This window comes from Apis laboriosa, unplaced genomic scaffold, assembly GCF_014066325.1.
Source record: "Apis laboriosa isolate Shangri-la unplaced genomic scaffold, ASM1406632v1 scaffold63_cov154, whole genome shotgun sequence".
NCBI classification, from domain to species: Eukaryota; Metazoa; Arthropoda; class Insecta; order Hymenoptera; family Apidae; genus Apis; species Apis laboriosa.
The window spans coordinates 98976-386058 of record NW_025223982.1 but is presented as its reverse complement, the minus strand read 5'-3'; the positions used below and the strand labels follow the sequence as shown (position 1 = coordinate 386058).

Below are 287083 nucleotides of genomic sequence, written 5' to 3'. Positions count from 1 at the left end.
TTGTGCATGTTCGTATCCGGACGCGCGTGTATGGTAATGCACAGCCAGGTAGACCTTTGCAGTGTTAACGATGAACGCGTTCCGTATTAATCTGAATTTCAAATTCCCGCGCTATGGCACGTCCGCTCGCGGAATCGCTGACGAGGGGAAGGCATCGTGGCGCTCCCTTTGTCACCGAAATTGGCGAAAATGTTAAAATCCTTGTCGGTGCTCGCATCACGATGTAACGTTCGCGTCGACACTCGTTTCGGGGAGGGGAGAGGAGGGGAAGGGAAGGTTTCGTAGAAGGGAATTCGGTTGGAAGAATATCCAGGTGTAATAAGGGTAATAATAATGGGAAAATTATTAATTATTGCTTGCTCTCGTTTTCCCTCGATTTCTCGAATATACGTATCGACCCGAGTTTGAAATTTTAGAAAGCTAATAGAAGGAAATTTATCATTATTAAGAGGAAATTTGACTCGAGGCGAATAAAATTGTTTGTTCGATGATTTCCTTCCCTCTTTTTTTTTTTTTTTTTTTATTTTTAAATCTAAGAAAAAGAAAATCTTGAATCCAAGGAAGGAGAAAAACTCGTAACTTTCGTTTCGTTCGGGAATTCGAAACAATTTCAAGAAACTATCCACAATGTTGGAGAGAGAAAGGAGAGAATTCTGATTGAAATAATAAAATACACGGAGGATAGTAAAATATAAGAGCAGTATAACACAGTACTGCAAAACAGACAACATCCAATCTCATGGAATTATCCCCGTATCAAACCCTAATTTCCAAAAAGTATTTCCTACCCCTCAATCGATATCTTGGAAGCACATTCTTCCTTCTATCCGATAAACCACCGCCGCCGCCGCCACTACCAAAACCATCCCTCGTAAACCTAAATAAATACCAGCTTATCTCTCAATAAATACGAGCTTACCCCGCAACCCCTACGTTCTTTCCTGAATTTTCCTTTTTTTTTTTCCTTTTTTATTCGGCCAAAATCATTCGAAAATCAGGCTTAAACCCTACCCAAGGAGCGTGGCGAAAACAAAAACAGTGAACGAGAGTAACATCCAATTTCCCGAAAAATCCTTTCCGCGGTTACGGCCCATGTAAATCGTCGTTCCGCCGTGAACCGAAATGGCCGACACGAGTTACGACGAAGGGTTACTTTCCCGTCGAGTTCTTCGATGTCGTCGTCTCCCTCCCCCTTTGTCGCTCGTTCATGGAAGCTCGGTGTAACGAGGGATCCAACATCACGATGACAACGTGTTCCATCGCAGTTGCGTGCGTCGCGGCAATTCCTTCACGCCGGTATACGTTCAATCGTTTTAGGGGGCTCTTGTTCGAGGAGAAAGATAGAGAGGAGTCTCTAAGAGATTGAATATAATCTACGTTTAAATCTGTGTGGATGCGAATGGAGTTTTTTTTTTTTTTTTTTTTTTAATCAGAGAAATGGGATGGAGGAGAAAGAGAATGTTTAAAAGAAAGGGAAAAATTTTTTTTTTATTAATCGCGTTGGATAAAATTAATTGATCGAATTAGAAGAAATAATCGTATCGTATCGTGCGAACTTACGATGAGAATCGAGAGAAATTTCAATTAAAGTTAGAAAAGTAGATCGAAAGGGATTAACGCGATTTCAGGAATTCAGGTTCAATTTTCAATGGCTTAAAGCCACGCTTTGTAAGTAGAATCTAAAGGAGGGGGGGGGGATAGAGGTGGTAAAATGTCGCGTCCTAAGTCCAGGATTACGATGGTACGAAATGCCAAAAGCGAAAACATTCGCGCGGAACGAGACAGGTCGTGGACACTGAAGCACAATCTCTGTCTGAACATCATAACGTTTCGCGCTTTTGTCCCTGGAAACCGCGAAGCGCACAGCTTCTCCGCTGCAGTGCGCGACGCGATAACAGCCTCAAATTGTTAGAGAAATTTTTTTTTGCCCTCCCTTTTACTCGCGCCTAGGGAACGCTCAACCGAAATTTCACCTGCGTTAATGCGTTCAGATTATCAAGATTATTATGCTTTTATTTAATGGAACGGATAAAAATATATATTTGAAATATTTGGAATTTATTCGCGAAGGAAAACTATTTTAAAATCCTTAGCGAAAAATAACTTTACGTTTTTTTTTTTTTTTATAAAACACTCGTTCTATTCTAAAAAATTATTCGGTTTGGGAAAAAATTGTATATACATCGAAGGGAAGAGATTTGCGAGAATCTCGTCAAAAGGTTAAATGAAGTGTATAATTAAGCAAAAAAACAATAGCGAATGTTTTACCGGAAGGAAATATTTCTTAAACAATGTTCAAAGATCTGTAAGGAAAGTTCGCCCCCTTAAGGCATTTGCTTGATAGAACCGGACACTTCTTCCTCCAGAGTTAATTACCTAGATTTATAAACTTGATGGCTCTAGAAAGATGCGGATACTGAAAGTTTCGTGACTCTTTTGTCTTTTCTCGAGAGCATGCTAGTTAGGAGAGGGAGGAGGAAAAAAAGAAGTGATTTAAGGAGGCACTTAATCAAACCCGGGGAAACAAATTTTCAGGCTTTTCTCAATCTAACGTATATAACATAGATAAAAACTGGAACCGGTGAAGATCTCGGGCAGTCAACTTCTCAGTTAACTTCTCAGTCTTAAGCCGATCAACTTAAAGTCTAATTAATTCCGTGTCCGGCGTGTCGTCAGACGGATTCGAATTCTTCAACTATATTCCTTCGACAAATTAAATATTTCTAAAATTACATTTCTTCTTACGAGTTTCACATTGATAAAATTTCACATCGAATTTTCCGAATATTTGAATGATATCCATTGAATTCTCTGCGTAAACGCGAACCCCGCTACTACTCTCTCTCTCTTTCGATCGATCGCACAGATTTCACGATTACTTATTAATAACCGGAACATATCGATCAAGCTTCTCTCCCCCAGAGATGGCCAGTTATTTATGCTCGGTCACCGGCAAGCGTTTTTTTCCGCGCCAACTGGCCCAAAGCGAGCGAGCAAAGCACGATACACGCCGTGCATTCGATCTCTCCTCTCTCCACCGTTTATTTCGTCGTATCGTCGCGTTTGTATCAGTTTCACCGCTTCCTTCCTGCTCGCCCGCTTCCTTTTTCCTTCGCTCGACGTCGACCTATCTCCACTCCCGCTTGTTCCACTCCCGCTCCCTACTTTTTCCCTACTTTTTCCACCACCATCGCCATCCCTTCCTCCCCCTACCCTCATCGACCTCCTGAACCAGCAGTTGCGTAATTTCCAACACCAGAAAAAAGCTGGCGTACGCGCAAAATGAACGATCGTCCTCGATGCTCCAACGATCCTTCGTTAAAGTAACGCGCTGACGATTTTCTTTTTCCCAACCTGCTCCGTCTCTTTTCATCCACACTCTTGCCAACACGCATACACCAACACGCATTGATACGTTTCCTCGTTTCCCTTTTTTTTTCTTTTTTTCCTTTTCTCTCTCTCTCTCTCTCTCTCTCTCTCTCTCTCTCTCTCTCTCTCTCCTTGTATTCGGCCCATTCGGAAATTCAAACGATGTAAGCTCGCTCGAGGCCAACTGCCCGCTTCCCTGTATCAGCGCGGAAACGTTGAAAGGTTTGCTCGCTACGCTTTGACTTCCTCCACTTTTGTGTCCTCTTCTCCTCCTTCTCTCTCCTCTCTCTCTCCTCTCTCTCTCTCTCTCTCTCCTTTTTCCATCTATTTTCTTTTTTTCTTCCCAACCATTTCATTAGTCGATTAATTGAAACGGTACTACCTGTATTTCATGGCTGTTGTGCCCTTTCAAAGGATTTTCTAAAAGGGAGGATAGCTCGGGGGCCAGTCTCTCCACCGGTCACCCGGCGATAGTATCCCCGTTGCAGGTCAACGTTTCCGAAACCGAGTGAAAATCCAATCTGTTTGATCCGGTGCAAGGTTGGTCGCGCACGCAGGAAATATCGCGACACTTGCGAAACACGCTCTAACAATTTGATTTCCTGCGACTCGGTCGGCATGGAAAACTTTAAACCCTCCTCTCCCCCCCCCCTCCCCCTCCCCCTTCCCCCTCTTCCTCTTCCCGACGGACGTTTTATTGGGCCGCGGCCGCAAAAACTGGCTCAAAGCTATCCAATTAGATTTAACTGCGAAACTCAACCGGCGTTGTTCCTCTTTAAATGCAATTTGTTTCAAGGAAGAAAACCCGGAACTAACTATCTGTGGTTTTTACCACACCTACCGATACCATCACTCGACATAAGTACTCTCTTTCGCTTTTTTCTTCCAGATGAACTGCCAGAAAGAGGGAAAGAAAAAAAAAAAGAGGAGGGAGGGGGACGAGGGGAAGGGAATCAGTTACTACATCGCGTCTCTCTTTCCTTGAAATTCACTGTTTTTCTAAATATTCATGGTCTCCAACAATTTTCCAACAATATCTTTACATCTCTCGAGGATCTTTCTTTTCTCGCGAGATTCTCGATGTATATACATCGTGGCCGATAGAGATGAAATCCTGTTTCCCCATAAATTTTTATTTCTCGATATCCTCCGCGATTCTATTCTTTATCTATTTTCCCGTCTTATTCTTCGCTCAAACCGTTTAAACTCGCAATCAGCGATTTTATATCCGTCATTTTTTTCAAGAAATAAACACCAAGCATCGTCTAATCTATCCGTGTACGTGATGTTATGTTATCAAATATATCGGCAACCGTCAAAATTCATCCGTTCCTTTTTATAAAAGGACTTTCGTGTCTTCGATCATTCAAACTTTTATTATTTAGTTTGCAATTACATCAATTGGATAATCCTTCTTCTAGAGTCTAAAATCATTATCGAAAATTATTCATCGAACAATTTCCAAGTTGAAATTCTTTTATGAAAACTACAATTCTTCGAAAAAAAATCTATATCTCGTAAAAACCGTTTAATCTTTCTCGGCTATAATAACTTTGGTAAAAGTCGAGTTCTCCACTATCATCAATCGTTTGTCGTTTCCTTTCTTGTCACTTGAATGATTGAACCTACGGACCTACGGTGTACCTTTCCTATCCCCGTGGAGGAATACAGTTCAAAAGGAGCGGCGCGAGGATAAAAAAATTCTCATAAAGCTTCATGAATATTTCAAAGATTCGCATAAACGAGCAATTAGGTTGAATTAAAGGTCTCCCCCGGGTAATATCGCTTCTCATCCGATGATCCTCTTCCGGAATTAATCGTTTCTCGATAGTCTTATATCCCAATTGGCCCACATCTACGGTTTTCATCAAAACCTTTTTCCACCAAACTCTTTCTCCCTATTTATATTCCCTCCCCATCTTTCTTCCCTCCTAACTTTCCCCTCCCTTCCGTTTCGTCTCTGTCTCCATCTATGAATTATACAACACGATCCTTCCAATCGTTCCTCCTGCCCTCTTGTTCCACGATATCAGCCCCCCTTGCAACATTTGCACACCGTGTGCACGCGTTACACGTGTATCGGGGTCTCTGTCTCGCCCCCTCAGATGGATCGCGCTCTCTCCGGACCATGTCAATTGGGGCCGGTTAATTATCGCGACGTTTCGAGAAGCTATTTCCATAGTAACGGTGGAGGACTTGCGCGATCGTGACAAACTCGTTCGTTGATTATCTCGTGACAATCTCGTAAATCACGCGAGGCACTCGCACACGTTCCACAGTACCCACAAGTACGGATGTTATCTTCTAATTAGGACGCGATTTGCTTTGTATGTTCCTACCAACTCTATTTCCTCCAATTTACCCTCTCTCCTCATTTCTCCATATATACATGTAATACACGTGTACAGATATATATCTTTAATTTCCACCTTCATATTTCCTTTGATTCTTCCTCCTTTTATATTCCGCACTGGCCATCAGAACGATTGCACCTCTGAAAAGTCAGTGACAATTCTCCGAAAGTACTCGCTCTTATATACTAAACGCACAACTTATATATTAAACCTCTTTCGCTCTTCTTTTTTCTCTTCGATCCAAAAAGTAAATGATTTGGGTTGATTTTAATCAAAGCGCTCGCGCAGCGTCCGATCCTATTTCGAATAACAGGAACAGAGTCGAGACTGAATTACAACGACGGGAACTGAAATCGAAAGTAAGTTGCAAATTTACGAAACAACGCCGCGCCTCCTTCATTCAGTTGGGGGCAACTTTGCCTGTATAATATCGTTTCCCCTTTCCGGCCCATTCCGAGCGACCGAGACACGCTCGAGCTCCGCCTCGATACCGACGTACCACCAAGCCTGATGAACGCCGCATTCAACTGTACAATCCCCTGTATTGAGGTCGTTTAATGAAAATTGTTACGAGGGCGCGAGATCCGCGCCGTGAATTCAGATGCGTTCTACGGTTCGCCGCGGAAACGCGTGCGCGGCTTGTTATCGGTTGTCTGCCGGTTGTCGCCGCCAGAAATGGAAATCGTACGCGGCATCTCGCCTCCCCTTTCTTCGCCTCCCCTTTCTTCGCCTCCCCTTTCTTCGCCTCCCGGGAAGATCGTTGGCGGGAGAGGAGAAGCGACGCCGTTTCGATTGTGGCCGAGAGGAATGGGTCGGTTATAAAAGAGTCACCGGGTTTTAAAAATGTAAGGAAGGAATGTACGGGGGAGATAAATGCGCTGGTATTACGATATCTTATCTCCGGATGAAACTTTTCCGTACGCGGCCGCGTACAGAAGTTGGGGAGAGAAAAATTATGGGGCAAAACGAAAAGTTTAAGTTTTTCGCTTTCGATCGCTTTCCTCCTTTTCGGCCACTGTTTCGACCGATCTCGTTGACTCGTCGACTACTAGCATTACACGCGTTTAAATTTACACTTTGCACAGGTTTTAACAAATATCGATTCATATTTTTGTCTATGGTCGTTTCGAAATCTAAAATTTCGCTTTCCTTCTTTTCGACCACTGCTTCGAACGATCTCGTACTCGTTGACTCGTACTACTAGCATTATACACGTTTTTTATATTTTGCACAGGTATTAACACTTATATTACAAATATCGATCCACGTTTTTCGATATCTCCATGCTCCTTTCGAAGTCTAAAATTTCGCTTTCCTTCTTTTCGACTACTGTTTCGACCGATCTCGTACTCGTTGACTCGTTGACTACTAGCATTACACGCGTTCAAATTTACACTTTGCACAGGTATTAACAAATATCGATTCATATTTTTGTCTATGGTCGTTTCGAAATCTAAAATTTCGCTTTCCTTCTTTTCGACCACTTTCAATCGATCTTGTATTCGTTGATTCGTACTAGCATTACACGCGTTTAAATTATTTACACTTTGCACAAATATCGATCCATGCTCGTTTTGAAATCTAAAATTTCGCTTTCCTTCTTTTCGACGAGTGTTTGGACCGATCTGTTCGTTGACTCGTACTACTAGCATTACACGCGTTTAAATTTACACTTTGCACAGATATTTACAATGTTTATAAAAAAATCGATCCAATTTTTCTCGATATCTCCATCGTTCGTTTCGTAATCTAAAATTTCGAGATCCATTTTGCAAATTGGAAATTTGAAACGGAGACATTGTCATTGAATGGATCGTGCGAACGTTCAGGATGGTGTCGCGATACTCTATGGATTTCGGTGTTGCTTGAGCAAGATTAATAGCAGCTTTATGAAGCTTACTTGATACTTGGTAATTAGGTAGAAACAGGAGAATGCTTAGCTACCAGGTAGCGAGGGTACAACGGTTCCTCCGGATAATACCTTGGAGGCTAACTACAAACTTCAGATCGGGAAACTGCACGAACTTACGATTACAATTTACTACTACGTCCAAGTTACTTACTACTATGATTCGCAGGATCATTTATTCGAATCCTCTCATTCTCGTATCACTCCCTTTCTTTATCGCCTTCCCCTCGATCTCGTCTTCTTTTCCTCGCCATTTCATATTTCTCGCGTACCATCTAAGCGTTACGATCTTTTTCTTTTTCTTTTTTTCTTTTTATACGGCAAGGAGAAATATCGCATCGCATCATACGCTTTTTACGCTGTGTCTTTTATTACGAAAGAAAAATAAAGACCGGAGAAGATTTGCGATTGGAACCACTTCGAGGAATATAGTTTCTGAAGTTTGAGGATGATGGGATATTTCATAGAGATTTCCATTGCGTAAGGAATCGCATCATTAGACGTGTTTTTCAACATCTCATCATAAATCCACTCTGCTATTCTTACAATTTTTATTATTCCCCTCCTTTAACTTTATTGACTCATTGTTAATAAAAATTAGAAAAAAAGCAAAATACTCTTAATACTATTCGTAAATTTCGCCATTTAAATTCCACATTTATCGTCAAGAGCGTTCACAGTAACGTAACATAGAGCACACACGTATATAGTACCTTCTTGCCTAATCATCTTATTCATACGAATCATCTTCTAACTAGGTTTCCGCTAGGTGTCCCTACGTTTAATGCCAGCAAGCCTCACTGCTGAATTCACGAGAGCAAACATCCTTCCTCGTTTATTCTCCTCTATTTTACAACGACATTATAACCCCTTACCCAATTAAACTGTTGCCTAATTAACCATCCGTAAACCGTTATACGTCCTTCGACCGTTTCACTGCACTACCCGACCTCTTAAAACATGCAAAACTACGCCACCTGCTTTTAACCGTGAAACTATTACGCGAAACGCATGTATGTATTTTAGTCCCATTAATTCATCCCTCGCGACCAGGGAACGAGTTGATTTCGAAACTCGAAGCTCGAATGCGCGTTGAACGAAATGGTGGAGAAACGGCGCATCGGATATCCGTAACAATCGAGCAACAGTTCGCGCCGCGTTTCAGAGGCTTAGAGCCCTCCGACACGGTGACCGTCGGTGATCCAATAAACTAGAACTTAAACTTGGTTACGAGGCGAGCATTGCGTGCTCCGTCGATCTCCCTCGATCTCATCCCCATGGGTGAGAATGCATTCCTTTAATGGAATCGTCCAATAGAACTGAAACGCTTAATTACGCCCTCTTCTTGTTCCAGATATCGTTTCCAAGCGAATTCGAGTGGCGTATATAAAATGTCAAATTGCTTCCCTTATATTCCGTTTAATTTTATCGAGTGATAAAAATTGTCATTTTTTCCTTCCGTTGTTAAGTTAGTTTTCTTTTTAATCTTCATCTTTTGAAACCGCATTCTTCTTCTTTTTTTTTTAAATATTAGGCAAAGAAGATTCTTTTTATCGCTTTCTATTGTTTGATTTTTTTTTTTTTTTGAGATTTTTATTAATAGAGTATCCTATGTCGTTGTAAAATGGAACTGTAATATTCGCTTGAATTATTTTTTTATCGATATGGATTTCCATTTATATATAAGATAATTGAATTTGTAACAAAGATAAATAATCTTTTTTTTTTTTACGTATTACGATTTAGAAACGAGCACGCGAGAGAAAAACATTTACACATTTTGTAAATTATGTTTGAAATTTTTATATGCGCACGATTTATTTATTTGAGAGATTAAAATTTTAAAAAACGTGATGATTGATTTACTATTTTCTCTCTACACGAGAGAATTACAATCTTTCGACAATAGCACAGGTTTTCAGAGGAATCGGAATGTGTGTTTTTACACCGGATTACGTATCTCTTTGAAACAAATTCAACGATGCATGCTGATTACCGAGTGTTAACTGTCTGATTCACTCGACGATTGATCGATCGATTTCGTACGATCGATGCTTCCATCACGCAGAACGCATCCATTTCCATCTGATCGTCTAGATTGGATAGAATCCGCCTTTTTGAATTTGAACAACTATTTGTAAACTTTTTCGTTATAACATCGCGAAACAATTCATAAAATTATTCTTTATTTTTCATCTCGAAAATAGATAGCAACTTGCCGTTTCCATACATAAAAATTCCTTCCTTTTTTTTTTTTTTTTTTTTTTTTTTTTTTNNNNTTTTTTTTTTTTTTTTTTTTTTTTTTCAAAAATCTCTCTCTCCAAAATTGTTAACTGCAATCATTTCGAACATCCATTTCGTAATATCGTTAAAAGCTCAACTAAATTCAATACGAAATGGTAACACGTTGCATGCTTAATTTGCACAGCACTACTTCAACATACCAACGTTCGATCATCAAAGAATCGTTTAACAGTCGGGTCACGATTTTTCCCGGATAAACGAGTTTTCGCGATAGTTTCCATTCGGGGAGGACGCGCGTGCCTCGTGCGTTCGTCGTGGTGAACGTGTGACGGGCAAATATTTGCGCTCGCCTATTGTTTCGTTAATAACAAAGTCGAATCACTGCATCACGATGCTGGCTTAGAATACATAGTGTCGATTCCATCCAAAACTTTCCCCTTTATTCTAATAAAAGTTCTTCCATCGACTAATCAACTGTCGATATCCAATCGTTTCCAATCTCCTGCTACAAAATTTCTGCTAAATTTGTTTCACAATTCCAACGAAGAAATAATCTTAATAATCTTTCGTACTACCGATTATACACCAATTGTACGAAAATTGAATTCAGGAACAACCATATCTAATCGTATTATAAAAACACTTGAATCTAATAAGGAAAACAACGATCGATTCGTTCGATTCGTTTCGATCCATCCTCTTTTTTCCCCTCCTCCCTTTTTTATCCATTTTCCCTCTCTCTCTCTTTCTCTCGTTTCGATCTGAAATTCCAGACGAGAGGAATTCCCTTTGACCGCAACACGGTTGCTGGCAACAGCTATCTCGCGATACAAATTACGGCGCACTCGCGGTCGAACACTCGTACGTCCCTTCTTTTTTCACGTAGCTCCACGCAACTATGGTGCGTGCCCTCGCGAAAAACCATCCCCCCTCCTTTCTCCTCCTCGTTCGCCGATGTATAGGTTTGCTTAACGGCCCGTACAAGGTTTACGAGCGTTCCACCGAGGCTCGGTGGAAAAATTTCTTTCAAGACGCGCCCCTCCTTTCCTTCTTCTTCACCCCTTTCCTTCGCCACTCTTCGGGAAGCGAGGGCGCGGTGCAAAAATCTGCCATCGTTTTCGACTCTCCCCGTTAATTCATGACCGGAGTAAAGGGAATTGCACAGGGCGCGCAGGAGAAATGGAGCAGGAATTTCGCGTTCGAACGAGTCCCGGACGTGCGATTTATTCGGGGTGTGGGGCGCAGTGTGCAAACTGGGAGAGAGAACACGTAAGGCAACCGCTGCGAGCGTGTGTTTGCGGTATGTATGTGTGCGTGTGTTTGTACACACGGTGGTTGCTTTAGAAATACCTGGGTCAATTCTGGCAACGTGTCGCTATTATTTAATGAACGGTTACCCTTGCATTACCGGTTGCGTGTAAATATTTTCGCTCGGATATATCGAACGCGGAATGCCGCTCGATATAACGGGAAAAATTGTATATTTCGTTATATTTTTTATAGACAGTATGGAGTGTACGACACGATCGATACAGTCAGCGTAGTAATTATTATCACGAATTTTTTAACAAGACAACGAGAACTTCGATACGATATTTTCTTTTTTTTCTTTTTTAATAACGAAGAAAAGAAAAATTCGATCTCCAAAAAGCGTCGACGATCCTCGTTGTATAAACTAGAATTCAATACAGATAACCTCGAAACTATCTATGATGCACACGCATACACATACACATACACAAGGGAAGTTTGGTGTAGATCGTAGGGTGATCCTGTCTGAAACAGACAGACTGGTAGTTTGCGAAGCCGCTTTAAAGTTCTCATTAAGCGATCGAGGTCTGTGGGACACTTCTGTGTCTCATTGTTTGCTTTGTTTGGTGTTTACGCCACTGCGCAGGGACTATACAGGGGCGGCGGCGCTCGACGAGACGAGCAGGGATAACAGAGACGGAGGGATAAAAGCGGGTGTGACGAAGAATGTGAGAATGGAGCCGGAAAGAGACGAAGAGAGAGAGAGGAGAGACGAAGGGACAGACGAGGCTTTCATTAAGCTTGCATTGTCTCAGCACCGCACTATTATAGCCGAGTGAATAACTTGGAGCCATCCGGTAGTCGAAGCGAGGGAAAGGCCCCCTTTCGCTCCTTTTTTTCCTTCGCTTTTCCTTCCTCCTCCTTTGCCTCTTTCGCGTGTTTGGAAACCTCTTCTCGCCCACCTCCCACGCGACTCGTCTCCATTCCTCTTGCAACGCCGCTTCGACCCATCACCACCACGCCTCCTCCTCTTCCTTCCGAACCACCAATTTATTTCGCGACCTCGACACCCTCTCAGCCTCGCGTCGCCGCCCCTCTGAAATATTAACGAACAGGGCGATGTAACGCGCGACCAAACGCTCGGACGGCGCCACGGAAGCTTTGATTTCACGCGGGAAGGCGCCAACAACCCCTGCGCCCTCCCTCTACGAATTGAACCATCGTCATCCATCTGACCAAACGTCGAGAGAATAGGAGGAAAGAAAAGGAGAGGTGAACGGGCGAAATAGGAGAGGATCGGGTGGATTTTAACGAGCACGCGCGGATCGTAAAATCTTCGCTGTCCTAACGCTGTTCGTTAATTACTCGCGGCCCCGAAACGCTCGTTCGAACGCTTTCGATTCCGTCACACGTACACACGCGCGCTGATGCTATGCTCAGGGTATAAACACGCGTACAGAAGTGCGCGTATCCACGTCCCGATTCTGTCACCTAGATTCGAGGTCGGACGTTAATGACGCGGAAGGAACGCTGGTAGCGCGGCAGGAACGCGGCCCACAAAGAGGGTGGCTCGTTCGTCAGAGGCGCAGTTCCGTTTTGCCGATTAGTAGGCTTGATGTTCGTGGTGGGAGGGAGGGGGGTGGCGGCTCGTTTCCTCCTCGCCGCTCGTTTCGGTTATTACGGTGCGGCGCGATTTTTCCTCTCGCTCCGCTCGATATTTCCATTTTTATCTATCCGAGCTTTTTGTCGTCCTTTGTCGCTCTTTGTCGCTCTTTGTCGCCATCCCCCCCGATTTCAACGGTTGTATCAATGGAATCGGGGTATTGTTCACAGGGGGATAATTGGGAATTGAACGAAAGATTTCAGGTTACAGGTGTGCGTGAAAATTATTCGTGTAATTTTCCTTGTTTTTTTATAATATTCAATTCAATTCGTATATTCAATTCAATTTATAATTTTTGAAAAATTTCACATGTAAATGAAAGATAAATAGGATCGTTAATAGGATTCGAAAGGGAATGACGATAAAAATTCTTCCCTCGTGTCGCTTAACAAGAACAAGGTCTTTGTAACCGTGGTCCACCCCTTAATTGACTTTTCTTCCCTGTACCTCGATAAAAAGAGAATTTACTTTTATATAGAGGACACATTTCAAATCTTGTTCCTTAAGCCTAACGCCCCAAGCTACTCAACACGAAATTTCGCGATATCTTATTATTATGCAATTTGCGTTAACATACTAAGCTCTGGTCTTATCGAGAGTTCTAGCTTCACCGCGCCATTTAATAATAATGATAACGATCCCTGTCCACTATGTAAATACAGATATTTTACGCGAATGGAGATTTCAAATTTTTTTTCTGATTTTGAAACTTTGCCAATTTTTTGCAATCTGCAATCTCTTTTTTGATTGGAAGATTTTTGTGATTTTTTTTATTCAGAAATCGGTTGAGATATTATCGGAGAAAAGATTATTGCAGAGATTATTATCCTCTAATGATAGATACGCGATCGAGACACTCGACTATCGAGACTGACGGTGATAATTACCTTAATACCTGTTTCAGATACTCCATCGTTCGCGATAACGCGTTTGCCTGGTTTTGGAATCCCGATCGTCGAGGGGATGTCCGTCAGCTTGAAATGCGAGGTGGACAGCAATCCGGCCAGCACTCCCATTTGGCAGCGTGGTAAGTGACAATAGCGGACCAAGAGTTTCACGTTTCGTCTATCTGGAAAAAAAAAAAAAAAAAAAAAGGAAAAAATCGTCAAAAGAAATCAAAAAATTTTCAACGATATAGTCTCGCGGACCAAAACTTTGCTCCACGCGGAGAAAAGAAAAAAGAATGTAGATTAAAAATAAAAAGCAAATGGATTAATCAAGAAGAATATTTAAATTATCGTTCCTCGTCTAATGAAAATTTCACAATAGAAATATTTCTACCTAAAAATATCAACGTAGAAAACGCGTAAAGAGATTTTTCTTAAAAAGCGTGCAATACACGTTTCTTCTTTTTAATTTTAAAATTTCCATCGCTATCTCGGAACAAACAAAACCTCGAGCAGCAGAAAGCCGTCATATTTTCATCTTCTATATATTCCAAGGCAGGATTATCTCTCTCCTACCCCTATCTCTCCACCCCCCCTCCCTCCGAAGCATTTCCATTTGCTATTAACATCCAGGCTATTAGTCTCTTCGCAGTCATCAGCAAACAAAACGATAAATCGTATAATCACATTAGTCTATACCACGGCGACCAGAGGAGGACTATCACGAGGTTGGGGTCGAGAGTCGGGACGATAAATAATCCCACCCCTATTCCACGCGAGCGAAATCCCCTCATCGCGGATAAGTATGCAAGGCGGATATTATCTTTCGTGGAGCGCGAACGCAACACGTTTTCCTCCTTCTTTTATCCTCTCTCCTCTCTAATCCAGCGCGTTGCGAACGTTTCGTCAAAATGAAAAATTCTACGCTGCTTCTTCGAGTCGGGCTTCCCTTTCTTTCTCGCTCTTCAGCTGTTGCTTCTCCTCCTCCTCCTCCTCCTCTTCCTTTCATCTCTCTCTCTCTTCCTTCGTAGAAATCAATGAGACTCCATTGAGATTTCGCTTTCCAAGCGTTCCACCGACTTATTCCCGATAATTGGAAATCTCCTTGTACGAACGTCGAACGTCGTTCGCTCGTTCGAATTCGTTCGTCGCGTTTTTTTTCACTCCGACGTAATCGATAGCTCGATGGGTGAAGTGGTCGGCTCCCTTCCGCGGGAAACGAAGCTTCGAAAAAAAAAAAAAGAAAAAAGAAAGAAGAAAGAAGAAAAAAATAGGAGGGACGGAAAATAAAAAAAAACCATAGAATGGGAAAAATAAGGGAAAAGGGGGAAAGCTTTTTTCCAATGCGGCGATACCTTTGCTATTGCTTGTTATTTTTGTTTCGAGCGAGCATAGAATTATGAGCATGGAATAATTCGCGGAAAGAGGGGTCGGGATTGGATTTTCGAACAAGATCGAAAAAGGGGATTGGAGAATGGAAAAGTTCGTCTCTTCCCTTAAATTCCGATTTGTCTCGTGGAAAAAAAAAAAAAAAGGACGGGAAAGAAGAAGGAATTACTCCTGGCCGACTGGATTCATTAGCAACCTCTTGTTCTTTGTCAAAGCCAGCCGACGGTGGGCTGGCCCACGGACTCGATAAATATTTAAAGCCTCCGATAATTCCCCCTTTAGTCTACCTCCTCCAGGAGACACTCTGTCTCCCTTTTAACACCGCGGTCGCTCTTTGAGTTTCTTCGCCGATCCTTCAATTTCGATACCTGCACCCCCTGCACCGACGTAACAACATTTTAACCCGGGGAGGTAAAAGTAAAGCTTCTTGAACGATTTCGAATAAAACGGGGATAAAACGGGGGTTGGATCGAAGATGAAGCAGTTACTTTGTATGTAAGTAGATTGGCCGATGTATCGAGTTTTTCGCCGGATCTCGCGCGATTCTCCCGCGCCATGAAAATACATGTATTGTAATCTTAAAAGACTTTGTAATGGTAATACATATATTCATATGTAGGATGGTCGTAAATTATAATACAAAGAACGGGTCAAAATATATCTACAAGATATAAATATATATAAGATATTTGCGCGTTTAAATGTAATAGAAAACAACATGCAAAAAAAAAAAAAAAAAGAAAGAAAGGAAAAAGAAATATCTGAAATATAATATGCATCGAACAAGGCTAAATCCTTTATTTAAACTCCACTTTCTTTGCTCATAAATATATAAATACATCCGTAATTTTTCTCATTTCTACTGAATACTAAATACTTATTAAAAAAAAAAAAAAAAAATAGCTAATACGATCAAATGAAAATATTATTCAAACGTTAATTTTCGAAAAACCTCTCCTCTCAAACTTTGGCCAGAGTGATTCAAAATTAACAAGGTAACCATCGCGTAGTATTCCCATGTTCCCATGTATACAAAGCATGGCCCAAGAGTTAACCCAAATTCGGCGTTATGTATCCTCATGACGGTACGCCTGTTCCAGTCGAGTACGAAACGTATGTAGGTGCAGGCCAGTAGGTACGTGCAGCTTTACGTAACGGCCACCAACGGTGCGAGTCGTTACGCGTTCCACCATGGGAATTAACGTTTGTTTTAATGGACGTACTTTTCGCCCCGGCCTGCAACCTTGTTAAACACCACCCCTGACGGATTCCTTCCCTGCCGTTGTGATGCACGAGCTTAAGGCTTGACTACCAACACCGCTCGTGATAACGATTCGTATTGCATGATTTGCAAGTTGATTGCTCGATCCTGTGGCCAGAATAGGTGATAGGTGATCGTTTCCCTATCATCTGTGAATAATATTCATTTGATTCTTCTTTCTTTTCTTTTTTTTTGCGATCTAGTCGATAATTTTGCGCGAGAAGAAAAAGAAAGAATAAGAAGAGAAAGATGAACAGAGAGGATTGGAGGATTTAATGGATGGATGGATGATTCGAAGTACGAGTTGCAGGATTTTCGCGGGAATACGGTACTTTGGTGAATTTTAAAGATGGATTTCATCGTAAAATATCAACTTGAACCTTCTTTGCCGCAGTTTCTTTCCACCCTCGTGATGTTACATTCAGCACTAGTGTGCATTCGTTCTCGTTAAACTGATCCTTTAACGTAATTAGAATCCCTGTACAACTGGCGGTTAAATTAAATACGCTTCTTTGAAATTATCCGAAGAAAGAAGAAACTTTCCACCGCGTGAATACGAAATCTCGGCAAATTCAAAATTTTATCGCTCCGTGTTTCTTTCAATGCGCCATCCTTCTTTATTTTCTTTTTCCTGAAAGATACTTGACGACTATGCCGATCGAGAAACCTTCGAAAAATCGATCGATGACGATATTTGTTTTTTGTTACGAAATGAAAAATACCTCGATACGCTATTTCACTTCATAGACTTTCGTTTGCGTGTAACTGCCAGCAGGACTTTTTCCTCTGGTCCAGCCTGAACCTTTATCCAATTGGAAATCACGAAAAGGATTTACAGACCAAGTTGGAGGATCGGTAACGACTGTTGCTTTTTGCCATGGGATCGGTAGCGCAAATAAAAGTTCGCCATGGTATAATTTCCTTTATTCGTCGTCAATCAGAGAGAAACTTTGATCACGAAGGAAAAAGAGGAGGAAGAAGAAGAAGAAGAAGAAGAAGAAAACTGAAGCGAGGGAGGGACCACTTTCTTGATTAGAGTGGTCGTGGTTTAAGCCTGGTGAAACGGTTACATTCGATTTAAACGCGGACCAAGCTTTTTTTTTACAGAATTCGCAGCTCTTCTTCTAAAGTATGTATGTATCCTCCTGGAGTTCGACCAACGATCGAACGGATGTTTGATCTCGTCGCGATCTCCCCCGCGGAAATAATACGCGCGTAGAGGAAAAACATGTTCAAACGTTTTTTCGTGATTGTTGAAAACGATATACACGACGAGAAGTGTTTCGAGAGTTAGATCGTTCCGTTCGTTTCCATCCATGGTTTCTCTATGATAAATCTCGATTCGATATTTCGAATCAAATTTCGTCGTTGAATGGATGTGACGAACGCGTGTTGGAGTTTGCCAATCTCTTATGATTGTATTCGTTAAATCAATTCTGATATATAATAATACGTATATATGTGCGATGATTCTGAATCGTTAATGTAGATATAATCTCGTCCGATTCATAAATTTCGTGAAAATGTCGCGTTAAATGGAACACTGAATTATGGGTTATGGAAGACACGTAAAATGAAGAGGAAACGTATTCAGAAACGTAAATCGGATTTTTAAAATTCTAAAAACAGAATGGCAGAGAGTGCGAAATGACTTTATCAAAAAATTATTCGACCGTATTGAAAGAAGAACGATCGAATAAAATTCTTTCAATTCACAAATAGACTTAAACTTTTTGAGGATGATTTATTTGATTTAAATCGTTGCTTAATTAAAATTCAAAAGAAAAATTATATGACGGAAAAAAGTTTGTTCTACTTTTTGAAATAAATTCTCAAACAAAAACAGACAAACGTTCCAAAGATCTTCAAAATTCCTCAAACTCAAATCTACTCCTTTTTAAGCAAAAGAGCTCAATTTAAAACGATTATTTCTCGGTGCTGCTATATTTTTCAATACAAAAATCAAAAATGGCGGCATTGAAAATACCGAATAAATCGAATTAGATTAAAATCGTGTGAGAAAGTGAGAATGACGTTTCACCTTCATCTGAAGAATCCCGTTTTGCGGAAGAACGATGAAATTTATCAGGGGGCCTAGTTAATCGTACAAGCCTCGTTAGTTCCGTTATTGAGTTACACAAAATGCTGAGAGCAGCTGCACCCGTCACTTTCTGCCGTGATCAGCCAGACCAGCGGTGAGAGTGATAAGAAACATGATGAACGACCCGTTACTGGCGAACGGTTGACGCGAACACCATTATTGTATCCGAAACGGAAGAATTCGCGAAATCGTAATAAATTGCGCGCGAAAAGTATTCTCTTGCGTCGTTTTCATCGTATCGACGAGCGAGATTCTCTTTGTTTAATCACTGAATACGAATTATCTCGAATTACGTATCTCGACGAATATAACGGATAATATATTTTATTCCGATCGTTTTTAAAATGAATTCGTGAGAATAACGTTTATATTAATTGGCATTACCAACGACGAGGAAATAAATCGGAGAGAATTGTCTACAAGCAGATGGAAGTAACGATACGCCTTTCAATTTCGACATCGAGGCTATATAACGTCCCAGTTATATCCATCCCATTAAATTATTCAATTATTTCTGCCTTTCGTTTCTAACGTCCCGGAATTCCGGCCTGCTGTGTACGTCCGCGAGGAAGCGACGAGGGGGCGTAGAAGCAAAAGCTTAATCCCTATTCATAGACTCGATCGAGTGATTTCGAATAAATCCTTCCATCGTTCCGCGAAATCCGCTGCAATTAAAATACTTTAATATCCTTTGGAGCACGTACCCGCTTCGGGCGATGCCTCCGCCTTCCAAACCACCGCCACATCGTCGTCCTTTTCCTTCGCCCTTTGGCTCATCTTGCTTTTAGCCTCTCGGTTCAACTCGTCCCTCGATCGCCTCTCCCCCTCGCCGATCCCAATTTCTTTTCGGCACGGGGCGGCTCTCTTATTAAACGAGTCCCAATCCAGATGCCCCAAGGTATCGAGAAAGCACGTTTCGCTTTCCTTCAAACACCTCTTTATCACCGTTCAAACTCCGCCAAGATATTTTCACCATTCGTCTTCGTGCGATATATCATAGCGGCAACTGCACTTTTTCCTCCCTCCAGTAATATTACACCGGTACACCCATCGGTTCGACTACCTCCTCTTCGATAGTTCTTCTCGAGAATGGGGGCTTTCGTGTTTTTCACTTCTCCTTTTTTTTTTCTTTTTCTTTTTTAATCCCTTGTTTCTCTCGAGGGTTATAAATCTAACGGAGGTCGGGTGCCCGATAAGATAAAGATGCGCAATATAAAAAGTAGCAAAAGAGTAGCGATTTTAATATTATATCTATCAACTACATGTGTGCATTTTTTCGTGTAATATGTTGTTATTAAAATCGATCCATTTTCTTAAAACGATTCGTCTAATTTACACGCAACTCCATCCCTTAATCGCATCCCTTTCTCGGGGTTAAAGCCAATTTTCCGACCACTTACTATCCACTCCAATTTCTGTGTGCCCTCATCTTGAATTCAATTTATCGATAAATATCTATAATCCACATTATCCTGCCGCGAGTCGAGCCGTTCACGAAATTTCACCGGAACGATAGAATAGCCGACCCTGTTCGTGCTTGGAATAATCAGAGAATCGTGCCGTCACCAGTTCGACACTGTCGATGTTAAAAACTTATCGATCGGTTAAAAGGAAAAAGAGAAGGAGGCTGTTCCTTTAGGTTTGTGTATGTTCGACGGATACGATCGATATGTAATGATCGGTAGTAAAGTAGGCCGGTTAAGGGTGAGGACATTTTAAATGAAAAGGAGGATAAATTTATCACGGCCCCGTCGAACGATTTATCACGACGATACATTCTACAGCTACGGACGTTCCGGAAAACGTACGAGGGCGTCAGCTGCGGGAAACCGCTTCGGGGGAAGTAGATCCCCATCCGATCATTGTTCATACGAAGCTAGAATATAATGCGATGCCAACCAGAATCAAATATATATATATATGAGTTGTACATAACCTCATTTCGGTTTTTTCTTCCGACTCCATTGCGAACGATTCTTTTTGGATGAAGTGATACGACGATGTGATGAAAGAAAATATTAGAACGATGTTGTAAATATTCGATCATATTTAATCATATTAAATGAGATTGTTTTGGCCAAGAGTATAGGGAATGTGATGATATTTTGTTTGTAATTATTGTATTTGCATCGTGATTATTGCATGAATTTTTGCAAGTATTTAATATCTAAATACAATTAACAGATTTTCTAAAAATGAATTTTGCGATTTGAAACAAACGATAAGTCGTTTATTCTTTTTTTTTTTTTAACAAAGCAGTAGTTAGCTTTTAGCAAGGTATTTACGTTCTCCAAGTTTTTCGGCCGGCTAACTAACTGTGCTCGAAACACTAAAGCCGAGTAACACTTTTCTCTCTCTCTCTCTTTTTTTTTTTTTTAGGAATAATTGCGCCCGGGTAAAGGAACGAGTAAACCTCGCGTAAACTCGTCTCCGCAGCAACGTTTCCTTCTCGCCATTGCTCTTTTACGTTTTATTCAGAGACCGAGGGGAAAAAAATGCAATCTGCGTTTCGCTTCCTCTCCCGACTAATAGCCAGCCGTTCGAGCTTAGAGGAATATCTCCGTTCCATGAAACGTGCCAAGTAGAATTATTCACAGGTGTTCGTGAAAAATCTTATTCTCCCTTTATTTCAGTTAACCCCATTCCGTTCTTATTTCGCACTTCGCTTTATTCGAGCAAACCTTACGATCTTATTTTTTTCCCCTCCCATCTCGAAATATCTCCAAGAATCTTAAATCGTTCTCGGAATGCGAATCGAATAAATTCGAACCTTAACTCCGTTCCATCCTCGCTCGAGAGCATGCTTTACATCATCGATGTAATCCGCATAAAACTACTACTTCCAAGTAACTAACTCCCAACATCCCGGCAACCGTACCCCCGAAATTAGCAACCGATCGCTTTCCACGCGATGTTGCGCTAAATGCTCTCCACAACCCCTCGACACACCCCACATCCTGACCCTTCTCTCTCCACGGCTCAGTTTCAAGCACGGTCCGTTTGTTTCCGGGCCAAATAGCCGGAATCCCGCATAACCGTGGCTAGATATGTCGTGGTGCTCGGGCCAAGTCACGGGCCGCTCTTATTTCATACAGAATACCGCATCTTGCCATCCCTCCCCTATACGTATGTATATATATATATATATATCATCCCGTTAACACAATCGAACATGTTTTGGCAGCGGCACGAGTTCGCTGTGTTTAGCAAAGAGACGACAATCGGTGGACGATCCTATATACCATCACCATCACGATCGCAGTTCCAAACCTTTTCCCTCCTCCTCCTCCTCCTCCTCCTCCTCCCCTCTTCTTTAATACCGGGACGTATAAAAGTTTTCGGAACAAAACTTCATCGCGAAAATACACGCGGGAATGTTTTTTCTTTTTTTTTTTTCCTTGCGTGCTCCTCCAACTTCTCTCTCGCCTCCCTTTCTTTCTCCGTTAGTCAACTATCTCTCTTTCTCTCTCTCCTCTCATGCCATGTGCTCTTGTGCTTGGTTGCACGTTGTTACACATTCAGAGCGTAGTCCGTGAATCCGACAGCTGCGTCGAATCCTGCCTCTCGTCAAATCGCATCGAGGGTTAAAAAAAAAAAAGAAAAAAAAGAAAAACAAGGAGAAATGCCTATGGCAGGATCAAAGTTTTCGCCAACGACTTGGCGGCGAAATGGATATCGAACGGATTCGCCGTTTCTTCCCCGCCTCTTTCTTTCGGTTTCGGTGTTTCAACTTCGTTCGGCTTGGATAAAGTCGAGCTTCGACTTTTTCTTTCTTTCTTTCTTTCTTTCTTTCTATTTGTTTCTTGGTTGGATAGAGGTGCGGTGTGTCTGCGAGGGATGAGAAGGGATGAAGGGGGAGATAGGCAGGAGATCGCGTGCGCTAATTTGATTAACGAAAATACGATCGATAAGGGTTTTAAGTTCGGGCCGCACGAAAGGCTGGTTTAACGTCGAAAAGATTTATCACTGGTTTTAATTGAGATTATCGATGGCCGAGATTATTGGCCCGTTTAATTTATCGAAGTTTCGATGAATTTTCTCGTTACTCCACGATTTGTATTTTCTAACTTATGTTAAATTCAACGTTTTATACACGAAGGCGTAGTGCGAAAGTTGGTATGTTATAGTTAAAAATTCGTGCAACCGTTAATCCTGATCTAATTCAAGAGTAAATAAAACGGGATGCTATTAACTGAATAAAGATTTATGACACCCTCTCTCATTTATTGTATATCTTACTTTGAATTATTTATCTTCTACGACGTGCTAAACTAGTCTCGAGTTATAAAAATTTTACCAAAATAAAATTGTAATATTTAAATAAAAAAATCTTTTAACGTAAAATATTACTTCGAACGGTATATCGTTCATTTACGTCACTTTATTACAATTCACAGGTTTATTAATTTTCAATAACACTACCAACGTGAAACAAGGTTTCTCGTTATTATACTTATCATAGCTCGTATTTAATGCAATCAAAATTTCACAATATTCTCTATTTATCACGACTTGTATATCAACTACCAAATTTACCCAAAATTATCTTTTTTTACCCCAATTTAATTTTCGACAAATTTATCTTACATCCACATACTCTCCATCTCCATAAAAAAAAAATTACACAAAATTACCGAATATATATTCCACGATAACCAACAAGGTTTCTGCTTCACCACGACTCGTGTGCAAAATTTCATAAAAATTCTCTACTTACCACGATCTTTGAACCAAAATTACGCACAGTCATCTTTTCATCCCCTCAACTTAATCCTCAAAAAAATTTTTCCACGAATAAAACTTTTTCGCCCGGAATTGAATCGTAAAAGAAAAGTTCCCCTCGCGTTCCAAATAAAAAAAAAAAAAAAAAATTGCCACAAGATTACCGAATATATTCCAGGACTAAAAACGCGTAACGAGATTTCTCCGCTCGCCACCACGACTCGCATCGCAACGCAACAAAATTTCACCAAGTTGCCCATTTACCACGATCCGTGTACCAAGTATCAAAATTACACGAGCTTACCTACCCGCTGCGACTTAACCCTCGAAACGCAACGCACCCTCTCCCTCCGCGTCCCTCTTCTATCCCTGTTTCGAAACGTTGCCGCGTAATCCCCCGCGTACAGAGAGATTTTTCGAAGAACAATAACGGGGGCCAGTGTTGGCATCGCGCCAATCCTCGACCGCGTAATTCCAACGACGCCGGTTAATCGGTAACCGGCGCGATTCTGCGCGAGGGATGCGCGCGTAGACGCGCTATTTTCACCGAGTTAATCCATGCACCACGTACAGCAACCTCTTCGTTTGCGTTTCAGACAATGGACCGCCCGTCGAGCAGAGCGACGACGGATGGCTGAACTTCACAAAAATCAGCCGCGCCGAGAGCGGCTGGTACAAATGTTATACCAGGCACATGCTCGGCATATTCACCAGCATCGGTTATTTTCTCAATGTGCGCTGTGAGTATATATTTTCTTTTTTTTTCTTTTTTACACGATCGATTATGGATCCGTTATTTATGGTGATTTGGAAAACGGATTTAGAAATTCGTGCATTCGAGGATTTGGCAGGTTTCGGGGGAGATTTTTTTTTAAGTTTCTCTTGAATCGAGAATTTGATATTCCATGCTTTGTTAATAATTGGAGATTATTAAGAAAGATCTTGATCTTTTAATCGATCGAAATAAAGAATCAGAGATTTTTAATTTTCCTAGAGTTTGCCAGAATGATTAAGAGAATAAATTAGTATAGTGAATATATTATATGAAAAAGGGAGTGATATTGAAACTTTAGAAATTGATATCGGGATAAGGATAATTATTTTAGAAAATTCAGATTTCACTCGATTGAAAATTTAATTTATATTTCGATCTATTAAAATTTGAAATTAGAGAGAAAGGAAAAGAGGAAAAAGATTAATCAAATCAGAGAAAAGTATTGAAAAGTCTGTCCTTTTCTCGCTTATCAAAAATACCAAAATAAATCTTAATTAAAAAATTTTATACACATATGTATACTAAAAATTGCAAAATAAAAAATATTCGCAAAAATATTCAATTTTCAATTACAAATCAAAAAATAAAAAATCTCTTGATGAACTGGTTATCTTTTTTTTTAACTCGCAACGTGTTCCTGCAAATTAGATTACAAAAACACAAGCTTTTGGATTACCCATTCAATATTGAATAAAATCGCTAAAAGTCGCGTTAAATATACGCTAAAATCTATCGGTGTTCATGAACTGATGGACCGAACAAATGGATTTATTGAGCGGGTATGAAACGACCATCCCCATTTCATGTATAACAATGAAAATATTGAAAATAGAATAAGTAGAGCAGCTGTACGGGCCGATAAGGGATACAGTAATATTAGAAATTAATGGAAATCGTGGGCCACGTTGCACGGCTGTTCGAGTTATGAGATCGATTGAACCGAGAATTTCGTTTCATCGAATCCTCCAAGTGCGATATATTTGCGTCACGATCCAAGATTTATATTATTAAACGCGTATGGTAAAAACGAATTCGAAATTGCTTCAAAATTTCAAAGGATAAAATTCCACTTTTCCATTTCACACGTATCGTTTAGTTCTGGACGAGATAATTTATCACTTCACGATACGATCTTCTTTCGATGAAACCGAGATTCACGTTTCATCGGTCGTTTGTTGGTCTAGATCCGTACGTAGACGACGGAAAACGAATGTTTGAACCAAGTTAATAAAACTTGAAAAATAGGGATATTTGGTTTGTCAAAGGGAATATTTTTTTTTTTTTTTTTTTTTTTTTAGAAAAAGAGCGTTAAAAATCGATGAACGTTTTATAAAGGTAATCAATGTCTCCTGAAATACGATATAGACCAACAGATCGTCCAATAATATTCACTAATAATAGGAAACGAATGTTCGAAACAAAGTTAATAGAAAATATAGATATTTAGATTGTCAAAGGGAATATTTTTTCTAGAAAAGATACGCTGAAATTTGACGGATGTTCAAATTTTCATCAATACAAAACTGTTTTTTAAAATATGATATAGAGCAACGAAAGTGCAGTATTTTCAATATGGTGGACATCCATACATCTACATTCTTCTTCTTCTTTTTTTTTTTTTTTTTTTTTCGATATTCCAATATACTCGAACATATTGAATACAGATTTCGTATATTAAAATTTATTTCTCCATATTCAAAAAAACCGACGAACATAACATAAAACATGCAAAAAAAAATTTCAATCTTTCCAAAATATAAAAATAAATACGCTCTCGAAGAAAGGACCTAAAAAGATACTTAAAAATCCATAAAACAATAAACATCTCCACGTAAACGATACTTCATCCCGATCTAATCGTAAATCGCGAAACATTATCGAGAAAACAACGATCTCGTTCGAACGAAAAATCGCGGATCGAAAAGAATATTGTCGAGAGGGGCCGAGACATCAGACATCATCCCCGCTAATTCGAAATGCAAGAGGGGTTGGTGTTCCTCGCAGCCGATAACCGGAAACCACAGTCATTTGTCAAGTACGGAAACCGCCGAGCCAACCGGAAATTATCCGTGCCCTGTCGTGAAAATTTGCAAATTTCCTACCCAGCCCAGGACCCCATAGGTCCTTCCATCTTGCCATTATAACCAGTGGAACAGAGGAGTGGAGGGGAATGGAAAGGTGGCAGCCTCTCCTCCCCCCCCTCCCCTTTCGAACCTTCGAGAGTTTCCTCCTTTTCCTCCACCTCCTCTTCAACGCCGGCTTCCGTTCGCACCGGCGAACCGGGCGGGATCCTGGATACGGGTTTCCGAGCACCTAATCTCTACGCAGTTTAGATGGCTCGAGAGCACCTATAAACCAACCAACCGTCCCTCCCGCCCCCGTAAGGAATTATCGATTACAGAGGCACCGCGTCCTATTCGAATCTCCTGCCCGGATTACTTATCCACGGATAACGTCTACGAGGGTTTTAAACGGGCGCGCACCAATTTCGTGCAATCGTAGATAACGCGCGTTTCAAAGGGAAAGGAAGAGGGAAATGAATTTTTGGAATCGGTTCCAAGAGAAAGAAAAAAGAAACGCACTATGGATGGATGAAAGTTTCTTGCGAATTAGTAGATAATTGCGATAAGTGATCGATCACTTATTAATTGCGATATATTTAAAATATTCTTTTCTATGTAAAAATTCTCGAGGGGAAAATTATGAAGATAAAGCTAAAGATTAATGTTTGAATTCGAATTGTAATTTTGAGAAGTATAACTCGTCGCTTGGAACGTTGAAACTTTTCGAGGCAACGAGGTTCGATTGCAAGGTTCTTCAGACCTGTAGGAAAGTTCATATCGTTGTGGAAGTTGTATCCGCCACCGGAAACGTTGTACCGAAAAAGAGGAGGTCAATAGAAGGGAGGGCGAAATATCTGGACAAAGTTGGTTGGTTAGTTAGTAGTTTGGTTGACCGATCGGTTAACAATCAATCGTGAAACGGCTTTACGCCGAGTCAAATGCAATCGGATTTCGTACAATCAACATCCAAAGTACTTAGGAGCTCGTCAGATTAATGATCAATTAAGTCGAAACTTCGTAACTGGCCGATCGTTAAACGAAGACATTAAAAGATAGTTTGATTTCGGAAACTCGTTACAATCCTTTGATTCCTAGATTCCAATTCTCCAATAGACTCCAATTCCAATCTTTTACGATGTATATATATATATATATGTGTGTATGTGTGTGTGTAAAAATTCGAAAACGGAACAAACATCGATACAGAATCGATCAACATATGATATTTTTTTCAACGGAATGGACGACGAATTGGTTCAGAATTGGGCGAGATCATGACGCGTGGATTCTATCGATGTGGCGAAACGCGACGGAATTGCCCGTATCAAGGATCAAAAGATCACGCATCACTCGGAATTTCCGGTGATAGATCAAATTCATAGGTAACGAGAATTAAAAAAGAGAAGTTGCGATGCGCGTGCATTCACAGAACTAACGAAGAAAAAGTGAAAACTCTCTTCCCTTCCCCCCATTTTTTTTATCTCTTTACCCCTCTTCTCCCCTATTCCTGCCCCACTATCGTTCGTGTACCCGTTGTTTGTTATAGCGTCACGATTGTGTTTGCTGTAAAATTCCGAACAAACTACAAGACAAACGAGGTATAGCCAGCGCGGCGACCAGAGCTCGAGGGGAGGGTGTAAAAGCCTGCTATCGTCGCATCCACCACTTTGATCCCTTTGTTTTGTTATAGGATGAGCCGGAGGATCAGCTTGCTAACTCAAAGGACTGCTCTCTTTCTCTCCATCCCCTTCGACTATCCCCCGTTCCTTCTTTCCTCTCTCCACCTTTTCTATGCCTCTCACCTTCTCTCTATGTCTCTCTCCTTCTCCAACACCACCTATCGACACTCTAATTCTCCTCTCCCCTCCGTCGAGAGGAGATATCTCGGCCACGACGTCACCAACCCCTCCGCATCACCTTTCCCCTCGTAATTGTGGACATAACGTTAGCTCGAGAGCAAACGATACGTATAATTCCGCGGGCGGAATTGGAAAAGAATATCGGTCCATACCTCTGTGAAAAAAAAGATTTTTTCCCCCAACGGCTGACGGTTACGCCGCTTCCATCTTGAACTTTATCCCCGGTACGTGCGCGCAATCGCTGATGCGAGACCACCTCGTTGTTATCGACGACAACGACGATCGAAATCGTTTTAAGATATCCTTGAATACGAATGCGAGCCACGAATGTGTGTGTGTGTGTGTGTGTGAGATGTGGATTGGAAAGATTGAAATTTGTAATTGGTTTTGAATTACGGAGAGACAGTCGTCGAAGAGAAACCGATATTAAAATTAATTTCAATGGAAAATAATTTATAAGGTGGATTTAAATATTCGAAGAACGGATCGTGTTTCACGAATTATTTTCGAGATTTATCCTATGATAAATTTTGGTGTTTCTTTCTCCTGTATTTCTCCCGTCATCACTTTTACGATAGCCAACCGTTTCACCGTTTAAATCACCGTTTAGACGATCCAGACATGGAAACGGAAGCGGAAGCGTTGAACGGCGAGGCAACCGATTCCCGGAAGATGGAAGTTCAAATCGGGGGTGCGGTGACTCTGGAGTGCGACGGTGGTTGTTGGGGACACGGTCCTGGAATGGATCCAGTCGGTGGTCCCGGTCCACTGGCTTTGAGTCGAGTCGTTTACCAGGAAGCCGGCGAATATCGATGCGTCGCGCCCGACAGGAAAATGCAAGACACCTGGCGCGCCCAATTGCCGTATCACATCAAGGTCACCGGTAAGTATAGATTCTTCCACGAGCATGATTCTTCTTACTTTTCAATTTTAAAAATAAGACTTTCCTCCGATGATATTCTTACGTCTGTGGATTTTTACTTTATTATTTATTCAAATACGTATAAGATTAATCAATCTTTTATAACGTTTCAAATAGATTCTTAAGAATTAACTTTTCATTCGAAATGGAAGAAGTTTTTAATTGATAAGTGACGTTTAAATCTGAAACAATATATTCCTGTCCTCCGTATTATCGAATAAATTTCACTTTTCTCTCGCGAATAATTTATCATTTTTGTTGAATGAAATACGAATGTCACAAAAGATCGATTATGCTTCGAGTTGAATAAAATGAATTTCGAACGATCTTGAATGAAACGAAACCATCGATAATCGATAAGAAAATAAGAGGGGAGGGGAGATTAATTTACTGTGAGGCTAATTCAAAGCTTATCGTCATTAGTCATTATCACGAGGTTAACCCTCTTTCGTACCGTCTCAAAGGAATTATCCAATTTTCTTCAATAATTGCTCGCGTGCACCCCTCGACGACCACCTAATTGCAAGACTTACGAACGCACTTTAGATAAATTACGTTTGATTCCCGCCAGGCTACATTAAACTGTTACTTTCCGCTCGTCGACTGCTTTCACTCGAAATATCTTCCTTCGAAATAATCGTTTACATATTTTCCGAAATTTCCTCTCTTGGTGGAAAAACTTTTTTTCCTTTTTATTCCAACGTGTAAATAGCCATTAGACTAAAATTGTTCTAAATTGTCCATATTCGTTAAATTCTTTTTTTTTTTTTTTTTCTTTTTTCGTAGATACGCGTTACATATTTCTTGCATATTTTAGAGCATACACACGTAATACGAGTGGAAAAAACGAGAACGAAGAATTAAAATTTTCTGTCGCGGTTTCACTATCTTTTTTCTTTCTTCCTTTCTTTATTTCCATTTTTGTAACGTTATTATCGTCTTTCGTGATGCTGCCACCAGTTTTTTTTTTTTTTTTTTTTTTTTTNNTTTTTTTTTTTTTTTTTTTTTTTTTTTCATTTCTCTTCCCCAGACAATGTATCACGTGTAACGTCGGGGAAAACGTGCTCCTTTCTCCGGTGTACAATGTGTGGCGAGTTTGTTGTTCCGTGAAATGCGTTATCAGACGAATTTTCAGTCGGAGGATAGTTATAGCTTTTTTCTTTTTCGAGAAAATCTATCAACGCGGGCTCGTTAAATATCTCTCGTCCGTGGGTCAGATTGTCCACGAGAGAAAAATTAATCAAAGCGATGTGGAATGAGTTCGGAAATGGGCGAAAACGAAATTGAACGTGCAACGATGGATCGTTATTGTTGATGGTCGTCAAATGGAATTATCTTGTTTCTATCACTATCCTATCGTTCCTAATTTTAACCCGAAGTACTACGATAACTTGGTTAAATCTGATCACCTCGAAAATTTAAATTTCCTATATTAAAGAAGCGTTCAAAGAAACACTCGATGGTTTAAAGAAAAATGATTAAAGAGAACGATTTAAAAAAAATCCCAAAAAAATCACTTAGTCGAAAATTCTAAAAATCCAAAATGCAAAAATTAATTAGAATCGAACGAATTATTGAACAATTCGAGAAACATCCAACAATTTAAAAATCTTTTTTTTAAGGGAATTTTGAATAAATCCATAGATCAATGTTCTGACCGTTTTCACGTGAGTGCTCACATTTCCCTGATATCTTTCTTGAGGGTGGAAGGATATTCGACTTCTCGAAGGATCGACAAGCAAAAGGGGGAGGAATGGAAAAGTCGAGTCAAGGGTAACAGCAGGGTCTTCGTCGCCGTGGGACTTCTGTTTGATCTTCGAAACACGCGTGTCTTTGTGCGTAGAAACGTGCACGGAGGATGTGCACGTTACACGGGGAGGACCCGTTTCCCCTTGACGAGGGTGCGGAAAACAAGTTTATGACGCGGAATGGGAATTGGTGCGTCGTAAAGCCTGCTCCATACGCACCAGATCTTATCGAAATCATCCTGCCCTATTTTCAGAAACTAAATCTCTCCGTGATTATTCATTGGAAATTAAATGGTGATTTCAGCTTCGTCGTTCGACTAATTGCAGCAATAGAAAAAGTTAATTTATTTTAATTCTCGTTTCAATGAAATTTGTCGGAACCCTTCGCGCTCGAGAGGCCACGGCGAGTGATTTATGTATATTTCGTTAATCTCCAATTAACAAGAGCGCAGTATTGATTTGTGGACAAGTTAGATCTTCTATTTCTTTATTAGAAACTGTATAAATCATTTTTTATATTATCTGTAAGACACGTATGCGCAAAATCATCTCGAGTTGCTACTTTGATCGAAAAAGTCGTCGAGCGCGAACGGTTAATTTTTCAAGAATAATCGATTCATTCTAAATAAATAGTCCTCCTTGGACGACAAGAAGAAACCAATTTGCAATTAAAAATTAAAAGTAATCCGTAGCGAAATGTAAAAGCGAGAAAGAAAAGAAAGAAAAGTATTAATTCTTTTTCTTCGCTTCCCCTTACACACCTTTCCTTCGTTTAATTTATCCCCAAGCTTGAAACACGTAACTTTTACGATCATCATAAACAAGACACGTATATAAGATATATATATAAGCAATACCTATTCTCCCAACCCTATGAAAACGTCGATGCTGTAATAACGTGTACCAACGTAAACAGGCAAATTACGATTCAAGCGTCGTACGGTCGAAGAGCACGATAATCCAGCCTTAATAAGGGTGTTTCTCGCGACTTGTTGTCCGGATAGGTGGAAAGCCGCGAATGAAAACGAGTCGGGGATTATAAGAGAGGAGATATCCCGAGCGGATATCGGGCGAAAAGGCAGGAAACTTTGAGAGCGTTTAACTTCTCCGCCACTTTCTTCGAGCACTAGCCAAAGTAGTTCGAAACGGAAACCGATCGTTTGTCGTTCTCTGACAGATTATGGAGGGGTGAACGTCCATCCTGAGTAGAAAAGCGGCGTACGCTTGCCGAGATTTAGAACCTGATTCGAGGCTAAATCGCACGCTAATGGAATTGACTATTATAATAAGTTTGTGTGCCGAGGCTTTGAGCGGCGATCCCTCCCGAAGAGGATTGAAACCAGAGGCTTTTGGTAATGGATATTTTCCTCTGGTCAAATATTATCCATCGAATGTACATATGTATTAGCTAGCTGATGAGATACTTTAGAGGACGATGATTTTGATTTTGTTGAAGAAGAATTTCAGATGTTTCTTGTTCGAACCGTAATTTCGAATTGCGAGACGACACGGTTTCGTGTATCGAGAAGTTTTTTAATTTATTCGAAATAATTATTAATATACAAGCTACAAAATTTGAAATTTTAAGCTACGTTAAACTCCAAACAACGAATCCATAATTTTTCTTTTTTGTTTTATTTTATTTTTCAACATTTCGTTTAATTTAAATTTCGGAAGGAATTTAATACGATACTTCAAATTTAGCGTAATTTTGAAACGGTTCAATTTTAACATTCTACGCGCGTGTTCCTCATTAGCTTTTAAAATAGTCAAATTTTAATTTTAATATTCTCCATCTCAAAGCGAACCTCGCGCGCCATTCCTTTCCACGTCCACGTCGTTGCTTACATACCGATGATAAATTCTTCTATCGAAGCCGCAATCGTTGGCCTCTTCTCATTCTACGGCCTTGCGGAAGCCTTTGCTAGCTATCCAGCCCGAGGCAATCGCTGAAGCAATCTCGACTTTCTTATTGATTGCAGCTCAGGCAACTCGTGCGTGTAAGGGGCTCAGCCAGTCGAACGGGTATCCTCCTCGGATTTTAAAATCGTTTCCCTGGATTGAACAAGGGGACGCCACGAAAATCATTCCATCGTGAATTGTCTCGATTTCTCTGTTTCTTTTCCCCTCCACGCTTCTCTCCTTGTTACGGATCGAGAGAAATAGCTGAGCCAACTATTTTAATTCCTTCTATAAATTATCCATTTTTACCGCGCAAACGTCCATGATATCGGAAAATTCTATATCCTTCGAAATATATGGAATGAAAATAATATTATGGATTCGATTGTGGAAAATTTTAAATTCTTATTTTCACGAGTGTACAACAGTTATTCTCTGACAAGATTCCTCCAGCGATTCCATTCTTTTGTGTCAAAATCTTTAAAGTTTGTACGTCGTTCGCTAAACTTTATGAAAAATAGTTGAAAATTAATGATTAGTTGTCGAACTACAAGATATATTGCCACAATTTATAAAAAATATCCTTCCATTTTTCCATTCCTTTTTTTTTTTTTTTTTTTTTTTTTTTATATTCCATAAATTCACGCTACGAATATGCCTCGTATATGCTCGTGGATCCCAAGATTCACTTCTATAAATATCGAAGTCAATATTTCTCGTCGGTGTTCGACATATTTCTCGAGACTCGCGGTTCTTGACTTTTCTCGTTCGAGTTATTCGCCCGTGGAAAATCGCGTTTTCCTTTCTTTCGGTCAAAAAATGTAGCGAACGCGTTTTCCCAAATTCGTTATACAGCGGGATATTCCCCTCGAAAACTTTCACACGGATCGTTCAATCGAACATTTCACAGAGGAAACGCTTGAGAAAATATTCGAGGATGCGAAGAAAAAAAAAGTGAAACGAACGAGGAAAAGTTTCCTGTTGGACCGAATTGTGGCCGCAATAAAACTACATTATGCTCGTGGTTCTTACCACCAGTTCGCTCTCTTTCTCTGGAACTCTACGACACGTTCGCGATAATTTCCCCACGAAAATTGCAAACTGCTGCTAACACACATTTTCGCAATTTTATTGTGACTCTGGTCGTTTATCATTAGCCCCGGCCAAGGGTTTCGGGATTAAAATCTTTTTTAAAAAAAAAAAGAGGGAGAGGGGAGAAGGAAGGGGAAAGACGGCAAAGAATGAAAAGAATGAAACGGCAGGAAGAAGAGAGTAAGAATGGGATAGAGAATGGTAGTGGAGGATTATAACGGAACGTTTTCGTCGCGAGTAACGAAAGATTAAACAACCTGTTGTTAATTAACGTTCTCGTAAAATTTGCAGTTGAACGCTTTTCGAGAATAATTCGGGGAAAATTAGTAACCCGTCGTTGATTAAATCAAGTTAGACACTTGCCGATTTACGGAAGCTCGTTTCGTACCGTGAAATGAAATTCGAAAAGGATGCCGTTTCCGAAAACGATTTGGGATCACGGAAACTTGGAATTTTATTCATACCATGCAATTTCTTCCTCCCAAATTTATATTATTTTTAATTAGAAGCGCATGATTTCCAAACGTGTTCCGAGAAAAGAAAAATTTTATAACTTTAAAGAGAGATGTGAATATGTAATTAAACGTTGTTAGTAGTTATATATTCGCGAATTCATCTTTTTTTAGTAAAATATATCAGCTCCTTATCTTTTAAATTAAAATAAAAAATTTAACGAATCTTTTTCCAATGAAACGAAAATTCGACATCAATACGAATAATTAAAAATCGTTTAAGAATTAATCAACTAAATTCGAATGATGTCTAATATTTGAAGTGAAATATTCGAATAAAATAATATAATTTGGATGACATCGCGACACATTTGAGTTTATTCTCTCTTGAGTTGAAATTAATTAGTCTTGCTGTTATAACATTTCAAACTAAAATTATCAGTATTTATATTAACTCTATGGTCACTCGAATTAGTTAAGCTAAATGATATTTCTCACCATTTGCGAGAGAAACATCTTTGTTCATTGCGTGATTATTTTCAATTTAATTTTTTTATTAAAGCTGATTTCTTGACTCCATGTTCGCTCAAACGTTTATAATTAAATATCCTCAATAACGTTTATCATTGTCGAAAAATTAAAAAAAAACTTTAGACTTAACTGAAAAGTAATTCACAGAAATTAATTTAATTCACAAATATTTATAAACTTAATTTTTGCTTTTCAATTTGATTTCTATTGCATACTTTGGATAGATAGACGATTTAATCAATAAAATTTCATTCTCTATATTTTTAGAATTTAATTTTCCCTCCCGAAGCTCCCGAATAAATGAAATGAAAAAATTAAATTTTCTAACAAAATTTTCTGAACTGAATTTTTTTTAATTAATTGAAACGTCGTAAATGCTACTATTGTATTCTTTCTGTTTGAAAAAATAATTCCTCATCATTTAATGAACGACATCCTGTAGTAGAAAAATCTTCAAAAATTCAAAATCCAGAGAAAATCACGAGCGAATTGATTTTATTTTAATCCCGAATCCATTCTAACTATTTCTTTCTAACGGCACGAAGAAAAAAGATTATAACTAGATTGTTTAGCGCAACAACCTTATTTCTTTGGTTATATACGGCTCGTTAAGCGTTCGTTAAATGTTCACGGTGCGCCGAGCTAAGGCGTACTCCGTTTTTCATCTCCTTTTCACCAGGTCGCAAGCTTATTTAAGCGCCGCGACGAGAACTTGTATAATAACAAGTTAAAGTACCATACACCACTCCGTAAGTGGCTTTTACCAAGGATTATCTTGCTTCACCTGGATCCTGTCAGGTTACCACTGAAACACAAACACTGGTCTTGGATAGCTTGCCCCCTTGGTTCCAATGGTTCCCGTGTGTACTTTGCAATTTCGCATTACTCACGATTTCATGAAAATATTCCGTAATATTTTTTCACTTCGTGTATTTTAAAAGAAAAAAATTATTATTCGAAAGAAAAATTGTCTTAAATATATTTTTATCATTTTTGCAACTTTCGTTCAATATTGCATCAATATTGTGTACACTCAATATCGATGCTTAAAAAAAAAAAAAATTAAATACATTTCTCCGTTTTAGAACAAGAACAAAGATTCTTTTTAAATATCCTTTTCCATCCAATTATAACTTTTATTTTACTCGGAAAAATCAGAATTATATTCGTATGCACTCGTAAAAACACCGAGAAGATTATTCGCTAAGCCCTTTCCATATTCGATGTGTTCCCTGTAATAATGCCTCCCGTTATCTCGATTCGAATTTAAATTTAAATCGCACGAACAGTTTCTACCGAGTTCAGATACCTATCTAAAATTGTTACTCCCCGATATCATCCCACTTCCATTTTCTTGCCAAATATGCAAACACCCGAATCTTAATTATCACGAAACAAAAAAAAAAAAAAAAAAAAAAGAAACATCGAGTAACATCAATTAAAATTTCTAATTAACCATCCACCCGGCAGTTCAAAGGTATTTTCCACCTCAAACACATTTCTTGTAATAAACGACAATCGTAAGGGGGTTAATTTTCTCCGCCGCAAGCAACCTCCCCTCCCTCTTCCGTAACTGCGGTTGATAAAGCGCGGCAGAGGCGGTGGTACTGATACCACGATTTCATATTTGCATGGTTAATAAAAGGTACGGTCGAATCAGCGAGTCATTTACAAGGGAAACGTATCAGAGTGGCTAGGAACAAAGGGCTGATTATGGGATCAAAGCGCAGGAAGGAAGGAGGGAAAGGAAGGCCGACTCTCCCATGAAAAGGTTCTCACACCCCATCCCCCTCGTCTCGTCTCGTTTTGGCTCGTCTCGTCGACGGCAATAGCTCACGGCGCGTTGTAAATTTTTCAACGAGTCCAAGTTTCAGTTGCCCGCCATCCACTTTTTACCCTCCGCGCGGAAATTAACCACCAGCCTCCTTTTGTGGCCTGTTTCGCGGCTCGTGCAACGCGCTCGCGCGCGATATGATTAAAAGAAGCTGAATCTCGCGGCTCCTTCGCCTCCGCGAGTTCTTCTGTTACTCTTTATTCGTCGATTCGAAGCTATGGACCGTTAAATGGAAATCAGACGCCGCTCTCGTTTTCGTGCAATTCGTTGATAAAGAGGGAATAAATCTAGGAAATTCACGCGGCCGGTGAAATAAAATGAATCGGATCCTTTGGCGGGAGACTTAAGGAAATTTAGAGGTTAATGAAATTTTATGCCCTTTTTTCTTCCCCGAGATGTTTAATTGCGAGGAAAAAACGGTTGGTTTCGGATGATAACGCGTTTTGATCGTGGAAATTAAAGTTCTATAAAATAGAATTTTTCCCTTTTTAGGAAACTATCTCGTGATATGAATTGAGAATGATTTATTATATTTCCGAAAATTTAACGATTGCATTCAACGAAGTTGATGTGATTAAATCTCACGATAATTTCTTTAGAAAGGAATTCGCGTCATGTAATATCTTCGGAAATTATATTTAAAATTAATTTATTTTCTAAACATATTGATATTATTATTTGAAAAAACATTAAAATTATTTCATAATTTAGCAATTCTAAAATTAAAACAATTCGAAAATTAATAATATATACAGCCTCACAAATTGTTAAAAAAAAAATATGTACGAAAAACAGTACGATTAAATATCTACGTATTACATGTTCGAGCCGTGTAATAATTCACGCATTTGATAATAATGAACAGTTAGAATGCTTCTTACGGTATTATAATTGAACGCGCAAAGGTGACATGCTCGAAGTGACGCGATTCCGGTGGTTGCTGATGGAATTCCGTTTTCACGTACACATCTGCCACATACTCCATAGAAACCGTCACGAAGCCTCTGAACAATTTTCCCCACGGCAATCTCAGGCTTCTCGTCGATTGTTATAGCAAGTTTCCTTACAATGTTTCGCGCGAACGATTGCACTTACGACAACGTCGAATGCATGCCAAAGATTGAGAAAATTTCACGCAATTGTTGTAGGAACGAAACCGATAGAACGAAAACGAGATAAATATTTCTAATTAATAAATGTTTCTAAAAATCTCGAAGAATGGGGCTTGAAATCGAATGAATATCCATTTAAGAAATACTGCGCAATACTGAGTGAAATTAATGGAGAATGTGACATCATTCACGATGAAAATATAGGTTAATTTAGATTAGGTTAGGTTAATTTAGAAAAGATTAATTTTTTTCAAAATTTTTTGATGAAAAATGAATTGTTAATAGTTAATTGATTAATATAACAATGCTTTTGAATTAATTTAACCAAAAAAGAAATGAATTCTTGTCTTAATATCAAATTTTCATTCTCTTAATATCGATATTCATGTCTTTATTCGTGATATTAAAATTTATAACATGCAAATATAAACTTAATTTAATAAGTGAACGATATTTCAATAAGGCAATCAAACACAGAAATTCAAATATTCTGTGTATACAATTGAAAATTTAATCAAAATTGTACGTATATGAAATGGATATGAAATTATGCAAATGATTTCGACAATAAATTTAAAAATAATCAACTTGTACTTACCTACAGCAATAAATATACGTCGAGAGACTACCATATGAAAATTCCGGAATGAATTCAAACAAAAATAGTAAAACACACGCGTAAATACAAAATAACGTACAAAAAAATCACAAAAATATATACGAATGACGCATAACGTGCAAAAATTTCCGTAATGTCCGAAAAGATATGCGCAGAATCTCAGGCGCATGTGGTCAAATATGGCAGACATCTTTTACGAACGAATATGCGTAATTTCGCGACGTAATTTTCGCCTTGCAGTAATACATGCAATTACACGCGAAATCATATGGATATAAATGCGAATTACGAAATACGCAATAATTCATAGTTAAACACATACTATAATCCGTTCTTAAACATATACACGAGGTAACGCACGAGGTGATGACTCATCTTAATCATCACTGGACATACGTAAATGCATGTAGAAAAACATTAGGAACCCACGCGTGTATGCTAATAGACAATATAAAATCAACGTTAGCATATGATATTAATCTACGCCTAAACCACCCATATTCGCAACCACCCACACCAAACTCGCGAATACACACGTAAACCGTTAAATTACGTTCCAAATTCTCGAGCGATTAAACAAAAAGACGCGTACTAATCGAAAGTCACGACGAGACTGAGCGTGCGAACGAACGATTGTGTTACAATACAAACCGTAAAGTCCTTCAAATTTACTAGGAAATTTTCCTTGTATATGTTATTATATATGTATTGAACGTTATAGAACGTGAAATTTTTTCGCTGAATATGGATTTAATTATAGTTCTGTGAATTTTTATTATTGTTATGTTATATCAATATAATATTATCGTTGTTATGACAATTGTTATAACAATACAAATCGTAATTCTTAAAAATTTTACTGATCGATGTATTACTAATGGAACATAAAATTTTTTCTTTCTCTATAAAGTTATTATTTTAAATAAATAAAAAATACATTACATTTAATTTTTAAAATTTTTGTAACAAGTAATTGTAATAAGATTTATTTTACTTTTCATAATATTCGATAATTCCAAATTCGATAAATCTAAATTTCAACCTAATTTTTTTTTTAAATTTTATTATTTTTATACATTTGAAAATAGTACTGTTTAGAAAGTATATTAAAACGAGATGATCATTCCATAGTTAGAATCAGTGCAACGATCTCACGATCGTTACTATAAAATTCCTCGTTCTCTATAAAAATTGCTTTCTAACGGGACTAGTTCTGAAAAACACGAACATACACTCCAGTATCTGGGAACTCGTTTTTTCTCTCACTACATTCCCTCCCTATCAGAACCAACGAACAATTGCCAATGTAAAAAGCTGGCTGTCGATATATATTATATATTTTATTTCACAGTTTTACAAATATCTTCTTTTTTACGCTTTTACCTAATATTACTGTACCGTTCTTTTATTATACATTCTTACACATTTTTTTTCTCTCTTCATTTAAAAAATTAATATTATAATCCTTGCTAATTTTCGTAAAAATTTTTCAAATTTTTAAATTATTATTTCAAATTTTTCTGTATTACTATATGGAAAAAATTCTACATACCACACAAAGATCTTTCTTTGTAAATATGTCTGTCGTTTTTCGGTTTTTCGGTTTTTCGGATCTATCGAGATTTCCCTGATCGTTTCGAAGGTTTCGATGAACCATCGAAAAAACGCCACTTGCTACCAGGCGGTGTCCCAATGGAAAAAAACAAGATTGAGTGGCCGTCGATAGAAGTTTTCTTCGGGCCACGTTACACGTATGCGACCGTGTATTCCTTCACCACGATTCGATGATGAACGACTCGACTTTGTCAGCGTTAGACAATGTAAAAACTTTCGACGAGCGGGATCAATTGCATCGTAATGACAATAGATGGTCCATCCTTGCCGTATTTTTGACAATATTAGAAAATTACACAAACTCTATCGACCTATAAAATTTTATACGACAAATCAATTCCTTTTCATAAAAAATTTTACACAGATTAATAAGATATACTCCGTTAATCCGATATACTCCATAAAATAACGTAACAATTTACAATGTTAATAATGTTGAATTTATCGATTAATTAGTTGATATACGAATTAGTTAACAATTAATCAGAATGTTAACTTTTCCTATTAAAGAAATTAAATTAGGAAGTATTACAAACAGAATTTTGTTCTTCGTTGCAATTTCTGTTTATTGTACATTATGGAAATGAATTATATAGACATTCGCGTTTCATAGTATCCTTATTTAAAAGTTTTGATGAATGAAAGGAATTATAATATTTTATTCTTAAAGTTGCTTTTACGCGAATGGATAGTATTACGAAGGAAATTACACATTCTACTTACACAATATAATATGAGTATGTTTTATGTATTTTCTGCTACAAATATATCAACATAACACATGCATGACTAGAATACAAAGGAGAAATAGAATATGAAAGAGAATACGGTAGAGGAAAATGGATTCGTTTCTTGTTCGAGATAGATTTTAAGCAATATAACGTGAACTTTTGAATTTTTACTCTAAATAAAATCACTTTAATATAATTTTCCCCAAACTAACGCGAAAAATATAATATCTACGTATATATTTTATAATACATATGCTTGTGTAACGAATCTATAATTTCGAAAAAGTTTATTACAATATTTGTTTCATTTAAATTTAAATTTAATTTTAAGCATTCTATTATGCTTTATTTGAAAATCAACTTGTACAAATAATTTGCACAAAACAAAATAATATCTCGAACAATTTCAACTATGTAGCATGCAAATTTTTAAATTTCTAACTTCCACGGTCCATTCCTATATCTTGTAAATTATTTTTCCAATTACGGTTCATTACGTCCGCGCGAAAGTTAATAATCGTTTAATCGAGTTCGAGGAAGCCAATCGAAATGAAAAAAAAAAAAAGCTTTCAATTGAGATCTTCCCGTTGCGAAAAAAATAACCAACCAGATGGAACAGACGAGAAACGAACAAACTATCCTTTTTAACAAGCTGTATAACATTATTAAATTGTGGCAATTCAGTCGAGAATGCAAATAGAACCAGAAAATTGAAGATAAATATATTTTGGCTTGCAACTTTTGTTTCGTTCCGTAACTAAACACTTATGTTTCATTTTTTTTCTTTTTTTTTGTAATTATACTCGTAACAGGAGTCGTAAAAAGTTTCGTTTCTTTTTTTTTTTTTTTTTCGGAAAGCGAAAAGCAAGGTAAAAACGCGAGTACGATGATAATCGGGCTAAAAATTTGTGCTACAGCGAATTATTGTCATGTTGTATTGCGTTAATTAAATAAAAATCTTTAAAAGAATATTCATAGAAGAGTTAGAATCTAAACATTCAGCCGTGCAATGAGATGACGAAAGAAAATATAGGAAGTTTTCAAGACTCAATGATTCTCTGTCGCGTCTTCGATCTCCCTTGTGACTGGATTTCTGTCAGCCGAGATTACCTTTTTTGTCATTCCTGTCACGTCTGTCTCTCTTCCACCCATCCTTACTACATCCTCTGTTCTCTATCCTTCGTTCTTTCCACGTTTTTCGCTCAGCAAGGATATTTAAAAAGGAGGAAAAAAGACGATGGAAACGTTCTTCTACGTTGGCCGTGTGACATTCGATTGATTTTCACTCAAAGGGTGAGCGAGCAGCTTCGTACAAGAGATTCTTCAAAGAAAAAATTCTATCATAATGATTAAAAATTCTTGATACCAAATCAACTTCGTAACTTGTTAAAATAATTAATAAATTTTAATATTTTACGATATTTCTGTCAAATACACAATCGATGACTCTCAGAGATTAATCGTTTAAAAAGAGATTTCGCTTGAGTAAAAGTTTGTTCGATTGAAGGACAGACCATTTATCAATTTGTCCGCAATTTTAAACCGCTTCACTTTCAGCTCGCCACAGGGAAAAAAGCATTATCTGCTGAACAGATTTCGATATCATTGGTTAGCCTCCTCTGCGAACAATTACATTTGCACGATACACCGAGTCGCGTGACTTCTATAGAAACGCTGGACAATCTCGAGGGCTGACAGATGTAGTGGGCATTAACTCTCTTTTGCTCTTCTTCTTTCTTCCCTTTCCGTTTTCTATTTACCTTTTCGTTTCGTTGGTTGGGAATGAAAAGTTTCCATCTCCGTTTCACACAGACTGATCAATTTTGTTTTCGACTTTGTGAAAGTTGTTTTCAACAACATCTAGAAGTTTCTATCATAATGTTTTACGAATAAAAAAAAAATCTATATATATATATATATCAAAAAATAAAAAGAGATAAAAAGTTCAACGAGAAAATAGAAACGTGAAATAAACGCGAAAAATGTCGACAAGCCAAAAATCATTCATCGGATAAGATATCCATCGAAAAACATTTTCAACGTTCAGTAGTGGCAAAAAAAAAAAAAAAGACACGTTTCACATAGAAAAAAAAAAAAAAAGATCACCGTTCTCTCGTGTCCTGTCACACGAGTTGGCGAATATATTTTTCCGGTAAAATATGCAACGACACCCATTAACCGATGGTACAGTGTACGGAAACGACTGTATTGGCAGCTCGGTTCAACCCCCCGGTAATGATCACGGCGGCAATTTAATAGCCGTGTAATTAACATGTGAAGCGCATCCGGAATGCTTTCCACCATTAATGAACGGAATTGAGGAAGATTAAACAAAATTCGGTCGAGTTATCGCGTATTTTGTCGCCCATCGATCGAAAGTGCCTTCGATCCGTCTCTGACAGTTGAAAATTTCACGATCTGCGCCAAAATCCATTAAGAAACTAATCACATAGAGTTTATATTTACGGCTAATATAATGGATTATACAAAATGGAGAATATTTATTCGAATCGATCGAAGAGATCGTGTAATCGATATATTATATCGAAATCTCGATAGAATTTTTCTATAAAAGAAAACTATTATTTTTCTCATATATAATGAATTTTTTTAAATATTCAAACAAATATTTCTTAAATTAATTCGAAATTTTTCCCGGGTATTTTTTCCCGAGAACGCAATCGCTTTTAGAGCCAATAAAAGAGAACAAACATTCGTTCCCGATGTCATCGCAACGGAGTTGAATTGCTTTTTACCTTTTTATGAAAAAGAGAAAGAGAGAAAGAGAGAAAGAGAAATTCTGAAAAGCTCGGGCACAATATTTACGAAGACACTTCGGGTCTCGATCGCACGAATTTCGCATGCACGCTCTCGTCCCTTCTAAAATATAACGATTTTCGGGGATAACAGCAGGAGAAAGGAATTTGCTTTCAACGTTACATCGATTGTAGGAATTTTTTCTGCTTTTTACGAGAGACGGGAAAAGTTCGGTGCACTATATATTTAGGGAAATATTTTTGTTTCACCCCTGTGCAATTCCGGTAACCGGACCTCTTCTAAACTACATACTAAATCTAAAATACAAGAATTTCTAAATCGATAAAATGAGAAGAAATATTCATTTCTCGCCACTTGATAACGGCTTTTGTCATTTTTATCGACGATTAAGAACTCGAGAATTCGTTCGAATTATTCTAAAGAGTATAAAATTCACGTTTCAAGAAGTATAAAAAATATCGAGCTCGTATTTAATGGATGGAGATTATTTCTTAAGTCGAAGTTCATGTTTCACAGTACGAAGCCAATACTTGCCTCGTTTAAATTTTCCAGTATTTGTTCTGAAACTTTAATCGCGTCTACGATACTTAATAGGTTTAAAGTTTTAAGGCGAGGAAATATTTCGATCGTTAAGATTTAAAACTTTAAATTTTCCCCATCCAAACCGTTATCACCAAACCGTGTATCCCGATAATAATTATATTTCGGGGAATATTTCGGTTAACAGGAATCGCTTTTCCTCTCTTCCTATTTCCGCTCATAAAAAATGCAACTACCGATCCAAGCAAATCTCCACCTCGAGACAATTTTTAAATCCTTCGTCCGAGAGAGGAAGTGGGAAATCCATCGTGGAAATCGTTCGCGAATCTTCCTCTTCCTCTTCCTCTTTTCTCCCTTCCTTTCTTTCTTTTTTTTTTTCCACGGTCTTCTTGTCAAGACGCCAGAGACAGTGGAGCTCGGGACGGAATATCATAAAAGCGCTATTAGCGAATCTGACGCGATCTGCTATGCAGATTAATCGTATTCCCTGACCCGCCTTGCACCAAGGCTGAAGAATATCGCCAGGGGATATTAGGTATGCACGCCGCGACGCCGTGACCATAAATCAATTTGTATCCCGGCCGTAATGTGTTCATAATTCATGCTTAGCCTAACACAGCTATACGTTGAGGGGTGAAAAATTAACGCTTCGAAAATAAACGCTAGCTATTTTGTCTTATTATCGGCGACCGTCCGTCCAATAATCGGTTGCACGATTCTTTGCTTCCTTTGCTCTTGATGATTATTCCATCCTCGTCTTGATGATTAGCGCGGAGACAGAGACCATTTCCGATAATTCGAAGTAACGCTTTATACCCCCCCCCCCTCTCCCCTCGTTAATGTAGAATCGAGATTGTACGGTTTAATTATTCATCGATTTCATATTTTAATGAATGTTTAATTCGCGAGAGAAGATAGCCGGGATATGTTTTATTCAACGTATTAAGTATTTGGTTTAAATGAAACGATTTTATACGATCAAAGATCATGCGAGCATTTTGTTTGTTTGTTGGAATGGGTTAGATATAACGTGTTCAATTGATGTAACGGTATGAGAGAGTAACGATATGATTACGACGTCTGGTCAATGCGGTATGTTTAGAGTGGTCTCGTTTTATGATTCAATTATGTATATGTTGCGGTAAATACAAGTACGGTTACTCGCAAATTTATACGTGTATATAATTTCACTAGCAGAAGGATGCTTCGAAATTGATAACGTTGGCTGTTAATGGGGAATACATATATGTGCTGCGGTAAAAGCGTACTAATGGACGCGTGTTTTTTGAAAAATCGATATGTTTTATTGTCAAATATATTAATTTCACGAACAAAATATATTTATTTTTTTTTTTTTTAATTTATTTTCAAACAGCGAAAAATAGGTCAATAATTATTGTGTTACACGATGCTTGATCAATTTTGTTTTATATTGATGTATCGAGTTTATATAAAACATACAGTCGTTGCTTTTATTGTAATAACTATAAAAAAAAAATACTATTTATTTCACTATTCGTAAATATTTAACGAAATATCACATTACAATTCCAAATTTTCAAATACCGATAGAAAAATTAACAATTCGTATATAGGCCTTCTTTAATATTCCCTTAAATATCTTACAAAATTTCAAAATTTTGCAAATGATTCTTCAAATTATCGGGATTAGAACTAACAAATTATCGACTATCCCTATCCCAATAATTAAATTACACCATCAGAGATCTTCGAAAGCGGAATTTATCGCTTTGCCAAGACGATTGTTTCGATACCACCCGATTATTCAAATACTTGGGTAATTCTAATCGGATTTCGATCGCTTCTGCTCGGCCGAATGTTAATCCCCGCTTTCTACGTGATTGGTTTTATCGCTGACCAGGGCTTCTCGCGAGGTTTGCACGCGGCCGATAATCGGATGTAAGATGGCCCGTGGCACATTCCTGTTATGAGAGCATACAGGACGAAATAGAGAGGTCTGTTATTTCGATTTCTGGTTGGAAATTGGCACTCGTGAAATTAACAGCAAATCGTGACAGACATCCATTCCACCGATCTTTTCGTCTCTTGCAGAGCATAATTTATTCATGACATGTCCATGTATTTGAACGTATGACACGAGTAATCTTTTTCTCTCTCCTTAATCATTTCAATTCAATGTTAATATCGTAATTGTCTAATTTTCGATTGGTAATCTTGCGAAGTGTAAATACTTGTTGAATTCTTTTATCGATTGCAAATTTTTCCATCCAAAATCAAACGAAAGTAAAGATGTATTTTATCTTTTCGCATTGTGCATTTTGTAAATTCTGTAGATTCAAATTTTACATTATCGTTGTTTTTATTTTCGGCATTGAGATTTAATTAAAAAGAAATAACAATAGAAAATTACAATATCTATTCTCTATTTCAAAAAAAGAATAATATCTATCGCTTTCAATATCTTAAAAAATGAAAGAAAATAATAATAATAATAGAAAAGTAGAACATCTTAACTTACCAGTACAATAGCTCACAGTTCACGGGAAATAAATCGATAATAAGTAAAAGCTCTCGATCTATCTTTAAAAATATCTCTTTCGCGAGACCGTGAACAAGACGTCACCGGCTAATGCAACTCCGTTCCGAAAAGGATGATTAACCGACCTGCGATATTGAGGCACGGTTCATCGTCGAGCCCCGAAACGGCCGTCCTTTTTCTCCGTCAACGCGCAAGTTGGAAGGACGGTTTCCCACGTCCGTGGCGGGTCATCGTTCCATGTCGATTCCACGGTAAATTGCGTTTCGGACGAAAGCGCCATTAATCTCTGGCCGCGACACCGATTCCCGTGGGCAGCGCCGTCGCGTTTCCCGTGTTACCCCATCTATGGATGCGACGCTTTCCGCGGTCACGCCTTTGTTTTCGCCCGGATCCGCTCGTTTCCGCTCGAAGAAGGAACGTAACGCGCTCCCTTCTACGCGTGCGACAAATGTCGCGGAAATTCTTCTTTTTTTTTTCTTTTCTTTCTTCTTCTTCTTCCACCTCAGTTACCGTCTGGAGAAGACGAGAGATCGACAAATTTACCGGAACGGGGATGATATTATTTATCGCTGGTTTCTGGGATCGAGAAATATAATTTAACATCTTTATTCTTCGTCGAGGTGAAGATCCATCGCGTGATTGATGTCGTTCGATCGTCATGTTCGAAATAATAATGGTGTATGTTTTAAAATAAATAATTGTTCAGTCCCAGCTTTCTTGTAAATATCTGAAAAAATAAATTACGTTAGAAAGAAATTAGAATTATTCAAGATAATTTTCTTGACAACATATATATATTATAAGAATATATATAATATATATATATTATAAGATTATTGACAGTGTCCCTTCGAGACACTCCACTCAATGGACAAAATATCTTTATTCTTCGTCGAGGTGAAGATCCATCGCGTGGTTGATGTCGTTCGATCGTCATGTTCGAAATAATAATGATTATGTATATTTTAAAATAAATAATTGTTCGGTCCCAGCTTTCTTGCAAATATCTGAAAAAATAAATTACGTTAGAAAGAAATTAGAATTATTCAAGATAATTTTCTTGACAACATATATATACATATATATTATAAGAATATTGATAGTATCCCTTCGAGACACTCCACTCAATGGACAAAATATCTTTATTCTTCGTCGAGGTGAAGATCCATCGCGTGGATGATGTCGTTCATGTTCGAAATAATAATGATGTATAATAATAATAATGTTCTAAAATAAATAATTCTTCAGTCCCAGATTTCTTGCAAATATCTGAAAAAATAAATTACGTTAGAAATTAGAATTATTCGAGATAATTTTCTTGACAACATATATATATATATATATATATATATATATATATATATACATATATATTACAACATTATCGACAGTGTCCCTTCGAGACACTCAATGGACAAAACCTCCAAGCTTCCCTCCTCCCACGAAAACACGCGGGAAATCTCTCAAGTCTCTCGTATCGCGAGTATTAGCTTATCGCGAATAATAGCATTCGTTCGAGCACGTTCTCCGCGCGTTATCGTCCACACGACGGAGGGAGGATGCAGCCTGTGGAATATGGCGCATACCAGGGCGGAAAGGGTGGTCGACGACGTGGCGGCGTACGACGCCGTTTCGTAGCGTATCGCCACTCGAATTCGTGGTGAATTGGTCCGTGGGAGAGCAAACTCGCCATCAATGCGACAGAAGACGCTCGTACGCTGTATCAAACTCCCTGTAAGCCGCGATTCGAGGGCGTCGTTCGTGACGACGATGACGACGCCGTTGGTCGTAGCGAGTTCGACTTGCCGTGTAAGCAAACATTTGCATCGACGACGCGCGCGCGCGCGCATACACACACGTCAGGATCGCCTGCACATCGCGGAAGAGAGTTTACTTTCGAGATTCGTACGTGTACACGCGTGCAGACAGCTTAAACCCCCTCTTTCCCGGGTGGAGGGGGGAATCGGATTATAAGCGGATGCACGGTCCGACGGGGCCGATCGCCCGCCGACTGCCCCTCCCATTCTCAGGCGGAGAACAGACGGAAGCGGCGTGTCTATCAATTAAGACCGATCTGGTTCCCGTGGCTTGGTCAATTTTCCACAATTATTCCTCCGCTTCGTAGCTTCATCCATATTTATCTGCTTATAGGCGGGTAAATGTAATTTGCTGGACAGAATCGATTTTGATGAGCCGATGGGTAAGATTGGGTACGGGAGACAGTGGATAGGATGGAAGGGTGTGTCGTTGTTTTTCATTCGCTCGTGGAGAGCGGGGATTGGAAGTTCGGTAGGTTTTGGAAGGGTAGTTTCCATGGTTGAGTTATTATCGGAGTTAATTGATACGTAAGAGTGTCTGATTGGACGAAGAGGTGTCGTAATTTTTTTATTGCATAGAATTATTAAGTGGTCTGCTTTTTTTCTTTCATTCATTTCAGAGAAATATATTTCGCCCAGGGCGAATTGTTAAATTTCGATATTACAAAAGGTTCATTATCGTTTACTTTATCAACTGTTTATTATAATTATTTTCGCGTTATAATCGCGTACGATCTTCGCAAAACGAGAAAGAAAAAAAAAAACGACGATTGAAAGTGCATTACAAAGGATGTGAAAATATGCCACTATATTTCATACTTCAATCAATCAATCTATCGACGTTCCCCATAGTATGAACAATCGGTAATTTCGCTATGTAATGTAAATATTTAAATTGAAGATATTTCGTATTCATCATAAAACGACCTGTGCCAATGGAACGCGTTAAAATCAGTTCGAACAATTGGAACGACGAGAAAAAAAAAAGAAAAAAAAAAAAAAAGGCCATTCGATCGAGTGGACAATCGAAAAATTGAACGTGAAACGCGTGAAATGGTTACTACCCCTATGTAATACGGAACGTAGGAGGGGATATTTGGTGGAAACAGCTAGCGAAACGGAAACCAGAAACTATGAATCACGGGGAACGCGTAAAAGCAATCTCTGCAATTTGAAGCGAAATTCCTTGGATTGTAATCGGCTCGAATGTATTCATCGGAAGGATATCGTGTCGGTTCTTCGTTATCGGATGTAATTCGCGTGGAGAATCGAACCAAATTAATTAACCCGCCGAAATTCAATTAACACGCTGGCTAAAGCTTGGCGAGCTGAATTTGCGGAAATGAGCGTGGAGAACGTGAGAAAGAAGTAACGACGAGTCGAGCGCGATAAAGGAAACGAGGAGAGACGAAGATATACAAAAAAAAAAAAAAAAAATGAAAGAAAGAAAGAAAGAAAAAGAAAGAAAAAAAAAATACATCGAGGGAATGGAAACGTTCGGCTCGATTTCAATTATATTTTTCGCCGATTAAATTAGAACGGTGATCAAAGATAACACGACATCGTGTTCGACGACGATCTATTAACGCCGACGTAGCTGAAAGTCGTCGGAGAATTCCTTGTCCACCGATACCGGGGTGAACGAACAGTTCGTGCTGTTGGACGGTGAAAAAAGAAATCGTCGATCGCCGGGCCGGAGGCGAGGAACTGGAAACGCGATTGCGGGCGAACAGTAGCGGGAACGCGAGTAATGGAATTGTATCCTCGACCACCTTTTGCTTATCCTCGATTCGTTTGATCGCTCGAATATACCGTCTTGCGGCGAACTTTAGACGCGAGGACAAACTTTTGCGGGAAATAGATTAGATACGAGAATCGAGGAATTTTTCAACGTCGAGGAAATTTCAAAGAGAGATAATAGTTGAGATACTTACTTTTGTATTAGAATCAAATTAGAACGATTTCAAAAAATTCGAAATTTTAATGTTTCTTTGCTCAAGAAATTAATAATTTGATATGAATTTGTCGTAATAAATAATGAATATATATATATATATATTCGACAAGACTACGATCAATTTCTTACTTGCATCGCGTCTCGTGTGACTGTAAAGACGAGCGTTACACCGGAAGTAAAGGCGTCGAAGAGCCTCCCAATAGCATTGTTGCGCACACGAAGGAAAAATGTCTGCCGTTCAGCAGCCTCGTCGAGCACCGATCAAATATTGACTGTCGTAATGACGTTTCCCTTCCTGCAGATCGTTCCGTTTCATTAATCCCCGTGTACGCCAGAAAAATTCTCCGTATAAGTGCGCACACACGATCGATCGATCGATCGATCAATCGTACCGATCGATCGATTCACCGATGACGTTCGGCTTTTCTAGGTTGAAGAGTACAGAGAGCAATTACTATAACGGGTTTCTCATTGATCGAGCAAGAGTGGAGATGTTTAACAAGGTGAAGCTAGAAGGGCGCAGTCGCTTCCGTCATTAGTCGTGCAAGAAACAGATAATAAAAGTTGAAGGGATCCGGTTTAGATTTCCTTTCAAGATTCCTTTAAATCTTTCCATCCAAGCTTTTTCTTTTTGAAATGCTTTGTTAAAATATAATGCACAAAGGATGCGATTCAAGATGTATCGCAATTTTAGTTCTATTTCCCTTTTTTTTTTTTTTTAATGAATCAAAGTAAGATACGTGAAAGATATATCTTTTCATTTTGATATCTTTAAAATGTATAGTAAGAATCATTATACAATTTGTTTATAATTTCTTCTAATTGTTATCGAAAAGTAATAAAATTTTTCTTCCTCGTCACGTTCTCCACATCAATTGGCATAATATTCACTTTTTCGTATTTCAGTATAACAAACTATCGAAATTACAAAATTTTTCTAATAAAATGGACTTATTAATGAATATTTTTTGCTATAATGATTCGATCCGGGTATTCTACTATTTAATTATCTTCACGGTCAATTTTTCTTTTCTCTCTGTTCTCCGGTTTCAATCTTTCAATTATTTTCGATATTTCAAATGAAATATTCATCTCGAGATTATATAATAATTTATATCAGAATGAAAAAAGACCATTCTCCGAAAGCAGAGAAAAATTTCAGATAAAATGTAGGTATCGCTTTCCGGCGTGCCGCTCATACACACGAGTCACGTTTCTATTTTCCGTGCGCTGTTTTTGTTCAGAAACTGAATATCGCAAAACAGTTGACTTCCGTGGAAAATAAAATACGGTCTCGAGAAAGCTCGCGGTCCGTGTACAAGCTGACCCATTTAATCTTCGAACCTCCGAACAAAGATGATCTTAAAAATAAGAAACAATTGCGTTCATTAAGCCTCCGTGAAAAATTCCTTTTCTTTTTTTTTTTTTTTTTTTCACTTTTTCCTTTTTTTAAACAGGTCAGAAACAAAAGTAATTCCGAAATCTCGAGAGAAGAGTATTGTTAAAATTGGAACGCGTTTCCTTCTGAAACTCTAACATTCTTGAATTCAAAGAAATAATTATTTATTTAATTATTTATTTATTTTAATATTATTTTTTTAATTATTAATTGAATCTATATATATCTCTTATAATGAAAAAAAAAATGTAAATCACGCGTTACTATTTATATAATAATTTTACTCGCGAAAAGAAAACGAAAAATAATTAATGAAATTATAATTCAACTTAATAAAAATTACAAGATTCATAAATATATAATTCATACACATAATCGTCATGATCTTTTTCCTTGCATATGCATTCTCGTCTCGATGAACGACATGCAACATTCCAAGAATATATGTATAAATATTTAAACTATAAATTTCGCACTTCTCTTATCGCATAGCTTCACCATTGAAGAATCCTGAAAATATATCGTGTCATAAAACAATACAATAACTTCATCGTTTATCTATGTATGTCATTCAAAAATTCTTGACTTTATGGACACACGTAGAGTCATACAATATAAATGTCAAACAATTTCACAATTCCTTCGCAATATAATCCAACGATAAATCGTAAAATTCAATGCGCGGAATTCGATGTAAATGCGTTCGAAAATTACATAATAAATTCGAAGGCTATTTATAGGATCATGAGTATTCGCGCGCGATATCGCCTCTTCGATCGAAACACGAACGTTTCCTTTCGACGGTTAAAATTTGTCAAATATAACCATCGTTTTCGCAATCGATCGGCTATATCACCTATCGTTTGCGTAAACCACGTTGTTTCAAACGAAGAAATATCTTTGTTTATTTTATTTATTTTATTTTTCTTTTTTTGTCCCTGTGGAATTTATGGATATCTGGGTTATATTTCGATGCATTCGTTTTTGATATTTATATTTGCGAAAACGTTATTACTGGGTTTATCGATCTTCGTGAAATAACTTTTGAAAGCATCGCGAAAAACAGTTGATAAAGAAAAATGAAAACAGATAGAATGGCCAAAACTCTATCATGACCTTTCAATTCCAAAAATGAACAGTTATTGCGGAATCTATAATTTCTCTATTTCCGAGTACCAGATTTCAGAATTTTTCTCCCAATATTTTGAACATTGGTACAAAAAATAGACCGAATAAACAAATCCAAAAAAAAATATCCCATTGTCACGAAAATTGCAAATCTTTGCAGAATATCATCGATGATAACACGACAAAGATCTTAAACTCTTACGATTCAACCGACTCATCTCGACTTCACTGTGATGGCTATCTCATATCCGACCTTCCTATTGAAATGAGATACGTAATTTTATATTTCCACGATGAACGCGTTATTTTTCCATCGTGTTTTCCGTTTTCTCTCGAACTCTCGTCGCACTTTATGAAACGCACATACGTGTACATATCGCGCATACCACGTAAGACACGTAACCGTGGCGAGGAAGTAAGGACAAAGACCGGGCTATTTTCCATGCGAAGCAGGTAAGAGGGTCGGGGCGAGACGGTTAACCCCTGGATCCAGTATAAAAGAGGGTGCCATGTGTGTGCATCCATTCCACGTGCTCGTGTGCGTGGAACAGGGACAGAGCTAGGGACCAGGGTGCCGCGTACGTGTGAGATCTTACCGGTTATATACGGTTACAGGGTCAAAGGTGAACCACTGGCCAGTTAGATATATTGCGCGGGTGTTGAGCTCGAACGGCGTCGTTCGAATAACGGCAATCTCAGAGGCCTCGAGCACGGCCATGCTGCTTTCCAAGGAATCGAAAGATTCCTTTATGGAAGTTGCACCAAGTTGCGCGAATACATCCTTTCTTCTTTATTTGATCTCGAGCTAAATTCTGTCTTCGATTCATCGCGGCGAAAAGAACGGTTTGGCGACGATAAATCGTTTCGATAAATCGTTATCTGTCATTTCCGTTGATTGAATTTTACGTGGATGAATTTTGAAATTTATTATATTTCGAAAAGATGAAAGCGATATTAAATCTACTTTTTTATTTTAATTTCGAAGAGATGCCGAGAAATTATTCCCCTCTCGATCCTTCGATGGGGATAATTATGCTTTCGATCGATAACGTATATATTAAGGTGGATTGGAAATTATTTTGAATGATCAGCTTTTATTCGCTCAAATGTTCACAATCATATTCATCATATCGTGAGATACGTTATGAGCTTTAATCGTGAATAGAAGTTTGATGCTTAGCTTTATCGTCGGCGCTCGTTCAACTTGCAAATTATGTCATTCACGGTGATAATATTTGCTAACAGAAATCGAACGCATTTACCGAACGTATTATATATATATATACATATCGAGCGAGCCCCATGTGCATTTCAGAACGATTTCATAATTTCAAGGTGCTTTTGGCGTTCGTAAATTCATGCCCCTCCCATCCAATATCGTATAATGGTTTCACCGCGGTGCTTTTAACCGTCGCGTCGATTTGAATGTTATCCGATTTACTGGATTCTCAACGGCTTTGACACCGTTGGTTTATTCCGTTGAAAAAAAAGTGGATCAGAGTGACTGGCCGCGCCCTATCGAATGTCCGGCCGGTATACATGATAAAATAAATTTTTTCCCCCCGGTCAAATCTCCAACGGGCAAACAACGAAGCGATTCGAAAATAAACTCGAGGATATACCCCAGAGATTGGAACCAGCGCGGAAACCGCCATATTCGAATTCGAGTTTCCGAAACGACAGATGCGTCCTTTTCAAATTTTCCGAATCGATTTTTCCGAAACTTCCGCGTTCCAATTAATTTCCCAGAAATTTTGAAATTTTTATCGTAATTCTGAAAGAATGTGAAAAGGTTTACAATTCCAGAGAGGAGAATTCCAGAGAGTTTAACAACTTTGTCATCTTCGAAATCGTTGGATGTTAACAATTCTGAAAGCTAAAGACCATGACTCTGGGGGAGGCTTTAAATGAAACAACTTGGAAATCTTGCAACTCGATCCCAACGACTAAACAATCTTCGAACTCGCTGCTAATGACAGTTGTGAAACTCGATCATTCTTAAACTTTAAGCGCTACAAGTATCGTATTTAACTGTTTAAAAATTCCTTGATTAAACTAATATTAAACAACACGAAAAAAACATTGATTCTCGATACAATACTCGTAATTCTCCATAATTCTAATATAACGAAACCGATTGAAATCTTTCATGCCCGTAAAATCTTTGTTTTATTATCGCGTTAACTGATAACCTTGAACACACCCTAATCCTAATAACTTCAAGTTTTAACGAGCAAGTAGACCCTGAAATGGAGAGATTCAACCAATGCTGATGACCCATCCGATAACAAGAAGCAATTAACTGGTACAAGTTTGGGGGAAAGGCGAGGAAGGAAGGAAGGAAGGAAGGAAGGAAGGAAAGAAGGAAGGGCGAAAAGAAAACATTAAAGGCTACTTAGGGGAAGCTGACAATTGCGAGTGTACTCGTGGCCCTGTCGAAAATCACGTCACGTAGCCTCGTTTTGAAACAATGAGTTTTCAACGGCTTCTAGTCGTCGTGAGAAGATCCAGATATTGTCAGTATGTGACGTTTGGGGGATGTATTTATTTGGCAAGCTCGCAGCCAACCCTTAAGGGTTGCTTTTATTGCCGACCTCTCTCCCGCTTTATTTCTTCTACGTGCCGCGAACTCAAGCTTCTGATAGAGTCTCGAAACGAGAGAAAGGCATTTCTTTCGACCCTCTCCTCCCTTCCCTTCCTCACCGGTCGAATATGTAATAAAAGCATAGTGAGATATCGTGTACGCGATCGGTGTGTTCGTTGAAGGATAATCTCGAGGCCACCGTTTATTATTTACCGCCGTATTATTTACCGCCCCCGCATCCACGTAAATAAAGCACCGTATAGGTCAAGAGAACGTTTGGCGGCCCTTTCTTGGATTTCTATTTTTATTCCGTGCTCTGATTTCTGAAACATCGCACGCTTGAAACTTTATTAGAAAGATCTTGATAAAAGCTTAACGCTTAATAATACGTCGGAGTTTCTCGTGAAATTTATCCCGTTCCTTAATCTTAATCGCTCAAAAATATGATTGGACTTGTTTCTGAGCGAACGAATGCGAATATTTTCTTTGAAGAAATTATCTTGACAAGATTCATCAATTTTCATTAAAATTGGATCGACTACGTTAAACATTTCTATTTTAAATTCTACGTCAATGATCTTGATTTTTTTGAATTTGTAAAGCTATTAGGATAGATCGATCCCTGGTAAAAAAAAATTGAATCTCGCAGAACACCGCGAGGTTTATCGTCTTCTGGAAGGGACCTGGTGGTTTTTCGTTATCGAAATCACGAAACAACGCGCAGAATGAACCGATTCACCGATTTCCGACTCCATTATAATGGAAATAGTGACGGTTATTGATCATGGCCGCGATTGTCAGCCCGCGAATCGGTTTCTGCTTTTCATTGTCATTGAAACAAAAGAGGGGGGAGGGGGGGGGTGAAGGGGACGATTCATGGACGGACAAATGTCGGGGCGATAGCGGACACGAAAATCGTGACTTTCTGCTTCCGGGCCTGGTTTTTTCCTGGACGAGCGGCAAACAAGCGTTACCGTCGCCTGTACAGGGAAATCCGACTAGACTCACGACTTCCTACGATACGTGCACGCCGATCGATCGGCCGCGCTCCATTGTTGGGATATTGAATTTTTTTGCATCGTTCCACCGATTACGTTGCCGACTCGAATCTGTTAAAATCGAGCTCGCGCCCCTTCCACGCTGAATCCTTTTAAATCGCTGTCGCGCCACCGTTACGGATCCAATGGGCATCCAATGGGAATCAACGGGCACAAGAGTGTAATGTTTCGTCCGTTTCCAGAGAACCGGTACCGTTTTTTGAACTCGATCAATGGCCGCCAAGTCAATACCAAAGACACTTTCCATACTTTCGATTCATTCCACTTCGAATCGAATAAAATGGAATAAAAGAAGATTGACAGGGAAATCTGTATGTTTACATACTAACGGGATACCCGAATGAAAAATCTTCTTGTTGGCGTTTAGCGTAGTTAGGCAACTTGGTTCTCTCTCTCTCTCTCTCTGTCTCTCTCTCTCTCTCTCCTTGGATAATATTTGGCCTCACCAATCTTATTTCGAATTTTTTACCGTGAAATTAATTATGCAAAAATTGAGCAACATCTTGCATCTAACGAACGTGGCATGAATTTGGATTATTCGAAACATCGAAAAGGGAATCGACGATCGAAACGTCTCCTCGAGAAACACAATCCTTTAATGGATAAGAAATATTCCTCGGTATTCCGCCGAAGGTTATTATTCACTAAAGATCCGAAGAGAAGGAAGAGAAATCTCGGTCGACGCGTTTCTTCTGGGTGGTTGCGCCCTCCAAAGGGCCCGCATTCGAAAAGATACGGTCGACACACCATCTGCAAAGACTTTGGGTAAACAGAAGCCAGAAGGTCCTCGTAGTTTCTTGCACTTTAAATTAGCTCCGCTCCTCTTTGTGAAGTGTCGCGACAGCGGCTCCGCGTGTATCTCGCGCGCGGATGAACTCGATCTGGAAAGAATGTCAAAGATACCAACTTTCAAAGCGTCGTTAAAATATATTTTTAAGATTATCGTAAATTGTCGCATCGTGAAAATTACAACGGAGTTTGAGAATGGATCGAATATCACTCGCTGTTGTGAATACTTTTCGAATATTATCCAGTTTCTGGATCGATTGTTGTTTGAACGATGCGAGCTCCACGAACGTTGCTTTATAACATTAATATTCGTTAAGCGAATCCTTTCCTCGAAGTGAAATGCATTTATCTCGAAGTGATCAGGAAGGAGAACAGTTTCAACGAGAAAACTTGTTGTTTTATCGTTCGTAATAATTTTCGTAATTTTCTATCGAGCGTTGCATCAACCTCAAGTTGAAGTTCTCACAAAAATGAATCCATCGTTTAAAAACGAATTCAAGGCACGAGAATGAAGATGAACTCGCGAAAAATAACGTATCCAAAAAGATAAAGTCAACATTAATTGTAAACCAATTTCGCGTGAACCCGTGGAAAATACGCTGTGGGAGTTTGCATCGGGATGAGGATTCTCTGGTCCTTTTTCATACCGGCGGGTACAACACGTTCGCAACCTATTTGTTTCGCCAGTGAGCGTACGTCTGGTTATCCGGCAAGAAGGATACGGAAGTGGTCCCAGGGGAACGGCAGCCGCATCCACGATGTGTTTTTCACGCGGCTCGTTTCTTCACGGCGAAACTAAGTTTCTTCGAATTTCTCCCAATGCGGAGGCAAGCAGAAATCTTCGTGCTTCTGCCTTTTCCTTTTTCTCGTGGTTACGCGTTGAGATCGGGAGATCGGAAGAAGAAAACATGCGAAATGTTTGTGCGATGTTCCCGCCAATTTTTTTTTGTCATTCATCAAAATAGCGATCATCGTATAATCGCGTGTTTATTTAAATTTTTTAAATTTATGTCATTTTCAATTTTAGGATGTTGTGATATTGCATATTGTGATAGATTTGATTATCGTTTGTTTTACAAATATTTACACGTTTGTAGAATATATCTATCTTTGTAATAATATTTTAATGTTTCGCTTCTAAAAGGTGCGAATGTCTATAGACTTCTGATTACGATCCGTCTGACCAGACACTTTCTATTCTATTTGCCTGGATAGACAATCCGAATCGATCACATTTAGTCGACTAAACGCTGATCTGTTCTATTTGCTCGAACAGACATCGACCTGTTCTAGTTGTCGGACCAATGGAGATTTATACTACTTATTCATTCAACGATTGTCCTATTCCACTTGGCTACTCGCATACTTCTGCCTTTACCACTCGTCTGATTATACGTCTGGATAATATTACTATTCCATTTGTACTTTATCGAACTTGTCATATCAATTCCCTTTCCAAATCGTTCAATGTTGAAACTTTCCTCGTTTTTTTTTTTATTTCGCTTAAATAAGTCGTGCTTTTTAAAAATTCCGATTACAAATTTAATTAAAATTAAAATTTTATTTTCCAAACTCGTTCAAATCTCTTTTTCTTCCCTCCGGTTAAATATTTAAATTAAGAATCGCAAATAGAAAGAAAAAAAGAGGATTGAACGCGTAAAAATCTTATTTAACGGAGGAGAATTCTTTCGACTCGTAACTGAAATTTTTATACCGGATACGACTCGAGTGGGTGAATTATACACAGGTCGGACTCGAATTATGCAGCAACGACGCAAACGTTTTGTGCGTTCTCTTTCTCCAACCGCAATGCAACGAAATAACGTATAGAGGGATGCTCTTTTGGCGTGATGTTACGTTTTTAAACAGCTTGCGTATAATTTCATTCGACGGAATAGAGAGCGGAGAAAGATCAAATGTGTTTGTTAACGCGAAAAATAAATTCTTCCCTTTGCGATGCAGGGAAAACAACGTTTTCGTCAACAATATTTTTATCTGAATATGTTACCTGTCATAACAGAGATTATTTTTTTTAATGCACTTTGTTATTTCTTCGAAATAAACAATTGTTTAATTAACGTTATTTTTACATGCCCCACTTGTGATTTGTAATCTCAAATTTATAATCTTAAACGACATAATGTAATTAAATTTAATTTCTGAAATTTTAAAAAACGTTAAACGTTCGTAATACCATCTAATTTGCGCGCCTAATTTAGCAAAATATCTTTTATACATTAATAATATAACGTTTATTTTCCACCTCGTTAAATCCCTTTCCGTATTAATTCTTTACGAATTCTCGAAATAATTTTAACCTCTTAATCTACTTGCTCTACTAAAAAAAAAAAATAAATAAATAAAAATGCAACACGTGTTCCATTCAATTTCTTCACCAAAAAAACGTTTCAATATTCTTCACAGTTATCTACCGCACCGTACAAACTCTCATCGCAGAATAAAGTACCTGTTTCTCTCAAACGTATATTTACTTACAAACGTAACACTCACGAGTCTCCTAATTGCCTCCACTCTTACGAAATGAGAATGACAAAGAAAATTACCTCTAATTACCACTAATTAAGTGAATTACAACGATTTCTAGGATATTTACCCAGATCGATCCACCCACGTCTCTCTTTTTATCACTCCTTGTACGCGTATTCACCTTTACTCGTGGAAGCAAGCACACCCGAGTTCGATCCTAGTCACATATTCCACGTGATCACGTGAAATTTCCTCGCGAGTTACACGCCACGCGGGAAGGAAGCCGGACGAGCAATCTTGGCCGCGCTGGTCGATCCATTAACGATGATCCTTGGCGAGACTGTTCCTCCCTCCCCCTCCTTTCCTGCGGCGCGTAGTTAAACACGCGGCCCCGGTCAAAGGCGTCATCTGTAATTGGACCGTTTTCCGTGCTGGTGACCAGAGTGCCACTAGCCTCGGGTAGTTTGAGGTTACTCCCGTCCCTTTACCCCGATCGCCCCTTTCCGACCCTGTGCTTCTCGATATCGATCCGACGTCCACCGGCTCGGACGTTGCTTACCATGTCCCTTCGCCGTACTTGACATTACGAGCTCGATAGCCCATGATCTAGGTTACTCACTTGGATAATACAGGCCGGGCGATTCGTCGACCGCCACCTCCTAACGCGTTTGGTTGAACGCGGCTGGACATTTATTATCGAGTAGGATGAAATATCCCCCGCGCCATCTCGAGGATCGGGGGAGGGCGGGGGAGGATGAAGGGAGTGGAGAAAGGAGGGGATGTTTAATAAGAAACGAATTCGAGGTAACGAGCACGGGCATAATTGGAGGACAAGAATCGTGGAATTATTCGACGGAGGGAGGGGGAGGAAAAATCGGCACGATACCTGGAGGGATTTCGCCGTTTGATTTCGTTTATTCCTCTTTTATCGGGGGGATAATCGGATTAATTTGTAATCTCGATTCTTCCTCCGCCCTGTCCTCCTCCGCCGAGGTTCCATCCTCGTTCGGAAGGGGAGAAAAGGGGAAGAGGGATGAGGCGCAATTTTCAAGCGTCTGACACAACACCCTGCAATTGGCGTTTTAACGAACGGGAGGGTTGATTGTCGTTATAATAATGAACGACGAAAATTGCGCTTGATTATTATTCATATTCGGGATATCGAATTTTATTTCTCTGATTAAACTTTCCGATTATTGCTCCGACATTCGAGATCATCGTTCGCCATCATTTAACTTTTGCTTCTGAACCATTCTTTTTCTCACCTCGATGTCGATAAATTTAAGATCGTACTCGCGGAAAGGAACGTTTTTCTCTACGTTCGATATAACGAGAGCGAATTGCTTCCATAATACGCGCGGTTATCGAATATATTTCCGGGATGAGCGAGTATTCAGCATCGAAATAATACGGCAACCGGAGGGAGATTGCCTAAATAACTCGAGCTACTGCTTAATAATCTGCGAGCTGATTGCTTAACGCGCGCATTCAAGTAGTCTGTGCATGGTGTTCGGATGCTTGTTCCGTTAACTTCCGTTCGCTAGGATGATCGTGAAACGGAGATGAGCATGTACGAGGTGTCAAACGCACGACGTCGTTCCCCTAAACACTTATGTCACGAGTTCGCGACCTGTATTTGACCATTTGCGAAATTACAACGAGCAAACATGACAGCCGAACTACGCGGCCAATCGATATTGCACGAGACGATATTGCGATACGTTTTCGCGATTTTCCACGAAATGTATTATAATCGCAATTATACAGTTGGTTCGACGAAACAAACGTATCGTATTCGTCGTTGATCGTTTACAAATTTTTCAACAAGATGGATACAAATAATCGTGTGAAAAAATTTTATTCCAATAAAGTCAAAGATATCCATTCATCTTTCTTAATAATTTTTTTTTTTTCAAAAACTCGAACTACGCGAAATCGTGCCTAATAAATTCCGAAGGGTGGAAGACGGTAAAAACGGAAAACGGACGAGGATATCGGCGCGAATAATTTCGCGTGCGATTTTTATACGGCGAACAATAGGCCGCCGATTGCCGACAATATGTAAATTACGACGAGCGTTTTAATATTTATATTATCCATGGCGCGCCAACCTCGATAAATATACCAATTATTGTTCCTATAAATGTCACCACCAGCGCAACAGATTATCGGCGCCGCCCTATTATCCCAACACTCGTCACGTTATTTCCTCGAATACGCTCGTGCGCGTTGAGACTTTATCCATTTTCCAAAATTTATGCAAAAATCTATCCCTTGAAAAAACGAGATAACGCAATGAGAGAACGAAAAAAAAACCACGCGTATCCTCGATCCTGTATTATTTTACGAAATTAGATTCTCGTATCGGAATATCAGCTTAACGGCTATTATAAAAAGCATCTAGTTCGCTCTATTCTCGTCGAAAGAAAGACTGTCGTCGTTTCACAGATATCGGTCCCCAGGCAGTCGTTAGACACCTCATTTGATTTCGACGATATAAGTGTGTGCGAGTGGACGCTCTATTATCACAACGGTGAATCGAATTGGTGGCTGGTCGGAGTTGTCGCAATGAAAAATACGCGGTCGTAAATTAGACTGGTAATCGGATACGCGGCAAGGTGGACCAATTACGTGATCCTGATCCATGATGTTGAAGGGTAGTTTTGATGGCTAAAGTTTGGAAGCGGTAGAGCAGGGATTTACGGATTATTGGATTAGTGTTTGCATTATACTTCGGTGATCGTGTTTTTGGGTTAATGACGTTTCTTGAACGGTTGATCTCGCGAAGATTTTTCACGCGTGGACTTAACCCTTCATTATATATATATATATAGTTAGAAATGGTAATTGCCGTCAAAGTTTTTTCTCACCTTTAAGTTTCGTTTCATCGAAAGATCAAAATGCGAAATTATCCCTATTGCATTTGCATAAGTTTCTTTGCACGAAATTTGTACTTTCATCAAGTTTTACGATACATTTTCCACGTTGAAACTCGTAAAAAAGTTACACGTTCCGATGATTTCAAATAATGAAGTTTTTAATAGCACTTTTGCTACAACACGTTCTGAGATCCATTTTCCTTTTTTTTTTTTCTTTACGACGTGAGACTCTAGTTATTTGAACATTTGGACGAATATTTAAAGCATTTCAAACTGTGGACGAGTATATCGTATAATTTGATAAAACGATATATTCCCAATTTCAATTTTAATATCAAAATTCCAGGGTATACGATATACCAAAATTTTCCTCTTTACAAGTTAAATGTCGAAGACGATTATTTCTCCTATCCAATGTGTTACCACGATTCGAGCAGTTTACAAATCTCTGGGTAGTGCACGCCCTTTGAAGTCGGTTGTCGTTGAAATTCTTGAAACTTCAATTACAGAGTTAGTTTGAACAGGAGTCGCGCACCCTCTTCCCTCCACCCTGTAGAGAAGAGGCGGATTCCTCGCGGAAGTTTATCGCTGTCGAAGAAAGAGTATCGCGTTGACAGACTTGAGAGGGACGAAACAAGCCCCGCTCGACCGATGGATTTACGTAAAATGACGTCGGCGACTTCGTTCCTTCGCGAAACTTTGCCGAGCTTTGCGCCACGGTGTAACCCACCTGCTAGCGACACTTTGATGGCAACTTATACGCCGATTAACGTTGTTCGTTAAGCGTCACGTTTCTTCCAAGTTGAATAATTTCCCCTTTCGGTGTACCCCATATCGTGTGATCAACCCTCCTTCTAATTATTCCTATAGAATTTTCCATCACGTTAAATCGAACCTTTCTTTTTTCAACGCGGTTAAAATTAATCCTGTTCTCGTAAAGTTCTCTTCTAAAGTAAAATTGATTAAATATTATTACCGCTACATCACTCGACCTTATCATACTACAAATTTATTAAATTACTCTTCCTTCGCTATTATTTTTGGATTGGCTCGCGTCAGAAATTAACTTTGCGACACTAAAAAAAAGAAAAATATATATATATATATATATATATCGACTATAATGAAATTCATAGGAATTTCCAATTTCCAAATATCCAAAACACGGTATCATTTCCAAGCCGCGAAAGTAATCGAAAATCCGGCCCGCAACAATAGTAGAAAAAAAAAAAAAAAATACCGAAACATCCATTTTCTTTGGAACACCGCCCCCCGATGTGCTCGCCTTCCCGATTTTTCCCCGCGTCTCGTTTTTCCTCTCTCCCTCCCCCCGTCGTTCCATGTCGGAAAGGGATCACAGCAACAGAGAGGATAGCGGAGAGATTTCCATTCGCCGATATCGGCTCGCTAATAATGCCAACAGACCAACAGGGGTGGGACGCCGCCTCATCGCGTCGCATTGTACGCGACGGATTGTGTTCGCGGTGGTCTACCGCGAGTTGCCTCCCTGAGCATTGCTCTCCCTGATCAAATGGCTCATCTGGGCGCGGAAAATTTGATCAGCGTTGCGATTCGATATATCCCCCTCCCCCTCGTTCCGTCTCCCCTTTACCCAATTCTCTCTTCCTCTTTATGCGGCTGTCTATTAAACCGCGGCGCGACACGCGCCACCTCCACCTCCTATCAATTTCGATGGCGAGGGGATGGAGGGAGGGGGAGGAAACGAAGAATAACACCATTGTTATTGGAACACACTGAGATCCTTTAACTAGATTTAAGCTTCGTTCTGATCGAGTTGGACGAATCCGTGATTGGGTGTCGAACGATCGATACGGATGGATTGGAATTTCTTTCGAAAATCTTTAGAAAATGAGAAAGGTGATTGTTATATCTTGGATGAATGTAAATTTTATGAGGAGAATTTGAGAATTATGAGGAGAAAAAGGGGGGATAATTTGAAACAGGAGGAGAATCTTTATGATTATTGGTGTCCTGTTTCTATCACGGTTTTTATCTCGAATATATTTTTTTTTTTCACGTGGGATCGATAGGGTGGCTCATTGATAGGTTTCCAACGCGAGCATTGGAAAATACGAGGAGGAAATGAAAAGCGGTCTCTGTTTGACAAAAATGAATCGTTGGGAACGAAAGAAGAAGAACGATATACCGGCTGTCGTAAATAAGTTCCTTGCTTGATAGATAGTCGTGTTCTACGGATGCTGGAAGTCAGTTTCGTTTCTGGTGGGTAGTTAACAAAAGCACCACGTTAAAAGTTCACGGACGGAATCGTAACACGTGTAAAAGTCTATTTCTTCTTAGTTACAACTAATTAGAAACTGAGGAAAAATCAATTGATCCTTTTATTTTTGATTTATTAAGTACACGTTTTTAACATTTTCAAAGTCAAAATTTGCAAAAATTTTCGTTCGTGAAAAAAGATCTACGATAATTAAACTTTCCCAAAAATATAGAGTGAAAAAGTGAAACGTGAATGAACGAAAAGAAGGAAAATGATGGTTGGACGCGTTGCAAACAAAAGAATTAAGCAATCGCGGTAAAATATTGTCGCGAAACCGCGGAATACAAATGGCGGATGCGTGGGTGAGATGCCAGTTTCAGAAAATGAAACGTCAGACTCTTCGAGGGACAATTTCTCTACGTCCAAACTGGTCGACACGTTTGACAGTAATCTCAGAGAGCTTTGCGCTGTTCTTCCTCCTCTTTCCTACGATCTCTTACGCTGCCCCTCCACGATGCGACCAATCACGAGCAAATCCTGTTTCCAGCGCGAACAACCTGACTTGGTTGAATTACTTGATTTATATCCCGACGATCGACCGTGGGAATGGAGAAAACGTGAATTCGTGAAACCTTTCGCCGAACGAGATTTAATTAACATCGTCGATCAATGTATTCCTTGTACAGAGAAAATTAAGCGGTACGGCTTCGGGCCTCGAACGAAAAATAAATTATATTGGAATACTTAATTAACAAGAAATATCGCTCTTGCATCGGATTTACATTTATCTCAATCGAGTACTCACTAGTCACGTTCCAAATTTTTCTTCCGCCCGTTATCGAAATTAATACTAACACTAGAAAAAAAAAAAAAAAATTTCGAAGGAAAATTTGTAGATCGCAAAACGCGGGAAAAAAAAATGTAGTGGAAAGATCGAAAACGACAAAACGCGGGAGTAAAAATTCAATTTACGTGTAACGTAACATCATTTTATATCAAATCATACAAACGTGTTTACGTGTATTCTACAAACCTGTCACAAGTATGTATATGTATGTATATTCGTTGAAATTTAGTTAGCGACAAAAGATTCGTAAACCGACCGGCCACGTTGAAGCACGAGCAAAAAAAAAAAAAAAAAAAGGAAAAAAAGGGGAAAAAATGGCTAATTCGTAATTGAACGTACGAGCCCGGAGGTTCGTAAAAATTCATTCAGCCAGTGTTTTCCTTCGCATTTTCACCGCGTTCATCCCACTGTAAATTGATCTTGCGACATGCTCGTTCATTTTCGTTCCCGTCAAGCTAGCTGGAGCGCGTAGAGGGGAAGGGAACTTCCCATGCCTCTGGTTTCCGCTTCCTGACACGAGCCTAGTTCCGTCCTATGATGCCCAGCCACACGTACGAATAAACAATGGCGGCCTGTTCGGCGAATAATATCGACAACTGCACGTAAACGCGGTATTAATAAAAACGAGAAAAACGAGAAACGGAAAAAAGAATCGAACTTCTGCTACTTTTCACACGAACAGAAATCGCGTGATTAACCTTTCCCGTTGGGAAACAATTGCGTCCGACTTGTTAAAAATTGATGCGTAAATATTCTACACGAAAATGCCAGAACCGCGATCGACATTAGAAGGATTAAATTTCACGGTAAGGTATAATTCTACTCAGTTTTTAAAGATTCTTCAAAAAATGAAAATTGATCAATCTTAACATTTATATTCCAAATGATGTAACAATTCTTGAAATAATCAAACGATACGATTAAATTAATTGAAGAAGAAATTGATTTTTCTGCATCGATATACACGTCGTCGAAGAAATCTAAAAGAAATATAAAAAGAGTCAACAGAGCAACATGGTTTATTGCGAAGAATCGAAGATTAATATATCACGGTAGTATTTAAATCGTTCTTCCATTGTTCTTATATCTCTCTCCCCTTATATCTCCCTTTAAAATTCAAATATATATCGTCGAAAAAACATTCAATCAAATAACATAAATCACGAATGCAAAATCGTAGTGAATTGAAATTGCTCTTCATTATTGTATTCTTTTCCTTTCCATTCGCGTCAGTGATAAAATCAAGTCAATAGGGAGGAAAAAATAAACAACGTTAGAATTTAAATTCTATAGATGCTGTGATCGAAACGAAACGAGATCGAGAAACGTTCCCGATCTTTGATTAATATTATCCTCTCCGACAAAGTAACGCAAGTTCGCCGATATCCATTTCCTTCCGTCCTTTTCGAGAGTCAGAAGTTGCAGCCTCGTAAATTCATCGCTCCACGATTGGATTGCTCGAAATCCAATGCCGTGGATGCGTCCAAAACTCGATCCACCAATCGTACAAATCACCACGCTAAACCTACTTCCTTCCTTCCTTCCTTCCTTCCTTCTTTCCTCTTCTCTCCCCTTCCAAACCACTCTTCTTCGCCTATCCTTCAAGAGTGTATACGTACAACGTCATATTTTATCCGCGGCGGAAGTCGTTTTATATTTCGTATGCATGTGTCGTGTTATGGCGAAAAGGGCGCAAAAAGGGGGCCTGGAGAGGATGGTTGACAGAAGACGAAGTCGAGAAAGGATACGTAGACGGAATATCCCTGAAGAAGGAGGAAGAGTCAGAAGTCAGTGGTATCTCGCGTATGAAGTTTGGTTCCGTCGTTTCGCGCTGCATTCAAATTGTATTTTCCCTTTGAAATAAGTTTCTCCCGACATTTCGACTTTCTCTCCCTGCTTATTCCTGCTCCATCTTTCTTCGCCCCAAAATTGAACCGTTCTAACGAAAACCGTTATTCCTCGAAAAGGAGGGAGACAAATCTAATTATATGATCAAAAGATTAGATAGTCTTCAATTTTTTATTTTTTTTTTTTTATTTTTTTCATAATAAGATTCTCTTCTTTGGATTCTTTCCTCTTCTTTGGATTCTTTCCTCTTCTTTGGATTCTTTCCTCTTCTTTGGATTCTTTCCTCTTCTTTGGATTCTTTCCTCTTCTTTCGATTCTTTCCTCTTCTTTGAATTCTTTCCTCTTCTTTGAATTCTTTCCTTTTCTTTGGATTCTTTCCTCTTCTTTATCATCGCTGGAATGATACGTATCTGGAGAATAGATTCTGCGAAAAAAAGAAACTGCGACGATCGGAGAACGCGGAGGCGCGATTATTGTTCATCGGCTGTGAACTATCGGTTGGCTAGGATAGCTAGCCGTTGCTGCGCAGAAAAAAAAGGGGGACGAGACGTTGATGCGACAACGGAACGAACGAAGCGAAGAAAGAACCACTCGTGTAGAAATGCGAGGAACGTGACCTTTTTGCCATCGGTTTTTAGCTCGCGTCTCGCGAGCTCTGGATCAACGATGATCGCGAAACGTCGACAAGAAACTAATGACAACGATCGTTCGTTCGAGAGGGGGGTTGAATAATAGCGGCCATCCCTCCAAACGCGTCCTTCTCTTTCGTTGTCGCCGTTTCTTCTTCGGTGGAAAGGGGGTTGAAGAAAGAAAGAGGTAAGAACGATACGCGCTAATAGCGATCGGGTTAATCCTGGCCATTCGTCTGGGGAAATGGTATCGCGACTAGTCGGGTAGAAAGACGGACACGCTTAATGCTGTTTTACGACGATCAATTTCCGGTTAAGCTATCCGGGATAGAAACTGGATATTTCAAGCTCTTGATTTCGAACAAGTTCTCGTCATCGCAACGGATCTGCCAATTGGGAGTACGGTGATTAATAATAGCGTAATTTGTTGGTTCTTACGTGTCGAAATGGAATACTCGTCCTTCTTCTTTTTGTATTTTCTTTAATTTATAACTTCAGAATAATTGTAGAATTTCTTTTTATGTCTTAAATAAATTGTATCAAGAATCTCGAAAGTTGAGGATGTAGAAAGAATTTTTTTATGTGTAATTTTTAATAACATTTATATGGAATATTCGTTTAGTTAGATCGTTGAAAATAAGATGATATTCGCGGAATAATAAAATAACGTTGAAACGAAAACATTCCGATTGGATCTTTATCAAAATAGATTTACCAATTTTTCTGCTTTAATTTATTACGATTATATTATCGAATAATCTTGCATAATAAACCGCTGAATTCAAAATGACGAAACAATATAATATTACGTTTAATATGTCAAATATCACAGGTCTTAAAATGATACGATATAATTTATAATCGACAAATATTGATATATTACAATAATGTTTGCATGAAACGTTGAGCATGACATAATTAAACCATTAATTCATAGGACAGCCTATAATATAATGTGACATTATCGTCACAATACCCCAGAGAGAATTTCTAATTTTCCCAAAATTCCCCTTTAAAATTGTTTAAAACAAATGTTGAATTATAAACACCTAATATTCCCTTCTCTAACATTCTTTTGTTCGAACTGAAGCCACGAATCAAAGAAAATAAATACTTTGAAGAAAAACGTGCATCATTAATCAGATCCTAAATTAAACGAATCTCGAACTCGTCCAAAATTACAAACACCGTGAATTAATGAGTTTCGCGCCACTATTTCCGCTAATACCCATAATAATAATCCGAAGACTCGGGGAAATTTCTCAATAGCACGCCATTGTCTACGCATCCTGCACCACCCTCTCATCTCGACGTCTCTCATCAGTGCAACGGGTTTTTATTCGCGCGTGCACCCTAAAGCTGTTCATTAAAGCGTCGTCGTCTCGTCGAGATGACGCGTACGGTAATTTTCGCGCCATCGTATCTTATGCTTATTAATTTTCTGTTCCATCAGCGACTAAGAAACATTGCCGCGAATATAATTCTCTCAACCAAAATGGCTGCTATCATCTCGATATAATTTCCTCGAGGAGAAAACCATCTGGTTTTCACCACTGGCGGCAAATTTAAACCCGCCAACCTCTTTTTACTCGGTGGTCGGGTAAAAATGAGGGTCTTTTCGAGATATCCGATCGATTCAATATCCTGCGGATAATCCATATATCTCGTGGAAAATATTACGCCCTCCCGACGTTATAATATTTCTCGTTGCGACCTCTCCTCGTCGAAATTACGCTTAAATATTCCTGCCTCGTCCATACCATAATCCTATCCTCAAAATGATCACGGTCGTTCCGCGATTTCAATCGCTTTGACACGCGTAAATCTCGCTTTAGATGCGTTCACGCGCCATTTTGTCCGTTTTACGAGCTGCAGAAAGATGTTCCGGGATTGTTTATGGGTTTTAATGTCGACATGATTGCGGCTTGCTTCTCTTCCGTTAAATGCTACGCGTTTGCGTAAATTTTAATTCTGACGAATGAACTGAAAACTGAACAATGAAATTCGTCCCTTTTTTTTTTTTTTTAAATTGTAAATAACAGATTTAAAATCTGTTATAAATCGTATCAATGGTATCGTCTCATCGTGTACGAAGAATTTTCGAAGAACAGAAATATATACTTATTTATTTTATATATACTTATATACTTATTTAATTTTATATATAGAACGAATTGTAAAATTGAACGCTGAAATGATAAATCTCAATAATAATCCCGCGCTATATTTCACGTTCAAATTTCCATAAGTCATCGAATCGTATATTCGTATCTCTGTATCACGAGACAGAAAGAGAGAGAAAGAGAGGCGATACGATTTCGAATAAAAATAAAAATTCAAAAAAAAAAAAAAAAAAATTCCATACGAATAAATCTTGCAATTTCATCTCTATAACAAATCTAATCCCAAGTTTCATCAATTCGCCTGTCCCATACGTACAAAACCTTTCTATCAAATAAACTTACTCGAACAAACTATCGTATCGCTTTGAAATAACCTATACGAGTTTCCACCTCCGTCGTGGAAAGTGGAAAAGAAAGGGGAGGGAAAAAAAAAAGAAAAAGGAAAGAGAAGAAAGTGGGCATGAAATCTACAAGCAAATCGAACGGAACGTTCGAGGGAGGAACATTAACCTGGACGCGATAATATTTCCCGGTGCACGTTCAGAGACATATTTCCTCCAACGGCCCGGAAACTGCATCGGACAGGGGACCGCGCCTCTCGTACTCGGACTTTCTTATTTAAAGTTAACCGTGTACAGAGGGTCTGGCGTGTCCCTCTCGCGATAACAGGCGGAAGTTTCGCGCGTGCCTCGTGTCACGCCGTCATCGTGCCTCGATTCCGCTTCCTGTAAGCCACCCCCCGTTTCATTAAAACTTACCGCCACCGCAGGGGGTGAGTGACGAGGAGAGAATGAGGGGGAGAAGGGAAAGGTGGTGGATACAGTTTGCGAAAGTCCAGCGGTAAACTACGTACGACGAGACTGTTATTCGTTTTAAAAGCATCTTGAAGAGCGTTGCACAGGATTTTCTCGATTTCACTCGATGAGTACGTACTACGATGAGATTATGAGATATGTTAACTGCGAAGATTTTTTAGAAAGATTGAAATACAGGTAGGGAGTAGGAAGGATTGTAGGAATTTCCATATATTATTTGATCTCGTTATGTACGCCTTTATCAAGTATTGCTTTTTTGGAATGACTGTCGAGTGCTTGATTAATTTTCTCAATAGTAATGGAAGTTTGAATTTTTAATTGCTTGGTAATTTTTTAATGGCGATTTTTATCGAAACGGTTTTATGATAAATATATATATCGGTAAAATATAGCGTAATTTAGTTTCTTTTATTATGAGGGGATAATAGAGACGTTTCAGGAATTAAAAAATATAAAATAAAAAAAATATTAAGAATAGCGCTGAATAGTGCCTCGTTAAAGTGTCAAATAAATTATCTCTCACAAGTTTCGTTGTAATGTTAAATCTGAATTATTCCGAACCGAAATCCTTAAAAAGCAATCCGATTATTTAATTCAATTTTCCACAGTAGAAAAATTCTCGTCTCTGTTTTAAATTAAAATTCTCTGTTTCAAAATCTCTACGAAACCATTTAAAGATTCGTCCGTTCCGAATGATAATTTAGATAATCTCGGTATGTAATCGACGAAAGAGGCGCACGTGTCTACTCTGTCCGATTAAACCCCTAAAAAGACTACAATAGGGCAGCCGCGGTTCATCAGTTGATTGCACCCTTTCCTGTCTACGTTTCTCCAAGATACCACACGGTGGTAAAGTACACGGTGAAATCTGGGGATTCAAACCGATATGCATAATCGATATCTCTAATTTAACCGTGCAGCGCGGTCGTGCGTTAACTCGTGGGATTAAAAAGTAACGGTAACGAAGGTAAGAAAGATAGGAGGGGAAGGGAGAAAGGATGGAAAACAAAAACATAATTAAGGGAGGAGGGGCGCCTTATTAATTACCGGGCGATAACGGGTGTCGTTGGTTGCTAAGCGAGTCCGTTTTAATTCACTCACCCGCAGCTGGTTAATTAGCAGCCGTACCATCAGATCAACCGGAAACTTCGTCGACAAATTGCCGCTTCTTACGCCCTAGAAGCTACATCGTCTCGGCGATGGAACTCCACTTGTCAAAGGGAACTCCTCTGTGAAACGCTGATGCGTTCCAATATTCTAGCGTGGAAGGTTCGAGGTATCTCGGATGATTAGGATGCCAATCGTGAATTGAAACATATTTAAAGAGAATTTATTTTTATCCGAGAGAATTGATTTATCTCGATAATTTTTTCAATCTATGATTCAATCATTTGCAACATATGGAAATTCTGAATTTTAATTCGTAATATTAATTTGATATAAATTTTATGTATTTATTCATTTATCTGTCTTATTTTTTTTTTTTTTTTTTTAATATAAATTTTTCCATTACTTCTTTAATCATCCGTTTATAGGAGAAAAATTAATTTTGAGCGAACAATAAATGTCGCGTAATTCTCAATCTGCAGACAATCGATCACGCAACAAGGTGTACGAATTTGCTCGTCGATATAACATCGATTCTAATCATGAGGCAAACAAACGGCCACGCAAAAGGATCAATGCGGCGCGTAACGAATGTAGATCCGCGTTGAAAATCGAGTTCGTTTCGGAGCATCGATATCCCCGGCGTACCATGAGTTTCTCATAAAAATTCGCGCAACATCGTTGTCCCTGGGAATCATAATCGTATTTCGCGAATGGTAATTCAACTGTTGCAACGATCGGATAAAACTGATGAAATAATTTTCAATGCAGCTCACCGTTCCGCGCTAACAATTATCGTAAAGGGGATGATTCCATGGCGAAACGTTTCTCCTCGAATGTGCGAGTTTAAACGTTGTTTCTCACCTTTGAACAAGTGGAAACCACCAAGTGATTAAAATAACCTTTCATTGACCAAAATAATAATGGAAAAAAATATTTATATTTCAGATCTGTCGATCGTAAAAAAAAAATTTGATAAAACGTTCAATCAATTCGATCAATAATAATATTGAACCTTATCAATGTGTAATTAAACAAAAAAGTTATTGTTTTTTTATCTACAAATGAGAACAAATGTTCGCAATTTAAAGTTTCCCCAAACTGTATTAACGTTTTAAAAAAAGGTAAACGAAAGAATTACACTCGCTTGAAAAAGAAGATAAAAATCACCTCAAGCGCCTAAATGCAATTTCACGCTATCTATACAACCGTGGCTCCGTTATATTCGATGTTCGTTTAACATCGATTTAAAACGGCCAATAGTTCTGGCCCGTTGGCCAAACATCGAGTTGCTCCAACTGTTCCTCCTGTGAACGATCGCCCAACAACGTATTAACGTATTTCTCCAACGATCAACGTTCCGGACCCCCGAAGGCGGAAGGAATCCCGGAAGAAATATTTGCGGCATTCCAATAATTCGTCTTAGCTTCGCCCCCACCTGTATCCTCTCTCCTCTCCCCAACCCCTCGAAACTTGGCGTAGAAAGTTGGACGCGATAGCCGGAAGAACGACATATCGCCCCGGGGGACTTGTTTCCTTCCCTCCGTTCGTCTTTGTCCGGCGAAATCTTTATCCTTGAACGCGATAGCCAAAGCCGATCGGATCGGATCAGTATCGTGAGCCTACGGTTCAATGGGATACACGGTGTTATAATAAAAGAAAAATTGGAATTGGCTTCTTATTTCTTCTACGGGAGGGTGGAATGGTCGAAAACTCTGGATCTGGACGATTTAAAAATTTAATCGCGAATTAAAACTTTCTTTCAAATTGAAACAATTAAAGGTTAATTATAATATGTTGGAGTATAAGTAAATAAAGGACGGTTTGCACATTGCATAAGAATCGATGAATTAGTTCGAGAAGTAATTGAAATTTTCTCTATATATCGGATTGAAATATTAACTTTTTATTTCAGCTTTTTAAAAATTCAACGTATAAATAAAGTTAAATTCATCCCCGTATAAATATTTCGAACGAAATTAAATACAATTAATTCCTGTTGAAATATCCAATGAAATTTCCAATGAAATTTCGAGTTCTGTATGCGATGCTTAAAATAAATTGAGTATCTTCTTTTTTTTTTTTTATATATGTATATATAGATATATAAAATATTTTTGTTTCCTAATACGAGTCGAAATTTTCTATATCAGCGTTTATCCTCGAACACTGTTTGAAAATGAATGTTTAAAGTGGTGGAATGAATTTCAGTCGATGAAACGGAATTTCTAACAGCAATTTCATCCTTTCTTCGCGTGCTGGCATATCGCGCATATAATAGGGGAAAAGCGGCAAATTCCTGACTCTCGCTGTATCCGCCAGGAATCTCCTTTCTACCTCTTTCGAATCATCCCATAATTGGCTTTATTAACCGAGCCCTCGCTCATCTCTTTTCCTTACCACCCTATCCAATTTCAATTATCGTTTTAACGTTATATAATTCCTCGAGTTTGATGCAATTTTAAAGCGTTCTTATATTCCCATCTTACGTTAGCACAGAATTCTGATTGAGAATCAACGAGTCAGCGAAATATCGGACTACGTTTCAGATTACAAGGTACAATTTTTATTTTTTTCTCCCATTTTCTGACTTTTTTTTTTTTTAATTTTCAAATAGAAAGCGTCGAATAGAAAAATTTTAATTGATCAATTATTCACTCGTTTATACATCTATTTTTTAAAATTCTTTCCAATCCAATTACAGAAATCTAATTTTAAGAGAATAAATTGGGAATCGATGCTATTATTCACGTCACGTTGAAAAGACTTTGTTCAATTTCCTGATTATTTCAATTCGATTCGACGTTTTATTCTTACAATCCTTTACAATCTTATCTTAAAGAGAATTAAATATTTTTAAATCTACGTAGTTTTAAAAAATTCATATTTTTCGATTTAACCAAATTATTAATTAACTCCCTTGTTGTTGATCATTACCGTTTCTACAACATTAACCAATCAAAACATTCATGAATTCTCGATGCACATATTTGTAAACTCGCTAGGCAAATCAAGCAGAACCACCGAGCGAGCAACATCTAGTCTGATAAACAGTCCAATTCGAGCATTTCTACATCGGTAACATCATTTCAACTGCACAAACATGCATGAACATTTATATCAATGCGCGAGACGCGAGTGGAACTTTACCATCAAGTTCGAAAGACTATACTGATGTTATGCGCAACACTCAATTCGCATCAATCCTTCGCATCAGATTTCAAATAAACCTCAAATTCCACGTTCTATCGCACAAGGGATCACTTTTGAAATGCACGCATGCTTCCGTACACCGACCTTACAACTCCCCAATCCAATTCCTTCAATAGTATATCAAATCGAAAGCCAGACCGATCGACTCCTCTTCCTTTCAAATCGTAGTACGTTATTCTGCAAAAATTTACATTAAGTTTCATGTTATATTAAATTTGTTTTTTCGTTAACTCTTACTCGAACAAAGTATCTAAAAAGAAAGGATTATGATGACAGCGTTACATACTTTATACCATAACAGATCGTTACGTTCGCGCAAAATTGTAAATGATTTTAACTTTGATTTTTCGTATAAAAGAAATACGAGAAAAAATTAAGAATTTGAAAACCATTAAAAATAGAGAAAACTATGCCATTGAAGTCACTTTTTGTTTTATCCCGATATCTCGATCGATTGCCAAGATATAAGGACTCAAAGTTTTCATAATATTTAACATAGCGCAGAAATAGTGAATGGCCCACTGACCTACTTTTTTTCTTGAGTATACTATTACGAAATGTATACTATTACGTCCTTCCAGGAATCTGTCGCTTATCTGAAGTTTGGGATAGGTCAGTGAGACGAAGCGCGAGCGACAATAAACGATCAAAAATTACTTTTTCTTTACACGACGATATCTCGGGAACCAGAAGTCGTATCGAGATAATTCAAAAAGCGTTTTAAAGAGTAAGGTTCCGCGTTTCTAACGATCCCTCATTCGTTGACCGAAAGTTATTATCTTCGGAGTTATAGCGGTTTAAATTTTCCATAATTTTAATACGATTTGATCGAGTTTTTAAGCAAATTTCGTGATGGACATCTTTATTCTCGGGAAATTTTTGCTTATAACCATTTTGTTAGTCGTATGTTGAAGATTCCAAAATTGATTTAAAATTTTTAATTCGGAGAAAAGAGTGTGAAAACATATTCTTGATAATCAAAACATTGTACTTCCGATTGATCAAGTTGGTTAACCGAGCACATCGATGATATAAAAGTTCGATTGAACGATAAACAGGCAACGAGCCGTGGCCCTATTCGATCCAAATTGCGAGATAAATCTCGGAGACGCTCGTTAATTCGACGGTAATCACGCGGCATGGAATTCTACGGGACAACTTCCATTTTTCCTCTCCCTCCTTCCTATACTTCTTCTTCTTCTTCTTCTTCTTCTTCTTCTTCTTCTTCTTCTTATTCTTTTTCCTTTTAACGATGACCTACCATTCCTCTGGAGGGAAAATTCTTGCCTCTCTTCTCCCGCTTCAACATTCCTGGCGCCCGTTGAATTTACGTCGGTTCATTAATGCGCGTCCCCGTATATATTCTGTATGCATGGAGATGGCGTGCACATCCGCTAAAGGAGGAATAATGGGAAATTATCTTTAAACCCTTTGCGAGCGGCATACGCGTCCCATAAAAGTCAATTAACGCATTAGCGTCGCATTGAGCTGGTTTAAGATGATTTCGCACGAATAGTGGAAATAGCGAAATGAAAAATAAATGGAAATAATAATTTCCATTTAGCAAAAGGCCTTTTTTAAGGCCGTGAATTTATTTCATTAAGAATTTTATTATTTAATTTTACTTCGATGATAGATCGTTATTTTTGCTATATGAAATGCAATATAAATATAAGTAAGAGTATTCGTATAGATTACTTAATAAAACATTTCTAAACGGTTCTCTTTATTATCTATATCTATCGATCCTTTCACGCTGTATAGAATTCTTTTCTTTTTTCCAGAATATCAGAAATTTTTATTGTCCAATCTTCCTTGATTCGTTTGACGATTTCTTATTTCCTTCCTCGTCCATCTTCAAGCTTCTGCTCTATTAAAATATCGTGAATATCGTAGAATCGTGATGCGATTTATTCTTTCTTCAATTGATATCTAGTAGATCTTCAGCGGCGATGAAAAGAGGGATATGGAAAAAGGAGGTCAGATTTTTCGCGACGGTGGTAAAGTTAAAAAGTTCGAGTCACCACCACCACCACCACCACCACCACCGCGCCAACCCCGCCATCATCCCTGCGACTCCGTTCCTTTCTTTCTGACGGCTTAGTCAGCCTTCTGGCGGTTTATTTCCGTAGAATCGGCTTTTGTAGCTTTCCACGATGTGGGCCACTACCGAAAATGGGACAGGAAATGCGGTTAAGGCTTCTTCCAGAGGCAGTCCGGGCACTTGGTGTGCCTTCGCCACGACGCCTACCCCTTTCATCTTTCTTCTCGCATTGTCAACTAAAGGAGAGAGAGACGAAGCCCCGATATCTATGCAAATATCCACGCGATTTCCGAATTAATCGACCGTACCCGCACTAAAAGGCATCCAATTTTTCCAATATTCTTCCAATATTCTTCATCCCTTGATTATCTACCATTTCTCATTCCATCTATCATTTCCATCGATCCAATCGATAAAAGAAAAGTTCTTGGATTTTAAAATATTCGACGTTTCTGTTTCGGCTACAAGATTTAACGTGCATTCTTTCCCGAATTATAATTCTCCATCAAATTTTTCGAATTTTTCTATTTTTATGATATATATTTAAACTATTTGCAAGTAGAAATACTTGTGATATTTTCAAATAATTTTCAAAACAATTCGTTGTCGTGTCGAAACAAACATATTCCTCGTACATCTTTCCACGATGATTGCTTATTTAACGAAAATAAGAGGATCGTAATCGAATAGTATTTTAATAGTATATATATCATCAAAGGAGAATTTAAATTCGTTCGGTTAATCAATACGGAGTGATATTCAATTACGCGATATTATTCCGCGTTTCTAGATATCACCAAATATTATGCTACGATACATACCACTGACGGATATATTAATACTCGCTGAAATTCAAATATTTAGCCTGATAGCCAGTTTACCCTTTCGCTTTGCGTATTTTTCCAGGATGTTACAATGTTTAATAGAATCCATTTTCCGATATAATCGCGAAACTAATTATACACTCTCCGAATACACACATATATCTTTCCATTCTTTCATTCTGATCAAGAATAACATCCACGAGAAACATCCTTATTATATATGTATACATGTATATAATCGTCCACTCGATTTAATATTAAACGTGCATCACAAATTTAGAATTTCATTCGCAAGCCAGAATTAAACGTATGAGCTTATATATATATATATATATCTGTTTCATTTAAATTTCTACGATCTTCCTAAAACGACGTGTCAATTAAAATTCACAACGATTCATCCAAAATATCCAAGAATAAAAAAATAATTAATCGCGATGAAGCGAGAGATTTTTTGATACGAAAATACCTCGAGTATTTTTTTCTTTTCTTCCCTCCTCTTTATCCCGTTTGTTCCGCTGTTTACAGCTGTTGAAACCGGCGAGTTTTCCGATTAATCGCAGGTAAGGAAAAAGAAAAAGAAAAGGGGATAAAGCGGAAAGGAAGGAAGAGAGAAGGAGAAAAAGGGAAGAGGGGAGGGGAAGAGAGAAATTGCGTTCTTTTGTAAATGTACGATGTAACAAGCGGACGGAAGTGGGATTGAAAAAACGTTCTTCGTCTGCGCTGCGGCCATTTTCGAGTCGGAGAAGATCCTGCGAAGCCGGAAATACGCGGCGGTTCGAATAATGCGCGGGAATTTCGGGCATGTCGAGGCGAGAGAGGGGGGGAAAATGGTCGAGATGACAAGGAAAGATTGGAGTTATGGACGGGGGATGGTTGGAAGGATGGATGGAAAGGGATGCGTTTAATGAATGGAAATAAGTAATGGAAAGAAAGAAGCCAATTCTGAAGAGAATTCCATTCCTTTTGTGGTAACTATGCGTAATTTAATTCTACTGTGGGAGGAGGAATCGTGGATTTCGCTGTTTAAATATCATTTAAATATGTTGCCATTTGAAACCTGTTGTACGATTCCATCTTATTAAACTTCAAATAAATATCCCCCCTTGCGTTTTATTTTTGTATCTGCTGATTGTTATTAATCACGCATATCGATCAAAGAATAAATAATCTTCTGAGAGTAATCGTGAACAGATCAAAAATACGCGTTCCAACGACAAAAGAGTAAAAAAAAAGGAAGAGAAGAAGTTACACGATATACAAAGGGAAAAAAAGGGGGGGAAATACGCGAGAGGAAAGAATTGCGGAAACGAAAGGAAGAACAGTAAAAAGAGGGTAGTGATAAAAAGAGGAAACAAACATCGTGGAGGAACAAAGTGATTGCAAAACAAAATACCCTTAAAATATATTTTTTTACGCAGCACATACATGTTACACCACACTAAAAAAAAAAACTATCAATTGAATCGTTGAGCAAAAGTAAAAAGAATTCTCGAGATGATGTTGAATTCCTGATAATAAATCTTAATACGCTCTTATCTAACCCTATATGAATTCTCTATCGAATATAAAAAAGAAAACCTATCTAATTTAAACAATCTCCTTTTTCTCCTTAATACTTTATAACAACGTTACAACGTAACCTTCTTTCCCTTGAATACAACGAACACATAGGACACAAAGGGATGCGCGCGTAGCAGTTTTGCTTGGCTCGAGTTAAAACGAGTCTCCTCTGAAAACGAGGGGGAGGGGGGAGGCCCCAAACCCGGGCAAACTTGTTCCACCGGTAAAATTGCAAATTAACCCCTTTTCTCCGCGGGGAATTACTATCCAGCGAAGTAAGTTCCTCCTCCCCCTCCTTCCCCCTTTTTGAGGGAAACGCGTGGATATTCGGTTTCGGTTCATCATTCGGGAAGAAGAAAGAAAAACGAGAAATTCGGGGGAAAAGGCGAAAACGAGGCGGCCGACTTAGCTCAGGTGTTAACTTAGGACAAATTGAGAACTCGAGGGGTTCGACCGCCCAATTTGTCTTTCTACGTTTACCCGGGAAGATGGGCAGGGGGAGGGGGGAGGGGGGGAGCGACCGCTGGTCGATCCGTTTCAGAACATCGGGAAACGAAGACTTTCATCGAGTTCTCAACTCCAAGTATAGGTAAATACTAAAACGCGTAGGTGTTTTTTAGTATTTTTACAAGGGACGTAGGTTTTAATATAGCGTGGCCGCCTTTATTTGCTTTAATATTAGATCTAATGGAATTTCTGTTTGCCCAATTTCAGATATTTTTATTCCGTTGTTTATTTTTCTAAAAAGATTTGATTTTATTTGATGAATTTAAGAGTGATGAATAAATAATCTGTCATTTTGTATCAAAGGAATATATAATTTTGAAAAAAATTCTTTGTCGAATTTCACGATTTCAGATACGGGGAAATGTAAATGTAAAGAAGGAAATGGCGCGTAAAATTTTTTTTTTTAGAATTTTATGTATTTATATCAATATTGATTAATTATCTTTTACGTGTGTATCTATTTATGTTTGATACATTCGTGTTTAAATTATTTTTTTGTTTTTTTAATCCAATTACAACTAATCTTTATCTATTTTACTTACTTTTTGCTTGAAATTGTTAAATATATAAAAATATATATCCGAAATTTTAAGAATATAAAAATATACAGATATAAAATATAGATTTAATATAAAAAGTTTAAAAATATATAAATATATATATATATATATATATACTACACTTATACGAAAAAATAAAAATATAATCATAATACAGATATATGTGATGCGTAAAAATTCATAAATATGCATAAAGTTTGATACGAGATATAAAAACATAAAATATATTTCGCCGTAAGTTAATTAAAGAAAATAAATCGAAACTTTTAGTACCCGTGGCGCCATCTCGCGGATGGACGCAGGAAGCTCCGACTTGTTACTAGCATAGCAGAATGTGCAAGGAGGTATTCGTGACGTCACAAGTCATGATAAGGATAGCAATATTGTGCGAGAAGGATAGAGAAGACACGCCATCAAGTTCGGTCATGCGCAGTAACGCTTTTTAATACATCGAAAACATTACATTGAAAATCAATTAATTACTCATTTATTATTAAAAATTTCTGAATATTTAAGATCGTATCTTAAAGCTAGAACCTTAAGGAAGTTTCTCATATAAATTTTAGTAAGATATTCTCTTTAATTAATTATTTCTTAGTGATTAATGTTTCTCGTGCGGATTGACGCAACCAACGCGACAATATTTTTAATACGTTTTTCGTTAATTTCACCTTATTATGAGATTTATTTCTAAATATAAATGTATGCATCTTAAACGTTGTTCCTTCCTCTTCATTCACGTATAATTTTTATCTATAATTTTGTTCTCGTTTCAGCGAATAAATTGATTATTTGTTACTCGGTTACAGATGGAGAATTTGCGACTGAGACACTGTCAACGATAATCGTTAATAAATAATTAATAAAAAGAAAATTCTTATTAAAATTTATATGAGAAAGTTGCTCAAGGTTCTAGCTTTAAAGTGGAAGCTTAAAAGTGCAGAATTTTTTGCTAGAAAATTAATAATTAGTGAATTTTCAATGTAGTGTTTTCGATGTATTAAAAAGCGTTACTGCGCATGTGCAAGACCGAACTTGGCGTATCTTTTTATCCTTCTCGCACAGTATTGCTATCCTTATTATCCTTGTGACGTCACGAATACCTCCTTGCACATTCTGCTATGCTAGTAACAAGTCGGAGCTTCCTGCGTCCATCCGCGAGATGGCGCCACAGGTATTAAATTTTTTAATTTCCTTATTTTAATTTAAATTATGCATTCTGTCAACATTTTATAGGAAAAAAAAGTAACGTAGCTTCATTTTTATAATATTCGGAAATATTTATTCGACAAATACTGTAAAGAAATTTATATATAAGTGTTTTGAAGCGAGAAATTCGCAATAATACTGGGGGAACTAAGAAAAAAAAATTTTTTGAAAAAGAAAACGAAAAAAAGAAAAGGGAATAAAAAAATATACATATAAAATAAATATATACGATATATAAAAATACAAAAATACAAAAATACAAAAAATACAGAATATAAAAATAATATGTGTACGCTTGTAATAGAAATATATGGATATCTACAATTATCTTCAGAGTTAAAAATTACAAATTGAAAATAATACACCCGTTCAGATACGCGTAAAATCCTCTACTTTTAAACTTTCTGCTTGTTTAAAAATTATAAGAAAGAAAAAAAAAATAACAGTAACATATCTTTTTATCGCTTCTCATACCACCACCACGTCTAAATCTATCTTCAACGAAAATTTATATCTTAAAATCTGCATCAAAATTTGAACGAAACTTCTGAAAAAGGGACGCGCCTCAAATTTCTCGCGACCCAAATCGTTTATCCCCCAGTTTCCCTCTATGGACACCAGCGTATTTCGCACAGAATGTTAATGAAATACCCGCGTACAATTGGATGGCCCTTTTGAAAAGTGAACGAGGGACCAACCTCCCGTTTGTATCTCTCCGCTAAGGATGGCAAGTGTTTTAATGAATATCGAGAACAATGCGGAGATAACTGCGGTCTAGGCTCGCGCCTTGAAACAATAGCGTCGTCCTGCGAACATTATCGCGAGTTTTGAATGGGCGTTGATTCTTATCGCGTCGTGGGTACATGTAACCAAGTGAATCCTTGCGCGGATAATGTCACAACTTTCCGGGATATATCGTTCCTCCCGGTGGAGCAATCTCTCGAACCTGGTGCGCCCTTTCACCCCACCTCTTTCTACCTTTCTCACCCTCTCCCTCTTCACCCAAGAAACACGATGCAATACGAAGGATCGTTCGTTCGTTACCGGTTTCTTCTCTATTCTTCATCTCGTAAAGGGAGAAAGGGAGAAAAAAAAAAAAAAGAAAGAAGAGAAACAAAAAGGAATCGTCAACGACCGTTCTTCTGTTGAAAATTATATTTTCTTAACGAGAAAAACGAGTTAATTCTTTGTCTGTATACAAGATCGGTCATGGTTCATAGAGAGAGAGAAAGAGAGAGAAAGAGAGAGAAAGAGAGAGGAAGAGCTGGAATTTTATCGCGATGAATTTTAATGCATATTTATTTTATAAGAGTAATTTTTTAGAGTTGATGTGTAATATCGAGTCGAATTCTTGTGGTATGAATTAAAGATCAAATATAACCGATGAATATTTCACTCGTAGCGAATTTCAATTTTAATTTTAATTTTAATAACTATTGCTTGTAATGTTGTGCTACTCGAACTATGAGATTGTAAATTGCTAAATAGCTATTATACGGTGTACGATTATATATCGTGTAGCAAACGAAGAAAATTGTAAGGCAAGGGATTTCTATGTAATTTCATCGGCACAACTATTCTCTACCTCCTAATTAATATTTATTCGTTTATTATTTTCATGCAAATCGAATTTAATTATTCCTAATCGGCAAATAATTAAACATGCGAATAAGTCAATGAACCAAACATTCGCCAATATATTACGCGTATAATTAATATATTAGAATACTGATATTGGTCGGTGAAACCGGTTAAACGGAGAAACTCTAATTAATAACTCGAAATAAGAAACGACAAACTCTAGCAATTCTTTAATTAACAACCACGTTGCTAATTAATTCAAAATTAATTAACTGTACACATTAAAACGTAACATTTCGAAATAATCCAATTTTAAGTTTCATTCGCAGCTGATCGAATCAATCAACGCAGTTTTATAAATTTATTTCATCGTATTGTTAAAAAAAAAAAAAAAAAAAAAGAGAAACGAAAGCACTTTCTTGGCCACCCGATATAAAATCCAAATAAAATGGCAGATCGATACACGGGAGGGAAATTTTCCCCATCCGATTCGGACAAATGTTATGAAGTTATGGCGATCAGAGACGCATATCTATTATACGACACAAAGCAAGTGGGAAGCGAGCAGGGAAGTGCACTTATGCGTCTGATCCCGAGATTGGAAATTAATCGATTAATTAGCAAGCTGTTACAAGGTGGGCAGCCGGGCCGGCGCACAAGTAATTCGTTTCATCGTCTGTCCGCTCGGCCGTGCGTTCGTCCGCTCTCGCTGCCAATTTCACGCACAGATTGCTTTTGAATCGAATAGCGTTTCCGAAAGTGGAACAGGACGATATCGTGTCAGACGTTGGAAATCAGGCCTGACCAAAACCTTGCTCTTCGATGGGAATACGTTTCGGCCGAGTAACGTCGAATGTGATAAATACTTTCGAAAGAGAATACTTTTTATATAAAAAAAATGATAAACGTTTCACGTTCAAGTTTTTCGAGATGTAGCGATTTTGAAATTTTGCTTTTTTTGATCTACTTTCCCCGACGTTATATACTAACTTTTATCGTGTCAGATGAAAAATATATTATATTCGAATGTTTTATTTTAACATTCCTTTTCTTGAAGCTACGAGATATAAAGGGAAACGGAGGCGTCACCTGTTCAAACTTTCTTCTTTTCCGGCCGATAATCGAGTCGACAAGTGGAAACGGTCAATAACTAGTGAAACTGGCTTGATCGATAGAAATATTTTCGACGAGGCGTGGCTATTAAGGAAGAAGCTTTTCATAATTTCGATAATAAATATTGCTAATGAGAGAGCCGACCCCGCGGATCCGAGGTAAAAACTGTTTAATTAGCGGTAATGCCTATGGGTTGAGGTTACTAATTTAAAAATTACATTATTAAACGCGCGCACGGCCAATTAATTCTGGGAATATTTAACGACGATCCAGCAGAAAAATGCGATGCAATTTGTAAAATTACCGGTAATGATATGAAACAGGGACAGCAAGGATTATATCGCCGATCCATTCCCCTTTGCGACGAGTGGAAATAGTTGTACGAATTAATAGCGGGTAATTAAACGTGCGATTCTTCGATCGATACGATCGAACGGGTATTTCCGAGAAATGGCTTTCAAATTAACTTGGAAAACAGAAATGCACGTAGTCATTCCGCTTTTAAGCGATGAAACATCCGTGCCGTGAAAATTTTACATTTATATAACACCGGTGCCTTATTTTCTCACAAATATGTAGAAGAATGTTCGCATTATAAAATGATAAAATGATAAAATTTATGCGCGCTATATATACGTGTAATAACAATTTTTTGGAATTCTCTTGTTTTCAAAGCTAAAATGACGCGATATTTAATTAAATTTCTTTTTCTTCTAATTTAATTTTTTCTCTTCTCATCTTTTTTTATTTTTTACTTTTTTTTATTTTTTTTTCTTTTTTTTTTAGCGCGAATCTCATGTGCAGAAAAAACAAATAAACATTTCCACAGTATTTCAAAGTCGAGCGAGAAAGTTTCATTAGAATATTTAATTAGAGAAAAGTGGCACCCGTGATGAATTTCTGACACCTGATTTTACTTTTAAATTTTATTTCGATATTATAGTTCTGTCTGCCCTAGGGAATTTTCATATGGGGCATAGCCAAGAATCGTAATTTTTACAATTGCTCGAAAAATGCACGTATCGCGTAAAGGAATAGGAAGATTATTGAATATAATTTGATTAATTTTATGGATGCATTCAAAAATTTATTTTATAATATACGTACAATTGTACAACAATTTATATCAATTATAATCGACAATTAATATCGACATATTTATTTATCTTTACTTAACGCTATACATTATAACGCGAAATTATGTAATACTGCAACACATTTTATGAATTACAAATTACAAGTACAAATTTATATTTTCAAAAGATCCAAATTTATCTAAATTTACGTAAACCAATATCTCGTACATTATATCGTACATTTGCCTACATTTATTATCATTCCATGACACGTAACGGAATAATATAAAACAATTAAAAATTATAACAATTAAAATAATATAAAACAATTAACAGCAACAAAATTTCAATTTTTTCTAATTTCTAATTTCGCATATTCATTTATTCATTCATTTAACCGATTAACGAACGAGAATTTTTTTACGAAAATAAAATACACGTTATCCCGGTTGAAACAACAAACTTAAAAACTGCCCGGCGAGTAGGATCGCGACGGGGGGGAAGGAGGGAAGATGGAAAGTTTGGAAAGACAGATCGAAGTTTCGATGGAACAAAGTGCAGCACGCGAGTCGTCGAAAGGATTCGTTACGGTAACGGTGCTCGTTCTTGTCGAAACTTTTTCCACGATCGAGCCAAGGATGAATCACCGTGGCCGTCGCATTCCCCACGGCTCATTTAACATGCTAAGAGGTACTTTTCGGGGAAGCGACTCCTCCCGGAAGTCGTCCCAGACGAGGAATTCGACCCGGGGCAAGGATTTTTATACGTTTCTCCTTTTTTTTTTTTTTTTTTCTTTTTCACTCGAAAAACGCGACGATTCCTCTCCTTCCCCTCATTTCCCTCCGCCCTTCACTTCTTCCTTTCCCTTCGCTCTTTCATTTTCCATTCTCGTTAATCGATAATAATTAACTCGAGAGGAGAGACAGGTGACCACTCTCGCGAGAGGAGACGCGTCAATCAAACGGGATTTTTTTTCAACCCCCGTATTACTCCCCGTTACTCACGTGTAATAACGTTTCGTTTCGTGTAAACGTTTGACACTTGTCACCGATAATCGAGCGTGGCTCGCTCGTTCAAATAACCTTCCCGTTTTCTAACTCTTTGAAATTGCTTTCGTGTTTTTTTTTTTTTTTTCCGCTTTTTCGAGAACGCTTTTTGTTGAACTCTTGAATGTGGGACCAAAACGGGGAGGTTCATGGCGGTTAAGGTCGTTGAACTCGATGGCCGTTTCATTCTTCTCGCGATGAAAAATAAGAGGAACGAATATTGTTTTAAAAAGTGACTAATAGGCTGCCTTTTTCTAGTTGAAATATTGCCTGACATTTTTTTTTATCATTTTTCAAGATACGTTGCGATATACGAGCTTTCATTTTTTTAATTTTTTAAAAAAATTTACAAAAATCTTGAAGTATTCTGAATCTCCAAATCTAAATCTCTATGAAGATGATATTATTCTAAGAAGGATAATACAAAGAGAATGATACAAACTTGTGATTTTTCAAATCTGTTGAATAGCATAATTAAGGAAAGGGTAACGATGTTCTTCTTCTAGAAGAACGTGACGATTCTTTCGATGATACGGTGTTTAACTTTCCTTTTCGAGAGCGGATCCTCGAATAAACTTGGAAATATCGTTTCGCGCGATACCATTGAAATATTTAACGATATCATTCACGACGAAATTTCACGGAACGCACGGAAAAGTGTCCACGACGTCGTTTTTAATTCACGACCCTTAAGATAAAGAGCTTCCGTATCCCTTCCCTCCTCCTCTCTTTCAATTTATTCCTCAGTAGCTTCAGTTATTCATGGCCGGAAGAAGCTTAAATTATAATTAGAACACGGAAGATCTGGACTTTCTTCACATTCTTAATAACGTTCTCCATAATGCATGTGGATCGCATGTGTGTCACGTGCGAGTCGAGTCGAAACATAAAAGATTCACCGAAACGACCGCCACTTTCTTTTTGAGCTTCCTCTTTCTTTATTTTTGTCCTCCTGCCTCCGTTCACGACCAACGTCTAAGAATTTCCATAGGGAGGGGAGAGAAGGTGGAACGTAAAAAGGTGGAAAGTGGAACGAATAACGTATCTCGGATTTTTTAAGATTAACATTGAAACAGTGGCGGAAGAAAGTTCGAGGTTGTGGAAGGGATTGTTCGTGAAATCGTTCGTAAATTTTACAATCTTTTGCTCGCGCATTTACATCTTCACGAAATTTCGTATGAAATCGTACATCAAATCGCATTTTGAAATTCAGATCCGACATCGCGCTGTGTTTCGTTCGATGGACAAAAATTCAAGATATTTAGAAGAAGGGACAAAATAAGAGTGCATTATTGCATTATACTCGAAACGAAGAATATCGAAGAATGGACAATTAATCAATTTAGAAATTATAATTTTTGTTTTCGTACGCGGAGAGAACATCTCGTTCTCTGAAATTAGTTATCCCGTTCGGATGCCGCATTTTCGTTTCGCCATAGTTGATTTCATTAATCATTTCAATTAGAATTAATGGTGGAATTAAGCCAGCTTTGTTCCGTCAACCAGAACCTAAAGTTCAGAAACTATCAGTTATTTCATTTGTATAATTGAACACGTGCGCGCGAATGGACAAATGGAGCCGAGTGCTAGCTAACGAACGTGCAGAACTGTGAAAGGATTCAGAAATGGAAAAAAAATGTAAAAAGATGGAAAGGTGGAAAGGGATTTAAAAGAAAAAAAAAAAAAGACCGTTTATTTAAACTATTTCTGAAATAAGTGGTATGAAATATTTCTTTAATTTTTAATTATACGTGCAAGAATTCGTTCAATTACGATGAGAGATGGAACTGTAACTTTACACGTAAATATATGAATAATAATATTAACGTAACGTACATTTGTATGCTCAGCCTTTCTAAATGTTAAAAGCTCTCTCTTTCTCTCTCTCTCTCTCTCTCATTCATTCCAAAATACAATTCAGAAAATTATACGAATAGAAATAATTATTACTTTTGGAATAAATTGTTCTTTCGAATATATATACATTTGCCTATGATTCATACATTAAATGAAAAAAAGATTATATATGAAAGATCGAATATTATTTGCGCGTACGGCAATATTTCAAATTTTCTAAAAGTTTATTTTAACTTGTTTCAAATTTTCCTCAACTCCGCTTCAAACAAAGTGGGTGCACAATCTCGGCATACATTTCAATTGCGTGACCCCAGCGCCCACAATCAAAGCATTCGCGCCAAACTTTCGTTCCCACGCATATTTAAACAACGTTCAACTTGGAATTAAAACAGTGCCGTGAAAAAAAAAAAAGGAAAAAAAAAAAGAAAAAAAAAAGAAAGACCAAACCAACTTCTCTATGTTCCTTCGAAATCAATTATTCGAAAAGCATTTCTTCAACTATAAAATCAACCTTAACTCGTAACGAACTTCTCGATGAACTTTTGCGAGATTGGAGGTCGTACGCCTCCGTCGTATCGATTCATCGAGATTGAAAGAAAGAGAAAAAAAAAAAAAAAAAAAGAAAGAAAGAAAGAAAGAAGAAGAAGAAGAAGAGAAAAAGAAAAAACAGAAAAGAAAGAGAGGAGGGGAGTGAAAAAGTGAAAAAAACCAAGTCCAATCCTGACTCAGACGTTTCCACCAGCCAGTATCGAACATGGAACGTAGATATTGAAAGGGGTACAGGTGGGACAGGGGGCTTGATGGAAGAGAAAGAAGACGGATAGACAGACAGACAGACGGACGGACAGACGGCCGTGCGCTTTCACCCTCGCCGCAGAAACAAGAGGCACAGCCAAGGTATTCCAGTAATTTCAGTCGTAGGAATATTCATGAGCAGCCACGGCCGAGTGTACTGTTCCGCTTCTATTCACCGTTGCAGATGGGCCAACCAGGGTCAGAAAGCTTGCTTTACGAAGCAGGAAATCCATGCAGATGAGAACGAGTAAAAGGAGAGTGGTCGGGGGAAAGGGGTAAGGGATCGGTGGCGTTAGAATGTGGCTGAAAGGAGGAAAGGGACGGATTCGTCGTGGGTAACCGGCCGGCATCCACGCTTCAATTAGCCAAAGTGCAGCAACAAAACTGCTGCTACGACATCGCGTACCAGCTGGCCCCGGTGTCTCGTCCTTCGTCGATCGTTTCGATAAGATACAGTGAATGGAAATGGAAAACCGAGTCGGGTTAAATCGAAAGATTTGCTCTTTTAGGGAGTTATTGGTCTCGACTGGTAGAATCGAGAACCGGAGAGTTTGTTAACGAGTTTTGGCAAACGTACGAATCCTATAAGCAAGATTTTTCGTTTTCCAAGACAATGCTGTTCAATTTCTTTCGAGTTGCCGCTTTCTTTTGCAATAATTAAATATGCTCGAGAGTGACACGTGAAGCGACGAAGATTTTAAATATTAACGCGATTTTATTACCATGGAATTAATTGAATAAGAAGATCGTAAATATAATATTTTTACGAAATATAAATGATAAAAGCGACCAGTTAAAAATCACTTTAAGACTCTGTTGTGGATAATTCGATCAGAATCACTAAATTAAGAATAGATAATTAATTGATTGATCTCTTGCAATAGGAATGATGTGAAATTTAAAATTGTAATAATGCATAGCATTCTCGAAATAAAATCATTATTTTTTTAAAATATTTTCTCTATCTTAGAAACTTTACCTCCGATTTTTTTGTCTTTAATAACGAAACGCTACAGATCGACGTTGGATCATTATCTTTTAATCGTGATCAAATCGATTCAAGATATCTGAATATATTTGCAAACATTGGTACACGTTTCAGGTCGTTGCCTCGAGCGACGAGGATATTTTGACGAGATCTAACTGGGGAAACTGTCCCAGAATCACGATCGCCTTGAAGCTTTGAAATCGAGAAACCATTCTATCCATCCGTTCTCACTTCTCTATTCGTCTATTTATCCCTTTCTCTATACCTACCTATCTCTGTTGATGTAACGAGTCGTTGCAGGTTGCTGTGTCATATTGTCACACTAGTAAAGTCTAGTTTCGATGGCTAAAAATGCGTGTGTTTGCACTCCAGGGATTGGCGAGACTCGTGGAAACGAGTAAATCAAAAGCGTCGCGAGCGTTACCGCGAATCGACGCGAAAAAAACCGATGTTTCGATGCGATCCGGCTCGTAAACGTGAAAAAACGGCTATAAATAATAATAGGAAAAAAAATGAAGTTACGAAGACCACGATGGTCGTTTAGAGTTTTACCTGCAACGAGCATCGGGACGTCTCATCAAAATGGACAAAGAATAGCGAATGGAATCGTAAGGGTTGGTTTAATTTCATTCATTCGCAAGTGTCGCTCGATGAACGTGTAACGTAAAAATCGAGAATCGTCGTTAAACGGAAGAGCGGATATTTTTAAATAAATAATAATAATATAAATTTTTATATTGAAATTAAAAGTCGTCGTTCAATCAAGTTTTGACAATTGTTCGATTCCACGCGGAAAAATTCGTGGACACGCTCGATATAGATTGCTCTCGCGATGAGGGCGTTTACCGCGATAAATTACTGCAATAACGGTGATTACCGCGGTTTATAAACGTATCAACCTTTTCATTGTTTGCAATTGTGACACGATTGCCAAACGGAATAAATTGACCAGCGAAATTCGAAATACGCGATGCCATGACCGAATCCCATACGGACCACTTTGAACACTCGTTTTAATGATTATCCAGTAACCAAAATATCGATTCCCCGACAATTTCTCTCGCATACGTTAACGTTATGGCGCGATTAGCTTTCGGAATAAATCGAGGTTAGAAAGTCGAGAATTATTTATACTCAGAATTATATATATTCGGATATATTTACGCGTTATATACGCATAATTTCGTTATTGCGACGTTTCAACGTGGCCACCATTTCATTCGATCACCTTAATGAACTTCCACTTAAGATAGAAACACGATGGCAACATAATTTAGCAAGAATTACGGAAGATTACGTCGTTTAGCTACATGCTGAGATATTTTCGCAGTTAACAAGACACAAAGCTCTGCTGTGCAAACGCTATAGGTAAAGAGGGAGGAAGAAAGATACAGAGAGATATAAGGATATAATACGAGAGAGAGAGGGAGAGAAAGAAAGAGAGAGAGAGATGAGGGAAGGGGTTGGGTTACGCTATCGGAACCGAAGGGTGGATTTATGACCGACAAAAGAACCGCGTATACGCCACTATGACCGGAGGGTTAACAGAATTGTTTGCGAATTTTTGTTCCAGGTCGACCCATGATTCATCCACCTAATCAAACAGTGACAGCGAAGGAGGGTGAATCGTTGAATATTGTCGTTGAATTTTGCGCCGAGCCGAGACACACCAAGATACTTTGGATATCCGAGGAAAACGTTTATGTGCCTGGTGCAGAGGCCAGGGATGGTGTTCAAGCGCTTGCTATTGAGGTATGCTTTTTTTTTTATTCTTCCTTTATTTCTCGTTTTTTTTTTGTATAGTTTTTCTCAATTTTCAATTTATTCAATTTTATTTTATGCGAAAATTGAACAGGAAATTGTATTGAAAATATTTTTGAATTCTTTGGGAAAGACTCTGATTGTTTTCGCGTGTAAGTTATTTTTTTAATAAATTTCCAATTTCCGTTCACGAAGCTTTCTCTATTCACAAGCGTATTTTTAACTCTCGTATAACTCTTGCCTAACGTTCAATTTCTATTTAAATTCCTTTGAAAAATTCTTCTCTAGTTTTTAATTTTTATTCAAAAATTCTTTCTTTCACACACATGTATTTTTCCTTTTATGTTCGCTCCTCAATTGTTACGCGTTTCGATTTAACCTCCTTCTTTCCATCTTTTTAATTCTTGTTTGCTAATCCTTTTAATTCGATATTGAACATTGCCCAGTAAACTTTGTTAATAAATCTAATAAAAAATAATAAATCTGACAAACGCAAAAACAAACGAAGAACGCTTCTTCAAATCAAACATCCAATACAATCCTCGCTCGAAACGTACGCTTCGAGAAGATAAAAACAGGAGAAAAGATTCATCTCGACCAGAAATGACTCGTTTTACGCGAAAGGAAGGATTCGCAATTCGAGAATTCAAGAATTTTCGTAATATCGAAGATAGTGCTGGTTTTGAACCGGGTCAACGAAGGGATATCCACTGCAATTTAACTTTGAAGACGCTCGGGCTACGATAGCCAGCCAATTTCTATTTTCCAACAACAACAACAACAACAACAACAGTAACGACAAGAATAACAACGAATTTGCAACTCGGGAGGCGAGAATTATACTTTTATCGCGAGCGAACTGGCCGAAACGTGATTTCTTCTCGGCAGGATAGATAGAAAGAAGACAGAGCGAAGAGAAGGAAAAGAGCACGAAAGAATACGCAAGGAACGTTCGTTGCATATTGTAAAAATATGAGAACGAGAAGAAATGGGACGAAATACCTATCCTTATTTCATTTTCGCGTAGCGTCGAGTTGTATCAACGTGTTCTCTTCTTCTTTGTATTACTCGTTTCCTATTTTTTTTTTTTATTTTTCTATTTTATTCGCGGTCGACAGACTGATTCCAGATACTGGATGGTCGCACAAAAGACGGATTTACTGTTTTTCTGGGGAATCAGGAATAACGGTGAAACGCATGGAACTGAGAACAGAGACAAAGAGAGAGAAGAAAAGAAGAGAGAAAATAGGGAGACAAAAATGGAGAAGAGAGGAAAGAATCCTGGTATGGCTTTAAAGAGATTCGAGACTAATGCACCTGCGTTACGCTCTTGTTTCTGCTAACTTTTAATCCCTTTTGTTCCTGGTGGGAATGTTCTTAATTCGTGAAACGAGAAAAAAGAAAGAATAAGTAAATAAAGAAAGAAGAAAACGATTGTCTTTTGTTAATTTTCGTCGTCGATCTTTAAATTTCCTCTAGTCCTTTTCATTGTTTCCTTTATCGGGGAAATTACGGATTTCATCGCGGTGGATCATTCATTAAGAAAGATAGTGAGACGGGGGAGGAAAGAGAAAGAGAAAGTAATTTTCCTTTAAAGCGTTTAAACTTGGCCACCGTTTTGCTTGTTCCTATATTATTCCGTTTCCGAGCTTGAAACATGCACGACGAAATCTTCGCTCGAACAATCATCCCATGGTAAACAGGAATATCCTCTTGAAAAACAGATGACGATTTGAAAATTGAAAACTTATAAAAATTGAATTATCTCTGAAATGATGAACTCTACACCCGTTCTCTGTTCATTATCGATTCGTAATTTTATCGAATCATTATATAAACTCAAGAATTCTCATGTTCGATCGCCAATTTCATAGAATGATTTAATCTAATCGAGAAAATCAATTTATCATCAAAAATTTCATTAACTTATTTCATTGACGATTTATTCAAGAACACGAGATCCAAGAGATACGAAATTTCTTCGTTTCTTCAAGCGTGATTACATAGCATACCCGATCTAGGGAAGCTTATTAATTTTTGGTTGGACGGAAGTTTGCGGAATATTTGGTAGACGGTATCGACATAGTACGAGGCATTCAAAACAGAATCTGGGTCAAAATAACTACGTTCGCCGCAACACGTGCACCCGGTCTGGATTTCGTCCTACTCCACCCCCACAGTCCAATCCCCTCCGCAACCCTCGTTCGAGGAGCTGCAATTCCACGAATTAATTACCCGCTACTTCAGCCCCAGATAACAAAGGATATAGAGTACGGGACAGAATACAGAGATAGATGGATAGATAGAGATAGGAATAAATCACTGATACTAACTACTATCAGTCATGCTTTCGACGAATACCATGGAAATTTCCCTTTAAGTTGGCGGGCGAAAGTTTCGCCGAAATTTATGGATCGACGCCTCTCGACGAGCACACGCTACGATGCAGAGAAGACGAAATCTCGATGTGTTTGCACATACTCGACAATCGGAGGAACAAAGAGGAAAACTCTAGAAGACGTTGACTAACAATAAGGGAAGAAGCAATGGTGATGCGACACCATTCCCTGTTTGCTGTTCGTCAGACAAGAGGGAGAGAAGATTTTCGACGATGGAGTGGAGCAAAAGGATTGCTCTTTGCTCTTTTCATTTAAGCATATAAAAATATTTGCAGCAAAAACTAGTAGGAAAAATAAAAATGTCGAACGATAATCGAACGAGTGAAGTGAAATTTGACGAATCACTTGTATTAATAAATATTTTGCATTTGTTCAATGTATATTTGAGTGTAGAATTAGAAATCTCGAGATTCTCTCAAGATTCAACGCGAAACACTTCGAGATCTAATTTATTTATTTCTATCTAATTTATCACCGGGCGAATGCAAATTTGACAAAAGAGGGGAACGTAAATCACGCGAAACAAGGAAGTACACGTGGACTCGTCGAGAAAGAAAAAGAAGGAGGAAGTTAACGATGAAGGCGACAAGGGAAGGGGAAGACGAGGAGAAGGTCGGCTCGTAGTGGAAACCGAGAAGGGATGAGGATGAAATACGAAGTTAAATGGAGCAAGAAACTGCGACTGGTTGCACGCGAAAAATTCGCGAGACTAAGAATAACGTCTGTCTCGAATTGCGGGAAAAGTTACCACCGAGACGAGTGGAATCGGATTCAATTACGTAAACGTATTTCCCTCTTGGTCGTATTTACCAAACGAAGGGGATGGAAACTGATAAAAGGGACATCGGATGTAATTATATCTTTTTTGTATTTCGACCGATTCCACGCGTAACTCCCCCGATTTAATTTTATTTTCCAAGTTTAAAATTAATTCGAGTATATCTATCGTCTTTTCCATAATGCATAAATTATTCCTCCCTTTGAATAACAACAAAGATTTTTCCTTTCTACTTTGTCCGATCGGCGACCTATTTCTCGTTAATTAAACGCGTGCAAAGATAATCAGAGTAATTAACAGTGGATGAATAATACAAAAAAAGGCGTTTAACACGCGCGTCAGTTGCATCAGTGTAATACGTAATAATGGAGCTCGTAATAACACGTTGTCGTTGAATCCAACGAAACACGTTTCTTTTTTTTTCTTTTTTTTTTTTTTTTTTTCCACCACACTGCAATTGACTTTCTCGGATATTATCTCCTTCCTACGTATCTCGTGTTTTTATCAATTATTTCGCATCGATAATTTTCAATTGTGCTGGATTTAATGTATCCGATTTTATCGATTGGAATATAAAAAAAACCCGAAGAATTGGAAAAAGAGAGATTGTTTCTCGAGAAGGGGAAATGTAACTTTGAGAGAAGAAGGAAAAAGAGGGGGAAATCGGAAGTGATACGTGCAATTGAAGCGGGAGAACGCGGGGAAGGGAGAGGGTATGTAGGAAGTTTTCAGTTTGCCGCGAAAGTTCCACGCGAAAGTTTAATCGTAAGAAGCTAAGCAGAATTGCGATAGATAAGGAATAGTGAATCGACATTATCGAGTCCCCGAGTTAATGAGTTCGATAAAAACGATCGGAGAATCGAAACTGTCCTTTAAATATCTCATTCTTTCACAAAAAAAAAATCTGTTCCTATTTTAATTTATCATTCGTGTTCGATGAAATTGGTTTCGTTTTTAATTTAATCGAATAATTTTTACTTCGAATTTAAAAATTACGTTTCGATTCTCATTTATATTTTTTACATGTAAAAATATATAAATGTTTATTTCTAATATTAAATATATCCCCTATCTTCTCAAAATATAATCCCAATCGAATATTAAAAATAATCTTCTAATATAATATACACATATAAGACGTTATACAAAAATTTCTTTTCATTCTTCTCTCATCTTTCCTCGCCAAAAACATTTTCCTGGAGAAAAAAAAAAAAAAAAAAAAAGAAAAGAAGTGGAAAATTCAAACTATCCTTGACCCAATCTCCCACCGATTTTCCTCTCTAAAACTTGCGCCAACGGCAACAATCCCTTCGAACTCCTTTCCAGATAAATTATCCCTTATAATCGACCGCCTAGTGAACTCTTTGGATCGTCGAATCAGGTCACGAATACTTGACAAACTCCCCTGAATCACTGGTATTGAATTCATTAACGACGTACGGTCCCTCGTTGTTTGTCTTTCAGGATGGTGGCACGGAGTCCTGTTACAGAACGGTGCTGAGCTTCGACACGATTCAATGGTCTCATGCCGGGGAATGGTGGGTGTTGGTACGCTCGTCGGAAGGGATCTCGGACGCTTCCGTTTTGTTGAACGTGACGCGAGCCTCCGAGTACAGTCACGCTCACTTCCGGTCAGCGAGTCTCACTTACCTATCGATGTGTTTGGCCCTGGTCATCCTCCAGGAGCATCGTCGCTGAGGGACGTCGTGGTGAGACGACGTCGAAAATGTTGCTTCGTAAAGAGCCAAAGGAAGCGGATCGAACTTGAGAAGTCAGCTTCCCTGTTCAATGGATGAGAAATAAAGGGGGAAGGAAGTCAGAGTTCCGTCAGTGTTTCCGCGACGATTGTAAATATAAAATATATAAATTACAAAAAAATGGAGGGGAAGGAGGGGAGGGGGGAGGATGGGGAAAGAAAAGAAGAAGAAAAGGAACGCGAAAGGAGAAAGAGATAATAGTTTCGGTAAGAATATAAAAGAATGTTTCGTGTTCTTGACGCGAGGCGAAACTCGATGACGATGCAACGAGAAGACCCTGTTTATTATGTATCGAAAAGGGTGAACGCGCTTAAACGAGAGAAAGCCTTTTATCGACGCTGTCGTTGTCGATGAACGATGCAGAGCTTCCGGTGACGACGATAATCCGGCCTCGACGTTCCTTAATCATGAATCTCGTTGCTAGATTCTCGTTCTTTCTTTTTCTTTCTTTCTTTCTTTCTCTCTCTTTCCACTTTTCCATTGCGTATTTTTCGTTTCGATATTCTTGTCATAGGATTTTCTAGAAGATAAATGACTGGTAGGATAGATGGATCGAATCGTAACGAGGATTGTTTATCGTGGATTTATATTCCCTTTCTTTTTTCCCCTTTCTCCTCTCCTTTTTTATTATTGGAAAGAGATAAAAGAAAAAGAAAAACGAGAATTCGAATCTGCGACTACGATACAACCAATGCTTTTCTCTCTTTCCTTAAATGAGAGAAATTCAGCATGGCCGAAATGATCCGAAAGTGTCGGATGATACCGATTATCGCGTATAGAAGAAAAAAATTTTATAAATCATTACGAGATTTTTGATTGTGAAAACCGTTTCTCGTGACGATATTCTCGATTAAGCTTGATAGAAAAAAAAGAAAAGAAAAAAATGAATATTGTACGGATGTTACGCGTAACGGAGGCACGTGTAAATATTTGTATAAATAGTTTATTTGTAAGGAGACCGAATGCGGTATAGGAAAATAAAAAAAAGAGGGAAAAAAATAAGAATTTAAAAAAAACACATGTACACGCGTTGAATAAGAGACCAATTTTTACATTCGGATTCGCAGAGAACGTCGACGGCTGAATATCGAACCGAACAAGTCGAGTGGTAAACGAAGACTGTTCGTTCCCGTGTAATTGTTATAGAATATAAACACGAACCAAAGAGAATAATTCGACGAGTAACGAGACAAAAGGAAAGGAAATATGGGATTAACTAGAGGTTACGTGTACGATTAAGAAAACAAAATAACGAAATAAAATTAAAACGCAATGAAATGAAACAAAAAAATATTCCGTAAGAAAAAACTAGATACATTAAGGGAAAAACGGTACATTGTTGTATATTATTTTAGGTAAGTAGCATTATAAAAAAAAAAAGGAAAAAAAATAGCGTGTATATAGTGATTGTAAATGCATAGGCTATCGATACACCGAGGGCTATGCATGACGAATTATACAGTGACGCTGTTAGAGATATATTTATTATTCGTTGATATATTTTTATAAAGTTTTATTTAGCCATAAGTTCTCGTTCGCCTTCCCCCTGGATGTCGTGTGCCGATCGATGGTTAGTTTTCAATTGAGAGTGGCCGTGAAAAATGTGTGACGATAATAACGACGACGATGATGACGATTTTGATTCGGACGAGAATTATTCCAACGAGGATATTATATTAACGATGAATAAAAATACGAAATTTCTTCTTATCCCGAACGAATGCCCTGAATTTAAACTGTTTTTGACTTGTATTGCGACAGAAAAAAAATAAGAAAGGAAAAAATTGAGGGGAGAAAAAAAGAAAGGAAAAAAATGAACATAATCTAACATCGTTGTTCTTCGTGATTATTCGTTTTTTCATCTCTCCACGATTGCTGGAATTAGGTAAGAAATCTGAATAGTAATTTCGATCGTTTCCAGTTCCTCCGAAAGAAAACAAGAAGAAAAAGAAGGAAGAAAGAAGGAAAAAAAAATGATGTTGTTGCGTACAATTTTTGTAAGCGCAGTGGTTCCTAATTTTTGTCAACGCATGCCGACTGCGATGCGTTTAGCTTCGTTCATCCGTTCACGCCTAATCCGCACGGAAGTCGGCATTATTACATTTTATATAGAAGCGAGAACGAAAATTATCCGATGTTCAACCCAATCTCTTCATTTTCGAATTTTTTGTCCAAACGAAACATGAAAATCATCACCCTGTAGTTCATTTTTTCATTTTCTTTTTTATCCAATTGCTTAGGTGTTATAAATAAGCAACGTGATGTAATCGTTGTATCCCATGACGCCTAAAAGTCCAATAAATAATATTTACAATATATACGTGTTGATTTGATTTATTCCCATCTATATCATTAATCCTTTCCCTTTCCTCTAAATTTCCTGTTTTTAAGAATAACTTAATAACTTTAATAAAGTTTAGTAATAAATAAAGTTTAATTCAAGTAAATTTTTTTCCAATACAAAAATTATAAGAGTTTCTTTTTCTATTTGCTGGTAATATCTCTACTGGTAAAAAAATCAGTTTTTTCGGCAAAAGTTCGTGATGAGTAAACGGAAAAGGAACGTAAAGTAGACAAATTACTTTGGCAAAGAAACCAAGAGGTTTTCTTCGGCCAACACATCTATCTTTTCGATCATCACCATAGTTCTTGTCGACGAGATGTTTGAGAATCACACGATTTCAATAATTTTAAAAACTTTGTTGAATACGCAATATCGTTTAATTTTCATTTTTTTTATCTGTAAAAAAATTAAATATTTTAAAATATATTTTTAATCTTTTATATTTGTCTATACGTATGTATGAAAATATATTTAAAATCGTCAATAATAATCGTTGTCGCATAAAATTAATTGAAATTTATGAGGAAAGAAAGAAATAATATCGTAGAGTAACGAGAAAACTCGATATAAAGTTGCAATCATGCTAATAGAGAAGAAAACCTGGAAAAGAGGTGGTTGCGCAAGAAAGCGTGTATTTCTTTGCTTTAACCGACAAGGTTTCAACAGGGAAGCAGTAGAAAAGAAAGAACGTCGACTCCTCGGAAATTCGTCTGCTTCTTTCGTCTCGTAAAATAAGTCATGGCATTTGCCTCGTGAAATATCCACGAAACAGCTTTCCACCCTCGCGTATCCACGAAATATCAACTTTTTAAGGAGCAAATATAAAATAGAAACCGGAGAAGCGCAACTTCAAAAGAGAAGAATATCTAACTGTTATGTCATTCTTGGATTTGAATTAAATAATCTATAAAAAAGAAGAAACTTAATTATTAAATTTCGCCTTTTTTTAATAATTTAATCCTTATAAATATCCTATCATCCGAACTACATAATATCATCGATAAATAAAAATAACTAACTCGAAAATGAATATCCAAAAAATATAACACTTATCCTCTGGAAATGGAAAATGAATAAAAATTCCAAACAAATTATCGTCTCGAAATATATCGATATAAAAATCTGTAAAATCAGCACGTGCAAATCGAGATTTCGTATTTTCTCGAGAGATTAAAATCTCTGCCGGATAAAATTATGTTGAGGATTTTCGGTGTTGAAGCGGCACATTTCCAGCTTTAATCTTGCCGAGGCAAGTCGATCCACCTAATACATAATGGATCCCTAAGGCCTAAGGGTGAAGGTTCGTCCAATCGGATTAATGGTGTTGGCAACACTTTTCCCGGCTAAATAATGCTACCGGGATTCGATGCATGCCGGCCCTTCCGTTTCCTCCACCGGGTACACACAGATCTGTAGCATTCTCGAACCCGTACACACCATCCGGCAATATCTCGAATTGCTCGTGATCGACTATCTTGCAAGTACCTTTACTCGCTGCGAGTTGCGCCTGTACGCTGACAGGGGAATTGAATGAGGCGGAAGTTTCTAAGTAAACGGGAGAAAACAGGGAACAGAAAGGTATTTAATTCGTGTCCAACTGCTTTTGCAAATACTTCACGGTTTTACATCGATCTTAAACTTTACCATGAATTCTCTGCAAATAAATTACAAATAAATTCTTTTGCTATTAAACACAGCAGCTGTCTTGCATTATCTTACATTGTATTTTAAGAAGATTATATTTTATTCAGTCAACGAAAACAAAAAAAGGGAATCCGGGATTTGTAAATGCAACACTCAAATCGATTTGCAGCAAGTGAGTTCCTATCGGAAATAATCAATCACTCGTGAGCCAACGTTCGAAACACGATAAATTCTTCGATATTAAAAAAAGATACAATTAAAAAAGTGTGCCTTTCTCTACTTCTCGCTTTTTACTACCACTCTCTACCATCGTTCGAACAAAAAGAGCTCGTTCTCACCATCTCGTTTCTAGCTTCTTTACTCATTATTACCGGCAAACAAAGAAAAGACGATTCAACGAGTTAAGAGGGGATGAAGATCCCCGGGGATGTCTCTCCACGGGTCCGAAAAGAACTAACTACCTATTTTCGTAACAATATTAACCAACATTTATCTCAAGACTGCCGGTTCGCAGTTTCGCGGGAAAATCAAGTTCGTCCATGGCAGACAATTAACAAGGGCCTGGGATCTTGGGTGTACCTATTTCACGGGGCAGAAGTGGGGCGGACACCGAGGGGTGGGGGAGTCGAATAACGCCTACGCGGAGCCCAGTAAATTACTCTTAACTTCTCCGAGGGTAAAAATTACGGAGTTGTAAGGCCAGAAACCAAGAGGAGGGCTTAAAATTGCCCCGCGCACCCCTGGCTCTCTTCATCACAACCCCCGTGAGGAACCATAATTCTCGCCCTATCTACACCGAAACTGCTCCTTCTTGCCGACTCTCGAGACTCGTGGGAATCGCTCGTCATTTATTTATTTTCTCATCTCCCTTGGGACTTGGCCGTCAGAGAAATCCGTCGAAGATATACTTATCAGGGACGCCTGAAGCCTGACTTCCTTCGAAATCTACGAATCCGATATCCTCCAAGTCCATCCTGTCAAATGGTGTAACTTGAAACGATCTTGAAACGATTAATAAAATATATTTGGAAAATATATGGATGCTTAAAAATGATTTGGAACATTTGATAAATAGTTGCAGTCTTTTTCGAGACTGAGTTAATGTACGGAAGAGATCATTACGATTCTCGAGAACGAGAGAATTTAATTGAGGGAAAAAAGTTATGGTATGTTTGTAAGTTATGGTATCGTAAAATGAAGAATTCTTCGTTTAGAAATTTTGTTTGGAAGCGTTTATAAATTTGTTAATTTCGCTCGCGGAATGAGAGCTCGCGACGCTAAGTAAGAAGAATGAGGGTAGCTATTCGCAGTATGGCGGACATTTGAACGCAGGAAGGAAAAGGGATGCTTATCTTTTTCTATCGGCATTTTTCTATCAGAAAATCTTTTATTAATCGAGTTTTGTTATAAATTATAAATTGAGAATTAATTTATTCGATTTATTAATATGGACATGGTGGTAAAATTCTGATAAAGTTGAAACTAGAAAAATTTCGTCGACATGAATATCAAGAAAATTTGTTTTCGCTAACTAAAAAGTGAAACGGGTAGGAAAAAGTTAATTGTGTTTCAGATTCATTGTTGTCTTAAGCCCGCCACACCTTTTACGAGAAAGACCTCAATTACGTCAGCTGACTAAATTTCTCTCATCTCTTAATAAATACGTTGCACAAATAAACCAACACTAAACAAAAACGAACTAGGTTAAGTATTTGCGGAATACTTAACTTCTCTAAAAAAAAATAAACAGGGACATTTTTTCGGAAACTACCTACGTATCGCCACCTTTCTTGATCATCAAATCCATTGCATTAATCTAAATCAAATCTCATATCTTTGTCCAAATATTTCACCAAAAATTTATTATCCCAAAAATTAACATTTTAACTTTACTCAATTAATCTCATAACACGAATAAATAATAAATAATAAAAAGAAAATGGGGTCAAGCATATCTAAAATAGCATATTCTTAATCTCACGAAAAAATGCAAGCTAGTAATATTTTTTAAAAGATATGAATTATACATATTATAAATTCCTATTTGAATTTATAAATATACTTTTTTCATCACTTTATCGTTCCCACGTATCACATCCACGTTGAATAATTTCTTTATAATTCAAAACTTTTCGTCGAAATCTCTTGGATCTCTTAGATTGCGACCACCCTGCTGAACATTCACGTCGCGCAAACTGCTCGTTTCCTACCAGTTACGATTACAAACGTTTCATTAACCCTCATTCCCGAGGAAGCTCGATCAATCCCTCTAATCAGGGAAATCTCTATTCTTCGCGTACTAGCAACCATCGTGTAACCAGTTTCCGGTCCACGCGTCATCCGACTGATCTTCGCAAAGACGAATTCCGTCGGATATTCGTGGAAGAGAAGTTGGCAAAGATTAAAAAATAAAAAAGAATGTATTATGTAAAAATAAATCGTTTTTTTAAATGTTAATTCGTTCATTTTCGTTCACGGCTGTGTTTTGGAATCCGCGAAGGACCTGCGTTGCGTTTAGCTAGTTCGGTTGTTTTTCGAAGAAATAGTTTCCAGATTGGGTGGGCAGGATGAAAGGAAAGGTGGAAACGGAACAGAGGATACCAAATTGTATCCGGCGATCTCGGTACGATAAGTTAAAACCCTGAAACTTTACCAATTTGCTCGAATGGTGCGAAGAGAATGATTTCTCCACGGAACAGAGGACAATTGTAGGGGATCGTTCGTGCCAGGTAGTCGGAAAATTTCCAAATAATTCGTTGCTTTACACCTGGAATTTCGTTGAAAGATATTTCAAGCTGGGCTTTTTATTGCGATACGAATCAGGAAAGAGTTTTATGCGAATTATTAAGATTAAGAAGAAGAAGTGAAGAAGAAGGCAAAAGTATCAGTAATTAATTAATGTTATTTGTCGATACGTATAAGATTGTTCAAAACTTTGAGATCATTATGTTATCTTCCTTGAGAAATTGTGAGAATCAATCAAATTGATCAAATTGTCAAATCATAATTCTTAAAATAAACCATAGATTGTATGCGTGATTTTTAATAATATTTCGATAATATTCAAAGTGAAAAAATTCGTGTTTTAAACTTACGAATCAAATAAAAAATTAAATTGAATGTTGTATACTTGTTTATCGTTATTCTCATCTGCTATTTATCCTTGCCGATCCCACAAACGACTTAAGTGTCAAAAGCAGATGGTCGTGTAATCTATTAGCGAAGGGAGAACTCGCAGCCATTATTACTCATAAATACACGAGTCGTCGAACAAAATTGGTGGAAAACGATCGTAATGGAAGGCGTGAAAATACGCTGGTGAAAATGGTGGACAAGATCCAAATGGAGAAAGAAAGACGAACGAAAGAAAAAAGCGGACGAACAACCGAAAGGGTGAATGGAACAAAGTGAATAAAAAAAACGATGAGAAAAAGAGTGAAAAAGGGTGGAAAAAAAAAGAGAGAGGAAAAAAAAATAAATGGAACAGAGCATGTGTCGGCACCCTGTCCTACCCGTTGCAGTGTTCGTTTAATTTCGATTCGATTTTCCGGCGTAGCGATGGTAAACGCGGTGCAGAAACGAAAAAAATCTCGACGTGGTCGCGTCGATGTCCGTGAATCAACGAGAACTACGTGTTGGTGCTTTATTCGGTCGCGATAAACGTCATAGCCGAGCGATGACGGTAACTAAACCGCGCAACTATTACTTTCGATATAGCTGCGTGTCACCGTTTGAAAAGGTGCGATTCGCAATTCGCTGCCCGGATACGCGACGATTTTCGATCGTTTCGTTTTCGCGATATGGAAGAGAATTATTATTGGAAGATGTTTGAATTGTATTTTTGGTGATTTCAAAGAATTCGATTCGAACAGCGTGATTTCTCGTCTTGTAATAATTCTAACGTCGATCTGACGTTAAAAATTATGTAATAGAGAGAATATAAAAAGATGAGAGAACGATTTTACGAGAAAACTCGTATGTAAATTTGTCTCAAATTGTAGAACCGTAGGTCTTTTTTATATCAACCCGATTTCGAACGTGAAAAGATGAAACGAGCCCCCAAAGATTGAAAATCCCTTTCTTTTTTTTTACCTTCATAAATTTTAAACATCTCATGGATGAACTACACCTCTTGAAAAAATTTATATTGCAGAGCGAATCCACTGAACCTTCAAATTTCTCTGCTCTTCCCTCGGAGTCCGGACCTTTGAACCAGGAATATTCAAACGATAACAATAGATCTGACCCTTCTGATCCATCGGTCGCAAAAGGCAGATACATTTCATAGCCTCGGGTCTAATAACATAACTCACCGAAGACAGCATCGATTTCGGATATTTGGATAATGTGGCCCGTAAGTAGAAGAAGAATCAATCGTCGGTGAGGGTGTATCCAATCTCGACCAATCTCGACCTACTCCGATCTTGCCTACAATTTCCTCGAAAGAGAACTTCGTATCTGATGAAAGATTCGAAATAAACCTCTTCGTTCATTCTCTTCCCTCTTAATTCACATGGATAGATGCCACATTCCTTGACAGATCGATTCAGGGTATTCCGTTCCTTTTTTCATTTAGGTAATTCAACATATGTAAATAGATATCGAATAAACGATGAAGAAAAAAAAAAGGTGGCAGAAGGAAGATAAATTAACGTCGAGGAAGATTTCATTCCATGGAATAAGATTTCACAAAGAAAACGATATAAATCTTTACAACGAAGACGAGTTCGAAATTCTGTATCTCTCCGGACTTGAAATCCAATCTCTTCTGATTTATTTATTTGTTTCTCGTTAAAGTTATCCCGACAAAGTTTCACAACTTTCTTACGTAGGTATTGTATAACTGATAGCACATAACACGGCCGAGACGGCGACCACTTCGACACTTGGACGCGTTCGACGACCGAACAATGAAGCCCCGCACAAAGAGACTTCCCTTTCGAATTGACGGAATAGCACGATTCGATGGAGACCAGCGGGCGTGAATGAATTCCTTTCGAGTTTGTGCCAAGGAGATAGTTCGCCCCGTTTCGATATCCGTTTCTTCAATCCGCGCGCGACACGTTCTACAACTGGCGACCAGGACAGCCACGACAGAATTCTTTGCCTCCTGGAATCTAACGGACGTGGATAGGCTTGAAAGTGAAAGTCGAAGGTGAACAGACGTGTGGAGGAGGAATCGCTAGTGAACGTGGTATATTATTCATAAATTTCATCCTGTGACGGATGTACGTTCAATCGATTATTGAACGCGATCTTTCTACGAGATCTGATATTAATTTATTAAAAATTACCTTGTACACATAGATTTATTTTTAAATTCAGAAAATTTTTCTCAAAGAAGAATTAGAAATCGAAGAATTCGATCGAATAATTAAATGCTTAAATAAAATTTTTCTTTTTCACAATAATAATGAATTTTATTCCACAAAATTAAATAATTTATAATAAACGCGAAAATTCTCACGATATAATATGAAAATTAATTTCAATTATCTCGAAAAGGGACGTTCGAACAAATTATTGCAATATTCTGCATTAGTTATTCGTTTAACAGAGATTACATTCGAAAGCTTTCTATATGCGTATCTGTATATACACGTATCTAAAAGGTGTAATAAATTGGCCGACAATATAATCGGGAAATACATTGCGCGTGATGGATTAAGTACACGCTTCCACGGTCTCGGCTCGCTATTGGCTTTCGCGCTGATAACACGCCACAGACAACAATGATACAAACACCTTTTCAGGGCAGGAGGACTAGGTCGCGTTTAAACCAGGTTGCCAGTTTATTCCGACAACATATCGAAGTCGTAATCACGTCGATGCAGCAATGTCACGTTATCATTCGTATGCAATGATTCGTCACCAGTCACGCTGTCGCATGGGACATTTCGTGCATATGACAGTGCAACTCGTTTCACGAAGAACGACGCCGATACAGGGAACGCGAGCATCCCCGACTTATTGATAATGAAAATTATAATTCACAATTGCAACTTTTATCTTTTTATACATTTTTTTAATATTTCACGCTTTAATAAATGATGTCTTTTTTTTTTCGATCAACAATAATTTGATTTATTTCCTTAACGTGTTTTTTCGATATTTTTGTCTTTTTTGTCTTTCTTGTTTTCACTGTCAATATTTTATATTTATTTTCTACCGGTATACCATATAGAAAAATTAATATCTGCGGAAAAATATAAAACAAATCACTCTGTATTTTTACATTTTTATTTTTATTTATTATTTATTTTCAAATTATTACTTTTCGATAACAAATATTCACAAAATTTCGCCAATCTTTTTTTCTTCTTTTATAAATTTCATTGTTATTCGAATTATCCACGATTTACGCATATTTAAATCAGCAGAGTAATTTGAGAAATTGAAAGATATATGGAAAAATATATTTGGCACATGTATCCGACAGGACGTTGCGATATCGTTTGGCAGTCAGCATAAATGAAATTTCATTTTCTTCTTGTGAATCGATCAATAATTGGTCGGCCGAATTGTATCCTCCGCTTCCTATGCCGATTGTAATCCGATTCGCAACATTCCACGCACTCCATTGATAGTCTCCAATCGAGGCCTCGCAGAATTTCGACTTCTGTACAATTCGATTCTCGTCACGGGTCTTCGATGACGTTTTAACACCATTTCTATCGAAACAGCCAAGATTCTCTCTCATCCCTTCGCGTGTGTTCCGATCGATTCGAATCGAATAATGTTAAAGGAAAATGAAATTTCCTCTGGTTCGAAAAAATGGCCGCAATCAATGCAAAGAGTTAAAACGAAATCAATTATTTATTCAAATTTGGTTTAATAAAAAAAGAAACGGAATCGTATCATAATATCTTTGTGAAATATTGAAAAATATTGTAAAATTTGATTGTTTCTCGTTATTTGGATATTCATAGAATCGAAATAAAAATTCCAGCAGTGGAGAATAAACGATGATTAAATATGCATACATACAGGATTAGGCTACGGAGGCTATGAAGGTCGCTTCCACTTCAAGTGCACCGAACTAAATTTCGTTTTCGTCGACCTCACAATGTCACTGACTCCGTGTCTAGAAACAGGGCTTTCGACCTCACCACGTGTATATATGAGCAAGCAATGCCACGAGCTAAAATTACAACCGCTCAAATATTTAGCCGTCCTTCTAATAGTTAACACTGAACTCCAAAAACCGTCGTTCGAGCGCACACAGCCGTGTACGTAAGATACGAAAACAAATATCAATCTAATTGCAAGATATTGCTAACAACTCGTTTTATCTCAGTCAAATTCATCACTGTGACTTGAATCTTGTGATAACAATTTTAAAGTGTAGTAAACGTATCCAAAGTTTGAAAAATAAAAAGAGAACAACAGTGGAAAAAAAAAAATACAAATTGTGAATGAAATTACGAATTAAGAAAAAGAATATTCTCCTGGAAAAATATTAATAAAATAACAGAAGACAGAAGAACTATTAGAATATTATTTTTTATCAAATAAATGAAAAATAAGAAAGAATCGATATGAATCTGATAAAGATATACGCTGCCAAAAATTTGTTTAATCGTAATTATCCATAATTTTATTCGTAGTTTAAAATGTTCATAGTATTTTAAAGTTTTCAAAGAGTTCCAGGCGAAAGAAACGACACAAAAGAGACAATTGAATCAAGAAAAAGAAAAGGGAGATAAAAGAAACGATAAGAGGAGCGCGAAGAGGGAGCGAGTTTCGTTATCAGTTCCGCGTCCGTGGGGTCCGATCTCCATCGTCTAGAAACGAACTTGACCCGGTTAAAGCCAGCTGCAGGAATATTTCGTGATGTATCTACCTGTCGGGCATAGGTAGAACGGCTGCTCGCGGCGAAGGTGAGCCCCGGCTAGAATAGCGACAAGTGGAAGAGGGACACGACGTTTCGTGGTAGGCGCGAGTGAAACAGTTTACTCCGCGAGAGACAAAGAGTAGGTCAAGTTCAGAGGAACGTGGATGGAGTAACAGTCGAGTGACTCTCGCTTTCATATTCCCTGTGGCGTATACACGACTGTCGTATGCACGTATGCACGCGTGACCACACACGAAGCAAATTCGCCTATTCTCCACGGAATGAAGATTGAGAAATGATTGTCGAGGAAATTTCAGAAGGGTTAAGTTTTAACCCGAGGGTAGAAATTTTTTTAGACCAATTAAAGGAAAGAAATTTTGATACTTGGAAGCGATTTTTTTTTTTTGGCTAATTATCCAGAGTGAAGAAAATCTTCGAGACGAAGTTTCCGAATGATTTTGAGAGAAAAGTTTCAATATTGGAAAGAATGGATGAGATTTGGAGTGTTCGAAGAAAAATGAAGAATTTAGGTTAATCGGGAATCTTTCGTAAACGAACTGATTGTCAAAGAAGCGTTTCGCATGATTTATATTGATATTCGTTACGAACGATCAAAAGAAGATAATTTTCAAACTTCTCTTATCGTGAAACTTCGTTTTAGCGAAAAGTTCTCGCAAACTCGTCTCACTTAATCAGTAAAATTCCCTTAAGGAGTAATAAATAAGGAATGGACGATTGGTTAAAAACGTTTCGAGATAAAGAGAAATCGTACTTTGAAGTCTCTCTTATCCGGTAGAAAATTTTCATAAGTTCACGGTATAATTTATAATTATTTATTCATTGAAATTCACGATTAATTATCAAATGTATTCGATCAAATTGAAGAATCGCTGATTGTGGTTCTATCTTTCGGAAACAACATGAGTTATCGTTTTATACAAGAGAGACAAGAAATGGTCACCAATTTTGTTTGGCTCTAATGACGAGATTGTATCTACTAATGTTGCATCGTTCTACAACGAAACGTGCGCGGTCAACAGCTTCCATGTCCCCGATTATCCTGACCACCTGTCATAGTGATTATTCGTAGGCACATAATCCGATTGCCGTTTGTCGGCGATAACAACGTCGTGGAGAACGTATGCGTGTACGAAATACGATTACCCGATATGAACAGCTTTAATTTTGATATGATTACGGTGAACATTAGGACAAGATTATGTTGGGATTATTTTGTTTGAATAGAAGCTGTTAAATGTTTAACAAAAATAAATCAATCGGGGTAAAAAAAAATAAAACAAACATGTTTGAAAGTTTAAAGATTTCGATTCGGATTAATTATAGAAAAGATAAGAAAGATAATAGCGTTCAATGTTGATTGATTCATACATCTTGTTTTAAAGCTTTTTGAAATACAATCTAATCTTGTTCCTTGAATTTTTTAAAGCTACACATTGTTGTTATTTATCATGAGTTATTTATAAGGTATCGTTAAAATTAATATGAAATATGTACAACACGCTTAAAATATATCTCTCTAATCATATATCAATAAACCTTGACTTACAATACAACGTGACCATCTTCCTTTTCTTATCTCACAAATTCTATATAACGCAGTAAAAATGTTTCCAGAAAAATGTTTCAATTATACATCGTAAACTATTTATAACGATAATCATGTCGAAAATAAAATATCAATAAGATATTCTCCACATATTGCCATTTGCAAAATATACGTACAAAAATGGATATTTCCATTTATCCACGAGAAATTCATCCTCAAAAATATAAAGCATATATATAATATACAGTAAAAGATGTAACATGGATCATGGATCCTTGACGAATGACAATATCATGGACTCGTGATCGATGCGTATCTGTCCTTTGGCCCTTGACCGAGCAATTGCCGAGAAACACACGTCGCCGGGCGTATTAAGTGCGAAGAAATTACCTTGAAAATCACATCGGGGCCGATTCGACTCCGCACTAGCATTATCATTGGGTTTCCGCCGCGACAATCGTATCGATAGACGGTTGCTCGATGCTCGATCCTCGAGCCTCTGAAAGGCGGGTGACTGGGGGTGGTGGAAGGCGAGACAAAGAACGAAAGTGAAACGACGAGAAAGATGCAATCGTAACGAACTACGTATAAAGAAGGCCCGATAGTCAGACATGCGACATTTTTTCATTGTTCATCGACAAACGATCACCGAAACCGGAACAGACCATGGTATCGCGCCACGTTTCCGCCACGTTTCTCGCCTCTCTCGTATTTTTCGCCGCCTTTGTCAATTGTGTCTCCAAGGAATATAATAATTGTGAGTAATTCACGTTTATTGGTCAATGATCAAGAATTTTCTTTTTTCTCTTTTTTTTTTCAGAATCTTTTTCTAGTTCAGGTTTATCGGTATTTATTATTAAATTAATTCGAATAAATGGGAAGGATTGTATCGCGATGGAGAAACGGAAGCAACAATTACGATCATTATATTGAAATTTGTTTTATCTTTGTTAATTCGAATTTCGATGTTGAAAATTGATATTAAATTATTATAATTAATTAAACGTCAAATCAATCCTATACTATTAATTATAGGTTGAATATTTTCTGATTTGAAAAATATTATAATAATACATAATACGATGAAAAATATTTAATGGAAGATATAAAAAAATTGTTGACAACTTTTCCGATTGTAGATTTATATAAGAAACGGAAATGAATAGGAAGTAAAGATAAATCGTTAATAATCAGTAAAAAAATAGAGAATTGACAATCTACGATATTTGGAAACTATCATTCGAAAATTATTTTCGAAAAAAGAGATAGGGATAGCGTTCTATAAAAATAAATTCATTGAAAAAAAAAATTCAAGCCAGACAAGAAAAAATTCATTTAAATCTATTTATTCGATTTCCGCTGTTAACATTTTTATCAGCCATATTTCAAAAGTACCGAGCTCAAAATATTCGAATCAAGTCCTTCGCAAATACGATTGATCTCGACGATCGAGTTTGATACATCAAAAACAACCGCGTTCCGAAAATCCGTATCGATCCTATGATATTTATTAAACGTAACAATTTTACGCGACATTAGCCCCCGTCGATAACCTATGCGTGAACGAAGGGGCAGAACAGCGTAAATTGCAGTTACGCGAAATGACAGGCTTAACATTGGATTTTCAGAGTCATTCATTACCGAATGAATGCAGCGATGCACTTGCGCCATACCAGCCAGTCACGCGCGATTGCTTCTTAAAACGAATTGAATCTAATTTAAATCCATTCACCTTGAAATATTGACGCCACGAATCTCTTTAGAAAAAGCGGATTCTCATAATCTCGAGCGTTAATAATCGAGAGATCATATTAACTATTTACAGAAATTATTTACAGAAACTGATCAAACTGATTAATTTCTCCTCCTTGATAAACAATTCTTATTTTTAGAAATCGGACCGGCTTCGATCTTTCATTCAAAATTGCATAAAATTTTATCTATCACGATTCCAATTCGATGTGATATTATCCATACAATTTCTCGTGTATGGACAGATTTTTTTTCATATTACATATCAAAAATATATCAATATATCAGAAAACCGGGCGTTGTACGCAAATTTTATTCGCTGATTATTCCGCGACTTACGTATGCGGAAGGCTAGAACAGAAAAATGAGCCTATAACCTAGTCGAAGGCCGACGGAATTAGGCAACGTATAGCCTCGACGGGCTCGATGACTCGAAAATTTCGACAGGGCAACGTATCTCTTATACGACCATTCGCATTTGACGAGGTTCTTAACCCGACGAAGGTTACGGCCACACAACGCCGCTAGAAATTTAATTGTCACGCGGACCCGCAATTTTCAAATTTATCGCAATACTCTCTGTGTCGAGCATTCGATGCATTCGCATCATCGGGGACAAATTAATGGGTTGCACGCAGCAGAAAGGTAATCGCGTTAACGGGGAACACGCGTAATTACGGATAAAATTAGAGAAACGAAAGTTCATTAATTTTTAACTCGAACGACGATATAATTGTCGTGAATAATTGTGAGTGATGGAAAATCGCGATCCATCATCTTGAGATCTTTCACCGAAATCAATTTTGAAAGATCGGAGATGGTAATTAGAAGACGCGTATGATTAATGAGTTCCGTGTCGAGCTTCGATCGCGAGATGTCGAGTTGAAAATTGCTCTTTCTAACAACGTTCAATTCTTACTTTATCGATACCAGAGATCAACTTTCATTGATATATAATCATGAATGGATGAAGCAAACGGATGAAAAATTTGAGTACAAGATAATTATTAAATTAAGATCAAGAAATTTTATTTAAAAAAAATGTTTAAAGAATTTTATCTTACGTACAAATAAGCGGAATATCTATGCCCTTAAAGCTTAAACCACCTGTTTTAGATACATTTTCGAGGGATAAAACGTGAAATTCGATTTCATACCGAACTGATCCATTACAAAGTACATTCATCGTAACTTTCATGATTTGAAATTCCAGGAATTCTCCTGATACGCGGATCGGAAATATTATTAACGAAATATTTCCATTGCGATTACGTAAATCATTTTCATAACCGTCGGGTTATAATGTCGACCCGTATCGAGTGGCAAGATAAATTAATTATCAAGATAAATTGCCATCGATCTAGACAACCTCAATTAATCCTTTGCATTCCCATATCTCATGCGACGCGACATTCATGTTTTGTACTACTGAATTTCGCGCTCAACCAAGCAACGCGATCCAGAGATTCCCATGAAAATTACACGAGCCACCAGGATAAAAGTATTCCAAACGATTAAAATATCGGGTTATAATCGATCTTTTAAACGGTCGTTTTTTAATCTTTCTCTTTTTTCCTTTTTTTTTTTTTTTTGACTTTTTTCTTCTTTCTATAAAATCCATTTTAATCCATCCGTATTATGATCCATATTATTTTCTTCGTAAATGTATTCTTCCATACATTCCGGTACATTACGATTCTATATTAATACCTTGTTATACGATAATATAATGTTCCCCTAGATATGACGCACGATATTCTCTTAATCAACCCTATTCGTCGAATCCATATCGCGCAATTAACAAGAGAATACCTGTCAAACTCATTCAAAACATATCGGCAACAGTTTAAATCAGCATGAAACCACTGAAAAGGGAAACCGAGAGTGGGAAGGGGGAAAAAACGAGGCAAAGCAAACCGAAAAGGGTTCCCTTTCTTCCCACTGTGTCGATTCAGGCTCTTCCAGCCGTTAAAATAACCCCATCCACTGCCACCTGCAGCCGTCAGAATCCGCACAAAAGACTCGAAAAAGAATCTCCAACCTGCCCGTCCCGAGGATCGTTGTGTAAGGGGAAAAAAAGGCTTAATCCAAACTGTGAGCGAAATCAACGGGGAGGAGGAGGGAAGGGTGGGTAAACGAGCCAGAGAAGGGAAGTCGCCGATGGCTCGACGAAAGCATCAGCATATTATCATGACCATGTTCGACCTGCTTTTGACATATCTATTACGCGTTTCCGAATAGAGGTGACTTCGAATTCTATGCCTGTTCCGTGCCCATTCTACCCCCCTTCAATGGCCGTATCCCTTCGCTCTCTGTCTTCTTCCCGCGGTTTCGGTGGCCGTGAGAAGAGAAGAGACACCGGAGGGCGGAAATGGAGAAAGGGGTTGGAAACTGGAGGGTCGAAGGGAGGTCCCCGAAATCCCAGAGTGGGTGGAATCGGTGGTGCAGACGTAGAGGTCCAATTAATCAGCCGAGGCGTGAAACGAGAGGGGAAACGTGAAAGGGAGGGAGTGATTCGGTGGAGGGCCAGAGGGATGTCGCAGGGATTGCGGTGACAGATCCGCCGTATCTATCCCTATCTGCTCAGGGCATTAAATTCGCGCGATGCCAGTACCGGTGCCGTCAGCGGCTGCTTCCTCTTGAATCGGTTAACATTCCGTTGTATGCGTTACTTCGGCTTTCAATTAAACGGTTGCACATCATCAGTTGGACGCGTCTCGTCCGTGGTTTTAATTTGAACCCTCCGATCTCGACGAAGAGTTGGTTTTGGGATTCAGTCGAGGAAAAGATCGATGGAAATCGATCAATCGAATATATTTGTAATTACTGTCATATGCAATTACAAAGAGGTTCAAAAAGGATCTGAATTTCGTTCCATTCCATTTATGAAACTTTGATTACAAAATTTCATTACAAACGATTTCCTGGAATGATCGTATCTAATCGATTCCTTTTTTCTTTCTTTTTTTTTTTTTGTTCTCTCTTCGCATACCGCGAACGTGCCATTTCTCGTAGAAGAAATAACTGAAACAGAATTTTGTTCGGTGTTAATGAAATACGGCGGGTGATTATTTTTGATAAAAGTTAAAATGAACTTTGTGTCGGCGCTCGATTAATGAAAAAAACGGAGGGGGTGTTCTTCGGTCGCTACAACTTTTTGAAACCATTTTCCCTTTAATTGTAAATTGTTCTCGTAATTTCACTTAATTGCAACGAAGATGAGGTCTAGACTTTTTAATTCTTTTCTAATTTCGCGAATTATACGCACTCGAATGCAAAATAGAAAGGTGAAACGATTAAAACAATTTCACCGTTAAAAATATAAAAACGTTTTAATTTTCTCAATTTATTTGGCTTTTAAAAAATATTTCAGAATATTTCAAAAAATGTATATTATCATTTTTAATAATTTATTATTTTCTTTCTAGTTTTGAACAAAAATTTAGAAAAACAAGATCTCCGTATTATCATTTTTTATATTACAAAATATTTATCGTTTCTCTTTCTTTTTTTTTTTTTTTCTTTTTTGCAATCAGTTGCAATCGTTTCTTATCGGATGTTAACGACAAAAATGCAATGCTTGCAATAACAGTTGCTGATGTCCCTTGCGGCCAAGGAAATATTGGCATACGCACGGCGAGACTAGTCGGGGGACAAAACGCGATACCGCACGAGTTTCCTTGGATGGTGAGCATCAGCAGAAAAGGAGGACACTTCTGCGGTGGTACCATACTTAATTCAAAATATGTCCTGACTGCGGCCCATTGTCTATGTTCGTAAGTAAATTTAATGTATATATCAATTTCTCTATATTACGCACAATTTTACTAATTAACTAGCATTTTAATAAATATTCCATATATCCTGTTTAATATTTAGATAACAATTAATTATGGAAATTATAGAATAATATACAAGGTATAAACGGTTTTGGAAATCATGTCTGTAATTGATTAAAATACACGACTTCGATTTATAGATGGAATAAATACACGATGCATTTGAATATGTTGTTTTATTATGTTGTTACAAATGTTTATTTGTTTTAAAACGATCATTCATTTAGAAATCAAAAAAAATGAAAAAAAGATTCGTTGTTGTATCTAAATATCGTACCAAGTCTATATTATTGTGTATGCGTAAGCGAACAAATTTTGCAATATGCACAGAGAGATATAGGTACAGCGTTGAAATGAATTTTTATACAACAAAATCTCGATACGAATTGGATAAAAAATTGTTTCAAAATTTTACATAGCAGAACCTTTGAAATTTCCAAACGTAATATTAAAAAATATTTCATAATAAAAAAAAAATACTAAAAAAAAAAAAACGAAGTATCATCGATGATTATTCAAATAGAAATTCTATCCTGTAAGCATCGAATCTGCTTAAAAGAGTTACTGTTCAATATCCGACCAACTACTATCCAATACCTTGAATATTTTTACGATATTATACTTTAATTTTATTTATAAATTCAAAATAAATCGGCTCGATTCAGGAACTTGTTTTGTCGACAGTTCGCGAAAAATATCGAAAAAAGGAGCACCTAAATTTCAAAGCATTACAATATCGATCGAATGGATAGTTTATACCCCCATTCTTTGCAATAATGCTGGTATACGCAGTGTTCGCGTAATCAATATGCAGGTTGCCATCGAAAATATTCATGGTAGAAAAACGACTGTTTCTTCATGGAAAGCTGCCCATTGTTCCCTGTAATCGAATTTACGAGCGCGACACGAGAGAGAGAGAGAGAGAGAGAAAGGGAGATCTTATCGCGGATTCACAATAGCCCCCTCTGTGCCAAAATTTTCTACCGTTTTCAGTATCGCTGTTAAAATGTCAGCGAAACGCGAATAACCAATCTTGTCCAACAAACCGTGACTGTAATTATTCTGATCCGATCTCGACGATTCGATGGCCGCATGATTAAATCTCATACACTGAAAACGTATTCATTTTTCAACAAATATTTCGTTGCAAACAGCATTTCGCATAAATATTACAAATTTTATAATACGCAAGTTTAATAGATTCATAATTTTTTCTCTTTGAATTTTAAGAAATAATCAAAAGTTAAGAACATCAATGAATTGGATCAATAATAATTGAAACGATTTGAAAATGATTATGAAAATGTTTAAATGATAGCATTTATATCTTTTGATGAATTTGTAGCGTTTATATCTTTTCGCGTGCAATGCATCGTATAAAGTGACAAATATATTAACATTTTTCCGAGCGCGAAACGAGGGAAATTGGGTGAGGAGCATGGTCGAGAAAATATCACTTTAAAGTTCGACCCGAGTGGTTCAATTTTTTAAGAACGGGGCTGCCTCAAAAAGCTTTGCAAGTGACTGCGTCATAATCCACTTAATCCATCCGTGCAATCTATGCGAATCTGTGTCGGGTTTAAAAACGTAGAAATCCGCGTGTTGCGCGGCACGGCGATTACGGTCCGTAGTTTGCAAAAATCATCACGCTCTGCGAAAGGATAAAAAGTTTAATGCGCGCCTCTGTAGGAATTACGTAACGTGTAAAAAAAAAAGAAAGAAAGAAAGAAAGAAAGAAGGGGAGTGGAAAAAGAGAAAAAAAATGGAAAGGGAATACTACGAAATTCCAACATTACGTTACACCTATTTTTATCATGTCACTTTCACGTGAAATATTTTCCGTAGAAAATGGAATTACAAACGATAAGAATCAAGTAAATGACGAAAAATAAAATCGGACGAATTATAGATAAAAAGCGAAAGGAATTTTTTATTTGGCGTATAAGTACTTATATGTACTTATACGCATAAATAATACGCATATGGCGAAATATTGAACGTTAACAGAACAAAAGCATTTCTCTGACTTGCTGTCTGGCTTTGTGATTATCGAACGACCGGATAAACGGCCAATCACTTCGTTAAAATTATATAAAACGACGAGACCGTGTGCTATTCACGGATATCCTGTCGCTCCCTGCGGTCGTATACATATACACACACGGGACACGATATCGATGTTAATTGGAGCGACGATTACATTTTAAATGAAACCTCGAGCGTATTTTTCCGGCGAATGAGCAAGTCGAATGGAAAGGCAAAGAGCATTGTGTCAAGTTAAAAACTGCTGTACCACTATTTGCCCGCGTAAACATTGTCGCCAAATAGAGTCAAGAGGCGGCCTTTTATTAAATGCCAGGTGAAAAAGGTTCTGTCCAACTGAGGGGGGAGTGTGTGTATCTATGCGGATACGCGAATCAATCCTGCAACATCGCATAACGTGGTATTTTTACCATTTATACAAACGATTAATAAGACACGATCAGGGAAAATAATAACGTAACAAAAAAGTGTGTCGACGGGTACGATTCTTGTCGAACATTTAACCGATTGATTGGCAAGCGAAATTATTTATACGATCGATCGAATCGTTCGCGTTATTAACAATGACCCTTTGCCATACTCACGGAATTGTCTGCAATTAATTATGCAATAGGTTATCAATGATACCGTGTCGGCTCTTCGGCGAATAGAATTTATTTGGTCTATATTTTGCGAATTATCATTCTTGCAGAAAATTTCGCATTTCGATGAGAATTTATTTATAAAATTTGAAATATCTCCGTGAAAAAAATATAAAAATAATGACGCATTGCTTGGAAAATAATCGTATAATATATATTATAAACATCGATTATAAACACTAATTATAAATACACATATTAAACGGTATAACATAATTTCAAGAATTAATATTAAGAATTATGATCACTTATGTTAAAAAATGAAAAAGAGAGAAATGTGTTAGTGATTTCAATTTAAAAGCAATTTCCACGCTTTTCATTTTAAGAGAATTATATTCGAAGCATTGTAATAGGATCCTGGAAACTCTTCCTATCACCAGATAAAATCGAGAGGGGATTTCAAAAATATTCATAATTTTTTTTCTCACGGATACAACGGAGATTTATGTGGAACAGTGTCCATGCAGGTGTAATTAAACGTCGAGACAGTGGCGTTGCACGATGAAACGTGTAAGCGCTCTCTGTCTTTATCTTTGTTGAGTATGTAACAGAAACAGAGAGATAGATAGAGAGATACAGAAGTGAGAGAGAGGAAGAGAGAGAGAGGGATGATAGAGGAAAGGGGGTTGAAGCTGGACAGGGTGGCCATAGAGAGAATCCAACGGAGCTTCGGCGTTGTAAACCATGATTGCGTGTAGATTACAGACCACTCGGTAATTGCTAGCAGCCATGCAAAACGCATGACAAAATGTTGCCAGCTAGCGCGAGATCGTGAAAATATATCCAACTCCAACCATTGTCCACATTTTCTTTATCGTTCACGGAAACAGCCGAAATAAATTTCGTTAATGTGGTTCTACGCGCGAAAGAAAATTATTCGTCAAGTTATCACGAAAAAAAAAAATAGAAATAAAAATAAAAGAAAAATGTGAAAGAATTACAGATACACTATGATATAAAAGTGTATATGATATAAAATCCACTCATCGTTATTATCGTTTGGAACGTTTGGATGATTAATAAGAATTCGGATAAAATTTTAAAAAATAAGCGACAAGTTTCAGTTATTGACGAAATCGAAATGATTGAAATTAAATTCACCGTAAAACAGATAACAAACCTTGTCATACAAAAGAGTTTATAAGCAAATTAACAGTTCGATTAATGGCCGAATACCCAGTTAAAAAGGTCATTCCCCTAGTAGTGCGATCCAACATTTAGCCGATGGTGTATTTTAATTGGAAGAGGTGCGATGATAAAGATAGGAAATAACTACGATAATGCATCCATGCTAAATTGTACAATCTACAATAGGACAATAGAACTGCCTCAACGAAGATAGAAAGATCCATTAAGGAGGGGATATCTTTGCAAGAAAGATGAATTTTGAAACTTGAAAACGACTCGAATATAATTGTACTATTCTCAAATCGAGTGATATCACGAAGAAGAAATTGGGATAGACTTCCTTCCCATCGTTCATAACGGAAGAGAGTAAAATGAAAATTGAAAAAATTTCGTTAATTTGAAAACTATATCGGCTTTTAATTATAAATTAATTAAATATTTCGAGAATAAACATTGAAATATCAATATCGATCGTTATAAAAAAATAAAAAATTTAAATAATTAAATTTAAATAATTAAATAATTTAAATAATTATAATATAACATATATAATAAATATCTAAATAATTACAAATAAAAATATAAATTGCGTGTTATTTCGTTACTTTAGAAACGAAAGGATAGAAAAAAAAAAGAATAGAAAAAGCATAAATAAAAAATAAAATGGAGAATATGTGAACTATATCTATATCTCTTCGTTTTTTCTGAATTTTTTTAATTTTCACAGTGATTATTTGTTGATTTATTGGATCTTGATTCCTAGAAACAACCATAATAACGAGCTATTCGTCCTACTTGGTCTATATATATATCTGTAATGCATATAAAGTGGAAATTACAATTTATTGTTTTTCAAAGAAAAATTGCTACAAAATATAAGAATATACAAAATGCAAATTTAAGGAAATAACTTTCATTACATATTTTTTTCAGGAATAGAAACGATATTTTTTTAAAGGAATAGAAACGAAACTGCATCTTAAAAAGCATAAAATATAAAAAATAATACAGTAATTATTAATAATTATTTTATCTATCTTTGTTAATTATTATTTTCTCTATCCTAGATTGTAACGAAATCTATCTAATATTTTTTACCAAAAACAATTTCTCTAAACAATTCAATTTAATAGATAAAAAAAATTTTTTTTCTTCGACTTAGAGCCACCTCTGTAATTCCGACCAGTCAATTACGGATCAGCCTTGGTGAATATAATCTAAAAGGACCGGAAGTTCCAGCATCGAAAGAAGAAAGAGTGGTGAACGCTATTCTACATCCTGGTCATAAGTGCGGAAAATACATGGACGATATCGCTCTTCTAGAACTTGCAAGGCCGATCATTTGGTCGGAGAGCGTGAAACCTGCCTGTTTACCTGTGGCCACAGGAAAACCAGGGTATAGTGCTTTCAACGGAGAACTCGCCAAGGCCGCTGGATGGGGATGGTTCGGCGAAGACAGATCCAAATGTAAGTAAATAATTCCATTTCATCCCCCACATCTTTCCTTTTACTTGGTAATTCGCTTGATAAGAGTCCAAGAGATCAAGAGTTATTGACATTAATTACTTGATGTTTTATCGAATTAATAGGACGATCGTAACTTGGCTAGAAAATTGCTATTAATTCTACTACCAGAATATTTTGAAACAAATTTTAAAGCAAATAATTTATTGATGCATTAAATACACAAATAATAAAAACAAAAAAAAAATTTGTTATCACAATCAATTGACTTGTGATAATGATATTGTAAAGAATATATAAGTTATATTGAAAAATTTTCTACTAGAATTCTATTAAATTCTATTAATTTTTATTATTCTGATAAAAACTTCTATTTACAATCCTGAATTAAAGAAATTAAATAAACAATAAAATCAGATTAAACTTCGAGCAAAAACTATTTATAAATTTTTACTCAATTTGAACGCATTAACAATAATTCATATTTCAAAAAACAAAAAGTTTTTTGAATGAGAAGAATATATCATCAATGATATTTTCATTGATATTAAATTTTTTGGGATATAGAAAATAGATACATAAATATAATTTATTTCAATTTTTTGTCTTATATTTAACATCACCTATATAATATATTATGAGATAAATTACAACGGATTATCTTTTAATAAAGTTTAATTTTAGTAATTTAATTAATTTATTTAATTATTTATTTTATTTAATAATTTATTTAATTATTTAAATTTAATAATTTAATTTTTAATTTTTAATTTTAACATAATAAAATTATCAAGAAAATTATTATAATTATTATTAAATTTTATTTCCTTATTATTAAATAATCTATTGAAATAAGATTTTATTATATATATATATTATATATATATAATATATATATATTATATATATATAATATATTATATATATATATTAATTTTGATTCATGTTGATCAAAAAAATTTCCTACTCTGATTATAATCATTATAATCATTTCTAATATATAATTTCTGTATGATTCTATAAAATTTTAAAATATGCATTTTTTTTTAAAATAATATATAATAATATCTATATAATATCTATATAAGATAATAATATCTCATAATATATTCTTTCTTATCTATAAATATATATATATATATATATGAATCGATCTAAATACAATATTGCGATCAATATTTCATATATGTAATTTCTTTTTTAACAAATAGTTGAAATAATGATTAAAATAATAAATAATTAATTTTATATTATCCCAAATATTATTTATAAAAAAAACTATAAATCAAAAAATTATAACTTATTTCTTCCTCTCAAAATTGATAATTATGTTCAAGATTAAAATTTATTTAAAATAATTACTTTATTATTAAATGTTTTTATTTTATTTTTATAGATAAACGAGCAGATGTATTACAAAAAGTGGAAGTTCGCGTGATCGAGAACAATATATGTCGTGAATGGTATGCCAGTCAAGGAAAGTCAACCCGTGTAGAATCAAAGCAAATGTGTGCCGGCCACGAAGAAGGTGGTCGCGATTCTTGTTGGGTAAGTAAAATCTTCTCGTATCGTTTATCTAATTTATTTATACGTTTTACAAATATTTTTGTTTCTTTTTCTATCGATCTTCTTTTCATTCATGCGAACTAGTTCGACAGAGTACATTCATTCGCATACAAAATTCATGCTCTATTGAACAACAATATGAATTTCAATAAATATCCGATTGCTTTGATGAGTATATTGAATTAACAACCAGAAATTGAATTTTAGTCTTCAAACCGAATTATTCGATCACAAAACATTCAATATAATGGTAAAAAAATGATGAAGGATTAAAAATTCATCAAAAAATATATTGATATTGCGGTTTGGTATAATGTAATTATTATAATTAGCAATTGTGGAATATTTCACTATTTCCAATTCAATATATTTTATCGCGAATTTATGATTCTGTTCTTGAATCACTTGATGACTATCTTCTATTTTGAACAATTTTGCATTGTGTATAATATGTGATATATGTATAATATATATATAATATAAAATAAAATATTATATATAAATATATATATATATAATATTATATATATTTAGATATATTAAGATATTAATATATTTTATAAAAAATAAATTTGATGAAAATGATTAAATTGAAAAAATATAAGTAATATCAATTGTAATTTGTCTTTTATAAAAATTTTATAAAAATATCAAAATAATTGCATATCTGGTATTTTTCTTTAGGGTGATAGTGGTGGACCGCTGATGATCGCAAGTCATCTTAATGGTAATGTAATGGTTGTAGGAATAGTTTCATCCGGAGTAGGATGTGCACGGCCACGACTTCCGGGCGTATATACTCGAGTTTCAGAATATATATCTTGGATTACGCAACATATCTTATGATGAAGTAAAATCTAAAATTTCATTTACTTATATTTCATTTACTTTAATACTTTACTTTTTAGAAGCTTCACTTCACTTTACAAAATTTGAATCTATATAGACTTCGAAAAAATTTTTTCTTTAAATATTTAAAAACTCATAAAAAAAAAGAATTATAGGTCTAATGAAGAATTCTTTTTTTGTTTTTTTTTTTTTTTTTGTGAAAAATTTTAAAAATCAATTAAATTCCAATATATGTTTCAATTAATAATAAATTATAACTTAATACTATTGCAATAAAAAGTTTGCTAATTAAATTAAGCAAGATAATCACAGTAAAGTATAAGTAATTTATAATTAATTAAATTAAGCAAGATAATCACAGTAAAGTATAAGTAATTTATAAAATTTCTTTTTATCTAGTCAGTATTTTCTACTATTATATATGCTATATATATGCTATATTTTTATACTATATGCTTTATGTTATATATGCTACAGTACAAAATGTATATACATATTTATGTTGTTACATATTTTATCATAAACTAATTATAAGATAAACTATTATAATTTAATAATATAATTAATATATAATTATATAAAAAAAAATATATTTTACATATAATATAAATTAAACTATTGAATATATCATATATTTTTATTACTTATATTCTTTTTTGTTTTCTTGGTCTTGGAGGATTCCATGATACTCTAGTATCATCTGTGATAGAAACAATATTTAATTCTGTTAGCTGCAAACCTTTTATAGCACCCTAAATAAATATAAAAATAATCATTAAATGCATATTTATGTGTATGTATATATATATATTTAAAAATTTGATTTATATATTATTTTTTAATATCTACCATTCTGCCAGGTCCAATACCTTGTATTCTTAATTTGACTGTTTTGATACCATGATTAAGAATACGCTAAAATAATATAAACAAATAATATAACAATTTATAAAAATTTTGAATAAATATGTATTAAAAAATTTTCTTACTGTTCCAAATGTAATTGCAGCTTGTTGTGCCGCAATATTAGTACCTTTCTTTGTATTTTTAAAACCTTCAAGTCCAGCAGAATGTAACATCATTCCTAATCCTATAAAAATATTGCAAAGAATAAAAGAATCTTCATAATCATCAAATAATATTAATAAAACCATTATATATTTTTATATTAATAATTACCTTTAAAATCAGTAAGAGACATTATTGTATTATTAGGAGATGATTTTATATTAATAATATGTAATTGATCATATTGTATACCATCAAAAAATTGATATGGTGTAGAAGCATCAGGAAATAATGATTTTCTAAAATCAACATTGTGTAAATAATCTAATAATATAATAATAAATATCTAATAATATAATAATAATAATAATCTAATAATATAACTATCTATAATAAAACAATAAATACCAGTAATAATATAAATCAATGCTATATTTGATATTTTGAATAAAATGTATATTATATATTATAAATCAAAATTAAATACTTACGACTTATTTATATCAATAAGATCAATTGTTTTTTCTCCTTCCATAACTATTTTTTTTGTTTTTGCATCAGCTCTTACTTTGGAAAATCCACTTCGAAATTCTTTCATAATATTTGAGGTTAAATGAATATCTCGAACATTCATGAATTTCAAACATGGTAAAATAATAAATTTTTCATTAAATAAAATCACATTTTTTGTTAAAGAATGTGTTACGGATTGTAAAATGAATGAAATCATTTTTTTGTATAAAATATGTAGTATATACAAAATATATTATCTATTTAAAAAAATTAAAAAAAAATTAGGAATAATATCCAAATTATTGAAATAGCATATTAGTGCATTTTGCAGTTAATTTTACAAATATAATCTCTTAAAACTAAACTAAATCACACAAATTTATTTTAGATATAAAATACAAGACATGAAAATAAATTGGACAACAAATGATGAAAATGATATACGAATAAGAGAACCGTTCGTATCACTCATTCGTCATTAATCGTTTCTATCCGATCTTATTTTTATTTCTAGATATAATATTTTCCATCAATATGTGTTTATTTTTACAAACATATTTTATCAATCTGTTGAAATCAACTAAACAAGTTTCTTATTTCTTTCGACCATCAATTTATTAGCAATATTAATTCTTATATTCATATAATTTCAGTTTTAATAGTCTGATAGTTTCGTATCTATAATATAACAAGTACACGGTTTTAAAATTCAAATGTTTTTATACAATCGTTAATAGGAAAATCATTGTTCATTTTATATTATTGTTGTAAAATGATCGAAATATTTAATATTTAAGATATTTTCTTTATAACATTATTACTGCAATTAATATTATCTATAATATTTTATATAAAATAGTTAATTTTACATTAATGTAATGGCCATAAGTGCGTCTTTTTATCGTAATGTATTCTTATTAACTCAAGTAATTCAACCTAATAATGAGTTCAAAAAATATTTTCGTGAGGTATATTTTTTTACTAAATATTAAATAAAATATTAAATACGTTTGAAATATGTTTAAACATATTATATTACTTTTTGTAATTTTTGCATTGATTAAATAATATTCTAATTTTTAGGGTATGTTTGACAAACCTAATACAGCAGGTTTCCTACATATTTCATATTATTTATTAACAGTATATGATTCAGAACGTTTTAAAAAGCTGATTGAATGGCCTGTAATTTGCAAGAAAACTGAAGCAAAGTATCGTAATAATGTTAAGGATTATTTAACAATAATATCTGCAGAAAATCCTGATATTGATTTTCCACCTATACTCACCTCTCACTTAATTCATGCAGGTGGAACTAAATTTACAATTATTATGTGGAAATTATCAGAAGTAGTTATAAGAAGATACCTTATAAGGGAAAGTAAGATTATTATTTATAAGTATATTATTTATTTATATATATATATACATATATATATATATATAATAGAAATTACATTCATAATATATTTATCATTATTTATCATTATCATAAAATTGATTTAAATTGTATTATTATATATTTACTATAAATTTCTTATATTTATATAAATATTTTGTTTTTTTACTAAAAAATTTTATTTTTTATAGCTAGTAATAATATTGCATTTGCACCACGAATAGGAAATAAAGGAAATCTAGCAAAAAAATTTTTAGAAGAAACCAATGCTAAGATTAATTTTAATATATTGAATCAACATAAAAATTTATTAGAAATGGAGAATACAATTAAATATGTTTTGCAGTAATATTTATTTTCTTTTTATTTATATATATAATTAAAAATTCTTTTTCAATTAAAATATTAATTATATTACTTTATTTTTTAGAAAAGAAAATGAAAGACTAAATAAAAGTAGAGCAGAAATTTTTGAAAAAGAGCAATTAATAGCAAATCTTTCACAAACAGCACCAGTACATCCTTCAATTAAAAAATGTTTAAGAGATATAGATAATGAAGAAGCAACAAAAAGTTGGTGTCATATTTATTATACTTAATGTTATATATTTATTTATAATTAGTATTATTTGTAATTTTAGTCATCAAAATAATAATTTATTAATTTTAGAATGGAAAATGCATATAAATAAATGCATAAATCATATACAAAAGAGAAATATAATTTTGAAAGATATTGAACAGCTTGGTCATAAAGTTAATAATATAATATTAAGTAATACTAGCGATATTAAAATGTTAAATACAAAACAAAAAATAAATCATTTGGAAATTTCAGAATTATTTTCTCCAGATATGCAAGTAAGTATTATAATGTATATGTTATTATATATATTAATGAGAAGTAATAAAAATAAAAATTTTATATTTCAGTGTGTTTTGTTTCGATTATATAAAGATGATAAATTAATATTAAATAATTTTATTTTATTATTTCATTTTCTTCTAACTCAACTAAAAAAACAATTAAAATTGAATATATTAGAGGATTTTTCAGAATATTCATTACAAATAGAAGGTAATTGTAAAGATATAAAAGCTGCATTCAATATAATGCAAACACATTTAATAGATATCACAAAAATAATGTTAGAAACACAAGATATTTTATATCAAAAAAAAATACATGTTCATAATGATACTATATTACCTATGATGCATAATGTACTTATTATGTCATCTCCTCTTATTAAAATTAATACAAACTGTAATGATGAAGAAAATAATTTTCAAAAAAGATTACAATTAACTCCAGTAGAAGGTAAGATTAATGCTATTTAAAATTGCTATATATATAATATATTCAAAAATATTTTTTAGCTCCACATAAATCATTATTTTCAAGATATGAACATCTAAAACAAAGTCATGTATCACATGGATCAAAATTAAGAGAAAATTTATTAGTATCACGAATCAATTTTGATGATGTAATTGTAAATGTAAATAATGATAATAATGATAAGCCATCTTTACATATGCATATGGTATCGTCTAAAAAAAATTTATCATCTTTCAAACAAGCAGAAAAATATTCAAGATTATTTTCTACTCGTATAAAACGAAATACAATAGGTATGTAATCAATATTTTAATTTTTTTTAAAATTGAAAACTTCTCTTTTTTTTCACAGCAACAGTAGCAAATGCAAGTATAATGTCTTTATCTTGTTCTTCAAAAGCAAATTCGACCACAAATGTAATTGAAGAAGTACATGATATATCAGATCTTAATTTAAATAAAACAGAAGTTATTTCAACAAAAAGTATCTGTAATATAAAGGTAGAATTTGCTACTCCAGAAAAATTGACTGTTGAACAAGAAAAATCAGAAGATATACTAAAAATGGAAGATATGATAAATGATTTCTCAAATAAAGCTAATGCACATAATATATACAAAACAATAGAAATTAAAGGTGATGATAATAATATCATTGTAACTGACCAAACTAAACAAAATAGACGTTCTATTGGGGATCTAGTTGAACGTTATAAAAAATTACTGAAAGTAAGCAATCGTATACCAAGTCCTAATATTAATAATACAAAATGTGATAATAAATAGTTGTAAAAATTAAAAACTATTGTAGAATTATATTGTAGAATTGGCTATTTACCAATATGTATGTAAAGAAATACATTTTTATAGTTTATTTAAAACAAAATTTAATTATTTTTTTATCTTACTAAATTTTTAAAAAATATGTATAATTTATTAAAAAATTAAGTTAAAAAAAAGAAAATTGTAATAATTTATTATAGTGATACATTTCATAATCATTAACATTTATGTTAAAAAAAAATATTTGTATTTATTTTTTAATTAAATTATAATATAATTTAAATTAAAAAATTAACCTTTTAAAAAAATATATAACATTATATATATATGCATGAAAGAACAGATCATTCGCATAAGATTTATATTTTGAATTGATTTTAAAATTTATTATATGCACAATATTTATATTTACATAATTAAAATGTAATTTTTTAAATAATATTATCTATAATATTTTATCATTATTATACGTATATATATATATTATATTTTTATTTATATAAGCCATTTTTATATTTTATTATGACAATATTATATTTATAATACAATAATTTCTTAAACTATATAAAATAAATGATATTTTGCGTAAGTAAAAAAAATTATTTAAAAAGTGCAATATTACATAATTATTACATATATCATAATAATTTTAATATGTTCATAGAAATTCACCAAAATATATTGCCGGTAGTAGAATATGTATATGTTGTATTTGTATTTTAATTTAAGGTTATACTACTTAACAAAGTGTTATGTTCAAATGAAATAAAAATTCCAATTAAATATTAGTATATTTAATTATGGAAAATAATCATTGAATTGATAAAATTTTAATAAACTAAACATTATGAAACTAGTAAAACCTAATTGGGTTACTCACGATGGTTTGTATAAAATGTATTATTTAAATTTATCTAATGTTTATAATTGTATTTTCATATTATAAAATTTTTATTTTTTAGGATATTCAATCTTTTCCGTGGATATACATCCAGATGGGAAAAGATTTGCTACTGGTGGTCAAGGTATAATATTAATTCCTTTAATTTATTTATTTATTGTCAATTTTTTTATAAAAATACATTAATTTTGTTATTTTATATATTTATATATATTTATATAGTTTTTGATTTATATTTGCTATTATTAATAATTATAGGTGGTGATTCTGGTAGAGTTGTTATATGGAATATGGAACCAGTAGTTAATGAAATTGCAGAATTAGATGAAAATATTCCAAAAATGTTATGTCAATTAGATAACCATCTTGGTATGATACATGATAAAATTTAGTATGTTTTCTAAAATATATTATATTGATAAACTAAATAATATATAATATAATATAAAATTTATAGCTTGTGTCAATTGTGTGAGATGGAGTAATACTGGATTATTAGCATCAGGTGGTGTAGATAAATTAATTATGATCTGGAGATTGTCAGGTGGATCAGGTGGAAGTTCAATATTTGGTGGAAAATCCAGTATTGAAACATGGCGTTGCATAGCTACATTACGTTCACATGAAGCTGATGTACTTGATCTTGCATGGGCACCACATAGTCCATGGTTAGCTTCTGCATCAGTAGATAACAGTGTAATCGTATGGGATGCATCAAAATTTCCAGCTATTGTAGCTGTTTTAAAAGGTCATACTGGATTTGTAAAAGGAATTACATGGGATCCAGTAGGAAAATATTTAGCATCTCAATCTGATGATAAAACATTAAGAGTATGGCGTACTACAGATTGGACAGAAGCTGCACTAATATCAGAACCATTTGATGAATGTGGTGGAACAACTCATGTTTTAAGACTTTCTTGGAGTCCAGATGGACAATATTTAGTATCAGCTCATGCGATGAATGGTGGAGGTCCAACAGCACAAATAATTGAAAGAGATGGATGGACACAAGATAAAGATTTTGTTGGTCATCGTAAAGCTGTCACATGTGTGGTATATATTTAATCTAAAAACAGTAAATTTTATAATTTATATATTTAAAATTATTAAATATTTAATTCATTAATTCTTTATATTTTGCAGAGATTTAATGGTAATATTTTACAAAAGAAGCAACCTGGTTCTTCTAAACCACAACAGTATTGTTGCGTCGCTATAGGATCACGTGATCGTTCTTTATCTGTATGGTTAACATCTCTGAAACGGCCTTTAGTTGTAATTCATGAATTATTTACACACTCAGTCTTAGATGCTAGTTGGTCACCATGTGGTCTTCGATTAGCTGCTTGTTCTTGGGATGGATCTGTTGTACTTATTGAATTTACACAACAAGAATTAGGTCAACCATTAGATCCTGCTGAACAAGTATTATACATAAAATTATACAAAATATTTTAATAACAAATTGTATATTTATTATTAGTATATAATTATTTTTATTTTATTATAGAGTAGTCTTCATGAGCGTTTATATGGTAAACCATTAGTTCAAGGTGGTTGCACAGTAATGGAAGCACCTGAACTTCTTAATCTAAAAACATCGGTATCGTCGACACAAACTACAACACTTTTAAATACAAATTTAGTACATCCACCCACTAGTACTGCAACTACTCCTGCCAAAGGTCCAATTAATAAGCAAATTGAAACAAGAACATCAGATGGTAAAAGACGAATAACACCAATGTTTATACCACCACCATCTGATACAATGTAAGTTAGAGATTTTATTTTTACAATATTATAATTTCTTGTATGTATTTTTTTATTAAATTAATTATTTTTAATTAGGGATTCTTCAAGTAATAGATTAAGAACACCAACATTTACAAGTCAAGTAAAAAGTTCTATTGTTATTGAAAAACGAAATGATGTTGTGACACCCAATGTTACTTCTTCTGTACATTCAACGAATATAAATAGCCAAACTTCTGCACTTACATTGAAACGTCGTGATCAGTCCACACCAAAATCATATCATACTTCATTTAACAAAAAACCAAAAATTACATCTGAAAGAAATACAAATCAAATTATACTGCCTCCATTAAAACCGTCCAGTTCATTATCTCAACAAGCTGGTCATTATGCAGTAACTGTTACTAATAGCCAAGGTTTAGCTCATTTACAAGTATTTAAAGGCACAGATTCTGAACCAACTTGGGATTTGTATTTGGGATATAGTGCTGTAGCACTTGCAGCATCGCCGGCAGTTATAGCACTCGGATTAGAAGATGGTAGTCTGCATACATTTCATCCTATAAAAGGATGTCGTCCAGCACCACCTTTAGCGCCACCTGCACCACTTGCAAAAGTTCATGCAGTTGGAAATGCAGTATTAATTTTTTAATTATTATTTTTATTTTTTTAATTTAAAGATAATTATTATTCAAAATGTATCAACATTTTTAGGTAATGGTTATATCAAGTTGTGGTGCTGTACGTGTTTGGGAAATAGGATATTCATGTAGAATGATAGTTTCTACATCTGCTGCACATTTAGCAGTACCTGGTACTTCTTTATTGTCCTGTACTTTATATAATGGGATGCCGCATTTAGCTTTCACTAATGCTAGGGCATATATATATCATAAAGAAATGGGTATATAAATTATATTATTAATAAAATCATATATTTTCATACATTATATATAATATATTTATAAAAAAATATTAGGTACATGGTTATTAATCGGCGATAGTCAAGATCCTATATGGCGTTGGGCTTCATTTAATGCATCAAGTGCATCGGGAAACAGAGCTCCCAAAGGTCCATTATCTTCCTTACAAGAAGGACTATTTAGAACAGCAGGAAATACTTTCCCTAATCCGAGATTACCACATAGTGCTCCAAGCGTAGTATCTTATTTAGAACAACAATTACTTGCTTCTAAGGCTCTTGGAAGTGCTCAAGAATATATGCATTGGCTCATGGCTTTAGTATCATTTTTATTAACTCAAGGTATAGATATAATAGATATAGATATATTTTTAATTTTATCTTCATATTTTATAAAATAACATTTTTTTAGATGGATTGGAAAAACGTTTGAGATTAATCCTAGATGAATTTTTGGGTCCAAGTCATACATCAGCTTCTAAAAGTATATGGGATCCTTTAATTTTGGTATTATTTTAGTATTTATTCTATTAATATATTATTATTAATTATATAAATATAATATCAATATTTTTCTATTCATTATATAGGGAATTAAAAAACATAAACTTTTGGAAGATATATTATCTATTATTGGAGGACATCTTCGTTGGCAAAGATTGTATCTTGAATACATGGAACAATTAACAGCGCTAAAAAACCAAATTAATTAAAAACAATTATTAAAAATATATATTTAAAATAATATATAAAACATAATGTGATTATTATATGTTCTAAAACGGTGTTAGAAAACTTGAGAACATAATTATATTTATAATAAAAAAAATTATGATGGTAAGTTCATAAATTTCTTACTTCAAATTAAATAACAATTAAATAATATAATCATTTCCGATTTTAATAATAATAACATAAGTATATAAGTAAATAGCGATTCGATTTCATATCTCATCATTTTTTATTATCATTTTAATTTAAATATTACAATACATTACTACAAATAAGTATACAAATATATATATACAAATAAGTATATTTTTAAAGCAAGAAATTTATGAATTCATAATTATAAAAACTGCCTTATTTATTTTAAATTTTGAAATCGCGCTCAGGTTTTCAAGTGCCCTTTTAGGATTAACATTTATATTTCTTGTATATTTTTAAAAGTAATCTTTATAAAACAAAAATATTGTACAGTTTTTTTTATATCGTACACAATGTGATGATGAAAATACGTATATAATAATAATAGTGAGATTTTATATTAAACAAATGATCTTTTTTTATTTTGAAGCTTAATAACATTTATTATTAAGCAAAAATTTAAGTACTTGTTTTTACTAGAAAAATTTCTAATATTTATACGTAATATTATGTATAAGAGTAAAAAGATACAAGATATTAGTTGATTAGAAATTTTAACAATTTTATATCAACTTTATACAATACATTTTAAACAAATCAAGAATCAGACAATATATATAACGATTATTAAATTTTAATATTAACATGAAAATATTTTCCTTATTTAGATTATAATTATATTTGTTCATAAAAAATATTTATACTAATATAATATAACATTCAAAAATATAATACAATAAAGAAATTATTTGATGTATTTCATAATTTGAATACATGCTACTTCACAAACTTATTAATTTTTTTAATAAAATTATAATTCAAAATATATATAAATATATATAAAAATTATAATGTAATGAATATAAATAAATACTAGAAAATTCTTTCTTATATAAAATTAATAATAAAATTATAAAATTTATGAAATACATCAAATTAAATATGTATAATATTATATATAATATATTATATATAATATTATATATAATAATAAAAACTATTACTTATGTTAAATGCAATTGTTTTATATATTGTTTTAATATATTTTTTTAATAATTATATAATATAAAAATGTATTATATATTTATCATCAATATTTTCATATGTATATAACAGATAAAAATAATATTTACATGAATAATAAATTATACTATTCACATATTGTATATAAAACATAAGACATTTAAAACATTGAAAAAAATGATATGCAACTATCGATTAATAAATTATATTAAATTTATATTTTTTTTATGTATTATATATTAAATTTGCATCAAGATATTTATATTATTCAATATATATTAAATAACATAATACAAAATATAAATTAAATACAGAATATATTATCTGTTTGCAAAACATTTTGTATAAAAATAATCATTTTAAAAATTTCTAAAAATAATACAAATATTTTCATATAATGATTACATTTTTCGATATAAAAACATATAGAAATATATATAATATAAAAATTCTAGACATAAATATAATATATATAATATAATTCTAGATAAAAATATTATATTTATATGATGAAATTTTCAATTATTTATTTGTCTTTCAATTGACATTGTAATTAAGAAAATAAAGATGCTCAATATAACTTCAGATGAAAATATGTTAAATATGCATAAATTAATTTTATGTTTATATTAAGGCATTTACATTTTAAGGCATTTAGGATTAGGCTCAAAATATTTAAATAATTATAAAACAATAATACAAAATATAATAATATATAAAAATAAAATCAATTTTCTTTAAAAAATTGAAATATTCACTAAATTATAAAAAAATAACACAATAAATAAAATATATTCTGACATATATATATATATATATATATATATATATGATATAATATATAAATGTAGTTCCAAAAATTACATTGAATATAAAATTGTATAAATAATATAAAAATATGTTAACTATTTTAATTAAAACAGAATATTTATTGAATTTAGAAAATTACTTAGAAATTTTTATATTTTAGAAAAAAAATTTTTTTTATAAAATATAAAAACTTCTAAATAAAAAAATTATTATTAACTAAAAAATTATTAAAAACTAAAAAATTTTATCTTATTTGATGCATATGTGTACTTCTAACTATCTATAATTATTGTCAGAACAAATTAATTAATATGTAGCAATCAATAAGAATCTAATTTTAAAAATAAAATAAAAAAAAAATTTCTCATAAAATAATTACATTTCATTTATAAAAAATTATCACATATTTCAAATTATAAAATTATTAAAAATAAAAAATATTATAATTCAACATTATGTTTAAAAAACTTAAATAATACTATTATTATATATATAATTATTATTTTTACTTCTATTCTATTCTAATTAATATTTTAAAAACATTAGTATGATACAAAAATGTTTTTATAATTTATAATCATTATCTATGTATTGAGCTAATGCAATTATTTTAATTTTAAATAACTTTTAAATCTTTTATATCTTTAATGATCGTCCCTCATTTAAAAAAAAAAATTACAATATATAATAAATTAAATATTCATATTAAGAAATATATACAAATAAATATAAGTTTAAAATCAAGACTATTATGTATTAAATTAAATCATATGTAACATATACTTTCAACAATACATATATCAATAACACATATCTTCAATTCAATAATGAATTCTAATTAGTATTTAATACAAGGCAGACTATAAAATATATTAATTATATCTTTCATTGTAATAATATTCAGTATATTAACAATTGTGATACTATTATTATTAATATAATTAATGAATTTTAAATAAGTCTATGCTAAATAATTCATGTATATGTACATATATATATATATATATTTTATAATTATATAGAATGTTAATTATATTTATGGGAAAATCAGTTTGGAAAATCAATTTTAGAGACAAACTCTCAAAATAAACAAATTCAAAAATTAATATAAGAATGTTGGTTAAGTATTGTTTATTAAATTATAATTATTTAAGTTTGTGTTAGATAAAATAAGATAAAAGTATAAAATAATAAAATAAGATAGTAAATAAAATCATTCTATATGTATTACATTATTGCTTTATCTAATGCAACTTAAATTACTTATAATTTAATAAATGAATTTCAATCAAGATTTCTATATAACAATTTTTATGTTTGTTTTAGTCTCTAAAATCAATTTTCTAAAAGTATCTCATAAATTAATAACATTCTATATATATATATATATTTTATATATATAAATCAAATTTTATTAAGCTTTATTAATATTATGATCTTTCATAATACTGCAGTTTATAATTTTAATTATTATATTATTTTTTCAATATAAAGACCTACTATATTGAACAATCTAATCACTGTCGATTGTAATAGATTCTTTTAATTCTGATTCATCAACATAATGATTCTTTGAATTTCTTTCTTCTGCAGACTTTACACACTACAACAATTTATTAATGAATTTATTTAAATTATTATTAATTATTGTATTCAAAATTATAATTACTATTTTATCAAATATATTTTCTCTCTAAAATTTTGTAAAAAATTACAGAAAAACTTACGTCTTCAATTCTTATACGAGGTGATGCAATTTGTTCAGGAAAATGCCAAGGTTTATAATTTGGATTATTAACTAATTTCCAATTAGGATAAGCTACAGAAGCTTTATGTAACTTTTTAACCATCTAAAATAAAAAATATAGTTTAAAAATTTAACATAAATAAACATAAAAGTATATACCTTTGGAGCAAATATTTGTGTAATTTTATTAACAAGCCAAACTGGTAATTTTCCATGTGGATCAGTATGAGATACATAACCCAATTCAGAACCATCACCATTTCGAGATGGTCTTACAATATATCCTTAAATTAAAGAATTTAATAATGAAATAATATAAATACATATAGATAAATAATGAAATTTATATTTCAAATTTTACCTGTAAGATAAGATGTTGCCCGAACAAATTGTTTCCGTGGAGGATAATCTTTATGAAAAACAGAATGATTCAAAATTAATTGCTCTATACCAGTATCAAGCCATGACCTTTGTAGAATAAAATCTCTGTTTTTCAATGGAGATGGACAGGCCACTAATTAATATATATATATATATATATATATACATATTATTTTTATATAAATAATTATAATCTTTTTATATAAACAAATAGAATTAATCAATAGTATTAAATACTTGCTTGAATAATAACCAATATCATTATTTGGATTAAAAAAACCTATGTCTTTTGATTCAATCATATGAGTATCCCAAACCTTTCGATATTCAGGATCATGTAATACATCATATAATGTTTCTGGAAGAACATCAGGAAAACGAGTTCTAATCTGTAAAATATTTAAATAAATAAAATTATAAATAATTTTAAAAGAATTACAAAGAATAACAGCAAATTAAAAAATTAATTAAAAAATACCTACTTTTACCATTCTAAAACTAATTCCTGATACAGATTTTGTCCAAACTGATAAATCAGGTTTATTATAATCTAATCTCCAATCATTATTATTATCATACAATTGTTTCAATTTCTCAAAATCTTTATCTTCAGCAATTTTAACAATTCCAATATCCATTTTATAAAAATATTGTCTATGAAACAATCGATATAATTAATATATAAATATATAATTTTTAAAATAAATACAATGACATAAATTTTTAAATGAATTTTATGAATTACTATTATCATAATTTGATAAAAAGTTAAAAATGAAAATACCTGTTATTCATAGAGTTTTTAGAAGTTTAATAAAAAATCTATGCATGTTCAGATCTGGTATATAATAGGCTTTACATTTATGCCAGAATAATCTTTTAGCAGTCCTAATCATTGTTTTGATTTCCAAAGGTAAAAATTAAATATATTATACTTGAATTTCATTCATACTAAAAGAAAAAAGTAAAAATATGCTAATTTTGGGTGAATTAATATAATGAATTGAAATACAACCTTTTGTCTAATAGAATACATTTTTAATTCTGTCACTATTAATCACTCATTATTGAATCATTAATAGTTGATAGTTAATAGTATAATATTATAATATAATATTATAAATAATAACAGTAGTATAAAGTTATAAGTAAGAATGATAATATAAATAAAAACAAAAATTTAAATAATTCGTATAATATTTTGTATATTTTCCTGAAATTAAAGACAAATAATCTGGATAATAATTTTCTACCCTCGTATAAGTATACATACCTCATGTATATTAAACTGATCACTATTTACAACATAAGAATATTTTAAAAAATTAAAAATAACTTATTTTATATATTTAATTTATAAATCAACACAAATTGTGTATAAAAAAATATTTATAAAATTAAATTTTAATCCATATAATAAAATCTGCACTGAAAGGATCTACTGACTTATGTCTTGTTACCGGTGTGATATATATTATTAACAGGTTAGTCGGTATTTAACACATCAATGAGATTATCTTTATATTTACGTTTTCTAAGTTTTTATTACATTAAAATATCATTTAATTTTTTTATTTAAAGAATATTTTATTTTATTCGTAAGTATCTTAATTTTTAAATAGATATTGTTGAATTTATTATTATATTTTACATATAGTTTTCTTTATATTTGATAAATACATGTCGATATATATATCTTTTTAAAGTTTAATATAATATTAATAATAATTTTTTATATATATTCGTAAATCATCTAATTAAATCTTAAGTTAAAAAAAAAAATTTTTTTAATTTAATAATCACAATAGAAAAATATATAAAATATAATTAATTTTAATAACTAAAATTAATTGTTTTTAATTAATTAATTAATTTCTAATTAATTATTACTTATTTGTCCTGTATTCATAATATAAAAATATTTTTTTTTATACAATACAAATTTATTTTTTTATTATTCATCAATAATATTTTTAAATATAATTAATTTCAATAATATTATTAAATATTTATTCATAATTGCATTTTATATTTTAGGTTATTGCTGAAAAATATTTAAGATGGCTTTAAAAATTTCTGTTAATACTGGAAATATTGATTTGGATAATAAAATCAATGAATGGTTGAAATGGAACAAGGTTTTTAATATAATATTTTGAATATAATTTAATATATATATTATATTTCAAATAGATATGTTAATTATGAAAATATGTTTAATTTATTATGTTTAATAATTTTTTAGGATGTAATTCATGAACATAAAATTCAAGAACTCATCCTTAATAATAATAATAAAGTATTATCTTCCTTATTCTTAAAAAGACTTGAATTTGGTACAGCTGGTTTAAGAGGTCGTATGGGTCCAGGATATAATCAAATAAATGATTTAGTTATAATTCAAACTGGTCAAGGCTTATCAATGTATTTACTTGATACTATAGTTGATGCAACTGAAAAAGGTATCATAATAGGATATGATGGACGTCATTGCAGTAAAAGGTAAAATTATTTAATTTATAATTTCTAATCGTTATAAATTTCATATAATAATTATTGTATATATATTATATATATTTGAATATTATTAATGTTAAATAAAATATTTACAATATTATTTTAGATTTGCAGAATTAACTGCTGCAATTTTCATGGCAAAAAATATAAAAGTCTATCTTTTTTCAAAAGTTGTACCAACTCCATTTATACCTTATAGTATATTAAAATATAAATGTGCTGCTGGAATAATGATTACAGCATCTCATAATCCTAAAAATGATAATGGTTATAAAGTTTATTGGGAGAATGGTGCACAAATAATATCACCACATGATAAAGAAATCCAAAAATATATATTTAATCATTTGGAACCAATGGAATCTTCATGGAATATAACAAAAATTTATGAAAATTCTTTATATCTAAATCCATGGGACAATGTTATGCAATCTTATTTTAATGATCTCAAAGAAACTGTTTTATATCCAGAAGTAAATAAAAATACAATATTAAAATTTACTTACACTCCTATGCATGGAGTTGGATATCAATACATGACTGCAGCTTTTAATGCTGCAAATTTTAAGGTATTATTATAACTTTTTTTATACTTATTATATATAAATTTATTTTAAATAAGATTTATTATATAAACTTTTATAATTCAGCTTTAGTCAAATTATTAATAAACATGTTAATAAACATATTAAACAAACATTAATAAACATAAATAAATTAAACAAAACATTAAAAAAGTTTTTATATTATTTTAATTATTTTATTTAATTTATATTTTTTTTCAATAGCTATTATTCATTACAGCCATTTATAATAGTGGAAGAACAAAAATTACCTGATCCAGAATTCCCAACTGTGAAATTTCCAAATCCTGAAGAAGGAAAAAGTACTCTAGATCTTAGCATACAAGTAGCAAATAAAAATTCTTCTTCTATTATTCTTGCCAATGATCCAGATGCAGATAGAGTAGCTTGTGCTACAAAAATGAAGAAGTATGATATTTTTCATTAATATTTATATAATTCTAGAATTTATTTATTATTTTTTATTATTTTAATAGTGATGAATGGTATATTTTTTCTGGTAATGAATTGGGAGCACTTTTGGGTTGGTGGATGATACATAAATATCAAGTACAACATACTGATACGGACTTTTCAAATGTATATATGTTGGCATCTACAGTTTCAAGTAAAATTTTAGCATCAATGGCTAAACAAGAAGGATTTAATTTTGAAGTATGTATGTTAAAAATAAAATTAAAATATTTGTTATTTTTATTATCATATACTTTCTTTTGTTTCAAAAGGAAACATTAACAGGTTTTAAATGGATGGGTAATAAAAGTATAGAATTAGAAAAAATGGGTAAAACAGTTCTATTTGCATATGAAGAAGCTATTGGATTTATGTGTGGTTCAAAAGTTTTTGATAAAGATGGCATAAGCGCTGGAATGCATATAGCAGAATTAGCTGCTTATCTTGAAACTATGGGATTAACTCTGCATGACAAGTTAAATGAAATATATAATCAGTATGTAATGTTTTAATTCTGTCATATTTTATATTAGAAATATTTATTAATATGAATGATAATATAATTATAATTTATAATTTTATAATTTTATATTTATTTATGACATGTATATATTTGATTTAGATATGGATATCATATATCTAAGAATTCATATTGTATATGTCATGAACCAAATATAATCAAGAAAATATTTGAAAGATTACGGACATATTTGGGAAAACCAAATACAGTAAGACAATACATATTTAAAATATTATTATTATATTACTTTAATTTTAAATATTTTTTAGTATCCAACAAATATTCTCAATGGAAAGTATCCCATAATAGGTATTCGTGATTTAACAACTGGTTATGACAATACAAAACCAGAAAACAAGGCCATTTTACCTATTTCAAAATCTAATCAAATGATAACATTTACATTTAAAAATGGTTTAGTTGTAACATTAAGAACTAGTGGTACTGAACCTAAAATTAAATATTACAGTGAATTATGTGCATCTCCCGAAGAACAGTAAGTTGTTTATATTTTTAATAATTTTAATATAAGTTTATTAATTTTTGAAGATTTTATAAAATTACATTACAGAGATATTGAAGTATTAAAAACTATTCTTGATGAAATGATATTAGCTGTTGTAATGGAATTTCTTCAACCTGAAATAAACAATCTTCTATGTCGTGATAAAGAAGAAAAGTAGTTAAAAAAAAAGAATCTTATAATTTAAATTTATTGTTTTACAAAATAATATTGTTATATTTTCTGATAACATATCATTACTTAAAAGTGTTAATATATTTGTGGATTATCTTTGAATCAAATATATAGAAGTCAAAATAAACATAAAAATTAATGTATATAAATAAACAAAAATTTCTATAGTTCTATTTCTTTCATCTAACATAAATTTTAATTGTTTATAATGTAGTAAGTAAGCTTCAATCAAGATTTTTATACAACAACTTTTGTATTAATTCTAATCTTTGGAATCAATTTTTCAAAGATGTTCCAAAATATATTAACATTCTGTATACAATTTAATTAACTTTATAATTTCTCATTATTTATTATAATCTTCAATGTATTTAATTTGACAATTTTTTTCTTCAAATAGAACACAGTTCATTATATCATATAAGAAAAAATATGAAGCAATAAGTTAATGATTGTTAAAAATTTTGTAAATTTTTACATAATTTTTTCAAAAAATATTTATATTAATAAATTAAGAAATTGAAAGAAATATATTATATATATATATGTACAGATTTATATTTCACTTTAATAATTTATATTAATTTCAATAACATGTTAACATATTTTTTTAATAATTTTATTTCTTTAATATACACTTCAATATATTTCAATCACATGTTCAAATTATACAGATAAATATGTATATATTTTCATTTAATAATATATTACTTTTATTCTTATTTCATTTTCTAAACATAAAATGTAATACACTGAAAAACGCAATTTTATTATATTAAAATGTTTTTAATATTTTATATTTTATTTAAAAAAAATAGAAAATTACCTGTTCATCTAAAAACTTCATGAGAGTATTCATTTTGCATTTGAAACCTTCTGCTTTTAACATAGAATATAAAGTATTAATACATATTGGTTCATACATTAAAATTTTATTATATAATTCTGTTTTAACAGAAAGAATTTTTAAAAACATATCTTTAATATTTGTATTATCAATTATTGAAATGAATTCAGATTCATCTAATTGTTTTTCTTTATCAATTATATTTAGTGATAATTGTTTATTTGTACTGTTAATATTATAAAACTTATATTAATTTATGAAAATATTTTAAAATAATAAACTCAATATTACGAATATGTAACATACTATTCTTGGGATAACCCTAATTGATAATCATAATTATCAATGCAATCAATATCTTTTCTATTATATATTTTTTTCATTGGAGGTTCATCATCTTCACTAGTACTTATTACCACTTTAGATTCTACACTCTTTGATGTACAAATTGTTGGATGTAATTCATCATAAATATATGTTAATAATTTTATAGCTCTTTTTCGTTTTTGTATTTTTAATCCATATTTATTTAATTCTGCCTAAAATAAAATTAATAAAGTAAAATAAATATTAAAAAGTAAATAAATAAGTAAATAAAGTATTAAAAATATAATTTATTATGTATAAAATAATTCTTAACTTACTTGAAGCTCAGTTGTTTTCATGTCATTATAATTAGGAGGAGGTGTAACACTATCTCTAATAATTTCATGTGTAGTTGTTTCTTTTTTATGATTACATGTGCAGACTTGAAAATTATTGTAAGATTTATTGTAAGTTATATTATTCTTAATATCTTTTGTATTAATATATAAACTTGTTTCTGATCTTGATTTCTTTTGAAATTTTCTATTACATTTTTTTGTAGTTAATAATGTTTTTCTGTTTTGGAATTGTTCTGGAAAAAAGTTATTAATTAGTTTATTATTTTAATTAATTATTGCAATAAATATCATTTTTTACCTAATTGATTTATTTCTTTGGTAAACAATGAAGTATTGATATTATCATCACTATTATCAATATAAACATTTGCTAAATAAACATCATTTTCAAAAATTTGGCTATTGTCTTTAGAATTTTCAGTATATGGAATATTTTTATTTTTCTTGCTTTTTTCATATGTATATATATTTAAATCTTCATCATCTAATTCAGAACTAGAAGATATTAATATAGAGGATTCAATTGAATTATATTTATTTATATTTGATTCTATTGACGAATTTTTTTCAATTGCTTGTAAATCTACATTATTTTCTTGATTTAATTTGAATTCTGAACTTTTATTAATATTTGATAGTGAAATATCATTATCTATATTATTCTTTTCTTCATATTTATCACATATTACATTGTTTTTTATATTATTTTTTAATAGAGATTCCTTTACAAAATTCCGATATTTTATTATACTATTATTTTCATGTTTTTCTTTGTATTTTGAATACATAGATATTTCATTTTCACTTGTATCAAAATCTGAAAATGTATTATTTTCATTTTTTAAATTTTCTGAACTTTTCATATTTTCTTGAATCTTTAATGAATCTTTAGATATGAAATATATTTTTTCATTTTCAAGATTACATATATTATTTATATTTTCATTCAATGAATTATTTTTATATTTTTCTATATTAGATTCTGATGAATTTATCACATTATCTACCAATTCATGATTAAAAAACATATTTGCATCATCTTTTTCATGTATTTTTATATCTACTTTTGAATTTTTATCATAATCTGATGTATCAATCAAAATATCTTTTTTTGCTTTATATTTTTTTTCTGTAATAGTGTTTATTTGAGATATACAATATTCAGAAGAATTATTCTGTCTTATATTAAATGGATTTCTACATATTTTGTAATTTGTTGATAATATTGAATCTTCAGAGTCTACATCAAGATCTGCATTTTCTCTTTGAATTTGTTCAATAAATAAACTAAGATTACTTTTCAATTTTTGTATATTACAATTATTATTATTTGGAGTACTAAAACACTGGATATTTGGCAATAAGTTTATATTTTCTTTAGTATTTTTAAACATTTCAGTATTTTCAGATGTAGAAGAATTGATAGTATTGATGAATAGTTGATTAACTGAATCAAATATACTAGAATTTTCATTATTTTTTATTTTCTCACTATCTATAATTTTATTAATATATCTTGCTTTTTTATTTTTTATTTTTTTAGTTTGTATTGTATCATCAAATAAATCAGGAGACATGTTAGAATTCTGAATTGCATTTGTATCATTTAAACAATTAACTATTTTTTTCGATAATTCATCTGTACACTTATCATTCTTTAATTTAATTTCAAATTTTGATTTATCTATAATGTATTTTTCTAAACATTTCTTATTTAATTTTTTATCATCATTAAATTTGTGATCTTTAATTTCATTGATTAAATTTAATATTTCATCATTAGTTAATTTTAAATTATCTTTTTTCTTAGAAATACATTCTTGCTCTTTACTGTCCATTTGACTTTTTATTTTAATTTGTCTTTTTTCTAAAAAAACAAATAATTCTTTTACTTTATACTTTCTTGCTAAATCTCTTAAAAATGGATAGTTCTTTAAATCATTTAAAATATTTGAATACTTTTCTATAATACCACAATAAATAAATTCTAAAAATGCTAAAGCAATATTATAAGATACATCTGTCCAAGAAATTTTTTCTTTAATATTAGTAAATAATAAAGTATCATTAGATGTAATATCAAGTAGCATATTTGAACACTGAATATGTAGAACTAATTTATGTGCCCAAATATGTTTATCATTTTTAACAAATATTATTATATCACTTGCAGAACTATCATTTAATGAATCACCCCAATTTGTTATTACTGTATTAATAAATTGCATATTTTGACAATTTTCGCATTTTTCATTTACACAATATATTTTTTTATGTGATATTTCATATATTTTTTCATTATTAAATTCAGTAGGATTTTGATTTGATTTCACATGATTATATACATCGCATGTATTTGCAAAATCTAAAATCATTTCTTCTTCCTATATATATTATACAATATAAATATAATTTCTGAAAATTTAATATTAGTAAATTTAATATTTATTTTACTTACTCTTTGTTTTTCTTCTAAAGTTATATATTGCGATAAATTTGATACATAAAAATTGTTTTGATTTAGAGGTAATTTTGCTTTATTCCATAATTTTTTTTCCTTAAAATTATAATAAGAAACAATAAGAAATAAATAAATACTTACATTGTAAAAATATAATCATCTAATAATACTTTATATTATAATCATATACCTTATTAAGAAGTTCTTGAAGTAAATGACTTTTTAAATCAGTTTTTTTTTCAATTATATAATTACATTTAATTTTTTCTTTCTGATTTTGAGTAATTAATTCATCTCCCATTAAAATTTCAGAGATTCTTTCAGTTAAAATATGATTTCTTTCTTTTTCAGAACGTGTTTGAAGTAAAGTTATTTCATTATTCTTTCCTATTAAAAAATTTTAGTAAGAAAGTTAAAATTTAATTTTTATTTAAGAGAAAAATATATATTTTAATTTAATATACTTTTTTTATTTTTTATTAATGATGGAGGTTTGCTGTTTATAAATCCAAATTTTTCCAACTGACTTTCTGATTTATTTTCTTCTAATATAAATTGATTTAATACTTTAGGTAATTTTTCAATTTCATTTATTTTATCAAGTTCTTCCGCTTCTTGAAGAGATTTTGATAATGCTAAGGCAAGTTGAAAATCAGTTTCTTCATATGAAATCTAAGAATTTAAAAATATTTATAATATAAAATATAAAATATAGATAAAAATTATCTATATATTTATATAATTTCTTTAAATAATGATAATATTTAATATAAAAAAATACATACTTTATATAACATTGATTTTTTTTTATCTTGTACTATAGGTGCAACAAGCAAACCTAATGATTTTCTTTCATCTTCTTGACGTTTTTGAAGTTCTATAGCATCTAATAACTTTTTTGTAGAAATATTATTTTTATATGCACAAATTTTCATATGTAATGCACGAGAATTAAGATCCTTAAACGTTTTAAAACATAAAGGACATACTAGAGCCACTTTTACATCATTATTAGAATTATTATCACAATTATTTTCAAATTTAAAAAATGATGATTCTAAAGATTGAGATTCTTGCAAATTTCTTTTCTTTTCTTGTTCTTTTTTTTTTTTGTTATCTCTTTGGCTTTTGATAACATTTTTAAATTTTATATTTGTCTTTTTCTTTTGATGTCCATTGAAATAATTAAATTCAGTTAATTTTGTTTTAGAAAATTGTTTTGGACTTTTAAAATCTAATATACTATCATTTTCAGTTATAGATGTATCATATAAAGTTTTATTTTCTTCATTCATTTTTTAAAAAATAATATATATTATATTTTATCTTCTTATATATACTGTAATAAAAATATGAAATAAATATAAAATTAATTATTTTTTTATTTTTATATTATTTAATGTTGTTTATATTTTTTATATTAAATATTAAAAAATTAAAAAATATTATAATACAATAATATTTATTAAATAATATTTCAATATATTTTGCATAATTATTTATTTTATATGTATTAATTACAACATTATTAATTAGATACAAATATTAATTATAATATTATTAATTAAAATGTTTGATATTTATATTGATAAATATAAGCAATGCATTTTTCTACATTATTTTTAACTAATTGTTTATTATATAATATTTATATATTTTATAAATTATAGCTAGATTAAAATTTAATTCAATTTTTATCAACTTTTTAATGTACAAATTAATAAACTACAAATTAATTAATTATTGATTTCAGATAAAGATGATGATTTATTAGTCTCAATAATTTCTTTTTTTTCTTTTTCTAATATATATTTAACAATTTTCTGGAATCTGGGTTGATTCCAAAAATGTTTTGTACTCTCATATTCATCAAGTAAAGTTTGTTTTTTAGGTTTAAGTTCAAGTTCAGTAATAAGTTTGTGTTTCTTCTCAATAAAATCACTGAAATAAATATATATATTATAAATATATTTTTTATATGTTCAATATTCAATATTAAATATATTATTACAAATACATATTATTTAAAAATTATAATATCTTCTGGATCATTAAAATTTGTTGATTTAATATCATTTCAGGAAATATATAATAAGGTTAGATTATAATTGTTCTATAAATTACAAATATTACAATTGAACATATATATTATTTCATATAATTTAATTTTTACGAAATATTTTAAATTTAAAAAAAATTTAATATATAAATTTAAATATTTAATATGCAAAATCTATATATTTACCTTAACAATAAAAGACCTGCAAGAGGAATAAGAATTTTCGTTAAACTTGTAATTATAAATGCTCTACCAGCCGGAGTTCCAGCAAGAGTTCGAAATTGTTTTTTTTTTAAAACTATCGGTTCAAACATTATTCAAATATTATTATATTAAAGTGATAACGTATAAAATATTTTTTTGTAACTATGTTCTTGTAATAATTTTATATTGTACAGTGTTGCCAATAATAAAATATATGTAATTTAAAATATGTGTATACATGAAAAAATATTTAAATAAAAAAAAAATATTTATATTTATTTATTTAGTTATTATAGATAAATTATATTAATCTTTACGTTAAAATATTTTAATTCTTTTTAATTTTTGAAACTATTTGTTACTTAAAGAAATAATGATAATATGAGTCATTACTTATATTGTAATATCTAATAACATAATGTATATATATTTTTCATATTTATATTTATTTAGTAATAATATTTTCTGATTAGTAACACATATTTATGGCGAGTTTATATCGAAATAATTTAGAAAATTTTTAAATTTATTTATCAAAATCAAATTCGAAATAAAATGTTTTAATAATGATGTTTTAATAATTTATCTCTTGCTACGCTATTTAAACAGAATATCATTGAGCAGTAATATTATTTCTCAATACACATATATATATAATATATATGTATTTTTTATATATATTGATAATTATTACATAATATACATAGGAATATAATTACATAGGAAATTAATGCGATTTGATATTATGCGTCTATGAAATAAAAATTCAAATATTATTCAATGAAACCGCATTTAAATATAACAAAAAAAATCACCTTATATATTACATATACATAACGTATTGTATAAACATATTTTTAAATATATAAATTATACTTTCTATTGTTTTTTTTACAGAATAAATCTTCGAATAGTCGAATTTCCTTGGTTTAATAATTTATTATTAAATTGATATAAATAAGCAATTATTTTATAAGAATAGTATTTCTTTTAATGAATTAAGTGATTGGAAACAAATAATTAAATTATATGACAATAATTAAATTATCGGTTGATCAGTTATTAATTGTTGATCAAATATCAGTACCACAATTTGTCATCGTTTATTAGTTTTATCTCTTGACTATATTTAGATTTTATCAATATTATTATTATTAATTGGGATAATCATTAATATTGATTATCGAGTTTACAGTTTAAAAAGAATTCTTAAGCAGTAATTGGAATCAATTTGTATCATTATATAAAAAGTTTCAGTACTCACCGATGTTAATTTTTGTTGATTGAATTTTTATGATAATGTAATTTAAATTCTTTTAATATTTAATACTATTTAAATATTTTATTTATATTTATATTAATGATAAATATCATGAACAATTTAAAAAAAAGTAACTTTTTATTTTATATTTCAATTTTGTGAATCAAGATTGGTTCTCTTACGATTCGATCACATGGCTTTGTTTATATCCGGTAACTTAATCGAATAGAATATAAATATTAATTATAGAAAATTGTTATTTAATTAAAATGTTTTTCAATATATATAATGAAAACATGAAAATAAAAAAATTTAAAAATAATTAATAATTATATAAGAATCAAGAAAATTTTATAAAATATAAAAATATTACTCAATTTTATTTTTTATCCTTTGATTAATTTTTAAATATGGTATGTATTATATTTTTATCATTTATTTTAATAATTTTTTATATTTTTGAAAATCTTATAAAAATTATTAATTATATATAAGGCTTCTACTTCTAAGAGACAAACTGCAATTGGAACTAGAAAAAAAGGTGTACCGAAATTGGAATTGACTGCTGAACAAAAAAATGATATAAAAGAAGCATTTGATTTATTTGATCCAGATGGCACTGGAAGGATAGCTACCAAAGAACTTAAAGTGGCCATTAGAGCTCTTGGGATTGAACCAAAGAAAGAAGAAATAAAAAGACTTATAGCTGATGTTGATCCAGATGGTCTTGGTACATTATCATTTGAAGAATTTCTAAACTTAATGTCTACAAAAATGTTAGAAAAAGATACAAAAGAAGAAGTTTTAAAAGCATTTCGCCTTTTTGATGATGATAACACAGGAAAAATATCTTTCAAAAATTTAAAACGAGTTGCACGAGAATTAGGAGAAAATCTTACAGATGAAGAATTGCAAGAAATGATTGATGAAGCAGATAAAGATGGTGATGGAGAAGTTTCTCAAGAAGAATTTTTACGTATTATGAAGAAAACTAATTTATATTAATATTTTATAATTTATTCTTAAATTATTTAAAAAATATTATTTCTATACATAAGTTGCTTATGATTTATATAAGAATACTATTATTACTATTAAATTATTATTTGTATTATTACATTATAAGTTTACATTAAATTTATATATATTCTACAATTTATTTATTTTAAATAATAACATATAATATCAGATACAAGATAGTTAAAAAATAAATTTTTATATAATGCAATAATGTATATAATAAAATATATATATTATATAATATATAATATATATATATATACGTATATATAATATATACAATAATTATAAATAATTGATTTGTATCAAAAATGTGGAAATATTGAAAAAAATGTTTAATTTTGTTAAGAAACATAATAATATAATAAATAATATAATAAAATATTTTATTATATTTCAAAATTTTTTACAAGTTTCCATTTAAAACTTCTTGTTTCATTGTTGATATAGCAGAATCAATTAATGATCTTACCAATTCTGCTCTTTTTCTAGATTTAATTAAGCTTTTTAAAAATATATCTTGTGAAATTGGAATTCCACCTAAATAAAGAATATAAATTACATTATTTTAATTAAACATAATAAAATGTTAAATTTCATTTAACTCTATTTTATAAAATCAAAAATTATACACATAGAAAATTAAATATGTAATATTTTATGGTAATTTAATTTGATTACCATAATAACATTGATTTCATTTAATCTATCTAATCAAATGAAAAATCAAAATGATTTACTTATATTTTTGTTATTTCCAAATATAAAGTAATTTAAAGAAAACTGAAAACAAAAATATCCCTTAAACATTAATAAACTCAAATTAATTTAAATTTAACTTAAATTTTAATTCAAAATATATAATTTTTAATAATATATAATTTTTGATTCTATAGATTTTTGAAATTAAATTGTTATTTTTTAATTTTATTTATCAAATACTATCACAAAATATAAAAATTATTAAAAATTTTGGATGCGAAAACTTCATTCTTTATTTTAAATATATAATTATATATAACTATATTTAAATTTATATTTAATTATATAATATATTATATTTATTATATTATATTATATTATATATATATATTAAATATAATATATTATATTTTATATGTTAAATATATATTTAACATATAATTTAACATATAAAAATATATAAAAATATACCAGGTTTATGTATGCAACAAATTTTTTCTTCATTCATTACAATCGTCAATTTTCCTAAACATAAACTTTCTTCATCATCAGTAGGATCAGCTATCAATAATTGACTAAAATAAATAGTATTAATTTAAAATAATATATTAGAATTTTGATTATCCATTATATTTTAATGTTAAGTTTCAAATTAAATACTTACTTATCAAATATTGCAAAAGTTATAGAAACTGGTAATGCCTTAATTGGAAATCTTATTCTTTTTGTAGAATTTATTGATACATGTCCAGTTTCTACATTATAAAATATTTCTGGTAAAGTTACTACAAAAAAATTAGATTATATTAGGAAATATAAAAAAAAAAATATAAATAAAAAAAATTATTTTAAATTATTTGAAACTAACAAGTGTTAAGTGTAGCTGTTAATGCTCCAATACAAGCATCAATTATTGAACCATCGTAGTTAATACATACAAGATCACAATATAAAACCCATACTAGTTTTCCTTTATAAATACAAAGTTCTTTTAAATCAATAGCTGCTGAATTTCTTAAAATATTTTCTATTAATTTTGTGATAACTTGTGCCTGATCACTTGGTGGACCTGGTCGAAATTTAGGAGAACATAATGGAGGAAGTTCAATATTTGGCACAATATAACCATATTCTGGAGATTCTGCTTTAGGTACTGCTAATTCCTATATTAAATTTATAATTATTCAATTAATAAAAATAATGAATTTCTATCTTGAAAAAATAAAGATTTAAACTTTTACATAATTTTATATTTTTGGTTTCATGCTTTTAATATTAATTTTTTAATAAAAACAAACAAAATGATTTACTTACACTTTTAATACCACATACAATTGTTGTATTACCAATTTTGAATATGGCTGAGCTATCAGCATGAGTAATTGATGATATATTTACACTTATAGGACGAAAAGATAAAAATTGTCTGCCATCTGGACGAACATCTTGTGCCTTTACATTTTCAATTATTATAAATATATTTATATATTTAATTTTAATATATATTTAATTTATGTTAATATTTATATATATATACTTACCAAGTGATCTTGCAAATATTTCACAGGATGGATAATTCTAAATAAATAATTTCTAATTAAATTTAATTATAATATATAAAATATATAAAATATTAAAATTTAGTTTAAAATATTAAATTTCTTTAAATTTTATTCAATTATGTACTATTCTATTTTAAAAATTTAAAACGATACATAGCTATATAATAGAATATTATTTAAAAATAAATAAATAAAAAGGTTATGTGAAATTAAATAATAGATGTGTACAGAAAACTAATTATTTTTATGAATAAATTTAAAATATTTTATATTTTATATTATATTCATCATATGTAAAAATTATAAATATACACACTAAATTAATGAAAAAATATATAATATGATATAAAAGGTAGATACTAACTTATACTGTGAATCCATAATAGAAATATTAACTTCTAATATAATTAAAATTCATATTTTCATATTTTATATATTTTTATATTTTTATATTTCAATTATTATTATGAATAGAATTATTTTTTTTAAGATATAAATGATTATTTTTTGAATTAAAAAAATAAGAATCATATATACAGAATATTAATATATTTATAGATCTTTTGAGAGTCGATTCTGAAAGTCAAAATAAATACGAAAATGCCAGTTAGGACTTATTTATTTATAAAGTTTATTAAGTTACACGCAATTTAAATTTTATTAGATGAAGTGAGACAAAGATAAAATGAGATGATAATTAAATGAAAATATAATTGTCTCATTTTTGTATTTTTTTTTTGATATCTGAAATCGAAAATGTTCCACGAATATTTTAACGAATAAATATATCTATATTATAAATAAATATTAATAAAAATTTTTAATAAAATATTATAACTTTTTAAGTTTCATAATAAAAATTACTTATCTTAAAATTTTTTCTTTTTATTTAATTTATTATTTATCCTTATCTGATGCAATACATCATTTATCATTTTAAATTCAAAAAAATTGATTAATCAATAAATTATTTTTTGATTAAATATAATTAAATTTATTTTATTTTGCGATATAATATTTTATAAAGATTTCATTTAATTTTATAATACAATTAAAGTGAATTTTGATTTTATATTATATGTATTTATATGTTTAAAATTTATTATATATAATGTACTTTTTCTAAAATTAACATTATCTGCTTACAAACAGTAGAAAAGACAAATGTTTCATTAAGAAAGGCACAATGTGGTATATATTCATAAAATATCATATCAACGAAAATTAGATAAAATAGAATCTAATAAGAATATATATCGAAATATTTCAGTATAACAAGACAATATAATAATATTTATAAATGGTCAAAATTTCATGAATTCTTTTTACAAAATATAGAGTTAAAAAAATAGTAATCTTCTATCTTTTAATTTTTTTGTAAATATTAAAATAATATACTATTTAATTCTTAATGTCAATGATATCTTCAAAGTTATTCATATAAATTAGATATACATATTAAAACATTAAATTTCAAAATTTAATACAAAATTATTTGAATTCTTTATATACAGATATGTTTCTTAATTCTTTGCATAAATATAATTTAAAAATAGTTTTAACAATCTTTAAATTACTATTAGTTATAATATTATTGACAATTTGAAGTTATCAACTTTTAAAAATATAGTTTTGAATATGTTCTTATTCATATTGCTGTTCAATATAAAATACAGTTAACTTCATCGGGCAAGCGTAGAATAAAATTTAGGCTGTAACAAAAAAAAAAAAACAAATTATTAAAAATTTGATAAATTTTTAATTATTATCAATATTATACAAAATTGCTTACCTCATGATCATGATTTTCTTCTTTATTTCCATCATCATCATCACCAGAACTATCACCTCCTGAACTATCTGCTGAATTACGTTGTTGATCTTTATTATTTAAATTATCAACAGTAGATGGAGATGATGCTTTTACTTTACTGGCTGCATCATAACATTGTAGACAAACTCTAACTGCTTTTCCATTTCCTTGTCCAGGTAATAATAACTTTTTATTGCTACAAGGTCCACATACAACAGCTCCACACTGCCTACAATGATGCTGAAAATATTGTCTCAATATTATAAATATTTAGAAAATATATTTAGTAACATAAAAATAAAATTAATATGTATATACCCGTCTATTTAAGACTGTAAATTGTGTTTTATTACAATGCATACAAATTGTAGCTTCATTATCTGGTACCCAAACAGCTGCATGAACTTCAACTGGTTTTTTACCACCTATTAAAGAAATTCAAATTATAAACAAATTATAAAAATATTATATTATATAATTATAAAATTAATTACTTTTTCTTAATAAATCTTCAATACATTTTGTAATATGAGCCATCCATTCTTGTTTCTCTGTTGCAGTAGCAGCATAAACAGCAAATGACTTTGTTACTGTTTTTATGAGCCAGCCATTGCGATATTCTATAAATAATGATAAACTACTAAATTATTTTTATATAATTATATATATTTGCAACATTGATTATATTTAATAAGCAATAGATCCATATTCCAAAAAATAGTTCTAAAATTATTATAATGTAATTTATAATAAAAATAGAAAACTCTATATTAAAATAAAATACAAAATTTTACAGATACTATATAAATCATATTTGCATAATAATAAAATTAATTAATATTAATTATGTTTTTTTTATATATCCTAGATGTATAAATAACATATAAATACATATTCTGTACATATATGTATATATACATAAATAATTATACAAATAACATTCAAATTTAATTACAAATTGATTTTAAACAAATATAAAATATAATTTAATCAATAATGAAAATATAACTTACGACCATCATCAATCAAAGATTCAAGTTTAACTTCTTCAAGTGGTATAATATGTTGTTTGTTATACTGTTAACATATATAAATTTTTTTATTATAATATAATATATATTAAATTAATACATATTAATCTTTAATATTATATTAAACTATAAGTAATATTAATTATTAATTAAATTAAAATTATATCTAATATAATAATTCATACATTTATACCTTTTTTTTATTCATTACAATATTTCCATAAACCAATATATCATTAAATAAAAAAAATTGTCTTGGTTTAGGCTTTTTCCTACACATTTTTGTTAACACACCTTCTCCAACTAAGACTCTTCCAGGTACTGCAAGTGGCTGTAATATATAATAAATTCATAATAAATTAAAAGATTTTATTTTTATATTTTAAACCTTATTATACCTAACATTAAAACATGCCAAATTAAATTATACATATTATAATTAAATTTTTTGATAATATAAAATTGAATATTAAAGAAAAGTTAAAAATTCTAATACACTAATTTTACCTGGCCAGAACTGCCAAAGCAGTTTTCAACCATAGCAATACGTCTGGCATTAGCCTCGCTATTTACTGTAATACAATATAAAAAATAAATAATCTTTACTTACTTTTTATAATATGCGACAAAAAATATAATTTATTAAAAAATAATTTATTTCTACTAAATTTTTTATATATTACGTATCTAACTAAAAATTACAAACTTCTGAATTACACCGTTACTCGATGCAATTTAAAAATCATAGATTAAGCAAATTATTAATTATCTAAATTAAGAATCAAAATATTTAGTATACATATTAAATTTATATATTAGAAATAAATTAAATTTGAATAAGAAATATAACATTAAATGATAATTAAATGATAATAAATGAAATATAAACTAACCCAATCGGTCAACCATGGTCCTATGAATCAGGGCTGACAACAAGGAAGTATGAATCATGAATATGTTTAGTATTTGTCAATGTTAACACAGATTTATTTTATTTCTAATATTATAAAAGCAATTAATATGTTTAAAAAATCATATAAAAATATTTATGTTGTTTAATAATACAATAATAGAAATAATATTATATATATAATAGTTAGATAAATATTAACTATTATAAAATATAGAAAATAAAATTATATTGATTTTGAATTTATTTCAATTTCAAATTGTTAATTTTTCCTAATAATAATTAATATGCTAATAATTAATAAAATAACGAAATATATTTTATTTTAAACAATATGTATTACAAATTTTCAAATACCGGATATAATCTTTCGAGATATCGATATCTACAATTTCTCATCAATAAGAATCATATGATTATTAAGGGTGTAGCAAATTACAAGTCTTGATAAACGTTTTTTTAGGTTACTTTATATAAACGATAATAAAAGATAACTGCAAAAAATGAAGATATGTGGACCTAAGTATGCCCTATGTGGCCTGATATTATCTGTTTGGGGTATATTTCAACTGGTAAGTTAAATATTATTTTAACATAAAAATATATTTGAAAGAATTGTAAAATTGAAAATGTAAAAAATTGCACTAAGATTTTTATGTATTTAAATCTCATTTTTTCTTAATTGTAATTTTATTTGAAGAAAAAAAAATTGATTACATTCTGATAAATTTAGTGAAATTATTTTAATTATATTTTTATTTATAAGTAAATAAATAAGTTTGTAAGAAACTGTCACAATTTAATTAATTCTATATTAAATATAAATGATTTTTTATATTAAATATAAAAAATTGATATTTTTATTTTTACAAAAATATTATATTTGTTTTTCAGCTCCTGATGGGAATATTCTTTTATACTAAAAGTGTAGCTTTAATAGAAGATGTTCCATTTGAAGCAAATATCAAAGATACTACAGAATTTTATGGTGCTGCAGATAGAGGTTACAAACAAAATGCATATAATTGTTGGATTGCAGCTTGTATCTATCTTCTTACATTATTACTTTCTGGACATCAATTTTATATAAATTCAAGATCATCTTTAAGTGTTTAAATCATATGATAAAATAAATGAAAATAATATGTTTAAGTGTATAATATAATGTATTATAAATAAAATCATATTTAGGAATATGCTAAATATAAATTTAGAATAGATTTTTTGAATTGCATTATACTTTTAAGTTAAACAAAAAGTTAATCAGTTGTTATTTAAAGTATATTTATTATATTAAAAAAACTGTTAAACATAAATATATGAAAATATATTAATATTATTGTTGAACTTATTTTTTAATGTATATTTCATTTTTTTCTTTTTTTATTTATTAATATTATTAACATTATAAAAGTTTCAAAAGTTTGTTATTTTATTATTATACAATAATTTGTAATTAATATAATAAAATTTTACGTTTATGATACATTATGATACAATAATTTTTGAAAATCTGTATTATTTTGATTTATATGAACTAATATATTAGTTTAATTATTGGTTAGTTATGATTCGGCAATGATATATACATATATATATATATATATATATATATATAAAGAAATTATTTTCGGATGCTTAAATTTACATTATAATCAAATTTAATTTGATATTAAAATAAAAAACTTAGATTTTAAACTGTTATATACATAATTTTAAAATATATTACTATATTGTTAGTTAGAAAGAGGTAAAAATCACATAACGTATGTATATAAAATCATAGTATGTACAAAAAAATCATAGACAATAATAGGTTATGTTATCTATATAATAGATATTTTTTGATTAATGACTACTATATAAAAAATTCAAATTAATTATTGAATATACATATTTATTTTGTCTCGTTTACTATAAAATATTTTATAATTATAATAATNATATATAATTATTATTATGAAATAATATTATATGTATATAATTATTATTATGAAATATTAAAATATATTTTTTAAAATACATTTAATAAAATATATGTAATTATATTTTTTATTACAGAATATTCTATTATATTAATATTCTATTATATTACAGAATATTCTATTATATTAATTACAATGGAAAATGAACAAATTATAACTGAAGATTATAGTGAAATAATACAATATCTTCCTTTTTCTTTAAAGTTGTTATATGGAACAGGACATGTATTAAATGATATTTGTGCTTCTATGTGGTTTACATATTTATTAGTTTTTTTTCATTTGGTATTAGGATTTAATTCAACATTAGCTGGAGTAATCTTATTTATTGGTCAAATAGCAGATGCTTTAGCTACTTCTTTTGTTGGTTTTTATTCTGATAAAAATAATGATTTTTGGTTATGTAAATATGGAAAAAGAAAAACATGGCATTTAATAGGTACATATATTTTATTAAATAAAAATATATATATTATATATATTTATTATATAATATAATTTAATATATATAATTTTTAGGTACTTTATGTATATTATTTGCATTTCCCTTTATATTTTCTCGTTGTATTGGATGTGAAACAGCTCATGAATGGGCTCAATTAATTTATTATGCAGCATTTGTTATAATTTTTCAATTTGGTTGGGCTGCAGTACAAATATCTCATTTATCATTAGTTCCAGAACTTACATACATTGAATATGAAAGAACAGAACTTATTGCAATTAGGTATCTTTTAATTATTAAAAGTTGTTTAAATTACATGAATGAATTATAATTCTGAATATTTTATTTAGATATAGTTTCACAGTTCTTTCAAATGTTTTTGTTTATTGTATTACATGGGCAATATTACATATAACAAATACTAAAGATTCTAATTCTCAAATTGGTCCTGATGATACAACAAAATTTCAAGAAGTTGTATTTATTGGAATTGGAATAGGAACTATAACTTCCTTTTTATTTCATATCTTTGTCAAAGAGAATCTTAATAATTCTAATGGTAAAAATAATTTTATATTTATATATTATATTTACTTAAAATCTTATTTAATCTATCTAATCTATTTTATTATATTCATTTTAGATTTAGTGAATAGAAGTTCAAGAACAATATCATTAATATTAAAAGATGTTCAATTATATCAAGTAGCTTGTATATATATGCCTACCCGTTTGTTTATAAACTTATCACAAATTTATGTACCTTTGTATTTACATATATCATTAAATATGCCAGCTACATCTTTAGCTATAATTCCTTTAATAATGTATTTAAGTAGTTTTGTAATGTCTTTAATTATAGAAAGATTGAATACAAAACTAGGTAGAAAAATTTCATATTGTTTTGGTGTTGTATTAGGTGTATGTGCTTGTATTTGGATACAATTTGGTAATGATTTAACATACATAAGATATCAAATCTATTTAGTATTTTTAATATTAGGTATAATTATATAATTTTTTTAAAATTCTTTAAATTGAATTTAAGAGAATAAATAATTTCTTTTATTATAGGATCTGCTGGTTCTGTTATGTTAGTGACTAGTCTGGGTATTACTGCAGATTTTATAGGTCAAAATACAGATAATGGTGCATTTGTATATGGTATTATGAGTTTTACAGATAAAGTTTGTAATGGTTTAGCAGTTATGCTTATTCAATATTTGTTAGTATAAAATTAATAAGATTTAAATTATTATTTAAGAAAGAAACAAAACAAAGCTAATATTTTTTTTATTTTCTCAGAAACTGTTGGATTGATTGTAAAAATTATTACAGAGATGTTTTAGTTTATGTTTGTGGTACTTCTGCAATATTTGGCATGTTGATGATATTATGCATAAAATCATTTCATCATGGCACAAGTAAATATTTATTATAAAATATTCATAAAATTAATTATAATAACATTATAATACAAATATAAATTGTTGCAGCATATAATACATTACATTCTGAACAAACTATAGAACATAACATATTTGTTACATCAACAATTGAGAATGAATCTGATAACTTATTACAATAAGAAAATATTACATAGTATAAAAAATAAGAATGCAATCTCATAATAATGAATATTTAAAATAAAGGAAAATTTTTTTTATGTTAATAATAATTTGATAATAATAAAATAATAATATATCATAAATATAATATTATGTATCTTAAAAAAAAATTGTATTATTTTTTTATTTAATTTGATAGATATACATTAGAGAATTAAGTTATGAAATATTTAAATTGCATCAATTTCAGGTAAGAAGCATTCAATTATGATTGATTTAAAAGTAAAAAAGATACCAAAATGTAAAGAAACTATATATAGTATATTATAGTATTATATATATAGTATATTTTAGTATTTCTATCAGCACAAAAATTATATGTATAATTATAATAATTCAAAAAATGAAATTATTTTTTATTAAATAAAAATAAATTTAAAATAATATATTGATATATTTGAAAATAAAATAAAAAAATCTTTATCTAACAACTACAATGATATTTCTTGCCCTATATATTTATGTATCTAAAATATCTTTTTCATTATTATATTGAATTAAATATATAGTAAATTACTAAGCAAAATGCTAATAAAAATTAAAAAAAATAATACAAAATAAAGATAATTTATTTCTTAAATAAAAAATTATCCATAATGTGTATTTAATGAAACCGAATTTTAAACTCTTTTTATTATAAATACATATTATTATAAATATTATATATATTATTTTAATATTTCTTTTATATTTTATTAATATATCAAATTTATATTTTTTATGTTTTCTTTTTCTTTTCTTTTTGAGAAATTCTCTTTTCCAAATTTTCTCGATATTTTTTTTCACTTTGAAATATTTGCATATAGATTCATTTTCAATATTTTCAAACAAATATTTCTAAAAAAATAAAATTAAAACTTTTTTTTTTTTATAAACTCTTGATAAAGTACATTTTATCCATAAATTAGAAAAAGAAGGTAAATAGAGAAATTTAGTTTACTGACGTATTTCATAGATACATTAGAAGCTGTGTTTATAATAACACGGAATGTGCAAATTGATAAGAAGAGTAATATTATGCAAAAAAAGATAGAGAATAGTAAATTCTGCTAATAAAAATAAAATTACAACATTTATATTACAACATTTATATCTTAATTGTACAAATAATGTACTAAAATATCTTATTAAAAAATTATTGAAATATATTGAAAACTGAATATTATTGTGAAATATAAAAATATTTGAAATGTCTTTATCAGTAGGTAAGTTAACACATGAATGAAAATATAACCTTTAAATATTTGCTATTATAAATAAATATATTTTTTTACTTAATAGAATTATTGAAACGTTTAAACACAAATGAAGAACCTTTACCCAAACGTTTAAAATTAGCAGAAAATGCGTTTTGTGCTATTGACATACCAATAATACATAAAAATGACCATATTCTACAATGGCTTTGTAGTATACATCCTATGGATCAGAAAATTTGGAATTCATTAAAAAATTGTTTGAAAATTAAATATTTGAATATTAAGACAAATGTAATAAAAATGTTAATAAAAATAGTAATTGAAACATTTCAGAAAGATATGAAATATATATATATAGATATTTTTGAATGCTGTAGTTTATTAACTTCTAATAGTGGGATTCAACAGTATTTTATTAGTAAACCAGAAGATTTAGGACTTTTAATAAAGTCCTTGTTAGAATGTGTAAATAACATTTTTAAAAATGCTTTTAATATTAAAGAATCCTCGATAGATGGAATAAAAATTTCATTAATTAACAAAAGTAATGAACTAATATTAACAGCATATAATACAATAATTAATGTTATAGAAAATTTAATACAAATTTATAAATCTGCTTTTATTAAGAAAGATATTTTGAAAGTTATATTTATAAATGATATTTTATATCCTTTATGTGTTATAATTGATCACACCTGTACTGATAATAGTAATAGATTGGGTGCAATAACACATAAATGTATTCAGCAATTAGTATTTGAAAGAAAATATATTCAAAATGGAGAATTTTTAATAGATGAAAATATAATAAAAAATATATCTATTTTGATACAAAATGCAAAAATAAAAGATTTGCAGAGCAATTTAATGATATTTAATTTTTTCTTTCGTGTAGCAGTTAGTACTTTCAAATCAAATACTATTATATTAGATATAATATTAAGAAAATTAATTGAATGTTCTGGAATATATAGAAAAAAGATTTTAAATACTCTTTTAAAATGTTTAAATGATGTAACATTTAATTTTAATAACAAAGTAAATGATATCACATTGTTTAGTTATTGTCAAAATATAATTGATGATATTTTAGAAAGCAAAAGTATGAATAACACAGATTATGATCTTTTGATTCAATTTTGTTATTTTAATCCTCTTTTAATTGAGAAGAGAATTCAAAATATATTTAAAAAAATATTTATAGAAAAATCAAGACTAAAATATAAACATTTAATGATTTCCATTTTGGATGCTTCTATACATCTAAAACAGGAAGAAAAATTAATTTCAGCAATATTAATAGTTTTAAAAGATAATTCAAATCATGTATCAATTATGGAAAATGATATGTTTTTTCCAAATGAATTCAAACAAAATTTAATAAAAGCAATAAATAATATAACAAATTCACAAAGTATAAGTATATTAAAAACATTGACATATCATTTAAAAATAGATTTCTTGCAAATGCTTCAATCTAATAACATTGGTAAAAATGATAATTATAAATTATAATAATGGAATTATTATTGATTTTTATATATTTTAATATTTTATTATAGGTGAAAATATTTTATTATTTCGAGCAATAGTTGAATTATTTATTACATTTTTAGATGGTATATGTATTTTTGAATATAATAGAACATTTAGTTCATACCAAAAATTTTTAATTGCTTTCAATGATCTAAAAAATGTGCTATCACTTTTGACGATTGAAATATTGCGATTAAATTATGATGAAAAAGTTATAATACTATTAACTGCAATATATTCATGGAATGAAACACAAAGAATGTTAAATTATTATATACCAAATATTACTTCAGAAAATTTAGTATCATCAATATCAGAACATCAGTGGCAACAATTGATAAAAAAAGTTAAAGAATTTGGAAATGAGAAATGTAAGAATAATATGGTATGTTATTAAAATTTTTTTATTTTTTTATGAATATAATTTATAAAAATTTAGAAAGTTTTTTTTTTTTCATTTTATATTAAAATCATATAGAAATTATATTTACATATATTTTGATTTCAGAATAAGCTTATTTTACAACGAATTAAAATGTCTCAAAATGCATTAAATAAATCTTTTGTGATGCTTAATGATTTAATAGGTGGTTTAGAATATTGTTGGCATTTCATATTAAAATTTGATACAGAAATAATACAATTTTTAAATAATGAACAAATGTTAAAAGTGATACATTTATTATTAGCAGATATGACTTCTAATGTGGATAATTTTAATAAATGGGTAAAAATATTACATAAAAGTGACTTACAAGAAAATAAAAGATTGATAATATTTATATTAACTTGTGTTTTTACACAAATTGGATATTTAATAACAGAAAGTACAACAAAATCTATTAGTAAATGTTTTAATGCAGTATGTATAATAAATTTATGCATTAATATTTTATCAATATTTAAATATTATATATATATAAAATTATTAAAATATTATATTATATATAAAATTAAATAATATTTATTTATCTGTTTAGGAATGTTTACTTGAAGCTGAAATTACTAAATGTGAAAGAATAAATAATATATTAATATCTATAAAAGAGGAATTGCTAATAAATAAATGGGTACAAATACAAAATATATTTTTATGTAAAATTCAAACATATTTAGAAGTATTACTTCATTTACCAGTAATGTTTCTGAGTACTAATTTAAAATTGATCATATTTATGTTCTTATTTACTCTTCGAATGGAATGTAATGAAAATAATGAAATAGTTCTTTTGTGTAATACTATGTTTTCAGGTATCTTTTCTGTTTGCAAAATGTTAATATATTCGTGAAACATCTTTGAAAAGTTTATTTTAAAGATCAAAACAAATATAAAATCTAAATATATATAAAAATATTGATTAAAGTTTATTTTTATTTATATAATTATTTATAATTTAATATATTAATTTATAATAATTAACATTTGCATTATGAAATGAGCTATCATTTAGAGCTATCTCTATTTTTATTTTTATTATATCACTATTTTTTTATATATTTATCTTTTATAAAATTTAATTTCTTATAATTTAATAAATGAATTTCAAGATCAATATTTTTGCAACATTTTGTGTTTATTTTCTTTAAAATCAAAAGTATTCCATGGATATATTCACATTTTGTATATTATAGTTATATAGATATTTAATCAAAAATTATTAATATATAAAATTTTTTTCATTTTTAGATCTCTTGGAAAGATCTAGCATTGATATATTTCAATATATAGAACCTTCTTTATTATTACCATTCTTGTCTCAAAATAGAATATTTAAAAAACCATTGGAATTATTTCTTAGGAATTGTTCATATAAAAATGTGAAAAAATATATAAAATCTTCAATTAGTTCCAATAAAAATATGTTTTTTTTATTAGAATCTATGGAAAATATTAAACCAAAATTAAATATTAATCAAAAAATAATAATTAAAAAAGCAGAACAGAAATTAATTAAAATTATGATAAAAACTATATATTTTGAAACAAAAAATTTGGATCATATGAAAACATTATGTCTAATATTAAAAATTAGTATTAAAAATGATAATATTGATGAAAAATTAAAAAATATAGCAGAATCAATGATTCAAGATATATTTGTGGTAAATATAATTTAATTAATAAAATTTTATATTATAAATTATACAATATATAATGGAGTTTTTAATTACAGAATGATAAAAATAATAAAATTTCAAATGAATTATTGCAAAATGGTTTACAACTTATGATTATTATATTACATAATAAAAAGATATTTCAAATTACAAATCAGACTATAAAAATAATATGGTATACTTTATTTAAATATCCGTTTGTAGATGTGCTTTTACCATTGTTAGAATTAAGTGAACCAAAAGAATTTTCTGAATTTATTGAAGAATTACATAATCAATTGGTATGTTTAATATATCTATAATATTATAGTATATATTATACAATAAATATATACTAAATTAATAAAAAAATTTATGAATTATGTCACAAAAAATTGCATCTATATAATTTTTTAATTTATATAAATTATTATGTATTATATATTTGTTTAATAATCTAATTTCATTACTAACAAAATATTTACTGAAATTTATTAATAATTAATTTAATTTATTATAGGTAAAAACTCTTTTGAATACACAAGAAAAAAATTTGGAAAATATTTGTATTATATGGAATACTATCTTAAAAATAAATATGTCTAATGATCGCAATAAATTACGTTTAATAGCTATAAATAATTTAATTCAAACAATACAAACTATAAATATACCAGAAAAATTTTTGTCAAGTTTATTGAAATTAATTCAAAATATTCTTGTTGCTAAACATTTATATCTTCCTGGATATGTTATTGATATGAGTATAATTTTTAGTTTAAAATCATTAGAAAAAAATACAATATTAATCTGTAATGATACATTAGCATTATGCAATGTATTGCTAAAAGTAAGAATAAATTTAATTAGAGATAGAATACCTTTATTATTGATATTATTTAGACAAATATTAAATATTTTTACATATAAATCCAAAGATATTATTAATAAATCTGATGAACATATACTCAAATGTCTTGCATTAGATATTGAAAAGTAAGTAAAATATTTTTTATTTAATATAAATATATATATATACATATATATTTTAAATTATTATATTTTGTATACAGATTTACAAATTCTTTAACAAAATTAAAGAAAGATATGATTCGAATAAGTCCCTATCTAATAGCAGATTTATTGAAATTATTTTCAGAAAATTCAATAGCAAGTTACGTTAAGGTAAATATTTTTAGAGCACATTTTATTTAGGAACATAATATTTATATTTGCCTATATAAGCATTCAAATTTTTTTTTATTTTTGATATATTATTAATTTTAAAATTAATTTATTAAAATTATTTGTATATTTTTTATATTTGATTATTAATTATTAGTATATTTGATTATTAATTATTATCAATATATATTTGTTATTTTTTTTCCTCTATTTAATTTTTAAAATTTTTTATTTTGAATATTTTAAACATTGTATAAAATAATTAATATGACATTCATATAAAAATCTTGAATTATAAATATTTAAATGGGCATTAAAAAATATTTTTTTCTGGAATAGATATGTAATTATATATATATTATTATTATTATAATTAAAAAAATATTATAATCAATATTATTTCAATATTTTATTTTAGATTTCTTTACAAAATTGTATATATCAGTTAATTAGTATATGTGATCAACATGGAATTGCATTATTATCTCGAACATTATCCGTTTCAATGCAAGAAATTTTTAAAACTCAATTAGATACATATAATAAATTTTATAAATTTATTGGTAAAATTTAAATAATTAACGATTTTAAATTTTAATAATTTCGTGTAATAATTTTTATAAATTTTTATAATTATTGTATTATTGTATAATTTAATAATAATAAATAAAAATTATTGATATTAATAAAAATATAGTTTTTATATAATTTTTTCTCTGGAAAAAATATTCTTTTAAAAATAGTATTGAATGAAGTTCTTATACTAATATTACTAATATTATTTAAGAAACTTTTATTTTTCATAATTTATATATTTATATATAATTTATATATATTATTATATTATATATTCATATACAAATATAAAATTTTTTAAAATTCAAGTTATGTAATTGATAAATTATTGCATTTATTTTATAGTGTCTCATTAACTATTAAAAAAAAGTTGAATGTATAACAAAAATGATTTCTATATTTATTAATTTATATATTTTCATATTATTTTTTGTCTTAAACATTTTCATGATTTTTAAGATCAGATATAAATATTTCGAACATATAATAGTTTTATGATATTCAAATAGTGATTTTGAAATATTACAACGTACAAATATAATGTATGACAATATGCTGAAATATCGAAATTATGATTATCGTACATTTTCATAACAATTATAATTCAAAATACATATAATATATGATGTTACTATATTATTCTATACGTTCTATGTATATACATCTGTTATATTTAACTTGTGCATCTTAAATCGCAATTCTAACATCGAACAATTAACATTCATCGCATATTTGAAATACAAATGTTCTGGATTTTATAGTATAAATTTAGTAGTTATATTTATAATTTTTATTTAAGAAAGTAAAGTTAGTATTTTATACTTATATTTTCATTAAAAATAATTAAACTTGTGAATTCTATGTGAATTAAAATTTTATATTCACATAAAATATTATTATAAGAATTAATTATATATAATTATTATATTTATAATGGCATTTTCCCGTATACCTCGTCGTGAAGGTTATATAGTTGCAATACTTGGTGCTATCACTGGTTATTATATTTGGAACCAACCATTAAAACAATTTGCTGAAAAGAATTTCTCCAATACAGACTTAAATAAAGTAAGTTTTTCATATTATGAAAAAATAAATGAAATAATATTAAAAATAAATAATTAAGTTATATATTTTTTTGTTTTATGTAATGACATATCTAAGATTTAATTTAGATTTATATTTTATATTTCTATTTTATTAAAATAAATTAATAAAATATCACATTTCATTAACATATTTTAAGTTTAATTTTTTTTGTGTTATTACACAAATTGACATACATATTCTAGTAACACTATATAACCTATATATAATAATCTATTATATATTATAACTTTTTAGTTTTCTGTATTTATTCTAAATGAAATATTAATTATTAATCAAATTTATATTTATTGAAATCAAGTTTGATTTACGTTTGACTTATACTTAAGAATTGTTTTAATTTTATTAATTCTATTTAAATTATAAATTAATAACGAATTATATTTAAATATAATAACTTTTAAGAAAAAATTTCTTAATATTAAAATTTATATTTTTGGAATCTATTCATTTATCAAATATCCTCATCTAAATTATTAGATTTTAAGAATGAAAAAAAAAATTCATCAAATATTATTGAAAGATATAAAAAAAAAAAATTTCATTATTATCATAATAATTAAAACTATTTTTTATTTTAAAGGATATGTATCATGATCAAAAATAAATTTTTTATACATCCTATGATCAAAATAAGTTTTATGATAGCTGGTGTTCTAGGTTGTACTGCTATTTATAAGTAAGTATAATTATATTATTTATTTATTAACTAATGATAAAAACATACATAATTAACATTGTTTTATATTATTTATATTCAGATTTTATTTCAAACAATATGTTAATTTTTTTGCAAAAAAACAAGTTGAAGAAGAAGCAAATACATTATATGAAAAACTTAGAGAAAAAGAAGCAAAACTATCAAAAATAGAATATAATTAAATGTATTATAAGAAGTTTGTAGATAATATTTAATGTATGTATTTAATAAATAATACATTCAATAATTATATATTATACTTTATTGTTATTATTATTATTATTACTATTATTATTAATTTGTATGTTGGTTTTAATTTCTATGATTATTTGCCAATATATTTTATTAAAGAATATATTAATCCTTGAATTTGCCTCCATAAAAGGGTATATATCTAGCTATTACTTTCCAATCTGTGAGATAAACCACTGTCAAACCAGCAGCTCCTGTATACACCATTAAAGATGGAATCCTAATTCATAAAAAATTATATTTATTATGATTTATATATATTTTACAAAATATATGATGATTTATAAAAACATAAACTTAATACAGTATAATAAAATTAACAAATATATAATTGATGTATATAACAAATATATAAATTATATTATATAATTAATTATTAAATTTAACCTAGCAAATCATAGATATTTAAAATTTTTGAAATAAATTTTAATTGATATATTAAATAAAATAAAATTATTGAAGAATAAATTAAATATTTACCATCTTGTAGCGATTTCGAAGTGTCTTTTTCCTAATTTCATTTTGTAATATCTTAATAATCAATATTACACTTGAGACTGCAAATGATTATTATATATAATACACGAAATGTTTGTAATTGTTTAAAAAAATAAGTACTTACTATTTCAATAATTTTTATGAATATAATAACGTAAAATTAGTTAATTCTTTGTCCTGTTATACAATATATAATATTTAAATTATGATTTATGATATAATAGTGAAAAAAGATTACATGGCAGTATTTTCATTGAAAGATGTTAACTTTAGTAATTTTTAGATCTATTGGTAACACTGATCTTACAAAAGATCAAAATTATATACCAACAAACTTTTAGCAGCCTATTTAATATCATAATAAATAAAAATACAACGAATCAATTATAATTTAATATAAGAATTAGTTAACTATTCAAATTAATTATGATAATATTATAGTTTTTCTATATTTTATATTAATTATTTCATTTTTATTTTTTTATGTACAACATAGTTTTTTGAAAGAAAAATTATGAAAAATATTTTATGTTTAAAATGTTTAAATTTTTATTTTACATCTTATTTTATTTTAATTTCTTACAGCTATATATATATAATATAACGTTATTACAATTAATAAAAAACTATATATGTATATGAAATAAAAATAGCAATACTATTGTATAGTAATAGCATTATTTTTTTTATATCTTTTAATTGCAATAATCATCATATTTATACATTATTAAAATATAAATATTAAAATAATTATATATATTTAATTAATTTTTTTAGAAAAATAATTTAATTATATTATGTTTATATTTATTATTATAATTAATAAAAACGTTAGTATTATAATTAGTTACTAATTTTGAAATTTAGAAAAGATTTATTTGTGACAACATCTAAAATGTTAATTTCTATGAATCAATTTAAACACGGGATAACCGGATGATAACTGATAACCAGATGTTAACAGTATTAGGGAGTTCCCTGATTTCTATGAATTTTTATGTAATGAAGTCACTTCTTGAATTTTTAAAAATAAAAATAAGATAAAGTGAAAAAACTTATTAGTATAAAAATTATATATATGTGTATATTTCAATGACATGAAATTGTATTTATTATAATAATTAAATATTATTAATTTTACTTGTTAAAATTGTTATTTTGGTAAGTATCAATTATTTTAAACATATATGTAATTACAATTTTTATGTATTATATTTTTTTTATATAAATTTATATGTATAAATATTTCTTTTTGTTCCTTAGATTATGGAGAATAATGTGAATGAATTTATACCAAGAACTTATCAAATTGAATTGTTTGAAACTGCATGTAAACAAAATGTTATTATTTATTTACCAACAGGAGCTGGAAAAACGTTTATTGCTGTAATGCTCATAAAAGAATTAAGTGCAGATATAAGAAAGTATGTTCATGAATTATATGTTGAATATGATGTAACAAATTTTTAAAAAATTATATTTTAATATCAATTATTAAAATGAATTTTATATTTAGATCTTATGATAAAGGTGGTAAACATACCGTATTTATAGTGAATACAGTACCTTTAGTTGTGCAACAAAGTGAATATATTACAAGATTAACTGGTTTGTCTTGTGCAGCACTTAGTGGAGATGTGGGAATTGATGTTTGGACAAATGAGGAATGGAATGCACAATTAAAAGAGCATAAGGTATTAAAAGTTGATTATATTGGTATATAATGATCAAAAAAATTATTTGTATATATAAATATATTTTTTTTCAATTAAGTTTCAGTCAATTTTTTTATCTACTTTTATATTTCATCCAAATTTTATATAATGTCAAATTTTTATAGTTATATAAAAGTACTATTATATATATAATTTATATAAAATTATACAAAATGAAAAAAATTTGATTTAAAATATTTATAATACTCATTAAAAAAAATAAAAAATGAATAATAAACAAGTGCTAAAAGTATTTTTTTTTTGGTAGAATCAATATTTATTATTTAATAGTTATTTAATTATTATTTAATAGAGTTTAAAATTTCACAAAAGAATATATTACAAGATTAATTGAATTGTCTTGTGCAGCACTTAGTGGAATGTGGGAATTGATGTTTGAACAGATGCTTTTTGAATTCATTAAATATTTTATATTCTTTTTAGTGAATACAAATATCAGATTTTTTTTTTTTTATCTTATATATTTGATATCTTACTAATTAAAATATATAAATGATGTAATAAATATATAATAATGTACAAATATTGTTTATATTTTACACTATTATAAATATTACTAATAATTTTTGTATATAAATTAACGAAATTACATGAATTATACATTTAAATTTATACATATAAACTTTTTAAAAACATTATATTGTAGGTTTTAGTAATGACATCACAAATTTTAATAGATGCACTCTGCCATGGATATATATTTCTGAATAGAATAAATTTAATTATTTTTGATGAATGTCATAGAGCAGTAAATGATCATCCTATGAGACAAATAATGCAATACTTTAAAAATTGCTCTAAGGAGGATCAACCAAAAGTACTAGGACTTTCAGCAACATTATTAAATTCTAATGTAAAATTAGAAAAAATACATTCAGTTATTGAGGTAAATTTTATTTATATAATCATTTGTAAATTTTATTTACAAATGAATACATAATCTCTCATTTATACAGGATATATATTTAGATATTTTGAATCTTTAGATATAATTATTTATATCTATCTTTATATCTAAATATATTACATAAAATATTAATATATATATATATATTTATATATATGAAAGATATCTTTAGAAATTAAAATATAAATTATTTTATATTTTTGATTTATTTTTTCATATTATTCGTATTAATTGTATTATTAGTTCAATTATTTATTATTTTATATTTTAAAAAATATTTCAAATAGAATTTAATTTATTAACCGATAATAAATGATTTACCTTAAAAAATCAACATATTATATAATAATATAACAATATATTTATCATAAAATGAGTTATCACTTTGAAATCTTGAAAATGCCACTTAGAAAAATTTTATGATATAACAAAATAAAATATTTTTTTTAAAATAAAATAAATTCTGAAATGGTTGTCTATGCTGTGTAATTTGAGAGATTATTGTATCAAATAAAATATTTATATATTTTAATTAATTAATATATAAAATTTAAATTTTATTTTATATGTAGTCTTTGGAAATTACATTTCATGCAAAAGTAGTTACAGCAATAACATCTTTTTATACAAATCCAAATGAAAAAATTATTGAATTTGATCAATATTTAATAGACAATGTTGGAAAGCAAATAAATAATATTATTCAGGAAACAGTGAGAATTTTAAATTGTGTAATTTTAAGAGATAATTTCAAATATAATGAATCAAGTGTAATTTTTAGACCAAAATCTATAAATAAAAAATTATTATCCATATTAAATAATATCAAAGAACAATTTTCAAATACAGGTATATATATATATATATATATGTATATATATATGTATATATGTATATATGTATATATATATATATATATATATATTATTATATTATTATATATATATATTCATAAGATACATAATTAGAACCATTATCTTAAAATTTCAGCACTAATAACTTTACTAATAACTAATGAAAATTGATTTAGGTAAACATGTAGTTTAAAATAAATATTTATCAACAAAATAATGTACTATTATTACATAATAACTTATTGAATAATTACTATTAATTTTATTAATAATTTATTATATACTTATAATAAATATTAGTTTAAAAATAATCTATAAAAGAAAAATATTTATATTTAGAATAAAAACCTTTAAAGTAGTTTTTTGGAATCAATTTCAATAAAATTTGAAATGATGATGATATGTAAAATATGTAAAATAAACATAATTACTATTTCAATCCATAATTACTATTTTAATTATGAAAAAAATCCATTTTAAAAAATGTTATTTGTGGAACTTATAAAATTATAGTATTATAGTAAAGAAAGGATTATTTTTTAAATGTTTTTTAGAATGTTCTTTTTTTACAATGATTTTATATGTATATGTATTAAATTATATTTTATATATATTAAAATGATAAGAATTTAAAAAGTATTTAATATAAAGTTATTAGAAATATTGATATATTATAATATAATAAATTATTAATAATTAAGAAACAAATGACAATAGTTCTAATTATGTATTCTATTTTATATAAAATAATTTATAGAAATAATTGAAAATAATATATATATAATATTATAAATATAATATATATATAATTTACTAAATTTCATTTTTAATATAGGAATTTATGGTGCAAGTAAATGTTTATTACTCCATTTAATTCAATTAGAATGTTTAAAAAAGAATATAGAAGATGTGGTATGTAGTTACTGAACAGGACAATTTTTTTATTTTTTACTAATATTATGTAATATAATATATTATATTTAGGAAACTATAATTGTTATGGAATATATTATAACAGAAATTACTAAATGTAGAAAATTATTAGAAAATAAAATGCAAAATAAAACAGAAATAGAAAAAATTTACAAGTAAGTTAATTTCATTTATTTTTTTATATTATTAATGTTATAAATTATTAATGTTAATGAATAATGTATTAACAATTATATAATTAGTACATAAATTAATTTTTTAAAACAATATTATAATTTGTAATTTTAGTTATTCATCTGATCAAGTGCGAACACTTTTTAAAATATTAAAAGATCATTATAATAATAAAAGTAAAGACCAACAATTTTGTTGTATTATTTTTGTAAAACGACGATTTACTGCAAAATTATTATATCAAATATTAAAGGTAAATAATAATTCTTTTATTTATATATATATATATATATATATAATTATTAATTTAATCTTTTTTCATTATTTTATTATTTATATTATTTCAGAATATATCTATGAATAATGAAGAATATAGATTTTTACATCCAGAATTTCTTATTGGTTTTTCAAATGATCCTTATAGAAATTGTAAAGAAACATTATGTATATCAAAATGGAATAAGGAAGCTTTACATAGGTATATTTTATAAAAAAATTTTTTTTTTAATATAATGCAAATCTTAAGTATAAATATATGTATTATTTAAAAATTATTGAAATGTATTATTTGTTAAAATTTGTTTCAGATTCAAAAATGGTTTGTCAAATTGTATTGTTGCAACAGATATTTTGGATGAAGGTGTAAATATACCAAAATGTTCATTAATCATTAGATATGATTTGCCAATGGATGTAAGAACATATATTCAAAGTAAAGGAAGAGCACGTCATGTACATAGTCAATATATATTATTACTAGATAAAGGAAATCTACGGTTTATAAACCGATATAATGAATTTAAAAAGATAGAACAATACTTACAAGAGGTATCATAATTATTTTTATTAAACATTAAAAATTTACAAATTAACTATTTTAATTTACTAATTTTTTATTTTTTAATTAGCTTTTACTAAATAAAACTAATGAACGTAATGTTCCAACTGAAAATAAAATACAAAATGAATTATATCAACATAAAATACAGCCATATGTTGTTATTAGTAATGAAGGACAAAAATGTTGTATAACTGAGCAAACAGCAATTCATTTAATAAATAAATATTGCATGTCCTTAATGAAATCAAAATTTGCATGTTTATCGCCTATTTGGATTTTATATAAAATTTTAAATAATACAATAAATAATTGCATACAATATAGGGTAATAAATATATAAATTATAATTTAATAATAAATAATAAATAAATTATAATAAATTTTAAATTATTCTTCTGGTTATTCATTTTTTTACTTATATAAGAATTATAATTTTATTAAATATGTTTTAGGTTTCTCTTAAATTACCAATTGCATCTCCATTAAAAATTGTCATTTTTGGTGATTTTATGCCTTCTATTAATAGCGCAAAAAGATCTGCTGCTATGAAAATGTGTATAGAATTACATAAAATTGGTGAATTAACTGATAAATTACAACCAATTACAGAAAATTTATTACTTCTAAAAAATCTAAATTATTTATTTCCAAATTGGATTGATGAAAATGATTCAGAAAAAACTATTTTATTTGGAACATATCATAAAAAACGACATCATCATTTACAAGTAAAGTATAAAAATTAATTACTTCATTGAACTAAGTATAATAAATATTTCTATCTAAAATTGTTATTTATAGTTTCCATCAGCTCTATATAGTGCATTTCCTCTTCCACAAAATACAGTTTATCTTCATATTCTTCATGCTACACCTAAATATCCTATACCACATGATGATAATCGATATTTAGTATTTTATAATTTATTATGTAATAGTGCAGGTTTTGGTATACTTTCTGCAAAACAAATGCCACAGGTATAATTTTAGATCTCTTTTATAATTATTGTAATGATTATTTTCTACAATACTTTTATTACTTTATTATTATAGATACCATCTTTTCCAATTTTTATGAATGTTGGTGAATTAAATGTTGATGTTAAAGTAAATCATGTAACAATGATTTTATCTGAAGAAGAAGTTGGATTCATAAAAGTTTTTCATACTTTGATATTTAGTGAAATTATACCAGTTATAAAATCATTTATGGTATTTGATAATTCTAATTTTGATAACTGTTTTTTAATTACACCAGGTAAATAAAATTTCTAATTAAATATAAAATATAAATTTTATATAAGTAATAAAAATGTTTATTCTTTTTCTTTTTATATAAGATCCTTGATATAAGAAAAAAGATTGATATTAAAAATTTTTTAATATTTTTTCCTATTTTAAAATTAAATACAAATGAAAAAGTATAAGTAATAAATGCTATTTTAAAATATAATTTTTTAGTTGATGAAAAATGGAACATAAATTGGCAAGTTATAAAACATTATAAATATATTGAATATATATCACCAGTAGTTCCATTTGATTTTAAATCCACTGATTATGAACTAACATTAGTTAAACCTAATTATAGAGCTGCAGAAACATATATTGTTACCCATGTTTGTGATGATATAACACCAAATTCATGTTTTCCAACTGATAATTTTTTATCATATGCTCATTATTATAAAGAGAAACATGGTTTAACAATAAACAATTTAAGACAACCAATGTTAGAAGTAAAAGCAATATCAAGAAAAATAAATTATATATTGCCTAGGTAATATACAAATTTTTAGATACATTTCATTCATAATTAAATTGTATTTTTATATACAGACATATGCAGAGTGAATCAAAGAACCGAAGATATGTAGATTTGCCTAAAAATATGAAAGAACATTTAGTCCCAGAGTTATGTATTAAAATTAATTTTCCAGCTTTGTATTGGCTCAAAGCAACAATTTTACCATCTATTTTGCACAGAATTTCACAGCTTCTAGTTGCAGAAGATTTAAGATATACTATTGCTAAAGAAACTAATTTAGGATTATTATCAAATAATAAATGGGTTCCATTAATAATAAGTGATGAAGAAGAAAAAGAAGAATCATTTGAAATGTCCGAAAATGTTACAGAAGATATTGATGTTTTGGAATCAGAACCAGTTTTAAATGGACCAGAAATAGATGGTTATATATTTTTATAGATTTATTTTTATATATTTATTGTTTTACTTTTTTGATTTACAATTTATTATTGAAATTATTTTATTATTATTGAAAATTTATTTTAAATTTATTTTTGTACAGTATTAAATACAGAAATCTATCAATATCCATGGTCAAAATATCAAGAACCACCAAATTTGTTCAGAAACCTTGAAGATCTTCAATTAATTCAAATTGAACATTATTATCAATTTATGAGTGAAACATTTAATTCAAATAACAGCATAATGGTAATATTTTATAATCTTTTTTATATATCTATATTTTTGCATATTCTTTTTAAATCTATATTTTTAAAAATTTACAATATTTATGATATTAATGATATTTGTACATTATATTTGTTCATAATATTTATAAAAATTATAATTTTACAGAAAAGAAATAAAACTAATTTCTTAAATAAATCATTAATACCAGTACCTCCTTTACAAATCTTGATGTTAAAAAATTCATGTGGTCCAGATCCTATTCAAGTTATGTATGTAAGTACATTCTTAATTGTTTTTTCTAAATTTAATCATTTAATATAATCAATTATATTATTATATTTTATAAAAATATAAATTTCTATAGGCATTAACTACTAAATTAGGAAATGATGCATTTAATTTAGAACGTTTAGAAACTTTAGGAGATTCATATTTAAAATTTATTATATCATTATTTTTATATAATCAATTTCCAAAATATGGTGAAGGTTCTTTAACTACGATAAAAGGAAAAATAATTGGGAATCGTAATCTCTATTATTGTGGAATTAAAAAAAATATTCCAGGACGTATGAAAGTTGATAGTTTTATACCTTTAAGCAATTTCATTGCTCCAGCTTATACAGTATTTAGGCAACTTCAAGATGTATTATTAGAAACAGAGGTTTGTATTATTTTCATGTTTAAAATTGTCAACAAATCAAAAATTTTTAATAAAAATATTTAAACAAATGATAATTATTTAAAAATTAGACACTTTTTTATTTTAATAATTTTTAAATTTGTTCTAGAAATCAATTTTTTTAACAACTTTTTCCTATATATATAATCATCCGATTTTCTTAATTCTTGAGATAGAACAAAATTGAGTATATATTTATATAATATTTATATTTATATACTCAATTTTATATTTTTTGAGTATATATTTTGATATATTTTGAGTATATATATTTAATAATTTATACAAATTATTTATTTATTTTATTTATACAAATAATTTATAAAAATATTTTTAAATAAAATTTATAAAAAATTTTTCATAATTTTTTAAATGAATTATTTATTTATATTTAATAAAAAATGTAAAAATACTAATTTATTTTTATGGCATAAAATTAACTTTAAATTACTTATAAAAAACATATTTTATAAAAAAATTATTATTATGATATTAATTAATAATTATTAAATTAATATTATGATATTATTGCTTAAAAATTGTTTTATTATATATAAACAATATAAATTTATTATTGAAATGTTATATTCTTATTTTTTTCACATACAAAATATAATAAATAATTATAGATATAATTTTTTTTTTATTTATTTTTATTTATTAATGCAAAATCGCCTGTTCATATAAACTACAAAGAAAAAATAAAGATTAGATTCTGATTATCTATTTTATCTGAATATATTATCTGAATATCTTTATGTCTAACTGGCAATAATATATAATGATAATAATGATATACATTGTCACAAATATACATATTATATACAAATTTAATATAAAAATTTAATAATTAATAGTAAAATTTAATATAATGATATAATCAATAATTCTTTCCAAATATCTTAAAAATTAAGAAAGTCTGATTACTATATAATAGAAAAATATTATTCCAAACATTATAATTTTTATAAAACATTATACATATAACATCATAAAAATCTGTTTATTTAAATAAAACAAAATTAAATATATGATATAGAATTATATTAATGCTATATCATTTATAATATGTATTTCAATAAATTATTTAAATTATTTTTGTTTTTATTTAAATTAATTTTTATAGTATTTTATAGTATTTTTATAATCTTTTTATAATATGTAATAATTTGTTCAATAATATAAAATATAATTAATTAAAATTCGCAAAATATTAAGTATATAAAGTATTTTATATAAGGTATCACCAACTGTTTTATATGAAATTCAAATACCTCAAGAAGAACAATTTAGTGGACTTATAAGTGAAACCACGAAAAATATAATACAACAAAAAATATTAAATTGGGAATTAGCAGAATCACAAACTGGTATGGAGCATTATCTTGGAATACAAACTGTTTCTGATAAAGCAGTAGCTGATTGTGTGGAAGCATTGATTGGTGTATATCTTAGAGTAAATAAAAAAAAAAATTTTATGATATTATAATTTTTTTTTTAATATATATTTTTTTTAATATAAAATTTTTTTCTAATAGAATATGGGTATCAAAGATACTCTAACATTATTAAAATGGTTTCAAATTTTACCAAATGAAATTGACTCAAATACATTATTATTTGGTACTTCTGAAAATCCAATAATTTCTAAAGGAGACATAAATTCTTGTATGCCCTGGGCTTCTGAAATAGAAACAAAACTTGGATACAAATTTAAAAATAGAGGATATTTATTACAGGTAATTTCTAATTTTATTCTTATTTTTAATAATAAAGAAAAAATAATTTTAAAAATAATTTATTTTTGATGGAATATTATAATGCATTTTATAAAATTACAAAATATAATTTAGTGATTTAATTTAATTAAAAAATATAAATTATAAAAGAATATTAAAAATTTAAATACTTTAGGCCTTTACACATCCTTCATATTCAGCAAATAATATGACTGAATGTTATCAACGATTAGAATTTCTTGGTGATGCAATACTTGGTAATGGAATATGTTGTTTGAAAAATTATTTTAAATATTTATTGATAATATACTAATATGTTTTACTTAATGTTATTACAGATTTTTTAATTACAAGTTATATTTATGAAAATTGCGGAAATTTAAATCCTGGTTCTTTAACAGATTTAAGATCTGCTCTTGTGAATAATATTACTTTTGCATGCTTAACAGTTCGACATGGATTACATATTGCATTATTATGTTATTCTCCAAAATTAAATGATATTATAGAGAGATTTGTGAAGTTTCAAGAAGAAAGAAATTATATTGTAAATGATGAGGTATTCTACTTTTAATAAAATAATATTAAATAAATTTTGAAGTATTACAAAAAATATATATATATTTTATTATTTATAAGTATATTCTGAATTTTTAGCTTTTATGGATTTTATTAGAAGAAAGTGAGTGTAATATAGCTGAACATGTAGATGTTCCAAAAGTCTTAGGAGATATATTTGAGTCCATAATAGGTGCAATATACTTAGATAGTAATAAAAATCTTATGGTTGTATGGGAAATAATATATTCCATCATGCATAAAGAAATTGGTATATATATATATATATATATAAATGATTTAATATTTTTAAAATATTTTACTATATATAAACATATTATATAATATGATAATGTTTTTATTTAGATGAATTTAGCAAAAATATTCCGAAACAGCCAATTCGTATATTATATGAAACTCAAGGTGCACATCCACAATTTCTGTAAGTATTATTAATTAATATTTCATTTTTATTAAAATTAGTTAACAATTACATATTTGTTTTAGAAAAACAACTATTGTTGAAAATACAAATACTATTATGATACCTTTAAAAGTAACTATTGAAGGGAAAACAAAACTTTTTCATGGATTTGGTACAAATAAAAAACAAGCAAAATGTGCTGCGGCAAAACAAGCTTTAAAAAGTTTGTTGTATAAAAGATAGATAAAAATAGTAAAAAATGCTAAAAAAAAATGATATATATTTATAAATTATTGCATATTTAATATTCAAAATCTGTAATAATATATACTGATAGAAAATTTATTAATTACAAATCTATTAATGTTCATATATCAAATTGTATGTATTTAAATTTTATGTAAATTAAATTTTATTAGAAATATTAAAATTAAAATTGTTTGACATACCCTGATTAATTTTCATTTTTCCGTTTTTTTAATGATGGTCGTTCAAATACTTGTTTCATTCCTGCAGCTTGATTATTATGAAATTTTAAATTTTGTGCTGTTTCTGAAATCCATGGAGAATCAAATTGAGTTGTATCTTGATCAACTAAATGAGTATATTTAGTTCTACCACTGCGTCCAAAGTTTTTCACTTGCATAACTTTTGGTAAAATTGTTTTATCAAAATGATCTTCTAAAGTTGCACCAGAAAAATCTCGTTTAAATATATTATCATCTTTATCTAAATAAAAAGCTCCACGATGATAATATTTCTGTAAAAATTTGTATTTTCCTTTAGCTGCTTTATTTGTGATAATTTTTGGATTCAATCGCGCTTCTTGTCTTCGTTCTTCTTCCGTCATATTACGTATACGTTCAACTTCAAGTCGTTCTTTTTCAAGCCTAAAACATATGTTTATAAAAAGATAAATATAAAAATAGATATAAAGTTTATTATTGCTAATATAACATACTGTTCTCTTTCTTCACGATCACGTTTAATTCTTTTTAATTCTCGTAATTTCCAAGCTTCATATTCAATTTCATCATTTTCATCATCTGTACAAACATCTTCAAGTTTTCCTTCATTGTCATTTGTATTTTTATTAACTTGTGCTTCTTTTCTTATTGCTTCTTCTACCATCTATGTAATAAATAATATTAGAAAAAATCTATATAATAATTTTTACTAATTTATTTATATAATTACAAATTATATACTCGTAATGTTTGTCGTTTTCGTTCTTCAGCCATTTTTTTAGCTTCAATTTCTGCTTGTTTTTGTTTCATTGCTTCTTTTTCTTTTTCCATTACTGTAATTCTATCTTTTTTACGTACAAAAACTGGTTTTAATCTTGGTCCAGTTTCTTCTTCTGAATCAGTATATTCTTCATATTCTGAGCTTTCTTCTGAAGTATCACCTGATCTTTCATCTTCTTCTCCATGAATTAATTCTTCTTCATTTTCTTTTTTAGATAAAACTCTTTGTTTTAATGCTTCTCGTCTTTTTTCAATTTCAGAATCTGACAATTCTTCATCTTCTGAAGAATCTGAACTTTCTAATTTAATTCTTTCTCGTGTTCTTTCAGGTTCAACTTCAATTAATTCTGGTTCATGTATATGTCTATGCCTTTCTGCACGAATTTCTGTATTTGATTCTTTTTGTTTTTCTAAACGTGTTAATCTTCTTATACGTGGATCATCTTCATCACATATTTTAATTTGTGAATGTGTAGGAGTATCTGTAGAAATTTCATTTTCTTCATAATTTTTATGTACACGTCTTTCCAAAAAATCTTCTTCTTCAGATTCCTCTTCCGAACTAGCAACTGGTGCATAATCAGGTCGTTTACCAGAAACATAACGATGTACTTTTACTTTTTTCATAGAGAGTTCACCTATAGATTTAAATAAATTTTAAATTTTAAAAATATCATAATACTTATGATATTTAATTTAATAGTAAATTAAAAAGTTAAATTTAATAGTAAATTTTAATTGCAAATCTATACTTTATATAATGATAATTTTTAATTAGGTTTAGATTATATTATTAAATCTATACTATAATTATATCTAATTATTAACCTTTATCATTTTTTACAGGTACGGCACCTGCTGTACTTTGAATTCCCATAGGTGCAGGAGCTAAAGAATTATTTGTAACGAAATAATCCATCATCATTTTGTACGAAATCTTCAAAACACTATCAAAATTTTTTAAATAAAAATTCTATACAAACTATTCTATTTCTATTAATAATAAATTATTATATTATATCATCAGTATATATATCGTATATATATCGTCATATAAATATTATATTTGATTTTTTTAAATTATACCATATGATTGAAAATCATTTGACGAAATAAATCTAGTTACTAGAATTAAACAAATTAAATCATAATAACAACTTCAGTTATCGACTGAAAAAATATATTAAGATTGGTATATTAGATAATATTAAAGGTATATTCTCATGATAACAAAATTATGATTTTCATTATGTGATACTATTATTGTGTAGCATTATAAGTCACAATACAAATTCAATATTACGAATGCAACATTTAATTTTATTAAAATCATGATTTCTTAAATAATATATATTTATATTCATGGTTTTAGATAATTCTAAATACTAATAATAAAAATTAAAACAAAGATAAAATGATAATTTTACATAATAAAATAATAATGGAAGCAATAATATTTATTTAATGTCTATTATATATACTATATAATATATTATAAAATGCAATTTAATCATTATTAAATAATCAATAATAAAATATATTTCACTTTATTATATGTTAATTGTTATTTTACTCTCATAATTTTATTAAATTTATAATTATTTATATTATAATATTTAACATTAAATAATGCTTATTATGATGTATATATTGAAAATTATAATTTCAAAAAAATTAAATTTTAATTGAAATGTTGCTAATTATTTCTTATAACTTATTTTAATTTAAAAAAAAAATAGTAATAATAAAAAAAAATTATTTATTCATAATTATTAATTATAAAATAAAATAATTTTTATAAATTTATTCTTATTCTATTAATAAATTATTTTCTTTATAATATATAATATATACGCTATTAATATTTAAAAATTATTCATAATCAAATATGTAACTCATTCTATATTGCTATTATAGTATATATTTAATGCACTATTCATTTTAAATTATATATTTCTTATAAATAATATCACATTTTTCTAATTATCTTTGTTCCAATTTGACTTGAGGATTTTTACAGATCATGTCTATATAGTATATATAGTATATATTATATAATATATAATATTTAATCATATATAGTATAATATCATAAAAGTCAATTTACCATTACATGAAAACATACCTTAAATGAAGTACTCACATATATAATTATTAGATTTACAATCTTTCTTAATCATAGTGAAAAGAGAAGAAAATTTTTTTAAATTTTTTTATACAATTACATATATATAAATTAAATTATATAAATTAAAGTACTAATTAAACAAGTATCAATTTCATTTTAAAAAGCTATTAATTAATTTTTTGAATTATAAAAATAAAAAAACAAAAAAATAATTTAGTAAAAAAAAAATTATTATTAATCAGAAATATATATGATATTTTATATAATTCCAAATCAAAACAAAATAATTTAATTCATATCAAATAAATGTCCAGAAATATTTATAAATATTTATAAAAAATATTTATAAAAAAATTACAAATAAAATAAAATTTTGAAAATTTCGAAAAATGGTCACTTTAATAATAAATTTTAAATCTATATAACTTTATTGATAAAAAATATTATTTATTAATATTTAATTTTAATTATTAAAAATAGAAAAATAATTTATTAAATTTTAAATTTTATTTATTAAAATTTATTAAATTTTTATCACTGTTACTAAAACATAATCTATAAAAAATTTAGTTCATGACATAAACTGACTTAGGTAACGGCGCTGTATGAAGTCTAAGTTGTTCATTACTTGGCGCGAGGTCATAGAAGTACCTGATATATGTAATTGGTCGTACAAACTCAGTGTGTGTGTGTGTATATATATATATATATATTATATATATATGTATATTATCAATTTATTTGCATATAAAGTTTAATTATTAATATTTCATTTCTCTACTGTAAAAGTTATATAATTACACACAAAATGTTTTGGGGTAAGCATAATCATTAAAGTCAAAATATCTGTGACGAAATCCAAAATTTGCCGGTATGGACTGTTTTAAAATGGCGTCGCCATGTGGTTTCGAAAAACTACTACTGTATTGCAAACAAAAAATTTCATTAAAAATAGTATATATGTAATAATTTATAAAATTATATAATAATAATAATTTTCTATTCTTTTTTTTTAGGTTTAATATTAGAACCAAATAAGCGGTATACGCAGACCGTTGAAAAATCATTCCATGTATCAATGGCCAGTTTAAATCTTTCAACAGCCGGTAAAATTACGTTGTATACAAATTTTATTTATAAAAATTTAGAAAATAAATTATTCTATTATTTAAAATATGTTAATTTAAAATATTGAATTATTTTTCTATCTCTATCTAAATCATTTCAAATTTTATTGATTATAGATGACAATGTGGTACAAGTAATGTTATATTATGAAAATAGTAGTTATTTATTATGCAATTTAAAAAAGAGCTCAACATGGCAGGTACCACTTGATTTAAATTTTCAAGAAGGAACTACGATAGCATTCATATGTCATGGCCATGGTCAGGTTCATTTAACTGGTTATTTAATACCTGATGACGATTTGGATTTAGATGAAATAGAAGAAGAAGAAGAAGATGAGCAGGTACCACAATTACTTGACAAACAATCTAAGAGAAAAGCTACAGATTCTTTAAAAAATGAGAAAAATGTTAAACGTCTTAAACAAGAAATTGAAGCTGAATCTTCTGATGAAGATATAGAATTAGATGGAGTAAATGAAGAAAATGACTCTGATGATTCTGAAGATGATGAAGATTCATTATTAAATGAAGAAGAAACTGAAGAAGATGAAGAAGATGAAGAAAAAAATGAACAAAATGAAGAAGAAAAAAAGGTAAAAATTCAACAAAAAGATAAAAAAAATAAACAACAGCAACAAAAAAAAAGAGAAGATAAAATAATAATAAATGGGAAAGAAATAAAACAAGAAAAAAATAAAGGAGAACAACAACAAAGTGAAATGAATGTTCAAACTGATCAAAAAAAAAGAGTAGTAGAAGGTGGAGTGCAAATAGAAGAATTAAAAATAGGTAATGGCTCTTTTGCTAAGAATGGAAAATTTGTGTCTGTATATTATGTGGGTCGTTTGAAAAATGGAAAAAAGTTTGATGCAACAACACATGGAGATGGTTTCAAATTTAGACTTGGAAAAGGTGAAGTAATTAAAGGATGGGATATTGGTATTGCAGGAATGAAAGTTGGAGGAAAACGTCGTATTACAATACCTCCAGCTATGGCGTATGTGTTATTTATTACTATTTATAAACTAAATATATTTTTTTGTTTTAGATATATTATTATTTCTTACAAACAATATATTTGTTATAGATATGGTGCAAAAGGTTCACCACCTGTTATTCCTGGTAATAGTACATTAATGTTTGAAGTGGAACTTAGGAATGTACATTAAAACTTCTGAATAAACTTTTTATTGATATTTAAGTGTTTGTTAAGTGACATATAATGTATTTTAAACTAATAAACGTAATATCCTTTTTTATTACTTAAAAAGAGTTCAATTTTATTCAAAGTACGATGTAAGATAGTAAATAATTATATTAAAATATGAAGTAATGTATGAATTTAAATATGTTTTATATTTATTGTAGATAATATACATAACATATCATTGACATATATTAATAATAAACAATTTGCATGAAATAGAATATTAATTTAAAAAATTGTAAACTGAAATATAAAATTTAATTGATTATGTAATAAACTATTAAATAAAAATAGTGTTTATGAATTTTAAAGCTTTTTAATCAAATTTTTTATTTTCTTTTTTTGACCATGATAACGTACAAACTCCATTTTTACATTCTTTCACCAATTGTTGTTCATTATTTATTAATTCTTTTTGTTTGTTTCTAAACTGCCACCATTTTATAAATAATGGTTGTATCAAAAATCTCCATATAATGAGAAATATTGGTATAGCTACACATGGTACACATACCATTTTTTATTTAAAATCTGAAATAATATAGGTTATAGATAATATTATAACTAATAAGTAATTCGATAAATATTTCATTTTTTCATTTTGACAATAATTGATATAGATAAAAATTGAATTCATACCTTAAATCAGACAAATAAAATTTTTATTATTGACAAAACGATTAAGTAAATAACTGAGATAATGAAAATATATAAATCAATATAACCTTTATGTTAAGTATTAAATATTTAATTTTTTAATTATATAATTTATTTTACTATTTTAAATATAAAAGAATTATTAACACTTTATTAAGTCTTAATACTTTTATTAAGACTTCAATTTTGCATATATTGTTTTTTATAATAATAATAGATCATCAAGTTATATTTGACATTACTTGTACTGTACACTCATTCGTAAAAGCATGCGCAATTATTGATTTTAATAGATAATTTAAATAATTGTGAACAAAAATTTTTTTCATTAAAATATATATTTTTTTAGATAAGTATTTTCAATTATTAATTAAATATTATTAATTTAATAAAAATATATTATTAATTTAATAAAAATGAATTATAAAAATGTAAATAATTATACTAAGAGAACAATAACATTAATATAGAAATTACATTTTTAATTTATTTATTTAAATTTATTATCATATAACTTGAATATTTATAAATAATTTTCATTTTAATTGTTTATTGTCATTAATTGTCATCTTAATTATCGCTCAATATTTATTTTTTATTCATTATTATTTATTTATTATTTTATTTACTTTTTATATATATTGCATATTAATATTTATATGTGAGAACATGGTCACAGCCATATATTGTCAACAGGATTTAAATCCTGTTAATTTAACTTAGTAATATAAGGTACTAAAAATACGTAAAGTACTTGGGTAAGGTACTAGAAATAAAGCAAGTATCAGTCAATATATTTACTATTATAATAGTTAGAGTATTTCGATTAAGTTTTTATCATTTGTAAATAACATTACATACTTCCAAATACTTTACGACCTTTCGTTACGGATAAGGAGACAATGACAACACTTAAAACAAAAAAGACTAGTCCAAAGAAGGCAGTTAAAACTCTGCACCATTGTCGTTTCCGTTTTGCTTTTGCAATTACATGACCCAAACGTTCTGCTCGTGAAACATCAAGCGTGAAATCTAAATTTTCAGCGAATCCTTGCATACGATAATTCCAATTATTTTTATTGGATGAGAAGATTCTATCTTTGTTGAATGAATCACCATTACTGCACTCCAACTGCTGAAACATTAGTCTTGATACGTTTGTTACATTGATATTGTGAATATTGTTATTTGCACTGTTATTATATACAAGAAAAACGTATATTATATTCATTTAATTATTTATTCAAAATAAATGCTTTTGTCTCATATAAAGATATGTTCATTCATTAATAAAATCATATGTTCATTATTAATAAAATTATAAAAATCTATCTGAATTAATTTTATTAATCTATCTGAATTAATTAATTAGTTTAAAAATATATAGATTTACCTTAGAATATTCTGGATCATTAGAAATAATTTTATTCCGATCCTGTTTAGTTTCTTCATTGATATTAATCGTTTCTTTTATATCATTTTTAATATAACGATTCATATATACATTTTTTATTTTTTTATTATGAAAAATTGAATGATTTAAGCATTTGCAACCATACGATTTAGAATTATCCATATTGTTTTGTAATAATTCTGATTTTATTTTTTGGTATTGATTATCCATTAAAAGCATAAGAGGCGGACTTTCTTTTCTCTTCAATTCATCATTCATTGTATTTTCTTGGTCATTTTTTGAAGATAGAAATCTACGAGTACGTTCACAAGTACATAAACAAGTATACCAAGGATTGTATAGATGAGAATTTCGTGCATTATTATAAAGTTTTGAATTTACTGGATTGATTTTCGATGATGAATTTTTATTACAACTTAACTCATACGGATTGGTATCATTTAAAAATGATCGTTTGCTCGATAAAAATGAAGAATTATGATAAATATATTCGTAAAACTCCCCTTTAAAATCAATTCTTTGCGCAATCTGATATGAAATATTTTGTAATATTTCTTCTGGTGTCATAATATTTTTGCCTTCTATCATGGAATTCAGTGTTTGAGATAATTCAAGAAGAACTTCATGTGCTGACATATTTATAGATTTTTCATAATGCCAATCGCAATATGAATAGCTATATGCGCAATAACATCCGCAATATGTGTATGAAGCTATTATAAATTATAAATCACAATATGAACATTTTAATATTTTTAATATAAAAAAGAACGTATTCTTCATACAAAAATATCATTACTTACTATCATATTCAGGATTTTCGTTATTTTGATAAAGATCGCGCGAATTAAAAAATGTGGTCGGCCAAATAGGACGTGGAATTGCCTCACTTTCATGAATTATAGCAAGTCCTCCATTGGATTGGTTTTTCATTGTTATACCTCGAAAAAAATTTTGATTGGAAATTGATGTATAACAAGAATATAAACCAGCTGACAATGGTAGAGAATGATTGGAATAACTGGTCGAAGTTCGGCAACATTTTCTTAGATTATTTCGTGTTATAGTTGACAAACCAGCTACAAATCTTGAAACATAAGCATCTAACGAGTCAGCTTCTATCCTAAAGACAATTTCTTCTACTTTATTTTAATATTTATTTATCATATAATTTCAAAGATTATTTATAATTTATATTTTGAATAACAATTTATATATTGCAATAATAAACGAAGAAATTTAATTTACCATTCTATCTCGTGTAAATCAGCTCGTGGTATAGCGTACAGATTATTGCAAGCAAATCTTTCATTCGATGGATGTAAAGACAACTTCGTAATTTCACTGTCAGAATTAATTTGGTTCTCATCTGAAACTGCCAAGGCCGTTGCGATTGCCGCACTAGAATAAAATTTCCCGCGTTCCAGCATTCCCTGTTACGATTCAATAATATTTCCTATGTAAAATTTTTAATGCATGAAATTTTAAAAAACTTTGTTATGTAACTTTATTATGTAACTTTGTATTTTTAACAATGTCATCAATTTATATAGAATATTAATAGTGTATTAATTATATAAAGATTGTTAATATATTTATAGAACACTTTTTGTAAAAACCAAAACAAATATAAAACTTAGTATATAAAAATATCGGTTCAAACTTATTTAATTATAAACAATTTTAAATTTATGTTAGACGAAATGAAAAGATAAACGAATAAACAATGCTATCAATTGAATTTTTAAATTAATTTTTTTTATATTTAAAAAATTTTATATATATAATATATCTCTTAAAATTTATTTATTATTAAAGAATAATTTTGATAATTTTTTGAATATATTATATAAATAATGTACATATTTATACCTTAATTTGTGATTGATAATCGCTACTGCATAAATCAGATGCAGGTTCATCCAATAACCATCGCTGCATGCTCGTCTAGAATAATTGACTTCGAACAAATAGTTGTTTGCTTTCATTCTTAAATTCCTTCATTTTCATTAATATTTCAACATTTTTTTATATCTTCTTAATATTATCACTGTAAAATATAATATAAATATTATTTTCAATATAATTATTATTTAAGCATCAATATAAAGAATATATTTATTAAATTTTATAAAACTGATTTATTAAACTCTGTTTAAATTTATAAAATTACTATTTTGTAATTTATCATTAGTTATATATTTATAGAAAAAAAATTATAATTTAACAAATACTATATAATTGATTAAATTAACATTATAATTTAAATTTGTTTAAATTCGAAATTCTAACTATATAATCTGATTTATTAGAGAGAAATCTTTTTGAATAGATACTTATTGGACATTAGTATTGATGCGAAGGATGTTCCAAAGTTTCAAGGTCGCTTTCACATTTGTCATGTTCACGTAAGAAATTGGACACAACATGAAATAAATATTACGTTATTTAGGACATTCTTTATAAACCGATGAAAATATAAAATAATGCAAAATTTTTACAATAATTATGCTTTATTGTATAATTTTTTGAAAAACAATTTTGTCATTATTTAATATTTTTTATATTGATATTTTATGATGATTATGATGATTATTTTCATATTCTTACATTCTTTAAATTTTATAATATAATTGGTTATTTTATAATTCAAAATGATATTAAAGTGCAACATATTAATTTTATAATAATGATTTTATTAAAAATTCAATATTTATAGTTATGAAATATTGTAATTTAAAGGATTGAATATTGTTATAATAAAATAAATTTTAAGTAAAAAACGAATATTTAAAAATATTAGATAAAACTGATGTTTAATGAGTTGATAATTATAGTATTTTAAAAGTATGGTTCATGTATATACAAACACATATAAACATGGTACTCCAATTACCTGGTACCATGGATCAGTGTATACACCGTAGCGCCTAACACTCTGCATTCCGCCTCTTTTAGTCGACCACTTTCACGTCACTATAGCTCACTGTCTGATGTTCACGTATTACACCCTGGAATGTCGATTGATGTTACGTTAATAGTCTTATACATGGAGAAGAATATAATTCCAATTAAAAGTTCGTTATTACATAGATACATTATGTAATTGAATAATTTATATATAGAAATATATAAATTATTATAAATTAATAGATATTAAATTCATTATATATTTTGTAACTTGTACTTATTTTTATTAAGTGATTTTATTTATTTCTTTATTTGATTTTCTTTTTGTTTTATAATTCTACGATTTTGATTTTTAACAATTTAAGATAATAATAAACATTTAACCATATAGCATATATTATAAAAAATTGTAGAAAACTTGAGAAGTCTGCAAATCAAAGTTACAAAAAATATTTAACTTACGAACTTTCACTCGCACTTATTCAGGTTTGTCATATGAAAACGGACTGCTCCATGATTCGAAAATAAATTCCGCAATTCTCCGTTATACTACTTTCCTACATTTGAAAGGAGCAAACTTGTCTTCTTAATTCTTAGTTACCAGATCCGAAAAAAATTTTTTCATATCCATTTTCACGACCTTATACGAAAATGTTATGTATAATTTATAATTAAATAAATCTTTTCCTTGTTTTTTTCGTTTTTCTTTTTTTTTGTTTTTTTTTCTTTTTTTATTTTTTTTTTATAAAATTAATCAAAAATTTATTTCATATTCATTTTGAAATAGTTTTGGAGATTTAGTTAATTATAAATTATATTATAAAAATATATAATATATAATATAATATAATATATAATATATATAATATATAATATATAATATAAATATAAATTATATAAATTATAAATATTAATAAATTATAAATTATTTAATTTATATTAATATAAATATAAATATTATAATACTATAAAATTAATATTGTAATAATATGATTTTCATTTTAAAACAAAAAATTTACATTTATTTAATGTTACAAATAAGAAAATATTTGAACATACAAATTAATTTATTATTTTTTATTTTGAATAAATACAATATAAAAATAATATATTATTGAATTATGTATTTTATTTTATATTAAAATTGATAATTAATGAAAAATTTATAAATAATGATGTAGATATTAATATTAATTCATATAACTGCAATAAAATGAAAATCTGAAAATATTGGTTAATAATATGTAATATGTAATACAAATTTATAATATCAAACATACAAAATACAAAACATAACTTTCATATATGTAGATTTCATATCAATGAATAAATATGTTCAAAATTTAGCGTTAAAATAGACCAAATAGTCAAAGAATAATATATAGTATTATATATAGAATAATAATATATTTATATTATAATATAGTATAGTATTTTTTTTTTCACGAAAAGAAATACAAAACAATTGCTTTATGATAATGAGCATATCTATATATTTAACAAACAATTAGATTTTGTTGTTTTTACATATAAGTACTCATATTGAAGTACTTTGAACATACGATGCAATAGCCAAAGAAAAATATATGATTTAACATCCTTCTTACTAAGATATTTTTTTTATTTTTATTTTTTATTTTTATTTTTTATTGAAATATAGTTATTCAAATCATAAATAGAATATTGAAATTAAGAAATAAATATTAAAATTTTTACATAAGATATTTTTTGTAAATAAAAAATAATTTATTATATAAATAAAAACTATTAATAATTATTTCAATCAAAACATCTAATTAACGATAATTAATAAAATAAATTACATGGAAATTTTACTTATATTTATAATTTATTTTCAATTTAAATTAAAATATATCTATTTTGTAATGTATTGTATATTTTGAATCTTTATGTGCATATAATTATTATGGGATATGTATTTTATTTTTATATATTGTAAATATTATATAAAACATACAATGTATCTTGAAAATAATTGAAATGAAAATCATTAGATTTTTAATATAAAATTAATAATTAATATAATAATAATTATAATTATTATTATAATTTAATAAAATAATAATTATAATTATTATTTTTAATAATTAATATTATTAATAATTAATAGAATTAATAATTAATAATAATAAAAATTTATTCATGAAAAGCTGATTGAAATCAAAAACATAGGTAGAAAAAATTAATTTCCATTTATTACTGAAGTTTTATTTACTAAAGTTTGATTTTAAAATTTGAATAATTTGAAGAGAATATTTTCTTAAATTATTAATTAAAATTATTTTAAATTTCTGATATTATTGCATTTTATAAAAGATTTACAAAATTTTTATTACATTATTACAACAAAGATAAAATGATTTATTTAGGCTATAAAAGAATAATAATTAACGATTTATAAAAATAAATGATTAAAGATTTTCCGGGATGTGTAGTTAAGAATTGAATAGACTCTGAATTTTCGACTAAAACACGATGATTCATGGATCATTGATTATTTCATGTTTCTACATCTTTCGAATCTAATATGTATACATATATATATATTTCATTGAATATTTATTTCCCTTTATTATTACTATTATATAATACTTTTTTTTTATAATATTTTTTTTTAAATATATATTCATATTCGTTTTCTAAGTCAATTTTATTCAAATTGTTATTATATGTACACTTAAATTGCAATTAATCTAATTGTTATACTGTCATAATTAATTAATTATTTTAGATAAAATTTTTTAGAAAAAAAAATCGTGACGTAATGTAATATATTTTTAATAAAATATCGAAGATAAAATTTGCAAATTTTTATTAGAGAAAGAAAAAATCAAAGAGACTTAACTGAATAATCAAAATACAAAATCATTTGCAAATATTTTAGAATTTTATTTTATGAATTAAATAATTTAAATTAAAAATAAAAATAATTTCTAAATAAGAGTAACGACTAAACTTTTGGAAATATATATCCGAAGAGTAACTAGTTAAAACAATATATAATCTTAACTAATTAAACGATATATAATCAATGCAAATACAATACTGCAGGTGTTCTTATGGTATATATAAGCATCGTCTGTTATTAAAACATAGTATTATATTATTATCATATTCATTGATTTTATAATTTATAATTTAATTAATTAATTAATTAATTTGTTAAAAAATTAAAATAAAACTATTATTTATATATTCATTTTTTTAAAATATATGCATACAACTTAAAAAAATTATAAGCTGAATCATCAAAAGAGCTATATAATAAATAATAAATAATATATACTATAAATATACTATAAATAAATAATATCTATATATATTATAATTATATTATATAATATATATTATAATATATATAATATCTATTATAAATTTTTATTATTAATAATTAAAATAAAAAAATAATACGTTATAAATTATAATAATACTTATTAAAAGTAAAATCTTTATAATTTATAAATATTTCTAAATATTAATTTTTTTGTATTGATACTCTTATTATTTCATAAATAAGATATAAAAATCTTGAAAAAAGATTGATTATTATTATGAGAAATAAAAAATTCAAAGAAAAAAATATCAGTAACATGACTAGAAACGATTATAAAAAAAATTTATAAAAAAAATAATTAATTGGAGAATTAAAATTTAAATAATTAAATTAATGTATAATTCTTAATTTTTATAATTATAAATTGAATTTAAAAATTTTTTTTTTTCTTAAAATTTATATATATATTTTTAAGTACCTTTAAGCAAGCCTGTTTCAATTTTCTTTCTATGTCAATACACTTTGTATGAAGGAGGCTGGGCGCTCTGAAGATAAAACTTTCACACGCGTGCTAGCGTGACCGTTACACTCGCGACGTTCCACTCACAAACTCCCAAAAGAAACTGAAAGTCCCGTTTCTTCGTAGCGTAAACGTTACTCATTCAAAATCTTCAATCTCATAATCTTTCTGCTATTACATTCACATAATAAATATTAATTATTCATTTTATCTACATTTCTATTTTGATTTATTTAAATTAATTAAGAGAATAATAAATATTTAATAATATAAATAATATTTAATAATTTATTTTATATAAGAAAAAATAAATATATAAAATTTACGATATTTGCATATTTATGAAATTAATAATGAAATAAATAAAAATAATATAATAAACAGTAATTTAGTATTAAAAATTCATTAAAATTAATCTAAAGTATCTAAGATTTATAAGAGAAAATGCATATAAAAATAGAGACGTCCTATTCTATAGGAAGGACGAAGAATGAATTAATAAGAAATTTAATGACATCATATATTCACAAAAACTTTCGATACTATTTCATTAAATATATAAAATATATTTTTAAAATGTATTATATTTATTATATTATATATTATTTATATTTTACCCATATTTACTTTTAGCGTGTAACTACAAATGAAGTAGGGGATGTGAATTAATTTGTGTATAAATATTGTATATAAAAAAAATATGTACATTTTTACACTACATATATAAAAAAATTATTAATCATTATAATAAAATTAATTAGATATCGGAACCTCTTGAGTATATAAATCTTACACAGCAAATATAGAAAAAAAAGTAAATAACAAAAAAAGAATAGAAATAGACTAAAAATATTAAAATTATTTGCAGAATATCGCAAATAAAATATAGAAACGTAGAAAAGATAACAAATAATAAGAAAAAAATAGAGATAGAATAAGAATAAATTATCAATGCCATCTCTCGAATATTAAAGACATTTCTTCAAAAACAGGGTAAAATAGGGTAAAAATTAAAAATTACTAGTATATATTGAATATTGAAAAAATGTTTCTAATATTTAAAAGATGATGGCACTGATCTTCAATTCTTATCTTGATTTAAAGAGATATTCAAGATGGTGCTCATGGTTTATTTTATCTTATTTCTATCTTATTTCTTATCTTTTCTATACTTCATTTGTGGCACTCTGCAAATGATATTAATTGCTCAATTTTTATTATCTCTATCTTTGTATTATTATTTATTTATATTTTATTTATTTTCATATTTATTTTTAGCGCGTAACCACAAATGAAGTATGGAATATGAATCATTTTATTATTTCTTTTTGAATTCTTTAATTTATAATTACTTCATATATAAATGATTTTTAAATATTTGAAAAACTTATAATTTTTAAACATTTAAAAAAAAATTAAATTTAATTAATTAAATTAAAAATATAATCTAGAATAATTATACTAATTTATAAATTAATATCGCATTATGATCAATTCGAGATGAGCATTTATTTTAAAATAAATTACAAATAAAAGTTTGATAAAGTGAAAAACAAATTAAAAATAATATGCATAATAATATTTTTTTTGATTTCTAATTAAGTTTCTTTTTATTTAATATAAATAGTTTTTTATAATTAAAAAAATATACACAATAGCGTGAAACTATCATTTCAATTATCTATCTCAATAATTTATATAAATATATAAATAAACATATAAATAATTATAATTTGTATAAATAATTTATACAAATATTTGTTCTATTTTTTATTTGCAATTTTTGTTAAAATTTTAATTTCAATTTCAATTATTATTAATATGGATAATATTGAGAATGAAACTAAAATGATAAGGAAATCCTAATAAACAAAAAATAGAACAAAAAATGTATTAAATATTATATCTATTATTCTATATCTTATCTGAGATTCAATCAAATGATATGTAGAGTTAACAAGATATAAATGTTCAAAATAGAAATAAGTAAGCAATGTATACTGAAAAATTCTTTAGTCAAATTTTATTAAATAAAATTATATCATTTTTTTATATAACAATAAAAAATTAATAATCATAATCAATTGATATATACCTGCATTTTTATGGTAAATTTTGTCATGTACAAAAAAATAAAATATTTATTTGTCTATATTGATACAAAACAATTATACAATGTATCAAAAAAAAGAAACGAATATCCATTTTTATATGTATTTGAATTCATGATTTTGAAGTATATATTTGTATATTTGAAATAAGAAAATTAATAAAATTATATAAAATTAATGTAAAAAGATGATATAAAATTTAAAATTAGTCGATGATCGATTTGTCATTCGATATAATTATATAATCGATAGTTGATATAAAATATCGATAAATATAAACAATCTTGATTTGTCCCAAGAATCGATGAAAATTGTACATACTTCGCGTAAATTTATATTTATAATGGCTAATTTTACTGAAGATTTATTTGATGTTTTTGAAGAAGCAGAAGATATAGTAGAAGTGATTCCAACTCCAATGAAACCAAGAAATGAAGATTTAAATACATCGTTTAATGAAAAGTAAGTATAAACTATTCCATAACCTCTCTATTATATTGATATTTTAAATATAATATAAGAAATATTTTTAATTAAAAGAAATAATACATAAAAAATAATAACACAGGAAAACTAATTTAGAAAGTGGCACTAAACGAGAATTTGAAAATGATTCTGATGAATTAGTTTCTAAAAAATTGCGATCCGATTCTGTATTGGAAGATTTAAAGTAAGTCTTTTTATAAAATTTTTTGTAAAATTTCATTTAAACTATTTGATAACTATTTTTGAATATATATATTTTTAAAATTTGTATAGTATAGAAGAATTAGCACCACGTATTAAAATACATACAATAGAAACAATTGAGTCATGTACACATGAAGTTGCAGTTCCTCCAGATTACGAATATGTACCATTAGAGAGTAAACAAAGCAAACCAGCAAAAGAATACAAATTTGTATTAGATCCTTTCCAAAAAGAAGCAATCTTATGTATTGAAAATAATCAATCTGTTTTAGTTTCTGCACATACATCAGCTGGTAAAACTGTTGTTGCAGAGTATGTATTTGAAATTTGAATAAGTTTTAGATTAGATTAATATTTATTATTATAATCATATAGATAATTTTCAAAACTTTACAGATATGCAATAGCATGTTCATTAAGAGATAAGCAAAGAGTAATTTATACAACACCTATAAAGGCATTAAGTAATCAAAAGTATAGAGAATTTTTTGAAGAATTTAAAGATGTAGGTTTAGTAACTGGAGATGTAACAATTAATCCAACAGCAAGTGTACTTATTATGACTACTGAAATCTTAAGAAATATGCTTTATCGTGGATCTGAGGTTTTTAAAAATTTTATTATATTATATTGTATATAAATGATAATAACTTAAATAATATATGTAACATTTAAGGTAATGCGTGAAGTTGGATGGGTAATTTTTGATGAAATTCATTATATGCGTGATAAAGAAAGGGGAGTTGTATGGGAAGAAACATTAATATTATTACCAGACAATGTGCACTATGTATTTCTTTCTGCTACTATACCTAATGCTAGACAATTTGTAGAATGGGTTGCACATTTACATAAGCAACCATGTCATGTTGTTTATACAGATTACAGACCAACTCCTTTACAACATTATATATTTCCTGTTGGTGGAGATGGTATTCATTTGGTTTGTAAAAACTATAATAAATAAATTATTTGTTATAAAATGAAGATTTCATTTAAATAATATATATTTATATTTATATGTAGGTTGTGGATGAAATGGGACAATTTAAAGAAGAGAATTTTAACAGAGCAATGGCTTGTTTGCAACATAGTGATGCAGCTAAAGGGGATAGTAAAGGTCGCAAAGGTGGTATTCGTCCATCAAATGCTGGACAAACAAATATCTTTAAAATGGTTAAAATGATTATGGAAAGAAATTTTGCACCTGTAATTATATTTAGCTTTTCCAAAAAAGATTGTGAAATATATGCCATGCAAATGGCTAAATTAGATTTGAATACATTAGAAGAAAAAAAGTTGGTAGATGAAGTATTTAATAATGCTATGGATGTTCTTAATGAAGAAGATCGACGTTTACCACAAGTTGAAAATGTATTACCACTTTTAAGACGAGGAATAGGTATTCATCATGGTGGACTTTTACCTATTCTGAAAGAAACTGTAGAAATATTATTTGGTGAAGGATTAATAAAAGCATTATTTGCAACAGAAACTTTTGCTATGGGATTAAATATGCCGGCACGAACAGTTTTATTTACAGCATCACGAAAATTTGATGGTAAAGACTTTCGTTGGATTACATCTGGAGAATATATACAAATGTCTGGTCGAGCAGGCAGAAGAGGTTTAGATGAAAAGGGAATAGTAATATTAATGATAGATGAACAAGTTAGTCCAGTTGTTGGTAAAGCAATTGTACAAGGAAAACCAGATCCTATTAATTCAGCCTTTCATTTAACTTATAATATGGTTTTAAATCTTTTGAGAGTTGAAGAAATTAATCCTGAATATATGCTTGAGAGAAGTTTTTATCAATTTCAAAATCAAGCCTCTATTCCAGATCTATACAATAGTAAGTAAATCTATTTATTTCTAAATTTTAAATCAAAATAAAATATTTTTACATTTTTATGTAAAAATATCTTTATATATTCATATATATATATTTATATTTTACACATATCATTGTAGAAGTAAAGGATTTGCAAGGTGCATATAATGCAGTAACTATTGATAAGTATAATCACATATCTTCCTACCATGATATACGTGAGCAACTTGAACATCTTAGCACTGAATTTAGATGTTTTTTAACAAAACCAGAATATTTACTTCCATTTTTACAACCTGGAAGATTAGTAAAAGTAAATATTTATGTATAACATTTATATTAGAAATATTTTAATAAAATTATTTTTTTTAATTATATTGGCAATTGTAGGTAAAAAATGAAAATGAAATGTTTGATTGGGGTATAATTGTAAATTTCAAAAAGAAAAATCCTAAAAATCCAATAAGAGAAAATACTGTTATCATTATTGATATACTACTTCACATTTCTAAAAACTCTAGTGAAGGATGTCCTGTACCTTGTCGAGAAGGAGAAGAAGGTGACATGGAAGTAGTTCCTGTTATACATACATTAATTTCTCAAATTAGTTCACTTAGATTATATTATCCAAAAGATTTAAGACCATCTGATAATAGAAAAAGCGTATTAAAAACAATACAAGAAGTAAAAAAAAGATTTCCAGATGGGCCACCATTGTTAAATCCTATTACAGATATGCATATTGAAGACGATGCTTTCAAAGATATTGTTAAAAAAATTGAAGTATTAGAAGAAAAATTATATGCTCATCCTTTACATAAGGTGATAATATTATCTTCTCACATATTTTTTTAATTTGTAATATTTTTTAATATTTTATAATATTTTTAAAACAAATATTTTATTATTTTTTATCTTAGGATCCTAATGTAAATATTCTATATGAACAATTTTTACATAAAGAAGATTTAGGTAATCAGTTAAAACAAGCTAAATTAGAATTAAAACAAGCTAAATCAATACTTCAAATGGATGAATTAAAATGTAGAAAACGAGTATTGCGAAGAATGGCCTATTGTACAGCATCAGATGTTATAGAATTAAAAGGCAGAGTGGCTTGTGAACTTAATGGAGCTGACGAATTATTAATGACAGAAATGATTTTTAATGGTTTATTTAATTCATTAAGTGTACCACAAATGGTTGCATTAATTAGTTGTTTTGTTTGCGACGATAAATCAAATGAAATGCCTAAGAGTACTGAAGAATTAAGTGGTCCACTTAGACAAATGCAAGATTTAGCTCGAAGAATAGCAAAAGTATCTACAGAAGCTAATCTAGAATTAGATGAAGATACATATGTAGAACGATTTAAGCCATATTTAATGGATGTTGTATATGCTTGGTGTAAAGGAGCTACTTTTTTACAAATTTGTAAAATGACAGATATATTTGAAGGTATATTTCAAAATTTTTACATTTTTTTTTTTTTTTTTTTTTTTTTTACTAAATTATCAAATATCTTTATATTTATTTTTTTGAAAATATTATAATTTCAATTAATTCTAGGTTCTATTATAAGATGTATGCGTCGTTTAGAAGAAGTTCTTAGACAATTATGTCAAGCAGCCAAAAATATTGGAAATACGGACTTAGAAAATAAATTTAGTGAAGCAATTAAACTTATAAAACGTGACATTGTCTTTGCTGCATCTTTGTATTTGTAATAAAAATTCTTTAAAAAATTTAATATTATTCAAAATATATTTTTTTATTACAAATTCCATTTATATTTATTACAAATTGAACTCCTTTAATATATTTTTAAATATTTCTTGCAATCATGGTAACGACAAACAAAAGGCTACTTTTGTTTGAGGTTTTTTGAAATGTAATTTATTTTTAGGAATTTAAAATATACAATGCACATGCATGGAAAGGACTTTTTATAATATAAGACTACATTTGTCGTACGAATGAATAGTACGAAAAGATACAGCATAAAAATGTAGTTGCACAATAAACTGAACTCATACTAACTGATAACTATTCAAAACTTGTTAAATAAATAACACTTTCAGAATATTGCAATGCTTAAATTCTACATTTTAATTTAATTACAACAAATTACTTATCGTTCTTCTAAAATTACTGTTTCTTGAGGACAGAATTTTAAATCCATAAGAGTGAGTTTTGAATCCATAGATGTTAACTGAAACAAATACAGAAATTAAATTTAAATAAATTTAAAAAATTAATTCTATTAAATATTGTGAAATTTATTCAAAAATTGCATATATGTATGTGTGTGCATACATATACATTGATTTAACTTAATAAAAGAGAAAGCACATTTATGTAATAAGAACTTAAGTGCTTACATCATCTACTTACATCCCTTCGAGGCCAACTACACAGAACTTTGTATTCTTCTGTTGGATAACCTTCCACAATGAGAAAGTTAAGAAGTGTTTGTAGAGGTGTATCAGATTGAAATCTGCGCTCTAGAAATTTTCCAGCTGGAAGCCGCACTCGTACTTTTAACACTCCATCACCAGTTCCTTGTTGTGGTTCAGGTGGTAAACTCGATTCTACTGCCTGTCTATGAGCTTCTTTTCTTGCTTCTTCAGCCAACCTTTCGTTTTCTGCTTGTTCTTTTCGTTGCTTTTCTAATTCTTCTTGTATTTGTTTTGCTTCTTCTTTCGCTCTAAAAAAAATATACATATATAACACATACACACTATTTATTTATTTATTCTTTTATATTAAAATACTATACAATATAATTTCGAAACATTTTATTAATTAATAATTATTTTTAATATACCTATCTGCAGCTAAACTTTCCTGATATGCTCTATCTTGTTCTTGTTTTACTCTTTCTCTAGCTTGTCTTTCTTCTTCAACACCAATATCGGTACGTCTTTGTTCCTATTTTTCAGAAATGGAAATTTAATGATAAATATCATATTAATATCGTATATTAATTATCTAAAGCCATATATTAAATATTTATTTACCTGAAATACTTCGACAACATGAATTAAATTAGTTAATAATTCATTTACTCCCACATTGGCATGTATTACTGTAAACATTTCTGTAATGGATCTAGCTCTCATTATAATTACAAGAGCAGGTAAAGTATCAATATCTATATTTTCCATAGCTAATGTTGCAAATGATCCTAATGTTTGCTTTACAGATGAAAGAAATCTAAAATATTCAATTCAAATAAAATATTTTATAAAAAAAGATTTCATATTATAAAAAAATATTTTTTACAATTAAATATATATATATATATATACTTTTGTTTATTAGATTCAAATGTAATATCCCAACCCCATACTATGAAATTTGCAGATAAAACTTGGAGTACAGCTTCACAACTTAATAATTGTGTGCAGCATACATTTGCTAATACACTATTATCATGATGCAAATATACAGCTAATAATTTTCTCTGTAACATCATAAATTTACAATTTTATATAAGGTAAACAATGTTTTTTAAATAATAATTACTAACCTCTTTTGCTGGCTTTAAACATGATTCTTTAACTGCATCTTTAAATGTACCAGTAAAAAATTCTGGATGTGCTGGTCCATATCGTTTTTCAAATTCTTCTGCAAAATGCATTGTACCTATTGTTTCATCTGCTACATTTTCTGGCACTGTAAATGATAAGTTATTGGATTAATATAATAAAAAAAATTAATATTAAAAAATTGAAATTTAAAATACTTATTAAGTAAATTTAATTTACTTACTAAGACGTTGAGTTTTTGTAGATCTGACATTATCTACAAAAATATCATCTTCTATATCATCTTCATCTATAGAACTATCACTTTCAATTAAATCTATGACATCCTAAAAATAACAAAGTATTATTTTAATGCTATGTATATTTATAACATAATTATTAATACCTTTTTTTCTTCTTTCATGGGAAGTTCATTTACAGATAAATCATGTTCTGGATAAGAAATTCCACTTTGGGCTAACATAACATTATCATTTTTTACTGAATTTGGCCAGCCTTTCCATTGTTGATTTCGAACTGGAACAGCTGTTAATGAATAAATACCAGATTTTACATCCAAAACTGTATTTGTTCCAGGAAATTTCAAATTATATGTTTCCTTGTTTATTTCATCTCTTATGTTTAAAGTATATGTTTGAGTCATTCGTTTTGATAAACTCACACTATAAAAATAGTAAAAAATTAATTAATGAAATATTTAATAAATTTATATAAATATAAATATATATAATTTTTAAAAAATTTACTTACATATCAGTTGTTAAATCAACATCTTCTGTTATAGGAGACATGTATAAGGTATTTTCTTTTGGTAAATCTAATGATTGTAATGATCTATAATCTGATTTTGGTTCTTTTTTCCATCCATAAAGACGCTGTTGGCAAGGTGGGACATTTGTTTGTACCCATATAAGTTGTTTGAGATCCTCTGTAAATATTATAATAATATATATTTATTATAATTATAATAATAAATATCTTTATATTTTATTTTATATCAGTTATTTTATATCATCTTTGATCTAACAATAAATAAATGTAACAAATAAAAAAAATTATTTAATAAAACTTACTTAAAGATGAAAATTCTGATAAATTTATTTCATATTCATTATTAAGATGATTAACATGGAATGTAAGTGTCCTTTCTCTTTCACAAGTTTTAGATTTACTTGTTCCTGGTTTTGAATTTTCTGTTACTTCCATTATGGAATTATTTTTAGAATCACAATTAGTTTGAGATGAAAATGAATGTGATTGTGGCATTCTTTCAATTTCTTCTATCATTTCTATATCTGGACTTATTTCAGAAGGTAATTGTGTACTACGAAGCATAGCTTGATTTACTGCTGCCTATAATATAATATAACATTATTTAAATTATTTATTTCTACATATAAAAAACAAAATGAATTTACATAGAAAAATTTACCAATAAATCCCAATTTGATTCTTCTAAATATTTAATGGCATCACCAACATCATCAATTCCTGTACATGCCTAAAAAGCAACTTATATTTATTTATTCTAAACTAGTAACTAATTAATATAAATATTAATATAAAATTAATTTTTAAATAATATATTATAATATTTTATTTTAATATCATAAATTAATAAATAATAAAATTCTTTTTTAAAATTCCTTTTTATACTTTTAATTTTATAGTCTTTGTTTTATAATCCATAAATACAATAAAGACAAAAGAAGACAACACACCAAAAAGAGTTCAAAAATATAAAGTACCAAATACCATCAGAGAATATTATTTAAATGATTTTTATATTTATATATTTTTAAATATTGTTAAAATTTTGACAAATTGAAAATGAAACAAACGAAAATATTGTTTTATGTTTATACATTTTTTCTACTACTGTCAATGTCATTAATACATACATCATAACCTAAAATCTATGTTCTATTTAAAATTAACAAATAATTAAACATCCAATAAATTACCTGAAAGTTAGCTAAAATTTCATCCCGGACTCCAGCCATTGTGTCGTCGTTTACTGTCAAACTAGAGAAAATATATAGATCGCGAAAATCTATCTCGTTACTTTTTGATCGTTACAAGCAACATGCACAACTAATGTAAGCCATTGACGTTTATATCTCACACTAATTCAAAACGAACATTGAACCATCTAGTGTTTATATATTTTTCCTTACAATAGTAAATAATTATTTGTACATCCAACGACAGATATTTTCACAACTCGAATAAATATTTCCAATATATATGAGAAATTACGATTGGTAGAATCCTAAATCATTATAAATGGTTACCAATCATATTTAAATGATAAAAAGTACATGCAAAATATCATTTATATTTACAATAATGTAACTTAAACATTTCACATTCCGTATTTTTTTTATATATAACAAATTTTATTTATTATATATTTGTATGAAGTAATAATAATAATGACTGAAGTTTTATAATTGAGAATATATACTATATATGTATAATTCAGAAGTTCTATAATTCATTTAAACTTCATTTTATATTTTTATAAATTATAAAATAATGAATTAAATATAGATAAAATTAAGGATTAATATTTTATATCTTGTATTATTATAGCTAAATAATCAAACATATTATTATAAAAAAAAATTATTCTATTGAAAAGAATTAATTATTCAATCTTAAATTAAAACATATATACATAAATGAAATACAGGCTTTAATATGTAGTATGAAAAATGGGACTTTAATACCGTGATCGTAACAGAAACGAATTCTATTCCGTCCACGTGAAACCAGTCGTAAATTCACAGTAGTTGTTTCCATTGTCAAAAAGTTTTGTTGCGTGCATCGTAGCTGCGCGCGTGGCCGTTCGAGGAAGAAGACTTTTGTGCCTTCCACGCCTGGCACCGCCACTCTATCATGATCAAATTATTTTCATTAAAACAGGCGAAAAAGGATGGCGAGTCACCGAAAGCTGGCACCCAAAAAAAAGCATCTGCAGCGCAACTGAGAATCACAAAAGGTTTATTGACGGATACTTATAGTCTTCTTTTCAATTTCTGTTTTATTTGTTATTACAAACTTCATTTAATATATGAAAAATATAGATTAATTAGAAAGAAATTTATTTAAAATTTTATAAAGTTTTGATCTTATAATTAGTTATATATAGTTTTGTATAGCTATTAATGTTTGTTCATTTTTATTAATACTCATTATATACTTTATATTTAGATTTTTTGTATTTTATATTTATATATATATATATATTTTTCATTATCTGTTTGAATATATATACAATTTAATTTATTTTCATATTTTTAAAAATATATTGATATGTAAGTATTTTATTAAATTCTTTATAAAATACTTAAAATTAAAAAAATTATAAATTCCAATAAATATCATAAATATTTAAAAAATAAATTAAAAATAATAAATTAAAATAAAATGAAATAAATTTTAAGATAGTAATAAATATATATTTGTATTTTTCCATTAAAACAGATAGCTTATTAAAAAATAATTATTAACATGACTTTAGAAACATTTTTAATAAATATAAATAAATAAATTATATTTTTTATGATTAATATTAATATTCATTTAATTTTAAGAATATTTCATTATTTTAATTTTATTTTAATTGAAGTAATCTTTAATAATTTGATATAAATTTTTCATTCTTTAACATATTTTAAGAAATTCTTATTTTATATAGATATAAATGAACTCAATCTTCCAAAAACATGTGGGACAGAGTTTCCTGATCCAGATGATCTTCTTAGCTTTAAGCTAATTATTTGTCCAGATGAGGTAAGATTTCTTTTTCATTTCTTTTTTATGTATATAATTTGATAATTATTTTTTAATTTTTTAGGGATTTTATAGAGGTGGTAGATTTGTTTTCAGTTTCAAAGTTGGACCAAATTATCCACATGAACCACCTAAAGTAAAATGTGAAACACAAGTTTATCATCCTAATATTGATTTAGATGGCAATGTGTGTTTGAATATTTTAAGAGAAGATTGGAAACCAGTCCTTACAATTAATTCTATTGTTTATGGATTACAATATCTTTTCTTGGTATTTAATATAATATATAATAATGACATTTTTTATAATGAAATAAAAAATTTATATTATATTTTACTTATATTATATGTATTATATCTATAATATTTTTGAATATATTTAAACAAAAAAATATCTATAAAAATATTATTTATTTAGGAACCAAATCCAGAAGATCCATTGAATAAAGATGCTGCAGAAGTCCTTCAAAATAATAGGAGAGCATTTGAGCAAAATGTAGCAAAAGCAATGAGAGGTGGCTATGTCGGCGCGTTTTATTTCGAACGGTGTCTCAAGTGACATTAACATTCACTTTATCCGAGGACACAATGAGGAAAGAGGTCGAGAGTAGAACTTCTTCGTGCTCTAAATGTGTTCCTCTCGTCCATTTGTTTAAACGGGCCTCTCTGCGTCTTTACGAGTGCTTCGAACCTTTGGTCAATAAACCATTGGTAAAAATGCCACCGATGCGCTATTTTTTCGGAGTTGTGGGATACTTACTTTTCCTTTCTTTTTTTTCTCTTTCTCAAATATAATAAAGAAATGAAATTGCATTTACGTTTGCAAGTTTTTTATTTAATTAATAATTTATTGGCAAATATAAATAAAATATAAAACGTTAAAAGTTTTTAAGAGAAATCTATAAATGATTATAAATTTTTACTACTTTATTAAATATTTTTCTTACAAGTTTAAAAAACAAAAATGTATAATTAAAATTGTCGCAATTTTGTAAAAATATACTATTAATATATAATTTTCCAATTTTGATTAAAAATTTCATTATAAGTATGTACTTATAACTGAATTATTCTAATCTTATCTAACAAAAATGTATATATGATATGTGTATATGAAACTGCAAACGTATCTATAATTTCAACATGCAGCTCCTCATATAAGTATATCTCAGCCCTGAGAGTTATTTCGCAGGATATGAATTATTTTCCATAAACGGATATATGTATATATATCCTGCCAAAATCTTCATTTGAAAACACATAACTTAACTTATGTATCGATCGAAAGTGGAATATAAGGCTGTTAATGAGAAAATTTTGCATTTCAATTGCATTTAAATCATTGTTAATTATCCTATTCCTAATGACATAATTTAATCTAACCAAATACATTATTATGCAAAGCTATTATTAAATTTTACTTTATTCCTTCAAACAAATGAATAATAAAGTAGTTAATGGTGCATTATACAATTTTTACAAAATAAGGCTTAGCTTCTAATTATTTAAATTAGAAACTTATTAAGTCACAAATTTTGTACATGATTTTTACTTAGAAGCATAATGTAATGACATAATTCTATATCAATTTAATCTTCTTTTGAAAATTTTATTACAATTTGTAATGAAATTAAGGCTGGAAAAGTTTGAATTCTTCATTTTTAATTAGCATTAATTTATTATATTTTAGTACAGTGTTTAGGAAACTTACAAACTAGAGAAGCGTCCTAGCCTCGATCCAATTTGCTCCGATTAAGGTCCCATCCGCGTCGAACGTGTTGAAGGCACTTTTTCGAGCGCTTCAAAAGCGATCGAACTATTTTCTTTTTCATTTCCTTTCCTTTTTCAAACATACAGATACACACACACATATTTATTTTATTCTTTCATACTTTCATTTTCACACATATCTTTTTCCTTCTCATACAAAAAAAAAAGATTCGATCGCGTTGAACGATGGATTGGCGTGAACTCGGCGAAGAAGCACGACGATTTGGAAATCAAGATCAGAACATATTCCCTGGAATCTGGAAATCGAAATAAACAATGAACAAAAATATTTTTTATTTAAAAAAATACAAATTACTATTCTTGTTTATTTTAGATGCATTTTTCTACAATGAAAATTAATTACGTTTTATTATTATGTTATGAGAAGAAGTGTGCTTCTCCGCAGATTCCATCGTGGAATGGATTTCCAAACGCTCGAAAGGATGCTACCATTGTTGTATGTACCGAGCTATAGTCATGATAAGTTAGAGAACGTGGAGAAACAAACAAAAATGGACACTTTTTTAATGTTTAATTTAACTCGCGTATAATGCGTATCAGTTTTAACGCAGTGGGAACATATATTGCATTGTTAAGGATGTTTGACTTGGATGCTTCGCAATTTATTTACTTACTTAAGCTAAAAATATAAACGATTGGGAGTCTATCGGCTCAAAAGCGTTCCACCAAAATTGAACGACGTAGGTACAGTCTGTGAATGAAAAGCGTAACCTGAAATAATAATATAAATATATATTATTTTAGTATAATAGAATATTCATAAAAACAAATTTTGTATTATTCATATTATTATAATAAATCATATTAATAATATTAATATAAAAAAAAGGTAATAATTAATAAAAAGTCTTACCGCCACTCTGTTCAATTCTTTTACTTTCAAGAGCTGCTTTACGCTGATCTGCTAACAAGATAATTTCCTGTAATGCCTTTTGTTGTTCTGCAGTTAAGTGACCAGTTAATGCTCTATACCAAACTGTGTCTGTTCTTTCAATATCTAAAAGAAGGAAAGAAAAAAGAAGAAAAATTATACTAATTTTTTATATAATTTGACATAATTTGATTTTGAATTAAGAACATAGAATTACTCACTTTGCATTACTTCTTTAAAAACAACATATTCATCTTGATTCATGTCATCTGAATCTAAAGGCGTAGCATAACATTCTAGTGGAGTTTCCTCATTGGCATCATATTCTGAATCATCTCCATCATCATCTGATCTATGATCACCATGCCCATCTTGGATTGATGTCGATACATTAAAACCATGTTGTGTAGATGATCTAGTCACTTTTTCTTGTAGTTTTTCTAAATATTCTTGACTAGCATCGTCAATTTCATCTTCATCAGATGATAAAACTTCTATATAAATATAATGAAATTATTACTATTTTTTTAAAAATGTGATAAAAATGACAAATGCATAGAAATATACATGAAAATTAATACCTTCGTCAATATCGCTATCATCTTCCTCATTCTCTTCGTCATCAGTATCAGATGCTTTAGCTGCATAGGCTCTTTTTAATCCATCAAAAAGTAAAATCAGAGATGGGATGATTTGTTGAGCACATTCATTCACTGCTGGTGGTCTTGCAGGACCCATACTAATTAATGTACACAACCCAAGAACACACAGTTTTCTATCATGTAACCTAAATAACATAAATTAATATAAATAAATTAATAAATATTTACAAAGATGCATTATTTAATTGCATTTGTATTTAATTATAAAAAAATTTGCAATCATTATTATAAAAAATAAATTCACCCTAAGAAACAATCTGTATCATGTATCCATTGTTTAATAAAATGTGAAGCAATTGGTTCTGTTGATTGTCTAAAATTTCCTTGTAATCTATCCATTGTTTCAAGACAGAGTGCTGGATTATAATAAAGAGCTGCAATTACTACTTGCAAACACATTGTTCTTAATTCAGATGTTTTAACTTCACGCATTAAACGTTCTAGTACTAATTGCACAAATGAAGGTATACACTAAAAAAAAATTTTTTTTATGTATAATTTTCTAATACTTACTTATTAAAAGAAATATATTATACATTATATTTAATTTTACCTGATCAATATGACCTTTACATTGTAAAATTATAACTTCCAATAATTTAGCAGCATGACATTCTGGATCTTCTCCAGCATCTCCTGTTAATACCTAATACATAAAAAATAAAAAAAAATTGTCATAAAATATTTTCTTTATTTTTATAAAAAAAATAATCAACGTACAGCTTTGCACATATTGAACATAGCTAATATGTGATTTTCATTGGATAAAAATGCAGGACTATCAACTGTAATATAATTATGAAGAGCAGGCATCATATCAGTAAAGTATTCAAAGCCATCTTTCTGGAATAATTGATACATTAATTCTAAAACTTTCCACATATCTCCAGAAATTGTCTTTCCCGTAAGATCATAAACTAATGAAAGAGCTTCTTCATAAAATTCTAAAATACAAAAGCATATTATTGTCAATATTGTCAATATAATAATATTTATAAATAATATACATTTATAATTTAATATAATATATATTTAGAATATTTTTACTTCCATTAATATTATTACTTGACTTACCCATGACACTTTCTCCAAAAATATGGGCAACAACTTGAAGCACTGTCGGTTGCAATCGTGCCATAATTTGTGGTTGATTTTCCATTACACTCAATAATGTTTCTATTGTATTTAATAATCCCATGGCAGTAATAGCTTTTTCATCACTGCCTTCATCTGTTTCAAGTACTTGACTAAAAGTTGCAGCCTAACAATATATATAATATTTTTTTAGTATCTCATTTTAATTTAAAAAATTAAATATAATATAATTAATTAAAAAAATAAAAAATAATACTTACAAGATGTTGACAAATTTCAACTGCAATTGGCATAAGTTGTTCTGAATAGGTATAAACAATCTTTTGAATAACAGTTGTTAAATCATCATTTTCTGTTTCTCGCACGATAGCTAATAATTCGAGAGTTATAGGCTTAATTAAAGGTTCTACATATTTTTGTGCTTTTTCTTGAGCAGAAAGAAGCATCTGCAAAGCAATAGCAGCTTCTACCTTAACTGGTAGATCTTGGTCCGTTAGAAGAGCATTTGTCGTTAATCGAACTGCTTCAACTAATATTTGTTCTTGTTTAAACTTTATTTCCGAGAAATAGTGTAATACCCAACATGCCTGAAATATAATAATTGTAAAATAATAATTGTGAAAAAATAATTATAAATCAAATATTCAATTATACTTTAATAAACAAACAGATATGCATTACTTACTCTTGCACGCATATGTCCATGAGGACTATTAAATTCAGGAAAAACGTATTGTAATAACATTTTATCCATTTGTTCCTTATAAACTTTTTTCTTTAATAGTACATCAGCTAAACTTCCAACCTAAAAAAAACTGATTTTTAGAATATAACTTTATTATTTTATAAGATATCTTTTTATAAAGATAAATACCATATGCAATGCACCATCTTTTTGTCTAGGATCTGCATTTGGACTGGTTAGAACTTCCATACAGAATTGCATAGTTTCCTGAAGCATATCCTTACGTTTCTTACACGCAGAATATAATAAAGTCTGTGCAGCAGTTACTGGAGATACAAAATCTTCAAATATGTCTAAAAAATAATAAATTATTAATTTATTAAAATAATATATAAAATAATATAGAAAATATAATTTATTTTTGAATGACATCTTACCAAATTTCACTCTAATATATTCATATGGATTGTTATTCCAAAGTTCTTCATCTGCAGCGGAATATGAGAGTATTGGAAAAAGTACATCGCGAATTATTTCAAACATATGTGGTTTTAAAAATTTCCACGAATAAGCGTGACTTACTCTGTAATTGAAATAGTATATAATATAAAATTAAATAATATAAAATTATATTAATTTCAAAATAATAAATTAAATAAATTTAAATAATATTTTAATTAAAATTGATTAAATTGTAATTTGAATATTAAAATCATTTTTTTTTATTACTTACCCTTGATTAATATAATTAATTGATTGTTGAATTACTCTAGGTGATACATATATCTTTCTTCGATACTGATCTAAAATTTTTAAAAGGACTTCAAGTATTCCACCACTGAAAGTTCTCAAGTACCATCTAGAAAACTCCTTGTATTCTTGAGTCACATTTCCAGGACTTCCATATCTTTCAAACATTCTGCGTAAAATATGAAGAGCCCACTTCTTACATTTCCACCATGGTAATTCTGCTCGTTCATCATCATCCAAGTCTGGATTATTAGTTTCAGGTGGAACTGGTCTATCAGCTACTTGTCGTACTACATCCATCCATTGTGAAAAAACTTCTTTTGAAATCAAATCTAAGGGAAGTGTATACTGGGGAAAAAATGATAAATTATAACAAAAATTAAAAAAACGATTTCATATTTTATTATAAAAAAATATATTTAAAATGTCTTTACCTGTGTAAGAGCAAAAAATATTTTTAATATCTGCTTTTGTAGCAATACTGATTGTTCTGAAGAATCTGGTAAAAGCCGTAATATCAACTGATAAATCATAGGAAACAAAAGATTCATTGCTTCATTTAATGGTCCTCTTTCTTCTGCCTTTTTATATCTAAAAAAAAAAATTAATAAATGTTTGTAATATTTATTATTTAATATTTTGAAAAATAAACATATTATTATTATATAATATAATAAAAGTATCATACTCAAAATTTTTAACAAGTTGATGAAGTGCAAGAAGAACACCTGGCCAGCAAGAAGCATCTGAATTTTGTAAATATATTGTGATTTTGTCTACTATTTGTGTCCATCTCCCAGGAAAATCATGTTTTACTATATTATTAACACAAACAGCCAATTGTACTCTAAATCAATAAAAAAATAATTTTATTATTTATAGAAATATTGTATTATCTAATTTACAATTAAAAATGTGTTTAAAAAAAAAAACTTACCTAATAAGTTCTGGTGCATGTACAAGAGCATCAACAATTGCATCACGAATCATTGCACGATCTTGTTCATGAATAGTAAACTTAACTGACCCATTTTCATTTTCTCTGTCTGCCCAATTTGTTGTAATTAAATTCTTCAAGTATATAACACCTAAATTTATATTAAATTATCATTAATCAATTTTTATATTTTGTTAAAGTAATTATTTTTATTAATTACCAGCTTGTCGTACAGACATTTCTTCAGCAGTCATTAGTACTTGAAGCAATGTTGGTGCAAAACCAATAATTTTGTGAATCTGAAAATATTATTTACATTATAAATTTAACCATTTTTTTATATTTATTATTATTAAATTATAATATAAATATTATATATAAATTTTTATAATTTTATATATAAATATATATTTTTATTAATTTATTTTTAATAATTTTTATTAATCTAATAGCAATAAGTAATAAGCTAAATAATAAATTGGAATTATATTGATTATATAAAAAAAAAATGTTTTTTCATTATAATAAATATTTTAAATATGAACACTAAAAACTTTGAAATTTGAAAATCTATTAATATTATTAGCAGAAAAGAAAGAAATTTTACAAAAAAACAGAACTAATATAATTATAAATTTGGTTAAAGGTATAGTTAATAAAAGAATTCAAAATGTTAGTTTTAATAAAGATGAAAAAATTTATTTCTACGAATTTTTTTTTAAAGAAATATATGAATATAAATATATATATATATATATATACGTATTATATATATATATATACATATCTATTATATATATATATACATATTAAAATATGCATGTACATGTATATACATATATATTACGTGTATATATATATATATATATATGTATATGATAAGTATATATATATACATATATATACTTATTTATTTATGTAGGTATAAATAGATGAATAATAATAAAAAAATATATAAAAGATGAATAATAATGAAGGAAAATGATATCGATGAAGCACATGTTTCTGTTGGAGTATCGGTCATTTAAGCACGTTTTCAATCAGTTGACCGACCTGATTTAGCTGCTCTTCAGCTTGCTTTTGTTGCTCTGGGTCGATCGTGGCTCGTAATAATTCTGTTACTTTTCGTACATCCATCTTGTATTTGGTTTCCTGGTAAACGATGGTATCCAAATTTTTAACTCTTTGTCACGAATTCGACCCGGCGCATTCACCTCACTACTCCCTCGTCACGTGACACAACAATATGGCAGCCAAAACTGATGTGAGTTACATCCGGCCATTAAATGCATAAAAATTAGAGAGGAAACTAGCAAGTTTATTATATCATAGGAATATAGATAGTAAACTACATTGTAAACAGATACATATGCAATAGCTATATTTGTTTATAGGTCATCGGTCGGTCAAAACATTATAATCGTAATTATATGCACTCTAGTTGCAACTGCACCATTTTTATTCTATTGCATTAACTAGAAAAGAAATATAATTTAGTATTATTTTAAAAATTTTATTCAAGTGAAAGTATTAAGAATTTAATTACAAAATAAAAACAGTGATATGTTGCAACTAATAAATCTTCCAGATATTGTTTTAGAGACAATTTTGTCTAACCTTACATACGATGAAATTTCTCGATATAGAATTGTAAGATTATTTTTTTTTTTTTATATTTACTAATTAATTGTTTAAAATCATATACATTAACATTTAGAAAAATAATTGTATCTTAACAGGTTTGTAAACAATTTGATCGAATATGTAAAAAATTATTAAACCGAGGTTTTAATTTAATGGAAAAATATCACGCACAATGTTTGCGTGCAGTAAAAAGTCAATTACCACGAAGGGAATCGGAAAGAAGAAGTCATCCTTTAGCACGTCATTGTGATATATTAACAGCAATTGAAACAAGAATATCTATGTTATCTATGACTTTTATAAAATATGTGGATCTTAATTTATGCTGTTTTATTCCTGGAAAGGTAAAATATCAATAGTTTTATAATTATTTTGATGTTTAAATTAATATATATTTATATATCAGGTAATTGATGAAATTTTTCGAGTCCTTCGTTTGATTCGAGATTCTAAAACTCCACCTAGAGCTCATGAAATACTTCAAGAATTAAGAGATATTAGTAGCATGGCTATGGAACATTTTGATGAAAAAATTTTACCAGATTTGAGACATAGTATTTGTACTTCAGTTGTTAGTAATGTAGGTCCTTATGAATTGCCAAGTGGAAGTTTAATGATTTCTCATCATACTACAAATTCAAATAATGCAACACTGCCACATAATTTTAGTTCAGAAAAATTGAATCAAACTTTTAAAAAAATTTATTGTCGTACTAAAATGAATAAATTATCTGTTCTATCTATGAAAGGTCAAATTAGTAGAATGAAACTTCGAATAAAAAGACAAAGTTTTCAAATGAGATTGCAAACTTTAAAATTGCAAGAACAAGCAAAAAAAATACATGATCAAGATACACAATTAGCAGAAATGAGAAAACATCTTGAAGAATGGGAACAAAAAATGGTTGATTTAACAGCTGAACTAAGTCGTGCTAGAGAAGAAACTCAAAAACCTGATTCTATAGAAACTTGTAAAAGAAAACATATAGATATGATTAATCAAAGAGAAACTGATTCATTACAAACAAAAGAACTACAAGCAAAAAAACGTAAATTAATAGTAGAAAGAATATCATCCAATGATGCAAAAGATGTCAAATTTAAAAAATTTATGACTGATCTTCTTGCAGGTAATACTATAGAAGCATATCCCTCAACTTCACATTAACTTACTATATGTACATATTGGAGTTGTATATCAAAGCAAAATTATTCTATGTGTATTTTGCATTTTTTGTGTTACAACTGAATAAATTTAAATGTTTAAGCTTTTTATATATTAAAATCAAATTTTATATGAAGTTGCTTTTATAATATAATTTGAAATTATTTGAAAATATAGTAACAAAATAAATATTTTATTTTATATTGTGTTTAATAAATAAATAAAAGTTATATCTTTTTAATTAAAACAAAAACTGAGTTATGAATTCAAACACATGAAAGGCAAAATATATTGTTTTTTTTTTCATTTTAGTGCAAGATTTTATTGAAAAATACATGGATAAATGTAAAGAAGTGTATATTAAATTATTGTATAAATTTAAAAAGCAATCAATAAATATATTAAAAGATATAATTGTATACAGCAATATATGAATTATATATTATTTTATATATATCATTAAGAAATATAACATATAAAGTATATTATTATAAACTAAAATGTTAGATCTCATTTAATATTTAATTTGCTCTTATATTATATTTATAATAATTTTCCTATTTTCAGAAATGATGTTATTTAATATTGGTAAAAAATTATATAAGATTTTATGTAAAATTAATGACAATAAATTATTAACAAAAATTAATAACATACATAATTATACTTGCCTGTTTTAACAATAAATTTTTTTACAAAATATAGATTTTAGTATAATGTTCACTTTTATATTATTTCATATCTCATCTTATTTCATCATCTCTTTCTTTCNATATATATATATATATATATACACTTCTACATAATTGAATTATATTACATAATATTTCACAATTATATCAATATTTTTCAGAAAATTTACATGTATCTATTTTAATTTGACAATAATAAAACAATATAATATATTAAATAATAAAAATCATAAATTTTTTAAGACAGCAATATTTGTAATTTTTTCAATGTTTTACAATTAAATATTTTTTCCTTTTTTTTATATTATTTTTTATTTTTTTTCCAATTAATTTTTATCTTCAACAGATGATAAGTTCAATATTTTATTATAGATTACAGCATGAGCATTTTGCAAATAAACTTGTTGCTTTTCTCTTATATTTTTTCGTAAAGTAGTTTTTTCTATTTCTGGTAATACAAAATTGTAAATCATATTAGCTATCATTTCTTCTTCTGCTAATTTTGTTTCACTAAAATATAAAAGATTATAAAATATTAAGATTATAAACTATAAAAAAAAATATGTTGGAAAGAATTATAGAAAATTAATTTATTCTCATCATACTTGTCACGTGCAACTTTTGATACATTGTCTATTGTATCACACAATTCTGAAATATATGCTTTAGTTGCTTCATCGGATACCCATTCAATACCTTCTTTTATTATATCTTCTAAATAAGTTTCTACAGAATCTTGATTAATTTTTATAATTTGTTTAAATATTTCGTCAAATTCTCTGCGACGATTATATTCTAACTGACGTTTTCCAGCTTCTGCTGCTTCTCTGAGAGCTCTTTTTCTTTCGGCTAATAATGCAAAAGCATGTATTTGACGTTCATCTTCTAATCTTATTAATTCCTTTAAAACAAAAATGAAAAATATTACAAAAATTATATTTAATTACAACTTTAACAATAGCAAATCAATTTAATGAAATGAATTATACTTTAGTAAGAAAATCTAGCATTCCTGATAAAGTCATTCCTTCTAAAGAATTTAAGATTTCACATAAACGATCATCTTGCAAAGATTTTTCGTTTTGTAATTCTTGTAATTCTAATGTATGCTGTTTTTCTTTTTGATTTTGTTTTTTACTATATTCTTCTAATCCATAAGACGATTGTAATTCTTCAATTAATTCTCTACATCTATTGCGACCTTCAAACATCTAAAAAAAATAAAATAAAATTATTTAAATTTGAATTAATTAAAATAAATAAAAAAATAAACAAACAAAAAAATAAATATGTATATATATTCCATTTAGTTATTACCATGCATTGAATAGCTCTTCCTCTAACTATTTTTTGAATAAGTGTAGACAATTGATGCAGACGTATATTTGTTATATCTTCTATAGTTGTTTTATATGGTGTAGGAGGTAAAGATGGCATTTTATACTTGCGCTTTAATAATACTGGTGCATCTATTGTCACATATATAGTACTTAATCTTATTGCTTTTAAGTCAGAATGTAACTGAATTAATTTTTCTTTTGTCCATCTTGTTGCTCTAATACATAGATCATCTGATTTAGGTTTAGCTTCTACTACACTTAGTTGTTCATATGTTGGAAGCCATTTTGGTAAAGTATTTATTTCAGTTACATCTAAAATAAACATATTTTGAATAATAATAGAAAATACAACATAAAAATACTATTTAATTAGTATTTAAATACTATTTAATTATTTATATTATTATATAAATAATACATATATTACATGATATAATTATTTATAATTACTTATATCATTATATATATATATATTATATATATTATTATATAATATTAATATATTTATATTTACTTTCAATAAAACTTTCTCCTAATAATTCTTTTTCTATTATTTCATGTCTTCTTTGAGGATGTTCGCCATAACGCATTTGTGGTGCATATAATTCAGAAGATGGATTTGCATGTTCTTTAATAATATCACGTTTGAATGGTTGTGATTTTTCTTGATGTCTTTTATATAATTTTCTTAATTCTCTTCTAAGCTTATGTTTAATTGAATTTACTTCTTTATCTCTACGCAGAGATAAAAGATTTGTCAATCTATCTAAACGATCTTGAATTTTTTTTTGTTTTGCATATTCATATGATTTAGATATTTCATTCATTAATTCAAGTCTGTAATCCATTATTGCTTGAATTTCCTAAAATTTTATTATAAAATATCTTATTTTTAAGATAAATTTAAGTAGTATAAATACTTTTATAGTAAAATATTTACCGATTCTCTAAATGCCCATTCATCTACTTCTAATGCATTTATTATAGCTGTTCTTTTTTTTATATTAGCCTGTGTATCCATAGGAGGCAAAATTGCTTCCCATGCTCTTTTTTTTCTTATTCTATTAATAATTTCTAATTCATGATTTCCAATTTGTAATCCATGATTCCAAGTTAAATGTACTATTGATAATACTTCAGGATTATGTCCTAAAAAGATATTGATTAATAATTAATTAATCAATAGAAGATATAAAATATATTTATATTATATCATACCTAATTTAATTCTGTATGATGGTTCCCAAGGAATAGTTTGTGCTTCACTATCTCGATAATCTGTTTGTGTTCCTACATTTTTAAAAGCTTCTGACTTAGATGAAAAAGTGTAACATTGTTTTTGTGCATTTATTAATATATCATTTAGAATATCATGATTAAATCGTATAGGAATGTTTATATTTTGTGTTTTTGATACTAAAAATGGTACAACAGGTCGACGAAAACATTTGAAACTATTACAATATCCAATTTTATTTGATTTATGATGTCCAGCCATTATCCTATAAATATATTAGGTATATATAAAAGCATATGAATTTCTAATCATTTCTCAAATATATGATATATAAGAAAAAGAAATTAAAAAATTATAAGATTAGTTAATTATATTCTAAATTACTATTTATCATATTAACTTGCTTAAATTCTGCAATCCAATTTTCTTTTTTTACACTGTTACAATATTGTTCCTTCAAATTATATTTTAAATGTCTTTCTTTAGTTTTACATATAAATACATTTTTTTGACATATATTCTACAAATTTATAGTAATAAGAAATTATACAAGAATTATTTGATGTAAAAGATAGAAATGATATTACATAATAACTTACATCTACACAAGTTTTTTGTATATCAGACATTTGAAATTTTTGTTTATCATTATATGCAGGATATAAAGATTCTGTATACATGTAAATATATGAAAAAATCACCATTATGTAATTAATAATAAATATATTATAAACTATAACTTACGATTTAATATTTGTTTCTCAGACATGTTGTTTAAAATTAAATAATTTTATTTTATATATAAATTATTTTGATATTTTAATTTTAATTAATTAAGTAGTTTATAAAAAAACGTAATATTGTTTTAAAAAAGAAATATATATATATATATATACATATATTAATTGTTCAAGAAAAACTTGTATATTAAATAGATATTGATCAAACATCTAACTTCAGCTTTTTAAAATGATATAGTAAAATCTTAATTTATTATATTAATATTAAACAACTTTTTAATATATGATGTTTTAATATATGATGATATATTTAAAAAAAATTATATTAATTATAATATATATAATATACAATAATTAATAATATAATTTCATTATATAATTAATAATATATTTATAATATAATATAATTTTATATAATTAATAATATAATTTCAACATTATAAATATTTTGAAAAAAAATATTTTAGAATAATAAATATTATGATAATTGACAATCTTATAACTTATATATAGATAAGATCATAATGGATATATAGATATTATATGTGGATATATAGATTATTACATTATATAATAGATATTGTATTTTTAAAATGTTAATATTAAATTGTAAATATTCAAATTTTATAATTTTTTTTATTTAATTAATATATATATAATTATTTATTTAAAAAATATTAATAATTGAAATTTATAATATAATTGTTATTACAATGCTATTGTTTAAACTTTAATAATTTTATATATTCGTTTAAAAAAAAAAACATTTTTTATATAATTAAAATAAAATATAAGAATTTATTATTTTAATGAATTAAATATTTTTTGTGCAATATATATATATATATATAAATAAGTAATTTATTTAAAAATTTGTTTTATAAAGTGGTTTAAAATATCCATTTCCATGTGAACCTAAATATTCAGACCAACTTTGATGCAAGGATATATTTTTACAGATTTGATTAGGTAACATATCTTCTGGACACATGCATTCTAATTTCATTCTATATATTGTCATTTGTCCAAGAGAAATTTTAAATTTTCCTTTATTGTTTGCTTCTTGATGTGTTTTATAATTAATACCTCGTTCATTTAAACATTCTTCAATAATGTCATCATTTTGTTTATATTGCAAATTTTTTTCTGAAAGCATTTTTTTCCAATGAATACAGTTTAAGTCTTCTTGAATTAATATTATAGGTGTTTCAGAGGATGGTAACCAAAATGTAGAAAATACTAAATCTATGGAAGTTACTCCTTTTGATTCTGAAATAGAGGGTAATAAGATTCCAGATAGTGGTTGTTTTTGTACACCATGTATTGAATATATTTGATTGCTTTTAGTTTTTATTTCTCTCTTTTTTTTTTGTTTTTTTAATTTTATTTCATATTTTTGCTCTAATTCTAATTTTGGTTTAAAATTAGTTTCTTTTTTTTTATACCAATTTTTTATTAATTTTTTTTGTTTAAAATTTTTTATTATAGCATCTTCTGTCATTTTAATATTAGAAAACTTATAAGCATAAGTTTTTACATCCTAAAAAAAAAAAAAAAAGAATTCTTTGTGTTTTTTCTATATAACGTATTTTTTAATAACAATTAGTGATATTACCATAGAATTAATTGTTTCTTTTGTTTTATTTATGTCATAATTAATTATTCTTTCATTTAATATTTTATTATTCTCATCAACATTTCTATTTTTTTGAATATTCAGAAAATCTGTATTAAATGTATCAGTATTAAATGTTTCAAATTTATTTGTTTTATAACTAATATTATTTTTAAGCATTTTTTTTACTGAATGATTTTTGTTGTCAGGTTGATTGATAAATTTGAAATCTAAATTTGAATTACTTCTTTGTTCTCGTTCTTTGTTTTCTTCTTGTTGATAATCTATTGACTCTTCTTGTAAATTAATTTTATTATTTTCATTATATAATATATCATAATCTTTAGTTTGTATATTATTTTGAATCCATTTATTCTCGTTTTTCAAAATATTATTTTGATTATTAATTGCAAATTTTTTATGTTCCATGTGTTGTTCAGTTTCATAATAATCTTCTTGTCTTTGTTTAAAATTTTCTTTATCTTCATAAATTTTCGATAATTGTTCAGGTACAAAAGGAATATTTTCATGTAATTCTATTCTGGCATTCAAAGAATTATTATATTCTAAAAATTTCCAGTCTTCAGAAAAATATAATGATATACCAGGTGGTCCAACATGTTGGCTCAAGGCATATAAATTTGTAATTAGAGTAGAATTAAACCGTAGCTTACAAAGATCAGCATGTGATTCTGATATAAAATCTTCATTTTTTAAAAACTGATATTTTTCTTTAATTCCTTCGTAGTTTAAACAATCAACTGACCAATGTAAAAACCAATCATTTCCAAATCCTTCAACAGTAACAGATAAACCAGACATTTCTTTACTTAAACTATCTTCTATTGGTTTTTCTAATAAAGGTTTTCCGGTTTTTCCATCTATAATTGTTGCAACTGTGTAATAATATATTGGAAAACCTAAACCTATTTGATGTTTTACCATAAAATCTGGAATATTATCATCATTATAATAACCAGGAATAGGTATACTTATTACTTCAGAATTAGGTACTGTATAATTCCAAATAGGTTCAAAAGTCAATCCATTATAAACTATTATTGTAGAATTAAACATAGCAGCAACAATATCTTCAATTCCATCTAATGTTACATCAACTAAAATTGGAGGTAATAAAGTTCCTTTTCCTGTATCATGATGTAATTTTCGTAATTTCTATAAATATATAATATAATATAATATAATATAATATAATAAATTATTTATATATTTTCTTTGAATATTAAAGGAACTTACCAAATTGCCATATATTAAATTTACTTGAGAAATTATATATAATCCACTTGATTGTTTCTGACTGCTAGTAACAAGAATAAAAATATTTTCTCCATCTGGATGAATCAGTTTTTGAGGTGCTAGAAAAAGTTGCTCTGTATTTGGTAAAACTGAATTATGTATAATTCCCCCATTGATTCCTGATATTATAAGAACTTCGCTAGTATGAATTTTCCTTGAATGTATAACATGTGATGCAATAATATCTCCAACATCATCTCCATTAATATCAGCAATAAATCTAGCATCATAAATATCTGAGAATTTCCATTCTTCTGAAATTGATAAATCTCGAATTGGAATTTCCCATATACTAGTCCCATTATAGCCATTAACTGCATGAAGTATTCCATTCCGACCACATATAATACAATCTTTAATTTCATCATTTGTTAAATCTAAACCACAATCAATTGAGAAAATTGCATGAGCTGTCCAATGTATCCAGAGTATATCTCCTGTTTTACCATTTAAAGCTAAAACTCCACCAAAACATGGAACTTGGCCATTAAAATATGATGTACAAGCATATTCTGGAATATTCATTATATCCAATCCTGTATGTCAAAATAATATTAATTTTTTATACATAATTATGTTAATATCTACTCATATTTTAAATCAGATATCAAATATTAAAATTAAATATATTATAAAAATGATATACCTTACAAATTGAAATATTTATTCTACAAAATCATAAGACTAAAAGTTAAAACCTGTAAATTAAGTTTTTAAATAAATCCTGATAAGTAAATAAAAAATAAGTGTGGTAAAATGTTTATTTATATATAAAAACCTGTACTAAATCCAATAATAATATCTTCAATTCCATCATCATTTACATCATTGCTTCTTATTGGAGATTCTGATGTTAATTTTGGCAATGATTTAGTCCATAAAATTTTTGATGTAAGGGATGTGCATGGTATTATATTAGATTCATGTAAAGAATCTTTAAGATTATATGATAGCCAATTTTTTAAGATTGACATTGGTCCAGGTATTACATTTATAATATATATACATAATATAGTTAAACTTAATAATATTATCAATGCTATAAATCCAAAACCAGCCTTATTTAAAAATCCATATGTTTTAAAATTATATGATTTTTTATATTTTCTATGAGGTGCCATTAAAGGCCGTTTAACTCCTCCATCATTTAATTTTAATTTATTTTTTCCATCTCTGATAAATACTTCATCATCAATATCTGTTAAATCTTCATCATAACTATCTCGTTCAACTAATTTAGGCAAAATTGGAGAAACAGCAGACATATTGATTATCTATAGAATTTTTATATTTTTAAAATATTTTGTTTTCGTACTAATAAAATCTAAGCTATTAATTGCTAATAATTTAATGCAATATAAATTTTAAATTATAAATAAAATATATTAAAAATTAATAATTTGTTATATTTCTAAATATTTATCATTATATATGAAAATAATATTTTCAAATTATAAAAATAAATTTAAAATAACAAAATTAAAAAATTTAAACAGGATGTAAAAAAATATTAAAATTTTAAAAGTTATTTAATATGTTTTTTTTATATTATATAATTTAAATAAAATAATTAAATTAATTAATAAAATATTAATTAAAATAAAATAATTTATTTAATAATAAATAATATAATAAAAATTATATAATAAAAAAATTAGAATAAAATTAAAATATATTTTTATTTATATACTCTAGAAATTTAAGTTTTAGTTTTTACTTTTTAATTTTATTTTAAACATACAATAAATAAGATTTATAAAGATGCGATTATTAAATTTTTTACAAAGATCGCATGAAAATAATGCAGCAAATATATTTAAGCTTTATTTACATTGAAAATTAACATTAATAATGATACTTTATAGATAGATAGTTTGAAATATTTTAAGATATGTCAAAAATACTAATGTATTAAACATTGACATTTATTTGAAACATTTAAATAAAATATGAAGTTATATAAAAAATATAATATTGAAAAATTTTAATAATCTATATTTTTGATATAAAAATTTAAAGTATAAATTTTTTTTTTAAAATAAAGAAATTATTTTAAAATATGTAATTAGTTAAATATAACTTATTTAATAATATATAAAAATAATATTTCATCTATGATTTATAAAAAAAGAGATATTATAGTTGTAAAATTTAATTATATATTTATTCTTAAAAAATAATTCTATATTTCAAATTTAAAAATTTAATAAACTCTTCTTTAATACTTATTTTAATAATATCTATATATTAAAATTTTAATAATATAAAAAATTTTTTTTAATTACAGCAATGTTTTAAATAAATTTTTAAAATGAATTATAGTTATCATTTGTTCCTTATAGGATATTAAATATATAGTATTTCTTTACTTGATTGCCAACCAACTATAATAGATTAGATTCGTGTTTCTTCCTATGACCGGCAGCGTGTATCTACGGTACCGGTGGAAATTAGTTAATATAAAATGTCGTGCACTAAATTCCGTTTTTTATTTTATATCACATATAGTTGTTTATTTTTGAGTCTTGTAAATGCAAATATTCAGACATCATCAAAAAATACTTTTGCAGAACAACTTACTGAAGAAAATTGGGATCGTATACTAATCGGAGAATGGATGGTGGAATTGTGAGTTGATTTGATTCCATGTCGTTAAATGATATCGTGTCAAAAATTATATTGCAAACACATTTGTATATATTTTGATGTTTCATTTGAAATTTCATGATATCATTAATTTCAAATATTTGCCATGAATTTTTATTAAATTATAAAAATATAGGATTTATAAAAAATATTTTATTGAAAATTATAATATTAAATATTTTATATTTTAATTTATATAATAATATTATATATAATTGAATATTTTGCGATTTAGTTATGCTCCATGGTGTCCTGCTTGTAAAGCATTGGAACCAATTTGGGAACATCTTGCTTCACAAAAGAAGAATCTAAATATTAATGTAGCAAAAGTTGATGTAACTGATTCTCCAGGACTTAGTGGAAGATTTATGGTTACAGCTTTACCAACAATATATCAGTAAGATTTTTTATGTTATAAGAATAATTTGATAATTCATACTTATAATTATTTTTAATTAAATTTTAATGTTTTCTTTAGTGTTAAAGATGGTATATTTAGGCAATATAAAAGCCCTAGAGATAAAGATTCATTGATTGAATTTGTATCTGAAAAAACTTGGGAAAAAATTGAACCAATTCCTGGTTGGAAGAGTCCAACTTCTATTCAAATGTCTCTTATTAGTCAATTCTTTAAAATGTCACAAGTATTAAGGGTAAAGACTTATATAAAAAAATTAATAAAATTGATTTAAATTTTAAATATATTATAAAATCAAATTGTTCTTACAGGGAATACATAATAAACTTATGGAAGATTTTGGATTACCTACATGGGGAAGTTATTTAATTTTTGCTATTGCTACTATTGTTTTAGGTGCAATATTAGGATTGGTAAGCTTGAATAATATAATTAAATTTGAATTTAAATTAATATAATTTTTATTTATAGTTTATTGTCTGCTTGATCGATTTTATATATCCACCAAAACCTGTGATGCTTCAAGACAAAAAGAAACAAAAAGAAGGATCAGGAGGATTTATGCAAGAGAAATGTATACAGGATGAAGAAATTGTTAAACATGTTAAAGATGATTTAGTAGATGAAGAATCTGAACAAGAAGGATCAGAGATAGAAGAAAAAGAAAAGGATGTAAATAAAGATTCCAAAACTGAACCAAGCAGTCCAAATGTTCGTAAACGTAAGCCACGTAAAGCTGATTAGACATACTAATTTCTTGTATGTACATATTTAACATCTGGAGAAAATGATAAACGATATTTAACAGTTTGTAATGTTAATTTGTTTTGATAAATGAAGACAGTGACAACAATACATGAATATTCTATTTGACAAAAAATTGTGAGAGTTCATGCAAAGAGATAAAAATAGACTTCATTATTAATTTATAGTTACTCGAAATATGTAAAGTATTTTCAAATGTGACAGCAAAATTATAATATTGCATAAAAAAAACTTTAAATGCAAAATTAACTAACCTCAGGTATCATTTTAACATTATAGAATATTAATTATAATAAATAGTAAAATAATAAATAAAATTTGAAATGCTTTATATATAAATTTATAATATCATTGCTTGCAAACACAAATAAACTTTTTTTGTGTTAGACATCGCGCGACACAATAATTATTATTATATCACTATTATTTTGATTAAACTTTTTACAGTTATTATAAAATGAGAAAGATGGTTATTTTTTCAATCATATGGAACTACTTTTTTTTGAACAACTTTGATATAAATTTGCATTCAAACATTTAATAACATAATTAATTGTAAGTAATTAATATATTTTTTTGTACAAATTTTTTATTTATAAATTTTATATATCATACTGCAAGATAAATGAACAATTATGTATTATTTATATATTCACTCTTTTTCTAATACAGTGATATAAAATATTTGTTTTCAAATTGTAAAAATGCTCTTAGGAATTTATAATTTAGATAAATTTAAATAGCTTTAAAATTTTTTATATGATTGTATGCATTTTTTGTTTTTTCTATGAAATTAGAAATTTTGTATACAATACTAACTACACTTAAAAGAAAAAATTGAGTCTAATTATTTTAAGAAATTATAAAATAAATAATAAATTTTTATATAATAATATAATAATTATATAACTAAATTACTGATAAATTTTGTAGTATTAATTAATCATTATATTTTCTTTTATATTTTTTAATATAAAAAATAAAGATATCAATATAACAACAACTTTCTAATTGTAAATAATTTTTAATAACTATATGTAACTATCCGTATTAAATTTTTATAATATTTATTTGATACAAAACAAGATTTTAGATTATTGTATACATATTATACAATTATTGTATACATATTGTATACAATAAACATTATACAATAAATATTAAATCAAGTCACAAACATAAGTGTAATAAAATATATAAAATATATTGCATTTATATATAGTATTAGTTATATTGCATCAATATTTTTATATATTTATGAATAATTTATTAATATACTGTAATTATTTGATAATTATCAAAATGTCTTCCATATATATTACATATTTCTATTCTAAGAAAAATAACTATAAATATACTATATTAACATTTTGTTCTATTTTATTATCATGAATTGATCATTTCGTGTTAAGTTTCAGACAGATTTATATTCAAGTAATTTTTATTATTATATATTTTTAAATATAAATTACATCTTTAAATAAAAATTTTATGTGAAGATTATATTTTTAACTAAGTAATATAAAAGTTGTAATGCTAACTGCCTAATAAACGTATTATGTAATAATTATATTTTATTTATAAAAATTCATTAATTAAAAATTTTTTATTAATGTTTATCAAATATTACAATAAAAGATGTATATAAAGTAAATATAGATAGTATACTTTAAAAAAATATAGCAATGACTTTGTAATTATATTATTTGTATAAAAATTTTATATAATTTAATTATAATACAATTACTAGTCTACTAATTACTAATTATAATTAATCATTATATTAATATAATTAATATAATATAAAAGTAAATTATTTTTATTTTTAAATAAAAAATATAAAATCAGACATTCTATATAACGGAAATGACGTTGAAATAATTTAAAAATTTTATTTTATTTAATTAAACTAATAACATGCATTTGTATTATGTTTTGATTTACACTTTATAAAATTATATTCATATTTTTTTATGAAATATAAATTTTAGGACTAAATGTTACATAATAAAATATAATAAAAATTTATGCGCATGCGTCATGACACGAATCGAAATCATAATTATACACTTTTATTCTTTACTTATATATACACGAATACGAGACGCGTGTTAGAGTTAACCTCAAAAATTATATCTGCGACCACGTTTGGAAAGGTATGTTAATTTAATATTATAAAACTAAAAAAATACATATATATTTTATATTATATTACTTTATAAAATAATTAATGAATATCAATAAAAATGTTAAATTATATTAATTAAAATAGATATAAAAAAAAACTAAATTTGAAATAATTTCAATTTTAATAGTACAATTATACACATAAAATATTAAATTATATTAAATTATATGCAATATATACATTGAATTTATTATGTTTTTTAATGTTTTTTAAAATTAACAATTTATTTATTACTTTAAATAAAAATTATTATTTTAAATTATTATTAACTTTTATTCATAAAATTTAGTTACATTTTTAATTTCTTTTTATTTCTTATTTACAGTAAATCTATATATTAAATAACATAATAATGACTAAAACGAATATGGTTAAAAACATGAAAAAACGATCAGCAAGTGAGTTTGAGGCAATTGAAAAAAAAACAGAAATATCAGGAAATTTTAATAAAAATCATAAGAAAAAGAAACTAGAAAATGGAATAGTACAAAATGGACAAACAAATCAACAAGTTAAAAAGGACATACCTAAAAAATTCAAAAATGAAAAGAAAAAAGATCATGATTCAAGAGTTGTTCAAGATTGTAATATAAAAGAAATAACTGAAAATAATCCACAGAAAAATAAGAAACAGATATCAAATAAAGAGAATAAATTAGAAATATTAAAAAAGAGAGAAGAATATCGTAAAAAGCGTAAAGCAAATAGGCAGATGAAGCATGAAATAAATCGTAATTTATCTGTTGAGGAAATAAAAAAGAAAATTCAATTAATAGAAGCTCGACAAAATCTTACAAAAAGTGCTAGGAGAAAACTAGCAGCACTTAAAAAAAGATTAAGAATGGAAGAAGGAGTAGATAAACCTAAACAAATTATAAAAAAAGAGACAGAAAATATAAAAAGTGAAAAATCAATAGAATTTGTTAAAAAGAAACAACTACAAAGCACTGAACAAAAAAAAAAATTGCAAGAAAAATTAGAGATTAAGTCAAATGAAAATAAAAATAAAAATGTTAAACAAAATAAGACATTAACATCTTTAAAACAAAAAAATGAAGATGATGATGATAGTGATGAAGATAAGGAAGAAATTGAAATGGATGAAGATGAAGATGAAAGTAATATAGAAGATGAGGAAGAGGATGATGATGAGGAAGATGAGGAAAATGAGGAAAATGAGGAAGATGAGGAAGATGAGGAAGATGAGGAAGAGGAAGAGGAAGAGGATAATGATGAGGATGATAATGATGATAATGATGACAATGACAATGATGATATAGAAGAAAAAAATGAAAAAAATGAGAATAATAAGCAACATGAAGATAATAAAATTAAAAAAAGTATGCAAGATTTAAAAGAAAAAGGAAAATCTATAAATATAGAGGAAGAAAATAAAAAGAAAAGATATGTTCTTTTCATAGGAAATTTACCATATAAGTAAGAACATGTATTAAATATTAAATTAATTCTTTATATATATATATATATATATGTATGTATTTTATATTATATTTATATTTTTATATTTTAGTATTACTAATGAGGAACTTAAAAAACATTTTTTGACTAAAGTCAATCAAATAGTTGATATTAGGATACCTAAGAAAGATGCAAACACAGCACGTGGATTTGCTTACATTGAACTGGCCAATAATACAGATTATGAGGTATGTTTATATTGTAATTCATTTATTTTGAATATTAGAATCAATTATCTATGTATACATTACATATTATTATACTATATTATTATACTTATTTATTAACAGAAAGCACTTTCACTCAATCATTCATTTATTAATGGGAGAAGGATAAACGTGCAATATTCTGGAAGCAACAAAAAAGTAGGTGTTGTTAAAAATTTTAAATTGCATGCTCTACAAAAGGCAGGAAAATTAGCAGGTGGAAATAACAGAAACATTCAAAAACATGCTGGAAATAAAGGAAAGCAAAATATGCGAATGACAAAAACATAATCAATAGAATTAATTTGAAATAAATATTTAAATTTTAACTTCATTATTTCCCTATTTTGACATTTAGAATTAAGCTTTTTTATGTAATCAAGATTTATTCTTAATTGTAACATTCACATATTGGATAATATAGATAAAAAATTTATCTACTAGAAGTTGTACAGTTTATTTACATTGTTAACCTAACATGTATATGAAATCTTCATTTATTGGATACATGTTTATTAGAACAAAAGTTTTAAACTTCACATGTTTACATAACAATACGTTGTTATAAAATTTATATGCAGTTCATAGATAAAAAATGTCATTTTTTGTGACAATTTTAGTATTATATACTAAAACTGAAGAATTGTCTTAATTTATATTAAGGGAGGTTAGAAAAAAATTTTGATAATTTAGTATTCATACAAAATATGTCTAAATCAGAAATAATATATAAAATAGTACAAGATGAAATGAATAATTCTTTAGATTTTGAAGCGACGATTCCATGGACAAAAGAATTAACAGAGGTACTTAATTCTTAAATTGTTATAATACGTATTTTATAATTGAATATATTCGTAGAATATACGGAAAAGAATGATATTTTTATGTCCTAGGAGAATTTACCTGATCATATTATCTTTCCAAAAGAATTAAATCTATTTTTGAGAAATCGAATTCAGGTAATCGAAATAAATTCTGTTGCAATTATTTTTAAAAATTATTTTTAAAAATAATAATTATGTAATACTTTGAATATATAAAATAATTCATTTAATTTCATTATAAAATTTCATATAAATCCTATATAAAATTAAATTAAATATGAATAATTTTTATTAAATATAAATAAATATAATAGGATTTAATTACTGAAAATGGTTGTTTGCGACGAGCACTTGAAGAAATGGAAGAAAAAGTACGAAAAAAAGAAATCGCAGAAAATGGACAATCAATAATTTTAGGAAAACCGAATGAAATAGCAACTGCGAAAATTATTGAGCTTAGCAAAAGATGTAGAGAACAGACTGCAGAAATTGAAGTTCTGAAGTCTAAATGTAAAAATCTTGAAATTCATTTAATTAATAAAGAAACAGAATTAGAAAATGAGCGACACGAAAGAAGGCATTTGAAAACTGATGACTCCTCTCAGCAGAGTGAGTTATATTAAAGATTTTTCAGCTGCACACAACATTTTTACACTATTACTTTCCTCTATTATTATTCCATCATGATCGAGATATAGGATGGTATCCTTGACAAAGGTACCAAAAATAATTTGCCGAGGGAAGATGAGGATCGAATGAAACATTTACTTGAAAAATTACAACTAACTCAAACGAAACTATATGAATCTAAAAATAACTGCATCAGTCTTAAACAAGAGATTAATAAATTGAATAAGGTATTTTATTTAAATATTTTATTGGAAATTGTATGAAAAATGAAGTAAAGATACTTTTAAAGCTGCAAATATAGTTATTATATAGCGAAGTTGGTGAAAATATGAATTTGAATAATTTATCGAATCAATCCGGATGGCGTGGAAGAGCTGAACAGATTCATCTGTTACATCAAAAAATAACTGAACTGCAATCAAAATTATCGGAATATGAAGGAACGCAAAAAATGTCTATTGGTATTAAAATAAAATTTCTAAATTTTAGATTTCTATTGATAAAATTTATATTTTTTCTTAGTATCCGTAGAACGAAAAAATTTTGAGAATCTTCGAAATGTTGAAAAAGAAAGACGGCGTCAAATTGAAGATTCAGTAAAGCAACTTCGACAAACGGAAGTTATTGTTGAAGAATATAGAAGAAAATTAGAAGCTTCAAAAGCAAGAATAAAAGTATTAGAACATGAATTGAATATTACAAAAGGAAACATTGCTATATTAAATGAAAAAAGATCTCACGATATTCATTTAATTGAGACACTCAACGTAAGTATTCGATGATATTGAATTATTCGTTTCTTTTATATTTAATGAATTTTGTAGAATCGGCTTAAAACTACCGAAATAAAACATGAAGAACGCGAGACAGATACAAGAAACAAATCAGAGAAGATTGAACGTGAGTACACGAACTTAAAAAATGATTTACAGTCAGCACAACTTCAAATTGATCGGTTGCGTAAAAAATTAGAAGAACGAGAAATCGAAATAGATAAATTGAGGTGATCTATTTTTAGAAAAAATAAAAAGTATAAACAGATTTTTATAAAAATGTGTTATTAATTTTAGGAATGGAACAGTCCCCAATATATGGGAGATTAAATCTCGAAAAATTACGCAACCGGAAATATTTTTAAATAATTTTAACAATAATACTTCTCCTCATACCGTTCGAAGTACATGCGAACCTAACGAGTATGTAACTTTAGCTCTTGCCGCTGAGGCTGAAAGAGAGAGATTGCTGGAATTAATAACAATACTTAATAGACGACTAGATAAAGAAAGAAATGACGCTGATATTCTTTCTGTGAGTCTTCTACAATATTATTTATATCCTTATCTCTTGATTGAATTTCTAATCAGATGAATTATATGTAGAATATCTTACGTAATGAAAAACACAAATCGGCAAAATTAGAATTAAAAATTCGAAAATTGGAGACAGAGAAAATAGGAATTGTTAAGATCGATACTGGATATAGAACAAAATTACCAAAATTATCAAAAACTAGTGATAAATTAATGGATACAGAACAAATGCGGCTTAAGTAAGCAACAGAAGATATGTAAATATAAATTATCTAAAATACTTAAGCTTTATCTAATAATTTTTGATAAATTTTAAATAGAATGGAATTATTGCAAGAAGAATGTCTCGCATTGAAAGCTAGATTAGATGCTGTGCAAAAAGACAAAGTTGCCGATCTTGCGACTTATAAACAAATGTTTGAGGAAGTCAGAAAAATTTTTTATGAAGCCTACAGGTATTTATGAATAATGAATCAAAAAGCAAAAATTATTAAAAGAATTATTATATAAATTTTTTTTTAGGAGCAAATCATCGGTTCCCATTGGCAGTCGTTCAACCATTACAGTTTAATTAAAATCAAAAACTTTTTTGAATGATGTGTTTATTCTAAAATAAAATACATTCTATATTTTAATTAAACGATGAAAAATTTATCATGATGAAATAAAACATGATATTATTAGTAAATCATGAATTGATCAGCGATATCTATTGTTAGTTCCTTCCGATCGGAATTGTGTAAGAACTACAAAATCGTGTATGATGATGTAACTAGGACACGAGATAAGGTGCAACGCACCACGTAAACGCGCGTGACATCGTCAAAGCAACGGTTCCGTTTCTGTCTTTTATTATTTTTTTCTTTTCTTTTTTATAGAACCTGTGTTTACTCTGAACCAGCATTAACTATTGCTATTGATATCGCTCGTCAGTTTTACATCCATGGATTTATAATTATTTTTTTCCAAAAATTTTAAAAAGTGAATTGACGGTCAAGTATAGTTTTTTTTTATATTTTTTTTTCTACCTTCTTTCTTTTCTATAAAAAAAAAAAACTTTAGAATTGAATACTATTTCATCAATTATATTTTATGCGAAACTTATATATTCTTAAATATATAACTTAAAACCTTGATGAACTAGATTTTCTGATGAAGTTCGTATTATTCTATATTATTCTCAAGTAATTGTTTAAGTAAATGTATTAATTGTATTGTCTTGAGTATAGAAATATCTTTCATAAGAAAATTCAGCTCAGGGCGTTCCAATCGGTGGTAAGCTCAAGCATACAGGTGCGAGCTTACAGGTGTTGGCGCTTCTACCTGATAAGAAGCATACCCGTGACGTCAGATCAGCACAGGTAGAGTATATGAGTCGAACCGGAGAGACATCCACGTCACTCGTTCTTGAACCTCTTCGTTCGTTTGTTCTGCAAAGAGTTGTTCGTCAGTTATTAACTTTCTCGTTAGTTCGTTGCGCGCCCCTTTCACTATTTCTGACTTCACTATCCCTAATTATTTTTTTCATACAATAACGTGAATCGAGAAGAAGCTTTAAGCGGAATGTATGTTCATCCGGAAGTCTAGCGTGATCAGTTATGATTTTGGAACCAGGGGTACCTATTAGGTAAGTCGTTGAGTTGCTACGAATTTTATCTTTATGTAAATCAATTTAGTGTTTTTTTATTGTTATAACAAAAATCGTAAAAATAAAAATTAGTGAATATATTTAAAAGCTGTTTATATAGAAAATTTAGAAAAGAAAAAAATCTTGTTTCGTTGAAGGCGTTCATATCTATTGCCGCTGAAGTTCCTGCGACCTCAAGTATTTACAGCTGGAATTCTTCGTGCCGAGGTCTTTTCATGTGTAAATTCCAGAGATATTGCTAGTAGAGAATACACGACGTTGGTTTCACGCTTGAAATAATGATTATGTAACATATGGGCATTGGTAATGAAACATTTTACAACGACCCCGATAACGTTGTTGAATTTTTCAGGTATTTAAGATACTCGTTCCGTGACACTGTCTTTAGAACAAATTTTTGATAAACAAAAACATTGCATATTAGGAAATCTCAATTATTGTTTATAAATTCATCTTATTTTTATCTTAATGATACTATTTTCATAAAATATCATAAAATATATAATATAAAAAATATATAGAATTAAATGAACTAAATAAATTTATCCAATTAATTATAGAACAATATTAATTGACGATTATGTCAGAACATTGACATTGGTAATAATATTGTTACAATTATAATTGAAATTAAGTGTATACTATATTTATTTAGAAGATTACAATATTAGGAAGAAAAAATCTCGGAATCATATATTTTTTAAATATTCAATTTTTATAAATAAAATAATAATAAATAAAATATTTTACATGTTGGCTTGTTAATAAAACTATACTTTTTTACAAATAGACATGCAATTAAGAAGATAACGTGAAACTCATTAAAGTTGGTAAATAGGCTACGATGAAGCATAGGGGATCAGTATATATGATTTGACTTCATTCTTTTTTATCTTTTTAAGAATACTTTTTTTAGGATTGAATTAATATTTTACATTTATTTCATCATTGTACTTAATTTATAAATTGCTTGAATACTATATAAAAAAATTCTAGGATTTTTGGTAATACCTGTACGAGTCAACTCGTTATCGCTTTTATCGCGTTGTCTACTGATAACATGTAATCGGTGGCTTCTCTCAAAGGTGATATTCGATATTTGTCGTCAGATTTAATAAACGTATGTTTTTATTGATTCTTTGGGTAATAGAAGAATATTTAAAAAAAAAAGATATGATACATATGTAATTATTAAAGATGCTCATTTCATTATACAATTTCATCTAGTTTTCTTTTGTGCAAGGAAAAGTAACGAAAAAAAACATAAATTTCGTTATGATATCATGCTTACTTATAACTTATAATATAATTAAAAAATTTTTATTATTTTGTTAAAGTCTAACACATTCTTATATTATTATTTTTTAAATTATTGATTATAATTAAAATATTATAAAATTAATGTTTATTGATTTTCAAATTTGTTTTAATGATTACAATTTTGATTATAATATTTATACATGTAATATTAAAAAAAATATATTTATAATATTTATAATATAAATATAATTAAAATATAATATAATTATAATATATATTATAATTAATATATAATATAATTAAAATACTTCAGTTCAATATTTATTTAAGCAATTACTTAGAGTTAGAAAAATATTATCAAAATAAATGAATAAATAAAATAAAATACTATAATCTATCTTGATTCTATCTTAAATTTTTTATTTTTATTTATTTTATTTTATTTAGAAATTATTATTTGTGGATTATAATAAGGCATGTAATTATAAACATTATCTTATTACTATAATATTAATAATCTACAATAATTTAAATCATATTATAATCTTATATATTTTCAATTTTTATCTGATACTTAAGCATTTGTTAGTTCTTTTTAAATTCTTTAAATTAAAGAATATTTTTAAAATAATTATGAAATAATTATAAATTTCCATTATGTGATATCTGATAACAATTATCAGTATAATGAATTATTTAAACTTATCTCGGATTGATAGAATTATCGATCAATTCAAAGTTTGACTCTTCATATCATATGTTTTGACATTAAAATTTATTACTAAGTTATATCGTAATCTTTAAACTGCATAATCGTTCGATTAAATCTTGATTTGCAGTTTAATGTATTTCTAGACTACATTCGAATGTACGCATCAGAATGAAGAAGAAAAGGAAGTGTTAACAACTCATGGCACGAGCTAACGCACGGAGGTTATGTTTACCGCGCAATCAGGTGGCAACGCTAAAGAGGAAGAAGTTGCTCACACCTCCCTGATAACAAGCAAAGCTACTATACTCATATTATATTCCATCACGGCGATACTTTCTATCTCTTAGCATTTTCTTTTGCATATCCGGATCTCTTCTGTTAACATTCAATATAAGTAGCTATATAAATCAAATTTCTTTTATATGAGTAATATTAAAATTTTATATTTTAACAAGATGTTTATCTACGGTTTATTTTTTGAAATTCATTATGTAATTTCATTATGCATTTGTTACAATGTTATATATATTAAATATATATTGCTTATAAAATTTAAAGTTTTTAGGATATTAGATGCAACAAGGCAAAACTTCAAATGAAGAACAACGACGAAAGGCGCGCGCTATAAAGAGAGCTATCCATCGACAGTATGGTTATAATAGACACTGTCATGGAGTTGCTCTCTTTGTAGACACTGCTATGTTCAACGATTATCGACAATAAAAATAGAAATTTAAAATTATAGAAATTCATTAATTTATTAAATTATCCTATTATCCTATTATCAATGTTTAAATGAAATTATTTTTTTTTATATAATATGAAATTTTTTCGATTATCTTTCATAATAAATAGAATTTAATATTTTTATTGCTAAAAACAATATGTTATATATAATAACATTTTTAATTACCTTTTATTTTTCTTATTTACATTTGTTTTTTCTCATAAACTAATTTTAAGTTTTTAAAAATTTTTACATTGTAAGATTTACGTATATTACACACATTTAAAAAATCAAAAATCAATATTATATTATTATTTAAGTTATATTTTTTTTATTTTTTATTCTTTAATTTATCCTTTTTTCCCTAGTTTTTAATGTTTTAAACGCAATTCAAATAATTTCATTAATTTTTAGTATATAATGATGCACGATAGCAAAACATGTACAATTAAAAAATTTTTTCATTGCTTCGTGAGATTTATAAAACATAACAGGCACCAGACAGCAAACATAAGATGTTAAATCTGTAATATATTAACTGTGATATCGTATAAGCTAATATAACTCAAAAAGTCATTTGCGAAAATTGTAATGTCAAAATCATAAATAATTTTATTTGAAGATTATGCTAAATGATATTATGAATGTATAGTTTATATAATAAGAAAAAAAATAATAAATATTTGCTTATTTATATAATTATTTTTTTAAATTATCATGTTTTTTGAAATTAAGCATATATGTGTATGAAAATATAAAAATTTAAATAAATATAAATATAATATATTTACATAAAATATAAATGAATATATATATATATATATATATATATGTATGTATGTATATAAAATAGAAACAAATTTATATATAGCAATATGTATAAAATATACATATGTTATAGATATAAATACAAAAATAAATTATAAAGAAATATAAATTAAAAAAAATTTGTAATCTTTTTTTTCAACACTTAATTAGCATTATCGTTTCTTTAAAAAATATTCAAACTTGTGATATACTCTTATCGACAACAAATTGAACTTATTAATGGTCTTTGATTAGTGGCACCATCTTTTCGATACGCGGAAGTTTTTTATATTATCGACAATAAAATAAATTGTTAACAAAAAAGTCAATAATTTTTATTTTTAAACTATATAATAAATATAATAAATAGTGATTTCTCTATACATAATCACAAATGAGAATAGATGATATTTAACGGAATTAGCGTCTTATGATCTGAAATATCGATCGCATTAAAAGTTGTTTAATATGCTTTCTACGATTGAAAATAATGATATTGAATTATATTCAATTCAATCACAAAAGTTAATAAAGTTAACACAATTTAAAAATCTTTCGTATAACATAACATCACTCTAGTACTTTCTTAAGACTGCCTATATAGTTACTTACATCATATGTCACTGTCAGCCATTTTGTCCAACATGCTGGCAATTTTAGTGATTGTATACGAAATTAATATAGTATAAAATTAATATAAAATTAATATATATTTTTAAACCATAATCATTTATGATATAATTTTAATAGCATGAATTTCTAGTTAAAATTATTTAATATTTTTAGATTCTAATCATTAAATAATATCATGGATATATAGATAAAAAATTTTTAATCATTTAAAATGAATTTCATTTTATTTTGTATTTTTACATGTTCCATTTTTTTTTGTTAATATATGACTAATATAATATAATTTGATAAATCAAATTAATAGTATAGATTTTTTACTAGGAATATAAGTAAATTGTAATCCAATATTACTACCAATCTTATTAGAAATAAATTAATTATATTTTTCTTTTCTTGGTATTTGATAGCAAATATAATTATACAATATTTGATATAATGAAATTATAATTAGTTTTTAATTTAAAAAATTAGAGATATTTAAAACGTTATTTAGGAAACACAATTTATAAATGACCATATTGCATATATAATTACTTTGCATACCATATTACATATATATACTACGTAACACATGAAGTTGGCACAAAATGGATGCTGCTTGCAAATATATCAGTTTCAACTAAACATCGATTTACAAAATGGGAAATCAATTAGTCGGTATTGCGCCTAGTCAAATATTTCCAGTAGAACATTATTTGACGGATCATAGTGATTTATTATTCGACATAAAGTAAGTATTTTGACTTAATATGAATAATTATAAAAGTGATAAACTCAACGCATTCTTAAATTTTTTCAATCTATATTTGATAACATATTTAATATGAATTAAAATATTTTGATAAGATCTCTTAATAAAAAAAAAAAATTATATTATGATATATTTCAATCAAAATTATATCACATGTAATATGTATAAGGAATAATTATATATTTTTGTTTTCTTATAATTATTTGTGCATATAGTTTAGGAAGTACTAGATTTTTTAAAGTGGCTCGTGCCAGAAGTCAAGAAGGTCTTATAGTAATTAAAGTTTTTGCTATTCATGATCCAACACTTCCATTGTCTACTTATAAAGAAAAACTTGAAGAAATTAGATCTAAATTAGCATCTGCTGTAAATTGTCTACCTTTTCAAAGAATGATTGTAAGTATATTTATATGATATTTATATTATAATATTTATGTTATGTAAATTATAATAATTTTTATTATTTATAATTATAAATAATTATGTTTGTATAAGCTCACAGAAAAATCAGGATCAATAATGAGAGAATATGTGAAATATTCTCTTTATGATAGAATTAGTACTAGGCCATTTTTAACAAGTATAGAAAAGAAGTGGATTACCTTTCAAATTTTGTATGCTTTACATCAAGCTCATAAGGTAACTAATATTTATAAAAGTTTTGAAAATAATCAAGTTAAACAATTTCAGATATTATGAAATAATTTTTAATTAATTAAATATGTTAAAATTTTTCTATTAAATAATGAATATAAATGCAATCCTGTAAATATAAATGAATATAAATGTAGTTCTTTTATAAAATATATAATAACAAATTTAAAATATTTTTTACTCTATAGTTTGGAGTTTGTCATGGTGATATCAAACTAGAAAACATTATGATAACTAGTTGGAACTGGATTTTACTCACAGATTTTGCAAGTTTTAAACCAACTTATTTACCTGAAGATAATCCTGCAGATTTTTCATATTTTTTTGATACTTCTAGGAGAAGGTACATGTGCAAATAATATTTTTTTTTTTTTGATAATTATTATCTTTAATTTATTGTGATAAATTCAATTATTATTTCAGAACATGTTATATAGCTCCAGAACGATTTGTGAAAACATTATCTTCAGAGTTAAACAATACATTATTGTTATCAGAACAAGAATTAAAGACAGGTGATTTACATCCAATGATGGATATTTTTTCTGCAGGCTGTGCATTAACAGAATTATATAATGAAGGACATTCACCATTTGATTTTTCTCAATTATTAGGTATGTATAAATTGTATATAATATTATTGTATTATATTAAAGAATTGTGTTATTATGATATATCAAGCATATAGAAACAATGAATATTCAGTGAGTAAGCATTTGGATACAATAGAAGATCCTGGAATTCGCGAACTCCTTGCATCTATGCTAGAAAGAAATCCAGCAAATAGAAAAAGTGCTGAAATTTATCTAGCTCAAGCTCGTGGAACAGTATTTCCAGAATATTTTTATTTATTTCTGCAACCATATATGCTTATTTTCTCTGCTGCCCCAATTTTATCTCCTGATGAAAAAATAAATAGACTTAAAAAAGATATTGGTAATATTATTAATATTTTAAAAGCAGAAGAAAATAAAAAAGTAAAAGCTGATATAAGAAATATGGAGGTTAAGATTGATCAATTTGAAAAAAATATAGAATCAACTAAAGATGATTCTGGTCACAGTGAAGATAATACTATTGTAGAAGTTGATAGTGATCAAAGTTTTGACAAAACTGATATAAATCAAACTGATTCAAAAACTGTTTCAAAAGAAGATTCTAAATGTGAAAATCAAAGAAATCAGCGATCAGAAGTTAAATTAATTGAAAATCAAAATCAAAAAATGGATTTAAAAAATGAAAAAAAAGCTTTATCTTCAGAACCTGTTGAAGGATTAGTTATCATTACTCAACTTGTTACTTCATGTATAAGAGGTTTGCATCATTCTCAATCTAAATTACAAAGTTTAGAAATATTACTTGAACTTGCTGAAAACACATCAGATGAAACAATATTGGATAGAATTTTGCCTTATATTGTAAGTATTTTATAAGTATTATATTAAATTAATAATTTCAATATTAATAACAAAAAAGTTTATCTAATATTCATTATATGTATAGTTTCATTTAGTTCATGATCCTGCTCCAAGAGTACGAGTATCAGCTATACATACTTTGACAAAATGTTTGCATCTTGTAAAATCAATTCCACCATCAGATGTTAACATTTTCCCAGAGTACATTTTACCTGGTTTAGCACATATCACACAAGATGAAGCTGTAATTGTCAGAACTGCTTATGCAGAAAATATTGCACATTTAGCACATATTGCATTAAGGTATTTAGAGAATGCTCATTTATCTAACTTAGGTAACAAAGAAGGTCCAAAACCAAGTTATGATAGTGAACTTCAAACTTTGCATGAAATGGTAATTAATTTTTTATTATAATATTTATATATATATATAAAATATTATATTTTATTTTATTTTATTAATACTTATTAATACTTATTAATTACTCATTAAAATTTTATATTAAAATATGTAATATTATTAGGTGCAACAATCTGTATCCATGTTATTAACAGATCCTCAGAATTTGGTAAAACAAACATTAATAGAAAGTGGAATTAATAAATTATGTGTATTTTTTGGAAAACAAAAGGCCAATGATATTTTGCTTAGCCATATTATTACTTTTTTAAATGATAAAGAAGATAAAGAGTTAAGAGGTTCTTTTTTTGAATGTATTGTTGGTGTAGCTGCTTATGTTGGTTGGCATAGTAGTCCTATTTTAATGCCTCTTCTTCAGCAAGGACTAGCAGATCCTGAAGAATTTGTAACAACAAAAGCTATTAATGCAATGGCAACTCTCACAGAATTAGGTCTTTTACATAAATCTGCTCTTTATCAACTTTTATATGAAACTATGGTTTTTTTAGTAAGTTAAAATTTAATACTATTGATTATTAAAAATTTATTTTAGAAATAGCATGCTAATGATTTTGATATTGATATTATATTATATTATATTATATTTAATTGCGAAATTCAATAATAACCATTTTTTTTATCTTGAAAATTGTAAGAAATTACTAATTAAGTTATAAAGAAAAATTATTCAGAATAATGTCTTTAATAACATATATATCAAAGATATAATGTATCAAAGTCATTAGCAAGATTAATTACCAAGAATTGTAATTGTTAATATAAAGTATTACGAATTTAAAATATTCCATAGGTACATCCAAACTTATGGATAAGACATGCAACTGTTGGATTTATATCTGCAGCAGCACGAACACTTAATTTAGTAGATGTTCAATGCAAAGTTCAATCAATGATACAACCATATTTAAAACATCCATTAATTCAAATAGAAAAAGAAATTTTATTATTAGAGGCTTTAGTACCTCCTATACCAAGAATTGTTTATGACTCTGTTGTAAAATATAATGATATAGAAGAATTATTTCAAAGTCTTGAACAGAGACAAGTTGCACGAACAAAAACATTGCCAGGAATGGTTCCACAATATAGTGAAACAAATAATTCATTACGAAATGTAAATTGTAAATTTTATTCATAAGCATATTTTATTTTTTTCGAGAAATTTAAACAAAGTTTTTAGCTTTTCAGACGATTAAGTTCAGAATCAATGACTGAAATTGTTGAAGATCAATTAATAACAATGAAGCCACATTTAATGAAAATTAATAAGTATCGAAATTCGGTAGATGCGAAGCTGAATACAACTAAATCAATGGAAGGAAAGTTAGAATTAAATACTATGAAAGACAAGATAAGACATCATATAATAATATTATATCCCGATACAAAATCCGATTTAGGTCTTCCACCATTTAAACGATTAGATCGTAGAACATCAGATAGTGTTGGCACATATGCAACAATGAATCAAGAATGGCGTACAATGTTTGCAGCTCAAGATAATATTCAAGTAATTAAAAATATATGAGTTACATTTATGTTAATTTTTATAGAATTATAATTAATTTTTTTATAATATAGCATACTGTTAAAATGTCAGATATGACGGGAAGTAATGGAAGTCCTAGTCAAAGTTTACATGGAGGAGATATTCATTTATCACCACAACATAGTTTGTCTGACATAAATAGCATAAATGATCATTCTCTTCATGAACGTTCATATATTCAATGTATGTGTTTTAAAAATATTTTAAATATTAAAATATTGCATATACAAAATATAAATATTGCATTACATATTTTTATGTAATTTTGTAGATAGATGTGCACCTTGTAGATTAGAAGTAAGACAATTGACATACAGAAAGCAAGAACAACATGCTGCTGCATTAAGAGCACAACATTGGGCTGATAATATTGCATGGCAAGCTGGTAATTAATATATATTTTTTATATTATATGTTGATATATATATTTTATATTTAATATTGATATAATAAATGTTTTTAATTAAAAAAGGTTCAAGATTATTACCAAATGGATGGAGACCTCGAGGAGTACCAGTTGCACATCTTCATGAACATAGAGCTGCAGTAAATAGACTAGTTTCTATATCAGATACTAGTTTATTTGCCAGTAGTTCTGCAGATGGATGCATAAAAATATGGGATGCAAGTAAAATGGAAGGTCGAAACATTGCTAATCGCTCTAGGTAGATTTTTTATATAATATACTATATATTCCATATGTAATATGTTTTTGTATATATTTCTAATATATAATATTTTTATATTATTTTTTAATTTCATTAGACAAACTTATATGCACAGAGGTGGTCCTTTGGTTGGTTTAGCTATATGTGATCAAGGACAATCATTAGCAAGTTCTGCTAGTCAATCAGGAACAGTATTTGTTTTACGAATTGAATCAAATTCTAGTAAAATGAGTGTCATTGGTACCAGACAATTAGATCTTCAAGTAATTAATTGTATAAATTTTATTAAAATGTAATTAATTTTTTAATATTGATAAATTAATATAATTCTGGATTATTACACTTAGGAAGAAGGATGTGCAGTTGATTTACAATATTTAGATTCGGGTTCACAATCAGTTCTTGTATATGCATCATTATATGGTGCATTAGTAGGATGGGATTTAAGATGTCCTGGTACAACGTGGCGTTTAGAGAATGATTTAAAACACGGAGTAATTACTTCATTTTGCGTAAATAATTATCAACAATGGTTAACTCTTGGTACTAGTTCTGGAGTCCATACATGCTGGGACTTACGATTTCAATTACCAATAACTAGTATTAAACATCCTACAAGTAAATTTATAACCATTTTAAATTCATATAAAATAAGAAATAATTTTTAAATTTTATAAAACATTTTCAATTTTAGGTGCAAGAGTAAGAAAAGTAATTACTCATCCTACTGAACATTCATGGATTATTTCGGCTGTGCAAGGAAATAACGAAATTTCAATGTGGAATCTTGAAACTGATTTTCGACAAATGGTACTTTGGGCATCAAGTGCACCTCCTCTTAGTCATTCACAAGGTGGTCATAGTGTATGTGCAATGTATTCTGGATGCATTGATCGTTCAGGTTTTTTATTAGCTGGTGGTACTGATATGAGATTACGTTTTTGGGATTTAAATGCGCCCAATGAATCATATGTTGCATTGCCTGCTGCTGTTGATGTTACTCCTCCAAATTCATTAGCATATGAGTTAGTATTCATAATAAAAATAATATAAAATAATAGTTTATATTATATATAATATGATTAAAAAAGATACATGATTATATAATATGATTTAAAAAAATTTTTAATTTTACAGACAACGTTTAATTGATGGGACTAATGTAGTACAAGAAGTTTTAGCTGGAGGTGGTCCTATTCCATCATCTGGAGGAAATAATAGCATTAGAACGAGAAATTCTGAAGAAGGTGGTCAAGGTCCAGAAACTCCGCCATCTGGACATCATGACACAATTTCCGCGGTATCTATGTCAAATACTTGTATCCTGACTGGTAGTACAGATGGATTAATACAAGTTTGGAAATGATTGTTTTCTCTTTCATCATGTCATGTTTAAGACTGTATGTAATGTACAAATTTTTCTAATGTATATTTTTTCTGGAGAAAACAATCTAATTGAACATCAAGATTTTTATGATTGAACTCATGCTACAGTAATTCTGTGATTTTTATTTGTACATAATATGTAATATATAGATGAATAGTAAATAAGATTATTTATAGTCGTAACTATTGTATACAATGCATTTTTTAGAGTATAAAACTTAAGTTACTTTAATAGAGTGATTTTTGGGTAATATAAATGATTTATTTTTCTACATAAAAAAAAAGAAAGAAAAAGATGAAAGAGCTTGATGTATTATAATATATTAAGATAAATTAATAATATTTAGCTTTAAATAATATAATAGCAACGATTAATTAAGTGACATAATACAAAGGAAAACGTATTATATTAATGTACAAAGGCATTGGAATTAACAAATTTATCCCTTGATACATAATTTATACTGATAGGTATATATGACTGCGTACTTTTATGTTATTAATTATATAGTAAACTTATATACTGACTGAAATACTCATAACCAGTGAATATCTTTGTGTATTCTCTGATATTGTTACAATAAATTCATATTTTTAACGCATATTTAAATAATTATTAAATAATTTAATTATTTAAGGACAAATTGGTACAGAAGGATAAGGTATTCGATCTGGAAAAGCATAAGGATCAGCATTTATTGTTCTACAAATTTCTTTCCATCTTTCTTCTCCTCTTTTTCCTTGTTGTCGCCTTGATTGTTGATTTTTATAATTCAATGGTTGATAAATATAGTCTTGTTGTTTGCCAAAAATAATTTCAAACCAAGGAGCTGCATATCCAGTGATGATAAACAATAAAAATAAAAACAAAATTTTCATTTTGCTAATTTCAATTTCTTCACTTTAAAAATTAATAAATATCTGGAAAAAACATATAAAAATAACTGAATATGCAAATACATATTTATTTATAGAAGCATTATAGATAACATTTACAAATTTTTATGCTATCAAGTTAAATGATAAATAATTACCTGTTATATATTTATATGATTGTCTTGTACTTTTATTTTTAAACTTCACACTTTTTGAATAAACTGATTAAACTAATGCTTTTTCTTTTAATTTTTATTCATTGTTCAAATATAATCGATAAAAATCTTTTATGCAAACATCCGATCATTTATATTTTTTTTTTTTTTCGATTTATAAAAGAGTTTAAACTGGTAACTCGCGGTAACAAGTATACTTTCGCAATGAAATGATGCTGAATGCTTACTACTGTTTTATATATCAACTCTATCCTACTGATTAAAAAAAAATATAATGATTGGATTTGTAAACACTTTTACGTTTATCTTTAATTCTTTCATATTTTTCCGATTATGAAATCTAAAAATTGTGAAAGAGAGTAATTAAGTTATCATATTAAAAAAAAATATGAATTTTATTAAAAAAAATAATAAATTAATATACAATTTTATCTATTAACATATAATTTTTTTTTATATTAAAAAGTATATATAAAAATAAGTTTTTATTGTGATATATTTTATGAAACGATAAAGAAATATAGCGCAATGTGATATTTTTCTGTCACATTGATTTTGAGAAAGATTTTAGATATCTATTTATTGTTTGCCGAATTAAATAAATTTTGCACTCATGACACATAATCTTTTTGTGTATTTTACATGCGTATAAAATTTATCACAATAGAACACGCGGTAAAAAAATAACTATTTAATTATAGATATATTCATTTATTGGAATGTCGATGTACACCAATTGCATTCCAGATTTCTAATTAAAAATGCTTTGTGTTAAATTACTATTGTAAAAAAATCATTAAATTTAATAAATTGATTTTGCTTTTTTGTTCATTTATTTGTTCCGATTTGAATGCAATTATTTCATAGAGATATTATAAAATTATTATTATCATTGACCCATTCATGAAAGTCAATTAAATTATATTACAGATTAATAATAATAATTTTAAGTTGATTGTAAACTGTCCTACATTTGAGATCATTATGTCAAGGTTATCAATTTTTAATATAATACCGATATATAGATCTTTTTTCGTAATATATATAATATATATTTATATAATTACTTCAATCTGTATTTAAAAAAAACAATAAATATTAAAAAGTTTTCAAGAAAAAATATTTTAGTTATATATAATAGAAAATCGAAATACATTTTGATTATGATTAATGAGAAATTGCATATTATTTAAATAACAGAAAAATATATATTATATGTAATCATTTTTATTAAGTTTGATCATGATTAGCTATTACTTGAGCATAATTATTATATATATTACCATAATATATATTTTTTTTCCAACCTATTGAATTATTAATATTTTTACTAAAGAAAGTATGTAAAGACATTTAATAATTTTGCGTTAAAAAATTTGCAAGTAATTTGTTCATCTTAAAATGTAACCAACTTTTGCAATTATTATTGATTTTTGAATTTAGACCGAGCGATAAACGAATATAGATCATATTAAATTAAATTCTTATTTTCATATTATCTAATTTACTCATACTTAATTATCACGCGAAAAATAATGCATATATACAATACATTTTCCTTTTTTCCAGTAATTAGAATTTTATTTTTTCTAATAAATAAAAATTTTAAATAGATAAAGTGAAATAAGTGAATGAAATAAGATATATTTTATATATTGGTCTGTTAATATTCTTTACGAAACACGTGTATGAGACACATGAATAAATAGCTTTTATATATAAGATGTTCGATGAAAAAATATGATTTGTATAATCAATAATTTATATGTACACATTTCTTTTTATTAAATTATTTTTTGTTTTATTTAAGATGAAAAATGCATATTATTTTTTCAATTCAAATTTTTGAGCATAATTATACTGATTATACAAATACAAATTATATAAATATTTTAATTATATAATAATTATGCTTATTCCGTAAATATAATTAAATTAATATTTAAATTCAAAATTTTAATGTAAAAAAATACAAATATAATATACAGGAGATTCCAAAAATATTGGAACATTCATAAAATGGAAATTCTTGAAAATATCCCATATATTCCCAATAAATATCCCAAAAATATTCCTAAAAAACTGATATATCAATAAAAATTTAGATAAAAAAAATAATTTATAGTAAGAAAAGTGTAACAATAAATTAATATTGTTTCAAAGACATTGTATTGCAAAATATTTAAATTTCCTATATCATATCGTTAAACTTTTTAAATTTTGATATTAAAAAATTTGATATCATTAATTGTTTTTTATAAATTAGAAAAATTATCGTACAAGATTGTTTTTAATATTTTTAGAAATTTCAATAAATATTTCTCATTAAAATTTTATAAAAAATTTGCAATGATGAAAAACAATGACTGTACATATTTCCGAAGCAATTTATTTTTTTGATGGTACATGTCAAATAGAATTTTCAAAGAATGAGGTACAAAAATTATATGAAATTTTTGAATAATATTATTCGAAAAAGACTATATTCATGAATGATTTAAAATCAGTTTATATAAAATTTTCGTTAAGAAATCCAGCAAAGTATATTCAAATTGTTTTCAATGCTTTTGATAGTGATAAAAATGGTATTGTTAGTTCGGATATTCTTAACGAATATATTTTGATTTCTAATAAACTGATTTAATTACTAATAGACATTAAAAGTTCAAAAAATTCTGCTGGATATAAGTAAATTATTCTGCTGGATATAAGTAATTATATATAAATAATCAAAATATGAATTTTTTAAAAAGATGGATGTTGATGAGAATAATGATGAAAAAAATAATTATATTTGAGGAAAAATTTATGAATAAAATAATTATAAAAGTTAACACAATTATATACATATAATATAATATATAATAATTATAGTGATTAATGTTCATTAAATAATAATTAATTAATAATAATGTTCATTAGTTAGATTCATAATTCTATCATTTTAATAATATCAATTTTATATGATATATTTTTGATAATTTTGTATGATATATTTTTTATGATAATTTTGTATGATATATTTTTTATTATAAGATTGTATAACTCAAACATAGTTTATATTTATTCAATAGTGCTAATAAAATATTGGAATAATTGGAATTGGAAAATTTTTTTATTTCATAAATATTTTTATTGTTAATAAAATAATACAGTTATAAAACATGTCTTTTGTCAAATTTAAATAATAAATAATATTATATATAAAATTATTAACAATTCAATTATGTTTTAGAAGACACTTTTTTCTTTAAAATGCAATTTTCATATCTATAAATGATTTTAAAATTTTTGATATATGATATTATTATACTTTTTAAAATAGTCTCTTTTGTAAGATATAAATAACACAGGCAAGAAAAAATATAAATGCTAATGCTACTAAAGCTTTATCAGTAACTTCCCTTCTACCATATTTGCCTAAAAGTTTTCCAGATTGAACTATAGCTTGTTGTTGATGTTCTAATTCATCTTTAGTACTGATAACTTTATCTGATGATATTACTAAAAAAGTTTAAAGTAATAAATTAAAAATCACATTTTAAAATTTAAAATATATTATAAAAAAGAAATTACATACTTAATGTATCTAATGTATCTGCGCTTTTTTGAGTTGTTTCAGCTAAGTGTCTAGATATGCTTAAAAGTTTGTCAGAGAGTTGATTTGATGTATTTGCTAGACTTTTCTTGTCATGTCTTCTACGAATAGCAGATTGTTGTTCTTCAGGCATAGAAAGCAGTTCTTCTTTAGCAAGTTTATCTATTACACAGACACTAACAACATTAGCTTTACGAAATGCAGCTAAAGAAGTATTAAGTTGTTGTTTATAAACATCTACTTCAGTTAATAATTCTATTCTTTTTTTTTCTGAAAGTTCTCTTTCTGCTATGGATGCTAATTTATCTATAGATGATTTTAAAATTGCTATTTTTGCTCTGCCTTCTGCATTTAATTCATTAAGCAATTCTAAAGGACCAGTACATTGTTGAATATCCTAAAAAATTTATATTATTTTATAAATTCTTTTATATAATTTAGAATAAAAATTTAATTATTTTTTTTTAACCTCTAACATATATAACATGATATTATCATAATATCAAAATCAAATTTATACCAATAAATTATACTTGTAATTTATTTAATAATTATTTAATAATTATAAGAGTAAATTTATCAATAATCAATTAATATACATTATTTATATCATTTGATGTTAAGAAAGTTAAGATTCAGGTTATACTAATTCTTATGAAAAAATGTGTTTAAAATAATATTTACCTGTATTAAAGCCGTGACTTGAAGTTGATTTTTTACAATATCCTGGTGAATAAATTCTATTGCATGGTTTCCAGTGTCCATCGGGCACAGTTTTTTTACGATAATTTCTTACTTTGATTTTTATTGTATGTAAAAACGGAATGTGATTTTAATACTGATAAATATATAAATGTAAAATGAAAATTTCAAACACTAATAATTCTTAAACTTTTATGAAAATATATAAAATATATTCAAGTGCGATATTATTTTATATTCATTCAATGTTACTTTGATTAAATATTTTTATAATATTTTTTATAAACTGTTATATAAAATAATACTAATGCAATAAGGTTATGTTATAGAATGTATAAAAACGACATGAGGTAGTATAATTTATTAATGTACAATTTGAACTTCATAATATTATCATACAATTGGTTTGTTTAATTGTATAATACAAACCCTGCAGTTATAAATATGATGTTGACACAAAAAATGTTGACTTTTTTTATTTATAATATATATTCTTTTCTAAATAAAATTCTAATGCTCAAAGCAGATAAATTAGATTTGTGATGCAATAATACTATCTAATTGAACACAGATATATTAAATATTCTTGACCACATGAAACGAATACTATTATTCTATATGATTCTATTTTACATGAATTTTTTTAAAATTAATATAAACACAAAATTAACGAAGACAATGTATTACAGCAGTTGTAAATTCTGTTGTAGAACTCTGTCCACCTAAATCTTTTGTTAATACTTTTCCATCATTTAGAACACGATTTAATGCATCTTTAATTTGTTCAGAATAACGTTTTAAATTCACATGACGTAAAAGTTTCACTGCACATAAAAGCATAGCAGTAGGATTTGCAACATTTTTCCCAACAGCTTCTGAATATGTATGCCTTGCACCCTAAATAATAAACAATAGTAAATAAATAGAAAATTTTAATGAATTATTATATCTTATATATTATATTCAAAACTTACTGGTTCAAAAACAACACATTCAGGACTATAACTAGCACCTGCAACTACACCAGCACCACCAACCAATCCAGATGCTAAATTGTCCAAAATGTTACCATATAAATTTGGCAATACCATTACATCAAATTGATGTGGATTGGACACCATTTGCATTGTACAATTGTCTACAATCATTGTTTCAAATGTAATTCTGAAATAAAAGAATGATTTAATTCAATGTAAATTCTAAATATTAAAAATAATCTATCTGAAATAAAAAATAATTATAATTACCTAGGATACATTTTAGCAATTTCTTGGCATGATTTTAAAAAAAGACCATCACCAAGTTTCATGATATTGGCTTTATGAACACAAGTAACTTTTTTACGATTATGTTTCACTGCATAATCAAATGCAAATTTTGCAATTCTTTGACTTTTAGTTGCAGTTACTATTTTTAAACATTCCACTACACCTTTTACAGATTCATGCTCTAATGCAGAATATTCTCCTTCTGTTTGTTCTCTAATGATAATACAATCCACATTTTTATGACGACATTTAACACCAGGTAAAGATTTTACATGAACAACATTTGAATATAAATCTAAACTTTTACGTAATTTCATATTTAAAGTTTGAAGCTCTCCAGTATGAGAATGATCTGGTGTTGCCAAAATACCCTATAAATATAGTGATATAAAATAAATATATAAATATATAATAAATTTGAATATTGAATATAAAATTACCTTTAAGCATACTCGATTTCTTGCAATACTATTAGATACTTGTTCAAGTGGTGCACTTAAAGTTGGATTTACTTCTGAGAGAAAGTAAGGTTCAAATTCAACAGGTACATTTGCAGCTTTGAAAACATTTTGAACAGAAACTACTAATTCTGGTCCTACACCATCTCCTGGTATAAGGGTACATTTTACTTTTCCTTCTTGTTCAATTACCTAAAAAAAAATATTATGAAAATTATATAATTCTTTATATATTTGAATGATAATTTAATATATAATTTACCGATTCTTGCAAACGTACTGTTCCTACATGTAAAGATCTGACAGCTCCTTTCTGAGTACTCTATAAAATATTTTAATTAATAGTTTAAAAATAAAACAAATAAATATAATATAATATAGTTAGTATTAATTAAATGTAATATAATATAAATAACATTTATTTTTTGTATATAATTAAGTTAAAAATATTACGCTAAAAGATTATATCTATACAAACGTAAACGTAATGATTAAATAACATGATTATTGAAATCGATTGTTTAATTGATTTTGAACGTTTATTCATTTTAATATTTTGCAACTACGTAATTATTTAATATTTGAAACTGTATTTCTTATTTAATAAGATTTTCATATATTTTTGAGAGAAATTATTATAATGTAATGTAATGTCCTTGTAATAGTCATTAATAATTCATTTTATTGAATATATTAATAAAATTCAATGATATTTTGAAGTAATTGTAATTTATAAAATTATATTAATTTTTTAAAAATAAAAAAATGATATTTTAATGAAATGTTTATTACCTGTGAAAGTACTTTACAGACGTTTCTCGCAAGTAAAGCCATTTTCTACGATGAACTATAAATGACTATCTCACTCTCGCATATATATCAGTAATATAAAATTGAAAAGTATTAGGGAAATTTAATTAAAAAAATACTAATTTTTGTTCTATTTATATTATATAAGAAATTATAAAATAAATATAATCTATATAATCTTTTATTAATAATAATGATTTATCAATTATTTATGAATGATCCCTAATATATGTTTATGATTCTGTTTTTATTTAATTGTTTTATTTCATGTTTTTTCGGAGTTTATCGAATGTATATAATAATCTTTCATTATATAACTTTCGTTATAAAACTTAATGACACTAGTAATAATACTTCTAGTAATTTCAAATAATTTTATTCATTAATTCATATTTTATATTAGATTTTTAATTTTATAAAGTTACTATTCTATTTCTTTTTATTGAGTTCTATATGTTAATAAAATATATTATAAATATATTAATTTTTGTATTATATTATAATTTTTGTATGTCATATATAAAATAACAAATAAATATGAATATTTTTTTTTGTAATTACAGTGCAATTTTTCGTGTCTAACATGTCTGTTTAGTTATATTAGTTGTGTCTGATTTTCCTGCAATTAAACATGATAATCTACTTTATATTATTATAAAATTACATAAGTCTTGTTTATTAAATTGTATGTATATATATGAATTTTATTGACAAAATTAAAATTATATAAATATAAAAATTTCTAGTAAATTTCTATAATATATATTCTACTAATAGTAAATTTCATTATGATAAGTTTGCCGACATGATTTTGTGTAAAAATAGAAATAAGAGAAAATAAATGTAATATTTATATAACAATACATTTTTTATTTTATATTTATTATGATTTTCTTACCATTTTAATTTCAGTCTCAACATTACCAATTCAGCTTAGAAAATTATAATATAATAATAATTAGAAATGTAATTAAATTTTATATGATTATATTTATATTATTATATATATTATGTGCTTTTTAATTACAAAAAATCTTTATTGAAGAAGAATTAAAAATTAATTTTTATTTTGCAATTATTTTAACAAAATATTTTTAGAAATCAAAAAAAATATTGTTATACATATTATTTATAATTTATTTTTCATTTGATCAAATTTTTATTTATAATTTATTTTGACAATTAATTTTAATAAATGTTTCGAATCAATCATAATACGATATTGATTCATAAATTAATCCGTAATAAAAAATTATTATATATATTATATATATTATTATAAATTATATTTTCAAAAAAAAAAAATTATATTTTTTCAAATTTAATTCAATTTAATTCTTTCTAAAATAATATTTACAAAATATTTTTTTATATTTAAAAATCATTCATTTTATATGAAGTAATTATGAATTAATATTAAAGTGTTAAAACATTATAGTTTTGAAAGATAAATAATAAAATTGTATTCAATTGACATCCTGTTATGTGTTAAAAATAATTATAGATAACAAAATAAATAGTAATAGGAAAAAGATAGAAATAGAATAAAAATTGAGCAATCAGCACCATCTAAAATGCCGCAAATAAAACATAGATAAAAAGAATATATAGGCATAGATATAAAAGAAATAATGAGAATATAAAAATAGAATAAGATCTAGTAGATCACAAACACTATTTTTCGAATATCAAAAATAATTCTTAAAATTAGGATAAAGTAGAATAGGATAAAGAAGAGTAAAAATCGAAAATTTCATCTTTTAAAACATATTTTCAATAATATTCAATAGATAGTACTAATCTTCAATTCTTATCCTATTTTATCCTGATTTGAAGAAATATCTTTCGACTCTTTCGAGAGATAGCGCTAGTGGTTTATTTTATCTCTATTCTTTCATTATTTGTTCTTCTTAACTGCTTGTACAAGATTTATACATTCAGTTTTCGATCTTATTATTTTTAATTGTCTTTTTTTCACGAAATTAATTTTTTGTTGATTTTATTGTATAAATATTAATGTTTATAATTGTAGAATATTTACAATTATATAATAATAATACATGTAAATATATTTAGCTTTAATATTATTTATATCTATATTTATATAGAATTTTCCAAATTTTAATATTATTTTTATTATATTGTAATAAAAAGTATAAATATAATTGTTAATTTATGAATAATTTAATTCATATATATGAATTTATGAATAATTATCCGTCTATTCAATTATCTATATCTGTTATTCGTATCGGTTAAAATATCTATGAATATAAGCCAAATTATATAATGCATGGAAATATTTATAAAATATTTATATATACATATAAATATTTTTAAAAAAATTATTTTTAAAATCTGTTAATTTTACCAACTTTTGTAATTAAATTAAATATATGTTGTAAATCATAGAGGGCATATCAAATACTCTAATTTTTTTGCATAATCAGTATTTTAGAAATAAAAAGTCTTTATCATCTATCTTATACCTGATCTATGTAAAAATAAAAAAATTGGAAATAAATCATATCTATTTTTATAATATAAAATTTTTATAGAAATAATTACATTAACTTTTACAATTTAACTTTTAATTTATTCAAAATAATCGAAAATGACTGGAAAACAATTACGTGAGTATAAATCGTTTATATTTATTATAAATATTTATTCATTATATATGTATTAATGCAACATATTTATTTGTAAAAAATTAATTTTAATATACATTTCTAATATCTGTTTTTCTGTGATTTTTAATTTTAATATTATATTAAATTATAATAAAATATAAAATATAAATTTATATAAATTTTGAAAATAACATTTAATAACATACGAGACACTAATAGGTTATAAATATTAATAAATTTTATTTTGAATTTATTATTTAAAAGAAATAATTTCTAAAAAAAAAAGTAGTAAATATAAATATATTTAATATTAGAAGATATTGTGACATTTTTTAGCACAAGAAGTGACAAAGCATAGTTTTCGTCAAAAAATATGGGATTATTTGATGAAGAATGATTTAGTCAATTTTCCTCTTTCTGTATATGATCGTATACCAAATTTCAAAGGTGCTATAGAAGCAGCACAACGTTTAGCAGAATTGGACAATTTTAAACAGGCAAAAATTATAAAGATAAATCCAGACAAACCACAAGAACCTGTAAGATTCTTAGCATTAGTAGCTAATAAAGAAATATTAGTTCCAATTCCTAAACTAAGATCTGGTTTGTTTCTTCATATTACACCAATTGCTGGTGCTTCAAAAAATGAATTAAGAATGTTGTCAAAAATACATGGTTTGACAGAAGTTGGTAAACCACTTGATATAAATTCTAAAATAAAGGTATATGTTATTTATTATGATAATAAAGATTTATTATTATTTAAATCTGTTTTCATTATTTTACATGTTATTTATTCTTAGATAGATCTTGTGATATTGGGATCTGTATGTGTTAGTCGTGATGGATATAGACTTGGTAAAGGTAAAGGATTTGCAGACTTGGAATTTGCTATGATGATGAGGATGGGTGCAGTTACACAGGATACTATAGTTATTACAACTGTGCATGATTGTCAAGTTTTTGATAATCTTCCTCATCAAATATTTAAGGAATATGATGTACCAGTTGATATAATTGTTACACCTAGTGAAACAATAATAGTAAATCCAAAATTAAAAAAACCTAATTGTATTATATGGCATATGCTTAGTGAAAGGAAAATTAAATCTATAGAGATATTACAACAGCTAAAAAAAATGGATGAGAAGTAAATATTGAAATATTAATAATTGATACTATATATACACATATATGTGTGTGTGTGTATGTGTGTGTCTATTTATATAATATATTAAATTGTTTATGTAAAAAATTTGAATTGTTTTTAGAGAAGGAAAAATAATAACTTTAAAGGAAGAAGATTCAGATGTAGAAATAAAAAAATATTATTATTCTCATATAAAAAATAAGAAACATTTTAACACAAAGAAAGTTTTCTCAAATGTTAATGATATTGAAAAAGAAGAATAAAAGCACGTAAAAACATGTTTTCTTAAAAAGCGTAAAATTAATAAATTTAAATTTTCTGATATAGTTGAGGTAATGCCTATTTAATTAATGTATATTTAATATATATCATAATATTATTGCAATATTTTAGGTGAAAATGGAAAGTAACAATAAAAATAAGCAACAATATCGTCAAAATTTGAAATCGAAATCTAAATCCCAAGTTGAATTTTCTTTAAAATTATCCAATATTTCATCCGACGCGAGAATACGCGATTTGAAAAATGCTTTATTAAAGCGTGGTATTAAACCGAATGAAATAACTTGGTTAGGACATCGTGGTATTTGTTATCTTCATTTCAATAAACTTCAGAATAATAGTTTGCCAAATCAACCAATCCAAGTTGATTCAATAATGGCAAATCTACAGCAGTTATATATTGGGGTATCTACTAATAATACAAATGATTTTATAATAGTAGAACCTGCTAAACCAATATCTAGAATTGAAATTACAGACGTGACGTCAGTTTAAAAGACAATTAATTTTTGATAATATTCAATTCATATCTTTGTATGTGAGTTTATTCTGTCAGTAATTATTAATCTATATAAATCAATGGCAGTTTAAGTATAATTAAAGCTTTATAAAATGATTTATGATATATTTATGCATTTATGCATATAATGAATGAAAAATAATTGGATATTGTATTGTGTATAAGTTAAGTTTGTATAATTATCATTAGTTACATTTAATATTTAATTTATTTATTATTATATATTTTTTTACAGTGTTGTTAAAAAAAAAATAAAAAAAAAGATCAAATCAAATTCAAAAATAAATTTATACACAAAAAAAATACTTCTTAATATATATTAAGAATTGCATGCATATTATTGATAAACTCATAATAATTATTAATAATTAATATTTTAAATAATATTTACTGTGATCATATAAAAAATATTTAATATTAAAGATGGTGCTCTATACACATTTAATAACGTTTATCTAATTACAGACTGATAATTCTTGTATAATTTATGAGATATACAATAGTAAAAATTTATATTTTTAGTTTATATATTAAATATTCTATTTTTCTGAAAAAACTTAAATGAGAGTAGTAAAATACGATTTTTATATCGTAATGTCTTTTAGGCAAATATTTTATCAAAAAATTGGATAATAGAGAGATATATTTAATATTAATATTAATATTTTTAATATTAATTTTTAATTTTATTTTAATATTAATTTTATTGTTTTTTGTTTAAATTATTTTGTTGTAAATTTTTTTAAATCCGTCAAATATTTGAAGTTTATTGAACTTTTTGAACGAATCAAAAATATAAACTATTTTATAGTCATCATTTTTTTGTTTTGTTTAAATTATAGAATAGAATAGAATGAACTTTTAATAGAATTTTGATAGAAATTATAAAATTCCACTGAAAAGAATAATCTTTCTTGTCACTTTTTTTTTTTTTTCATGAAATGATATCTTTATTATTGATTATTTTTTAATACTCTTTCTTTAAAACTCTTCTCAGTTATATCATAGTTTAATTTAAATTCTAAATATGTATTTAGGATTTTTTTTTATTAATAATCAATTATTAAATAATATCAAGACAAGCGTTTTTTTCTTTTTATTGATTCTTCTTGTTATTTTTTTTTTTTCAATATTTATTCTGTGCTTCGATCAATGTCGATCATAGACCGATATATAAGAATAAAAATAAATTTCCTTATTTGATCATTTAACAAAGAAAATTATTATTTGTTGCAAAAGAAACAGAGACATTCGATAAATGATATTCAATTCATTTTTTCGTTTTTTAAATTACCGTTTTTTAAATTTAATTTTACATTATAACGTAGATATATTCTTTCCTTATGATTATTTATAAAATTACATTATATTCTTGGTGTTCGTCGGTTTGATTATCGAAGTAACTTTAATGTTCTTAAATAAAATTCGAAATATGTACATGAAATGATGGCAAGTAGAAAAGATGTGGTTTTTATAAAGTTAATCATTTCAATTTGTTAAAGGATTCAAACGATACGATTTTCATTTGTATCTCTATAAATCTTAAATTTTATTTGAAGTTACAAAATTTATTGGAATAAAAATTTTACACGAGTTTAGTAACTTTCTAAGAAAAAAGTTAAGTAATATGCATCAACTATGTGAAGAATAAGTTTGTAAAGTACGAAGATTAAATATGTTTTGGATCGCGTGCTAGTTTCAATTTCTTTTTTTTTTTTTTTTTTTTTTTTCAAAAGAAAAGTAAGATCGAGAAAGAGAAAACATCATAATTCTTTTTTCTTCTTCCTTTCGCTAAGTTTTTGGTAAAATGCTCTTTAAAAGGCTTCAGTTTGGTCGAGTTATTCTTTTTTCGTTTTTTATAAAAATAAATGATACATTTTTTTTTAAGAGAGAATGAAATATAGTGTGAGATCTTAATCGATTGAGATACATGTTAATTTTTTTTGGAAAAACGATTATTTGTAAAATTATTATTCAAAAATTTATGTTAAACTTTTTCTACCGTTTAATCATAAATTTCGAGTATTTTATATTTCTTAAGGTTAGAGTTACGAACGTTTAAGGAATTGGACATTTCATTTCTATCGAGTGTTGCGACTATGACGGCCATATGAACAATAATTATCATCAATAATGATGATAATTAAAAAAAATTAAAGAAAAATAAAATGAATTCTCTAATATAATATGTATATCGCAGAAACGGATTGATTAGAACGGATATTGATCATGACGGTGATTATTTGACTAAGTAATAAATTGCTATAACATTCATTTTGATAGATCGAATAATTCAACATTTCTTTTTTCCCATGAAAACTACAACATAAATGAAATTATTTAATGGACATTTCTTGCAGCAAATATATCTTTTATAATGCTATTTTAAACATCCGCGTCTTTTCTCTTTAGTACTCGTGTGATCACGATAATTTAAAAAAAATACAAAAAAAAAAAAAAAAAAAAGAAGAGACGAATAAAATTTTAATTTTTAATTATTTTTTTGAATTCATGACTATTATATTAACTTCTAATAATTCCTGAAATCAAAGAAAACTGTCGATCGTCAAAAGACTAGATTCAAACTTATCACGATCGAGAATGAATTTTATAAATATTTCACTCTATAAATTGGAGAACAAATTTTAACGAAGTTCACTGTTCAAAATGTTCTTTACAGTTATATACTTCGATTTTTTTCACATAGCAAAATGTTCAGAAGGAATTTAGGATGTGGAAGGTTCGGGACTTGCATCGATATAGTCTATATCCGACGGTGTTGCACTGCTAATCCGTCTTCCTTGTCTCGGGGATGCACTTATGCGTGTCTTCACATTAGCAGTCGATACGCTCAATCGGTTTCCGGTTTGCTGTGCTGGCTGTTGTTTCGTCCTATAATTATCGAATCAAATTTCTTTATATAATAAATTCATTCGTGGAAAAAGAAATTAATTTTAATTTTAAATTTAATATTTAAAAAAAAAGAAATATTTGATAAATGTTGAAGAATAGAAATTTTTAAACTTCTCAGAAATTATGATTTTATGATTATAAGGACAGACGAAAAAAATGACACGAATCATTCTATTTTTTTCATTTCATCGAGAACGACAAAATTTTATATCGGAAAATTATATAAATCGAACGTTTTATCGAAGAATATGAAACTCTTGTTGCATTTAACTATCCTATATCGTAAAAAACGAAATCAAAATAAGATATATATTATAGGATATAGGATCGTTTATATTATATTTAATATAATAAATATGAAATATAATATATATTTTTATGGCGCGAATTTTATAATTTGTTATATATATGTACAATTATATATTATTCTCAATCGATAGATTTTCGTTTTTAAAGGCACAAAAATCGACTGAAAACATATCATTTCATATTCAGAGACTTTATTCGATTTAATTTTTAATTAATTAAAAATTTATGATTTTTTTGATAGATTCATAGAGAAATAATGCTCCAGATAAAATTTTCCACAAAAGGAAATATCATATCGAAATTTCATCTGTATCTCTTTCGAAATTTCATCTGTATCTCTTTCGAAATTTCATTTGTACTTGAAACTTTGAAAGAAATTATTTATTATTAATCTTTTCTGTCCATACTAATTTATAATAATGTCTTTATAAGATATGAAAAAACAATGAAACATTCAATAAAATGATAATAATTAAAATTTTTTTCTTTCAATTTCATGAAAATTAAACGAGTTACAATTCATTTCTAGAAACGAAAAAAATCTATCTATATACGATTATTTTATGGCTACACCAAAAAATGCTATCTTTAATTACAAAAACTCCATTTATTTTTCTCATTAAATTCTCTCTCGGAACTAATATTAATATATAATAAATATCCCAGAATTACTTTTACTTACGATTATTTATGATTAAGAAAGAAAAAAAAAGAACAATTATAGAACACAACAGTAATTAAAAGAATAATTTAACTCACTTCAGCCTTTCCTCGGCACCTTTCATGGCAGTGTTCAAATCCTCCTCCCACTGTTTCTCTTTTCTCTCCCTTTCCTTCCTTTCCATCTCGCGTTCCCGATTGTACACCCGATATTCCGGAATGAATGTTAATCTTCTGAAATCGACGCTTGGTCCGGCACCCTCCACGAATCCAATCCCCGTGTCTTCGGGTGCATGATCGACTTTCAACGATCTATGTACATTCAACATTTCTTTTGTTAAGTGGAAAATTATAAGTGCGATCGCTAATGAAAAAATCAATGGATTTTTGTTGTTGATTTATGATTTTTGCGAATTGATTTATAAAAGTAATTTCTCAGTGGTCGCTAACTCGAAAGAATTTTTATAAATTGGATGATTGGAAAAGATCGGTGATGGGAAAGTCAGATTTAAATTGGAAACGAAAGATATCTTGGAATTGGAAAGGGATTCCTAATGCTTTACTTACTACTTCTTTGTTTTTATTAGAAATCTTCGACTATTCGATTTTTCATTTAAGAATTTATCTGAAGATAAGATATTCTATCCAACACGTCAATTAATTATCCATTACTTTAGGATATTTTATAATTTAGAAAGAACTTTCAATGATTATCTTGATAATAAATTATAATAGAATTTTCTTTCATGGAAATAGGGATTCTCACGGAACGATGATCGATATGACGATAGATTTAAAGGGATTCCAATAAAAACGAGAGTATTGGAAGAAAGTAAAAGTCTCTGTGCTTGATCAATATCTTCGAAATTCTTCAATTTCTTTTCAGCAAGAGGCAAGATCATACGATACGAACAAGTATCTAGTAATTAACTCCATCCTTTTTCGTAGTCCGCTCACCTTTGCTTCGCGAGACGCTTCTTTTTTTTGTGCAACGGTTTCGTCTCAATAATCATTTCCTCTAGTTCGAACGTCGGATCGCAATTCAGATGATCCTTTGGCGGTGTGAACGATGGCTTGATCTGCTTGTTCAATACTTTGTCAAAGTCGAGTTCTTTCATAGCGTTCACTTGCTTCAGTTCCTTTAACGTTGATATTCGTGCGCCTGGTGCCAAGATTAACAATTTATCCAGAAGCTCGCATATCGTGGAACTCCAGCCAGTAGGTGTCGGTCTTTCATCCTAGAGAATATTTTTTTTTTATAACCCTTCAAATCTTTTTATTATTTCAAAGACTGTAATGGAGATTAAATTGTAGATATTTCTCCTCGAAAGAATGTGATTTCAATATTTTCAATAATTTTCTAAGCAATATATTTTCAAAAGATTAGAATTTACAAAGAAGGATATTAACAGAAATGGATGAAATAAAATGAATTCTCCTTCGATGTTTCGATGTTTCGATATATATTTTAAAGGAAAGGAATATCTTGAGAAAATGATACGTTCCGTCACTAAAAAATAAATTGTAAAGAAAATATGGTTCGATATATAAAAAGTTCGAAAGAGACAATGAATAATAATGAATAAAAAGATTTTATTCATTATTTTACTTGAAGGATTTCCAAAGCTTCTCTGTATGTCGTAGTGGAACAAAGGGGATAAGGACGTTCTCCTGCGAGAGTTTCCCAAGCAAGAATTCCTAGACTCCACCAGTCTACGGCATAACTGTAGCCAAGAGTACAATATTCCGACAAGTAGCACATGTAGATTTCTGGAGCTATATCAGAATAATGTTCGATAAAAGTTTAATCGGAGTGACTAACTTTCTTGAATAAGAATATTAAAAATGAATAACGATATAGTAATTATAAAACGAAGAACATAAATCTTTGGTACAGATTTATGTTACACGATTTAAATTTCTTCATTTCACACTTATTATTTATTTTCTATCTTCGTTTTATCAACATATTTATCAACATATTTACACATTCATTGATTTTGGAATCGTTTGATCTCTCTCGATCATGCATTATTCATAGAACTCGAAACGATAATGATTTAATGGCTTTATATCAATTGACCGTATCAATGTAGCGATCAAAATATAATTAATTCATACCTATGTATGGTTTTGTTCCTGACATCGACGAAGCTAATTCTCCACCCTTCAGCACGGTTGCGATGTTGAAATCTGTCACGTGCGCGTGTCCTAAATAGAACATAAACTTATATAATCGCACTTTTATTTATTTAATCGTCTCTGTATTTGCTATTTACAAACATCACATAATAACAAGAGAAAAACACTTGATAATCGCGTGATTCGAATTCACTAAATTATCATCATCGTTCTTTTATCCAATTTCACTTTTTTCTTCTTTTTTTTTTATGCTTGCACTATGGATAATGAATACGAATTCGATTAATCGTCAGCTGGTGATCGTTATGTATCATATGTATCATGTGACGCAAACGATGTCACATGCGTGATTCAGTTTCTAGAATCGAATATCACGCTACTTTTTACGATCGGACTTTTTTGCGGAATTTCTATGTTACCTGAGTGTTCCACTATCCACGAGAGATGAGATATGATATTTCAGAGCAGACGAGTGGAAAATATCGATCAACGTGCACTCAGGGTTAATTCGCATTACACTTGATTTCGTTATTTTTATAACGACCATATCTTTCTCATTATTTTCCTTTCTTTCGTATTTTTTGGATATTATCACTAGAAATTATCATTAATCATTAATTAGAAATGATTACATAATACGATTAGAATAATTTAAAAAATGATTTGACACGTTTAATAGAATCAAAAAATAAAGTGTAGGACAAAAGATAATCGAAAGAACGACGAAAGATAAATTTCGCGGTTCGATGGATGAAATGAAATGGAAATCTTTTGATCAAAATTAACACTGAAATCTCTTTTCAGGGATTTTTTTGAAAGTTCACCAACGCATCCATCGACTGGTGAAAGAGTTAAAAGGGATAACGGTGAATATGCGAAGAATGTTTTCACGAACAATGAAGTGAAAATATGGGTAGCAAGATGAAACGCGAGCAAAGTTGACACTCAGTCTGGGTAATTTTAAATGATGCAGAAGCAATTTCGAAGCGCAAACAACTGTCGGGCAAATGCAGCGGGAAATTAGGGTCTTCTTTGAAGTGTGAATGTCCTCGGATGAGTCGCTTTTTTCGAACGATTGAATACCTCGTTTCTATGATTTTTTTCTCCGAATGAAAAATTTTATCGAAAGGGAAAGAATTATCTTTTCTAATTTTGAGATTTAAATTTTTTATAATATGTACTTTTTTAATTCTAAATAATAGATTAAATATTATTGATATTAAATTGCTATCTGTTTAAAATTATATAATAGATTCTTTTAGAAATCGCAAAATGATATTCTTGAGGCCAATGAAAATTTTTAACGCTCGTTTCTTTATAAATAAAGCTAGATGAAAATAAAGAGAGAATAAATACAAGTAACTTGTGATCTGTCGAAGCAAACATTAAAAAGATAATAAAAATTCACCGTACGATTATATTGAAATATTTTATATTTGCTGTATTTTTAATTTTTATTCGATCTTAATTTGAATTTGAAAATATAATATCGTATGTATTTTATAAAAAAAAAAAATATTTCTATAAAATTATTATAAATGAAAGAATAAAAGAAAAATTCTAAAAACAAAAATAATTGCTGATGAAAATTATTTAGAGATGAAAGGATTTTTATATCTTTTTATGAAATTATGAATAAACGTTAATTGTTTATCAGTTTTAAACAAAAAAAATTGACATTTTCTTTAGAGGTAAAGAGATTTGTTCTCGAGATAATAAAATTAAATTTCATATTCTTTTGGAGCTTTGAGATTGTGAGTAAAACGTGCTTACGTTTTTGTAGTTGAGCGCGAGAGCTTTTTCGTGTTGCGTCAAAGGATGAAATTTTCAAAGCACGTGGCTTCGAGATCGTATGGAAAGCATAAAATTATTTATGAGCTGAGTCAGCCTGTCGCGACTAATAGAGAAAGAGAAAGAGAGAGGGAGAGGAAAATGACCGGATCTGAGGCCTACGTCACCGGAATATAACGTGGTACTTTATTGTAGCCGTTCTTTGACCTTTGATGAGCAATCAAAAGCGGTTCTCCATCGATACATCTTCTGGGAAAATTCTTTTCTAAAAGAGTTCGTGTTATTTGAAAAATGCGTATTAATTGAGATTCGATTAATCGTTATGACATAAATATTTATTAAATTTAAATATTAAATTAAAATTAAATTTAAATGTGATATATACCTATTGGATTGATATTAAATGCGAAAAATATATTATATATAAGTAATCAAAAGTAATCATTTCATTTATTCGTGTTGTTCAAAGTTCGAAGTGACATTAGGAAATTGAAATTAAAAGAAAATGATTTTAATTAATTCTCTTTCGTTTTCATCTACGGAGGAAGAAATAAATTAAAAGAAGTCATATGAAAACAACCATTTGTTCGAGATAAAATTTCATTTCATAATAATGAAAAAAATCTTGAATTAAAATTTATTTAGTTATGGAAATTTATATTTTGTTTTGTTATAAACTTTATTTACTTACGAGGAATTCTTTTTGAAATTTTGAAATTTCATTAACATTCTCTTCTTTCAAGAATGATTTTGTAATTTTGATTTTTGAAGCTTCATTCATCTCATTAAATATCCATCTGTTTTTTATGGCTTCATTTATGAAAAATATAATTTAATGAATTTTCGCGAAGAATCATGTATTTACATTTAATTTTGCAAACTTTTTCCAAATAATTGTCAGTAAAAACTTCGAAATTCTGTAATATTCGTTCAAGTAAAATAATAAATCAAGCTTTCAAGCAAGTATTCTTCCCAAAATTATTTAATAGTTTTATTTTTTTATCTTTAAGTTTCTCTTTGAAAACTCGAAAAATATTTCTAAATTATGAATATTGGTCACTCTTGAAATTTTATCATATTTTCATCGACGAACAGAGTTATAGTATAAGAAAAAAAGAAAAATATTCGTCGTCGACTTGTTTTTTGAAATAAACAAATATTTTGAAATAGATAAATATCAAATGGTTTATCAAAAAATTGATATTGTATATATGATATATATATAGCAATTGATCCAATATAAATTAAAAATTGTTGTTCATATTTTTACTATTATATTTAATATGATATGATATTTTTTCGCATAGATTAAAAAATTTCTTGTCTTTTAGTAAAAATTGAAAATTTTTGACATAACTCAAATATTTTTCTTCTTTTTTCCGTAGATATATTTCATTTTTCCATCCATGGAATTTGCAGCACGATATTAAATATTATCGAAAAATCGTTTGAACGGCACCAAATCGAATTCTACCGAGATCAATTTGAAAATCTGATTGCTGAAAAATCTGATCGTTACAAATTAGATGTTCACATATATCTAAATAGGCGTGTATTAAGAACACGGATTTTTAAATTTTTAATCCACGTTATATGTATTCCGGATATATTTGAGTTTTATATACGTGTGATATTAATATATGTTCAAAATCAATCTCTATTAGAAATCTATAAAATAATATAATTAAGCTCTTGCAATTCGTTCGAAATGAATTCATACAGGTTGGTCGATTGTTATGTTCACGTAAATCCGTGTAAATCAAACATAAACGGTTCGGTTGATATTCAAACGAAATAAGCGTACGTTTGTCTACAATGCTGGTTTCTCGATTTACAGAATTTCGAATCCTCGTTTAACTGTATGCAATTTAGTGTCGAATATGCGTTTAACGAACGTGTAACGTCAAGTTAATTAAAAAGGAACTATAAGTCGATTTCAAATATACAAATCCTTTTAATTTAGTTTTTATTTCACTCATTTCCAGTGGAAATGATATTTGAAAAGAGCAGCTCACATTTTTGATCATCGTTGATCATCATTTATCATCTGTTTTCAATTATGCTGATTTTAACTATATTTTCATTCGATTATTTTATTATGTACGATATGTATTATCTGTACGAAGTGTAATTTTATTTTAATTTGCATTTCATTAAAGAGAAAGAAATTCTTAAAATGAATTTATTTATACGTATTTCCAACTTATCATATATTTTTCAGAAATGGCTATTTTAAGATGGAGTTTAAGTTAAATTACATTAAATTACAATGCAGAATTTCGTTCTGAGAGACGGATTGAAATTTTCATTCATTTTTCTAATTTACATCATGTTTTTGTCTTTATTCAAAATCGTTCGGCCGATGTCTATTCACAAATAGTTTCAAGAATTAAATACATTCCTATATTTTTTAATTAATATTTCCCATTTGTGTAAAATGTTTGTTATTAATTTAATTCTAATCTAAATAATGAAAAAATAAAGAAAAGTTTAAACAAACGTTGGCTCAATTTCGCAGTTGATATATTTTTTTATACTTAAACAAGTATAAATGTATATCGATTTTTTCATTGCAAATAAATGAAATAATCATATAAATTGAAATTATAGTATATTAATTATAGAAATTAATAGTATATTTGGTATATTTTGCAGAAAATTCTTTTTATCGTTCGTCGATACGACAAACTTATTTCGCAAATAGTAATGAAATATTTTGAATAAAATATATTGAAGTTTAGGATATTGCACATCAGGATAAATGATAAAGTTATTTGGATAGATGATCATTCAATTATTTTTTTTCTGCAAATTGGATTTATCTTCGAGTTATTTTCCACTACGTTAATACACAAACTTTATTAGCATCTGATATTGTTCACTGTTATATTTCCAGTTGTTCTTTATCAAGTTTTCCTTTATTTCTTTATTCCTTAATCTATTTGTATTTATGTACTTGTTGTACTTGTCATTATTTCGTTTCCTTTCTTCCAACACTGTTTTCTGTCGCTTTTATCTTATTTATTAAGATATCTCAAAGAAAAGCATTTTGAAGTTTTGCTTAACTAAATGAAAGAAACAATGGAAACGTAAATGAATGAAAATTATATTAATATCAACAATTCAAACAATTTCGAAGATACTTAAACAAAGTAGATTTGACGTTTATTTGATTTGATATATTTTTTCAAATTTAATTCAACTTTTAAGCGAAAAAGAAGTTCATTCATATCTGAAAATATTATTTGAATCAATTTAGATTCAAAGTAAATGTAAAGATTGTATATATACTGTATATATATATAAGTACATTTATAATCATAAGAAATAAGAATAAAATTAGAAATTTATAAAAAAATAATACATTCTATAAGTATATTACCTTTACTTATTTCAAGTATTCTTTTAAAAAGAAGCTTAAAATGGACCAACTTCAATTTAAACAAGTTCACTAATCCGAATGAAATTTTAATCAGCATGAAAAAACCTTTCAGATTATTCTTAAGACCTCTATTTAAATATTACGCGATATTTCTCGAGGTATTTTAATATTTCTCTTGAATACCATTTTCATAAATTACACGCCTAAACCTTTGTATTACTATATTTTTTTCATATGCAATTCGATAACTTATGGAAAATAATTATTAAGATCAAAGTTCGTTATAAAATATTATTTCATCGTTGCAATATAAAATTAAGAACAAACGAATGACATTTATCCTTAAATCTTCTTAAAAAAAGAAATAAAGAATATTCAAAAGAAAATTTACATATTTGTATTTTTGATATTCATTTAATCTTTATTAAGAGAAAGATAAATGAAAATCTCTCAATTTTCCATTATATCCTAATTTTATCAATCTTTTTAGCATCGTACGTTCCATGTTCCGCGATATTTTCTTTGTTAATAACGCGATAGAATTTAAGAATTGCTTGGATAGAATGTCTATTGGTTGTGGTTTGCGTTCAGAAAATTGTAGCGAGAGTATTTATAATTTATAATGGAACGAGTATAATGTAATTTCGCATTATCTCGGGAATGTACCTTGACCGGCCCACGGGTGTGGCTAGTTGTTTTAACAATAACTCCCACGCGAATCAATAGTACGATAGTTTCGGAATTTTTTTTTAGTTACGAAATTTACAACTATCGATTTGACCGAGGGAAATATTTATCTCTCGAGTTCTCTAAATTTATCATTATTCGAGAATTTTTCTCAAGAACGTGGATGATAGCGATCCAAAGTTAAACCGTGAATCGCTGAATCATGTAGAATTAATTCGCTCTATGAAATTTCCTTTAAAAACGATGACCCACTTAAACTTTTCCGGTATTCTGGAAATTTTCAAATTATCCATTGTTAAAAGGGAATTAAAGAGTAGATATCGTGTCTACTTTACAAATTGCCACGAGGAAAAGGAAAAGAGAGGAATATTGCTTCCTCGACAACTTTTTCTCTCAATAATCGTAACCAGACTCTCGGTCAGAATCTTCGTTTTTAACCATTTTCACGATGAGATTTCCAACGAGAATGAAATTTCAGAGCGATTTCTTGAATTATTTTGGAATGGAGGAAATCTGTCGGACGGGGAAGAAACGAAGAAAAGTCAAATGAATTTTTAATACAACGAGCAAAGATTGAGATATACCTTCCTCGTCCAGTAGAATGTTATCAGGCTTTATGTCACGGTGCACGATATTGTGACTTTGCAAATAATCCAGAGCCAAACCGATCTCGGCGACGTAAAGTATTACGCTCTCCTCCGTGAAGACGACCTCTTGTTGGATGTGGTATCTCAGGTCACCGCCGAGCAATAAGTCGGAAACCATGAAGAGGTCCTCTTCGTCTGTAAAAAGGAAAAAATAAGACACAGGTAATGTTGCTTCCGATAGTCTATGAAAAAAAAAAAAATTTTCAATTTTTCGCGATAAAAGAAAAATTTTAAATTTTTATTCTGTAAATCACATCTATAATCATGAAGATTTTAAGATTGTATAAATTTAAAATTTAAAATAAAATAAAATAAAAAATTTAAAATTTAATAGGTTATTATAAATCCTATACGTATGTAGAGAATAATAAATCACCGAATAATTTTTATTTTAGCAGAATATTATTTTTGAGAGTATGAGATTAATTCATAAACTTTTGATATTTTTGCTTTTTTAAATATAACTTTGTAATTGCATAATATAAAATAACAAATACTCAGATACTTCAATGTTCTATTTTTCTATTAATATGAAAAATATTCGCACACGAAATTATGCATTATGTTTTAAATTCTCAATAAAATCAAAACTTTCGAGATACTTGAAATTCCTTGTAAAATATTATACGAAGACTTTCATAACTGACTGGATCTACTTGTATCTCATCATCGTTCCATTTTTTATCTCCTTTAACCGTGATACAATTTATCAATTTTGTCGTTCAACAGTAAAGCAAGCAAGAAAAACAAATGTAGAACAAGCGGAAACCAAGGAAGAAAGATCGTCGATCGAGTTACCTTGCTTAATATCTTTAGCACCCTTCTACTATGGAAAATCGATAATAACGAGAGATGGAGGGTTGGTAAGCCTCGTTCGTGGCATTCGAGAGGCAGTCACGATCAGCTTACCTTGGAAACTGAACCACAGGTTCACCAAAAAGGGGTGTTCCAGTTGTGAGAGGATTTCCACTTCGCGCGCGACGTTCTTCAACGCGCCCCTTGCCGCGCATTCACCCTTGTGGACGTACTTCATCGCGTACATATTTCCAGTACGATCCCGTTTCTGCACTATGCACACCTATTTAGAAATAATTAATTGCTTGTTACCGGATGAGTGATGAATTACGTAGCTGCCACCGGCCGATTGTTGTTCAATAACAAATAAAACCCGCTTGAGAGAGAATAGGGTGGATATTTGCTCGAGAAAAAAAATTGATGTGAGGTAGGAGTAACGTAGGAAATTTTCTAGATCGAAAATTCCTACGTGTTTCCTTATTGATTGGAATAAAGACACGATGGATAAAATTTCTGAGTGTGAAATTTGATCATCGATTGGAGTGAACAATGGTAACAGAATTATTTCCAATTAATCGTGACATATGAAAATGTAATAGGAGAATAATTATCGATGAGACATATTTGAAACGTAAAAGAAAGAAATTTTATTATTATAAATTGGTAGATGTGATAAATTTCCCAATATTTATGATTCTCAGTGAATTCAATTGATGAAAGAATAAGATGGAAAATTTAATCAGTTTAGTTTTGAATAAAGTTCGATTTCGTTTCAAGGGATTCAGGTAAACAAAGTTTTTCTGACATATTAATTGTTTTGCGGAAAATCATACTTCGAATTTAGATCGAGACTTTTGATAATAAGAATACTGTTATCTGGTATTCAAAAATCAGATTTTCAATTGAAATATCTTGAAAAAATGAATCGTACCCTTTTAAAAGATACAAGCAAACGAAGTACAAGTTAGTATACATATATAAAATTGTGAAATGTTGAATTAAAGCAATTGAATTTAAACATTTTAATTTATAAATTTTAACATAAAATTTAAAATTTAAATTTAACTTTGATAATTTTACCTTACATGATCACTTGGTTGAATTTTATTCAATAATTTTTTTAATTTTGGTTTTTAGTTTCATAATTAATTAAATATTTTTTAATATTAAATGTATTATTGGAAATGTAAAGAATAAAAATAAATACTTTTTAAAGCTAAAGTATTAAAATAAAGAATAAAAAAAATAGAAATGATAGAATTGGTGATAAGTAAAACTGACTAATATTTTAATTATTAGCTTCAATATCAAGTAATAATATAAATTGAATTATTCATTGTAATCTAATACGATTTCGATAATTGATCTATTATCACAATAATGTTATTTCGTGCATTAGCTCGATATTATTACACGATTATTCAAAATAATGATTTCGATAACAACTGTTCTATAACCACGTACCTGTTTCAACTATTAGAAAAAAAGAAAAAACAAGTAGCATACGAAACATTTCTTTTAAGTAAAAATTTTTGTCACCTACCTTTCCGAAGCTTCCTTTCCCGATCGCGCGTAGGATCTGAAAGTGATCAAAATTCACTGAAACGAGAAACAAAAGAGATAGAATTAATAATAGAAGAATGTGTTTATCACATTTTGAGGAAAATAAACGTTTCCGTGAAATTCGATTTCGACATGGAAAAATGTTTAGGATACAAGTTATACAAAGCCACTTTTGTGTTATTTCACAAAAGTCCAATTAAACGAAAAATTATGCACACGCCTACCGGAACTCGCGCTGGTTATCTAAACTAAGCGGAGGATCGTGATAGGAAGTTTATCGTCGTTGACGTTGGGACCATCTCCTCCTAAAATCACATTGGCGTATCCTGTCGTTTGTCATTTTCCGAATGAATCTCAGCTGGTGGCGAAATTTGGACAACTTCCAACCATTTGTTTTCACATATGCAAAGGATCACGAAATTTCGAATCGCGAGCATTTGACGCGTAAAACGCGATTAACGTGTTGCTTCTGATGGCAAAATGATTTCGTTCATTTTCCTAACATTACTAATTACATCTATAAAGGGAGACGTATTTGGATAAATTGGATTTGAAATAGTTCCACAAGTTTACCCGTTAAGAAGTAATAAGTTCGTAATAAGTTAGGGGTGAAGTTGGCGTTGATAGAACTGTCCCTTAATAGAGTTATTTTAACGTTGAACTCGAGGTTGAATCGAGTTCTTGTTTTTAAATTTCCGTTAATTAAAACGTAGGAGATAAGCATACTTCGAGAAATTTTTATTTATCTTCGGATTATCATCTATTCTAGGGAGAAATTGTCCTACATTTCTATATTTGCGAAAATATAGAATCATTAATTTTGGTTTGTTGTAACGAGACATTATGAAACGTAATGCAATGATTATTACGAATATTGAGCTCGTTGAAGTGTAGTTTTCCTCGACAACAATCTATATCAGCTTGTATAATATGTACGTAACAGTTGTCTTAAAGTTTTACAATTTAGCGATATCGGTAGTTTCTAACTAATCTAACTTTCCCTTCGAAACTAAATTTGATAAAACGTTATCATAAATTCTACTAGTTTCGATAAATTGACAAACTGTTGTAAATTAACGAGGAGAGAACAACCGATAAACATTCTTCTTATACATATACATTTTCCCTTTCGTTTCCACCTCAACTCTTCTTGGAAGCTAACTCTTCGAAATTAACGATAAACGCGCGTTCGATAAAAAAAACGATCTCACCTTCTTCCCCAGGAGTAGGCTCGTTCCGTGACTGGTTGGCACCCATTTTTGTCCCTCAATGGATACGTGACGCGAGTGCCGGTGGCCGGTGTAACGTGTAGCCGAGAAAAGACATCCACTTGGAATTCTCATGCTTCCACCCACTCGTGTCTCGGTTATCCATTCGATCGAATACTTCTTCTTTTTCTTTTTTTTTTTTTTCCCTACCTTCGATTTCGCGTCTCTATCCGTTTCACCACTGCCACAACAAACTCCTCCTTGTCGTCCTTTTCTTGCCCCGATCGCTTAATCTTGTTTCTTTCTCTTCATATTCCCTTCAGCCTCGCGTCTCTTTATTATTAGATATCTACCCGAAGGTCGTTTCTTCCTGTCAAGATTCCTTCGTGGCTATTAATGTCACTTTGTTTCTCTCATTCGATTTCCTCGTCTTTCACATCTACAAAGGGTTGTTTACTTTTTTCTACCGCCTCCAGTTGCACTCACCTCGATCGTCGCCTTCTTCGCCTTGTGTTTCTCAACTCGTTTCTTCTTCTACTTCGTTCGTTCTTTCTTCTACTTCGTCATTCGGGCACGGAAATATATCAGTCGAAATATGTCACCAATTTCTTGTCGACGTTTTCAACTTTACTTTTAAAGTTTTTCCGTTACCTGGCTCTTCCCATTCGCCGTTCAATTTTCCTGACTTTAGACACTTTGAAAAACTTTTCAATCCTCGAATCCTATTTCCGTCACCTTTGCAACTCTCCGTTTTGATTTCTCTGTAGACTTCTCTCTTGTTTGCCACGCATATACGTGTCTTTGGCTCTTCTCGTTCCTTTATCACTTTATCGCTTTTCGAAAATTCAAATTTCGAAATTCCTGATTATCGTTTCGACGAGATCTTTGGAAAAGTCGCCGATGATTTCGAATGATCGATCGATCTAGACGCCTGTCCCGTTCATTATTGCCGTGTCGATTCATGGATTAATTAATAGCGGGCTTACGCTAATTCGCGGAACAACAACCGGCCGGAAATGTGATGGTTGTTTGGTGGCGACGGTCGATGGCTTTGGTCTGCAACCAAGCAGAAATTTATCGGTTAGAAAGATTTCATGGAAGCCGGTTAATTGGCCAATTAATCGTCAATTTGCGGGTTCATGGGCTGGAAATCGAGATTTCATTGATTTTTACCGCCAAGATGTAGGCGTTCCCTATGAAACCATACAAAATGGAAATCGTGCGAATTATCTTTCGTAGAAATTTCTTTCGCAATTTCAAAGCAATTTTCCACGATTCAAAAATAAAATACTCGTTAGCTGAAAGCTGGTAAAAAAAGAAAAAAAGAAAGAAAGTACAATGGTCGTTTGGTAACAGAGGTTGAAAATTTTTAGAATTCAATTTAATTGTTTGGGATCGAAAACGAAAAAAAAAACGAAAAAAAAAGTTGGAAAGAAAGCTTCTGCGAATAAAGGATGAGAAATCTTGCAATTGCAAAAAAAAAATTCTACGAACAATACAATAGGGATCTTTGCATCTTGTGATTGGAACATGCAACTTTTAATAAAAATTCTATTAATTAGCGTTGATTTTATCGCAGCATATTGTCCCATGCGTTTTAAGAACGTTAATTCCTTTTATAAAAATTCCGCTTTTATAAAAAGGAAAGAAATTTCAGTGAATATGCTTGGATGAATTTGAAAAAGAAGCTCGAAAGATTTTTCAGAATTTCACAGTAAATAGAGGCATCGTTAAACATGATTATTCGATTCAACCGGAAAGAGATGAAAGGGCGAATAAATATAATTTGCATACTCGCTTAATTCTCGTTTGCCAAAGTGCTACTTCCCCTCTTTCTTTTTCTCTTCTGGAATTAAAGCAACGGATTAACAGAATTTTCATATTTCATATATTTCAAAGGGCTTTAAGAGCATATAGTAAAAAACCATTCTTTCTAATTCTTTTTAATATTTTCCGTTTGTTTCATTTCGGTTTAAAAGATAATTTTCGATATCAAGAATCATCAAACATATCTTTTTTTCTCCCATTGGATACGTGATCGAAATTAATTCTTCTTCGACCCTAGAAAAAATACGAAATGAAATTTTTCTGACATCGAATTAAATCCCGAATTATATTCTTAACGATTGTTTCTTCGAGAAAACAGTGTGAACATCTTCAAATCGATTGAAATTTTGATAATTAATCAACTTTAATTTTTTTTTATTTTATATTCATCAATTTTATAATTCTGTTTTTATACTATGATAAAATTCAATTTTAATACGATAAATATAATGCTAATAATACGAAAAATAGAAGATTTACAAATCAAATATGACTCGATAAAAGCACAGATTACAATCGCAGTTTTCCAGCGTTATGATAGATCAAGTCGATGCAATTTCTTTCATCCATCCGTTCAAGAAATTTGTGCTCGTTTTATTCTATTATTCGCATTTATTGTTTCAGTAAATAAAGATTTATTGACCTTTGATATATTACGAAACTCTTTAATATCAACATGCGCGTGTAATTTATTATTTTTCTTCTCTTCCTTCATCCCTTTCTTCACAGCGAAATGTATTTTTTGAGACACAATAAACCGGGAATCGATGGAGCGGACAATATCAACCGTGTTATGATTTCTTATCACGAATTTTATTTTAGATATACGTTGTGTTTCGTAGATCTTGTCTGTGAATGATATTAAGGGAATCTTTTCATTCGATAAAATATCTCGTGGATGAGATCCACGTAATATCTGAGAATGTATAAGAATAGGGAAGAGATGTGGAATATATTCGAAGGTGAAAATAAAATATGTTAGTTCGATATATTTGATGTAATTTATCGTCGATCTACTGTGAAAGCATCTCACAGTTATATGGGTACACGTTGCTTGATTAATTCATAAATTTTTCATAAAACTTGTGCCCTTTGATTGATTTTTATTTCTAATGCAAAATCATGTACGTTGAGATGAAATGTCAAATATCAATAATTTTAAGATATATATATATATATATATATTTTAATCACAATGTTTATATTAAAATTAGATTCACTTAATATTGAGAACAAAATATCATACAAGAAACGATATTGTATCATAATTTCATCGTTATTTTCTTTAAAATTATTATTATTATCGAATAATTAAAAACTTACTATCAAAATTAATCTAGAAAACACGAGGATAGATTAATAACTAAGGAAGAATTGGACAGTATCGTCAAACTGTTCTTTTTTTTTTAAATTCTCGAAGAAAAAACCAATTACAACTGAATAGTTAAAAGATGTCAATCAAGAAATTCAATGACAAGAAACACATGAAAATATCGAGAGAGCACGAGTATTTTCGAAGTAAATGGAAAAAAATTAATACACAAAAAGTGAAACGATCGGTAACGAATTTTATCACAATTCGTTTTTATAAATTTCAGCACGTTTATTCGACGATTCAAAAGGCCTTTGGATAGAATCAGAAAAGAAAAAAAATCCTTTTAAAAACGTTTTTTTTTAAAGCTTACGAATCCTTTCCCTTTTTTTTTTTGTTTCTTTATTTCATTTTCAATCTATTCATCGAATTCAACATTCTCGCGGACACCAGAAACAGGTCTTTCATTGGAAACGGAAACAAATACGGGCAACCGGAGGAAGTGCATATCGTAAACGGAGCGGACGAGTCGCGCGGCGCCGGAAGTGGAAGTCGGCACGGTGGATTGTTTGCGCGGCTAACGAACGCGACATTAGTGCTAATCCCACCGGTTATATATTGTGCTCGGTGCATGCCGTTTGAAAAGCGACCTCAATGTAAAAAAAGAAACGAGGAAAAAAAGAGAGAAAAAAAGAGAGGCGCGTTTGACCCCGTTTTTAAGTCACTTTTCAAGTAAGGCCGGAAACCCAGCGAAACCAATTTCATCTCGTCAAATGCTGTATTCGTAATTTCGAGTTTTTCTTTTTTTCTCTAAATATAGACACATTAAGTAGAATGAAACGAACGTAACCCGAAAACACGAATAATTAAAAGGTACGATGGTTACGTTTCATTTTCTATTCCGTGTCTACCGTTCTAAGTAAGTAACTATTGACTGTACTTCCGGTTTCGACTTCATTGTTAGAAGTTGTTAAAACACATTGTTTCGTTCATATTATTTATTGCAGAGAATAATATAAGAAAAAGTTTAAAAATTTTAAATAGTTAAACAAGCATATTCCGACTTAATATTTTAATTAATATGATGTTTTCATGTATTTTTATAACGATTTAAAATATTCAAACATGTTTCTTTTAAAATAGACTGTACTTGTACTTTGTTTCAAATCATTATTGCAATAAATAATCGATGAACATGTACTCATCTATTCGTTTAATTTCCAATTTCAATTATTGGCAAATAATACTTTTCTTCTCAATCAAGTTACAATATTTTTTGCTCGATTGTTGCAACTTTGTTCGCAGTGGTCCCATTATTTTCGATCATTATCCTTTTAATTTTCGAATCGTGTTTTATTTCGTTCGAAATCATTGTTGTTGTAATACACAACATTCCGTTAGTATACTGATTAATCGTTTATTTATATTCGAAACAATATAAATTGTTCTACAATATAATTCCTTTTCATTGTAAATGTGAAATATAAAACACGTATGAATCCATCGAAATGGAACTTTTTTTTTAACGTGTATTATTTCAGACAAGCGACATTTTTTTGACAAAATCCCACGCATCGAAAATATTATCGATGCAAAAAAAAAAAAAAAAAGACGCGAATTTTTCCCCTCTTTACAGTACCTATATTTTTTTCTCCTCTCTTTTCTTCTTTTTTTCAATATAGTTGGTCATTTTTACGTATCCCTTTTATGTGAAATTCGAATATATTGTATTTCTTTTGCTACATTATTAAAACAATATCGGTTATTTATATTTCATTCATGCCGATATAAAAATCTGATTCATATAATATCCTTTCTTTTTTCTTATTCCACTTTTTCATTTTATGGGAAAAAAGAGAGAGATTCTTTAACGCCATTGAACGGATAATTCAATATTTTCCAGAAATCAAGTATTTTTCATTTAATTCAATTTGATTAACTTTGTTTCATTGATAATATTCTTCCCTTTTACGTCCATTTTGATATACCTATCAAGATAGATATATAAACTCCTGTATAATATTTCATGAAAATCATCGAGACAAAATTCATAAGATAATAATGAAAATGTAACAAGAATGCACCACGTAATTACTTCCCTGTATATAGTAATATTATGCAAATATCCATGGAACGATGCAGCAACATCGATCGATCACGTTCAACGTAGAGAATTGATTTCGCGTGGATCGATCACGGTTTCTTAATGATTCATTGCTGAGCGAATTGTTGTTCAACGAAGATGGCATTAAAATGATGGAAAATATAGAAATAATTTTCTACAAATATTACGTATTAATCATAGCGATAAAAATTCGAGATTCGAGGAGAAAATCATATAGAATATCTATCACTTCATCTTTCGAGTTACATCGAAATAGAAACAATGTATATCTACATATAAAAAATCAGATAAATTCTTTTGGAATTATTTTGGATAAAAAATTCTTTCTAGAATTCCATCGATATAGTACGCGTATGGATACTATAAGGCAAATAAAATTCCATTGTTAATTCTGTGAAACGTTAATTCAAATTTCGATTATCGATGCGTGTTTATAATTGATATTAAATTTGTAATCGTTTTTAGTCGAACCGTTCGTCAATCGTGATTTCCAGCTTCTACACGATTTTCGAATATATCTCATATTCGTTGCACGTACACTCTTGAAACAATTTCAATCATTCTGTCACGTTAATCGTATTATTTAAATCTCACTAAAAAAAAAAAAAAAAAATAAAAAAATAATATTCACTCACTGATTCGTGTATTAATTTCCTAATCATCAAAACCGTTTCATCTACACTCATCCTTCCATCGTTTTCACCGTACCAAAGAAACATCCGTGACGATCGTCGAAGCAATTGAAACGGGTATCAAAAGCGCAATGTCAACAGTGTCGCGCACAAGGAGACTACTCTTCAACTAATTCTTCGTCGCACCGTGAAAATTCCCGCGATAATGATTGTGTGATATTTGTCGTCGAGTGGTGCGCGCGCGATGGCTCATCCTAATGGATGAAAATCGATCGACGGACGAGAGTGAGAGGATCGAGGCACGATCGGTAGCGGAAACCGCGCGCGGAATAAATCGCGGAAGTCGGTTTGGTGGCGGTCGCGGTCGCGGTCGCCGCACGAGTGTCGATGTTCCTGGATGGTTCAACGGAACGACGCTCGTGTACGCGAGTGTGGTAACGGCGTCTGCGCCGAGACGTCGCGTCGCCTCCGTGGTTGCGTTTCAAGCGTGCCGTGCGTGTTTCGGCGCCGCGGCGCGTCCTCGAGCGCGTTTATTCCGGATGGAATCGTAGAATCGTGGACGAAGAGATTGTGATATAATTGATCGATGTTGGAATTTGTTGAGTGCACGTACGAGACGATAAAAGGATGACTCGAGGAGATCGTTCGAGAGGGTTTCTTTTGACGTATTGTGAGAAATAACGAGGGGTATTGAAAGAGTGGATTGGTTTTTCTTTTTTTTCGTAGAGTGTAAGATAGCTTCTTCTCCTTGGCTAATAGTGTGTAAGGTTGGTTCTTTCTTCCCGCGAAAGGGAGAGGGAATTTTTATTGGAACAAGAAAATTTCTATCGTAAGATGGAATAATGAAAAGGGATCTTTGTTAACGATTTCTTCGTGGATGGTATTTTCTCGTCACTTCTGCATTTTTTTAAATGAGTCTATATGTTTTTTTTTCACGACGTGATGGATGAACCGGAGGATCCATCGGTGTGAGCTCGAAGGATATTAATAGCCGGAGAAAGATCGGAATTCGTGTTTCGTTATTTTACACGAGAATTCTTCGGTTGTTTTTTTTAGTTACAATCGATGGAGGAAGTGTCGTGGATTATTGAATTAAAACGACACTGATTGTTTCGATTTAGATGTAACTTTCTTCTAACGTTTATTGATAAAGATAAAGTTTAGATATAGACATTATCAGTCATGTATATTGCATTCCAATAATTTCACAATAAATATACTTTAATTTAACAATTAATCTTTTATATTTTCGTACATAGAAAGTATTGTTGTTTTATCGTTTATTTATCTTGAAAACATAACATCTTATGTTATTTTTCTTATTACTAAAATTCCATCTTTGTAATGCCATTATACGGTTTTTTCAATTTACGAAATTCCTCTCCTTGTGCTCTGATGTTACTTTTCATTCTAGAAATTCTCTAACCTTCTCAAACCTTCCGTGAAATAGGCTTGATATCTTCTCTTTTACAAATTAGTTAAAAATTCTTTGATGATGGAATTTTAATACTCTTTTGAATATTGAAATTTATCAAACCATGAATTAAATTTATTCACATATAGGGACAGCGAAGACCCTATTCGAGGTGATATTATTTTTCACCATTGATCCCTGAATGTTCAGTCATCAGGAATGATTTTGGAGGAATCGCCAATTCATTGACCGATCTTCGTTAATTATAAACATTGGAAGCCTTCATTCATTATAGCAGTTAATCGATTAAACAGTAATTGATAATGTTGATCAATTTCTAACACTTTGATGCTTGCTAAAAGAAATATTTTTTTGTAAGAATAAATTAGAATCTTCTAAAGAATGAAAAAATGTGAAATAATTATTGCAGATATTGCATTTTTCTTTTTTTCCTTTTCTTTAATGTTAAGAAAATAATCAATAAATTAATAAATATAGTATAAATTTATATATTCAATCGAAATATTTATTAAAGATGAAAGTTACTAAAGGATCAAATAAAATTGAAAATAAAAAATGTACGATAGAAAGTAAAATTTACATCGTACATCTTAAGATTCTTAATAAATCGGAATTATAGAATACTTGAAATATATGGATACCAAGATATGGATCGTAGTAAGTTCCGGATTGGACAATTTCTTGAAGAAGGAATGCTCTCATCGAACTCTCTATTCTTTCTTCGATCCCATCTGCATACTCGAAATCGGATCGAGGACGGAATTCGAACAATAGAAAGACTACTCATCCGATTCGGTTTTTATCCGGGTACTCCATTTCAAACGTCGAGAACAATTATTCGTCGCTTTTATCCCAATGTCATAAGTGATCAAAATGAATCTCTCTCTCGTTTTTCAGTCTTCATATATCCCATTTCATTTTGTCACCGCTGTACGTTCGAGGTTTATTCAATTTTAATATAGAAAAGAGTCAAGAAAAAAAACTAGACGTTATTAAATTATTATTAAACGATAAAAATAAATTTTTCGATTCGAGGATTTTATACGAATCGAATTTTCGTGATTCAAACATAACTCTCAATTTTTTTTTTTTCGTACGTAGGATCTTACGCATCATTTATTATCGTTCAAACTATATTTTCTTCGAGGATAGAACGAAATAATACTCAAGAAAATTCAGAACAATATTTCTTTTACGATAGAACAAAATAATATTCCAAGAAAATTCAATGAAACCAGACCCATATTTCATCATCCTTCTTGTGTGCGCTAAAACAAATCGTTAAGACATTAGTGAAATGCAATATAACGAGAATCTCGTTACCAGAGATAAAAATCGTGTTTCTTCCCTTTTGGGATTCGTTCTCGCGTTTCGATTTCTCGCGGGACGTTGAAATGTTGGTGAAAGCGTAGTAAAGATGACGTCACAATGGCGTTAAGGGCAACGAAGCACACAGTTTCGAAAACATGAAAGACTTCGGGAACAATGGTGGTCTTGGTTCTCGATTGTGGTTTGCTGTCGTTCTGCTTTCATCGAAATAACGAAGCTGGTCAAACGTATCGAAGCGAAGGTTGACGACAAAGTTTCCCATCGTCATCGCAGCTGCTGTCTCCGTTTCCTTTTACGTGGCTCACACGCGGCAGACGATTCTCTTCCGATCAATAGTAATTCGCATTTTTCACACACCTACGCAGTCTGTATCACACACACACACACATATATATATTCGAACTATATGATTCCTTTGACGTTTGTTTCCTCCTTTCACTTGGGTTGCTCGTTGTTTTTGCGTCGAAGGGCGTGCGACTTTTCCTCTTCGACGAACATACATCATTTCATCCCTTTTTGGTTATGGCTCCATGAACATTTCGAACATTGCCTTCGCGAATTGATTAGTCTGTTATGATTTATTCGGATCGAATATTTCTTTTTCTATTTCCCATGTAAATTGATTTTTTGATAGATATTCGATTTTAGGATTTGAAGATTTAATGCACGTATTGTGTTTTAATCTATCGTACAAAATCATTTTTATGTCATATTTTACGTACATGCATGTTTTATTATGTGTGAATTAATATTTATAATGATACGTTAAAAATAGACAAAATTTAAAATTCGAATCTAGAATTTATATTAAATGTTAATTAATCGCGATTTATTTATTAATCGATACATTATTATAAAAATATTTCCTTCAAATTTTCCTCTGGTTTTTAATTCATATATTAATATCTACGTTTTATAACAAATGTACGGAACAAAATTACGTTCACTGAGATCCGAGTTGTAATACAGTAAACAGTATACATGTTACGGAGAACATAGAGGGGTAGTACATCTTTATTTAATATTCTGTTGCACACGTTTATTTGATAAACTGAACGTACCGTGTAGGTTTGAGGTTTCATCAGAGACACGTTCTTTTGTTAGGGGTTCCAGGTGTTCCATGTATTACTTAGAAGCCTCGTTCCCCGTATTGGTTAATGACTGTTGAATAAACAATAGCTTTCGGAAGACCAGTGTAAATTGAACGAACCAGGTAAGTACTGGTTCTAAGAATTTCATCATTTAATCGAAACATTCTTTAATCTTATCAATGTTAATTTCGTAAATTTAAATAATTTCCTTTCTTTTCTCGAACAAACTTTCGTAGAATCTATCTTTCATTTAACTTCGAGTTAAATAAAGTTAGCATAAAATTTTTAAAAAGAAATTTAATAATTTTTGAAACCATCGTACGAAAAGATCGTTATATACTGCAAGAATCCGAAAGAGGTTTCTATTTTCAAGAGAAGTCTGCGGCCGAGAAATTATTTACGGCTCCTATTTATTTTTGCAGTTTCGCCTCAAGTGGAGCTGGGTGAAGGTAGTCTCTTCTCTTTTCTTCCGTTCAATCAACCGGGATGGCCAATTTAGAATAGTCTCCGATTCGTGAGAAATGGGCTTCATCGAAATAATGTTTGGAAGGCGTTTCGATAAAAATGGCTACGGGTCGGAATATATAGACATTCGCGTGATGGATATCCTTTTGTCAATGAGGTATAAAAATTTCGATATTTCAATCATATGTAAAGGAAAAAGATGTTATTTTTAGAAATTTTTAAATTGAGAAATATCGTTCGAAGATTTTTACGACTATAGAGCCATTATATATTACATTTCTTTGTAATATATTCGTTGTTAAACTAGCAACGCGTGGACTTATTCTCAAAGAATATTTCAAAAGTGTATTTATTTATTAAAAAAGTAGAAAAAAAATTAGAAATATTTTTTGGCTAAATAGTAAATGTATAAGATGTATTTAAAGGATATAATACATTAAATAACACGCTTTTAAAAGAATTTTATTTTTCTATCGGCTGAAAATCGTCTCTTTCAAAGGGATTTGAATAAGAAACTAAATTTTACTTTAAAAAAAAAAAACTTTAAAAGCTGAACCTCGAACCCTTCCCTCTGAAACTTTATATCCCTCAATTAACAATATTCGTCTCGTATTCTACATACAACGACAGTAAAAAAAAAAAAAGTACGATTATGAAAAAGTTCTCTAACCGAAACTTCTCATCATTTTACTAAAATTCATCGAGATCTTTCATATCCCAAAATTAGATTCGTCCTTTCAATGCTAAATTTAATCCCCGAATCGATCTTATAAAAAGATCCTCGCTGGAATTAATCTCTATTTCTATTCGAAACACGTAACGATCGTCTATCCCTAAGCCACGAGACACGTTTCTATCGAATCAATCAAGAAACCGAGCGACCGTTTCACGTAGGGATTGCGGCCTACGAGCAGAGAACACAAAGGCGGACACGAGTCGTTGCAGGATCGATAACGCCTTTACAACGCTACCGGACGTATACGTGAACGAGGCGTAAAGAGCACGATGACCAACAACGGCGTAGAACCGTGTCCCTTCGTAAGCCGAAGTCCGCTACCCTACGTATAACGGAGGGGAGGGAACCAAGAGAGAAAGTAACTCGAGGTAGCCTCGTGTATCTAGTAGTTTACCCAAGGCACAAACTATAGGTGAAATGGTGGATAGGTGTATTGAGAACCACTGGGTTTTACCTGGCCGCTAATAGGA

At 28.8% G+C, this 287083-nt stretch overlaps 34 protein-coding genes and 5 long non-coding RNA genes across 57 annotated transcripts in view; 20 read left to right on the top strand and 19 right to left on the bottom strand.

Annotated features, from left to right (window-relative positions):
- Positions 1–97084, top strand: part of LOC122718400 (hemicentin-2) — a 297858-nt gene extending 200774 nt beyond the window's left edge. For both annotated transcript variants that reach the window (XM_043943410.1, XM_043943409.1), the window contains 5 exons: positions 13695–13817; positions 23747–23890; positions 28458–28730; positions 91899–92077; positions 96728–97084. In XM_043943410.1, coding sequence (XP_043799345.1) covers positions 13695–13817; positions 23747–23890; positions 28458–28730; positions 91899–92077; positions 96728–96961 — 953 coding nt within the window. In that variant the 3' untranslated portion in view covers positions 96962–97084. The remainder of the gene's footprint in view (positions 1–13694; positions 13818–23746; positions 23891–28457; positions 28731–91898; positions 92078–96727) is intronic.
- A 10150-nt stretch (positions 97085–107234) lies between these two features.
- On the bottom strand, positions 107235–108204 carry LOC122718427. The gene is made up of 2 exons (XR_006347379.1): positions 107996–108204; positions 107235–107769 (listed from the first exon to the last, which is right to left on the bottom strand). It is a non-coding gene; the product is annotated as an uncharacterized LOC122718427 (long non-coding RNA).
- Positions 108205–110923: 2719 nt separating this feature from the next.
- LOC122718394 (clotting factor G beta subunit-like) lies at positions 110924–123979 on the top strand. The gene is made up of 5 exons (XM_043943402.1): positions 110924–111166; positions 115754–115937; positions 120975–121279; positions 122673–122824; positions 123527–123979. The coding sequence occupies exons 1-5, from the start codon at positions 111076–111078 to the stop codon at positions 123686–123688; spliced, it is 894 nt and encodes a 297-aa protein (XP_043799337.1). The 5' UTR covers positions 110924–111075; the 3' UTR covers positions 123689–123979.
- A 253-nt stretch (positions 123980–124232) lies between these two features.
- LOC122718395 (30S ribosomal protein S11) lies at positions 124233–125671 on the bottom strand. Its single transcript, XM_043943403.1, has 5 exons — positions 125191–125671; positions 124871–124998; positions 124681–124781; positions 124541–124606; positions 124233–124443 (listed from the first exon to the last, which is right to left on the bottom strand). Exons 1-5 carry the CDS (start codon positions 125427–125429, stop codon positions 124336–124338), a joined length of 642 nt encoding a protein of 213 aa, XP_043799338.1. The 5' UTR covers positions 125430–125671; the 3' UTR covers positions 124233–124335.
- A 269-nt stretch (positions 125672–125940) lies between these two features.
- Positions 125941–128905, top strand: LOC122718396. Its single transcript, XM_043943405.1, has 8 exons — positions 125941–126180; positions 126296–126593; positions 126803–126956; positions 127042–127184; positions 127282–127472; positions 127545–127932; positions 127992–128246; positions 128305–128905. The coding sequence occupies exons 1-8, from the start codon at positions 126091–126093 to the stop codon at positions 128736–128738; spliced, it is 1953 nt and encodes a 650-aa protein (XP_043799340.1). The 5' UTR covers positions 125941–126090; the 3' UTR covers positions 128739–128905.
- A 564-nt stretch (positions 128906–129469) lies between these two features.
- Positions 129470–133405, top strand: LOC122718386 (protein HIRA homolog). The gene is made up of 11 exons (XM_043943384.1): positions 129470–129619; positions 129698–129760; positions 129895–130005; positions 130094–130692; positions 130783–131064; positions 131150–131412; positions 131491–132034; positions 132112–132301; positions 132377–132661; positions 132732–132826; positions 132910–133405. The coding sequence occupies exons 1-11, from the start codon at positions 129583–129585 to the stop codon at positions 133030–133032; spliced, it is 2592 nt and encodes an 863-aa protein (XP_043799319.1). The 5' UTR covers positions 129470–129582; the 3' UTR covers positions 133033–133405.
- LOC122718387 (START domain-containing protein 10-like) lies at positions 132727–138728 on the bottom strand. Of its 2 annotated transcripts, none has more exons than XM_043943386.1 (8): positions 138421–138722; positions 137932–138098; positions 137630–137801; positions 137389–137536; positions 137128–137280; positions 136926–137050; positions 136747–136869; positions 132727–133011 (listed from the first exon to the last, which is right to left on the bottom strand). In XM_043943386.1, exons 2-8 carry the CDS (start codon positions 137940–137942, stop codon positions 133003–133005), a joined length of 741 nt encoding a protein of 246 aa, XP_043799321.1. In that variant the 5' UTR covers positions 137943–138098; positions 138421–138722; the 3' UTR covers positions 132727–133002. The 2 variants fall into 2 exon arrangements, with proteins under 2 accessions (XP_043799321.1, XP_043799320.1); XM_043943385.1 differs by lacking the exon at positions 132727–133011 and adding an exon at positions 136485–136622 and having other exon boundaries at positions 138421–138728.
- Positions 138729–139207: 479 nt separating this feature from the next.
- On the top strand, positions 139208–142224 carry LOC122718430 (glucose 1,6-bisphosphate synthase). Its single transcript, XM_043943454.1, has 9 exons — positions 139208–139285; positions 139393–139649; positions 139771–140233; positions 140469–140656; positions 140725–140902; positions 140974–141197; positions 141324–141429; positions 141491–141717; positions 141793–142224. Exons 1-9 carry the CDS (start codon positions 139208–139210, stop codon positions 141902–141904), a joined length of 1833 nt encoding a protein of 610 aa, XP_043799389.1. The 3' UTR covers positions 141905–142224.
- Positions 142225–142543: 319 nt separating this feature from the next.
- LOC122718416 (protein PFC0760c-like) lies at positions 142544–149458 on the bottom strand. The gene is made up of 12 exons (XM_043943434.1): positions 149419–149458; positions 146677–147230; positions 146356–146563; positions 146082–146278; positions 145889–145987; positions 144345–145814; positions 144018–144025; positions 143729–143925; positions 143410–143663; positions 143072–143304; positions 142745–142991; positions 142544–142670 (listed from the first exon to the last, which is right to left on the bottom strand). Exons 2-12 carry the CDS (start codon positions 147184–147186, stop codon positions 142650–142652), a joined length of 3444 nt encoding a protein of 1147 aa, XP_043799369.1. The 5' UTR covers positions 147187–147230; positions 149419–149458; the 3' UTR covers positions 142544–142649.
- On the bottom strand, positions 147517–148325 carry LOC122718431. The gene is made up of 2 exons (XM_043943455.1): positions 148137–148325; positions 147517–147832 (listed from the first exon to the last, which is right to left on the bottom strand). Exons 1-2 carry the CDS (start codon positions 148262–148264, stop codon positions 147628–147630), a joined length of 333 nt encoding a protein of 110 aa, XP_043799390.1. The 5' UTR covers positions 148265–148325; the 3' UTR covers positions 147517–147627.
- Positions 149459–149758: 300 nt separating the features above from the next.
- On the top strand, positions 149759–150435 carry LOC122718406 (caltractin). Its single transcript, XM_043943419.1, has 2 exons — positions 149759–149828; positions 149911–150435. The coding sequence occupies exons 1-2, from the start codon at positions 149826–149828 to the stop codon at positions 150418–150420; spliced, it is 513 nt and encodes a 170-aa protein (XP_043799354.1). The 5' UTR covers positions 149759–149825; the 3' UTR covers positions 150421–150435.
- Positions 150436–150747: 312 nt separating this feature from the next.
- Positions 150748–153124, bottom strand: LOC122718422 (exosome complex component RRP43-like). The gene is made up of 7 exons (XM_043943438.1): positions 153064–153124; positions 152679–152715; positions 152452–152589; positions 152006–152300; positions 151802–151922; positions 151609–151712; positions 150748–150975 (listed from the first exon to the last, which is right to left on the bottom strand). The coding sequence occupies exons 1-7, from the start codon at positions 153078–153080 to the stop codon at positions 150842–150844; spliced, it is 846 nt and encodes a 281-aa protein (XP_043799373.1). The 5' UTR covers positions 153081–153124; the 3' UTR covers positions 150748–150841.
- Positions 153125–154222: 1098 nt separating this feature from the next.
- LOC122718410 (pleckstrin homology domain-containing family F member 2) lies at positions 154223–156494 on the bottom strand. Its single transcript, XM_043943424.1, has 8 exons — positions 156437–156494; positions 156051–156115; positions 155737–155874; positions 155526–155589; positions 155007–155132; positions 154831–154937; positions 154492–154752; positions 154223–154411 (listed from the first exon to the last, which is right to left on the bottom strand). The coding sequence occupies exons 1-8, from the start codon at positions 156492–156494 to the stop codon at positions 154382–154384; spliced, it is 849 nt and encodes a 282-aa protein (XP_043799359.1). The 3' UTR covers positions 154223–154381.
- A 371-nt stretch (positions 156495–156865) lies between these two features.
- On the top strand, positions 156866–157804 carry LOC122718414 (ribonuclease kappa-B). The gene is made up of 2 exons (XM_043943432.1): positions 156866–157025; positions 157348–157804. Exons 1-2 carry the CDS (start codon positions 156957–156959, stop codon positions 157567–157569), a joined length of 291 nt encoding a protein of 96 aa, XP_043799367.1. The 5' UTR covers positions 156866–156956; the 3' UTR covers positions 157570–157804.
- Positions 157805–158129: 325 nt separating this feature from the next.
- On the top strand, positions 158130–160734 carry LOC122718407 (major facilitator superfamily domain-containing protein 12-like). Its single transcript, XM_043943420.1, has 8 exons — positions 158130–158219; positions 158551–158877; positions 158958–159165; positions 159234–159442; positions 159527–159886; positions 159958–160108; positions 160189–160307; positions 160380–160734. Exons 2-8 carry the CDS (start codon positions 158574–158576, stop codon positions 160469–160471), a joined length of 1443 nt encoding a protein of 480 aa, XP_043799355.1. The 5' UTR covers positions 158130–158219; positions 158551–158573; the 3' UTR covers positions 160472–160734.
- Positions 160735–161653: 919 nt separating this feature from the next.
- On the top strand, positions 161654–167105 carry LOC122718412. Its single transcript, XM_043943426.1, has 10 exons — positions 161654–161716; positions 161793–163202; positions 163276–163634; positions 163758–164111; positions 164230–164500; positions 164937–165352; positions 165424–165648; positions 165867–166342; positions 166420–166531; positions 166950–167105. The coding sequence occupies exons 1-10, from the start codon at positions 161701–161703 to the stop codon at positions 167103–167105; spliced, it is 3795 nt and encodes a 1264-aa protein (XP_043799361.1). The 5' UTR covers positions 161654–161700.
- Positions 167106–167920: 815 nt separating this feature from the next.
- LOC122718418 lies at positions 167921–169173 on the top strand. Its single transcript, XR_006347376.1, has 3 exons — positions 167921–168175; positions 168798–168893; positions 168976–169173. It is a non-coding gene; the product is annotated as an uncharacterized LOC122718418 (long non-coding RNA).
- On the bottom strand, positions 169159–169907 carry LOC122718417. Its single transcript, XR_006347375.1, has 3 exons — positions 169789–169907; positions 169647–169723; positions 169159–169386 (listed from the first exon to the last, which is right to left on the bottom strand). It is a non-coding gene; the product is annotated as an uncharacterized LOC122718417 (long non-coding RNA).
- An 851-nt stretch (positions 169908–170758) lies between these two features.
- Positions 170759–181403, top strand: LOC122718450 (endoribonuclease Dicer). Its single transcript, XM_043943490.1, has 26 exons — positions 170759–170825; positions 170928–171088; positions 171181–171358; positions 172047–172286; positions 172880–173156; positions 173997–174073; positions 174146–174249; positions 174383–174521; positions 174616–174746; positions 174856–175096; positions 175177–175434; positions 175562–175837; positions 175911–176087; positions 176163–176367; positions 176571–176889; positions 176949–177301; positions 177422–177570; positions 177718–177825; positions 177917–178216; positions 179475–179690; positions 179773–179973; positions 180149–180230; positions 180312–180532; positions 180631–180802; positions 180898–180973; positions 181039–181403. The coding sequence occupies exons 2-26, from the start codon at positions 170931–170933 to the stop codon at positions 181196–181198; spliced, it is 4818 nt and encodes a 1605-aa protein (XP_043799425.1). The 5' UTR covers positions 170759–170825; positions 170928–170930; the 3' UTR covers positions 181199–181403.
- On the bottom strand, positions 179778–183312 carry LOC122718449 (microfibrillar-associated protein 1). Of its 3 annotated transcripts, none has more exons than XM_043943488.1 (5): positions 183031–183312; positions 182164–182840; positions 181917–182086; positions 181405–181845; positions 179778–179914 (listed from the first exon to the last, which is right to left on the bottom strand). In XM_043943488.1, exons 1-4 carry the CDS (start codon positions 183125–183127, stop codon positions 181410–181412), a joined length of 1380 nt encoding a protein of 459 aa, XP_043799423.1. In that variant the 5' UTR covers positions 183128–183312; the 3' UTR covers positions 179778–179914; positions 181405–181409. The 3 variants fall into 3 exon arrangements, with proteins under 3 accessions (XP_043799423.1, XP_043799422.1, XP_043799424.1); XM_043943487.1 differs by having other exon boundaries at positions 179784–179917; positions 183031–183311; XM_043943489.1 differs by lacking the exon at positions 179778–179914 and adding an exon at positions 181199–181217.
- Positions 183313–184943: 1631 nt separating this feature from the next.
- On the top strand, positions 184944–186730 carry LOC122718408 (46 kDa FK506-binding nuclear protein). The gene is made up of 4 exons (XM_043943422.1): positions 184944–185148; positions 185347–185436; positions 185575–186457; positions 186548–186730. Exons 1-4 carry the CDS (start codon positions 185139–185141, stop codon positions 186627–186629), a joined length of 1065 nt encoding a protein of 354 aa, XP_043799357.1. The 5' UTR covers positions 184944–185138; the 3' UTR covers positions 186630–186730.
- A 233-nt stretch (positions 186731–186963) lies between these two features.
- On the bottom strand, positions 186964–187488 carry LOC122718428. Its single transcript, XR_006347380.1, has 2 exons — positions 187307–187488; positions 186964–187198 (listed from the first exon to the last, which is right to left on the bottom strand). It is a non-coding gene; the product is annotated as an uncharacterized LOC122718428 (long non-coding RNA).
- A 419-nt stretch (positions 187489–187907) lies between these two features.
- Positions 187908–195556, bottom strand: LOC122718413. Of its 4 annotated transcripts, none has more exons than XM_043943427.1 (8): positions 195422–195556; positions 191635–191749; positions 191075–191124; positions 190611–190788; positions 189987–190171; positions 189542–189861; positions 188718–189451; positions 187908–188459 (listed from the first exon to the last, which is right to left on the bottom strand). In XM_043943427.1, exons 4-8 carry the CDS (start codon positions 190677–190679, stop codon positions 188178–188180), a joined length of 1590 nt encoding a protein of 529 aa, XP_043799362.1. In that variant the 5' UTR covers positions 190680–190788; positions 191075–191124; positions 191635–191749; positions 195422–195556; the 3' UTR covers positions 187908–188177. The 4 variants fall into 4 exon arrangements, with proteins under 4 accessions (XP_043799362.1, XP_043799365.1, XP_043799363.1 ...); XM_043943430.1 differs by having other exon boundaries at positions 187908–188456; XM_043943431.1 differs by having other exon boundaries at positions 188304–188472.
- A 2319-nt stretch (positions 195557–197875) lies between these two features.
- On the top strand, positions 197876–201879 carry LOC122718438 (exosome RNA helicase MTR4). The gene is made up of 10 exons (XM_043943471.1): positions 197876–198036; positions 198143–198244; positions 198334–198576; positions 198661–198868; positions 198941–199207; positions 199291–200119; positions 200239–200411; positions 200489–200920; positions 201019–201556; positions 201668–201879. The coding sequence occupies exons 1-10, from the start codon at positions 197879–197881 to the stop codon at positions 201823–201825; spliced, it is 3108 nt and encodes a 1035-aa protein (XP_043799406.1). The 5' UTR covers positions 197876–197878; the 3' UTR covers positions 201826–201879.
- A 9-nt stretch (positions 201880–201888) lies between these two features.
- LOC122718439 (FAS-associated factor 1) lies at positions 201889–205876 on the bottom strand. Of its 2 annotated transcripts, none has more exons than XM_043943473.1 (12): positions 205614–205876; positions 205082–205150; positions 204723–205002; positions 204400–204577; positions 204035–204311; positions 203873–203975; positions 203631–203776; positions 203410–203564; positions 203119–203314; positions 202926–203029; positions 202480–202805; positions 201889–202310 (listed from the first exon to the last, which is right to left on the bottom strand). In XM_043943473.1, the coding sequence occupies exons 1-11, from the start codon at positions 205650–205652 to the stop codon at positions 202481–202483; spliced, it is 1872 nt and encodes a 623-aa protein (XP_043799408.1). In that variant the 5' UTR covers positions 205653–205876; the 3' UTR covers positions 201889–202310; position 202480. The 2 variants fall into 2 exon arrangements, with proteins under 2 accessions (XP_043799408.1, XP_043799407.1); XM_043943472.1 differs by having other exon boundaries at positions 201892–202310; positions 202493–202805; positions 205614–205874.
- Positions 205877–206435: 559 nt separating this feature from the next.
- Positions 206436–208330, top strand: LOC122718411 (NEDD8-conjugating enzyme Ubc12). The gene is made up of 4 exons (XM_043943425.1): positions 206436–206653; positions 207353–207447; positions 207512–207718; positions 207866–208330. Exons 1-4 carry the CDS (start codon positions 206551–206553, stop codon positions 208004–208006), a joined length of 546 nt encoding a protein of 181 aa, XP_043799360.1. The 5' UTR covers positions 206436–206550; the 3' UTR covers positions 208007–208330.
- A 771-nt stretch (positions 208331–209101) lies between these two features.
- On the bottom strand, positions 209102–215461 carry LOC122718451 (importin-7). Of its 3 annotated transcripts, XR_006347384.1 has the most exons (20): positions 215292–215461; positions 214459–214537; positions 214239–214389; positions 213990–214148; positions 213736–213892; positions 213285–213649; positions 212989–213134; positions 212741–212904; positions 212552–212671; positions 212127–212453; positions 211846–212032; positions 211492–211715; positions 211325–211417; positions 211016–211242; positions 210691–210896; positions 210331–210603; positions 210092–210235; positions 209853–209949; positions 209582–209686; positions 209102–209474 (listed from the first exon to the last, which is right to left on the bottom strand). XR_006347384.1 is itself a non-coding variant. In XM_043943491.1 (19 exons), the coding sequence occupies exons 1-18, from the start codon at positions 215373–215375 to the stop codon at positions 209882–209884; spliced, it is 3174 nt and encodes a 1057-aa protein (XP_043799426.1). In that variant the 5' UTR covers positions 215376–215461; the 3' UTR covers positions 209102–209474; positions 209853–209881. The 3 variants fall into 3 exon arrangements, 1 of the variants encoding a protein (XP_043799426.1); XR_006347383.1 differs by having other exon boundaries at positions 209582–209949; XM_043943491.1 differs by lacking the exon at positions 209582–209686.
- Positions 215462–215673: 212 nt separating this feature from the next.
- LOC122718415 (F-box only protein 28) lies at positions 215674–217181 on the top strand. The gene is made up of 3 exons (XM_043943433.1): positions 215674–215888; positions 215978–216226; positions 216289–217181. The coding sequence occupies exons 1-3, from the start codon at positions 215802–215804 to the stop codon at positions 217048–217050; spliced, it is 1098 nt and encodes a 365-aa protein (XP_043799368.1). The 5' UTR covers positions 215674–215801; the 3' UTR covers positions 217051–217181.
- Positions 217182–218065: 884 nt separating this feature from the next.
- Positions 218066–220968, bottom strand: LOC122718448 (cilia- and flagella-associated protein 91-like). The gene is made up of 8 exons (XM_043943486.1): positions 220916–220968; positions 220298–220581; positions 220020–220228; positions 219594–219942; positions 219057–219391; positions 218729–218950; positions 218345–218640; positions 218066–218249 (listed from the first exon to the last, which is right to left on the bottom strand). Coding segments are annotated over exons 1-8 (1881 nt in total). The 5' UTR covers positions 220918–220968.
- Positions 220969–221897: 929 nt separating this feature from the next.
- On the bottom strand, positions 221898–225765 carry LOC122718447. 3 transcript variants are annotated; one of them, XM_043943483.1, is made up of 5 exons: positions 225730–225765; positions 224767–225262; positions 223929–224524; positions 222672–223847; positions 221898–222596 (listed from the first exon to the last, which is right to left on the bottom strand). In XM_043943483.1, exons 2-5 carry the CDS (start codon positions 225251–225253, stop codon positions 221922–221924), a joined length of 2934 nt encoding a protein of 977 aa, XP_043799418.1. In that variant the 5' UTR covers positions 225254–225262; positions 225730–225765; the 3' UTR covers positions 221898–221921. The 3 variants fall into 3 exon arrangements, with proteins under 3 accessions (XP_043799418.1, XP_043799419.1, XP_043799417.1); XM_043943484.1 differs by lacking the exon at positions 225730–225765 and adding an exon at positions 224635–224686 and having other exon boundaries at positions 224767–224856; XM_043943482.1 differs by lacking the exon at positions 225730–225765 and having other exon boundaries at positions 224767–225373.
- Positions 225766–226398: 633 nt separating this feature from the next.
- On the top strand, positions 226399–228139 carry LOC122718402 (thioredoxin-related transmembrane protein 1-like). Its single transcript, XM_043943413.1, has 5 exons — positions 226399–226616; positions 226870–227031; positions 227113–227287; positions 227364–227465; positions 227524–228139. The coding sequence occupies exons 1-5, from the start codon at positions 226453–226455 to the stop codon at positions 227794–227796; spliced, it is 876 nt and encodes a 291-aa protein (XP_043799348.1). The 5' UTR covers positions 226399–226452; the 3' UTR covers positions 227797–228139.
- Positions 228140–229849: 1710 nt separating this feature from the next.
- On the top strand, positions 229850–232005 carry LOC122718401 (glutamic acid-rich protein-like). The gene is made up of 4 exons (XM_043943411.1): positions 229850–229973; positions 230331–231442; positions 231537–231672; positions 231775–232005. Exons 2-4 carry the CDS (start codon positions 230358–230360, stop codon positions 231979–231981), a joined length of 1428 nt encoding a protein of 475 aa, XP_043799346.1. The 5' UTR covers positions 229850–229973; positions 230331–230357; the 3' UTR covers positions 231982–232005.
- A 366-nt stretch (positions 232006–232371) lies between these two features.
- LOC122718426 (coiled-coil domain-containing protein 13) lies at positions 232372–238533 on the top strand. Of its 4 annotated transcripts, XM_043943449.1 has the most exons (12): positions 232414–232496; positions 232587–232652; positions 232832–233374; positions 233449–233608; positions 233670–233914; positions 233972–234150; positions 234218–234455; positions 234527–234696; positions 234778–234912; positions 234980–236084; positions 236243–236457; positions 238221–238533. In XM_043943449.1, exons 3-10 carry the CDS (start codon positions 233273–233275, stop codon positions 235026–235028), a joined length of 1278 nt encoding a protein of 425 aa, XP_043799384.1. In that variant the 5' UTR covers positions 232414–232496; positions 232587–232652; positions 232832–233272; the 3' UTR covers positions 235029–236084; positions 236243–236457; positions 238221–238533. The 4 variants fall into 4 exon arrangements, with proteins under 4 accessions (XP_043799387.1, XP_043799385.1, XP_043799386.1 ...); XM_043943452.1 differs by having other exon boundaries at positions 232372–232652; positions 233679–233914; XM_043943450.1 differs by having other exon boundaries at positions 232372–232652; positions 236243–236408.
- Positions 238534–240784: 2251 nt separating this feature from the next.
- LOC122718446 (phosphoinositide 3-kinase regulatory subunit 4) lies at positions 240785–247382 on the top strand. The gene is made up of 17 exons (XM_043943481.1): positions 240785–240974; positions 241211–241391; positions 241491–241634; positions 241838–241992; positions 242073–242263; positions 242331–243067; positions 243153–243461; positions 243592–243975; positions 244279–244602; positions 244669–244998; positions 245070–245220; positions 245309–245422; positions 245510–245702; positions 245803–245968; positions 246053–246323; positions 246400–246730; positions 246843–247382. The coding sequence occupies exons 1-17, from the start codon at positions 240883–240885 to the stop codon at positions 247069–247071; spliced, it is 4302 nt and encodes a 1433-aa protein (XP_043799416.1). The 5' UTR covers positions 240785–240882; the 3' UTR covers positions 247072–247382.
- Positions 247383–247632: 250 nt separating this feature from the next.
- Positions 247633–248496, bottom strand: LOC122718421. The gene is made up of 2 exons (XR_006347377.1): positions 248126–248496; positions 247633–248012 (listed from the first exon to the last, which is right to left on the bottom strand). It is a non-coding gene; the product is annotated as an uncharacterized LOC122718421 (long non-coding RNA).
- A 2906-nt stretch (positions 248497–251402) lies between these two features.
- LOC122718398 (vesicle transport protein SEC20) lies at positions 251403–252693 on the bottom strand. Its single transcript, XM_043943407.1, has 3 exons — positions 252426–252693; positions 251724–252138; positions 251403–251647 (listed from the first exon to the last, which is right to left on the bottom strand). Exons 1-3 carry the CDS (start codon positions 252504–252506, stop codon positions 251460–251462), a joined length of 684 nt encoding a protein of 227 aa, XP_043799342.1. The 5' UTR covers positions 252507–252693; the 3' UTR covers positions 251403–251459.
- Positions 252694–252789: 96 nt separating this feature from the next.
- On the bottom strand, positions 252790–255154 carry LOC122718397 (isocitrate dehydrogenase [NAD] subunit beta, mitochondrial). The gene is made up of 6 exons (XM_043943406.1): positions 254962–255154; positions 254432–254491; positions 254152–254361; positions 253691–254082; positions 253418–253607; positions 252790–253340 (listed from the first exon to the last, which is right to left on the bottom strand). Exons 1-6 carry the CDS (start codon positions 255001–255003, stop codon positions 253110–253112), a joined length of 1125 nt encoding a protein of 374 aa, XP_043799341.1. The 5' UTR covers positions 255004–255154; the 3' UTR covers positions 252790–253109.
- Positions 255155–257400: 2246 nt separating this feature from the next.
- On the top strand, positions 257401–259734 carry LOC122718409 (methenyltetrahydrofolate synthase domain-containing protein). Its single transcript, XM_043943423.1, is given in 5 exon segments — positions 257401–257612; positions 257949–258334; positions 258416–258762; positions 258884–259094; positions 259156–259734. Coding segments are annotated over 5 exon segments (1347 nt in total). The 5' UTR covers positions 257401–257593; the 3' UTR covers positions 259540–259734.
- Positions 259735–260637: 903 nt separating this feature from the next.
- LOC122718383 (serine/threonine-protein kinase 32B) lies at positions 260638–281917 on the bottom strand. 4 transcript variants are annotated; one of them, XM_043943378.1, is made up of 11 exons: positions 277456–277485; positions 276648–276717; positions 275665–276544; positions 274434–274489; positions 273005–273173; positions 272033–272230; positions 265568–265657; positions 265056–265222; positions 264404–264684; positions 263546–263758; positions 260638–262456 (listed from the first exon to the last, which is right to left on the bottom strand). In XM_043943378.1, the coding sequence occupies exons 3-11, from the start codon at positions 275708–275710 to the stop codon at positions 262291–262293; spliced, it is 1386 nt and encodes a 461-aa protein (XP_043799313.1). In that variant the 5' UTR covers positions 275711–276544; positions 276648–276717; positions 277456–277485; the 3' UTR covers positions 260638–262290. The 4 variants fall into 4 exon arrangements, with proteins under 4 accessions (XP_043799313.1, XP_043799310.1, XP_043799311.1 ...); XM_043943375.1 differs by lacking the exon at positions 277456–277485 and adding an exon at positions 281561–281917 and having other exon boundaries at positions 275665–276717; XM_043943376.1 differs by lacking the exon at positions 277456–277485 and adding an exon at positions 281634–281917 and having other exon boundaries at positions 275665–276717.
- Between the last annotated feature and the right edge of the window lie 5166 nt (positions 281918–287083).

What these genes read in the sequence shown, in the direction of transcription:
- LOC122718394 (XM_043943402.1), top strand. Translation starts at nt 111,076, where the DNA reads ATGGTATCGCGCCACGTTTCCGCCACGTTTCTCGCCTCTCTCGTATTT. An exon ending in CTCCAAGGAATATAATAATT is followed by an intron (nt 111,167 to 115,753) that starts GTGAGTAATTCA and finishes TTGCAATAACAG; the next exon opens with TTGCTGATGTCCCTTGCGGC. An exon ending in GCGGCCCATTGTCTATGTTC is followed by an intron (nt 115,938 to 120,974) that starts GTAAGTAAATTT and finishes TCTTCGACTTAG; the next exon opens with AGCCACCTCTGTAATTCCGA.
- LOC122718395 (XM_043943403.1), bottom strand. Translation starts at nt 125,429, where the DNA reads ATGATTTCATTCATTTTACAATCCGTAACACATTCTTTAACAAAAAAT. An exon ending in GTCTCTTACTGATTTTAAAG is followed by an intron (nt 124,782 to 124,870) that starts GTAATTATTAAT and finishes ATATTTTTATAG; the next exon opens with GATTAGGAATGATGTTACAT. An exon ending in CTGCAATTACATTTGGAACA is followed by an intron (nt 124,607 to 124,680) that starts GTAAGAAAATTT and finishes ATATTATTTTAG; the next exon opens with CGTATTCTTAATCATGGTAT.
- LOC122718396 (XM_043943405.1), top strand. Translation starts at nt 126,091, where the DNA reads ATGGCCATAAGTGCGTCTTTTTATCGTAATGTATTCTTATTAACTCAA. An exon ending in TATTTTCTCCAGATATGCAA is followed by an intron (nt 127,473 to 127,544) that starts GTAAGTATTATA and finishes TTTATATTTCAG; the next exon opens with TGTGTTTTGTTTCGATTATA. An exon ending in TATAAAACGAAATACAATAG is followed by an intron (nt 128,247 to 128,304) that starts GTATGTAATCAA and finishes TTTTTTTCACAG; the next exon opens with CAACAGTAGCAAATGCAAGT.
- LOC122718386 (XM_043943384.1), top strand. Translation starts at nt 129,583, where the DNA reads ATGAAACTAGTAAAACCTAATTGGGTTACTCACGATG. An exon ending in TCAATTAGATAACCATCTTG is followed by an intron (nt 130,006 to 130,093) that starts GTATGATACATG and finishes TAAAATTTATAG; the next exon opens with CTTGTGTCAATTGTGTGAGA. An exon ending in TTCATGCAGTTGGAAATGCA is followed by an intron (nt 132,035 to 132,111) that starts GTATTAATTTTT and finishes CAACATTTTTAG; the next exon opens with GTAATGGTTATATCAAGTTG.
- LOC122718387 (XM_043943385.1), bottom strand. An exon ending in TGATATTGGTTATTATTCAA is followed by an intron (nt 137,281 to 137,388) that starts GCAAGTATTTAA and finishes TATATTAATTAG; the next exon opens with TGGCCTGTCCATCTCCATTG. An exon ending in CTCGTATAAGAATTGAAGAC is followed by an intron (nt 136,623 to 136,746) that starts GTAAGTTTTTCT and finishes AAATTGTTGTAG; the next exon opens with TGTGTAAAGTCTGCAGAAGA.
- LOC122718430 (XM_043943454.1), top strand. Translation starts at nt 139,208, where the DNA reads ATGGCTTTAAAAATTTCTGTTAATACTGGAAATATTGATTTGGATAAT. An exon ending in GGACGTCATTGCAGTAAAAG is followed by an intron (nt 139,650 to 139,770) that starts GTAAAATTATTT and finishes ATATTATTTTAG; the next exon opens with ATTTGCAGAATTAACTGCTG. An exon ending in TTAAATGAAATATATAATCA is followed by an intron (nt 141,198 to 141,323) that starts GTATGTAATGTT and finishes TATTTGATTTAG; the next exon opens with ATATGGATATCATATATCTA.
- LOC122718416 (XM_043943434.1), bottom strand. Translation starts at nt 147,186, where the DNA reads ATGAATGAAGAAAATAAAACTTTATATGATACATCTATAACTGAAAAT. An exon ending in ATTAATAAAAAATAAAAAAA is followed by an intron (nt 146,279 to 146,355) that starts GTATATTAAATT and finishes ATTTTTTAATAG; the next exon opens with GAAAGAATAATGAAATAACT. An exon ending in TGAAGTTTTTAGATGAACAG is followed by an intron (nt 142,671 to 142,744) that starts GTAATTTTCTAT and finishes TGCGTTTTTCAG; the next exon opens with TGTATTACATTTTATGTTTA.
- LOC122718431 (XM_043943455.1), bottom strand. Translation starts at nt 148,264, where the DNA reads ATGTTTGAACCGATAGTTTTAAAAAAAAAACAATTTCGAACTCTTGCT. An exon ending in GCAGGTCTTTTATTGTTAAG is followed by an intron (nt 147,833 to 148,136) that starts GTAAATATATAG and finishes TATTTATTTCAG; the next exon opens with TGATTTTATTGAGAAGAAAC.
- LOC122718422 (XM_043943438.1), bottom strand. An exon ending in AATATTTGCAAGATCACTTG is followed by an intron (nt 152,590 to 152,678) that starts GTAAGTATATAT and finishes GAAAATGTAAAG; the next exon opens with GCACAAGATGTTCGTCCAGA. An exon ending in AACAGCTACACTTAACACTT is followed by an intron (nt 151,923 to 152,005) that starts GTTAGTTTCAAA and finishes ATTTTTTTGTAG; the next exon opens with TAACTTTACCAGAAATATTT.
- LOC122718410 (XM_043943424.1), bottom strand. Translation starts at nt 156,494, where the DNA reads ATGATTCATACTTCCTTGTTGTCAGCCCTGATTCATAGGACCATGGTT. An exon ending in ATCTTTGATTGATGATGGTC is followed by an intron (nt 155,133 to 155,525) that starts GTAAGTTATATT and finishes CATTATTTATAG; the next exon opens with AATATCGCAATGGCTGGCTC. An exon ending in AAGAAAATCATGATCATGAG is followed by an intron (nt 154,412 to 154,491) that starts GTAAGCAATTTT and finishes TTTTTGTTACAG; the next exon opens with CCTAAATTTTATTCTACGCT.
- LOC122718414 (XM_043943432.1), top strand. Translation starts at nt 156,957, where the DNA reads ATGAAGATATGTGGACCTAAGTATGCCCTATGTGGCCTGATATTATCT. An exon ending in TTTGGGGTATATTTCAACTG is followed by an intron (nt 157,026 to 157,347) that starts GTAAGTTAAATA and finishes TTTGTTTTTCAG; the next exon opens with CTCCTGATGGGAATATTCTT.
- LOC122718407 (XM_043943420.1), top strand. Translation starts at nt 158,574, where the DNA reads ATGGAAAATGAACAAATTATAACTGAAGATTATAGTGAAATAATACAA. An exon ending in AAAAACATGGCATTTAATAG is followed by an intron (nt 158,878 to 158,957) that starts GTACATATATTT and finishes TATAATTTTTAG; the next exon opens with GTACTTTATGTATATTATTT. An exon ending in GTTATGCTTATTCAATATTT is followed by an intron (nt 160,109 to 160,188) that starts GTTAGTATAAAA and finishes TTATTTTCTCAG; the next exon opens with AAACTGTTGGATTGATTGTA.
- LOC122718412 (XM_043943426.1), top strand. An exon ending in AAGAATTACATAATCAATTG is followed by an intron (nt 165,649 to 165,866) that starts GTATGTTTAATA and finishes AATTTATTATAG; the next exon opens with GTAAAAACTCTTTTGAATAC. An exon ending in CAATAGCAAGTTACGTTAAG is followed by an intron (nt 166,532 to 166,949) that starts GTAAATATTTTT and finishes ATTTTATTTTAG; the next exon opens with ATTTCTTTACAAAATTGTAT.
- LOC122718450 (XM_043943490.1), top strand. Translation starts at nt 170,931, where the DNA reads ATGGAGAATAATGTGAATGAATTTATACCAAGAACTTATCAAATTGAA. An exon ending in ATCCTATTCAAGTTATGTAT is followed by an intron (nt 177,826 to 177,916) that starts GTAAGTACATTC and finishes AAATTTCTATAG; the next exon opens with GCATTAACTACTAAATTAGG. An exon ending in GGTGCACATCCACAATTTCT is followed by an intron (nt 180,974 to 181,038) that starts GTAAGTATTATT and finishes TATTTGTTTTAG; the next exon opens with AAAAACAACTATTGTTGAAA.
- LOC122718449 (XM_043943488.1), bottom strand. Translation starts at nt 183,127, where the DNA reads ATGATGATGGATTATTTCGTTACAAATAATTCTTTAGCTCCTGCACCT. An exon ending in ACCTGTAAAAAATGATAAAG is followed by an intron (nt 182,841 to 183,030) that starts GTTAATAATTAG and finishes TTAAATCTATAG; the next exon opens with GTGAACTCTCTATGAAAAAA. An exon ending in GATCGTGAAGAAAGAGAACA is followed by an intron (nt 181,846 to 181,916) that starts GTATGTTATATT and finishes CATATGTTTTAG; the next exon opens with GCTTGAAAAAGAACGACTTG.
- LOC122718408 (XM_043943422.1), top strand. An exon ending in TTTAAATCTTTCAACAGCCG is followed by an intron (nt 185,437 to 185,574) that starts GTAAAATTACGT and finishes TATTGATTATAG; the next exon opens with ATGACAATGTGGTACAAGTA. An exon ending in ACAATACCTCCAGCTATGGC is followed by an intron (nt 186,458 to 186,547) that starts GTATGTGTTATT and finishes TATTTGTTATAG; the next exon opens with ATATGGTGCAAAAGGTTCAC.
- LOC122718413 (XM_043943427.1), bottom strand. Translation starts at nt 190,679, where the DNA reads ATGCAGCGATGGTTATTGGATGAACCTGCATCTGATTTATGCAGTAGC. An exon ending in ATTATCAATCACAAATTAAG is followed by an intron (nt 190,172 to 190,610) that starts GTATAAATATGT and finishes GAATCGTAACAG; the next exon opens with GGAATGCTGGAACGCGGGAA. An exon ending in ATGATCCAGAATATTCTAAG is followed by an intron (nt 188,460 to 188,717) that starts GTAAATCTATAT and finishes CTAATGTTTCAG; the next exon opens with CAGTTGGAGTGCAGTAATGG.
- LOC122718438 (XM_043943471.1), top strand. Translation starts at nt 197,879, where the DNA reads ATGAAAATTGTACATACTTCGCGTAAATTTATATTTATAATGGCTAAT. An exon ending in TCTGTATTGGAAGATTTAAA is followed by an intron (nt 198,245 to 198,333) that starts GTAAGTCTTTTT and finishes AAATTTGTATAG; the next exon opens with TATAGAAGAATTAGCACCAC. An exon ending in GGTAAAACTGTTGTTGCAGA is followed by an intron (nt 198,577 to 198,660) that starts GTATGTATTTGA and finishes AAAACTTTACAG; the next exon opens with ATATGCAATAGCATGTTCAT.
- LOC122718439 (XM_043943472.1), bottom strand. Translation starts at nt 205,652, where the DNA reads ATGGCTGGAGTCCGGGATGAAATTTTAGCTAACTTTCAG. An exon ending in AATCAAATTGGGATTTATTG is followed by an intron (nt 205,003 to 205,081) that starts GTAAATTTTTCT and finishes ATTATATTATAG; the next exon opens with GCAGCAGTAAATCAAGCTAT. An exon ending in ATGTTGTCGAAGTATTTCAG is followed by an intron (nt 203,030 to 203,118) that starts GTAAATAAATAT and finishes TCTGAAAAATAG; the next exon opens with GAACAAAGACGTACCGATAT.
- LOC122718411 (XM_043943425.1), top strand. Translation starts at nt 206,551, where the DNA reads ATGATCAAATTATTTTCATTAAAACAGGCGAAAAAGGATGGCGAGTCA. An exon ending in TAATTATTTGTCCAGATGAG is followed by an intron (nt 207,448 to 207,511) that starts GTAAGATTTCTT and finishes TTAATTTTTTAG; the next exon opens with GGATTTTATAGAGGTGGTAG. An exon ending in GATTACAATATCTTTTCTTG is followed by an intron (nt 207,719 to 207,865) that starts GTATTTAATATA and finishes TTATTTATTTAG; the next exon opens with GAACCAAATCCAGAAGATCC.
- LOC122718451 (XM_043943491.1), bottom strand. Translation starts at nt 215,375, where the DNA reads ATGGATGTACGAAAAGTAACAGAATTATTACGAGCCACGATCGACCCA. An exon ending in TTTTAAAGAAGTAATGCAAA is followed by an intron (nt 210,236 to 210,330) that starts GTGAGTAATTCT and finishes TCCTTCTTTTAG; the next exon opens with ATATTGAAAGAACAGACACA. An exon ending in AAGAATTGAACAGAGTGGCG is followed by an intron (nt 209,950 to 210,091) that starts GTAAGACTTTTT and finishes TTATTATTTCAG; the next exon opens with GTTACGCTTTTCATTCACAG.
- LOC122718415 (XM_043943433.1), top strand. Translation starts at nt 215,802, where the DNA reads ATGTTGCAACTAATAAATCTTCCAGATATTGTTTTAGAGACAATTTTG. An exon ending in AAATTTCTCGATATAGAATT is followed by an intron (nt 215,889 to 215,977) that starts GTAAGATTATTT and finishes GTATCTTAACAG; the next exon opens with GTTTGTAAACAATTTGATCG. An exon ending in GCTGTTTTATTCCTGGAAAG is followed by an intron (nt 216,227 to 216,288) that starts GTAAAATATCAA and finishes TTTATATATCAG; the next exon opens with GTAATTGATGAAATTTTTCG.
- LOC122718448 (XM_043943486.1), bottom strand. An exon ending in AATGGGCATTTAGAGAATCG is followed by an intron (nt 219,943 to 220,019) that starts GTAAATATTTTA and finishes ATAAAATTTTAG; the next exon opens with GAAATTCAAGCAATAATGGA. An exon ending in AGGAGAAAGTTTTATTGAAA is followed by an intron (nt 219,392 to 219,593) that starts GTAAATATAAAT and finishes TGTTTATTTTAG; the next exon opens with ATGTAACTGAAATAAATACT.
- LOC122718447 (XM_043943483.1), bottom strand. Translation starts at nt 225,253, where the DNA reads ATGTCTGCTGTTTCTCCAATTTTGCCTAAATTAGTTGAACGAGATAGT. An exon ending in ATTTAATATATGGCAATTTG is followed by an intron (nt 223,848 to 223,928) that starts GTAAGTTCCTTT and finishes ATATATTTATAG; the next exon opens with AAATTACGAAAATTACATCA. An exon ending in AAGAAACAATTAATTCTATG is followed by an intron (nt 222,597 to 222,671) that starts GTAATATCACTA and finishes TTTTTTTTTTAG; the next exon opens with GATGTAAAAACTTATGCTTA.
- LOC122718402 (XM_043943413.1), top strand. Translation starts at nt 226,453, where the DNA reads ATGTCGTGCACTAAATTCCGTTTTTTATTTTATATCACATATAGTTGT. An exon ending in GCTTTACCAACAATATATCA is followed by an intron (nt 227,032 to 227,112) that starts GTAAGATTTTTT and finishes TGTTTTCTTTAG; the next exon opens with TGTTAAAGATGGTATATTTA. An exon ending in AAATGTCACAAGTATTAAGG is followed by an intron (nt 227,288 to 227,363) that starts GTAAAGACTTAT and finishes TTGTTCTTACAG; the next exon opens with GGAATACATAATAAACTTAT.
- LOC122718401 (XM_043943411.1), top strand. Translation starts at nt 230,358, where the DNA reads ATGACTAAAACGAATATGGTTAAAAACATGAAAAAACGATCAGCAAGT. An exon ending in ATAGGAAATTTACCATATAA is followed by an intron (nt 231,443 to 231,536) that starts GTAAGAACATGT and finishes TTTATATTTTAG; the next exon opens with TATTACTAATGAGGAACTTA. An exon ending in CCAATAATACAGATTATGAG is followed by an intron (nt 231,673 to 231,774) that starts GTATGTTTATAT and finishes ATTTATTAACAG; the next exon opens with AAAGCACTTTCACTCAATCA.
- LOC122718426 (XM_043943451.1), top strand. Translation starts at nt 233,273, where the DNA reads ATGAAACATTTACTTGAAAAATTACAACTAACTCAAACGAAACTATAT. An exon ending in ATGACGCTGATATTCTTTCT is followed by an intron (nt 234,456 to 234,526) that starts GTGAGTCTTCTA and finishes AATTATATGTAG; the next exon opens with AATATCTTACGTAATGAAAA. An exon ending in ATTTTTTATGAAGCCTACAG is followed by an intron (nt 234,913 to 234,979) that starts GTATTTATGAAT and finishes ATTTTTTTTTAG; the next exon opens with GAGCAAATCATCGGTTCCCA.
- LOC122718446 (XM_043943481.1), top strand. Translation starts at nt 240,883, where the DNA reads ATGGGAAATCAATTAGTCGGTATTGCGCCTAGTCAAATATTTCCAGTA. An exon ending in TTTGATACTTCTAGGAGAAG is followed by an intron (nt 241,993 to 242,072) that starts GTACATGTGCAA and finishes TTATTATTTCAG; the next exon opens with AACATGTTATATAGCTCCAG. An exon ending in TTCAAACTTTGCATGAAATG is followed by an intron (nt 243,462 to 243,591) that starts GTAATTAATTTT and finishes TAATATTATTAG; the next exon opens with GTGCAACAATCTGTATCCAT.
- LOC122718398 (XM_043943407.1), bottom strand. Translation starts at nt 252,506, where the DNA reads ATGGACACTGGAAACCATGCAATAGAATTTATTCACCAGGATATTGTA. An exon ending in AAGTCACGGCTTTAATACAG is followed by an intron (nt 252,139 to 252,425) that starts GTAAATATTATT and finishes TAAATTTTTTAG; the next exon opens with GATATTCAACAATGTACTGG. An exon ending in AGATACATTAGATACATTAA is followed by an intron (nt 251,648 to 251,723) that starts GTATGTAATTTC and finishes AAACTTTTTTAG; the next exon opens with TAATATCATCAGATAAAGTT.
- LOC122718397 (XM_043943406.1), bottom strand. Translation starts at nt 255,003, where the DNA reads ATGGCTTTACTTGCGAGAAACGTCTGTAAAGTACTTTCACAG. An exon ending in ATTGCTAAAATGTATCCTAG is followed by an intron (nt 253,608 to 253,690) that starts GTAATTATAATT and finishes CTTTTATTTCAG; the next exon opens with AATTACATTTGAAACAATGA. An exon ending in AATGTGTTGTTTTTGAACCA is followed by an intron (nt 253,341 to 253,417) that starts GTAAGTTTTGAA and finishes TTTATTATTTAG; the next exon opens with GGTGCAAGGCATACATATTC.
- LOC122718383 (XM_043943375.1), bottom strand. Translation starts at nt 275,710, where the DNA reads ATGGGTGCCAACCAGTCACGGAACGAGCCTACTCCTGGGGAAGAAG. An exon ending in CCTGTGGTTCAGTTTCCAAG is followed by an intron (nt 272,231 to 273,004) that starts GTAAGCTGATCG and finishes TCCTTTTTACAG; the next exon opens with ACGAAGAGGACCTCTTCATG. An exon ending in AAGCTTTGGAAATCCTTCAA is followed by an intron (nt 264,685 to 265,055) that starts GTAAAATAATGA and finishes AATATTCTCTAG; the next exon opens with GATGAAAGACCGACACCTAC.